At 36.7% G+C, this 243,793-nt stretch overlaps 1 protein-coding gene across 1 annotated transcript; it reads left to right on the top strand.

The window, feature by feature from the left end:
- Positions 1-256: 256 nt before the first annotated feature.
- Positions 257-185,173, top strand: MAN2A1 (mannosidase alpha class 2A member 1). The gene is made up of 22 exons (XM_079143501.1): positions 257-1,400; positions 21,687-21,938; positions 24,381-24,525; positions 42,739-42,910; positions 65,403-65,530; positions 73,156-73,329; positions 76,347-76,533; positions 80,050-80,227; positions 91,814-92,016; positions 95,390-95,572; positions 99,603-99,717; positions 101,325-101,395; positions 129,642-129,807; positions 131,131-131,340; positions 132,070-132,192; positions 141,586-141,700; positions 156,740-156,873; positions 159,508-159,649; positions 162,043-162,176; positions 169,597-169,800; positions 180,672-180,782; positions 182,375-185,173. The coding sequence occupies exons 1-22, from the start codon at positions 1,266-1,268 to the stop codon at positions 182,525-182,527; spliced, it is 3,435 nt and encodes a 1,144-aa protein (XP_078999627.1). The 5' UTR covers positions 257-1,265; the 3' UTR covers positions 182,528-185,173.
- The last annotated feature ends 58,620 nt before the right edge of the window (positions 185,174-243,793 follow it).

Below are 243,793 nucleotides of genomic sequence, written 5' to 3'. Positions count from 1 at the left end.
CAGAAAATCTGAGCAGCAAAAGGGACATTGGGAATAAAGTTAGCCCCTGTGGAACGTGTACTCCTGGAGCCTGAATGCCCCTTATTGCTAGCTTTAACTCCTACAAAGCCGCCTCCCAGGTCACAGGAGCCTCCTGAGGTCTTCCTACCGCCTGGGCGGGCGCAGCAGGAGGCGCGCGGTGATTGGGCGCCGGGGGGCCCGCCCCCTCATCCCGGCGCGTCGGGAGGGGGCGGGGCTAGCCGCCTGCTCTGCTCTGGGGCTGCAGGCGCCTATTGACCCAGCCGCTGCCGCGCCGCCGCGCCGCCGCGGTTTTCTGCTTGTGGCTGGTGGTGCTGGAGCCCAGTGGCACTGGAAAACCGACGCTTCCTCACGCTGCTGCTACCGCCGCCGCCATCTCCGCGTTTGCGGGGCGGGAAGGAAGGGGTGTTTCACGGCTGCAGCTGGAGCGGGCTTCTCTCCGGGGACCGTCCTCTCCTGCTTGCTCTCCTTTTCCTCCTCCCCGCGCCGCCGCCGCCCGTCCCCTGCGCCCTCCCTGTGCGGCCCGGGTCCGGGAGCGGGGAGGTAGGGGCGCGGGGCGGAAGAGGCGAGTGAGTGGACGCGCACCCTAAGGAAACTCCTGTCCGATCCGTAAGCCCCGGCGCCGAGGGTGCACCCCGGCCCGGCCCCGGTAGCAGCGGCAGCGGCGGCAGTAGGAAGGGGCTCGGTCGGGGGAGGCGGGGGCGGTGCCGCGGGGGCGGGTCCGGTCGTCCCGGAGCTAAGTTGTGTGGCCAGGCTCCTCAGATCTAGTTCCTTTTCTCTGGTCTCCGCGGACCTGGCTGTTCGCTGTCGGCCCCGGAGCCGCCGAACCCGCGCCTTTTCTGGGTGAGGAGAACACGCCTGCCCTCGTCGAGAAAACTTTTCCTGCCTACTCTGTTGGGGCGGTGGTGGCAGGAAGTCCGGGCAACGACCTCTCTCCGCCTGCTAGGCGCGCCCTGCCGGGTGTCGGCGCTGAGCTAGAGATTAAGTTTGTGGGGGCCCCTTCCCCACTGCAGGCGAGTTCCTCCTCCAGGGGGACGCCTGCCCGGGGAGGGCAGTAGGTCAGGGCGAAGGCCCAGAGCGCGTGGTGGCGCCGGAGACTAGGAGAGGAGGGCTGTCCGGACCCACACTAGCACCCAAGAGCGCGCAACCCGGGAGCAGGGAGCCTCCGGCGGCCGTTTTCTAGAGTCCATAGTCCTCCACCTTCTCCGAGTGAGGACGGTGTCTGGGTCCCGAGTCTATCGAGGAAAATGAAGTTAAGCCGCCAGTTCACCGTGTTCGGCAGCGCGATCTTCTGTGTGGTCATCTTCTCGCTCTACCTGATGCTGGACCGGGGTCACTTAGACTACCCTAGGAGCCCGCGCCGAGAGGGCTCCTATCCGCAGGTAAGCACCGGCAGCCAGGACGCTGGGCTCTAAGTGGGTTAGCTGGGGGCCTGTGGTTCCTGGCTGCTCAGCGCAGGGGCAGGGTGAGGCCGAGCCGCAGGAGGGGCCGAGCCTCCTTCAGACAGGGCTCTGAAGCTCGGACCACGGTGACCACGACCGGGGAACCACCTCCTCCCGGGCGCGCTGAGTTAACAAAGTGTCTGGCGGCGTGTGGTGGCAGAATCTCGCTCGGGGGAAGTGGGCATGTTCGGGCACTCGCGTCCTGGCCTGGGCACCTGCTGGCAGGGGCAACCGGCGTACCAAGAGGCGCCCCTTCGGCAGCAACATGGTTGTGGGTAGCCCCTGGGCTCACCCGGGGTTAAGCCGCCCGCGCCAGCTCAGACCCCTGCGCGCACCCAGTCCTGGAAATTGATCAGACGGACACCATCTGGTCTTTTTTGTTGTTGTTGTTGTTTGTTTTTTTAAAATTTCCTTTATCGTCGCTTAAGAGATTAAAAGTTTATTTTGTTTTGTAGCCCTCTTCATGTGGATCGGAGGGTTGATTTCGGTGTTGTCATTCTTCGCTGTTACACAGGGTTGGTTTGGAGCAGACGTGGGAAGCCTGTGTTATACTCCAGTCCGAAGCTGTGGGGCGCTCCCGGTGGTCAAATTGGCAAATGAGTTGGGAAAACGACGCTACTAAAGTCTTTTATGTGAAGTTACTAAAAATAAGTAAAACGAAGCAAGCGATTCTGTTTGGAAGCGTACCCCACCACAGTGAGAGTTCAGTTTGTAGCTCTTTGCCAATGACCTATACACGGAGGAAATTTTAGTACAAGTAGGTTTGGGGTAGTATGACCTGTAATGAATGAATTTGAAGAACTCATGCTGATGGCTAATCTAGAAACTACTTGACTCTTTAGGCGTAGAGAAATCTAGGCCGCGAACACTTGGATGTTTTAGGCTTTTTTCTTTTATGACGGTTTAAAAGAGGGAAAATATCCTTGCCTTTTCTTCTGACATGCTTGGGCAAATGGCTTGGATTTCATTGAAATGAATATACAAACTTCATTTGAATTATTATGAAGGTGAGAAAAGACTCTCTTATGGATTCTGTGATCTTTACAGAGCACTCAAAATATTTTGCAGGTGTGCCATTTTAAAAAAAATCTTGTAGGCAGATGTTTTGAATATTTACCAGCTTCTGTTTCCCATAGATTGTATGATAGAGAAAATATATAACAAACACTGTGGGATGACTTTTAACTTTTGAGTTGAGAGTTTGCCCAGTGCTTGTTGATAAGGTTGGAGAAAACAATGTGAATTCTCTGAAGCAGAAAGCCAAAGGAGTTCTAAGCTTTGTTTGATATGTTGTGTAATTTGGGGGTTAAACTTACTGTGATCCTGCCTCCACCTCATTTTCAGAATTTTCTCCATTACAGGAAAAATCATAAAAACTGATATATTTTACTTGAAAGGTTGAATAATGTCCTTTGGCTTTGGCTTGGTGATCAGTTGAAAATGATTTATGCAAACATCTGCATTGGGGTTCTCTGGCAACCTTGACATTTTACTCTGTTTCTAAAGAAGTGATTGACTCATTCATTTACTGGGAAATCTTAAGCAAAGTTAATTCTAGTATTTTAATATTCATCCCTAGCGTTCAGTAACAGGCTTAAGTTCTGCTTAAAGTGAAAGCATTTGGTGGAAATCGACAGTGGCTGCTTTGTGGGAGAGGGTTTAGAAGGTATTTTTTGTAGTTAAGGTTGTCTTTCTCAAGTTTTTACTGCTGAATTTTCACTGTAGGAGAAAGGTTCTCTTTGTTGCTTAAGTGTTTGGCAGGCTAGTCAATCCCCAAGTAGGTAGACTTTATAAGCCCTCTATAAGCTTAACTTTCATGTATCTGACATAAGCCTGTGTGTCTTCCATAATAACTTGATTTGTATAACCACCACTCAGTAGGTGTAGAAACAGGCACAGAAGAGATTTATCTTGCCCAAGGTTACACAGCTAAAAGCTAAGATTTGAACAGGCAGCTTTTGAATTGTAGCCTCTTGATCACTATGCTGTTCTGACATTTGGGGATCCTTTGCCTATGGTTTAGGTCACCACTTGCTTGTGGAAAGACCTAATGTAGAATATAAAGCATGTTGCTCTGTGGAACAAGAGCTTATGACTTTCTTTTTCTTCTCTAAAGGAACTTTTATTATGAAGCCATAATGAATGTGGTCCTTTTTCTGAAACATAGTACTTGAGATTTGTATCTTTCCAGAATATCCCCTAGCTTACTTCACAACTAAACATTATAATGAAAATCATTACACAGCATAGTGTACAGCATGTGAGTTGATTCTTTTATTTTTTTTTGCGACCTGTATATGTTAATCTTAATTTGATAACAACATGAAACACAGCAAAAGTGGGTTGTACTGTATTTCTTTTGTGAGTTTGAGTACTAAATTCCTGAATTCCTGAATTTTAGTAAACCCAAGCTAGTCTGCCACTGTATATCATTTTTGGTGTCTTGTAGAACAGTGTATCTAGAAAGTATGAGTTTCTATAGTCCATTTTAGTTTCTTTCAGTTGATATGGAACCTTCAGTAAGGTATAAATTCCATTTTTGTAAGCAAGGTATTTTTTAAAGACTATCCAAAATTGAGAGAAATCTATTTGCTGTATTTTGGGCTTTTGTTCTTTTTCCCTAATTCCATAACTGTATTTTCTACCACTTGACCAGGCTCTAGGGCAGGAGTGGGCCCTCTCAGGGTATTCCATTTTCTTCTTGGCAACTGCCTGCCTCTGAGTCTTCAGAGGACTTTCCCCTTACACTTCCAGGAAGAATTCCTTTGAGGACTGGAGGCAACAGGTGGCCTACCCTTTTAGCTGGTGTGTGTGTTTCAGGGTTAATAGATCTCAGCTAAAAAAATTAGTAAAAGTTTCACTCTGGATCTGAGACTGGCAAGAACCTAATACCCTAAAAAGGCCTTATGGTAAGTTGTAATAATTTGAACAGATGAAAAGGAGAAATATTGTTAAGGTCTCCCTGAAAGTCTTCATCATTCCCACAGGCAGATTTCATAAGTTGCTTACTATCTTCAGCATGAATAATAAGCCTTATTAATGTCTTATGTTTGAATCTGGAGACTTAAAATAATGAGTCAGGTTTTTGCATCACAAATAATCAACTTTTAAATAACTGGAATAGTATATGACCATAGAGATTAATGCTAGTTTTTGAAAGTCTTTATAGAAACTGAGATTTTGATGGAAAGTGGGAAAATGAAGTTCAAACCTTATAACATTTATCAAGTGGGGAAACGAGAGTGTCTTAAAATAAGTATTTGATTTCAAGTCCTTAGAAGGTAGGGAGTTCTATTCCCTTTAACTTTTGCAATGAAACTATCATACACATTAAAATAAGTGCTTCAATGCTATATAACACTAGTATTTTTTGAGTCCAATACAATAGACCTTATAAATTTGACCTATGGCAATAGATATAACTAGGACTTGATCCCCAGTTGTTTTCTTTTTTTCATAAATCTGTAAATCTTGTGAATGACACATAAGAAAAATATGATCTTCTCCTCTCCTTTCAGTGCACTCTATTTATAAATAGTAGCACTTGTTGCCCTGAGTTGATCAGGTTTGTGTATGGTCATTTGTCTCCTTTTGGGTGAAGACTTGAGATTTATGACTTTTGGAAAGTGATGGAACTTTGAGGCGGCAGTTAGAAATTCAAGAACTTTAAATTTCTTTGAGGTTTGCTTCCTTCATCCCCTCTTGAGTCCAACAGTCCTGTGTAACTCTTCTGCCTACCATGTTTCTCAGAGACCCAATCTTCTATGAACCAGTTGGGCCAGATGCTGGTGACTGCCCCCGATGTGAAGTTTTATTTTATTATTTTAATTGTTTTGAGTGTGTTGTTCCCAGATCAACACTGTGATCAGGGCTTGAACAAACACATTAGTCACAAAGATGTAATGATTGTTTATTAGAAGGGGATTGTCTGTTACTCATTAATTAGCATTAAGGGATATTTGGACTATGAACAGAACATTGATGAAAATGATCACTTTTGTTTTTTTCCTCTGAGTCAACTGTTGCTTTTTATGAGAGCTCTAAAAACATTTACCTTTTGTGAAAGACAGAAGTGTTGAGACATTCCTTGAAGTAATAATTCAGTGGCTGGCACTGATCACCTGCTCTACTCTTAACTGTTTTCACTCTAGAATAGTCTTAAGTTTTCCCTTGTTGTTTCCCAGGTTCATAGAGAGGACTTTTAAGAAGGTGGGAGGATACCTAACAGTTTTAGTTATCTGTGGTTGCTGGATGATAAACGCCTCATTGCATTTTTGGTTTCTTCTCTCTTGTTGGTCAAGTTCCTGATGGCGGATTTTATAGAGTTCACATAGAACTAAGGAGAAGTCTAAAATAATAAGTTTTGCTAATTCTAATAGTTACTGTTAGTTTCATCAGGAGAAGATGTCGAATATTTGAGCTATAATGGGTTTCTGTTTCAGTTATTAAGCCAAGCTGCTAATTTTTAAGGTTGAAACCATGTTGAGGTTCAAACAGGTTTGGAGGGTTGATTGTATTGTAATGGAGTTCACACCTGTGCTTTAGTAAGTATTGCTAAATTGGCCTTATGGTAGGAAGGAAGTAAATCATTTGGTTTGAATGAACTCTGAATTTCTTGGTGTTATAACTTTTCTGAGAGTGCATTTAAGATAATGCTATTTGTATTCTTAATGCAGATAAATGCATACTAAGAATCTTATAAATATTTTAGTGTTAAGCTTCTAAATCAAGCATACAGTTTTCTAAGGAAAAGCTCGACCTTGGAGCAGTTTAGTTTACAACTTCCTTTTTCTGCCTCTGTCCCAGGATTTTACAACCTTGTTGCCATTGGCATTTTGGGTCTGAGAATTCTTTGGTGTTGGGGACTGTCCTGTGCTTTGTAGGCTGTCTAGCTGCATCCCTGCTGTCTACTCAATGTACGCCAACAGCATTGTTTTCTTTCTTCCCCCAGTGGTAGGAGTCAATGTCTCCAGACATTGCTTAATATCTACTGGGGTTGGGGGAATTGTTCCTGTTGAAAATCACTTTTGCTGCAGTCAAGCCAGAGCCCTATTCTTTATACCCAGTGCACTTTGTTAGCATTTTGCATTTTAGGAAAAAGTGATCAAAGGCATAATTCTAATACTCAAAAGGATAACCAATATTTTTTTGATGCTTGAACTTTATTTTTTCTCTGGGTGCCTAAAATTCACTCACATATTTAAGATCTTAAATTGCAATATGTTACGGAAAACAGAAGGCTAGATTATGTTCACATACAAGTTAAAGAAAAAATGTAAGATAATTATAATGAAATTTAATTTTTTAAAAATTTTTACCAGTTGGACATATATATTTTGAGAAAAACATAATAGGTCTTGGTAAATAGATCATCTTTTACTTAATACAGGCGGAATTAGAGGTTGGCAGTAGCCTAGGTTTATTCCCTTGCCTTTAATCATAGGAAGATAAGATGTATTGATTAGTTATAAAGTGGTATAAAAATCATATGCAAAATTAATTTAAGATTTTGAAATTTTCTCAGGCACACTGTTTACTTTTTTTCAGTGTAATCCTGTGTTTTAATTCTGGTAATTTATGTACCTTTCTGAGATGAGGAAAAACAGGAAAAGAAACTGGGAAAAAAAGTGGGAAGACTTTCCTTATGTTCATTTTGTCTTCTCAATAGCATATTATAAGAAAGGAGGATGGAGGTAAGGACAGGAAAAGAATGAAGTTCTTGGTAAATATCTTCTCTTTTGTCCCTAAGCCCTCTGGTTTTTCACTCTGCCCTCGTCAGCTGACCATAAGCCAAATTGGCCTACTACCTGTTTTTTATAGGGCCATGAACTGGAAAATTGTAAAAGGTTAAATAATACTTCATGGCATAGCCATGGTGATTCTTCCACAGATTGGTGCTTTCACATTATAGTGGTAGAATTGAATAGTTGGGACAAAAACTCTGGCTCACAAAAAGTAAAATATTTACTACCTGGCCCTTTGTAGAAGTTTGCCAATCCATGACTTAAAGTATATTTCTCTATCATTAACATTGGAGGTACATAATATGTTTAGGTCTGTGGAAGCAAAGATAGGCTAAATCAAAAATGAAAGTTCTCATAAACTGGTTATTAAGTAAGCATTGGTAAAAATTTGTGTTTTTGGAGTGTGGCTTAAAACTTGTTATCTATATATTTAATAGACTTCTATATCCTTGGGGAACATCCATGCTAGAGTAAGGATATGCTTGAGGCATTAAATTTGTTTCCTTTCTGTCACCTCAAGGTTTCTCACTATAGAACTGCTCTGGGAGGGAGTGTTCTGGACCATGAGCTATGAAAAATTCATTGACTTCAAGATCGAAAACTATGACTTTTTAGTGGTTTGGGTTTGCTGTAATTCACAGATGACCTGCATCCAAGCCTAATCTGACTGGGTTAGTACTGTGAAAGTAGATCCCAGGTGTAGGTATCTTCTTAGTAAATCATAAAAATAAGACAGGACTTGGCAGTTCTCTCTGAGATCCTGAGGTTTGCCTAGTATGGAGGCAGAGAGCCACCAGATTGTCAGCATGGTTACTAGACTGCTATTCTATTTGTTAAGGAGTAATTAATTCCTGCTAATTTTTTTTATCATCTTCTTCACTCTTAAAGCTTGTCATTTTCTTCTTATTTGTGTTTGTAGAGATTATAGTATCATGTTTAAATTGTAGTATACTTAGTCTGAGCCAAAATTCATCTCATTGAGCAGTGTTTAAGGTTATTGCTAACTTTTAAAGGTCTTTTTCAGTTTTAATGTTTTAAACATTTTTTTTTAGTTGTAGATGTACACAAAACCTTTATTTTATTTTATTTATTTATTTTCTTTGGTGCTGTGAATTGAACCCAGTGCCTCACACATGCTAGGCAAGTGCTCTACCACTGAGCTACAACCCTAGCCCCTTTTATTCAGTTAAATGCATGCATTTGTACATTTTCCACAAATAAATGGATTTTTTTTTTTTTGCAGGTCCAGAAAAATTAAATGCTTTTTTGAAGAACAGAGTGTACCCCAAATCTGACTCTCTGCTATGTTCTTGCCAGTGAGCCACACTGTCGTGAATAAGGAGTGTGGAGAGCTGGGGACTTTGGCAATGATTTTGTCTTTTAAACATTTTATGAGAGTATAGATGCACATATAAATTAAAATTTCAGATAGTATAGCAAGGTATAGATATACATTAACAATTGAGGAGTCTCTCTTTCCTCCTTCCACATCCCAATTGAATTTTCTCTGAGTCCCACTTCTTACCATGTCTTTTATTTTCTGAGTAGTTCCTAAACTAACTATATATAATTTTTGTTCCATTTTAAAACTATTGTTTCCCTTTATAAAAAATGAGGAATTCCTCCTCTTTCCAATTTTGTGGAAGTTAGTTTTATGTTTAATTCTTCCGTTTGCTATATCCTAACAACTTTGTGATGTAATTTCATTTGTTTTCTTGATCCATCAACTTTAGAGGTAACATCTTGACTCTTCACTATATCAGATGAGGAGTTGGTAGTTTTCCACTTTCTTTCACTGATTTCCATTCCCTCTCAGTTTCCATCCTTTTTGAACCATGTTTTATATCCATATGCATTTCATCATCTGCATTTCATTCTAAAACTGAATGTCTTAGGTAGTCTGACTGTAAGTTGGCTATAAAAGTTGAAAACCAAATAAACAAAGTATATAGGATTTCATTTGGGTAGAAGGAATAAGTTCAGGAGATTTTTTTTATAACATGGTAACTATAGATAAAAGCAATATATCATATTCTTGAAAATGCTGAAAGTAGATATTATGGGTTCTTACTACCTAAATGATAATTGTTAAAAGTAATACGTATTAATTTGATTTAGCTCTTCCAATAAGTGCACATTTCAAAGCATGCTGTACATGATAAATACATGCAATTGGTATTTGTCAATTAAAACATAAAAAGTTAAAAACAATAAACATTTTCAACCTAATAATAATATAAATATTACTGTATGTCAGGTAGTTTGACCTTATGAACAAAGAGGGATAATCTTATATTGTTAAACATGTCCTATAAGGAAATATTCTAAGCCTCAAAGCAAGGGATTATTTTATACTCCAGCTGCTAAGACTCATCCTGTATTTTGAGTTTCCTTTACATCTGGACCATGGCTTCCTTGTATAGTTTTTTGTTTCTCCTGACTATCTCAAATTCCTTTACCTTTTTCTTATTGACAAAGGCAATGGAAGTTATTGAATCCTATCTGTTGAATCTCATTATTTTCAAATAGTTCTACATGCATCAATATTACAATCCCTTGTGCTTTTTCTAAGATTGAAAGTATGGAGTCGTTTGTCATTTTGTTGTTCACAATGAATGTTAAAATTACTAAGTTTCTTCTAGTCCTGGTGGGCATTTTATTTCCTTTCAGGATGAGGATGACAGGGCTGAAGACACCCTTTTCAGCAGCCTGTCATGTTCCTATGTACCACAGGTGAGGAGGAACATGGGGTTCATGAGTCTTGGCCCTGGTAGTAACATTTTATTGGTGGAGCAGCACAAGAGAATGGAAGCCTAAGATTGTGAACTATTCTCAGAATTATTTTCTACATTAAAAAAATGTCCTGAACTTGCATTTTAGAGTCCAGTAAAACAATCATTCTCTTTAAGAATCCTCAGCATCCCAGAAAAGTCATACATATGAAAACATTGTTGTGGAATTTTAGAGTAGGAAGGGTCCTTCCAGGTCAATTAATTTAGTTTTCGATTTTTCAGATAAGGACACAGAGCCACATAAACTAGATCTCAGCAGTTTTCCCAGTCATTGCATACCTGGAATATATATCCTGATCTGTAATTTGGTGGCTTTCCTGATATACCAAACGTGAGAACTTATTATGTTTTAGTACCTTGAACATCATGATAGACATGCTAGCTATGTTCCTTGCATTGAAAGAACTTTCTAGTTATTTTGGGAGATAAAACTATCATGTATGAACTATTAGAGACAGTTAAGAGCTATTTAATTATTTATTAAAAGTTAATTTAAGGATGTTAGAATGGTGCTGGGCACATATTCATATTAAGTACTCAGCAAATGTTAATTATTACCAATAGGTAGAAATTTATGGTATACCTGTTGTATACCAGGCACTATTTTTGATACCAGGGATTTAAGACCTGAGATTAAAACTATGGTCCATGATCTTATTTTGTATTTTCGATATAAGGACAAAGACCTTAAAAGGAGTTCTGAAACACAACTAAGTTGGATGATGGCCAAGTTGAGGTTAACCAAAGGAGAGGAGAAAGAAGCTAAGCTTTTCTTATTGGACTTTGATGGGAGTAAAATGCAGTGTTTCCAAAGCTTTGGAGTCCTGAAGGATCTGGTATCTTGAAAAGACAGGAGGAGAGTGACTTGATTTGGAATCAGTCTGATGCTTGTAAAGAGTAGTTGGGTAAACATGGTAGTTTGGGACCAGATAGTTAATTTCCCCAAGAGTCACTCTGAAGAGTTATGTCTTAGATGGTAGCAAACCACTCAGAATTATTGAGCATACCAGGCAGCTGCTTGAGAAAAGCAGTGTTAGAAAATTCATTTTGTAGAAAATTTTAGACCTGGAAGCTGAGAGAATATTCAATCTAGATTATTCTGGTAGCAGTGTGTAGGAAGACTCAGAAGCAGGAAGGCAGCTGAGAATCTGTTTGAGGTAATACAGACATAAGGCAGTAAATCTCTGTACCAGTATTGAATTGGCTAGATTGGAAAGGGAGAAAAGTGTGGAGACATTTTGTAAAAAGAGCACCAGGGCTTTCTAACAGATATGAAAAAGGCTAATGATGATGGGTGGCTTGAGTCAAAGATTCTCTTTTACCTTTTTCCTTTGGGGTATTGGAGACTGGTTATGTTGTTTGTAGACAAACGGATTGAAAGACAAGCTGGTTTGAACAAGTTCAATTTCATTATAATGAAGTGGATGTTAGTGAAAATAGCCAAATGGGCTGAAATGCTGGGACAAGAGAGCAAGGAAGGGAGATGTTGATCTGGGCGTCATCAGAGTCGAGAAAGAATGAGCTCACTCTGGAACTGTGCTCAGTGAGGAGAGCAGAGAGCCAAGTATATTTCTTATAGCCAAAAGCTGCACTTCTTATATTAAGATTATTGTGCAGCAGATGTTAATAAAATAAAGCAGCTTGTATTCAATTTGTCAGAAACCAGCTCATGGATCAGCATACCTAAGAAAAGATAAGATTATCATAAGGAACAATTTCAAAGATGCATTTCAATAGGAGATTTAAAAAGACCCTTCTCATCTTTAGCACAGTTTATTGGTACTAAATTATTTTTTCTAGGTCTGAGAAAGTAGATTGTGTGGATGCGGAGGAAGATGAGGCAGTGGAGAAGAGAGATACTAAGGATCAAAAGACAACACCCCAAATGGTGGGTTCATAGCTCAAGGTTGTTTTGAAGGTCAGGAAGATTTCTGAGAATACCGTCAAATTGGCCCTTGTTGTTTGAATGAAAAAGAGCCCCTTTTGCTTGACTGGCAACTGATAAAGTAAGAACTGCTTTTGATCCAGGGCCACCTCTGGAAAACATGTATGGCCAGATGATGACAAAAGTTGAAATGCAAGATATTTTTTATGACTTTAAGGGAAGAAGATCCAATAATTGTTTTAAAAAATGAGATTTGAGAACCTCAGAAATTTATAATGTTAACTCCTCTTTTGTAGCTGATATGATGTTTAGAAATTGTTGTTATATTCTCATGTATTAAGTCATGCCTTGATGATCCTTTCTATCCCACCTTGCCCCTGTAGACCAGGTGGTTCAGATGGATTTTTATACAGTAAGATATAGGAAAAAAAAATTGTAAAACTTTAGAATCTTTGGTGCTTATAAAGCATAGTTAGGAAATTCACCATTTATATTAATTCAGCTGGGGCTTGCCTAAATACCTGTCTTGTTAGTAAGAACTGGAAGGGGCTTATTTAGGAAATGATTAGTATAAATAAGATGGAAAGGGAGGTGAATTATCTACTTAATACAACTCTGCTTTCAGAGTCTCCCCCAGACTATTTCTGTATGAAAAATGATCTCAGGCATGTCAATTGCATTTACTTTAAATAGGCTAACACTGTTTAGGTTGATTGGCTTTTTTGTTTACTGACAGTTATTCTCTTTTTACATTGAAATTGTGTTTTCCAAAATTACTTGTGTAAAATGCATTTTATTATGTTGATATAACTTGTCAGCAGGTCCTAAGATACAATATATACCCTTTATCTATAAGGAATGAGTTTGGATAGTATAGATAGTCCATAATTCTCTAGGTACAAAGACAACAATATGTCAAAAAAGAAAAAAAAAATAGATTACCAACACAGACCAGAGTCACTGACTAGATGATATATAACAATGTGACCCTGGTTACCTGGGAATTGTTGCTGTGCAAAAGTGCATTACAGGAACTTTGGTACAAGTTCTTGGGTGGAATACACTGTTGACAGATTGTTTCAGAGTGCTAAGTATAAGAATATAAATATACTAAAAATAAGTTTTATAAGGAAAATCAATGTGGTTCTTAAAAGGTTTTGGCAAATAAAAAATGAGTAGTGTTCCATCAAACAGTTTGGGAAATGCTGAATTAAAGAATTCTATTAGTCAATAGTTAATTTGCTTAGTGCTACTTAATTGTAGTTATTAAATGGATTTGTAAGTAATAAAGCTGCATTTTATTAAAATATTTTATAATCCTGACATTTTGCCCTACTTACAAACCCTTCTAGTAATTGTTTTTAAAAAGGATGTCTATTTTGTGGAATCTCACTTTCATTAATAACTTGGTGCCTAAAGTGTTGTCTTAACAGGAGATAGTTTCTATGCAGCCTTACTGGGCTGGTGCAGGTGGGGCCATATGGTTTTAATCTAAATATGCATCTGGAAACTCACAGGGTGGAAATGGAGCTGTCTCCTGGAGCCTGAAGAAAGTGCCAGCAACTGGAATTCCAACCACATTTTTGGAGGAGGGTGGTGAGAAGATGGAGTGCTAATAGTTTAGGTCAGGGCTGGGATCCTCCATAGTGATTCTGGCAGCTGCCCAGTGGTTGCCAAGATGCAGTAGCAAGGCCCTTGAATACTCTGCCTGGGCACACTGGAAGTCCACCTCTTCTTCTCATCCCCATTTGGCATTCTTGTCATCTACCTATATTTGAGTATACTCGGTTACCATCACACCTAGTCAGGTATGATATGAATAATGATTTGCCAGGACACAGTATATATTGCTTCTGTGTTTTGGTAGGGTATTATATAATTAATTATTCTTCTTGCTCACCTGGAGAGGGCTTTTTATTTTGTTGAATGGAGAAGTGGCTGCACAAAGACAATACCTTGGAAGAAATTCAGGCATGTTAAGCTCCAGATTTGGAAAAAAATACCATTAGAAAATCACTTGTAACTGTGGCTTGCTGATGGAGAGTTGAGGATCCTTACATAACTGTGGTCCCAGCCCAGTTCATTCTTTCTCCTTTTGTCTTTAATACTATGTGTTTTAATTGATAGAGTGGGCACTTGAGGAAGTTGTCATTGTATCAGATCCAAAAACCTTCATATGAAATGCCTGAAATCTGACTGAACAGAGGATTTTCCTGTATAGGTTGAACTGTGACTGATTGATCAGAGACTTCTGCAAATAACAATGACACCCTTTTAGAAATACTAAACCATAGTTCCTATATTTATTTTGAATACACTGGTTCTTAACTGGGGATGTGTGAGAATTGTCTGGTGAGCCATTTAAAATTATACAAAGCAGATCTATGCAGGCATGCTTAGTAATCCCATTTGTTCCCATTGCTTGAAATTCTGATTTGCACTGCTCACTCAAGTTTATATTTTCAGCCTTGACTTCTCTCCTAAGTTCCAGATTCACATTTCTACTCACACCACCATTCAGGTATTTGATAGTCTAGAACATATTTTCCCATCTATCTGTTTCTTCCCCAGCATTCCCTCATTCTCTAAACTGTTACTCATCATTGTGCCAGTTGCCACAGCAAAAAGCTAAGAGGCCATTTTCTTTCTTTACATCCCTCCTATTGCTAGTCCATCCACCTTGTCACATCTTCTCCTATTCTTTTACCTCCATTGCCCTAGTCCAAGTTACCATGACTTTTTCCTGGAAAATTACCGTGGTTTCTTTATCTCTGCTTCGCCCCACCAGAGTCCCGGTGTGACTTTAAAACTCTTTTTATTCATTGATTCTGAAACTCTGTTCCAGATGAAGGGATTCATATTTCTTTCCCTGGAAATTATTTTTAATCATAAAGTCTGACTCTGTCTTTCCCTTCCTCCCTTATTCACAGGTAGGTGTAGAGCCTTATTTGACTAAGTTATGCCTCTGGGAAACAGCTTATGCAGTTTGTGGTCTTTCCTCCCATTGCTCCATTTGTGGGGGTTTATAGCTCCTCCGGGTCACAACTCCAGTTCTTTGATGGGGATTTGGACAGACTTCCACTAACAGATTGCAAGTGTAAGGATCCTGTCTAAGCTTTATTTATATAGGGCCAACTCTTTACCCATGTCACATTGCTTCTGTAACCACCACAAACTTAGTGGCTTAAAACAAGAAAAATGTATTATCTTACAGGTCTAGAGGTCAGAAGTCTGAACAGGTCCTACTGGACAAAATCAAGATGTCTGCCAAGCTACATTCCTTTCTGGAGGCTGCAGGGGAGAATCTGTTCTTTGCCTCTCTCAGCTTCTAGAAGCTGAATGTATTCATTGGCTCAAGCTCCCCCCCGCCCAGCAGTAGAATCACTCTGACCTTTGCTGTTCTCACATCTTTTTCTCTAGCTTGACTCTCCTATCTCCTTTTCCCCCTTTATAAGGACCCTTGTGATTAATTTGGGCCTAACTGGGTGTTCTAGAATGATCTCACCATCTCAAAATCTTTAATTACATTAGCAAAGTTCCTTTTGTCATTTTTAAGATAACATATTTATAGACTTCAGGGATTAGGACTCAGACTTTATTTTTGGAGTTGTAGATTGACAGCATGCCTTTATTTTATTTATTTTTACGTGGTGCTAAGGATGGAACCCAGTACTTCACATGTGCTAGGCAAGCCCTCTGCACTGAGCTACAGTCCCAGTCCCCAGGACTCAGACATTTTTAACTAAGCATTATTCTGCTTACCTTAGCAGACACTATTTAAACTAATTTGCATTTATTGCCTTAATCCATATAACAACTATGAGTTAATTATTATTGATTATCCCCATTTTATAGATGAAGAGAAGTTATGAAACCTGCCCAGTGTTGCATGGCCATTTGGTATGAGCCAGAATTCAAATTTGGCGTGGCTTTAGAGTCTGCTTTTAATCACAATGCATACTATTTCTATAGGTGCATGCTGTATCCTTCAAAGTAATTTTTAGAAAGTAATTTTTATTATAGTAGCAGCATCCAGAATCATAACTTCTGCAGTGATTAGTTGGTGGTAGTTTCTGAACTAAGTTCTTTTACAATCATTCCAAGCAATAGAATCTTCATTTTGTCTGTCAGGAAACAGACCCAGAAAAGTTACTTCCTTAAGGTAGTAAGTGCCAAAAGTTGGAACCCAAATAATTGAACCAGAGCCAGTGTGCTTAACCATTTAACGTGCCTTTACCTTTATCTGGTGAAGGTCATTAAATATAAAGGTAATCATTATTTGCTGTTACATTATGGGGCATGTGCAATGGCAGAATCAGAGTTCAGAAAGATCTCGATGGGATGGAATGATATGCTGAGTCTAACAGAATTAGATGCGAAGGGTAAAAAAATGCATAAATGACAGGTGAGATGGATCAGGAATTTCAGATACATATACATTGTTTCTTTTGCTACCATTGATGATATTATAAACATGTAATAATATTTCATCTAAAGTTCCCTAAACTAGAAATTTGATTTGAGTGTAGTTCTTATTACCATGGTAAGAAACATTCCAAAATTATTTTGATGTTCTTTTTCCAAAGTCCCTGTACTGCCCACATCAGTTGAAAATCATAATTTATTAAGCTGTGGTTAGTGAAAGTTGAAAACTTTTGATTAGACTGTAAAGAATTCATAATCTTTGCCCTAGAAAGGTAGCCACACATTCTACCCTGCTCATGAGGTCATAATTGTCACCCTGCGACCAACTGTAGGTCAGATTCTATATCATTTCCCATATAATCCATGAAGATGCTTCTGTTACTTAGGACTTTCCTTCCTGTGCTCTTCTCATGTCCTTTTTGGGTAAGAAATGAATGGGATACAATGAAGATTTTTTTTTCAAGAATTTTTTTTCTTAAAAAATTAAGTTAGAGTGTTTTTAATTTGAAATTTTTGGGGTGCGGGGTCAACATTAGTCCTTCTTTGTTCTAGAAAGTGTCGCACACTGTTTTTGTTTCCTCCTCTTATGCTTTTTTCTTTCTCCTCCTCTAAATATTTCTGTGTACCAGGCATTGTGCTGGGAATCAGAGTACCAGGAAGAGCAAAATAACTGTGGCGCCTTTTCTCAACATACAGGTCCATTTAGTAATGAAAAGGTAGAAGCAAAACATGAATTAAATGGATAATTATAATATTCTGTGGGGGAAAAATAGTATCAAGTTGAGATAGAGAATAACTTAAGGAAGGCTGAAAGGTATACAGAAGTGAATTGGGGAGAGAACTGAAGCATTGTATAAAAAAAGACATGTTCAAGGTACAGATATATGGGGTGGAGCTGGCTTGGAACTGGATACCATCAGGGAGAAGATGAGGGAGGGAATGGTTGCATGTTCTTATTGACTGTGGTGTATGCCAGATTGAGAGTTTGTGTTTACCATGTGGGTGTTTTCCTTTTAAGTACAATAAGAAACCAGCACTGGATGCTAAGAAAAATATTGTAAGCTGAGTAAGGGCATGGATGAAGGATGTAAGCATGTAAATGGGAAGTCAGGTAAGGAGCCTTCTGCTCTAGGCCAGGAGAGATTATTGGTGACTTGAAAGCACACTGTTAGGAGACTTGAGGGAAAGAGGTTGACTGACTCAATGAGTTATTTTAGAGGTAGCATGGAAAGAGCTTGTAGGTAGGTTGGTGTGTGAGGAAGAAGGAAGAAAAGAGTTATCACACCAAGATTTTGAGAGTGCCCAACCAAGTGAAGATTAAAGGCACTTAAGGAGACTTAAGGACTGCAGTGGCTGTGGTGAAGGTGTTTTGGATTTCACTTGAAAGCCCAAATAGAGATATCAGGTAGGCGTTTGAATATGTGAATCTGTTTTTAGAGAAGAGGTTTTAGCAGAAGATATAAATATGGGAGACATCATCACAACCAGGAAATTTAAATCATGGAATGGATGAGATCATGTCAGGCAGTGTGGAGAGGTAACAGAGCTTAGGAGCTAACCTTGAACTCTCTAACATCCAGAGGTTAGGCAGAGAAGGAGCCAGCTAAGGAGACTGATAAATAGTCCACAGGATGAAAACTAAGAGCACATTTTCCTGGGAATGAGTGAAGAAAATGTTTCCAGGAGGAAGGAATGTTTTACCGTGCCACGTGCACCTTGAGATGATGGTGAAGGTCAGGACAGTGCCCTTCACCAGGCTTGAAATGTGGGGAGGCTTTGGGACTTTATGCGGGCAGTTTCAGTAGAGTGAAGGACAGGTGCTGATTGAGGTGTGCAGGTAGAATGAATGGGCATTTATTGGAAGGAGGGATTACTTGCAGAGATTCTTGATAATCCCTGTACATCCATGAAGGGTAGGTTATTTATATATACACACATAAACATACACATGTGCATACATATGTACAGAGAGGGGGTGAGAGGATTTTTTGAGAGATTAGTTGATTTAGTTATGGAGGCTAACAAGTCCCATGATAGGCCATCTGCAAGTTGAGAACCAGAGAACCTGGTTGTGTGGCTCATTGCCAGTCTATGGGCTTTGATCCTGGGAAGCTGATGGTGTATCTCTTAAGCCAAGACCCAAGACTTGAGAGTCTGGGAGGTTGCTTGTGTGTCTTAGATTCCAAAGGCTGGAGAACCTGGAGTTCTGACATTCCAAGGCAGGAGAAGGGGCTGAAGAATTGCCTTTTGCCTTTTTGCTTTATCCAGGCCCTCAACTGATTAGGTGATGTCAGCCCTCATTGAGGGCATGTCTTCCCCACTCAGTCTAATGACTCACAACATCAATCAATCTTCTCTGAAAACCACCTTCAGGTACTCCTGGGGCAGCCCAGTCATTCTAATCAATGCCAAGAAACCTGGGTTTCCCTTTCAGCGGGAGAGGGGCTCCTTGCTGAAGCAGGGAGAAAAATTAATGCTTTAGCAGCTATCTGGATCCCTTAGTTCAATCGAGTTGACACCAAAAACCAATCATCCCATTAGTTAAGAAGCATAGGAATTTTATTGACTTTTCATAATTTAAATATGCTATAATATTATATAAGAACATTAAGAGTATAGAGGTGTATAGATAGAATATAAGAATATTCAGAATATAGAATATAGAATATTAAGAATGTAGAATACAGAGTACAGCATTGGTGATATTTGACTATTTTTGGCCTATGAGAATGTCAGTTTCATATAGTTTCATATTAACTACTGAGAATGAATTGCTTTTAAAATGAGAGTTTGATGGAGCTATATTGAGAGGGTTTAACCAAAAGAACAAAGCCTTTGAGCAGTTGAGAGGCATGGGATTAGAAGTCAGCAGAAGCTGGGGAGAGGGGAAGACATGCATTTTTTTAAGTTGTAACAAGGAGGAGAAGCTGTAACATTCAGCTGTGCTTGAGTGATTGAGGTGACTTCAGTTCCCAGCAGCTAGTGTCCTCCCTGGGGCAAATAATTATGTAATAAGCTTAGATTTAGCTCTTGATAGCAGTCATTGGTTTTGTTCATATGACTGAGTCAAAAGTCTTTGATATCTGATTTTTTGCTCTGTTTTTCTCTTTCACCAGTAGCAGAGAAAATCAAATATGTTCTTGGTGAAAGATAGTCACAATGGTCTAGACAAAGCTAGTCTTATTTTATGGAGGTGTGTAGTTTTACTAAAGATGAGACAAATCAACAAGTTGTAATTCTACTTTGAGTAAGAAGAACTTGATATTTTGTTACCTGCTACAGTTGAAATTTTAACATTGAAATGCATTTGTCTTTAATATTGGAACTATGCAACAGAATCTATCAGAAATGACTTAAAAAGGCCACAGTTCATGGTATTGTGATAAAGAGTGAAGAAAAGCTTTCCCCTTGTTTTTGTCAATCTTTGTAACATGTCTGTTTAGAAAGATGTGTACAGATTAGTTGATTGTGTATCTGAATCTCAGATATTTTTGCTGGGGTTGAATTTTGGATTATGCCAGAGAACATCTTTTGGTCCTTTTATGGAGAACCATTCATAACCAAAACTGCTGTGTGCTTATGAATAAGGGTTTAGAGTATGATACTGTTTAACAGCTTTGCTTATCTGGAATCCACATGGTTCAGCTAGCTTCTCTGATGGCTGAACTGGTGTTGCACTAATCCCTCAAGTTTCCCTTGCTGTGCCAGTTCCAGATATAAACTGATGTGTATTCTCCTTTTTACTTGTCACTAAAGGAAATGGGCCTTGTTTTGCAGGAAGAGGTCTGTGCTAAAACCTTGCACTTCCTGTCTTTGTGTATGCCAGTGAAGAGGCTTCAGAGTTCAACCCTGTGTTGACATACTACTTCACTCTAGAGTGACAGCTGCTTTCAAGGACTAGTTTTGATGTGTAAGGGGCTGTTTTTGTAGAGAGATCTGTGAGAGCATCTTTCTGGTCTGTGGAAGCACTTTGCAGTCTTGTGTCCTATGCTTCTCTATAAACAGGGCTTTGGGCATTCAATCCCCAGTGTCATGCACCCTCCCCACAAGGTAATTCACTGCTACTTTGGGCTGTTTTTTTCTTTTTATTATTCTAAAATTTCTGTTCTATTTTCTTCAGACTTCTGGCCATTCTAGTCTTGTTTGCTGAAGTAACTGGCCTTCTGTTGGTAGGTCTCAGTCTGTTGACTTCTCTCCTGCTTTTTGAACTGACCTGCGAGTATAACTCATCTCTTCCATCCCATCCTAGCGTTACAGAATCAACAAATATTCAGAGCAGGCTAAAAAAGAATATAAATATATCTAGTTATTAACCATCTGGATATTTTTTTCCATGTGTGTTTTTCCAAAAGTATGGCAGGTCATGCACACTATTTTTTCATGCACATTATTTAAAAAAAAAAAAAAAAAACAAACTTACTTCTCTTTACTTTATCTCCTGAAAATGTCTCCCCTTATATTGTTGTTTTTCAAAAATTTATGTATGTAAATTTTAGTGACCCTAGACTGTTCCATGATGTAGATCTACCATTTGACAAGTATCCTACTTTTGAACATTTAGGTGTTTTCTTTTTTCTTTTCCCTTCTTTTCTTTCTGCTGCCTTGTTATTTCCTGGTGATGAATGTCTGGAGTTAATTTGGTCACCATGATGATGTTATTTTTTTAAACCTAAATGTGAACTTTTTGGGATATGAAGTTTGGCTCTTGCTTACAATGTGATCTTGTGTATTCATAGACTAGGGCATGTATCTTAAGCTTACCTGTCTTCCCAACCTGTGGCATTATGCCTGACATGGTGGGTATTCACTAAAGAATTATTGTATGGTTCCTTGGAGAACGTTCTTGTTTGTGCCTAATTGAGAGTTGATGAACTGATTTTTTTTTTTAAAACTGACATTTCTTATTTAGAATTGTCCACTAGTATTAACAAGTTGCGATGGATTGATCTTTTTCAGGTTCATATTTTTTAACCTTTGTAAATAACTCAAATTTGTTATACAGAAATTTAAAATTTCACACCTGAATATAATATGCTGTCATACTTAGTGATTCCAGAGACCTAGAGATCTTTTAAGACAGAGTTTTGGGAGAGTGAAAAATGTACCCCAAAATATTTTTGGACCCTCTGTTGCATATTTTAGAATATGGTTAAACAAAGATTTTAGCTATGGAAAAGATTTTCTGCTGTAAATTGTTGTTTCATTTATGTCATCTCTTCATGCTTTTTGTGATTCCTCTTGTAAAAGTGGAAAGTAAAGGGTGAGTGCTGAGTGGCTACCCAAAAGGGCAGCCACATAATTTTTTTTTTTTTTAAATGTGTGTGCCTCAGCAGAGATATATTAGTGTTTCATATAGCTGCCTTTTTCTTTTTTATTATAGGCCCAGCTCTCGGTGTTACAAGAAAAAATAGACCACTTGGAACGTTTGCTAGCTGAGAATAATGAGATCATCTCAAATATTAGAGACTCGGTCATCAATTTGAGTGAGTCTGTGGAGGACGGTCCGAAAAGTTCTCAAGGCAATTTCAGCCAAGGTGCTGGCTCACATCTTCTGTCACAGTCATACCTTCAGGTTGACCCTAAAGACTGTCTGTCTGTATCACAAAGTGGAAGTCTGCATCCAGATGTGCAGGTAATATAGATATTCATTAATAATCATGGAGCTTTTTTGGTTTTGCTTTTAAATTTGATCTGGTATCTGTTCTTACTGGTAAGTTGTTTAAACTCTGGATTCCAGTTTCTCTTTTTGCTGAGTGATTTGATTAGTCATTAATTTTTTTTTTTTTCTTTTTAAGTAATATAATTTTGGTTTTGTGTTGCTCTGGTCTTGTTATTATGGCCTATTTTTATGTTTTTCTATTCTTATTTCTTATAATGGTTGAAACCATTAGAGATTTAATTTTGCCCAAGACTTCCTTCATTCCTTTGGAAAATCTAATAGAAGCCCAGCTCTTACCGTTTGTTATCATACTGTATAGGGTTGGGTATTTTTATGGAATATCCTTTTTCTGGTGGAGGAGCCTTCTAGACCTGTGCTTTCAGTATGGAAGCTGTCATCACATGTGACTGCCGAGCACTTGCAGTGTGGCCAGTTTGACTTGAAGTGTGCTCTAAAAGCAATATAAATACAGAGTGTTTCAGACTTAAGCATGAGAAGTATCTTAATTCATTTATATAAATTGATTACACATTGAGTTGATTATCTTTTGGGTTTATATGGTTAAATAAAATATATTATTAAAGTTAATTTCAAATGTTTCCTTTTACTAGAAAATTAAAAAGTACATATTTGGCTTGCATTCTGTTTCACTTGAACAACATTATTCTAGAGGGTACTGGAATCAAAAACCAGGACTTCTTTACAAAGGACTTCTTTCTTAAATGCTGGGTGTCACTCATACTGGCCCTGCTCTGCAAATTAGTGGAGGGCTGTGTTTAACCTTGTGCTTTAGACTAGAAACTGGAACTCGGGGGGATCCTAAAGGGTGAATATTTTAAAGTTGGACAAAATTAGTTGGCCTCTGTCCTGGATTTAGACTGACATTTCCCACTAATGTCTGTAGGCACAGAACATGATATGATCTTGAGACCATGGCTCATAAGCCAAGCTGGAAGTGGAACTAGCCAGGCCTTGCACCTGCAACCTCACCAGCTAATGGGTGGACAGTCAGATAGGATCAGAATCCTGTACATGGCAGGGATATCTCTTTCTGTGACGCTTGGCCTCATTTTGTTTTTTATTGAGTACTACATAAGTACCTAGCTTGGTTAGCCATGCTGAGGGAATAGCAAAGCTACTTTTTTGTGTTGGTGTGTGATCTAAATGTGGACTGGGCAGAAAGGAGTTACAGAGCAATCACACCTACTGGAAGAGTGAGACTGGAGGGGATTGGGAGAACTGTGAGGCCCGATAAAGAACCAGAAAGAATAGCAGAGACTGCTCATGCTTCTTCCTGTTCAGCTGGTTCCCAAAGATTTGTTGATTTATCTTTGGAAGGGTTTTATTTTATTTCTTAAAGGCATGAGCTCCATAGTGAGAGAGATGTTATTGCCTTAAAATACTTTGTAATCACTTTTTTATGTGTTTTCTGGCATTTTAAAATGTTTTTGTTATTAAGATATAATTTTTGCAGCCTAATTTTAATATAATTTAAATTTTGTAAATGATTGGTTGTGTTCTTTGTCGTATTTAGTATTATGGAGGAGTATGATGAATGAAAGTAGAATTCTAGGGTTTCTTTTGGAGGGGGGACAATATATTTTTCCTTTGTGTCCACCTTGATTATTAGCTAGAAGGAATACTGCATTTGAAAGCTAGAAAACTTTTTTTTTTTTTGAAATGGAGTTTAGCTATGTTGCTACCTAGGCTGGCCTCCAACTCTTAGGCTCAAGGGATCCTCCTGCCACAGCCTCTGGGGCAGCTGGGATTACAGGTGTGTGCCACCAAACCAGGTTATAGAAAACATTTGGATACTTAAAAGCTAAATCTCAGTTAAAAAAACTTACCTCCAATTTTGAATGGTTATGCTTAGTGATCCTATGGTAGATCTTGGTTGATCCTGTGCTTGATTCTTTGCTTTTAGAATAAAAAGGTAAACATATGTTAGAAGAATAAGATGCATTTTCATCAGGTATATATTTAAAAAATATAGGAGATTGATTATAAAATAAAGCCCAAATAAAGCGAACTCTCATTTTCAGTACCGCATTTGAAAATGCTGAAATGTTTGATTATAATCAAATTTTGGGAGAAATGTTCTTGTTCTGTTCCTATAAATTTCTGTTAAATTGTTTTGGCAGTAAAATAAGGAAGAAAGAATTGAGTGAAATTATATTTATTAAAAGCAAGAGAGGGAGGGGATTCTTTATCAGGATAGTTATGTAGCACAATTAGCATTTCAAGCCTTTGGATAGTGAATAAATGTTTTCTACCTTAAGCTTTTCAATTAATTTCTACAGAAATAGTTTTATTTGATAAAATATTTGTGCAGGGTACAGCAGTGGGTAAGTTTGAGCAAATATTTACCAACATTAATGTAAATTAATGGCTTAACTTTTCTTTTTATATTTTTAGATGTTGGATGTTTACAATCTAATTCCTTTTGATAATCCAGATGGTGGAGTTTGGAGGCAAGGGTTTGACATCAAGTATGACACTCATGATTGGGATGATGAGCCTCTTCAAGTCTTTGTGGTGCCTCACTCCCATAATGACCCAGGTAAAAATTGCACTTGAAAAGAGAACTTACCAAGTTTCTTTAGACCCAGAGTGCTTGACATTATTCTCTTTTAACAGTAATATATTCCTTTTATGTCATTGTGTTCTACTGTTCTCATTTATGTGCCATCCAAGGATAATACTTGTGCTGTGTGAAGTAAACACTTAAGAAGGACTTAGATTTTGAATGTGAAAGCTGTACATACTTAAGGGGGTACTAAGGCAAGGTGCTCATGGGAAAGTTTGAATCTTTAAGTTGGAGAAACAATGTGAAGAGTGTCATTGGTATCAACCAGGCTGACATGGGGATGACTCCTAGCCCTCTCTATCAGTGTTAGATGATTTCACACAAGGTACTTAATCCCTCTGTTTTTTCTTTGTTATAACCAGGATAATAGTATCTCCTTCACAGGGCGAAATGTAAGGGAATTGTATATGGCACACAAGTAGCTGCTGTCTTATCATTATTGTTATCTCATGTGATGGCTTTTATTTATTGGGGCCAGAGATTTTTTTTTACTTCCAGGTAAGGGGAAATTGCTTCAATTCTGGTGAGACTTATGATTTGATGTGTATATTTGGTAGTGAGTACATAGCACAGAGTGACTGCCCAGTGAATTTAGTTGAAGCATTTTATTGGAATTCATTTCTGAAGACTTCTATTGAAGAACATCTTTATGCTTCTATTTTGTTAATTATCTCAATATTCCAATTTTGTCATTGTGTTCAGAGCACCATTACTCCCTTGATACTTTGAAGGGTTTTTTGTTTGTTTTGTTTTACACACAATGCACACTTATCTTTTACTTATACTCTTTTCCACTGGTTTATTGGCAAGTATTCTTTTCTATTCTGTGATAATACAACTTACAGCTTTAAGTTTGGACACACGACTGAAGTTCACTTAGTCTCCCTTTCTGATAATTTTTTAAAGATCTTTACCCCTTTTTGCCATCCTTAATTTCTGCCAGTATCATTTCTTGTTATTTTATAGCATGTGCACTTAGCTGGAATAATAAAATCTGTGGTTTACCAGGCAGGGTGCCAAATGTTTTATAAACATCTAATGCTTACCCTTGAAGGTTGGTGCCACTCATGGTAAAGGTGGTAATCAACTTGTCAAGGTTATGCAGGTAGTAAGGAGACACCACATTACCTCCTCTCAGTTTACTTGGCTGTCCCACTAGGGTAAAATTGAGTGGCAGAGAACATGTGTCCTAAAGTCTGTTCTCACGCTTAGCACAGTATTTGCATGTAGTCATTGCTAAATATCACTGACCTGTCTGCATGCCCCTCCACCACATGTTCACACACACCTCAGCTTGCACATACATGAAGATGTAGTTATTTACAGTACTTTCACTTGGTCTACTCCTGGAGTGTAAACTCAGTAAGGGCTGGACCTCTTGTCTTATTAATCACCATGTGTGGAATGCCTAGAATAGTTAAGTGGTGTAGAGTATGAAATTATCGTGATTCAGTTAAATAAGTCAAAGGACTAATGAATCTTAACTTTCCAGAGTAGGTTAACATATTTGCCTTTCTTCTGGGTCTGTGTTTTTCTTTAACTCCTTTCTGGATGTTTACTTATTTCTATTTCTTTTACAAAAGTTTTATTTAAAATGTACTTCGTACTTTTGTATACTAACAATAGATAGTAAGCTCTCTGAGGGCAGTCATTGTCCTTCCCTTATATCCTTTTTTGCTTATTTGTATTATGGTTCCTACTGTAAACTATGTTGTTTTGTGAGAGGACAGCCCTAATAACTGTTTCTGACTGCAATAAATGAATGTCTGTTGGTATCCTAGCAACCACATGAATCATTTTGTTTTAGTAAAAAATGTTAATGACCCTTACCCTCAGGCCTTTCTCCACTTGTGTTAAAAATAATGGTCAGAAACAGGCCTTTTAAAACTAAAGTGATTTTTTTCTTTCTAACAAAATGCTAGAGAAAAGAATTCACTGACTTTTCTTAATGATTTTCAGTAGTCCTTAACAGAATATTGATAAACTAAATTATTTTGAAATATCATGAAAATAACTTTTCAATAGGGAAAAAGAGAAAAGTATGTGCACATATATTCCAAGTCAAAATGTGACTCTGTAAAGGGAAGTCTTTGTAGAATACTCCTAAATGAATATGCAGTTAGGCAGTTTACTTTAAATGAGATTCATAGAGTTTTGTTTGCATTTTCTGCAGCAACAATTTAAAACAAACTTTAACAGTTTGTTTAATTAGTGGATTTATGTCTGTTGGGGATCAAAATATTTGAAATAAAAATTCAAAAGATTCCAGTATTTAGTCTCCTAAGAATTTGTGTTGCTATATCTGTGTGTATATGTGGCTATTTTTTATTTTGGGCTGAGGTGTAATATCCTGCAAGAAAAGGTAAATTTCAAAATAGATTTGTATCGTAATAAAATTCCTATTATGTGTTCTTCCAGTCTGTAAGGACAGGTTACAACTGTCATATAATATTTAAATGCTTTACATGAGTTAAAACAAAATTGGAAAGGAATTGTTAGGTAAATGCTGATAACTTTTTACTCGTATGCTTTTGAAAAGTTGTGAATCATAGACCATGAAATTAAATGCTAGTTGATTGATACATGTTCATGTTGTATTTAATAAGCTGATTAAAACAGAATTACAGCACCTTTGTATCTACAATCTTAATTCTTTGCTTCCCACTAGTTAAACTGCTGAAATATTTAGTTAATTTTCCTTCAAAGAAATCACAGTGTGTAAAGAAAAGATAAGGTATGCTAAATGGAAGGTTGAACAGCATATTGTTAGTTAAGCAATTTGTAAAATGAACATTAGAAAATAATCCCCCATGTGGTATGACTCTAAAATAGTAGGAAGACTTAGTCTCACAAGTGATACCGGAAAATAATTTTCTTTTGTGCATTTGCAGTTCTTTGGAAGAATTGCTTATTGAAACAGTGAAATTTTTCAGTTTTTTTTAAACTAAGAAAATAGATTTTTCTATTTAATATTATATAATTATTTGAAGTAAATTTGTGAATCCTTACTCTAAAAAAGTTTGTAAAACAGTTGAAAATGTGAACAAATCACAGTGTGATATTATAGTCAAACATTTCTCTTGGAATACTGTCAAGTATAGACATTGAAAGCAGTTTGGTCAGCCATTCTGGTTAATGTTTGTGTAGGTGGAAGGCCTTTGAGACAGAAACCTGGCTGTCAAAGAAAGCTACTGATTGGAATGAATTGGTTAGTAGCTGGAAAGGTTTGTGTGCATACAGTTTGGTGTTGCTACCCGCAGCAACAATTGCACGGATATTTATCGGAGGTGGACTGGAAATAAACTACTTCTATTCCTGAGCTGCTTCCTTGCTTGCTTGCTTATTCCCTAGCTTATTGAGGAAAAAGAGGCTTGCTTGATTTTAGAGGAAGAGAAGCTTTGAGAGAAGGATAGGCTTTGCTTATAGAGGAAGTTTTAGAGAAAGACAGGCTTCTACGCTTATCAGAGATCTATTTCTTCTTAGAGTTCCGTTGCTTCTTCTTAGAGGTAGGTCCTACATCCTGTGAACTAGGTGCTATCTTTCTGAGGTGCTTCTTAGTGGTGCGTCCCTCGTACTGCGATCTGTGATCTATGACCTAGAGGTGTGTTCTCAGTTCTCTGCTCTACGATCTGCAGCTGCTTGCTGCTTACTGCTTGCTGCTGCTTCTTGCTTGCTGCTGCTGCTTCTCCTTGCTTTCCGCCTACTGCCGGCTTATATTCCCTCCAGAAGGCGGAGGGCAGGGCCACGCCAGTTCCAGCTGCCCAATCACGGCAAAGATCAAAATGAGCAGGCACGTGCAGGAGCATTTGGGAACACATGTGCACTCTTTGTGTGCATGGACTCACTTGAATACGGTCAGTGATAAAGCACCTGAGTGTCAATGCTAACCGACTTCCTCACTGTCGATGTGATCAAAACAACTTCTGGCTGGCTGCCAGGTGCCCTCTTGGTGTAGTCCGCATGGCATAGCCCCCAACAGTTTGGGAAGTACACTCTTTGGTTTAGTTGCTGCAGAATGAAGTGGATTCTTTGGTTTTGACAACCATGCTGGGAAATTTGATTTCCTGAAAGTCACATAGTATGAGGAAGAGCTGAGAGCTACTAGCATTTGTTGCCTGTCTGGCAAGAGGGGAGTGGAAAGTGGTGAACGAAGCCTCATTTAACAGGTGAGGGCAGTGAAGCTGAGGAGAAATGTAGTAATTTGTTCCAAAGTCAGTCAATGATAAATTCTCTGAGATTTGTGAAATGAAGCCCAGGTTTGTCAGTTTCTAAAATCCATGTTCTTTCCATTAACCATACTGTTGCTTAAAATACTTTGTTTTGATTCAAATGATTATCTTTCTTTTCTTCTCGATTTATGGGTATTAGCAAATGTAGCACCTTTCCCCGCTTCTTTTTGGTACTAGGGATTGAACCCAGGGACACTTCCACAGAGCTTGAACTCAGTCTTTTTAATGTTTTATTTTGAGACAGGGTATCTTTAAGTTGCTGAGGCTAGTCTGGAACTTGCAGTCCTCTTGTCTCAGCTCCTAGGTGTGTACCACTGTGCCCGACTAATTTAGCACATTTATGTGGACTTTGTATTGTTAATAGGATTGTCAATTTAGCAAATTAAAATACATGATATTCGGTCAAACTTGAATTTCGAATAAAAAATGGATAGTATTTTAGTATGTGAATCTGTGTGTTCCAAATATTACATTCAGCATACTAAATGTTTGTTGTTCATACGAAATTCAAATCTAACTTGGCATCCTTTATTTTATCCGAAAACCTTAATTGTTAAGAGAATGATAACATTTGAGAATTAATTACATGACTCTAGAATTATGCTTATAAGAGATATCCAGAATTTATATATTCAGGTTTCTTTTTAGAGGAAGAAAATGCAGATGGTTTGGATTGTCTTTAGATGTTTTTCCTTGGGGATCATTTAGGTTCAGTGACTCCTAGAGATGTAGGTGGTCATTAAATGTCTTCTGATTCCCTGCATTTCAGTTAACTGTATCAATCCTGGGTGCTTCACTGCTCACCTGTGCCCGGGTAATGAAAACGACTGCTGAAGCTTAGGGAAGTTACCAAGTTTTGTGCACTGTTCTAGGTATTTTTACATATATTAAATCCATTATTTCTCTCAGCAACTTTTGACCGAGTCATATTATTGTCCTTATTTCATAGATAAGAAAAGAGGCAGGAGAAAGGATGAGTAATCTCTCTGTTGCGGAACTGGATTTGAACCTAGATGATCTTGGCTCTAGAACAAGGACTTATAACTGTTCTTTAATATGATAGTGCCATTTGTGGGTAACTCTTGTGAAGCCACAGGCAGAGCATTGAGGAGGAAAGTCTTTTAAGTATTGCCATGCCAAATATCATCTCCTTTAGTATTTTTAATCATAAAAGTGATTTTTTTGAACTGTCTTGCAAAAGTGGACCCCTCAACACACAATTTCTTATCCTTTTTGCCTTGTTATTTTTCTAATCTTTTCATATTGAAATGGATGTCTCTTACCTTAAATACTACATTAGTATGTGAGAGAGTTAATGGTTTTCCTCATTGCAACATTTTCTATGAGGAAGTGATTTTGAATCAGTATTTTCCAGCTTTTAAAGTGGGTTCTTCTTGTAAGCCTGGTAATTTGTGCGGCCTACCTGACCACAAGGCTGTCTTCCTCACATACCCTGAGAAAAACTCATCAAAAGAAGTCTCTTTTTGTTTTAGTTCTAATGATGTCACTCATTAGAGATACTGTTTTCCATTATTTCAGGCAAGTAAGCTCTGCTTGGTAAAGACATAGCAGGTCTGAAGCATCCCCAGTTGGTGTTATTAGATGCTCACAGATGGGATTTGTAAAAAGAAACCAGTTGACTTTTGCATAGATCTAGAAATTATTTTGGAGGCTGACCTCACAATTGTAGGTTTCATGTATCAAGGTATATGCAGGTCTTTTAAAGGACACTTTCAAAAGCAATAGAGTAAGCTGGACATTATACATACACAGCTGCAGGATCGGGATGACCCAAATCCCAGCTGTCCTAATGGTAATGCAAATAGGTTCTTGTGGTGTGGTGTAAAGTTTTCAGTGGCAGCACCTGATGTGGATTTTAAAAGTACTGTATCTCAAACAACTAATGGAAGTGAAACTGATAGATTTATAAAGCTATCAGATAACACTAAATCACCTGGAAAAAAAAGGTGGTCTTATTTTGGAAACCGAGTTCAAAAGCATTTAGAGGAATCAGCAGGTTTATAGGTTCCCAGAGATTTAAGAGGTCTGTAGAAGCATTGGCTCTATCTTTAACTCTCTCCTTATCGTCTCCAGAAACTGTAGTCAGTTACTAAGTTCTTTTTATTTTGCTTCATTGGTCTCTTATTTCCCTTGGTCTATTTCCACTGCAGTTTGAAACCATTTTTTGAATAAACTCTTCCAATGGTCTCATTTCCTGTATCTGTTTCTATTTTACCTTATAACTGTATGCTTTACACTGTTGGTACATATATTTTTGAAAGCACAGACCTGAAAACCTTAACTTCCTCCTTATTTTCTGTAAGAACAATAATGATTTCAAATATTTTTAATCTCTGTTCCCCACTTCTATTTTTAATTTTATTTTCTCTGACTGTTTCCACCAGTGAACCCAACTGCCTTACGCACCCTGAAATTAACATGTATTTTTAAGGTTTGGTGTCCTTTCTATATGCTTTTCCGTGTATCCAGCTGATAACTAAGACTGAAATCTCTCGTCTGCTCTTCTGGTATTTTATTTCCACAACATTTTGTTCTTATTTTCACTGTAGAATCTGTGTTCATTTAGCTTTGCTTTATTACTTGCCCTTATTAGATGCTTGTACCTCTTTGAATGAAATGAACTAGGATGTTAAGTAAAACGCTTTCACAGTTTATCAGGGGGAGAAGTAAACCTAACTTACTAACTAACTTAATTTCAAGAGAAACCTTGGAATTAAAATTAATCATGAACATATCTGAGTACTAGTGATACCAGTTAAAATTATACATCACCCCTTAAGTGTAAGACTGCATGTTGCAGGCAAATATTGAAGGATTAACCACTGAGGGAAGAAACGTGTTACTCATTTGCTGCTAGAAAATAGCTCAATTACTAAAATAAGGAAGCTTGCTTTATAAGCATGCTTGTATTTATTTTAAATTTGAGAATACTTTTCTATTGAAATGGAAATAGCTTAAAGCTTAGGTTCAATGTTTTAAATGTTACCAGTTTGTTACTTATTGGAATATAATTAATTTTTTACTCAAAATCTTTTCATGCTTTCCCAAAAGTTGGCACCAGTTTAGCTTTTGATTGGAATTAATATTCTCATCAAAAACATTATTGTTGCAGCCAACACCAGTTCTTTTTTTGGGGGGGCGGGGAGTGTACCTTTTTAGGGATCGGTGTTTTAAATCGTCTTAGGACTGACAGGGCCTTTTTAATTATTGTAGAAACTTAAAGGACAAAGATAATTAGGTTAGCTTTAGAATAGTGAACATAGTCAAGCTTGTAGTATAGTATCTTTTACCTTTGGTTTCACTTCTAGTTGAAGTGATAAATTTGCATTTCTCTTCCCCCATTCTTTTTTTTGCCCTAGTCCTTTCGGTTGTACATTTCATCTCTCAGGTACATATTTACTGAACTCTTGCTTGTGTAGGTTTGTATCAGGTGCTAGATTTATGAGAATTGATTGAGTTGAAGTTTGGGTTTTAGTGTACCCAGGTCTGCTTCAAAGATTTGGAGAAATTTTTTTTGAGACTGTTGTCTCAAATGGGGTAGTTGTCTTGATTCTCTTTCAGTAGATTAATCACTGATATATAGGAACACATTTGATTTATGGGTGTTAATTTTATATCCTGCCACTTTGCTGAATTCATTTATGAATTCTAAAAGTTTTCTGGTAGAAGTTTTTGGATCTTCTAAATAACAGAATCATGCCATTGGCAAATGGTGATAGTTTGATTTCTTCTTTTCCTATTCATATCCCTTAAATTTCTTTCCCCTAATTGCTCTGGCTAGAAGCTTAAGGATGATGTTGAATAGTAGTGGTGAAAGAGGGCATCCTTGTCTTGTTCCAGTTTTTAGAGGAATGCTTTAAATTTTTCTCCATGTAGAATTATGTTGGTCTTAGATTTAGCATATATGGCTTTTATGATGATGAGGTATGTTCCTACTAAGTTTTTCTAGTTTTTTAAACGTGAAGGGGTGCTGTATTTTGTCAAATGCTTTTTCTGCATCTATTGAGGTGATCATATAATTCTTGTTTTTAAGTCTATTGATATGATGAATTATGTTTATTGATTTCCATATGTTGAACCAACCCTACATCCCAGGGGTGAACCCCACTTGATTGTGTGGCACTATCTTTTAAATATGTTTTTGTTCTGAGTTGCAGAATTTTATTGAGAATTTTTTGCATCTGTGTTCATCAGGGATATTGGTCTGAAGTTTTCTTTCCTTGATGTGTCTTGTCTGATCTTATCATCAGGGTGATATTAGCCTCACAGAATGAGTTTGGAAGGGTTCCCTTCTTTTCTATTTCATGGACCAATTTGAGGAATATTGGTGTTAATAATTCTTTGAAGGTCTTGTAGTCCTTGGCTGAGAATCTGTCTGGGGTTTTCTTACTTGGTAGGCCTTTTTTTTTTTTTTTTTTTTTTTTTGGGGGGGTGCTGGGGATCGAACCCAGGGCCTTGTGCTTACAAGGCAAGCACTCTACCGACTGAGCTATCTCCCCAGCCCCTCTTGGTAGGCTTTTAATGACATTTTCTATTTCATTTCTTAAAATTGTTCTGTTTAAATCTTATATGACCTCTTGATTCAGTTTAGGTAGATCATATGTCTCCAGAAATTTTTCAGTGTCTTCAATATTTTCTATTTTATTAGTGTATAAATTTTCATAATAGTTTCTAATTATCTTCTGTATTTCAGTAGTGTCCATTGTGATACTTCCTATTTTATCACATATTTTAATAATTTGAGTTTTCTCTTTTTTCTCTTCATTAGTATGGCTAGGGGTTTATTTTATTTATATTTTCAAAGAACCAACTTTATGTTTTGTCAATTTTTTAAATTTTTTCTTTTGTTTCAATTTCATTGATTTTGGTTCTGATTTTAATTATTTCCTGTCTTGTACAGTGTTTGGTGTTTGTTTTTCTTATTCTAGGGCTTGAGATGTAATATTAGGTCATTTATTTGTTGACTTTTTATTCTTTTAATGAATAAGCTCAATGCAGTGAATTTTTCTCTTAGCACTGCCTTCATGGTATCCCAGAGATTTTGATGTGTTTTATCACTATTATCATTTACCTCTAAGTATTTATTTCATCCTGATTTTTTCTGTTATCCATTTGTCATTTAATAGTGTATTATTTAGTCTCCAGATATTAGAGTAGCTTCTATTTTTTATTCATTGACTTCTAATTTCTTTCCATTACGATCTGATAGGATGCAGAGTATTATCTCTATTTTTTGTATTTGTTAAGAGTTGCTTTATGGCATAAGATATGGTCTGTTTTAGAGAAGAATCCATGCGCTGCTGATCAGAAAGTGTATTCACTCATTGATGGATGAAATATTCTATATATGTCTGTGAATTCTAAATTATTGATTGTATTATTTAGTTGTAGAGTTTCTTTGTTCAGTTTTTGTTTGAAAGATCTATCCAGTAGTGAGAGAGGTTTGTTAAAGTCATCCGGTATTATTGTGCTGTGGTCTATTGGATTCTTGAAGTTGAGAAGGGTATGTCTTGAGAATCAATCTAACAAAAGAGGTTAGAGACGTCTACAGTGAAAACTACAGAACACTATGAAAGAAATTGAAGAAGACCTTAGAAGATGGAAAGACCTCACGTGCTCTTGGATAGGCAGAATTAATATTGTCAAAATGGCCATTCTACTGAAAGCATTATACAGATTTAATGCAATTCCTATTAAAATCCCAGTGACATTCTTCATAGAACTAGAAAAAGCAATCATGAAATTCATTTGGAAGAATAAGAGACCCAGAATAGTAAAAGCAATCCTTAGCAGGAAGAGTGAAGCAGGAGCTATCACAGTATCAACCTTAAACTATACTACAGAGCCATAGTAACAAAAATGGCATGGTATTCGCAGCAAAAGAGACATGTAGACCAAAGGTACAGAATAGAAGACACAGAGACAAACCCACATAAATACAATTATTTCATACTAGACGAAGTGTCAAAAACATACATTGGAGAAAAGATAGCCTGTTCAATAAATGGTGGTAGGAGAATTGAAAATCTATGTGTAATAAAATGAAATTTAACCCCTGTGCTGTCACCCTGCATGAAATGCAACTCAAAGTGGATCAAAGACTTAGGTACTAGAACAGAGACCCTGTCCCTAATAGAAGAAAAAGTAGGCCCAAATCTTCACAATGTCATCTTAGGACCTAACTTCCTTAACAAGACCCCTAAAGTGCAAGAAGTAAAATCAAGAATCAATAAGTGGGATGGATTCAAACTAAAATGCTTCTTCTCAGCAAAGGAAGCAATTAGTAAAGTGAAAAGAGTGCCTACAGAATGGGAGAAAATCTGTACCACATGCACCTCAGATAAAGCACTAATCTCCATGGTCTATAAAGAACTCAAAAAACTTAACACCAGAAGGACTGTATAGAGGGAAAAGAGGGGTGGGAGGGGTGGGGGGAAGGGAAAAAATAACAGAATGAATCAAACAACATTACCTTTGTAAATTTATGATTACACAAATGGTATGCCTTTACTCCATGTACAAACAGAGAAACAACATGTATCCCATTTGTTTACAAAAAAAAAAAACAAAAACAAAAAAAAAAAACACCAAAAACCCCCACAAATAATCAATAAATGGCTAAGGAACTGAACAGACACTTCACAGAAGAAGAAATAAAATCAATCAACAAACATAAGAAAACATGTTCAACATCTTTAGCAACTAGAGAAATGCAATCAAAACTGCTCTAAGATATCATCTCACCCCAGTCAAAATGGCAGTTATCAAGAATACAACAATTAATGTTGGTGAGGATGTGGGGGAAAGGTATGCTCATACATTGCTGGTGGGACTGCAAATTGGTGTAACCACTCTGGAAAGCAGTGTGGAGATTCCTTAGAAAACTTGGAATGGAATCACCATTTGATCCAGCTATCCCACTCCTTGGTTTGTACCCAAGGACTTAAAATCAGCATAGCACATTGATGCAACCACATCAGTGTTTATAGTAGCTCAATTCACAATAGCTAAACTATGGAACCAACCTAGGTGCCCTTCAACAGATGAATGGATAAAGGAAATATGGTACAGAAACATGATGGACTATTACTCAGCCTTAAAGAAGAATGAAATTATGGCGTTTGGTGGTAAATGGATGGAGCTGGAGAATACCATGCTAAGTGAAATAAGTCAAAAATACCAAAAGCCAAATGTTTTCTCTGATATGCAGATACTAATTCACAATAAGGGATGGAGGGTTAGGGAAGAATAGAGTTACTCTGGATTCAGCAGAGGGAGTGAAGGGAGCAGGGGGCTATCAGGTAGGAAGGATAGTAGAATGAATCAGACATTATTATCCTATGTACATATATGTGGGATTCTACATCATGTCCAACCAGAAGAGTGAGAAATCATACTCCATTTTAATATGATGTATCAAAGTGCATTCTACTGTCATGTATAACTACAAATTAAAAAAAAAAATTTGTAGGATCTGGGGCAAAAGTACAAAGAGGCCCACATACCCCAAGTCTCAATATTTAAAAGTTAATAATCAAAATAATAGGTGGCTTAAAATAAAAAAGAAAGAAATAGAAATTCCTCTGTGATCTGGAAGACTGAGTGTGGTCTTAGTCTTTATACTGCGCAGGCTCCTGTTTTCCACTGGAGTGTGATGGTGTATACAGGAAGGATCAACCTAGGGAGTAGTCCAGTTCCCTTTCCTCCCAGACCTGGCCCTGTCCCAAACCAGGAAAAACTTTGCTTGCAGACACCACAGGGCTCTGTTCACACCCTAATAAACTGCAGCCTCTAGGTCCTGCTCCGGTAGGGAGGTTCCCAGTTGCAGGTTCTAGTGTACTCATGAGGATGGACTTACAGAAGGGCCCTGCCAGGGCTGAAGAACGCGCTTTGGTGCTGTTTGCACAGATTTTGAGCCCTGGTTCTTGGAGGGCATGTCAGACTCTGGGTGGCTAAGTTCTTTAACCTGTGGATTTATCCTGTGTGAAGTGGTATGGTTGGAGGACAAATGGGGAGATCCTTCTAGATCAGGGCCAGATAACTCTTGCCTAGGTACTCATGGTAGTATTGCGTGTGCCCATGTACCACCCCCCTCACCAAAAAGAAAAAGAAAAAAAATGTGTTCCTTAAGAAAATCAGATCTCCACATACTTCTAAGCTATAATCAAGAGTCCAAAATTTAAAAATAGTGATTTATCAGTAATTATAGGTACTTGATTGTTTTTATACATTGAAAATAGGCAATAGAACTTTCAACTTTATTAGTATTTTATTTTAGAACGTAAATTTTAAAAAATGGTATATTTAATTTGGATTTATATCTGCTTTGTGGAACTTCTAATTATTCACTCATTATTTTAGATGTTTCTCCAATTATTTAAAACAGCTATTGGCTCTTTTGTGGGTCATTGGGTGGTTAGAGTGAAAAAGAATAAATTGAAAGGTATTTTCAATGCTGTTCTATCCCTGGTTCAATTTCAAAATGTATTCAAGGAAAAGAAAAAAAATGTGAATTGACCACTTAAGTAAATCAGCTTGCAACTAAATGTCCTAAGATTATTAAATCTAGAGATAGGAATACAATTTTATGTCACAAGAATTCATCTCATACAACTTTTCATAAAATACTGTCTATCTGATCTCATGTTAATATACAATTGTAGTTTTTACAGTGATTTAGAAAAAGAAAGACCCAATTCAGTGTAAAAGGGAATACTTGATTAGCCTATTGTATAAGAGCAATAAAAACTAATTTACTGTTATATTACTCAATATTGGAAGCTGCAAGAGGCTATCTTTCAGTTCATTCTTCATTAATTGTGCTATATTGTAGTGGTATTAGTATCTATTATAGATGAGTTTTATGGAAGGCTTTTAAGTTGACTTCTCCAAGCTTGTATTTTGGTTCATGTAAATATCTTTGACATATTCTCTACATGATTGTTAAAGGGCAAATGAAATGTTGAAGGCAAAATGGATTAATCAGTCACCATGATTCCTCTATGAAAACTCTTATGAATTTATGAGTCTTTGAAATGATCTTAGTTCATAACAAATTATAACTGTTGAAACTAAATAGTTATATATTTTTTAAAAAGCCTTTTACTTATTTATCTTTATTAAGACTAGTCCTTTTAAATTTACCTTTTATGCTAGATTTTTGGAGTTTTTCTATTAAATTAATTTTGGAGGCATTCACTGTTCATAGTTCTTTAATTTAGCTAGTAGCAAAATAATTAGGAATTAGTTTTAACCTTTGCTAAAATTTAGATAAAAGACATAAATGATGTCTTAAAAGATGATAATTCTAGCAAAGCCTTTTAGGTAATTTACATAGTCCTTGTTACACTTAAGTAATAAGAGCATGGTACAGAAATAAATTTGTATACGTTGGAATTCAGCTTAATGTTGTAATATGTAGGTAAATATAGAATATTAAATGTTAAGATGGTACTTGATAAATTATCTCTATATTGCAATCTTTTTTTGTAGGGATGATAATAACACTAATTTCTTCTAAGGCTGCCTTAGTTTACCACTGCTGCTGTAACAAACTACCGTGAGCTATGAGGTGGCTTAAACAACTGAGGTTTATTTTCTCATAGTTCTGGAGGATAGAAGTCCAAGATCAAGGTGTCAGGATTGGTTTCTTTGGGGAGCTTCTCTCTCCTTGGCTTGTAGATGTCCATCTTCTCCTTGTCTTCTCATGGTCTTCTTTCTGTGTGTCTGTGCCCTAATCTCCTTCTAAGAGTACCAGTCATTATGGAATTTACCTTTTTAAAGATCTTATCTTCAAATGCAATTATATTCTGACAGGGTAGTAGTCTTCAACATGGCCAAGGAACTGGACACCTCACAGAAGAAGAAATATAGTCGATCAACAGACATGAAAAAATGTTCATCATCTCTAGCAATTAAAGAAGTGCAAATCAAAATTACTCTAAGATTTCATCTCACTCCAGTCAGAATGGCACTTACCAAGAATACAAACAATAATAAGTGTTAGCAAGGATGTGGGGAAAAATGCACACTCATACATTGCTGGTGGGAAAGCATATTGGTGTAACCACTCTGGAAAGCAGTGTGGAGATTCCTTAGAAAACTTGGAATGGAATCACCATATGACCCAGCTATCCCACTCCTTGGTTTGTACCCAAGGACTTAAAATCAGCATAGTACATTGATGCAACCACATCAGTGTTTATAGCAGCTCAATTCACAATAGCTAAACTATGGAACCAACCTAGGTGCCCTTCAACAGTTGAATGGATAAAGAATATCATGCAGACCAATGGTACAGAATAGAAGACACAGAGATGAACCCACATAAATACAGTCACTTCATACTAGACAAAGGAGCCAAAAACATACAATGGAGAAAAGAAAACCTGTTCAACAAATGGTGCTGGGAGAACTGGAAATCCATGTGCAGTAAAATGAAATTAAACCTCTATCTCTCACCTTGCACAAAACTCAACTCAAAATGGATCAAGGACTTAGGAATTAGACCAGAGACCCTGCACCAAGTAGAAGACAAAGTAGGCCTGAATCTTCATCATGTTGGCTTTGGACCAGACTTCCTTAACAAGACTCCCAAAGCACAAGAAGTCAAAGCAAGAATCAATAAGTGGGATGGACTCAAACTAAAAGCTTTTTCTCAGCAAAGGATACAATCAAGAATGTGAAAAGAGCCTACAGAGTGGGAAAAAAAAACTTTTCCACACACACTTCAGATACAGCACTTATCTCCAAATTTTATAAAGAACTTATAAAACTTTACACCCAAAATACAAAGAACCCAATCAATAAAAGGGCCAAGGAACTGGACAGACATTTTAAAGAAGAAGACATACAGGCAATTAATAAATTTATGAAAAAGTATTCAACATCTCTAGTAATTAGAGATGCAAATTAAAACAACTCTAAGATTTCATCTTATTCCAATTAGAATGGCTATTATCAAGAACACAAACAATAATAGATGTTGGTGTGGATGTGGGGAAAAAGGCACACTTTGACATTGCTGGTGCAGTTGCAAATTGGTGCAGCCATTCTGGAAAGCAGTGTGGAGAATTCTCAGAAAACTTGGAATGGACCCACCTTTTGACCCAGTTATCCCACTCCTCAGTTTATACCCAAAGGACTTAAAATTAGCACATGACAGTAAGGCAGCTCAATTCACAGTAGCTAGATAGTGGAACCAACCTAGATGCCCTTCAACAGATGAATGGATAAAGAAACTGTGATATATATACACAGTGTAATATTGTTCAGCCATAAAGAAGAATAATATTATGGTATTTGCAGAGAAATAGATGGAATCGGAGAATATCATCCTAAGTGAAATAAATAAATCCCCCAAAACCAAAGGCTGAATGTTTTCCCTAATAAATGGATGAAAACATATAATGGGGGTGGAGGGTGTGAGGGGATGAGAGAAGAATGGATGAGCTTTAGATTATGTAGAGGGAAATGAGAGGGTGGGGGGTATGAAAAATGGTGGAATGAGCCAGACATCATTATCCTATGTACATGTATGATTACAGGAATGATATGAAGCTACATTGTGTACAACCATAGAATTGAAATGATATTCCATTTGTGTATAATGAATCAAAATGCAGTCTGTAAAAATAAAAAAATAAAAAAAAAATGGTACATAAACATGATGGACTATTACTTAACCTTAAAGAAGAATGAAATTATGGCATTTAGAAGTAAATGGATGGAACTAGAGAATATCTAAGTGAAATAAGCCAATCACAAAAAACCAAAAGCTGAGTGTTTTCTTTGATAAGTGGAGCTGATCTATAGTGGGCGTTGGGGGTAGGGAAGAATGAAGGTACAGGGGATTGCAGGGAGGGGTGAGGCAGTGGAGATGTGAAGGATGGTAGAATGAGACATTTTTACCCTATATACCTGTATGTTTACACTACTGGTGTGACTCAGCACCATGTACAGCCAGAGGAATGAGAAGTCATGCTCCATTTGTGTACCATGTATCAAAATGCATTCTGCTGTCATGTATAACTAATTAGAACAAATAAAAAAATTAGGTGTTAAGAAATATCTTTTTTTATTTCCCCTTTACCTGGTTTTATTGTACCAGTGGGCAAAGGACAGTGTAGACTGGCTATGACAATGCTGATAGTAAAAATAATAGCAGCTAATGTTTGTCATGTATTATATCCAAAGTTCAGTTCTAAGTACTTGGTGTTTCTAAACTCAGTGTTGGCATGGACAAAGGGAACTTAGGAAATACCCAGTTAAAGGTAATTTGGATTCTTTTTGCCTATCTCTGGGAATTCAGATGGGGATTTGGGCATGGTAGTTATGGGATAGAGCTCTAGGTTAGTACCTTCAAAAAGCAAGATGGAATTCTGTGCAAATCATTATTTCATGAGATATTTTTGAGTTTTTCTAAAGGTATAGGCTTTTTTTTTTTAAAGGCTTTTTAATTAAACATGGAAAACTTAAATTATCCAGAAACCTTGTTTTGGTGACAAAACCACTTTAAAAGTGGCACAAGATCAAGAAGGTCCTATAGAGTATCTTATACTATTCCTGTTTGACTTACCAGGCATCATACCTGCCATATTGTAGGTGCTAATTAAATAATTGTAGAGTGAATGAGTCAAAACAAGAGGGATAAATCCAGTCACAGCTGCAGGGTCCTTTTCAACAGTGCACATTGTCGAAACATTTGTATTATCTTTTTTTGCCCTAGCAGGTTTTTATTCATTGTTACTCGTTTTTTGCTAGCAGATTCGGTACACATTGACTGTTAATCATAGACAAACAGTAATTTGGACCCCTTATCCTTTAGTTCTCTCATATGATGATGTCTGAAATCAAATGAGTAGTAATTCATCCTGGATGTCTCGAAACTCTCCTTCTTATACGATTTCATATACAATTTATGCTACATGCTTTTTCCACAGTTTACGATATAAATTCTAAAAGCAAAAATCTTATTAAATAAAAGTCTTGAGACTGAGACTTGGGGGAAAAATAAAGGTTTTAATAGATGAGACTACGTTATTTTCCAGGGGGTCCACTTTGCCTACCACCAGTAGGTGAAATTGGTGGCAGTGTTAGGTTTTTGCCAGATCATTTTAATTGACTGATGGGGCTATGTTTGGAATTGTGGGTCTTGTTAAAAATGTTCCTTATAATCAAATTGCTAATGTCTTCAGTCTAAATTTCTAGGATATTTGAAAAGTAGTAAGAAAAAAACCTCAGAGAAGCAAGTCATAAATACCTATAATTCTCTTTTTTAAAAAAGGTCTACAAACCCTTTGGTGTTTGATTTAGTGACATTTTGTACTTCCCAAAAAAATTGAATAATGAATAGTTTTTGGTAACAAATGCCTGTTTTGGGAAGAATTCTTCTTCCTAGTATTCATGGTAGTACTGTATGTACTTATTTCCTGCTTCTAACTTTTAGGTTTAGTTTATATTTGTGATTTTGTCTGTCTTTATTTTAACTCATTTGATAGGTGGAAAATTTTAGATGTGGCATGAAAGGATACAGTTTTGATTCTATATTCTGGAAAGAATAGTGCCAATTTGTTAGCACTGTTTAGATTTTTAAGATTAAAAAAATTTCCTCAATGACGGATAAATAATTAAATGGATTGTTTAGGCAAAAATAACCACATTTTTGGCCTTAAGTCATCTTAATTTTTCTTTTTTCTTTCTGAAATTTTGTGCATATTTTAGAGTGTTTTTATTGTTTCAGTGTTCATGAGTTTTTTTGAGTCTTATGTCAATTAGAATGGAACTTCATTAATTGAAAACACTGGTTAAAATTTTAAATATATCTTTATATGATTGAAACATCTAAGGATGTCCAAAGGTAATGCAGTGGAATGTGAATGAGTTGTAATCAGCCGTATGAATCAGACCTTTGTGGTGTATTTGTGTCTTGGTTTAGGTTGGTTGAAGACTTTCAATGACTACTTTAGAGACAGCACTCAGTATATTTTTAATAACATGGTCATAAAGCTGAAAGAAGACTCAAGGCGGAAATTTATCTGGTCTGAAATCTCTTACCTTTCAAGATGGTGGGATATTATAGATACTCAGAAGAAGGAAGCTGTTAAAAGGTTTGTTTTAAAGTTTTTTTGAAATTTGGTAATATTAAAGCTTAATTGTATAGTGAAACAAGTATTGAATTTTTAGAAGGTGTATTGTTAGCTTTATTTCTGAATCTTTTATTTCTGTATATCCATTTTTGCATTGATTTTGATTCATCTCTGAAGAAAAAAAGAATTGAAACTTTTCCTTTGAAATTCTTATTCCAAGTTTGTCCTAGAAATGGAAATGCTAGGTCAAAGGGGCTTAATGTTTAAATATTTTTATAGTATATTATCAGGGTGATTTCCAGAAAGGTCGTTTCAGTGAATTTTTCAATCTTCTGTGTAGAAATGTATCAATTTCTCAGCTTATTGGTCAACAATAAAATTTTTGAAAAACTTGGTCAATTTGTTGAAAGATACTTTAATTTGTATTTTTGATTGCTAATAGTGCTGCATATTTGTTGTAGAGACTAAATTTTTTGTGACTTGTTTGATTATACTTTTCTGATTCATTTATAGAGATATATATTTTTTCTGAAGTTTTTATTAATTTTTGACATACAGACTTAAATTTTTGATGTAGTCAAATCTATTAATCTATTTTCTTTTGATATTGCTTTTGCTCTCATAGTTAGGAAGATCTTCCCTAATCTACAATTTAGATAAATAGTCCTTTTTTTCCTCTAGTTTCATTTTTTGCCATTCATTTTTTAAATCCCCCAATTTATTTACTCCTATATAGTATGACAGGTGGTTCTCTGATTATCAAGTATCCCTGCTCTCAGGAGTTAAGAATTATCATGACTTGTTTTATTTATTTAACATCATTTATGCAACACTTACTACATTTGTTAGTGTTCTAAGCACTTAAAAAATTTATAATTGATCATCCTATCAACAGTTTTGTGAAGTAGGTACGATCATTATCCTCATTTACAGATAAGGACACTAATTCATTGAGGTCATGCGGCTAAACGTGGCTGCACTAATATTCCATCCAGCCCAGGATGTCTGCCTGCAGACAGTGTGCCTTTGTATGCTGAGCTGCCTAAGATTGAAATAATCCATCCTTTTCTACTGATTTGAAGTGCCATCTTTATTCTGTTTAAATATGCATTGAATTCTGGGACTCTTGACCTGTTTCATGAACTTTTCTGTTTAACTCCTTTTATTTATACACACACACACACACACACACACACACACACACACACACACACATACTTCTATGTATATATTATATATTTGTATTTTAGTTATAGATGAACACAATATGTTTATTTATTTTTATGTGGTACTGAGGATTGAACTCAGTGCCATACATGTGCTAAGAAAGCTCTCTTACCACTGAGCCACAATCCCAGCTCCTGTTTGACTCTTAATTGTATCTTAATTACATCTTAATTGTTGTGGCTTTATGATGTTTCATTAGCTGATACTTTAAATCTTCTCGTTTTTCTATATTGAAAGATTATTTTAATGAATGACCATTTAATTTTCTCAAAGAGCTTTATATTTGTTAAGTTCTTCCTATTCCATCAAAAAAATAAAGTCTTCGGATTTTGATGGAAATTGGCATAAACATCTAATGACAGTTTTGGGGGAGGATTGACTTCTGTAATTGCTTGGAGAATGTAGACTCTGGAGGTACCAGGGTGAACTGAATAACCACCATAGCTAATGCGACTGGCTACTCTTCTGTTCCAGATACTTGTTGTCAGGATATTGCCTCCAGTTACCCAAGATAAACTGGTATTCCAAAGTGTTATGTCTATTATGTTTTATATGTTAGCAGTCAATTTAGATTTACATACATAGGTGTGTGCACGTGCACATATATACACATATGCACACATACAGAGTCAATCATACATTTCCGAAGCCTTATTTTTATTTTTCAGTATTGGATATTGACTCCAGGGGTGCTTATCCACCGAGTCACATCTCCAGCCCTTTTTATTTTTAATTTTGAGACAGGGTCTTACTTAGGGCCTATCTAAGTTGTTGAGACTGGCCTCAAACTTGATCCTCCTGCCTCAACCTCCCAGAGTCAATGGGATTACATACTTGTGCCACAGCTCCTGGCTTTTAAATCTTTAGTTTAGCTCTAGCCACCTACTGGTTTAAAAGTTAAGAACTAGCCAGGCATGGTGGCACACACCTGTAATCCCAGCAGTTTGGGAGGCTGACACAGGAGGATTCAGAGTTCAAAGCCAGCCTTAGCAATGGTGAGGCACTAAGGAACTCAATGAAACTGTGTCTCTAAAGAAAATACAAAATAGGGCTGATGATGTGATTCACTGGTTGAGTGCCCCTGAGTTCAATCCCCAGTACCAAAAAAATTTTTTTAAAAATTAAGAACTACCTTGTAAAATTACATGGAACTTTTTTTTTGTTCTTTGACTAAGTTTTAAAATATAAAAATGATTTTGTTTATATCTTACATTACTCTTTGTATACAAATAACATTTTATATTTTCTAAGAAAACGATAGTTTTATAGAAATTCTATTGAGATTTAATTAGTTTTTAAGGATTTATCTCATTTGTACTTATTTTTTGCTTTTTTTGTTACTTCTTTTCTGATGTTTTCCTTTATCTGTAATAGATGGGCTAAAACTTTTACTTATTTTGTTGGTTTTCGCCTGCCCTCACTTCCCTAGAATCTATTTGTATATTTTTGGTTTTTAACTTTGACCTTTCTGCTTTCATCTTTCCTAATTTCTTCTACTTGCTTTCACTAATGTTAAATGGGCCAATCCACTTACTTTAATAAGAAATGTACCTCCATCTGTGTGTTTACCTTATAACACTGTTATAACTAGTTTTTACATTTTTCTATGTAATTTTGTCTTTTTTTTTTCATAAATATTCTACAGCTGTATCTACCATTTGACTTGAGTTTGCTAGAAAAAAAATTATTTTATCTTGAAAGTGCTCTTTTTTCCTGTTATACTTTATTAAAATCTTGTTTTGATATCTTATGGTCAGAAAGTATGAAGTGTGCCCTTTTTGTTCTTTAGAATTTTTTTTTTTTAAGTTTCTTTTTGTGACTTAATATGTGACCAATGTTGACAAACCTTCTACTGGTATTCGAAGAGGAGGTGTTTGTAGAATGTGAATTTTGAAGGGTATCTGCTAATTCAGTATTTTAAAATTACTGTTTTCATCTGGGTACAGTTAGTTTTACTATCATGTTACATACTCATTCCTAAAAATCACTGTGTATATATAGTTGTGCAACAAAACCACAGAGCTCATGGAAGAAATGGGGTTAGGGCACAGCACTGTAGAATTTCATCTGTGACATGTGCTCACCAAAGGATCTAAAAGGGAAAGCTAATAAAGATGCTTGTCCAGTTTTACATGTATTAAACTAAGACATGCATAAATGCTACAATAAATTTATCAGTTTACCTTGAAAAAGACCTGATATTTGTTTGTGGAAGTGGGTGTTGGAAAAAGTGTGGATGTGTGTTACTGTGAAATGGTGGTGTAAGTGTTGTTTCTTGAAATCTGATGGAAAATTGCACAGCAGGTGTGGAGGAGTGTGACTCATAACACGTGATGAACTGAGGGAGCGGGTGGATGTTTGCAGCATGCACATGTGTGTATTCCTCCAGGGCTCAGTCCAGCTGGGTAGTTAGCTGCCTTTACTTAGTGTTTCTCAGGGACCAAATTGCACATCAAAAATGTTTAACTTTGTTTCCTGATAAAATCAATCACTTTGGCACAAATTCCCGTTTTTAAGACAAGTGTCTATAGTAGAACTGACTGTACTTACTTTTTGTAATGATCTCTTGTCAGCTTCCTCTTACTTGTTTTCCAGTTTCTTTCTTGCCTGATCTGTTCCTATCTTTACTAGCTCATTTGTTTATTCATTCAACAGACATTTCTTGAACATAAACTATGGGGCAGGAATTACATGGTTCTGGGCACTCCCAAGCTTGTATTTCTGTTTCTTCATCATAAGTTATATCTGTTACTATTGACAAATTACAGTCTTTCTCCTTTTAATGGCAAACATTATTTTCACAACCACTCTTTTGTTGTTCATTTGTTTGGTCTGATCTGTGTTCCTTTTTGTACTGTAAGGTCAGCCAATTTTGAATGGTAGTTCAAAAGGGTGGTATGGGATCCAGACTGCCTGGGTTCAAATCCTGGCAACTCTCAGTGACCCTGTAATTTGGGGTAAGTTTCTTAACTTGTGTGCCACATTTTTAAAAAAATTTTCAAATGGAGTTAATATTGGAATTTATTTAATCTTTTAATGAAGATTGAATTAATACAAAAGAAGATGCTTAACACCTGCATGGCACATTTTTAAATCCCCAGTACATATTAGTGGCTCTTTAGAGTCTTTATTTTTTAATAGAGTTAATTATAACATTTATGTTTCTGTTTTATCTTTAAAGTACCTTCTTTATAATGCTTCATTGAAGATAAGTTTTTTTACCCTCTGCTTACATGATTTTAGGATTAAAAAAAATTACCCATGAAGTTTTAAAGTTTCACCAAGTTATATATTTAGGTATATGTAACTTTTCATTCAGATGTCCGTCTGTTAGTTCAAAATTTCCTCAACATACTTTCTGTACTTCCTGACTCCTGCTTTTGTTTCATTTGTTTCAGAAGTCGACTATCTATTTACTGAGTTTAACTTCTTTTACTTATGTAGTTTTATTTTAATTTTTTATGTTTGCTGTCTTTTTGGAGATTCTCCTCCAACCCTTTGTTGAACCTGAACTTTTAGCTTTGCCCTCAATTCTTTGTGCCCATGTACATTTTCTTTCCAGAGTTAGTGTTGCTTAAAAATGAAAAAATTTAACCGATACGTATTTCTCCTTCGTTCCCTTGTTGGAGAACTAGTTCCTGAAGGAGTACATGAGCATCCTGCATCTAGCAGTTGGGGAAGGTGCCCAGGTTATAAATAGAATTGGGGGAGGGAAGAGATGAACTGGGGCTGTAAGAAGATCTGGAGAAAGAATGTCCCATCTGTGAATGTCTTTCTTTGGTGAAATTGTTGAGCCTGGGGCTAGCTTTGTGCATCTAACTCTCTTTTGGTTTGGCCTGTGGGTTAGGTAGGAGGTGTGAAGGTTCTTCACAGAGTTAGGGCAAAGTTCAATTATCTTAGAAGGAAACTAGATTTCCTGCCTGCTGTGTTGGATAAGGGGAGGCCATGCTTGGCTCCCTCCCAGGAGGGCTGTATCAGGCAGCTTCCTGGTAGGGTGTTTCCCATTGAATGGGAACCATGGTTAGTGAGCTTTGCCTCTGGAATTGGCTCTTCAAACCAGGGACTATAGACAGAATCTCTCAGAATCTTCTCCATTTATGACTTGGGCTTCACACTGATTTTCATACTGGGAAGCTGTAGGTCAGTGCTTGTTGAATTCTGTTCAGTTTCACCTGCACTCTGTCAGAAATGCTGCCAATTTTATGACATGTGGATGATCCCCTTCTCTTGATTCTACCTGAGTGCAGATTTCTTTCTTTCTTTTTTTTTCTTCTGTTTTTCTTGGCCATTTTACTTAGGATGAACTGCATGCAATTGCCAATATTTGGCCACTTTTGATGTACAAAAATGGCAGTTCCTCATATGATTCAACCCAATACTGAGGACAGAGGATAGTAGGATTTGGGGGTGGAAGGGCTGTGTACCATTTTGCTTGAATAGCCACACTAGGATATTGAGCTTTGTTTCTGGACAAGATTTGCTTACAGTTCTCTCCCTTTTGGTTATAATCATTCACTTTTGTTTGTTTATTACATTTATCTGTGGAACTAGGGTAATAGCATTTGTTTTTCTTAGTTGAATAAAACATTCTTAGAGTTAGTTGCCTAAATGTAGGCAACATGTATAAATTTTGGGGAAAATTTATTAGATGTTTAGATTTGCTCTCTTTAGTTAAAATTCTTAGCTTGTAAGGGGCATTACCAGTGGAATTTTCTCTTGACAACTAGTGTATTGCCTATATGTAAAGGTTAATTGGGGTCCAGCTATAAGGGTTAAGGGGTGAACTAATAAAGAGGCAAGCACACAGGATGGTGAAGAGCAAGAAGTAGCTCCCATGGGAAAGCCAGTTCAGTTTTATTATCTATTCCAGGGTCATATCAAGTTACATTAGGTTACATAGTGCAGTTAGCTTTGTGCATGTGCAGATCACATAACTTGCTTGCTTCTCAGAGTCCACTAGTACCAAATGTTATTATAATAAGATAATGTCTCCAGGTCTCAAGGACAGAAGAGCTGCAGAGCATTTCTAAGCCATTCAAACAGAAGGCCTCTTGTCCTGAGGAGTTTGATTGACTCAGAACTTTTACTTCTTTGTATGTTGACTGGCCTGAATCCCTGCAACTCCCCTTTTTGTTTTGTATGAACTTTTGAATAGACATGACTTGTCTTCTGTTCTAGGAAGGTGGAGGGAGAAAGCAAGGCAAACATTGGCAAAAACAAGCACAGCATAATATGGCAAGTATCAGTAAACATCCTCCAATGAAAAACTGTTCCATGTAAAATTTGGTAGCCTTGAGGTTAACCAGTCTAATAAATTCCAACCTCCATCATCTTTTTGCACCTTCTTTGTAATGTCTTTAAGGTGATCCAGTTCCTTTTGAATGGGGTTACTGTTATCAATTAAATCGAAACAACACATATCATTAAATTCCTGGCATCCCTTATGATGTAACAACAGCAAATAATCAATAGCACCCCTATTATCAAGAATAACTTAATGGATATAAATTTGCAGAAGAATTAACAATTTCCTCTAAGTACGGGGGCACTACCAACAGGGGTACAACAACAGAGAAATAACACAATAGTAGCCAAGATAGATGTGAAATTTTAGGCAAGTATTGCAAACAGAGCTATAACCAATTTTTCCACGGTACATTTTAAACCCATTTGGGCTAGCAGTTGCTGAGCAGATGTTGTTAAATTTTTTATATCCCCCCAAGTCACTAGATGATTCAAAGACTGGGGGACTCTTGGACCTCTCCTGTTCTTGTCAGAGGTTCCTTCTTTGAATCAGAGTCCTCTTCATCCAGGGTCAAATGGAATGTGGGAATCAGATTGTGAAGTCCTCCCTGCCAACTCATGATGATTGGTGGGTCTCACACACCTGGCAGGAATTTAGACAGGACCTGTAGGAGTAAGAACAGCAGCATATGCCCTCCCTTAAGTAATTAAAGGTACAGAGTCCTGCTATATCCGATCTGGTGTAACTTGGTATTTCACATAAATCTTTGGTAGTGGTTCCTTAAGGGTAAAGTGCCTGTCCAAGGCAGAGGACCAGCGATGTGTATTATCTTCATACTGTACATTAAGAGCATTTATTGTGAACAAGTCAATATTGAGAGCATTGTTAACCAGAGGAAGGCTAGGTCCCCTTTTTGTTTTTCTTTTAAAAGGCACGTTTTAAGCATGTGATGTGCATATTCAATTAAGGCCTGTCCAGTAGGATTGTGGGGAATTCCATGGGCTAGAATTATATTCCATTGATTACAAAACTAAGCAAAGGCACTAGAAGTATAAGCAGGGACATTGTCAGTTTTTAAATGATGAGGTTTACCCATGGTGACAATGCAAAGGAGCACATGAGAATTATAGGCCGAGACCTTCTCTGAAAAGTGTGCACTGATCCATAGAAGGCCTGAGGATGTATCTATGGTAACATTTAAAAGAATAGGGGTGGAAGGGAGGAAAATGAGTTACATCCATCTCTCAAAGGGCATTAGAATGTAAACCTCAAGGGTTTACAGTTTCCCAAGTAGGGGAACGAAAGGGTGTGCAATGAGAGCAATTATTACAATGAAATGGGCCTATTGAGAGGAAATAGAAAAGGTTTTCATTAAAGAGTGAGCATTTTGATGAAAAAATTGTGTGATTCCATGGCATCTGAAAAGAGAGGATAAAGTGATTTTATAGCAGCATCAGCATGAGCATTTCCTTTAGTGAGTGGTCTAGGAATCTTAGTGTGACTACGTATATGAGCAGGAAATACTGAAGCAGTATGATCCTGTAAAAGAGATTGTAGAGTGATAAACAAGGATAACAAATTAGAGTCCAAATGAGGTGACAAAATTGCAGAGGAAATATGAGGCATCAGTTTGGTTATATACTGAGAATCTATAATGATATTTAAGGTGGTGGGAAACATATGAAGAGCCAAAATAATTGCAGCTAATTCTGCTTGCTGAGGAGATGCTTGAGGCAATGTGTAATAATCAGTCCATTTTTTATCAGTGAATCTAGATACTGCACCCTGTTGTTTTCTTCCATCAGTATAGACAGTAATCCTGCTGGAAAGTGGAATGGAGGAGATTATAGAAGAAGGAGCATGAGAGACTTGCCACAATAAGGAGAAGTGTTCTTCCGGAGGTGCATGGAAAGCAATAGAGGCTAAAAAATCAGTTTAAGACAGGTTGATAATATGAAGAAAATTTTAAATACTGTAAAGTCTTTTCATAAATAAGATAAAGTACATGAATATCTGTTCTTGTAAGAGATAAAATACACTTGTGACCACCTGAGATCAGTTGAGCATATTTATCAGCATAAAGGAGAACATTTCTTCCTGAAAAGTGAGGAGAATATAACCACTCTTTTATATCAAGTTTCGATTATAAATGGCAACAACTATAGCAAAGGCATAAGACTTCCCTGTAAAGATTATTACAGATAAAGGAGGAGCAATAAGTGTTGGGAGTCCATCCATAAGAACTGTAGATAATTTCTCATTAACATGCTGAGAGCTGCAGTCAGTGTAAGAGTTAACTGGAAAACACTGATGGGATTGGGTTGTTTTTTTCAACAGCTGAAAGAAAGGCAACAACATATCAGTAAAGAAATATATGGTCAGGCCCAATTTAAATGTCCTAAAAATTGCTGTAAACGAACCAAGGAAAATTTAGAAGGAAGAGTTAATTTTGGAACATGAGTAATGGAATAATGTTGTAGTATTTTATGTCCTAAATAGTTAATAGGGAGTTGTCATTGAATTTTTTCTGTGGCCACATTGATGCCAGATTGTAATAGAATGCATTGCAATTTAGTTAAAGTATCTTCTGTAAGTATTTGCCCAGCAATCAAAATATCATCCATACTATGATAAATAAGAATATGTGGAAATAATTGAAGACTAAGAGCCTTATCTACAAAATATTGACATTATATGGGGCTTTTTAATGTACCTTGAAGAAGAACTTCCCACTATATCAGCAGGCTTATGATTGAAAACAGGAACTGTGAAGGCAAATTTTTCTCAATCATCAGGAAAGAGGGCAATAGTAAAAAACGGTCTTTTAAGTCTACTACATATAAGGAAAACTCCTGAGTAATTAGATTAGGGTTAGGCAGTCCACACTGAAGTGGAGCCATAAGTTGTATACATTTATTAATTTCTCTTAAATCTTGTAGTAATCTCCATTTCCCTGATTTCTCCTTTATGATAATAATGGGCATATTCCATGGACTGGTAGAAGTTTCAATATATCCCAGTTGTAACTGTTCTTGAATGAGGGCCTCTGTGGCTGCCACCTTCTCCCTAGACAATGGCCATTGTTCTACCCAGACAGGAGTGGTGACCTTCCATTTTAATGGCAAGGTCATGAAATCTGCAGAGGCCCCTACAAAAAAGGGGATTCTGTAGACATTTGTAACTTGTGTAAGATGTCTCTGCTCTGTGTAGGAAAGGGAACTGCCATAATGTATGGTTGAATATGAGTGATAACGTGCTGTGGGTTGGAAGGGGTGGAGTATTGCAACCACAGAGAGCTTTTAAACACCTGTTTATTATTTCCTCCTATGCCCCAAACAGGGGTGACCTTTTGTAAGGGCCATGCATTAGGCCACTTTGAGACAGGTATAACTGTAACATCAGCACTGGTGTCCCATACCCTGTTATTGACTGTTCATTTAAACAAAGCATTAACTTCGGTCTAGTTTCAGTAATAGATAAATATGCTCCAATAATGGTGGAACCAAATCCTGCATTCCCTCTTTCATGTAGCAGTTACTGGGCAGTAATGTAGGGAATGACAATTAATTGAGCTATGGAGAATCCTTTGGGGAGATTTAAGGGTATACGAAACCAAACTTGAATATTATACCAGTATAATCAGAATCAATTACTCCAGGAATTATAAATTTTCCTTCTTTAGCACTGTGAGAGTGGGGCAAAATTAAGCCAAAGGTAACTTTAGGTAGAGGTCCTGGAATTTGGTTAGCAATTTTACACACTTCCCCAGGGAGACATACTTGAGCATCCTCAGTGGTAATCAAATCTATTCCTGCACTCCCTCTAGTGGCATGAAAGGATTTGTGGAAGAATCTTCTGTTTGAATTGGAGACATCTGTAAAGGGGACATCTGAGTCTGCAGGTGAAAAGGGTTCCTCCTCTTTTGGCCCTAGGTTGGGAGGTGACCCGTAATTGGGTTTCCCAACATGTCTGTTTCAGATCTGCATTGATTAGCCCAGTGAAATCCTTTATGACAGATTGGACATTTCTGATTGGGCTGTTTTTGTTGCCCTTGTTTTATCTTACAATCCTTTTGAAGATGACCAGGTGTTTTACAATTGTAATGAAGTTTATCAGGGGGCTTTAAACCAGTGGCCAGTAAAGCCACTTTATGAGTTTCAGTTCCAACATTCTGACATGCCTTTATTAAATCAGAAAGTGTAGTACCCACTTTGTGGTAAATAGATTTTATTACTTCCTTACAATCTTGGTTGTCATTCTCATAAGCCAATTGTTTGGTCAGAATATTGGCAGCTTCCAAATTGTCAACTTGTCTTTCAATAGTTTTAGACAATTGGTTAACAAAACTAATGAAAGACTTCCCTGAGGCTTGTCGAATTATAGCAGAACACTTAGAAGGATGCCGTGTCTGGGATTCTTCTCCATGCTTTACAAACTAAGGTTCTAATCTGGGCAATGGTGGCTGCGGGCAGTTGAGCTTGTTGTAATGTCTTGCTTTGCTCCACACTAAACAAGTCATCTTGATTAATATTAACATTTCTTTGAGCTCAACATGGGCTAAATCTCAGCTCAAACATGGGCTAAATCAGAGTATTCTTGTGAAAACACTGTATTTTGGGCAGGAGAAGTAACCATTTTCACAATGCTTTCCAATCATTGGGAACCAAGGCATAAACCATTCCCATTCCCTCTATCATATTAAGAGTGAAATTACTATTAATTCCACTTTCTAACACTGTCCTTCTTAATTCTTTAAACACAGCAAAAGGCAATTGTTCATATTCTGGTGGATTAGCATCGTTTAATGTAATGGGATAGACAGCCACGGTATTAATTTCTCCCTCTGCAGTTGCCTGCCTGAGACATTTAGATAAATGAGATGGGACTGGGGAAGGAAAATGAGGAGGGGGAAGAGTAGGAATGCAAGGAGAGGGCTGAGAAAAAATCTTCAGTCTTAGAGACTACTGGAGAAGTTTGTGATAGAATCTTGACACAAATACGAAGCATATAATACAGGTATAGGAGCCTGTGGTACCTCATGCAATTTTTTTACCTATATCTTCCCAATCTTTGGGTCTTAAGGACCCATTCTCTGAATACCATGGACAGCAAGAATGTATTTCAGACAGCAAAGAGGAAGATAAGCATTACTTATGTATGTTTAGCCTTATGAAGCAAATAAGAAAGTTCAGCCCAACGATGACATTGAGTGTCAGGGAATTCCCCATAGTTTACCAGTGGGATTGGTATCAGCCCATGAGAGGCATGCATCAAAGCCTGTTCCAGCCAGTAAGCTATCCCCTTTTTCCATCAACATGTCCAGAAGGGTCCCTGTTCAGGCGCCAGCTGTGAAGGTTAATTGGGGTCCAGCTATAGGGTTAAGGGTAGAGCTAATAAAGAGGCAAGCACACAGGATGGTGAAGAGCAAGAAGTAGCTCCCATGAGAAAGCCAATCCAGTTTTATTATCTATTCCAGGGTCATATCAAGTTACATTAGGTTACATAGTGCAGTAGCTTTGCACATGTGCAGATCACATAACTTGCTTGCTTCTCAGAGTCCACTAGTACCAAATAATAAGATAATGTCTCCAGGTCTCAAGGACAGAGGAGCTGCAGAGTATTTCTAAGCCTTTCAAACAGAAGGCCTCTTGTCCTGAGGAGTTTGCTTGACTCAAAGAACTTTTGCTCCTCTGTACATTGACTGGCCTGAGATCCCTATACCTATACAGTGGCTGTTTTTCCTTTTTTTGAAGATGAGCTATGGATTAAATGTCTGTACCTGAATTTGCAAGCTAGCAATTGCAGAGCAGAACTTGTTAATTCCTGCAGAGTTCCACCTAAACTTTCATTGTCCCTGAAGAATACCAATTAATTGTGGGAACTTAAACATAACTCAAGTTATGTTTAATCTATTCTAGCAATGACTTGTTTGATTCTTCCCCTGTGTGGCAGCAGTATTTAGCTTTATAAACCTTTATAAATGAAAATATAGTTAACTAAAGAGAGATCCATGCAAACAAAATCTAGCTTTTCTAGGTTTTTTTTTTTTTTTTGGTGTGTGTGTGTGTGTGTGTGTCTATGTTTCATAATAATTTAATCATTTATAGTCACGGTCTCCACTTTGAACACATTCCAGTGGATTGAAAAGAAACAGCCTTCCATGAAGTAGTTAGCCCATTTTCTGTCTATGGTTGTTTTTATTTACTTTTTTTAGGCTTCATATTTTGATATTTTTGGCTACCTGCCATTAAATACTGCATTCATAATACATCAAAATGTGACCCCTTATTCAGAGTCAAGCAGCTGAAACATTATCCTTAGCATTTCCATCATATTTCACACTTGTGGTTTGTTTCTCTCTGGGTTCTGAGACATTCAAACAGTTTTTACGTTGCATTTTTTTTCTGCCCTTGCGGCCAATAATTGGTGCAAAAGCCCACTGAATGGTTGGAACAGGGAACACTTCGCATGTTCTGAGAAATCTTAACCAGATTCTTTGTGTTCATATTTTGGTGTGAAATAAGCTCCAAATGTATCCATCAGTTAATGTAGACTTTATATCTTCACCATATTTCTGGGTTCATTTCTTTTCTAAGATTGCAAACTTTATGCATCTAATCTGCAGCCATCTTCTTGTTCATATGTAAGTGAACTTTTCACTCTGTCTTCTCAACTATCTTTATTTTTTGAACTGAGGTAAATACTCGATGTTACCTTCTTAAATAATAAGAATCCAACTTATCCAAAGTATATTTTGGATTTTCCTGGAAAAATGGACTATTGATCTTCTTATGCAGACTAATTTATTATATGTTTTATATAGGTAGATTTTATGGTATTTAACCAAAGGATATTATAAAACTTACAAAGCAGTGAGAAGTTATTGTGTCTTGTGAAGTTTCAGAGTCAGTGCAGATTTGGATTGAGTTTATAGCCTAAAGGTACTTAACATTTCATCAGAGGGATCTCAGCAGTGCATCATGGTCTCAAATAATTTGCTCTGATTTCCTTCTTTCCTTACTTCCTAAGTGTCCTTGCCTGTGGGGTACTACCCCCACCCCATTCTCTTCATTTTACATGCTTGTCCACACAGTTGTTTCAATTACTTAGCATTTGGGCTATGTAGAGATCTAAAGCTCCAAACTAGACTTCTTTCTTCTTTCCTGGTTAATGTACTAGTAAGAGCTAACATTTGAGTGTGTACTGTGAACCCACCTGTAGAACTGATGCTCCTAACTCCTGTGGTCCTCTGCCTTTTGGTGTGCCATTTTTTCCTACATCAAGTCAGTACCTAAACCTTGTCATTTTCATCCCTGTGGTGACCCTGACCCCTCATTTTCATCCCTGTGGCTTTTGTTCTTACTGTTGTAAAGACTACCAGATAATCTCCCAGAGTCTAGTTGTACCATCTTGGAGCATTCTCCATTTCACCAGTGGGTTTTTAATATTTGAGTCTGATAATGTTTCTTCTGTGTGTTTAAGTTGCAGTCATACTTCAGCGTCAAAGGTATAGACCAGTCTCCTTCGCCTGACACAAACTGACTTTTTTTCTCAGATTCCTCCTACTTGTCCACCTTTATCTCCAGTCACTTCCTGCCTCACAGCCTCCTCCTTGGTAGGATGAGTACTGAGCCACCCCTGTGGGTACCTCATACACTTGCTGTTTGATGCTGCTTGGGAATTCACCCATATGTTCTCTTGGACTTTCTTTTTCTTTTATGAACTGCATAATTTCAGTCCTTTTAATTTCCCAAGATTTAGCTAAAATCTTACTTCATCTCCAAAGCCTTTGCTCATTTGCTGCACCATTCATTCAACAATAACAGGTGAGCAGGTCATCTGACCTGGTTCCAGCCCTCAGGGAGGAATAGGCTAGACATGTAATTAAGCACAGGATTACAATAAAAATGTTTTCTTCTATGGAGCAAGAAGTGGGTTTTGGAAGCAAGTGGTATTCAAGTAGAAACCTGAAGGATGATGAGAACTAACTAGCCAAGAAATGGGTGTCAGAGCATAGGGAAGGAATTTCAGGTTATCTGAAGAGAGTCGTGATTAAGGCCCATGGATTAGCCCAGGAACATGGCATGCGCAAAGCCCTGAAGTTTATTAGTCTGCAGCAGCAGGACCCAGATGTGTGTGCAGAGACTGGGTAATGTGTGGCCGTCAGGGGACTACAAATGAAAACTTCTACGAGGAACCATCTCAGACCCCTTTAGAATAGCTAAAATAAAAACTACTGATGATAGCCAAGTTGGCAAGAATGTACAGCAACTGATTCTTGTGGGAGCATGAAATGGATAACTTTCTGAAAAGCTTTCAAAGAGTTTTCCAAATTTAAACCTAAACCTTGTGATATAGGTACTCCACTTCTAGAAATTTACCTAGGAAATATGAAAGGATATTCACAAAAACATTTGTATAGACATTTTTGTAGAAGTATTTTAAAGAAGATCAAAACCAAAAAGAGTTCAAATGTCCATCAACAAAATGGTACACTAGAAAAATGTGGCATACAATGGAATACTACACAGCAGTAAAAGATGATGAATTACTAAAAGATATGGTAATATGGATGAATCTCACAAACATATTAAGCTAAAATAATAATAGCCAAACACAGAAGAGTAAATGTTGCATGATTCCATTTGATGAAATCTGAGAGCAGACTAAACTGATCTATTGTGATGGAAATTAGAATGTGAGAATTGTATGTTTGCAGGGAGCAGTGGATGGACATAGTTTGGAAAGGGGCATAGAAAAATCCATGAGTTAATGGAAATATTCTCTGTATTATTTTGAATGATTGTAGTTGTCAAAATTCACGAGTGCACATTCGTATTGCATGTTGTTAGATCTCAGTTTAAAGTACTTCATAAAATATAGTACACTCATAAACATGATATATGTCCACATCAAAATGGAAAGATGTTCATGATAAACTGTGTCAACCATAACCCTTTGTCCACGTTGAGTAAAGTATTAAGAATGAGCTTTAAAATTTTATTCTTTAACTTCTTATATGTTTTCTAATTTATTTTGAATTAACATTTTATGAATGGAGTACTATTTATTATACATTGAGGTATTTAGATTAGACTGCATCCCTACTTATTAAAATGCAGGAAATTATTAACTGAACGATCTAATATGAGAAATATTCTTAAATAAAATATTATGACTATTTTCAGGCTACAATTTTATTTTCAGTGCTTAGGAGAAATCAGGATATAGCTTTTAAAGTTTAGAAAAAATTTTTTCATTTATTTTAAAATATAATCCCAAATATATAGCAAGAGTATACAATGAAAGTCAAAGTACTTGGCCACTCCTATCTCCTTGTTCTCTGTCTCTTCTCACTGGAGGTAGTTGACAAAATGAATTTATTTTGTGTACAGGGAAAGAGATGTATATTCACATATGTTCACAGACACACATATGCACGTATGTATTAAACAGATGATAGCATGCTAGGTACATTGTACTGTGCTCTTTTGAGTGGGTCTTTTTTTTTTATTGTGGCAAAATGCATAACATAAAATGTACCCTTTGAACGATTTTTAAGTCTACAGTTTTGTGACACTAAAACATTCACGTTGTTATCTAGCCATCACCATCATCCATTTCTAGTAATTTTTCACCATCTCAAACAAATTTTTTACCCATTAAATATTAGTTCCCATTTGTCTCTGCACCCACTGCCAGCTACTGACAACCACCATTCTGTTTTGTGTCTCTATACATTTGATTATTCTAGGTACCTCATAAGTAGCATTATGCAATATTTGTCCTTTTGTGTTGGCCTGTTTTACTTGCACAGTGTCTTCAAGGTTCATCTGTTACAGCATGCATCAGAATTTCCATCCTCCCTAGGGGGCTGCATGACATTTTATAATATGTACAGACCACATTTTGTGTATCCATTTGCCTTTGATGGACATTTGAGTTGTTTCTACTTTTTGGCTATTGTGAATATGTAACATTGGTGTACATATATCTGTTTGAGTCTTTTATTTCATTCTTTTGTGTATGTATCCCAAAGTAGAATTGCTAGATCATTTAAAATTTTGAGGAAGCCCTGTGTTGTTTTCCACAGTGGCTATTCCATTTTAGGTTCTCACAAGAAATGTACAGATTACTTTCTTCATATCCACTTGTTTGCTATTTTTAAAATAACAGCTATCCTAATGGGTATTGTACCATGCATTTTTAAAACATTTCTTGGAGAATCTTTTGTAAAGTCTACTTAATGAATGGAACTTAATTTATTTACTTCTAATTGATTACCATGTAGTTTTATTTCTGGTCTCTTGCTAATGCATAGAGTGTGTCTTTAGTGTATATAGTGCTTTCATTTTTTTTAAACTTTAAAATATTTCCTGACTTTTTTGAGAGAACATGGAAAAGTATCTTTGCATTTTACAATTTGATATTGTGAGCAATACTTAAGAATACCTATTCCTGTACAACATTAGCATCACAGTAAGTTAGTCAACGTTTTCATCTTTTTAATCTGATGGGTGAAAAGTGGCATCTTATTGAGGCTTCAACTTGTATTTCCTTAGTGAGATTAAATTTGTTTTCATTTTTGGGAACCACTTATTTCTGAAATATCTGCTTCATATACTGTGTTTTTCTTTTGCATTTTTGGTGCCCTTTTCTTACAGTTTTATATAAACAGGAACACTGAGTAAATGGTGCATGAAACAGTTGTGATTCTTGCACTCATGGAGCTTACGGTCTGTGGAGGAAAGGAACAGTACAATGTATAATTCACTTTTGTTATAAATGCTATGAAAGAAAAGTTTGGGATTTTATGAAAAATAAAACTTAAGTGAGGTTTGGGTATGATGTGGTAGCCAGTAGTGGCTTCTAATGGATTCATAAATGCAACTAGGCAAATACTAGAAGGGAAAACATTTTAGGCAGATTGAGAGCATGAATTTAGAGCTGAAAGAAGAGCTAGATCTGGAGTGAATCAGGGAAGAAATAATGAAATTAACTTATTCATCTTCTTTTCCTCAAACATGAAATCTTTAAACAGGCATCGATATTTAAAGATACAAGTTTCTGCAATTATTTTATGAGGAGTCTTAAAAATAAAAATCTTATTTTTACTCTCATACAGATAATCCCCATAAATCAGATTACCTAATGTCTTTAGGGTATATATTGATTCTTTGACGGCCTCTTTTTGTGTTTTCCATTTAACTAATTTTTAAATTTATGAATGAAACTCTGTATGTCATCTTGTATTATTTCATATTTCCCCAAATGTGTGATTATAAATTCAACTCATTGTCTCATGTGAAATTAATTTGTGATTCTTTGAAGCTTGTTAGGTGATGCATTGTTTGCTACTAAGTTGTTTGTAACTTTTTCACCATTAGGGAGAAAGGCTCTTCCAGTATGTCCTCCTGAGTGTGACTACATTCCAAATGGCTGATGAGTTTACGTATCAGGAGAAGTGACATTTGCAGAAAATGATTTACTGCTTCTTGTGCTCTCCAGTAAATTCTTAAGTGTAAATTCTGCATACTAGGCAAAAAGCAGTGACAGAAATGCTCAGTTTAATTTTGATCAGTTATTTCCTTCCTTAAGATTTTTTTATCAAATCCCCCAGCATTGAAATAGAAACACAGAAGTATATTAATTAGTTACAAATCAAGTCAGCACTGTAAAAAGTGAAACACCAGTATTGTTAATTTTTCAGAGTGCCTAAGTTTCTCAATTTTGCTACATGTATGTGCTGTGTTTCCTTCATTTCCCTTTTCACCTTTGCTTCTAGATCTCCTATTTATTAGGAAATGAAGTGTACATGTAAAAATTGTTTGCCAGAAATTAGACCGTGTCTTGGTAGTAACAAAGCAATGGACTGTATGTGGGGGGCACATGTTTTTGGATATGTTTTCTTATGTCTTTCTTAGAAATAGTTCATTCAGTTAGTACTTTTGAACATCAAGTGAATGGAAATACTTTGAAGTGCCTGTATTTGTTCTAAGTAAAATTTTTTGGTTGGGCATGGTGACATATGCCTGTAATCCCAGCTGCTTGGGAGGTTTAGACAGGAGGATGGCAAGTTTGAGGCCAGCCTCTGCACTTAGCAAGGCCCTAAATAACTTAGTGAGACCTTGACTCATCATAAAAAAAACATAAAAGGGGCTGGGAATGTAGCTCAGTGATAAATTGCCCCTGGGTTAAATCCCCAGTACACACCATCCCATTTTTTAATGTTGGATATAGCTATTTCCCATTCCTTTTATTTAAATTATTAAAGTCTTGAAAATATAGTTAATACTCTCTTAATTTTTGTCTTACCACTAACAGTAGCAATTTTAAGTGGTATTTTTTATAAGCTCATGTAACTTCTGTTCTTGCTTATATTTTTAGAAATATTTTTTGATGTGTTGTTTCTGTAAGTATTCTGTTCTAATTTTGTGGCTATCACAAAATGATGATGATCATTGTTATGTTTCTCAATAATTAGGTCAATAGCTTTCCTTTTTGGGGGGAGTACCATTTGTTGTTCTCTTATCCCTTGTATGCTGAAGTGCTTATCACATATGTTCTAGAATACAGGGCAAATTTGTGTGCTTACAGGTTTCTGCTTTTGTCTTTGATACTGAATGGTCACATGGCAAGTGTTTTTGTCTTACACAGTGAATACTTTATATCAAACCAAACTTTCCTGCCTGTAAGAATCTTCTGGTTTTATAATCCTTCTTTTTTTCAACCATTCTTATAGATGGTTTAGAGGGTCATACAGTAGGAAAAACAGGCAGTTCAGTTAAAGAGGTCTACTCACTAACCTTATTATTTGTTTGGTGTCACATTACTAGATTGTTGCTTCATATTTAAAATTATGTTGTTTGTTTTTTCCCATTGGCTGTTTTGTTCTGTCTGATTAGAGTCTGTGCTAAGAAAACCTAAAAGTTGTGATCTTTCTGGCCTGCTATTATGACCTTATTTAAGCCTGTTTTGACCTACTCATGCAATTTTTCCTAAAAACCTGTAGTGGCATGCTGCTCTAAAAGGAAAGTCTCCTGGCTTCCATGACACAATACCTTAGCTTTTTTTTATAAGCATGTTTAAAATCAGTCTGATTAAAAAGAAACAGCAACATCAAAGAACCGATAATAATCCATTTTTTCCCTCACAAATCTGATGGCTGTTTTGAGATTTTTTTCTCAATTTTTACGTCTGACCCACAGATGTGTTAATTCTGTGGCACTGTTTTGTTCATTTTAAACACCTTTTACCAACTGCAAAGATAGGTTTCTCCTTATTACTCTTTTCTAGAATTTTTCACAAATTTATTCATTTTAACTTTTATCACTTCCTTTTCCTCTTATATTATCTTTCTACTTGATCTTTGACTTTTATTTATTTATTTTTTAAGATTTCCCATCCTTCCCTATTTTCTGCTTTTTCAGTCCCCTAAAACTTACTATTATTTTTTTATACTGGGTATTGAACCTAGGGGTGCTTTGCCACTGTGCTGCTTTCTCATTTCTTTTTATTTTGAGACAGGTTCTAAGTTGCTAAGACTAACCTCTAACTTGGAATTCTCCTGTCTCAGCCTCCTAAGTAGATAGGATTATAGGCATGTACCATCATACCCAGCTCGCTAACTTAAAAGTTTGTTTTTAAATATTTTTTTAATTGTAGATGGACCTTTGTTTCATTTATTTACTTTTTTGCAGTACTGAGAATTGAACCCAGTGCCTCACACATGCTAGGCCAGTGCCCTACCACCGAGCAACAACCCCAGCCTCCTAACTTAAATTTATATGGCCCCTTTTCCTAAGCTTGCTTTTCTTTTCTTTTATTTTTTTATTTTTTTGACAGTGTTGTATATTTCGACATATTATACATACATGGAGTATAACTTATTCTAATTAGGATCCCATTCTTGTGGTTGTACATGATGTGAAGTTTCACTGGAGGTATATTCATATTTGAACATAGGAAAGTGATGTCTGATTTATTCAGCTGTTTTTCCTATTCCCATAAGCTTGCTTTTCTATTGGAATAGTTCCTTTTGGATATCCCACTATCATCTGTAACCCAGACCAAATTTATGTTCATTATTCCAAAGTGAGTTCCCTTCTTAACTGTACTCCGCTTTCTGTTTATTAATACTACTGCTCCATTAGCCACTTAGCATTTGAATCCCAAGTCATATTTGCTGCGATCATTTTCTTTAACTTTAATCAGTTCCTAATTTTTCTTGATTCTTTCTCATGAAATTTCTCTGTTTTCTTCTTTCTCCTCCATATTTCTTGTCACTATCACATTCTAGAGTGTCTCACCTCACACCTAGATTATAGAATCTTCATGCTAACTGACCCTTCCTTTTCTAATTTATTTTGCATGTGTCTGTGAGCTTGGCCTAATATAAAAAACTCTTTGTAAGTACTAATATTAAACTGAGTCTCATTCATTGATTGGTCAAAGTAAACTTCTCAGTGTTGGGCATGCAAATGTGAACCAAACAGCATGTCCAGTCCCTGCTCTCTTAGACTTAGGTTTTAATGGAGAATAGGAGTGAATAGGAGAGAGGAGGCAATGAATGGGTAACTTTGATTTGTGATACAAGCTGTGATATGATAGGGAAGTATCCATTTAGCTTGGGTGCTTATGGAGATTTCTCTGATTAATTTATATTTGAGGCAGTTGGGACCAACCAGTTGGAAAAAGAGATGATAATAATGGAAAACATCTTAGCGAGAGGCTTTGTCTTTAACCACATGTCATACATCAAAGCATCTCAGGCATCATGGGGAAGGAGAAGGAATGGAGTGGTCACAAGCAGAGCAGGGAAATCTAGTTGCAGAATATAATGTTATTCTTTACTTAGTCGACTGTTCTTTGGAAACCATTTGTGTCTGTGGACAGGAGCTATGTAGCAAAGTTGATAAAGGTGAAAAAATTATATCTTTAGGGTGATTTTCTCCCCATTTCTTTCAGTTTTCTTAAATTGTAGTTATTTTGTCTTCTAGATCAGCAAAGAAGTTGTTTCAACCAACTTATAAAATAATTGAGTTTCCACATTTCATGATCAGATTAAATCCTAAAGTGTCCTGACATTTTAGGTTACCAGCACTGTCATAAGGCAGAAGGGACAAGTTAGGTCCATGGTCTCTAGAGTGTGGTTAAATCAGGCAATCACCATAATGATACATAAAAGGACTAGTTGTGAGCAAAGGCGTTAGGGTGGGTGGGACACCTTATGCTTGGATTTAGTTGCGTTCTTAAAAAAACAATTTTTAGAAATTTCCAGCTTTTTTCTAAGTTCTTGATTTTTTTCTCTGAGATTCTGAACATTGTCTGGACATTTGGGTTTCTTTAGATGCTATAATGAATCATCATATTCTTCAGGTAAAATAATTAGTTGGATGATCCCCATGACAATGTAAATTTAACTTACTTTTTTGTATTTTATGCAAGGAATTTTTAGATATAATTTATTTTTGTGTTTTTAGAAACTGTGTCCATTATCCACTCTGTCACTGGTAAATGATCCTGCTTGTGTTTGAGTAAATCAGATGTTGCATTAATGTTGGGCTTCTAATATATTTTTTTGGGCCTTCTAATATATTACTTTTTTTGTGACTTCTGATATATTAATTTTTTGGTATAGGTATATTGAAACAAATACTATCCTTAAAATAGCCCTCCACTAAACAGTCAAGCATGTACTGAGTATACCTTGCTAGGTGCTTTGTAGGATTCAGAAATAAATCATATGTGGCTCCTGACATTAACAGTCTTGGCAACTGTTTGGGAAATTATACCCTTTGGGAGAGGAGCCTCATGACCTGCATGACCTTGCCCTAGGGAAGGAACGGTTGGCTAAGACACTTTACTAGGGATGCTTTATCACCGGAACCCTGAAGTTGAAATTCATTCATTGGTTTAAAAATTTTTTTTCACAGCATAAATTCTGGCTGTACTTAAAGGCTATTTTAAAATGATAATTCTACTTTAATTTTTATTTGAACTTATATTTGTTAATGTAACCTCTTCTTATTGTCTCCATAGGTTTCTACAAAAAGGTCAGTTTGAAGTTGTGACTGGTGGATGGGTTATGCCTGATGAGGCTACTTCACATTATTTTGCCTTAATTGACCAGCTAATTGAAGGACATCAATGGCTGGAAAAAAATCTAGGTATGTGTTGGTGTTTTCCCCATTCATTTGGGCTATTTTGGGTTATTAAATTGGGAGAATGTGAGATGAGGCTTCATTTTATTTTTCAAATAATTAATTTTCCTAGCACTGATAATTGTTGAAGACTTTATCCTTCATTAATTCATAATATTTCTTGGTATAGGTATATTGTGTACAGGTCTGTACCTATGCCATAACATGTAATTGTTTCATTTAGTGTAATCTACCTTGTGTAATCTGTTATTTTATGTATTAATTTTGTTATTTTTAGAATTAGTTGTTATATATTAGTTAAGATTTGATTATAAGAGGCAAAACCCTTTTATTATCTTACACCAAAAAAATAAAGATGTAATAATGTCAGTGGGAATTCAAGAGATGGTAGCTTCAGGTAAAATTGGATACAAGAACTCAAATTATGTTTTCTGGGTACCATCTCTTTGGGTCTTCCTATTTGTGCTTCAGTCTTCTCCCACATGGTTGTAAGATGACCCTAGGTACCTGAGACTCATTTTTCAGGCTGGTAACTAGGAGAAGTAATTTTCTTTCATCTTTTGTCTGATTGGTTCAGCTTAGGTCAGGGGCTTATTCCTAAGCCAGTTTATGTGTCTAGAAGTGTAGGAGCTAGAATCCTTGAGGCCAAGTCATTTTATGGTGAGGGCCTGGGAGCAGAGGTCTTCTATGTGAATGTCCCCATGGAATACATCCAGTCTGAGAGAAAAAAATCTACCACCAGACGTGAGACAGAGGGTCCTGGACTGAGAAAGTCAGATGTCCACTAAATCTCATAAAAACTTAGGACTAATTGAAATCTTGCTGAAATCTAATATTTGCATTTCGTAACATGACATATGGCTCTTCAAATACTTCATATCTCAGTATAATTTTATAGTTTTATTTATGGTAAGCATAGATTTTTTTTATTAATAGTTACTTTGTTATTTAGAAGTTTTTTCCCCCACAAGGGATCAAATCCCTCGCTCTAGTAACTTTTTCTTTACTTTCTATCTTGACATTTTCACATTTAAAAAGAAGTTGTGAGAATATTTCAAAGAACTGCCCCTATTCATGCAGATTCACAGATTATAATTTTGACACATTTGTTTTTCATATTATTGTTATTGTTGTTGTGGTTATTATTATTTGAACCTTTGAGAAGAGGTTGCAGATATCATACCTATAAGGAAAGAGTAAAAATAGCAGTTCTAAAACTAATATCAAATAGTTTAGATATTGCTTGACAGGTAGATCTTTGACTGTCTTGGGGACTTGGATTTCCTAAATGGTAAGAGTGGCTCACTGATTTTAAACTGCCAACAATGTACTGTATGCTAAACAATCACTTTTCTTCTGGGTGTCTGGAATCTTACTGTCCTAGGCAAAGGGTGCTTAAGTGACCAGCTCCCAGTGGAAACCATGGACACCAAGTGTCTAATGAGTTTCCTTGGTTGATAACATTTTGTACATTTTGTCACAATTTGGTGCCGAAAGACTTAAACACATCCTGTGTGCATCCATATGGAGAGGACTCATGCAAGCTCATGTCAGGTTTCCTCTGGGCTCTGCTCCATGTGCCTTTTTCCCTCTGCTGATTTTCATTCTTTATCTTTCCTCTGTAGTAAATCATAGTTGTGAGTAGGACATATTGAGACCCGTAAGTTTTCTTAACAAATCACTAAACCTAGGGGTGGTCTGAGAGACCCTCTGTACAGTGTGCCTTTTTTTAAATACTGAACTATGTTGTAAGCCAAGAGTATTGACTTCATAAACCTCACTTGTATGTTTTTCTTTTTTCTTTTGGTACTGGAGATTGAACTCGGGGGCTCTTGACCACTGAGCCACATCCGCAGCCCCATTTTGTATTTGATTTAGAGACAGGGTCTCACTGAGTTGCTTAGCATCTCACTTTTGCTGAGGCTGGCTTTGGACTCAAGATCCTTCTGCCTCAGACTCCCAACCCTCTGGGATTACAGGAATGGGCCACCATGCCTGGCAGATTTTTTTTCTTTATATTTAGCTTTTATTGAAGTATAATTTTCATCTTAAATGTGACCTTCAGTGCATTTTGACAAGCGTATATACCCATTTGATATACTTTTCAAAAATCATCCCAGAAAATTCTCTCATCTCTTCAACTTTCCCCTGCAGTCATCTGTTCTCTGATTTCTATCACTGCAGAGTTTTGCCTATTGCAGAACTTATGTATGAAGAGTATATACCCTTTTGGATCTAGTTTCTTTTGCTGAGTTTAGTTTTTTCCCTTACAACTTTATTGAGATATGCTTTGTAGACCGTAAAACTCACCTATTTAAAGTATACAGTTCAGTGATTTTTAGTATATTCAGAGTTATATAACCATGACCCTGATCCTTATTTTTAGAACTTTTGTAACATCCCCAGAAGAAACCTTATACCTATTAAGTTTTGCCTTTCTAGTTTCTTTTTACCCTGCCCAAGCTAGCTTGAAGATAGTCCCCCTTTAATATCTGGGGAAGATTGGCTGTAGAACTCCTCACAGATAGAAATCTCTTAAATAAAATGGTATATAATAAATAATAATAAAATGCAAGTCTTAAATAAAATGGCATATAATCTTTGCATGTGCTTCTTCCCAGTACAATGTAAATGCTGTGTAAATAATTTTTATGGGAATAATGACTAGAAAAACATTCGTATGTGTCCCGTACAGATATAATTATATTTATAAATACTTTTTGATCCATGGTGGGTAGAGTCCACAGATGTGTGGACGCAGAGGGCCGATTGTATGCGGATTTGACTGTTCTGGACATTTCACCTAAATGGAAGCATACAATATGTGACTTTTTGTTTCTGACTTCTTTCACTTGGCATCTTTTCAGAGTTCCTTCATGTTGTAGCATACATCAGTGATTCATTCTTTTATATGGCTCCATAATAATTGATTGTGTAGATATACCACATTAGTTTATCCATTCTTTTTTTTAGTGATGGATTTTATGATACGTAAAGTATCATCAATAAAAACTATACATTAAACAAGTGAAATTTCACTAAACATAAAAAAATAAAAATGTATTTTAAAAAATCAGTGCTAAAACTCAGTCCTAAGTTTTATTCATTCTTCAGTTGATGGATACTTGGGTTGTTTCTCCTTTTTGGTTACTATTATTAATTCTGCAAAGTACATTTGTGTAAAAGTTATTGTGCGTATGTGTGTATATGTGTGTGTGTGTGTTTACATATCTCTTGGATATATGCATAGAAGTAGATTTACTGGGTTTTATGGGAACTCTGTGTTCAGCCTTTTAAAAAACTGACTTTCTTTATAAAATGATTTTATCATTTCACTTTTCCAACAATAATGTCTGGAGGTTCTTTCTCCATTATCTTCAACAGCATCAGTTACTGCATTTTTTATTTAACCATCCTAGCGTGTTTGACATGACATATAATCATGATTTTGATTTGCATTTCCCTAAAGACTATGAATGTAAAAAAATCTTTTCATGTGTGTATTGGCTACTTATAGATCTTTTTTGGAGAAATGTTTATTTAGATCCTTTGCCTATTTTGTAGTAGGTTTATTTGTCTTTTTATTGTTGGCTTATATGAGTTCTTTATACTCTGGATAAAAATGTCTTGTCAGATAATGATCTGCAAATATTTTTCTTCAACTATATGGATTATCTTTTGACTCTTAAAGGTGTTCTTTGAAGTATACAGTTTTAAATTTTGTTTTGTTTTGAGATGGAGTCTTGCTACAAGCTAATCTCAAAGTCCTTGGTGCAAGTGATCCTCCTGCATCAGCCTCCTGAGGAATTATAGGCAGTCACCACTATACCTGGAAAAAAATTTTTGGAGAGGTACTGGGGATTAAACCCAAGGGAGATTTACCACTGAGCCACATCCCCAGCCCTTTCTTTTTTTTTTTATTTTGTGACAGGCTCTGGCTAAGCTGCTTAAGGCCTAGCTAAATTGCTGAGGCTGCCCTTGTGCCTCAGCCTCCTGAGTTGCTGGGATTACAGGCATGTACACCACCATGCCTGATAAAATTTTTAATTTTGAAGTTCAGTTTACCTAATTTTTCCTTTGTCACATGTGCTTTTGATGTCGTTGTTAGAAATCATTGTCTAACCCAAGATCATGCAGATTTAATTGTTTTCTTTCAAATAATTTTATGATTTTAGTTATTGGGTCTGTGATCTATTCAGAGTTAATGTTTGTGTATAGTAGCTATTAGGGTTGCACATTCATTTCTTTGCATGTTGATAGCTGTTGTCCCAACATCCTGTTGCAAGATGATTTGATCTCCATTCAGTTGTCCTGACAATCAGTTTGCCACGATGTGAAGGTTTAATTTTGGGCTTATGAGCCTGTCTCCTTTGACTTTATATCTATTCTTATTCCAGTACCTCTCCTTGATTTTTTTTAGCTTTATAGTGAGTTTTGAGATTGGGAAGTATGAGTCCTCCAACCTTGTTCTATTTTTAAGCTTATTTCATCTACTGAGGGTGTTTCTTTTTTTTTTTTTTTTTTTCCCATTTGGATTTTAGTGATTGTGTTGAATATTTTAGTTAACCTGGGGATACATGAAGATGGAACATCTTTCCATTTATGTAGATCTTTAACTAATCAATAATTTTTTTAAAATAGCTTTTAGTATAAAAGTCTTGAACATAATTGTTAAGTTTGTTTCTAGGTATTTTTTCCTTTTGCTGCCATTATAAATGGGATGCTTTTAAAATTTTTATTTAGAAATATTCATTGCTAGAATATAGAAATGCAGTTTATTTTTGAATAGTGTTCTTTTATTTTTGTTGTTGTAGGGATGGAGCCTAGGGCCCTCTACCACAGAACTACATCCCCAGCCCTTTTTAAAAAATTTTCTGAGATAGAGTCTCACTAAGTTGCTGAGATTGACCTTAAACTTGCTATCCTTCTTCCTCAGCCTCCCATGTGGCTGGGATTATAGGTGCGTGCCACCATGCTCGGCTCATATAGTGATCTTATATTCTGCTATCAGCATAGTTTTTGAGATTCATCTTTGTTTTAGTCGGCTTTTTTGCTGCTGTGACTAAAAGACCTGACAAGAACAATTTTAGAGGAGGAAAAGTTTATTGGAGGGTTATGGTTTCAGAGGTCTCATTTCAGAGAGTGCTGGCTCCATTCCTTAGGGCCTAAGGTGAGGCAGAACATCATGATGGAATGGAAGAGTGTGACAGAGGGAAGTGGCTCACATGATCAGGAAGCAGAGAGAGACTAGGCTCAGTTCAACAAATATACACCTCAAAGGCATGCCCCCAGTGGCCTACCTCCTTCAGCTACTCCCTACCAGCCTCCCTGGGGATTAATTCCGTGTTTGGGTTAAGGCTGTCAATCATTTTACCAGTCATGTCACCTCTAAACCTTCTTTCACTGCCTCACACATGAGCTTTTTGGGGAACACTTCACATCAAAAACATAACATTCTTTATTGTTGCGTATGTTACTAGTTCATTCCTTTTGATGAATGGGTAGTATTTCATTGTTTATCCAGTTTCCTGTCAGACATTTGGGGTGTTCCTGGTTTTTAGTTATTATGACACATACTGCATTACACATTTGTGTACAAGCCTCTGTGGGTGGGTGTATGTTTCATTGTCATGAATATGCACTAGGTATAGAATTTCTGGGTTGTAGGATAGATGTGTGATAACTTCATAATAACTATAAAAGAGTTTTTCAGAGTGGTTTTACTATTTTATATTTCACCATCAGTGAATTAGAATTCTGTTTAACTTCCTTAACAACATTGTTAATCTTTTTTTTTTTTAGCATTCTAATGGGCATACAATGATATGTTTATTTTAATTTGCATTTCTGTGGTGAATAATCATGTTGAGTATTTTTTTATTGTGCTTATTGGCCAGAGGTTTGTCTTACTTTGAAGGTTCTAAGTCTTTGACCCTTTTTCTTTTCAGCTGAGTTTTTTTTCTTGTTGTAGATATTCTCTGTATGTTCTGAATATGAGCTCTTGGTTTTGGTGATGTCTTTCTTATTTCTTTTAACTGTTTAATACCAGTATGTAGAAATGTTTGGAATTGCAATTATGTGTGTAAGTATATAAATCTTCTAGAAAACTTACTTTTTATCATTACTAATATTTTATATAATTTATTACTGGTCATAGTAAGTATATATCTTCAAAACTAAAACGTGTGTCTCTTATTAATACTGCTAGGATTAAACCATATATCTGTTTATGTTGTTCAGATCGGGTGTAATAATGACATATGATAATGGGATATTTGCCTTTCTTGTTCCAGATTTTTAAAGGAAATTGCTTAGCTTTACTAAGCATATTATCTATTATTTTATGGTGGGTATTTTTTTTTTATAGCATTGAGAAAATTCTTTTCTTTTTAGTATTTTTCAATTAGCAGTGCATGTTGAATGTTACTGGATTTCTTTCAGACATCTATTAACATTATATGGTTTGTCTAATTTGTTCTATGAATATGATAGCTGTTTGCTCAATTAAAAAGTCATTGACTTCCTGGGGTAAATCCCTTTTGGTCTTGGTGCTGTTGAGTTCAATCTGTTTATTGTTTTTTGTTTATGATTTTTATCTCTGTTTTCATAAGTGAGATTATTTTCTTTGTTAATGTGCTACATTTATATGAATTATTTATTGGTTTATGATACTTAATATCATAATTGGGTAGTATTGCACTCTTCTTTATATTCCTTGAAGTTTATGGACATTTGAAAGGATTTACTGATAAAATTCCATGCCTACAGGGCCTTTTGTTTGTGTTAAATTTTTTGATAATGCTAAGAATTTCAACACAGTTATCGATACTATCTAATTTGCATCTAATTTTTTTGAGTAGAAGCCTCATATGAGAATCCTACATAAGTGGAAGATCAGAGTTGTATAATGGTAGATGAATAAACATCTCAACTGTAACCTGTATATATATATATATATATATATATATATATATATATATATTAAATATTTTTATCAGGTGTGAAATATGGTTTTAGTTGAAGGCTCTTATAATCAGTATGATCTAGATGTGAATATTTCCTTTGACCTCCCCCTCTTAGGTAGAGAAAAAGCACCAGCTTCAAAATGTCTTAAGAATTAGTGAAATATGGTAATAATTATTCCGGTCAGTTCTACCTGTATATACGAAGATGATTTGTAGCTGTTGTAAAGTGTAAAAGACGGACTGAAAAGTCCCTAATGTAGAGATTGGGAAGTGTAAATTGAAATGACAGATTTGTGTGTTTTGAGGCTCTCCCTCGCCACAGATGACAGAACTCTGAGATCCTGGAGGGTAGAGCCTTGGTTCTGTTGTCCAACTCAGGTGAATGGCAATGGCCTTAGAATAGCTATAAGATGGCAGAGTGCTTATTTCAGTTTGAACTGATGAATTTCAGTGACCATCTCACTGTCCAGGTGGATGTGAAGTGGCAGCATTCTCCCTGCGGGGAGTCTTCCTGGGAGTACTTATCAAAGGATAATGCCAAGTAGATCCTCTGTCTTATAACCCAGGAGGCCTAGAACTCTGATGGATCTGAATGTGTTGTGACTTGTCTTTATTTCATTTCATTTATCAATTTCAAAAAATAACACTTCTTTTCTTTATTTACAGGAGTGAAACCTCGTTCTGGTTGGGCCATTGATCCTTTTGGACACTCACCAACAATGGCTTATCTTCTAAAACGTGCTGGATTTTCACACATGCTTATCCAGAGAGTTCATTATGCAGTTAAAAAACACTTTGCATGGTATAAAACATTGGAGTTTTTTTGGAGACAGAATTGGGGTATGTAGGGTTTGATGAAAGCTGAAGGTTCCACTTGACAAGATCCCACTTGACATAGATGTTATTTCACAAGGGTTATGAACTCAAGACATTGTTGGTTTTGTTCAGTATCAGTATTGAAATTCAGATTGATAAAAGATAGTCATTCTTTTTTTACTTTTCAGTGTATTTGTATCAAGAGTCCTTTTAAGCAGTGATGTTGATGTTTATTTACAAATCATTGAATCTTTTCTATGTCTAAAGGAAGTAAGTAAATACAAAGAGTAGTATTGTGCCAATAATACTATCATTTGCTTCTGGTTTAAAAAGCACATGCTTTATCACAAAGTTGAACGTGCATGAGAACTGCTATCCAGTTCTTTGTCTTATATTCAGCCTGTGTCCTTCCTTTTGCCTCTCTTGTCTCTGCACCTTTTAAGAATTGCCCTTTGAAACCTTAATCCTGTCCTCCTGGAAAAGCCCTCATGTTGTCTATAGTGTCTGTTTTCATTCTGTTCTATGGGCATGCAGGTGTTTCTAAGACATGCTTCTGCTGGCCTTTGTTGAGGTAAGAGAGGACCTTGGCCTCTTGGGAGGCCTTTGCCTTTCTCAATCCCCAATTAATTTTAAATACCTTATTATTTATTAAGTTATTTTTATTTATCGGCTCATTATGTGGGTCATACTTTATGTTATATGCTTCGTACCTGCTCTCTTATTTAGGCGTTATTACCATCCTTTAAGTCAGGTTCATTATTATGCTTTTGCATTGGTGAAGAAATGGAAGTTTAGCTATGTGAAACCATTTGCTAAAAGTCAGATAGGTAGTGGGTAGCAGAGATTTAGATCTAGTTGTGTACAATCCTGAAGCCCAAGCTCCTAATGCCCTGGTATTGACTTCTCAGTAAGACTTCATCTTGAGAACAAGATTTTGTTATTAAAATGATGTTAGGACATCTCTGCATTACATCATACTTACTTTCTTGTGTAATATATACCCCTTAAGTGTTTCAGAAAATTTATTTGTAAATTCAGACAATAACTTTATCACACATACTGCTGATTTTTCAATAAGGAAAGCAACTAGCTATTAGCAGCTAGCTAATTTTTTATTCTGGAAAATTAAACCTGTAAGGAGGACAAGAATTTGTAGGGGGTTATATCCTGTGTAGTTTGATCAAATGCAAAGGAGGATTTGCAAAACAAAGAATTGTTAATTTGCCCATAAGTATCAGTCAGTAAGAAATTATTGAGTACGTTTATGTATTTAATACTGTGCTAGGAAGAAATATAGAAACATCCTTTCCTGTGAGGAAGTTATTATCTAATTTGATAAAGTATATAGACCCAACCAAATTCAGTAGATAAAATTAAATGTACATGAACTGTTAAGTAGTGGGGTATAAGAAAAGGTAGGAGGATGAGTACGTCTTCATCTGTAGGAGAAAGGAGGAGGAAGTTTCTGTCAGTTCTGGGACTTGTGATAACCTCTGCATATGTAACAAGCATTAGTGAACAGCAGAATAAGCTTCAGTGAAACCACTGCTAACACAGAAACATGTAAGTTTTAATACTTTTAAAAATTTGCAAAAGAAGTGGTAATTATCTTAACTAAAGACTAAAATTGGAATATTTTAGAACTTAATATACATTTGAACATGTTGCTTTTTGGAAGGTGTCAAATTAAATTGAGCTTGTTTTTGTGTTTATTTATTTATTTATTTATTTTTGGTAGCACTGGGAATTAGACCCATAGCCAATCCTTAAAGAGTATGCTAGGCAAGAGTTCTACCACTGAGACACATCCCCAGCCCTTTTTATTTTTTGAGACAAGGTCTCAAGGTCTTGATGAGTTGCTGAAGCTTACCTCAAACTTTCGATCCTCCTGCCTCAGCCTCCTGAGTAGCTGGGATTATAGGTGTGTATCACTCCTGGCTTCTGGTTTTCATGAAACAGTTGTTTTCATTTTTAAAAAAGTAAATGTTGCTTTTTTTGTTTCTCTTTTATCTTTATTATAAAAGTGTTGTATACCCATTTCTGGAAATTTACACATAAATAAAGGTAGAGGAAGTTATATAAAACTCAGGATCACGCTCTTAACCTTTGTTTTAAGCCCGCCAGTCTTTTTTTTTTTTTTTTTTTTTTTTTTTAATTTCTTTAGTTGTCGATGGACACAATACCTTCATTTTCTTTTTATGTGGTGCTGAAGATTGAACCCAGTGTCTCACACATGCTAGGTAGGCGCTTTACCACTGAACCACAACTCCAACCCAGTTCTCCAGTTTTAATTGGTGGTGAACATCAGATCTTTCTAGGGCAAGGTCTTAACACATACTGTTGTTGAGCTTTTAATGAAAAACTATTGTCCATCAGTAATCAGTATTCTTTTTCTACATCTTTTCTGCTTTGTTTTTGTTTTTGGAATTTACTGCCCCCCATTCCCACCCCTGCTTCTTTCTTGATGAAAAGTCCCCTTGACTCACCTTTGGTGAACAAGACTCTGGGAACTTTCCTTTGTTGCACTTCCTTTCCTCAGTGCAAGAGGGGAACAGGCATTTGACTAGTGATTTCATAATTCCCCCTTCTTCTTTTGTTCTTCCAGTTCCCTGTTTTCTCTTTCACCCCGGCCCTATAGGCCCTATAGCTAATGTCTTGGTTCCCCCAGTGCCTCCTATTGCCTGGGAAGGGACAGATAAGGCAGGTATTGGCAGCCAGGGGTAAAGGGCATCATGAGTTTAGATGAACCAGTTGTAATTTGAACTTCCGGTCAGTTATCCTTCCGGGTCAGAAGTTGCTGGTTCTTTATGGGGCTTTTTGTCCTTGTTATATTTAAGTAGAAGAGATAATAGAGGCTGAGCTATGTTTTCCTTTGGATTGACGCTATTAAATGCTTCTGGGGTATGTGTAGTAGTAGTAAGAGGGCTGTTGATTTAGGGTACAGCTTGCATCGTGTATGTATGAAGTAATGGCATCATTGAGCAGTTTTGGGGAAAACATATTTTGTAAATGCAAGTTTGTTTGTTGGCTTTTTATTTTAGATCTGGGATCTGCCACAGATATTTTTTGCCACATGATGCCTTTCTACAGCTATGACATCCCTCACACTTGTGGACCTGATCCTAAAATATGCTGCCAGTTTGATTTTAAACGGCTTCCTGCAGGCAGATTTGATTGTCCCTGGGGACTCGCCCCAGAAGCAATTTCTTCTGAAAATGTCCAGAGAAGGTATGAAAACATGTATTTCGTAAGACACCATCATGAATAAAGTAGCTACTTAGCTGTGAGTTGCTGAGGTTGAATAAATAGCTTCAGTAGCCAACATAATCCTTGTCCCAAGTATTTTTTCAAACCAGATCTAAGACAACTTAAAAATGCCATTTATGACTATTCCTTTTATGTGTTATAGTTTAATGGAAATTGAACAATAGTAGATCAATATACAGTGGCTAACCCATAATGCACTATTATTACCACCTCCTTTGCCCTCATTATAAAAGCTTTCTACTGTGTTTGATTTATTTCATATCCTTTCGTTGATAATAAAACTTCTGGTCTCCATTGCATAAATTGGTAAGAAAAGCAACTCAACTACAAAAACACATTTATTGAAATGGAACACATAAAGAGTGTAATTATCTTCCCATAATAACAACTTCAATAATAGTGAATTTTACCCAGCTCTGATGAATATACATCTTTGCATCTTTTTGATGTTTTTGACTTATAGAAAACCTTAATTAAGAATATTTATACTTAAACATTATTTAAGTAAAATAATCAAAGGAATGAACCATTTCTTTAGAATAAAATTATGCTAATGAAGAAAGCATCTCATTAAACCAAGTTACCTATAGTTTCTAATATTGGTGCTTTTAAAGTTTAATTTCTTCTTTTGAGAATTAGTATAATGCATTAAATAAAGTATTGTATCCTAATTTAAAAACACCAAACTCTGCTAGGAAAATAATATGACCTCTTAAATACATTAAGATCTTTGTAATGTCAAATCTATGCATTAAAAAAAGAGGTTACTTTTAAAAAAAATACACATAAAGGATAAAATGAGATCAGGTGGTTTTACCTTGTCTGTGTCTCTTGGTCTTAAAGAAAATCTTCCAGTGAGCCCCTCACTGTGGCAGAACTTAAGGTGTTTTAGCATGGGAGTCTTCTTGAAGCCAAGAAGTCCTTTTATCAAAATATGACTTCAAAGTTCTTTTGAAAAACTCCCCAAGACAGGGCTGATCTGGTTTCATTTTCTTGGATCCTAGAGCAGTAAAAACAAGAACTATGAGCAGCCTGCTTTCTAGGGTTAAACTGGTCAGGCATAAGAGAATAAGCCAGTCAGATGTAGCAGAAGGTGCAGTGATCAGAAGGGCTCGGGTGGGAGGAGCCCTGACCCAACTAAGCACATAACCCTCTGTATTTGCAAGTGTTTATACCACTCTTTCCAGCTCAGGTGGTCAAGGATGGGGAGCCACTTTAAGATTAGTCATATGTTTCAGTTGGGGAGTTCCAGAGTAACCACAAGTATTGTGAGCCCCTTTTCTGTTTCTTGGGTGCTGTTGAGAGTGCCTATGTTTGATGCATTGCTGGAAAAGAAGCCATTTTGTGTAATCTTTTGACTACGTTATCTAACCCCACACAAATTGCTCCCCAGAAGCATGCCTTGTGCTCAGTCAGTTCCAGTGGTTCTAAAGGTAGTTTCCATGCACCAAGGGACATACGGATGAATCTGTAGATTTTTTTTAACTTCTTATAATTTCTAATATCATAATTCTTTTTGACCTGGTGATCAATGACACTCAGTGACATTTTTTAACTTTTTAATATCCTAAAGATATTATCCTAAAGAAAATGAGATTTAACTGTAATATACAGGTGGCATCTTTCGGTATGTTAAGTGCAACAGGTTCCTTTACTTTGCAAATAAGGAAATAGCATTCTTCATTATTTTTTCATCTAGTATCATTTTTTAAGTTGGGTTTTTCCATTGAATGTCAGATATTTGATGTTTCAAGCAATTGTGGGGAGGGGTTGTTGGTTAGAGTTAAGTTGACATTTCTTATTTAGTTGAATGTTGTAATATTGGTCAATAAATAAATTGGTCAATTTATTCATCATTTGTTTACATTTAGTGAGCATATACTACATGCCAAGTGATATAGAATGGTTGCTTGTCTTTCCTACTGTTGATACTTTCTGGGCAGGAGCTTGAGAGTTAGGATGAATGCCAGATATAAAAAGGACACCATTAATGTTTATTCTCTTTTTTCTGTATATGTGTAAAGCGCCCATATATACAAATTGTGGTAAATGTAATAGTAAACTCGTTTATGCTGATTGCCTCAAAAATCTAGTTGCATGCCTAATCATAGTATCTTTTATCTGTGGTTGATATATTTGATTTTTTTACTCTTGTTACTTTTGGTCTTATTTCCGTGTGGCTAATCCCGTCATTCACATGTCTTTTTAAAAATTGTAAGTAATAATCTACAATTGGTTTTGGTAAATGTGAAATGTTAGTAAAGTAATAGTAAAGATTAAATATGGTGCCAAATACTAATCTCAGAAAACTAAAGATTATGTGTTACATATGGATATTATGATTATATTTTATTAGCCAAGCCCTAAATTATTGCTAAAATTTATATTTGCAAAGTAGTTTCAGAGACCGTACATTTTTAAAAGACCATATGAAATCCTAAATTTAATTTTTTTTCATAATTTTTATAGAATGCCTCTATTATTGATATTCTTTAACTTTTATGCAGTTTTTAGATTGTGGATTGGAATTCACTTTTGGATAATCCTTGAAGTGAAAATTGAAATACTAGGTTAAAAAAAAAGTGTTATTTAAACACTAATTTCTTAAACTTCGGCTTTATAAACACCATGAATCACTTGGAGTTATCTGTTTGCTGACTTCATTTTTACAAATGTTTCCTCTTACTTTGTATTCCTAGACTTCCTCAAACAGTTCCCCAATTCAGCATTTTCAATTTTCTGCAGAATACTAGAATATGAAGTACAAAAGCTGATCACATCAGCAGAGTATGTTTGACTGACCTCTTGAGTCTTTGGTTAGAGCCTAAGGAGATAGAAACCAAAATAGCTAGTTCAACTCCTGGGCATTAACTGGTGAAGAGTATTGAAAAGAACACTGTGACAGATAATCAGATTATTGATGGCAGGTGTCAAGTTGTTATTCTTTCTTCAGAATAGTATATACTGTTTTGTAGAATGTTATAGGTTAAGATTTATGCCATTTAGTCTTATTTGAAATGTATTTTTTATGTTTAATTAGACTATTAAGATTATAGATTAAATTAGAGAAAAGATATTAAAGCAAAGCAAACTTCAAAGTTGATTGGATGAGAAATCTTTATGTCTTCTTGGACTACATTATTTTAAAACATGGGGTATCTGGGAGCCAATTGCTATGCTTGGGCTTCAGGAAGACATTGCTGTCCTGGTAATTAACATGCCAAACTTGGTTGTGACCATATTTCTCTAAGGATTGTTCATTGAAAAACTATGGGTTTTCCCCAAGGATAAGAATATACAAATGTTTTAAATGGATAATGTGTGATTTTTAGAAAATCTGTCTTGTAAATTATTTTAATAAAAAATACAATAATTTATTTTTTTTGTAGTATACATTTGAATTTCAATACTTCCTTATTAAGTTCCTCTGTTGGCCTCCTCTTGATAGAATTCATATTTTCTCTTACTCTTTTATAGGGCTCATTTGATCCTAGATCAGTACCGAAAGAAGTCAAAACTTTTCCGTACTAAAGTTCTCTTGGCCCCACTTGGAGATGATTTTCGCTACACTGACTATGGAGAATGGAACTTACAGTTCAGGAATTATGAGCATCTTTTTCAATATATGAATTCTCAACCTGACCTGAAAGTAAAGGTAATGAGAAGATATTTATTTATTATATCGTTTTTGAAGTTGGACCTTCAGTGTTCAATGAGACTGTAACACCATATTCTTAGTTTCTTTGTATTACATTCTGACTTTTCTTAGAATATGTAATTTTTATGTAAAAGTATAATTCATTAATAAGAAAATTATTGTTAGATTGATTCCCAAGTATTTTTTTTTTTTTTGAGGTTATAGTGAATGGAATGGTTTTCCTAATTTCTCTTTCAGAGGATTCATCTTTTATGAATAGAAATGCATTAGATTCATGCATATGGATTTTATATCCTGCTACTTTGCTGAATTCATTTATTAGTTGTAGAAGTTTTCTAGTGGAGTTTTTTTGATCCTCTAAATATAGAATCATGTCATTGGCAAATAGTGAGAGCTTGAGTTCTTCTTTTCCTATTTATATTCCTTTAATTTCTTTGGTCTAATTGCTCTGGCTAGTGTTTCAAGGACGATGTTGAATAGAAGTGGTGAAAGAGGGCATTCCTGTCTTGTTCCAGTTTTAAGAGGGAATGCTTCCAGTTTTTCTCCATTAAGAATGATGTTAACTGCGGGCTTAGCATAGATAGCCTTCACAATGTTGAGGTATGTTTCTACTATTCCTGTTTTTTCTAGTATTTTAATCATGAAGGGGTGCTGTATTTTATCAAATGCTTTCTCAGCATCTGTTGAAATAATCATGTGATTTTTAATTTTAATATCTATTGATGTGATGAATTACATTTATTAATTTCCGGATATTGAACCAACCTTGCATCCCTGCGATAAAACCCACTTGATCATGGTGCACTATCTTTTTAATATATTTTTGTATGCGACTTGCCAGTATTTTGTTAAGGATTTTTACATCTGTGTTCCTCAGGGATATTGGTCTAAAGTTTTCTTTCCTTGATGAGTCTTTGTCTGGTTTTGGTATTCCAGTGATACTAGCCTCAGAAAATTTGGAAGGGTTCCCTCCTTTTCTATTTCCTGGAATACTTTGAGGAGTATTGGTATTAGTTCTTCTTTAAAGGTCTTATAGAATTTGGCTGAGAATTCATCTGGTCCTGGACTTTTCTTGTTGGTAGACTTTTGATGGCTTCTTCTATTTTGGTGCTTGAAATTGACCTGTTTAAATTGTGTACGTCTTCCTGATTCAGTTTGGGAGGATCATATGTGTCTAAAACTTTGTCGATGTCTTCGATATTTTCTGTTGGAGTATAGAGTTTCAAAGTAGCTTCTAATTATGTTATGTATTTCAGTGGTGTCTGTCATGATCTTTCCTTTTTTATCATGAATTCTAGTAATTTGAGTTTTCTCTGTTCTTTTCTTAGTGTGGCTAAGGGTCTATCAATTTTGTTTACTATTTCAAAGAGCCAACTTTTTATTTTGTCAATTTTTTGAATTGTTTCTCGTTTCAATTTCATTGATTTCAGCTCTGATTTTAATTACTTCCTGTCTTCTATTTTTGGTGTTGATCTGTTCTTTTTTCTAGGGCTTTGAGATGTAATGTTAGGTCATTTAGTTGTTGACTATTTTTTTTAATGTATGAGCTCAATGAAGTGAACTTTCCTCTTAGTACTGCTTTCAGAGTGTCCCAGAGATTTTGATATGCTGTGTCGTTCTCATTTACCTCTAAGAATTTTTTTTATTTCTTCTGCGATGTCTTCTGTTATCACTGCATCATTCAATAGAATATTATTTAGTCTCCAGGTGTATGAGTGGTTTTTGTTTGTTATTTTATCATTGATTTCTAATTGCATTCCATTATGGTCTGATAGGATACAAGGTAGTATCTCTGTTTTTTTGTATTTACTAATGGCTTCTTTGTAAAGCTTATGGTCTATTTTGGACAAGGATCCATGAGCAGTTGAGAAGAAAGTACATTCGCTCAATGATGGATGAAATACTCTGTATATTTCCATTAAATCTATATCATTGATTTTATTATTTAGATCTATAGTTTCTTTGTTCAGTTTTTGTTTGGAGGATCTATCCAGTAGTGAGAGCAGTGTGTTAAAGTCCCCCACTATTATTGTGTTTTAGTCTATTTGATTCTTAAAATTAAGAAGGGTTTGTTTGATGTCCATAGATGCTCCGTTGTTTGGGGCATAAATATTTAAAATTGTTATGTCTTGCTGTTTTATACTTCCCTTAAGTAGTATGAAATGTCCTTCATTATCCTTTCTGACTTACTTAGGTTTGAAGTCTCCTTTATCTGATATGAGGATGCAGACCCCTGCTTTTATACTGGGTCCATGTGCATGGTATGTTTTTCCCTATCCTTTCACCTTTAGTCCGTGGATGTCTTTTTCTATGAGATGAGTCTCTTGAAGGCAACATATTGTTGGGTCTTTCTTTTTAATCCAATCTGCCAGTCTATGTCTTTTGATTATTGAGTTTAGGCCATTAACATTCAGAGTTATTATTGTGATATGATTTGTATTCCTGGTCATTTTGGCTTATTTTTGGTTTTTAACTTGACTTGGTTTCTCCTCTGATTGGCTTTTCCTTTAGGGTAATTCCTTCCTTTGCTGACTTGTATTGTTGTTTTTCACTTCCTCCTTGTGAAATATTTTGCTGAGAATGTTCTGTAATGCAGGCTTTCTGTTTGTAAATTCTTTTAACTTTTGTTCATTGTGGAAAGATTTTATTTCATCATCAAATCTGAAGGTTAGTTTTGCTGGGTATAGGATTCTTGGTTGGCATCCATGTTCTTTAGGACCTTGAAATATATTATTCCAGGCCCTTCTTGCTTTTAGAGTCTGGGCTGAGAAATCTACTGATATCTGTATTGATTTTCCCTTATGTAATCTGATGCTTTTCTCTTGCAGCCTTTAAGATCCTATCTTTTATCTTGTATGTGAGGTATTTTCATTATAATGTGCCTTGGTGTGGATATATTGTAATTTTGTGCACCTGGTATTCTGTAAGCCTCTTATATTTGATTTTCCATTTCATTTTTCAGGTTTGGGAAATTTTCTAATATTATTTCATTGAACAGGTTGTTCATTCCTTTGGTTTGTATTTCTGTACCTTCCTCAATCCCAATAATTCTTAAATTTGGTCTTTTCATGATATTCCATAATTCTTGGAGGTTTCGTTCATGACTTCTTTAATATCTCAGTTTGCTCAGCCTTATTTTCAAGATTAAATATTTTGTCTTCATTGTCTGAGATTCTGTCTTCCACGAGATCTATTCTGTTGGTGATGTTTTCTATTGCATTTTTAATTTGATTTATTGTTTCTTTCAAGTATTATTTTTTCAGAATCTCTATCTCTTTATTGAAGTGCTCTTTTGCTTCCTGTATCTGATCTTTTAACTGTTTACTGGAATGATCATGCATTGCCTGCATTTGCTTTCTTATCTCGTCTTTCGCTTCATGGATCATTTTAAGTATGCAGATTCTAAACTCTTTTTCTGTCATTGCTACTGCCATGCTGTCATTGGATTCTATCAAAACAGCACCTTGGTTTGTTAGGGACACTTTCTTCCCCTGTTTTTTCATATTGTTTCTGTATATTCCCCTCTAGCACTGAAGATCAGCAGTACTGAAGTTTCCCCTCTGCGGGCTTATTTTGACCCTGCAGTTTTCTAGTACCTCCCCTTTGAAGGGGAGATCAATATTAGTATTCTCAATACAGAGAAAATGTAGCCCTGAATGAGATAGTCCCTATGAAGAATTTAACATTATTATAACAAACAGGATGAGTTTGATTATTATTTACAGTATTTCTAGTGGTGAAAAAAGAGGATGGGGAAGGGTGTAGGATATAAGTGAATAAATAGAGGTACCAGTCAAAGGGCCTCCAGTCTCCTGAAGGTGTCTCAGGAAGGGAGCTGCCTTTCCAATGATGATGGCCACGCCCTCAGGATTAATTCAAAATGCCTGCACCACCTCCAAATAAGCTGGGGAGCCCCAGCAAGGGCATGCTGAGTCAGTGCAGGGGCAGGCGCAGTGTCCAATGTCCCTCTGTGGTGCGTGGGGTGGGCGAGTGGGCGGGGTCAGTGAATGAAAACTACAGAACACTAAAGAAAGAAATTGAGGAAAACCTTAGAAGATGGAAAGATCTTCCATGTTCTTGGATAGGCAGATTAACGTTGTCAAAATGGCCCTTCTACCAAAGGCATTATATAGATTGAATGCAATTCCATTTAAAATCCCAAAGACATTTCTCACAGAAATAGAGAAAGCAATCATGAACTTCATCTGGAAGAACAAGTGACCTCAAATAGCCAAAACAATCCTGAGCAGAAAAAGTGAAGCAAGAGCTATCTCAATACCAGACCTTAAACTATACTACAAAGCAATAGTAACAAAAACAGCATGGTATTGCACCAAAATAGACAGGACAGTGGTACAGAGTAGAAGACACAGAGACGAGCCCACATAAATACAGTCACCTCATACTAGACAAAGGAGCCAAAAACATACAGTGGAGAAAAGATAGCCTGTTCAACAAATGGTGCTGGGAAAACTGGAAATCCACATGCAGTAAAATGAAATTAAACCTTTATCTCTCACCTTGCACAAAACTCAACTCAAAATGGATCAAGGACTTAGGAATTACCCAGAGACCCTGCACCAAATAGAAGACAAAGTAGGCCTGAATCTTCATCATGTTGGCTTAGGATCAGACTTCCTTAACAAGACTCCCACAGCATAAGACAAAGCAAGAATCAATTAATGGGATAGACTCAAACTAAAAAAACTTTCTGAGCAAAGGATACAATCAATAATGTGAAAAGAGAACCTACAGAGTGGGAGAAAATCTTTTCACACACTTCAGGGAGCACTTATCTCCAAAACTTATAAAGAACTTACAAAACTTTACACCAAAAATACAAAGAATCTAATCAATAAATGGACCAAGAACCTGGACAGAAACTTTACAGAAGAAGACATACAAGCAATTAATAAATATATGAAAAAGTGTTCAACATCTCTAGTAATTAGAGATGCAAATTAAAACAACTCTAAGATTTCTTCTTATTCCAATTAGAATGGCTATTATTAAGAACAAAAACAATAATAGATGTTGGCGTGGATGTGGGGGAAAAGGCACACTTTTACGTTGCTGGTGGAGCTGCAAGTTGGTACAGTCACTCTGGAAAGCAGTGTGGAGAATCCTCAGAAATCTTGGAATGGACCCACATTTTGATCCAGTTATCTCACTCCTTGGTTTATACCCAAAGTACGTAAAATCAGCATCCTACAGTAAGGCAGCCACATCAGTGTTTATAGCAGCTCAATTCATAATAGCTAGATTGTGGAACCAACCTAGATACCCTTCAGCAGATGAATGGATAAAGAAACTGTGGCATATCTACACAATGGAATATTATTCAGCCATGAAGAAGAAAAATATTATGGCATTTGCAGTCAAATGGATGGAATTTCAGAATATCATGCTAAGTGAAATAAACCAATCCCAAAAGCCAATGGCCAAATGTTTTCCCTAATAAGTGGAGAATGATATATAATGGGGGTCGGTGGGGTGGTGAGTGAGAGAAGAATGGAGAAACTTTAGGTAGAAGTAAATGGGGATGTATGAAAAATGGTGGAATGAGACAGACTTCATTACCCTATGTACATGTATGATTACACAAATGGTATGAATCTACATCATGTACAACCACAGAAACAAAATGATGTACCCCATTTGTGTACAATGAATCAAAATGCAGTCTGTAAAAAATTTAAAAAATAATTAAAAAGAGGAAAATTATTGTATACCATAGTTCAATTTCTAAAGTTGACTATTACCTATTCTTGGGAATTATAGAGGCATTGCTTTTATAGATTGAAAGTATACCCCTACTAAGTTGCAGTTTCCATTTTTCAGAAATGCCCTATATTATACCAGCATTGAAAGTTTATTGTTCCTCTTTGATAGTTGCTTCCTTCTGATGTAGTAGTGTGACTGGCATTTGTAGATGAACATATGAATTTTGCAAATGTCTCATGTTCAGAAAATACACTACCATTTTCTTAAGTGAGAAGATGTCTAAAATTAACCATTTGCCTGTGGTTCTTACATTTTTTTTTAACCTTGTAGAAAGTTTGAAATACACCCTGAAGTTTTGAGAATAGTGCAGACAGCTCCCTTCTCTTCATATCCATGACTCAACTCCAAGATTTATCAACTCAAGACCACTTTTGTTTCACCTCTGTCCCACTGCTGTCTGAGCCCCCTCCCAAGATCATGTTGAAGCAAATCTTAAATATTATGTAGTTTCATCTGTAACTACTTGAGTATATATCTCTTAATGATAAACACTCTTTTAAAAACTCTAATCATAATACCATTATGATATCTAAAAAATTTAGTAATTTGATAATATATCTGGATAGATTTACATTTTCTTTATCTCATTAAAAATTCTTTGAGTCAAAATTCTTACAAGACATATATTTGCCTTTGGTCACTAAATCTTCTAAAGTTTTATTTTAGGACCCAATGTGAGAAAATTAATTATTCAATGTGTTTATTATATTTCCATATTTACCTATAAGACAGAAGATCTGTGAAAATACTGTAGAATGGAATCAATGTTACTGTGTAGAAAATTAAAAAGCTAGAGGTAGACCACAGTTTATGTAGTAAGAATTTAATTTATTAAATAAGCATATAATACCAAATAGATAAACTTAAGTCAAATACCAAGCTTATTCAAGATATTTACAACTAAATTTCCACCAGGTTGTGAGATCTGAATATAGGGATGCTGTTTAAGTCACTTCTGTATTCTTCTCAATGGCAAAATTCAAACATGACTATTTGATCAGAGCAGGAGGTATGTATGTGAGTTATCTATCTTCTCAATGTATCATACTGTGGAATGATTTTGAGTCCATAGAAAGGTCCAGTCTTCTGTCTGATTCTGAAGAATTAGATTCTCATTTTATTATTTCACTATTTCCTCCTTTGTGTGCCCACTCCAACAACTTCTTTGTTTTTTTTAAATATATTTTTTTTAGTTGTATATGGACACAATGCCTTTATTTTTATGTGCAACCTGCTAGGCAGGCATTCTACCATTGAGCTATAACTCCAGCTCCATAACAGCTTCTTAAAGTAATTTCGAAAATTAAAGTATCACACACATAAGAGAAGTGTGCAAATTGTAAACGTGTAGATAATTTTTCCAACTTCAAAAACCCTCAATAATCACTGTCCATAACAAGGCCTAGGACAGTCATAGCACCTGGAGCAGTTCCTCAGGTCCCCTACTGGTCATCGCCAACTGCTGTGATAGTGGCCACTATTGTCACTCATATCACTTGTCCCTAAATTGTATTTTTTTTTTTTTTTTTTTTTTTTACTTTTGGGTCTGGTTTATTTCTTTTTTTTAAAATTTTTATTTAGCTTTTAATTTTTTACAGACTGCATTTTGATTCATTGTACACAAATGAGGTACATGATTTTGTTTCTATGGTTGTGCACAATGTAGATTCATACCATTTGTGTAATCATACATGTACATAGGGTAATGATGTCTGTCTCATTCCACCATTTTTCATAATTTGAAGGGAATCATAAATGTATACTTTTCTGTATCTGTTTACTTGTTTTTATACACTCTAATTTGTTTTATGAGTATACCAAATTTCAGCTATTTTGGGACATTTAGGTCCCCCCCCCCCCCCGTTTTTTTTTCCTTTTTCTTTTTTCTTTCTTTTTTTTTTTTTGTCTATTACAAATAAAGCTGCTTGAACATATTGGGCATGTTTTAGTCACCTGTTTGAGTTCATATGAGTGTAAATTGGGGTAGGATTTTTCAGTCATTAGGTATATGCCTGTTTACGTTTAGTAGATAATGCCAAACAGTATTCTAGCACATCATTTGTTTGATGTATGACAGACTTTGTATTGTCACAGTATTTTTCTTTTCATTTGTAAAGTTTTGGCAGATGTGATAGTTTTATTTTTTGTTTCCCTGGATATTAATGAAGTTGACCTTTTTTTCATGTTTATTGCCTTTCATGTAGCCTCTTTTGTGAAGTACCTATTTTAGTCTTTTGATGATTTTTAAAATTAAATTGGGTTATCTATTTTTTTTCTGTTTATAATTCTTTTATATATTCTGGATTGAGTCTTTTTTCAGATAAAGTTACACAAATATCGTCTCCCACAAAGTAGCCTGTTTTTAACTCTCAGTGCTGTCTTTTGATGAACAGAAATTCTTAATTTTAATGAATTCCATTTTAACAATATTTTTTCTTTATGGTTAGTGCTTTTTATGTCTTGTTTAAGAAAGTTTTATTTACTCCAGGGTCATAAAAATACATTTCTTAAGTTATTTCCTAGAAGCTTTATTATTTTGCTTTTAACATTTAGATGGATAGTCTGTCCGAAATGTAGTGCTGTTTATCACACAAGGTGTGACTCAAGATGCATGTTTGCTCATAAGGATATCCAGTGCCATTTTTTGAAAAATCCATAGTTTATTGCACTGCACTGCAACATCATCTTGGTCATTAATCATGAGTGAGACTACATTTGTGTGGGTCTGTGTCTAGACTTTCTTTTCATTGTTATTCTATATGACTAATCTCACACTGCCATTATGACTATAGATTATAACAGGTCTTAGTATCTGATAGTATTAATCTTTCAATTTAGTTCTGCTTTCAAAATTCCACTGGTTATTCTTAGTCCTTTGTAGTCTGTGTAATTCGAGGTCAAGGGTGTAATTTCTACTGAAAACCAAAAATGTTGGCATTTTTGTTGGGATTACATTGAATCTGTCGTTCAATTTGAGTATAATTAACTTCTTTACAAATATTGGGCCATCAAGGACATGGTATATGTATTCTGTGTATAATAATATAATTGACTTTTGCACTTTAACCTTTTATCCGGTAAACTTGTTAGATTTATTTTTAAATTTTAATAATTTAGTTGTGGATTCTCTTTGAATTTTCTATGTGTGAATAATGGCATTTTTTTTATATTTTTCTAAAACTTTGTAATTTTCAGTCTATCTTTTTGTCTTTGCAAATACTGTATCCTCCATTTCTATTCAACAGGAATAGAAATGGTGAGAGTAGTCATATTTTTCTAAGGGAGAAAACATTCAGTATTTCATCATCAATCATGATGTTTGGTGTAAGATTTTATAGACTCTCTTAAAAGATTGAGAAATTTATATATTTCTCATAGTTTTTTTTAATAATTAGGTGCTGAATATTATCAATTGCTTCCTTTAGGGAATGTTTTCTATTAGACCTTCATGTCTTATGTAATGACTGGATAAGTGCTCCAAGATGAAAATTTGGGAGATTGTAGAATTTATCTTGATGCATTTTTACTCTCTCCAAAATTTTTATCCCTTAAGTAAGTCCTGACTAGTTTGATTGTTCTTTGGAATCTTTGACTTTTACCTTTATCTACATAGTTTATCTAGTTATATCTGTGGGATGTTTTGCAGATATTTTTTTCTAAACTGTGAGTGTACACTTACTATTTTAATGAAAGGAAAGGAAAAAAACAAATAATTGAGTTTAGATGGCTAAAAAATTGACATTGGAGCTAACCAAGACAGCCAGGTTGTCATTGATTATCATTTAACAACTATGTAATTTTTTTCTGTGCATTGTTCTGATAGAGTTGTCTTATGTTTAGTATTGAATTTGTTTTGCCTTTTGGTGTAAAAATCATTTAAATATTTTTGTTTGATTATTTTTAGGTGTCCTATGTATTTACTTTTATGAGCTACCAGGAAATATTATGGAAAATTTTACTTTTGAAACTACTCTAGCACAGGTAGAAGATTATTTTTCAGTCCTTAAAAATTGAATGAAGTTTGTGAGAAAGCTATTGACCACTTATCCAAACTTCTAAACATTGCTTTGGGAAATCATCAAGTAGGAAATATTTTATCCTGGCTCATACCAAAAATTACATGAGAAATTTAAAAGGGTATAGTTCCATGTGACTATCAGGTTTATAGTGTGCCATAAATTCCTAAAGTTTGAAACCCAAAGGAATTTTTATTATCTAAATAAAATTTCTTATTAAATAGATGAGATCATTGAAAATTTTACCACTATTATTATGTATACATCCTTGAACTTGTCTGTACCTATTAAGTATGAAATTAATGCTATAGCTCCTTGTATTTGTGACCCCTTTCTTGTACGGTTAAGCATATATACTTATATTCTGCTTCTTAGTAATTCTGTTGAGTGAGCAGTAATACTTATGAGCTAAAATATATTAAATGCTTTTATTATTTGACTTTAACTTTCATTTAACTTAATTCTCTGAACATTTTGGTAGGTACCATGATTATTCCCAATATAGGATAAAGAGACTAAGACACTAATTGATTAACTTGCCCAAAATAGCACTGTAATTGGTGAAACCAAAATAAAAATAAATGATACAAGATGAAAAATGCTTATCTTTAATAAAAGCATAAGGATTTAGAAGTAATCATATATTTTTCTATAATGAAATTTATTGTAGCACAATTAAGTTATAACAACTTGTGTTTGCCTTATTAATATCATGTCGTAAATGTTTCCATTTGAAATTTTGCCTTGGCAAAATAACACTTAAAATCTACACCATTATTTGTCAGTCATAATTTTAAGCTTTTTACTTAGAACTGTATTTGCCATAACACAGAGACATTATGTAATATGCTCAAAGCCACATGTAGGACTTAAAACCTTGCCATTGCTATATTCAGCCATAATAACTTACAGTATCTGTGTGTGTGTGTGTGTGTGTGTGTGTGTAAGGAAGAAATAATAAAATCAGTATCTCATTATTTAAAAACACGTTCTCTATTGAATAATCTATTTTTAACTTGAGTGCCTTTTTAATATCTATTTACAAGATCTGGTATAATGTTCCTTTCTTTGATTTATACAATAGTTTGGACTCATAAAAATGGATTTATGTACTGGTAATTTAAAACATTAGTTAGAATTACCTGTTCATTTGAGCAGTCAACCTTTCAGTTCATACTGTAACATTTTACTCAGTGCAGAGAAAATGCACTTTTTTAAATGACCTGCTGTTCTTAAAGTCTCTTTTTCCTTATAAAAACTCATCCTGGGGGTGTAGGGGTCAAGAGAGGCTGATATATGAAACTTGTAACTAACAAAAGTGTTCTTCCAGAATTCTGGAACATTTTGTTTAAAACATGTATCTTTTATTTTTTGTGATCCATCTTTCATTCATCTGGATTACTCCATGCCTGGATCTTTGAACACTTCAAAATCTTAAAACTATGTAAGGAATTTTCCTGGATCCTTGAATACCTCAAAACCTTGAAGATATGTAAGGAGTTTTCATTTCCACAAATTTGTAGATCTAAATAGTTCTCCTTCTAATTTCCTAATTGCTTAGATGTTCAAATTTTCTCTTAGATAAATTTGGGACTTGATGTAAGTAAAAGTAAGAGTCACTAGTATTTTTCTCCATTTTTGATTTTTGTAAAATCTGAGCTTTTATGCTCATTTTGGAAACACAGCTTAAATATTTATTATTAACTTTTCATTTCAGTATAAAAAGTAAACAATTTTAAGATATCAGTGAATAATTAAATTATAACTTTTTTGTTTTTACTAGATACAATTTGGAACTTTATCAGATTATTTTGATGCTGTGGATAAAGCAGATGCAGCTATGAGAAACAAAGGACAATCAATGTTCCCTATTCTAAGTGGAGATTTTTTCACTTATGCTGACCGGGATGATCATTATTGGAGTGGCTATTTCACATCTAGACCCTTTTACAAGCGAATGGATAGAATTGTGGAATCCCATTTAAGGTATATTTACCTTTAGCTAACTTCATTTCTTTCATCATTTCTTTCACATTATCATAGCCTTTTTGTAGGGTTTTGTGTAATACATACCATTTATATAGTGTTATGATGTATTTCACTTAATTACAAAATTTTAATGCAATCAGAAATATGTCTCCAAAGTATGATCAAATTATTACAGTGGATTTTTGTTCTGGAAGTTAAAGTCATATATCTTGTCCTACTTTCTTAGAGTTGAATTCTGTGTTTTGTGTTTTTCTAATTAATTTTTTTGTATTATTTGCTCTCCTTATTAGTATTCATGACACCATCATGTGTGTCTACAGGCCAGTGATCTGGCAGACCCAATTGTTGGAAACGTAGACCAGCATCAGATAAGCAAATGGGCCTCCCAGCAGCCCAAAGTGGGCTTCCATGTGCATACTATAAAACTGATGTAGTTTATAAGTGGGAGAACTGTAGAGGCTCTATTTTAGTTTATTTACAGAAACATTTCTGTCAGTATAATTTTCTGCTTAGAAAAGAACACAATTTGAAAGGGATGGGAATTGATAGGCGAGGCAGAGAATTCGTTGAAAAAGTAAACGGATTCAGAGATATAAAAAGTCAATAGAAAATATAAAAACAGAAACAGCACCATCCAGTAGAACTCTGGGTCACTGTTTAGTAGAACTGTCTCCAGTGGTAGATTCTACTCTGTACTGTGCACTATGGTAGCCATAACTATTGAGCGCTTAAAATGTGACCAGCATGACAGAGGAACTGAATTCTTAATTTCATACTTTTTTTTAGTACTTTTTTTTGAAACCAGGGGTGCTTAATCATTGAGCCACATCCCAATCTTTTTAATTTTTGAGACAGGGTTTCTCTAAGTTGCTTATTAAATGTCAGTAGCCATGCGGCTACCATATTAGGGATCGTAATTCTGAGTAATTGAATCTGATTTTTTTTTCCATAAAAGTGAATTACCCCAGGAGTTCCCAAGACTTTGTCACTGCATATAATCCAGTAGAATAATTAATTTTTATGATGAATCTTGATATTAAAAAGTAAATTAGGGGCTGGGGTTGTGGCTCAGTTTTAGAGCGATTACCTGGCATGTGTGAGGCACCAGATTCAATCCTCAGCACCACATAAAAATAAATAAATAAAATAAAGGCATTGTGTCCATCTACAACTAAAATAAATATTTATAAATAAATAAATAAATAAGGACAGGCACAGTACTGTACTCCTATAATCCCAGCAACTCAGGAGGCTAAGGCAAGAGAATTGCAAGTTTGAGGTCAGACTGGGTACCTTAAAATTTTAAAAAACAAAATGTAAAAAAAAAAAGGACTTGGTTCAAGGCTAGCCTAGGCAACTTAGAGAGACCCTGCCTCAAAATAAATAAAAATAAAAATGGCTGAGGGTATAGCTCAATGGAAGAGCACTTGCCTAGCATGTGTGAGGCCCTCAATTTAATCCCATGTGGCAAACAAAAACAAAAACCAGCAAGTTAGATTTTACCTACTCTCTTTTATATACTCATGGATTCTGTGTTTTAAGAAAAGCCTTTTATTAAAAATTATGAATTTCTTCAAGAATTGTGCTTTGATGTATCAGTGTCTGTTTTTGTCATGCTTCTATTAATATTATTTCAAAATTCCAACATTTTACTGGTATTTGGGGTATGAAAGAGGAATATATCCTACATTTATAATAAAATAGTGCTTCTAACTTATAGAGACTTAGAATGATCAGTTCTGCCATGTTACTCTAAACTTTCTATAAAGAAATGGAATAAGTGCTAAATAATGTAGATTCTTTCAGACTACTGAATTAGTGATTTTTAAAGTAGGAAGCACTTTTTAGTGGAAAAGGGTTATAAATAAATTTATTAAATATATTCAGAGCTACAAATATATTTTGAAAATTCTGCTTTAAAGCAAAACAAGCAAAAAGGTATTCAATAGTTTCAAATTTTGAAGTGTATTAATTTATTTGAAAGTAAATTAATGTCTGAAAATAGTAATATTTATCATTCATAAAATTGAATAAAAATTGAAGTGTATAAAGAATATTTTGACAATCCATTTACTATTTTGTCTGTCTCTATATACGTATATACTCTTTTGAAAACCAAGAATATTTGCCATGGATGTAGACGGATATACATACAACCTTTACATAATACCACATGTTGCTTCTCATGCCTTGATTTTTGTAATGGTTCGAATTTTAAAGTGGCAATTATTTATTGTCTTTTATTTATTTCTATAATTTAGAGAAATCCGTCGCTTTTTTATAAAGCACTTCCAATATTTCTTAAATCTTGATAAATTTTCAAACTTGCCTTGATTTTCTCTCCATTGTCCTTAAGATGTTTAGCACACAGAACCTTCTTTTTTTTTTTTTTTTGCTCTATTAAGCCATATTTCCTTTTAAAACACTTTTTTAGAAACGTATCTTGATCAAACCATCTCTTCTGATGTAAAAAATAAATGGTAGAAATCATAAACTCTATATTCTTGCCTCTATCTATTCTTAAAGGTTTTTTTTTTCCCCTATAGGGTAAATAAGAAAAGGCATCCTAATCATTTTTCATTTCTCATTTGTTGAATGTTATTCAGAACTTAAACTGGCCGTTGTCCCTGAGCTGCTTGCTATTGGGCCATCACTTCCTACCTTTCTCAGTACTGTGCAGTTTTTCCTACCATTGCTTCTCTTTTAATATACAGGGTTAAGAATAAATGGTGTTCTGATGATCCATGGTGTTTGTGGTCCATGTCTTGGAGAACAGAAAGGACAGAGATATTTATCAAATTCTTTCTGCTATATTCAGAGACTCTCCCCCTCCCCCCACTGTATTATATAAATAAATCTATCCTGCTACCAACAGGGGCTGACTTCTTTCTAGGCTCCTGTAGAACAAGAACCTCCAAGATCATTGTAAACATGTTAGTCATTGATGATTGAAAATTTGAAAAATTGATGATTTTATAAAAATTTTTATCATCAGTATCTTTTGTATAAGGTGTACTGAAATTGTGAAAAATTTGAAGAATATTTTAAAAGTATCAGTTTAGGCCAGGTGCAGTGGCACATGTCTGTAATCCCAGTGGCTCAGGAGGCTGAGGCAGGGGTATTACAAGTTCAAAGCCAGCCTCAACAACTTAGCGAGGCCCTAAGCAACTTAGCCAAGACCTTGTCTCAAAATAAAATATTAAAACAATAACAAAACAAACAAACAAAGCCTGGGGATGTGGCTTAGTGGTTAAGAACCCTTGGGTTCAATCTCTGGTTAAAATATAAAAGTATAAATGTCATATATTTTAGATTATAAACTAAAGTGTTTCTTTTGCAATAAAAACTAATGATTGTTTTATACAACTAGGGCTGCTGAAATTCTTTACTATTTCGCCCTGAGACAAGCTCAGAAAAGCATGATAAATACATTTCTTTCATCAACACATTACATGGCACTGACAGAAGCCAGAAGGAATTTGGGACTATTTCAACATCATGATGCTATCACGGGAACTGCTAAAGATTGGGTAGTTGTGGATTATGGTACCAGGTAATGTAATTATAGAAAAAATAGTCTTTAAAAACATCTTTGAAATTTTAAATATAAGATCATATCTTGAGATGAAGCTATTAATGCATGTTAGAACATAATAATGATATTCCTGCTAAGTGTTGCTATTGCAAAATTTTCAAGGCATATTTCACAAAATCTGTTGAGGCAGCCTAGCTGCCCAACTTTTGATTACAGTGCATTTCTCCAAATAGAGTAGTAAAATGTTTCTATAAGGCCCATCCTGTTTTCTCCTATGTACAGCATAGTAATTTGGATTATCTTCTTGATCAAGAATTTGGCATCAAATAAATCATGGTTAAAATCCAGGGAGATAAAAAGCCCCCCTTCCTTGTATATACAGCAGTTTAATCTCATCCTTTTTCATATCCTGTTGTTCTTGGACATTTGACTTATTTTTAGAGGCACACTGACAGAAAAACAAAAATGAGGAACATAGTAAAGAGAAAGGATCTAAAAAGTATGTCCTCTGTGGATGATATAATCAATTGAGAATGGGAAGGGTGTCTTGGGTTTTGTTATCTTCCAGTCATTGAAGAGCTACAGAAAATAAGGGAGTAGAAGCTCAGTTATATCTGTATTAAAGAATTAGAAACAATGAGGACAGACTTTGGCTTGGAAAGGCAGAGGACTTAGTGAACAGTGCTTCCCAACAGTAGAAAAACTAAACTTCTGTGATAGTGAGATCTCTGTCATGCTAGAGTTTGGACTCTGTTAGGACGCTGCAGAGGGGATTCCTATATTGGAATTATGACTATTATTCCACCATAGCATAGACTGTTACTTCTTCCAGATTTTTTTTCCCATCAACAATGGTATGCTTTGATAATATATTAAAATCATTAAAATATGCTATGATTTTCTTATAGATTTAAAAAGTGGATTGCTTTTATGAAAAGTATATGGAGCTTATAAAATCAACATTAAAAAGTTGACCTACAACTGATATTATTAATCATAATAAGTATTTAAATTTTTAGTTACAATATTTTACTAGTTTTCTAGAAATCTGGGGAAAAAGATATTCTTGAGGCTTCATTAGCTCCAGTCCTTCAAAAGTAAATTCAAGGTAATATCTTAGACTATCTTCACAGAGATTTTTGGCAAATATACTTTCCTCCGTATATGGTATATGTTGAGGTTGAGCTAGTCTTAAAGTAGAAAACTGATTAGATGATGTTGGTATTGGTATTCCTGCTACAGAAAGCATTTTTGAAAGCAGTGTCCTATCCTTCATTTTTCCTATTCACTGGCTTCTGCCTTCTTGGTTAAAAGTCAGACTTGGAATCAGACTCGGGCAGAGCTACTAAGAGGATGTGGAGAAGTCACTCTACTACACCGCTACTTGCTCTCTCTGGCTGCCATATTAAAGACATTTGAGTAGAGCTCTTTTATTCTTCTTTTTAATTAACTTTTTTATTTGTTCTAATTAGTTGTACATGACAATAGAATGCATTTATACAGTTTGATTTGATACAGAACATGTTCTGTCTCATGACTTTTCTGGGAGGCCTGCCATTAGTTCCTAAATATGTTTTATATTGCTTTTAGCTTAAAAAAAAAAAAAAAAAAAGCCATACAGAATTGCATGTTAGAGAAAAAAAGACATAGTAATTTTCAAATGGTACTTGACATTTGCAAATTTGCTTTGCAAGTACTTCACACTTCAATTGAAAAGTCATAAACAATTATCAGATCATTAGCACAGACATTTTAAGGAGAAAATTCAAAACACAAGTTAGAGAATTATAGAGGCAGCTAGCATTTTCTCTTGTACACGGACTGTTGACTGCTATTCATTCAGACCTTGGCAGGAAGGTCCCTCTGAACAAGTATATGACTTAGGAATTACATTTGGCTGCTAGTAATAGCAAGCCCAAACAGAATAAATCCTTTCCTGCTTGTTAGTATGTTATGTGAAAGAAGTGAGCAGATAACCGGGTCAAGTATGACAGCTCCTTAAAGCTAGAGGGGATCCAGACCCTTTTAGCTTTTTCCTCTGACATTCCAGAGTAACTCAGGGTCATGTTCTCAACAGTCGTATATCAGTGTTTATATAATTATAAACTGCAGGACAAGACTATATCATGGCATATTTTAAGGTCAATTCTAAACTGTGGCCTGAAAATATAAATTACCCAGTGTTTATAATGGATGTTCAGCTTAAAAGTAGTGCGTGAGGCTTAGGTAGAAGGGGAGAAGAAATGGTAATGAGACCAGTCACAAAATTCCTCCCCTTTTTTATTCCTACATTGTAAATAATGTAGGTTGGAAAAACTGAACAAAGAGTGCACATGCGGGTCCTAAACATATAGATCAAACTGTTGAATGACAGACATGATGCCATCTGTTTAAACAACAGCAGTGACAGCAAACTAGAAAGCTGTGATTCCTAAGTGATTTTCCCTGAATAGTGTTCCATATTAATAGGATAAGTGCATGTTAGAAAGTTAGAATCTCTGAGAAATCTCATGCTAATGAAATGTTTTAACATTTAAAAATTTTGTTTCATCCAGTGTTTCTCAAACTTATTTACTTTCCATATGTTTTATTTTAAACAAAACAGCTTTATGCATCCTGACAAAGCATTTGGGATATACTCTGCTGTAGTTTTTAGTGCTCATCTCATTAGAAGGCTGCATGTGTGCCACATTGATTTGTGGCTTTCCTCAGTTTAATTAGGACTCTGTAATATATTGTGATATATGTATGGTTTTACCTGTAGGAGAATATGATTTTTATTCTGTAGGTTCAGGTTGCCTAATGAAGATAACCGTGTAGAAACAAACTTAGGCTGAGGGAGTTGTTTCCATCCCTGAACTGTATTCATTTGTATGGTCTCTTAGTCTGCTGAAAACACTCAATGTTATTTAAAAATGTTTGAATATACTGAAAAATTTAACTAGATAATGGCATGAATTCAAATCCATAAGATTTTAGTATTATAGTTATAGATTTACTATGTAAATATATTTAATTAATAACATTAATCTTGGGCACTTACATCCTTGAAGGAAAATTTAGTGTTCTGCAAAAAGAAGCTATCTCTAATTATTCTACTAACATTTTTGTTGTTGATATTACATAACAACAAAAATACCTGAAAGAATTGATTCCTGTATTGGAGAAAATGATACAATGGCTCTGTAAGGATAATAAATGCATTGTGATGATTGATTAAAACACAAAGAGGCTTCCCTACAAATTTCTCTATTGTGCATTTACTTAAGGATGCCTGATCTGTGAAACCTTAAAGAAGCATGATTGATTTTGAAACAATAAACAACTTTAAGCAAGTTCTTTCCCAATATATATTGCTTAATCAATGACTAGTGAAGTACTGAGGTTATATTCCAGAACTGATCATAGATCAGTAGATTCTTAATATCATTTGGTTCTTCAGACAAAAATACAATTTGAAGACTAATTTCAAGGACGAAAAATACCAAGATGAAGACAATTTCATTATCCAGATTTGTGAGAAACTCTTCTTCACAGTTCTCTTGAATGATAACATGAGATTAAAGTCAATAAAGTATCACCTTTAATTATTGGGAATGGTTTGTATACTGGTTCAGTTTCTTGTAAACTGAGAGTTAATCTCATGTTTTCCTTCCTCATTGTTTTTGTTGAAGTCTAAAGTAAAGGAGCAGATTATTGCTTTTTGATAGAATACCTTATAGTTCTTGGGGTGATCATACTGGATATTCTTACTATTTGAAATGATAGTTGTAGAAAGTATAAAAGGTTTGAATAAGGTAATGTGTTTCAGGTGTGAACAAAAATGTTTTCTATTTTAAATGAATGCTTATCAGTGATAGCTTCTGATTAACTATTTACCCGCTAAGTCTCAGTTTTGGAGACTAAAGAGACACTTGGTTGTATACTTATAGGTTTCCTTTTCTGAACACAAGACTAATGTACTGGTGGTTTGACTACTAGTAAAGAAACTGAAAACAATGTTTGCATGGTTTTGAATTCTCAGACTAATAAATTTTTTGGTTTACAGACTCTTTCATTCATTAAGTGTTTTGGAGAAGGTTATTGGAGATTCTGCATTTCTTCTTATTTTGAAGAACAAAAGCATGTATGACACCTACTCCTCTGATCCCTTCCTAGAGATGGTTAGTTGATCTCTTTTATTGTCATCATAAAAATATGTTTCTTTTGTTCTTGGATTAGAAAATGAAATGAGAAGCTTGATGAAAAATGATCTGGAACTCAAATTATTATTTTACACATTATTTACAAGAATTTAACACTTGAAACGAGTTAATTGTACACTCTTCTTTTCTATAAGTGTATCTGCATTTGATTTCTGAGATATGTATTTTGTTCTGACTTAAATCTTAGCCTAAAAAATAACACAATGAATTTAGTTCAAGGAAGGTAAAAAATATAGACTTTTACAACATTCTTAAAGTGATATTGTAAGGCAATTGAACACTGTAATTATTCTGCTTGGCTAAATTAGAAACCTCTGCATATTTGAATTTTTGTTAAGTCCTGATCTCCCTCCTCCTCCCCATCTCCTTCTTCCTCCTCATTTCTTCCTCCTTCTTTCTTCCTTCTCTCTTCTTTCTTCTTCTTCTAGTGTAGATGAACATAAGATATATATCAACCTTATACATACAGATCAACCCCATTAACCTGTTCTTGATGAACCTGAGGTTTGAATGTACCCTGGTTTCTGGATAAGTCCAATGAGTGCTATGGACAGTGCTCAAGTATGTTAGCAGTAGAGCAGTGTTAAAGGAATTAGGAGATAGCCGTTGGCCTCAGCCCTGGTTGTATGGTCCTTGAAAAAGTTTCTTACCTTCTGTGGGTCCTCATTCATTTATCTGTAAAATGGAATGGTAATGTCTGTCTTACCTTGTCTGTCATTAGGATTGGAAAAACTTATAAGAAAGTGTTCTGAAAGGTAGAACTTGCTGCTCTGCAACAGGAAAGACAGAATATGATTGAGTACGACCCTTTTTTAACTTCACTTAACTCAGATATTTTTATCTTATTTACTTATTTATTTATTTTGGAAGTACTAGGATTGAACCCAGGAGTACTCTACCACTGAGCTACATCCCCAACCCTTTTTATTTTGAGATAGGATCTTGTTAAGTTGCCCAGGCTGACCTTAAACTTGTCATCCTCCCTAATTGCTAGGATTTCAGGCATGCGCCACTGCACCTGACATCATATATTTTTTAATTGAGATTTATTTATCACTAGACTCTGTGATAAAAGTTGGGTATTTGAATTTTATATGTAATTTGAGTTTACACATCTGGAATCAGAAATGCACCTTAATATTTTTTTTTAGACTGATGCTTATAATAAAACAAGGATTATACATTTTCATTTTAAAGTAAAAAATATAAGAAATGGACATATATTTCTTACAGATATGAAACATGATACAGAAGTAAAATAGTGTAAAGCTTTTTGCAGAATTTTGTCTAGAATTCTTACTTGGTTCCTAAGTGGAATGACTCATTGTGGACTGTAGCTCTGGTCATGTATGTTTTGCTTGAAGTCTGAACACATTTGTGTGCATGTACACACATGTATTCACACAAATTATTTGCTTTGAATTTTGATGTACTTTTTGTAGCAGGAAATAAAGTTCTTCTTTCTAATGTATCCTTTTAAAGATGTTTGCAAAGTACTATTGCTTAGCTAATATTTAAACTTACGTTTTAAAAGTAAAATAAAAAATTATTGTTCACTTTTATAGAATTCGATACAAAAATCACAAGATTCTCTGCCAGAAAGCCATGTAATCAAGCTGAGTGCAGAGGAGCCAAGGTAAATTTGTAATTTCTTATAATGTTTACTACTTTTCTGCTGAATTTGTTTGTCTTTTATGCTTCTGGTTTTTAGTCAGCATATATTTTGAGTTAATATTTAATTTAATCATTTTACTAATTACAAAATTTCTTTTTGAAGAAATAGATTTTCTTCCTTGATTCTTTCATGTTTAATGCTAGTAGCTAACACAGTGGTTGGTACATTACTGAATAAACTTAGAAGAATATTTTCCATAAGTAAAAAGTATGGTATGTAGCTTGTAATTAAAAAATGCCCTTTGTAATTTTGATTACTTTTAGATTATTTCCTTTCTTGATTAACCTTTCATGTAGTTACCTGGTTTCCATTAATCCCTGATCCTACTTTGTTTGTGTATATGTACATTATATGTTGATTATGTATTGTATATCAGTTATATATGATAAAATGCTGTCCGATTTTCTCCTGTAAATTGTTCACTAGAAAACTGTCATTTTATTAGTCAGACTGCTTTGTTTTAGCACTATTGACTTACACTAAAGAAAGTGGTAAATTTTTTTATTAACAAAAAACTAGGGCATTTAATTGGTGGCTACATCTGATATATAGAGAAGTGCGATCTGTTTTTATTAGTTAATCTTTCACCACCAAGGTTATCTATTTTTAATGACCAAATATTAACCTGTCATTAGGCAGTGGATCCAGAAGTGCAGCATGTTTTGTAGTTTAACTCCTTAATATCTTAATTGAGAAATTGTACCCTCTTAAAAATTGAAGGATTAGAGAATAATTTTTAAGAGTAATTCATGATTGTAATTAAGTATGCTTTATTAAATTTATTTAAAAATAAATAGAAGGCAAGTATGGAGAAAATTTGCAACTGCTAGTAAAGTTGAGCTTTTGGTTAATAGACTAATGCCTTAGTTGTCTAATTTTTTTTCACTAGAGACTTAAGACTTAGCTTAGATCTTTGAACAATAAAGTGATTTTTAGTAATACTAAAGTTATCAGCAACATTACTGAAGTCTTAAAAGCTTTTAGGTTGTAAGGTCATAAGATGAAAAAATAATGATACTGAAAGAAATACCAATCATAAAAATTTTAAAAAATCCTTAATTTAAACATAAGTAATGTTTCAATACATTTGAGGTTCTGTGTCTATATTATATTCCTAATAAACTATAGTGTCAGTTACCTATTTGGTTTTAACATAATCCTCCTATTAATTTTTTCTTTTTTATATTTTGATGAGGGGAAGATCTTTGATTTGCTGCCTGAAAGAATAATAAATACTTACTATAAGCGATTCACACTCCATTTCTGTCTTTTACTCTCATTCTAGGTGCATATTAGTGTGGGTGGGTGGAGGTGGGCTGGAGCCAAAATGGGTCAGAGAACGAAATATATTCCTTGTAGTTTTTTCCTTCCTTTAATGTTTCCACCATTGGCTAGCAATAATTGATAATTTAGCCTTACTTATGTTACAGGAAGAAACTCAGGAAATATGATATAATTAAGGAGAAACATTATCTTTGAACCTTAGTATTGAGGAGTTTTAATTATAGATAAACAAATAGAGATTTAAAGAGTATTAGTAAAATGATTGCTTCTTAATTTTTTTTGTAAAACAGTTTGTGTTTAGATAATGTTCTTTCTCTTACTATTATTTCTTTTTTAGTACATTTCTATTAAATGTCAGCACTACCATTTCCACAGTTCAGTACTTTGGGGATTCTTCTGATTGTCAGATTTTTATTTTTATGTGTTTTATTCATTTTGTACCTGAGAACTTTATTATTAGGACTTTTTATTTTTTGTTGTAAAATCTACATTGAAGTTGTTATCCACAAATTACTTTCATTACTGATTGCTTAGTAAAATCAGTGAAGAATATTGATAGTGGCCTCCCAAATGGAAGAATTTGATATTTTTATTTAGTGAGTACTACACATTAAATAATTGCTGATCTCACTGGTTATTGGGAGATTTTAGAATATAAGTCTTTCTCACATTCTCCTAAATCTTCCTTAATGCTCAAGGGCTTAACTTTATTTTAATTATAAGTATAGTTTCTATTTGAGTATCAAATTATTAAATCTAAATAAATCACGTATTCACAGTGACAGATATCCTCCCCAGGAGGGTGAAAATCTTGGGCTATTTGAAAAATATCTTATTTTTGTTAACATAAAGCACAGATATAGTATAAAACAGATAAAGAGTTTATGTGTGGTATTAAAATTGTATGATGATTGATTAGAAAGTAAATATTTAAAAAGAGTCCTTAGTAAGATGATAATTAAAAAAGATTGAGAAACATTGATTTAAATGCATAGAATTTAAATCAGTATAAATTATTTGATCATGGTATTGGCAACATTAATTATAGCTATATCTAATATAATTTTGTTTGTATTTAAAATGTTGCACCTAATCTGCTGAAAGTGATGTTAATATGCATCTTTGTATTTAGTTCACAAGGCTCTGTGAACTATGTAATGTGTAAATTTCCTAGTTTTTGTATAGTACACAGTTACCATTAAGAGTTAAAGTTAGGGCCTCTTGAGCAAGTCATAAATTGTCTAGCCTTAAACAATCCTTAAACATAGATGAGTTTTTATTTCTTTACATTCATAATTTTCTATAGAAACTGTTTACAAAAAAGACTTGCAAGATTGGGAACTTGGAAGAATTTAATTTTTAAGTAGAAAATTTGTCTTAGTTTGATTTTGCTACTGTAACAAAATACCAGGCTAAATAATTTATAGTGTTCAGAAATGCATTTGACTCATGGTATTAGAGGCTGAAAAGTTCAAGATGGGGAGGCTGCATATGGTGAGGACCTTGGTGGAAGGTGAAATGGCAGGAGACCCATGGTGGAAGGTGATATGGCAGGAGAGCCCACAGGAAAAAGAGGTTGGGGGAGGGTCTGAACCCATCCTTTTATCAGGAACTCCCTGGCAAGATAACTAACCCACTCTTGTGATAACCATTAATCCATCTATGGGGGCAGGGTCCTCATGACCTGATCACCTTTTAAAGGTCTCAACTCTCACATTTTGCACTGGGGATTAAGTTTCCAATGCATGAGCATTGCGGGGGGTGGGGGGGCACATTTAAAATTTAGCAAGCTGTTTCAGTTTGAGATTAATTTGTTTGAACTGTTACAAATTTGCCTTTAAGTACTTTTAACTTTTAGTAAGGTATTTGTTGGAAAGCTATCCTACATCTCTTTTCCTTCCTCCCTCCCTCCCTCCCTCCCTTCCTCTTTCTGTCCTGCCAAGAAGAGAGAAGGGATTAACTTGAAAAGAAACCTATAACACTATGGAGACACAGTGAAAGTCAGTGTTTTCTGGACTTTGAGTGACTTCAGATATCAACCAGACATAAAAAGTATTTAATTTCATAAAAGGCACTCCACGCCCCATTGCCAGTTGCTTATTGAATGATTCTACCTCATTGACTTCCCAGCACTTAAAACTTAATTTCCTGCACATATGCCTTTTGGCCAATCTTGATTAATAGAATTACTATCTTCTTGGTTATCTCAGTTCTGTAACCCTAGAACTCACTTTGACCTCTGCCTTCTATTAGTTCTTAAATTTCACCAAGTGGAGTCTTTTGGATTTTACCCCTACTGATCTCTGATTTCCATCCGCTTTTCCTGTTACTCTTTTGTTCTCACACATCCTTCATGCTTTGCTTGGACTATTGCAATGGCTTCTTACACTTTTGTCTTCAATTTTCTATGTTCCTAATTATTACATGTAATTATCAGAGGAATCTACCCAAAAGCAGAACTGTGAGAATGTTATTTTTTATCTCAGTATTCTGCAGGGACTTGTTGCCTATTGAAGAATGTGTGTAGTCTTTGCCTCACAGACTGTCCCAAGACTTAATGTCTTAAATAGAGTTTATTATATCTCTCAGGATTCTGTAGAATTCCTGGCCAGTTCTTACTTAGGGTCTCTCATACTGTTGCAGTCAATCAAAGATTGGGGCTAGAATTCCCCAAATGATTGACAAGGCAGTGTCCAAGAGGACTCTCTCACATTTCTGGAAGTTGCTGCAACTCTTGGCTGAGTTGAATTGGGACTGTCAACTGCCTGTATTCATACATGGCCTTTCCATATAACATGGCTTCCTTAACTGTGGTTACTTTCTAAGAATGAGAGTCCCAAGAATTAGATACCTGGGAATTTTCTGGGTAGAAGTTGCAAGGCTTCTAATGACCTCATATGGAAGTCCTAGAGGTCATTTCCATTATTTCTTTTGGTCAAGGAAGTCACTAAGGTTAGCCAAGATACAAGGAGAGGGGGATTATTCTCTATTTCTTGATGTGAGGAACATGTATGGGAAGCAGAGGGAAGGATGACAGTCATCTTTGGAGACTCTCTGCCACAGTTGAACCACTGGCCACCACAATTCACATTTTTCCCATGTTCAGTTCAAAATAAACTCATTCTCCTTCCAAGATGCCTACACTCTCATCCCATTATGATGCTGGCCCCAAATTTTCATCTAAATCAGGCCCAAAATAACTCACTCACATGGCTAGCATTTGATGCTGGCTTATTTCTGCCAGTATTATTATTTGAAAGTTAATCCCACTAGATTGTAAACTCCTTGAGGGTAGAAACTATTTCTTTCATTTATTTCTGTCACTATGCCAGTAGTATTGTATTTAGCATAGTAAAAATTCAATATAAAGATTTGTTGGAATACATTTAATTACTGATTGAAGAGAATACGAAGCTTTAGACACCAGATACGTATACAACGTGGCTCATGGTATATGTGTAAATGTGGCATCCTGGTGTGTCTCCTCCCCACATGATATTTGGAGGTTGGGTGCCAGAGTGCTTCCTGGTGAACTAACTTATTAATAACACTTCAAATAAAATAAGTTGTGAATCAGTAGAGCTTTGAATCTGTAGTGGAACGTATATGAAATTTTAGATTTTTATACCATGAACCTGAAAATATTTAGGTTTTATCTAAGTATCATCGCATAGTTATCGAGTTAACATCAAGATTTCATGTTGAGGGTTTCTTCATAATGAGGACTACAAAAGATATTCCTGAACAGCTGAGTTGACTTCATCAGATTAATTGTAACACATGACTTTTGTTGTTGTTATTGACATGTAGAATATTTGCCCACTTCTTCATTTTGTATTTTTAATGTTGTTATTGTAGACAATTGTCTTGGCAATAATTATAATAATTATAATAAGTGTAATAAGAGTCGAGGTTTCAGATGATTCTTTTTTCATTGGTTGTCACTGTCATCACTGCATTTATATACCACGTGAAAATATATCTGGGAAGGTATCTATACTGATCTAAACAGTTGCTTAAATGTAAGTTTTAAATGAAGAAACCAAGCTCAACACCTTATTTTTGTTGTTTGGAAATGGAATTTGTAAGAAAACAGAATTCTAACTACTCAGATTCTGGCAACTTTATTACAACATACATTTGGTAGAAGCATTTGTAGCCTAAGGATGGCACTGAAATTCCATGACTCAAACCAAGGTAGTTCTGGTGTGACAGATGAGTCTGATGACAAGAGTTGTACATATCCAGATGGAGCTTGCCTAGCATTTGACCATGGGGAGATTAAAGACTACTAGCAGTGATAATTAGTGTAAGAACTGCACTTGTTGCTCCTGGTTTATAATGGTTTACCCTCAAGTCTTACCATTCACTAGAAAACAATTATGAGAATGGCTTTACATTGATAAGCAGAAAAATAAGTGTATAAAGTCAGGAAAATAATGGGTTTTATTTCTGGAAAAATGATATCCTGGAGGGCTGGGGTTGTGGCTCAGTGGAAGAAGTGCTTGCCTAGCATGCACATGGCCTTGGGTTTGATCCCAGCACCACAAAACAACAACAAACCAACCCAAAAATGATAGACTGCATTTTAAAATTATTCCAAGGAAATTTAAGGTAGTAATAGAAAACATGATTTGACTAGCAATTGATACCCTAGATCCTCAACAGGTTCTATTTTTCTGAACAGCTGAAACTCCTAACCTTTTAAAGCTGCTATAGAAATTTTCTTTTGATGGAGAATTGCTAACTGTTAGTGCTACAGATCCTTAAAAACATAAAAACTGAGCTAATCGAGTCTAGGTCTATCTTGACAAGTAATGGTATAGTGAACTTACATTGATTTTAAGGGGTGAGCTCATAAACTCTTCTGCAAGATGCTTTTCTGTTTAATCACAATTTGGTTATAAAAGGTATTTGTGTGATTTTTTTTACCTATATTCCATCTGCATTATGTTTTGTTAACTTTGACTTTTTCGAGATACAGTTTGATTAATTCTCTGATGATCTAGAGACATATTTCATCCTGTTAGTAATCCACTAGAGTATTTTCAGAAAGGATCCTTTCCCTAAAAGACTGAACAGAATAGTTGGACTCAGTGGCACATGCCTGTGATCCCAGCTACTAGGGAGGATGAGGCAGAAGGGTTGCAAGTTTGAGATCAGGGTGGGCAACTTAGCAAGACCCTATCTCAATTTTTTTTTAAATTAATTATAAATGAATTAAAAAAAAAAAAAAAAAAGAGCTAGGGATGTAGTTCAGAGCTTGGACAAACCTGAGTTCACTCCTCTGTTCTGGGGCAGTGGTAGAGGTGGGTCAGATGACAACAACAACAAAAGTAGCACAAACTAGGTGGCTTAAACAAGAGAAATGTATTGTCTCACAGCTTTGGAGTCCAGAGGTGTAAATCACGGTGGCATCAGAAGAGGTTCCTTCTGAGGGCTGTGAGGAAGGATCTGTGTAGTACTTCTCTACTAGCTTCTAGTAGCCTCAGGCATTCCTTAGCTGTAGAAGCTGTTCTCCCTGTGACTTCATATCCTCTTCCCTCTGTGTTTTGTTTTGTATCTGGAATTTTTATAAGGATGTCAGTTATACTAGATTAAGACCTACCCTAGCCAGACACAGTGGCACGTGCACCTGTAATCCCAGTTACTGGGGAGACTGAAAGGAGGATTGCAAGTTCAGGGCCATCCTGGACAATTTAGCAAGACCATGTCTTAAAACATAAAAAGCACCGTGGGTATAGCTCCGTTGAAGAATAACTGGGTTCAATCCCCAGGATCAAAAATAAGTAAATAAAATAAAAAACAAAAATAAAAAGACTGAATAGAGCATAGTATATTATTTAAATCCAGGAAGTTCCTAAGAAACTAGAAAGTGCCTTCAATATGATTAAGTTAATTTTATATTCAAAGTTTTTTGCATTGACTGGTGTTTTGATATGGTTTTAGAGCAATCATGTCTGGATAGGCAACATAAAGTAACCTTACCTGTTGTTTGCTAGTTTAAATTAATATTCACAGGGCTTTACTTGGTCTAATTTTTTGGAGAAATATAACATTCTTTGGAAGATGAAGTTAGCAGGAAAGATGCTACCTCCCCCACTGGTTTCTCCCCACCCTTATCATTTCTATATAGTTTGTGATATTAGGAGTGATGAACATTAATTCAACCTCACATTGACGTAAGTGAAATAATACTTATTTTATTAAAAAATGAACTTCCAGTTTACATGATGACTGACTAGGAACTCTAAGACTGACTTAATTTCCCATTAAAGCACATATAAAAACATAGAAGAAGATAAACAATCATGGGAATTCCAAACCTTGGATTGACAGTCAACATACCAGTCTTTCAGTTGTGTTTATCAGTTATTTATTCCTAGTTCAGGTTTTTATGGTTATTTTCCCTCATAATGTGTTTTTATTAAACTGATGAATTAAATACGAAGACCCCTTTTTAAAAAGTTGACTGCTTTGGAAAGATTCAGCAAAGGTGAGTCACTGATAAATATTGGTGAAATAAGTGCAAAAGATGTGGTAAGAAATCATAAAAATGTAGAAGCAGTCCTCACTCAGATTGCTTAATATTCACATAGAGAAACCTAAGCTTAAAACTACAGATGGTTTATCATGTGTTTGGTTATGCAGAAAATATGACAAAAATCTCCAATTAGTTGTCCCTTAGTCTAAATTGCCTCATAAGCCTTTGTTCTTACATCAGTAGAGTATCATGCATGTTTGTATGTTTTATGATAAAGTAAAATGTTGATAACAACTGGTATTTATTGTAATGATTTCCTACTTTAACTTTTATTTCCAGATCAGTTTTAACTTTCACTGGACAGATCTGTTGCCAGACTTGATCGTATTGACAAGAGAACTTTCATTGTGCATATTTTGCAATGAGTTTGGATACTGAATCTAACAGATATAAAATAGTTAGGAACAAGTAAGGGACTAATAATAGATCACCAATCTAGAGGAGTGTTCGCTCAAGGAAATTTCAGTTGGTGACATCGTGGGCCATATTACTGTGATAGTCTTTGTTGAGGAGAGAAGCCTTCCTTTTGTTCAGAACTATCAGAGCTAATATGGAGGATTGAAACCAGTCAGGCACAACCATCTTAGATGTTAGCCTTTTGGGAATTAGCAGTCAGTCTGAATCTATGCATGTGAACTTATTATCACTCATTCTTTTCTCTATCACTGCATCTTCTTTACATCCTTCCTGGTATTATTAAACAAGTTATTTCATTTATTCCTTGTACCCACCTCCCTTGCTAAAAATTAGCTTCATGAGGGTAGTGCACTTGTTTGCTTTTAAATTCCCTGGCAAATACTTGGCAATACTGGTGGTGCTCAACAAATATTTATCAAGTAAACTAACTCTAGATAAGAGAGGGACTTCCACCAATGTCAAAATTAATAACCCAAGGGTAACTTTAGTAAACACAGTACCTGGGTGGATGTCTGCTTCTGTGAGGATAAAGGAATTGAAAGTAATTGTGGAAAACCTGTGTGAAAACTTAACAGAATGACAAGAAACGGGTAGCATGAAGACTCAGAAAAACAACTTTGTTCTTAAAATGATCTATTACTGAGGCCAAGAGAAGAAAAAAAAAGTCTAGTTTGAATTCATGATTTCTAAGAAGTACACATCAGAGAGTATAAAGTTGAAATGAAAAGTTGGCAAGATGATATGGAAAAAGGAAAAGTGAGATGAAGAAAGATTGTTGGGCAAACAATAGCAACATCTTCACTAGGGATACTGACAGTTGAAGCTGGTGTTGTGACAGGGTATGTCCATGACATGAAGAAGGGCCCATGAGATGCTTTTTAGGACACTTCACAGAAGAAGATCTACAAGCAATCAACAAACATATGGAAAAATGTTCAACATCTCTAGTAATAAGAGGAATGCAAATCAAAACCACCCTAAGATTCCATCTCACCCCAATTAGAATGGCGATTATCAAGAATACGAGCAACAACAGGTGTTGGCGAGGATGTGGGGAGAAAGGTACACTCATACACTGCTGGTGGGGCTGCAAATTAGTGCAGCCACTCTGGAAAGCAGTGTGGAGATTCCTTAGAAAACTTGAAATGGACCCTCCATTGGACCCAGCTATCCCACTCCTTGGCCTATACCCAAAGGACTTAAAATCAGCATACTACAGAGATACAGCCACATCAATGTTCATAGCTGCTCAATTCACAATAGCCAGACTGTGGAACCAACCTAGATGCCCTTTAATTGATGAGTGGATAAAGAAACTGTGATATATATAGATATATATATATATATATATATATATACAATGGAATATTACTCAGCCATAAAGAATGATAAAATTATGGCATTTGCAGGCAAATGGATGAAATTGGAGAATATCATGCTAAGTGAGATAAGCCAATCTCAAAAAGCCAGAGGACGAATGATATCGCTAATAAGTGGAGGATGACACATAATGGGGGGGAGGGAAGTGTTAGTGTTAGGGTTAGAGTTAGGGTTAGGGAGGGGGGCAAGTATGGAGGAAGGAAGGACTGTATAGAGGGTAAAGAGGGGTGGGAGGGGTGGGGGGAAGGGAAAAAATAACAGAATGAATCAAACAACATTACTGTATGTGGATTTATGATTACACAAATGGTATGCCTTTACGCCATGTACAAACAGAGAAACAACATGTATCCCATTTGTTTACAATAAAAAAAAAATTAAAAAAAAAAAAGAATGGAGAAAAAAGGAAAGTTGAATGGAAACTATGAGGAAGATAATGATAGGCATGGAGGACAAGATTACCACAAAAAGACTTAGATTTCTTTTAGGAAAAAACTACACTAGAGGCAATAATCAAAGATATAATTGAGGAAAAGTTTTCTAAGCAGAGGTCTCACTTTCCTAATGGAAAGGGCCAAGTTATAGCTAGTATAAGTAAAAAGTGTCATCTCCTAGACCATTTAGTAACTTAGTTCAGTCTAAAAGGCAGAGAACATATTGTAAAGATGTCCAGGTGAAGATGTATGTTGTATAATGTGGAAGAAAAGCTGCTTAAGGCTTCTCTCTGATATCACTGAAATCTTGAACCATTTTGTCCTCAAGGTTTTCTTTCTTTTTTTGTAGTGCTGAGGTTTGAACCTAGGGCTTTATTCATGCTAGGCAAGCTCAATCAGTGAGCTATCCCCAGCACCTCCAAGTTATCTTTCATATAAGTCAACTCAGTTGACTGATGGATGAATCAAAATTAAGAATTCAAAAACAAGGAATTAAAAGGGCATTGGAGGGCTGGGATTGTGGCTCAGTGGTAGAGCGCTTGCCTAGCACACAAGAAGCCCTGGGTTCCATCCTCAGCACCACATAAAAATAAAATAAAGGTATTGTGTCCACCTACAACTAAAAACATATATAGAAAAAAACCCTTAAAGACTAAAAATATATTTTTATAAAAGGGGGGGGCATTGGAGGGTTGGGGTTGTAGCTCAGTGGTAGAGTGCATGTGAGGCACTGGGTTCAATCCTCAGCACCACAAAAAAATAAATAAATAAAACAAAGGTATAAAAAATATATTTTTTAAAAGGACATTGGAAAGCATTTAACAGAGAGAGATCCAAAGTATTATTGTAAATTTTATTGCCAATCAAGGTAGAAATGTCCATCTAATTTTGATAGTCTTTAAAATGTAAAAGTAGTTTGTTCACAGTATCATAAAGTCTGTAGCTTCAGGCTGTGTTAACACCTGAAGGAGATGAAGAGGCAGGAACATGTAGAAGATCCTCAATAATTGTGTTGCCCCAGAAAGTTTGAACACATGCCAGCTTCCGATGAGAGTGATATTTCCTACTTCATTGACTTCATTTACTATCAATGCACTGTTGATATGCTGAGAAAAGTCTCCTGACTTGTAGAGCCCCATGCCCACAGGTCAGGTGGATAAACTGAACCAGGATCCACCACTAGCACCCACGTCACAAGGAGTATAAACAGAGTTCCTCCCACTGGAACCTGTTCTGTGGTCTCAAACTTGTTCAGTTGGAGTGACTATATAATACAGTTTTTCATTCCTGGCCCCTTTCACTCTCAAAAATATATTAGTTTGGATAATACATTATAAGATTACCCTGATCATCTTTATCTTTTCAATTTTATTTTCAGCTTATATGCAAACACACATAAGTCTTTTGATTCTACTTCTTTAGTGTATCTCAAATTTGTCCTCTCTACCTTCAATGCCACTACCTTGTTTGAAGCTACTATTCTCTCTCCCCTGGGTGATGGCTGCAACCTATGACTAGTCTTCCTGAATCTGCAGAGTCATAGTGCCTTTTCAAGTAGTCTGTGACTTAGAATCTGCGGTGTAGACTTGCCCTAAAAACAAGTACATAGAACCTTTTGAATTCAGATTTATTTTTTAATTTTAGGAAATAAGTATGCATATATGGCATACTTCTGCAGTAGTATGCTTTTAAATTTATGAATATACAAATCAAATGGGAAAATTAAGATTCTGTATAACTGTGTCAGTTCAGTTTAGGTATTACCAATAAATTAGTTATGGAAAATCTTTCGATTTTTTTTTTTCAGAGATTTTTGGATTTCACCAAATAGAGACCATAGATCTGTAAAGTAATGGTTTAGGAGAATTGCAAAATTGCATAAAATAATTAACAACTTCCCTAAAAAAGATAAAATGCAGCAGAAAACAACCTCACTCTTCTGAATGACATTGAATTGTAACTGCTATCCATGCTTGGGTGTCCTAATTTTCTTCTTGTCTAGAGTCCTATCCAAAGCCTGTTGGCAAATATATGAATCTCAAGAAATCTTTGCAGGTTAAGCAGTACCGACTCTTCACCCTTTGTGCCACATTCCCTTAAACACACAGGTATTCAGGACTTGACTTTAAAACTTCGTAGTAGTCCTTTCTTTGACTTGACCTAGCATACTTGGCTTCTTGGCGATGCGTTTAACTTCTCATTGTCACCCTCCATTGTTGAGTTCGTCTTAAATTTCTTACTCCATTTTTGTACCCCCTGAAGTGGTGTTTTTTTTATAATTCTGTCGGACAGTTTAAAGCATATGGTAATTTGCCTTAAACAATATAATTGCATATTTAGTACATTTTTATTGTCATTTAAAAGTTTGAAGAAAATGTTCATCAGTAGGCTAGTTTGTCAGTAGGCTACTATTAGACCCACACATTGATTTTAAGTGATGTACAGTGTGGGGTTGGCCTCCTTAATGCTTTCAAGACATGGTATTCATTCTTTTCATTAATTTCACATGAAATTTAAAAGAATATTCCTTCCTGCAGTCTAAGAGTTAGTCAGTTGTGATTTTGTTCCTAGGTAAAAAATTATTTTAGATTTTATTTGTGGAAGTGATTAAACAGATTGTATTTAAAATGGTGGTTTTAAATTTTTGTTTTTAAATTTTGTTTTTTTTCCTTGGAAAGCAATGGCAAAGTAGAGAACACCTGCTAAATTGCCTGTTTAGTTTATGTTTTAATTGTCTTTTTATTTTGCATATTTTAATCAAGCTTTCTTAACTAGCTGTATAGATCTAGTTTATCATCAAAGTATTATGCAATGAGTTAAGTTTTTACAGTGTGGTTTTGTTGTGTGATTTGTCTGATGAAATTAGAGTGCTTTTGTATAGGACTTATACAACCTCTTGCAGTTACCCTATCAATGACCATCATCAGGAAAGTGCAGAAGGAAAGGGAAACTGTGTGTCTCTTTATATATGTAGAATCTTGTGAGATGTTCCCATACCTTACCCCATGAAGGCAGAATTAGCATGAGGTCTACAGCCTATAATCCTGGAAGGATTATAGTAATTTTTAGTTAAAATATTTGCAAATACATGACTTCATTGAACCTCAGAAAAACTTGGAGGAGAGGAGACGAGATAGTGTCAGAGAAGACCTGGCATTAATTTTGATGTGTCTGCCAGATATTGTAAATTTGGAATGTTTCTTTTCTGTTTTAACTGTAGTGCCAATCTTTTCACCATTAAAGTTTCATAATGCACTATAAAAATGTTGAAGTTAACTAAATATCTGCGTTTTTTTAAAGTGCTTTTAATTGGGGTGGGAGATTATTGATGGTTATATGAGAGAAATTCTTCGGTCATTTGTTTTCCAATTTCTTGTAAACTTGGTTCTCTGTCCAGTTTCTACCTTCTTTGGAACTACTTCTAGTGTCCATCATGTCTTCTGAAATTGCTAACACAAAACTAATTAACCGAAAGCAGTTCAGATCATAGATTGAAGTGATGTGGCATATTTCAAAGTCTTCCATTCTTCTGAACCAGATTTTTTTTCCTTCTAAATGCAGATTAATAAAGCGTGCACTACAAGAGGAACAAGGAAAAGGATTTTAGTGAAGGTTTCCTGATCCTGAAAAAGTCAGGAAGGGCTTCAAGCCCATCTTGGACTTCAGAGCACTTCACAACTTTGTGGTAAAAGAAAAATTTTAAATAGAGCCTTTGGACTTACTATTTCATCCTTATTTGAGAGTAGCTTTATTTTATATTTTATTTTGTTTTGTTTTGTTTAGGCGAGAAAATCACATATGACATTTGGCTGCTTTTCAAAGTAAGACATACCTGAGTTTCAGATTTGTTTTAGGTGCTTTATTTTTACCCAAAGTAATGTAGGTAGTTGGTTGGCTTGTGTGTTTTTCTTTGAAATGTGTTCTTTATCCCTTGTGACACCGAGTTTACATTCACTGTGACTGATGTCTTCTCTAGTGTTCTATGTCTTCAGTCGGTTCATTGGGTTGTATAGTAGGGAATCTTTCTTTGGGCCAATGTTGTTTCTAAGTGTGTTTTGAAAATAGAAAGTGGCCAGTGTTTTGCTGTCACATTTTTGCCACTTGCATGATGGCTCACTAACATGAAGAGATGTGGTACCAATAAGAGTTGTTGTGTTCTTCTCTATTCACCTGGAAACCTTGCTCAAGATAGATTTTATTTGTCAACAGAAATACACCAAGTGAATATGAATGTTTTTGCCATTTCTGTTTTTTACAACAAAACAACCTTATTTTACTGCATTAACTTTTAAGGTCGTTCTTATTTGTGAAAATCATTCTGTTTATGTACTATATGTTCTCCCAAGTTAAAGCATTTTATTCATTGGAGAGATGAAATTTTCTACCAGTAGATGAAAATTACATTTTGATTGAAAATCATTCCTTATGCAGTCACCCATAAATATAATGTCTTTCACTGTCTTTTTAGAAAATAGCTACAGATGTGATTTCTGAATTGACAAGAAAATAGAACATCTTAATGTCTTAGGTAAAACAGATGGTATTTTTGTTTTAGGCAAAACTCTTTCAGTGAAAGTAACTTAATTGGTGACAAGACTCCTGGGGTCAGCCAAATTTTATACAATTTTTTTGTTTTCTTTTTTATTGCTTTTGTATCAAAAGTTTTAGAATACTTAGAAAGAAGTACTTTTTTGGAAGAAATATTTGTACTTTTAATTGACTTACTATTTTCCGTTGTGTACTGGATGTGGGTAAAAGATTTTTCAGTTCATTTTTGTTTATAGAAGTTCTTTAAAATTACATGTTGGTTCTACTTTGATCACATTTATGGTTTTAGAAACACATTTTACGATGTGGAGAAGCCCTGAAATTTGTTTTACTTTTGATGGTTAACACTTTATAGCATAGAGTTGTATTTGTCGTTACAGATTGCAATGACATTTATAATATTAACTCATTTTCATGTCGTTGAGTTTGGAGCAGATCTCACACCTCTGTCCGATGCCTAAAAGGAACACAATATTGTGAAGGGACCCCTGCATTGAGAATTAGGGGACTGATTGTAGTCCCGTTGCTGTCACTAACCAGCACCATGTTTTTGAAACTTCAGTTCATTTGCAGTAGGTCTGAGGAAAGGTGGATGTTGAGATAGATGATCTCCACAGTCATGTCTTACTAAAGTATGAAGCATTTTTAAAGCATTCATTCAAATAGAAAGCCCAACTCTTGAAAATCACCTAGTACATCCAAAAATTGGTTCAAAGGACCAAGAAACTCTTTGTATCATCAGTATTTCAAAATGAAGAACTATTATGTAACACATTTTCTCTTACCACCTATTATAAAAAGTAGGAATTTACTGAAGGAACTGCTTGTGTTTTCATCCCAGAAACCAGAAGAAATAGCATAATGTTCATCCCCTCAAAGAAGCCCCCTTTTCTCCAGTCTTGTCACTGCGTTAGTGAACCTTTTGCTGGAGCGGGTATAGAAAATCTGATGAGACCATGTTCAGAGAGGTGTGGGGAGTGTGCAGATGGTGCATCTGCTCTAGCACATGCATCCTAAGCACCTCACCTACTGCAGGACAGCAGGCCACCTTCCCTGCCTCCAAGCTGCCTTCGAGCCTTACTGATGGGGTTTGAATCTTGGATCTACTCTTGAATGATTATACAACTGAGAAAAGGATGCAGAACTACCCTTCATATCTGTAAAATACTCATGATTTTAAGACTTTTTAGGGTGATTACAAAATCAAAATAATTCAAGTAAAGCTCACACTGCTTAGCACTGTACTGAAGGTTCATTAAATACTCACTATTGGGGTTGTTATTGTTTTACTATAACATCTGAAAAACTCTGCTGCCAGCTAAGTGAAATTTATTTACTGTTAAAAATAACAAAACTGTTTCTGTGTTTGATTTACTGCTTTGTTTATTAGTAATATGAATAAGCAGAATTCTTTACCTAAGTAATATTTTAAAAAGAGAGCTGTCTAGAATACTTAGCAATTCACACTATTCATTTATTATTTAAACTAGGAACTTTTATTAGTAATATTTTATGGTAGTAAAATACTGTTAGTAATATTTTGTTAGTAGTATTTGCAGGAATGATTTAGTTGACAGCATGGTAGTTTCAGAAGCTATCATGTTATTGTCTCATGAGGGGTGACTTTATATTTGTGTTGGATCACACATACAGTGTGCTCATTTACCTTTCTTTCGAATTTTATCCTTGGACATGACTCCACAGGATGATAAATTCATAATATTAACTTTTAAGACTTATTTCTCCTAAATATATAGAAAAATGATGAAATAAACTTTCATACATTAGAAAGATCACATAACATTTATATACTAAATCAAGCAAAATCCTGATTTTTTTCACTTCTGATTTAAAAAAGTGTTCTGTACCTTAACATTGAACTTTATTCTTATTAGATCAGGCTGTATTTATTTCTATGTCAACCAGAGACTTCCAGAAATCATAATTTTTAGTTTTTCTCCTTCTATAAATTTCAATATCTAGAAAATGAAGATAAGTATGATTGTTGGTGTATAGTTCCTAGAAGGATTTTTATGGGCAAACAAATATTTGCCTGTTAAAGAAGACATATTTTATTGGGATAGAAAAGTTTTTAAACCTGAAGGTCTTGGAACTTTGAAAAACCTTGTACATATATATGCATGTCTCCAGTGAATGGGGTCCTATATAAGATATTCAAAGATTAAAAAGAAATAGAATTTAATATGTATGTTTATACATATAAAATTTTAAAATCAATAGAATTTTAAAAAGCCAATGTAAGGGACTATAAGTCATTTGCTTTTTAGAACATATAGGTTTGGTTTGTTTGTTTGCTTCTCCTTATTCTTAGTTGTGATACCTGCTCTGGAATTGTGGGATCTTGAGCACATCAGTCCTCATAGCCAGAGGATGCAGAAGTAGAGTGGTGGAGTTCTCTGGGAGAGAGGGGCAGAGGACTAGATATACTTTATTTCAATCATTGTTTGGATCTGTTTCCAAGGACCCCAAGCTCCTCTTGTTCTTTTCACCCACCCTCATCCCCATTTCAGAACTCAAGATTTTCCTTTATGTGTATCCAGTGGCAAAAAATAAAAATAAAAAAAGTCTTCAGTCTGTTTTATGAAACTGAAACAGCCTCCATTTTAATAGGAAAGTGTAGTGTGATGCATTCATGTTGCTAGTATAACAATTACCAGCAAACTTAGTCTCTTAGGAAAAATATCTAGGTAGTCCAAAATAACCTCCCCATCTCAAAATCTTTAATCGTATCTACAGAGTTGCTTCTGCTGCAACAGGTAACGTTCATAGGTTCTAAGGATTAAGGCGTGGGCAACTTGAAAGCCATTACGCTGCCTGTCAGACACGGAAACCTTACATTTTCTACAGAAAAGTAGATTCTGAGTTGCAGATTAATTTAGGAGCATCAGGATCAATTTGTGTGGTTGTTCTCAGGCATACCGACATGGTACTGCAAGAAGTTTAAACCTGGATTTATTATCCATCTGGAAACCTCCTCCCAGCACCCATCCTATAGGTGTTCAGTCTTGGTTGATGGTACCACCCTATCTTATCCTAACCGTAAACAAGGAGTTGTGAGAGATGCTTCCTTCTCTCTTGTCATTCAGTCTTCTGGAAGAAATCCAAAAATATCATACTGATAAGACATGTTATGTGTTTCTCATCTGTTCCTCTAACTCAGGTCTTCAACTTTCCTACCTGAGCTATTGAGGTCTCAACCATTGCTGTTGTCAACTACTCTTTGCGTCTTTTCCCCTCAAATATTCCTCCTGGATACTAGAAATAGGTAATTAAAATGAAGATTGGACCATGTTACCATACTGTTACTTCCCATTACCTACTTAAGATCTAATCTCCTTGCAGAAATTTAAAGACAGTCCATTTCCTCGCTGTGGCTTGGAATTTCTCTACCTTTTTAGTAGAGTGGCATTTTAGAAGTTCACTTTATAGATTCTAGAGACATCATGAAAACAACATTCTTTTTCATATATTGTGCCTTTATTCTTATAATCATTCTACCTGGAGCCAATGTCTCTGATTTCCTTTGCCTGCCCACTTTTCCGGCTCCTCTCCTTTTATAACGTTGGTATCATTATTTATCCAATTATTTAAAAAATTCGTACTTTTTATAGAACGTTCTACATCCAGAAGTATAAAAAGGAGATGCAGAATACTCCCTAGTAATCCTAAAGTATAATTTTTTTTCCTTTTAAATTTTATCTATTTTAATACTTTACTGGTCATTCTTTACATATAATCCAGAATATTCTTTTATATTTAATGTTATATTTTCTAGTATTTTACAGAATTCTTCATAGATATTTTATGGCTATTAATATTACAACCTATAAGTAAACCTTTACTTATTAAGCAAGTTTCCTCAATTTAATCATTAGGTTGATAAGCTAATGAATATAATGTTTTATATAGTTTTTTAAAAAATATTTAGATTGTTTAGATGTAAACTATAATATTTGAATTTTTTTGTTTATCAACCTGTATTTGTTAAGCTCCTTATATTTATAAAGGTAGGAATTATTGAATTCAAAGTTAGAGACTATTTTTAAGTTATAATTTCTGATTATAGAGTTATAAATATAAAATATAAGAAATTTGGAAAATATAAAAAATAATGAGTTATAATGCCACCTCCTAAGAATAGCTGTTGCTAATAATATTTTGGTAAGTTTCCTTCAAGTTCTTTTACTACCTTTTCTTGCCCTCTTATAGGTTGAAATTTTTATTATTACATTTTTTCCATCCTGACTTTTTGGTTATAGATGATTTTACTGTTCTTTTAGTGTTTACCATAGAGAAGCATGGATAATTAGTATAGTCACATTATTGCTATTGATAATTCACATTATTACTTTTGTGTTATATTGTATAGTCATTTTTCACATATTTTCCCACTATTTGTGTGCTCTTCATTTTTTCCCACAGTTCCATGTTTCCCTTTGAGATTTTCCTGTGTATGAGGGACTTAGTATTTAATTTAGTACAAGTCTGCTGGAAACCAGCGTGTTGATTTTTGTTTGTCTAAAGCATTTTTTTCATTTTCTAAAGAAATTATTGGTGGGTATAGATTTTGAACTTGGCTCCTCCCACCCCGCCCTCCTGCTTTCTAAACAACATTAAATTACATTTGTTTTGGTTTTTTTCACATTAGTGTCTTATTTTTACTGGTTGCTTCTAAGATTTTGCCTTTTTTGAGGGTTTTAGGAGGGGATATAATATGATACATTATAGTATATTTTTTCCTGTTCAGGGCTCACAGTTTTTATACATGTGGATTGATCATTCTAATTAGTTTTGGAAATTTCTTAGATGTTCCAGGATTTGTATTGTCACATTTTCTTTCTTGCTTCTGTTTATACACATCTTATTTCACCTATTGAATCTTTTCAGAGTTGACCCTTTTTTTTTGTCTCTACTTCAACTTGAATAATTTTTATTGCCCTGCCTTCTTCTGATTGTACTCTAGTGTTAGTTTGCAAAGTTGCTAATTTCAAGTATTTATCCTCATAGAATTTCATTTGCTTATCAATTATCAAGTCATATGTTAATTTCTATGGTGGAATTGTCTTTACTTTCATTACTTTTATTCATATTTTTCTCTTTCTTTGGAACTATTGTTATTTTAATGTCTTTACCTCTAACTTCAATATCTGGGTCATGTGTAGTTCTGGGTTTTTTCCCCCTTTCATATTCAGTCATATGTCTATGTCTTCTAGTATGTTAATCAGCTTTTAATTACAGTGACAAGACACCTGATATGAACACCTCAAAGGAGAAAAGACTTATTTTGGCTTATGGTTTGAGATTTAGACCGTAGGCAGCTGGCTTTCTTGCTTTGAGTCTGAGTCGAGGCAAAACATGCAGAAGGGCACAGCAGAAGTAGTTCCTCAATTCATGGCAACTGGGAAGGAAGGGGAGAGAGAGAGAGAGAAGGGTAAGGGAGAGAAAGGACCAGGGACAAGATATAGTCCCCAAGGGAACCCCAGTGACCTACTTGCCTACAGTTTCTTCCACCTCCAAGTAGGCCATTGAGCTGTGAATGGATTAATCCACTGATGAGTTCAGAGCCTTTATAATCAATTCACTTCCCACAGTCCCCGCCTCCAAACATTGCTGCATTGGGGACCAAGCCTTCAGAACGTGAGTCTTTGGGGGGATACTTTATATCCAAACCAGAATGTTTGTGATGCCTTATAATTTTGTAGTGAGTGCTAAGCATTGTATATAAAATTTATAGAGATCCAGAAAATATCTTCTCCTAGAAGATATTACTCTAAGCAAGGACTATGCTGGACACATACCAATTCACACAATCTCTTATTAATGTAGTTCTAAGTTTTAAGCTAAGAGCCTGGCACACTCTGTAGGCCATATTCCCTGGTAGACCCTAGAACATTATGAGATGTCTCTGCTGTGCTTTTCAGAGGCTTTTAGGTTTTAAGCTTCCCTTTCTGTGCAGCCCTGGTAGAGAGGACATGATGAGAAAACCATTTGTGTAACAAGAAGCCTTCCAAGTCCCACCCGAATGCTCTGTGGCTCCTTGGCCCCCAGGGATTTCCTCCAGACTCTGCACTGGAATTTGCATGGAGCTCTCGGCCCCTGACTTGCTGAGAATGGGCATGTCTTTGGGTGAAGATGACTACAGACAATTCACTTCTCAGTTCTATTTTTGCCCTCAAGCAAATGATTACTGTTTGTTCTTTGGCTCTTCTAGTAGGCTAGTAGAAGTGAGAAATCTTGTCTGTCACTAGCTACTCCAATTCTTCTGGAAGTAGAAATATCATTTACTTTTCAACTTGCATTTGATTTTTTAAATTGCTCATATTTTCCCTTCTATTTGAGTGTATATCTATTGATTTGTAAAAATACAAGTTTTCTTCCTTTTTAAAATTTGTTATTCTTCTTTTAATTTTTTTTTTGTCTTTTACAGACTGCATTTTGATTCATTGTACACAAATGGTATACATCATTTCATTTCTATGGTTGTACACAATGTAGATTCATATCATTTGTGCAATCATACATGTACATAGGGTAATGATGTCTGTCTCATTCCACGATTTTTCATACCCCCCGCTCTCTCATTTCCTTCTACATAATCTAAAGTTCTTCCATTCTTCTGTCGCCCCTCCCACCCCTATTATATATCATCATTGACTTATTAGGGAAAACATTCAGCCTTTGGTTTAAGGACTTAGGAATTAGACCAGAGACCCTGCACCAAATAGAAAATAAAGTAGGCCTGATCTTCATCATGTTGGCTTAGGACTTCCTTAACAAGACTCCCAAAGCACAAGAAATCAAAGCAAGAATCAATAAATGGGATGGACTCAAACTTAAAAACTTTTTCTAAGCAAAGGATACAATTAAGAATGTGAAAAGAGAACCTACAGAGTGGGAGAAAATCTTTTCCACGCACACTTCAGATAGAGCACTTATCTCCAAAACTTATAAGGAACTTAAAATCTTTACACCAAAAATACAAAGAACCCAATTGATAAATAGGCCAAAGAACTGAACAGACACTTTACAGGAGAAGATATACAGGCGATTAACAAATATTTGAAAAATGTTCAACATTTCTAGTAATTAGAGAAATGTAAATTAAAACAACTCTAAGATTTCATCTTATTCCAATTAGAATGGCTATTATCAAGAACAAAAACAATAATAGATGTTGGTGTGGATGTGGGGGAAAGGCATTACATTTCTGTAATGTAAATGTAAAGGCATTTGCATTTCTGGTGAAGCTGCAAATTGGTGCAGTGACTCTGGAAAGCAGTGTGGAGATTCCTCAGAAAACTTGGAATGGACCCACCTTTTGACCCAGTTATCCCACTCCTCGATTTATACCCAAAGGACTTAAAATTAGCATACTACAGTAATGCAGCCACATCAGTGTTTATAGCAGCTCAATTCACAATAGCTAGATAGTGGAACCAACCTAGATGCCCTTCAACAGATGAATGGATAAAGAAACTGTGGTATATCTACATAATGGAATATTATTCAGCCATAAAGAAGAAAAATATTGTGGCATTTGCAGAGAAATGGATGAAATTGGAGAATATCGTGCTAAGTGAAATAAGCCAATCCCAAAATTTGTTATTCTTTAATCTTATTTTTTTAAGACAGAAAAAGTTATTTTTTTCTTATCCCAAATCTCTCAGTCTTATACATTATTGTATTTTTCTTTTATGGTTAGAAAGACCTTTTGTACCATAAATTATATATATGTTTTGAGGAGAGTTGGGTTATTTATTTATTTTTTTTTTGCGGTGCTGGGGATCAAACCCAGGGCCTTGTGCTTGCAAAGCAAGCACTCTACCAGCTGAGCTATATCCCCAGCCCGAGAGTTGGGTTATTTAGTCATTATTTCTCTTCATTATTTATTTATATGGTTCTCTGTCAAGTTTTGTCATTTTCTGCATGTACATTCTACTCATTAGGCATAAAATTAATTTAATTTATAGTTTGTTTTCTGATTAATTCTGAGTTATCCTAACTGCCCCACACATGCCATACCTTTGTCTTGTTGTCTATCCTATCACACTGAATTTACCAATTTGTTTCTTTCTCTCCCCACTTGGCACAGACTATGTATGCACATTCATAAGTTTATGCTACACATACCAGGAGGAATCCTTCTCTTCTTTCTTCTTAATTTAGTCATAAGCCATGTAGTTGCTGTGTGTGTATTCCCTCACTGCCTGCCACTATCATGTTATCAGAATTCTTGGTTCAAGCTATTTGTGTTATGCAATTTTGTTAATTTCTTTTATTTAGATTGATATATGCCTTGCACAAAATAAGGATTTATAGCTGTGCAGTTACTTGGATTCATTCATTTGACCATCTGGCGTGATGATATACAGAGTCCTTGGTCAGGAGTCTTTGAGGATCTCATAAAGAAGAAATAGAAATGGAAAGTAGCATGAGCCTGCAATCCCAGCAGCTAAAGAGGCTGAGGCAGGAGGATTATAAGTTCAAAGCCAGCCTCAGCAAAAGCAAGGTTCTAAGCAACTCAATGAGATCCTGTCTCTAAATAAAATACAAAATGGGGCTGGGGATGTTAGTGCCCCTGAGTTCAATACCTGGTAACCCACACCCCCTCCAAAAAATTTTTAAAAATAAAGAAAAAGCAAAGAAATAAATTGTTATTGAAGTTCTACTTTGTACCTGGTAGTATAAGTTAGGTGGTTTTCTAATCATTTTCTCATTTTACTCTAACAATAATCTTGTTTCCTGATTTTGTACAGACAGATACTAGGTTTTGGAGTTGTCTGAAACCTCTCAAATTCTAAGTATTATAATTGGGGATTTGATTTTGAATGTGTCTAACTCCAGAGTCCAGGAATCACAAAACTTTGATTTTTTTAAGAACTGGCATCTCAGAAAGATTCTCTTTGTTTTCAATATCTTAATTTTTCCCCTGATAACTAATATACCAAGATTATATTGTATGGGCTGGGGTTGTAGCTCAGGGGTAAAGCATTGCTCTTGCCTTGTATGTATGAGACACTGGGTTGGATCCTTGTACCACATAAAAATGAATAAATAAAATAAAGGTATTGTGTCCATCTACAACTTAAAAAAAAAGAATTGTATTCTAAATCTAGAAAATGATATGGAATATAGAAAGGACTTCAAATCTAGAAAGTGACATTTTTGTTAATATATAAATCCATATATTTCCAGGTTCAGAATCCTGAACTCTCTTTTTTAGATTATGTTCCATAATGAGGTTACTTAGATAAGATGAACATAACTCATTTGGAATGATATTTTAAAATACTGTCATTGATTACAAATCAAACAAACTGATCTATAGTCTTTGCTTTGTTCTTTGCTTTCTCTATGACATTGGAGTCTGTCATTTCCTCCATCTTACAAAGGGGTTAATAACCTACTTTGTATTTTTTGAGGAATCAAAATAATCAAAATGAAACTACTCTGATAAAACTATAAAGCCCCACACAAGCAGGTGATATTTATAAATGATAAACTCTCCTAGTGGGATTTTTCTGGATTACTCATTCATCAAATATTGAACATTATTCTGTGCCAGGTATTGTGATAGGCAAATGAGGTTACGATTATTTTTCATATAAATGTCTATTGTTTGCTTAACTGGTTTTAAACTACACTTACAGAGATCTTGAAAGTAGTTTTCTTTTTTATCTTCTTATACAGTTATAAAAATAAGTAGTGTTTCTAAAATATTTCATCAGATATTGTTTTTGCTTGCCATATGCAGTAAGATCCTAAGATCAACTCCTTAGTATATATTGCAAAATCTTTTCTGTTTTGGTGTTCCCTGTTTTTAAGTTTTCTTTCACAAATGTAATATTCTTAAAATGTAAATAACTTTTTGTTCATCCTGAGTTTCCTGAGAAGAGAAGCTCTGTGGGGATTTTGGGGGTAGTTGAGGAGGAAGTTCTTCATGTATGGATTTGTAACAAAGGGAATCTCCCTGGAAAATGCCATCTCTCAAAAAGATCTTTATATTTTTGGCCTGTTAGTGAGGTAATTAAGAGGATGGCTCTGGGGTGAAGAGGGAATACTAAGCCATGTGTTGCCTTTTAGCTGGGTGGGCCTTGGTAACATATCTAACCTTGCCAAACCTCAAGTTTCCTTATAGGAAAGATATCCTTATAGTATGTAAAGGATACCTTGTAGATTGCCCATACAGTCCTGACATACAGGAAGTACTCTGAATGGTGATCTCAAGGTTCCACTGACCAAGGGGCACATTCCATCCTTCATCCAGTCCTAGAAGGAAGTCTGCATGGTCTGTTGTATTATACACTCATATCTCCTTGTGAACAGATTATATTTGCCCCAAATAGAGGACTCAAGGATTTTCATACTTTGTTAACATCATGTGAATTATTGCTGCAAAGGGAGGGAAAGAATTCTGAATATACTTATCCTCAGTAGAATTTTGAAAAAAAGAACCCACATTTACACTGATACTCCATTTCTTCCATAAAGTAATTACCTGTTTGACATGAACATCAGATGCCTTTCTTTTTTTTTCTGTTCTTTTTTTTCTCCCAACCAAAGGACGTCATCATCTGTCTGCTAACTTGGTTGGCAAGTAACACATGAGTGATTTTTCTTCATGAGATGACAGTTGTTCTTTGCCCATAGAGAATTTAAATAGTTGCCCATCACACCAAGTTATTGGGAGAACTAGGAGGTTGGACGTAACTTGGTGCCAGATGTTATCTAAATAGGTAATACTAATGTGGAAGAAATAAGAGAAAAATAAAAACAAACAAAAAGAAAACTCTGAGCTTCCTAGTTAAAACAGAAATTAACCCTTTCTTTGTCTTGGTATAAATCCATCCAGTATTGTTAATTTTCAGTAAATAAATGATATTATGATATGATATTGAAAGTTCTGAGTTTCATTTAAAACTAAAGGTTTTAACAAAACTCATGTTTGGATATTGTCAGTATGACAAATGTTTGACTAGCAGACATGATAATGACAATGAAATTTAGGTGATTTGTGATGGTGTTATAATTTCTGAGGGAAATATAATGTATGATTACACTTTCTCTATACTTAAAATGTACAGAAATGGAGTTTGAATGTGTGTCAGATAAATTTGTACTGTGATGCACTTGAAGAACATGCTGTGAATTTCTAATTATGTTAAAAAGTATTTTTTGCTGCATTATACACGTTATATACACATTTAGTGTTTGAATGGATTCTTGGCATGATAATTACATAATCATTCAGTACAGTAGAAACATCATTATAGTCAAATAGTAATTACCTACTAAAATGAAACAAAACAAAACCTAAAAGCAATTGAATATGTTCCAAAAACCAAATATATGTTTAAAATTATTATTTGCATTAAGTGTGAGTTATTATTTAAATTTTCTATGGGAAGGAACTAGTATTCTGGATATTTATTATCTAATTTATTACTTGGACATATGTTGTATTTTATCACAGTCTTAAAGACCAGCACTGTGTAATGGACCATCCAAGGAACATTCCAGCAGATATTCTAGGCTTAGTGTGTTACAAGTGCCTGGGTCTGCCTCTGGACTTCTGCAGAATTAGAAGACTAACTTGTCTTCAGGTCACAGTTTATTCTAGAGTTCTTCACATACTGGCTTCATAAGCCTCTGGGAACATGAGTTTCAGTAGTAAATCACTCATTTTGAGGGTTCTGGTTTAAACATCTTTGGTGCAAAGGATGAGTGTCCATCAGCTGTTTTTCTTTTCCAGTGCACCTTAGGTATGTGGAACAGTCCTGTTGGTAACACTGAATTTGTCACCAGTGGGTATGTTTATAATGAGAGATTCTCCAGGTGTGTTTGTAATTGGAGAACAGTCAAGTGAAATGCAAACTTTGGTAGAGGGCTGTGAGAGGGTACAAAATAGGTTGACAAATCCCTTAGAGCACACCTCCCAAGGGGGTACCGCCATCACACTCCTTGAGAATTGCTTTTGTGGATTTAATGGATTTTATCTAGTGGTAGAAGTTTTAGTGCTTTCTGTGGGTATGTTTGTGATTAGGTGACTTCCTTGATCTGTTCTCTTCTATATGTATGGAATTTCAGTTAACACAGGTGATGCAAGTTAGGTCCTGTCCTGATGCCTAGGCCTGGGCGTCTAATAGGATTAGAGACATTTTTGTGCTTTTTCCTTTGTCCTCCTTGTCCTTTTCTTACTGTGGTCACTATAGGTATTCATTTTGTTTCTTCATGAATGGTTTGTAATACAATAAAAAGCAAAAAAAAAAATGGAAAGAAAATATGGGAAACATGCAGGATGAAAGAATACTCAGACTTTCTGATGTATTACAATAAACAGATGCTGGTTTCTAACTATTGCTACTATGTATTGGAGAGGTGGTTATTATCTAACTGTTCAGTCTAAGTTTCTGCAGTTACAGATTTTTCTAAGCAAAAAAAAAATTTCAGATTATGAAAATACTCTCTAGTGAATCAGTGGTAACACTGTTACTCAAACATCTCTTCAAAATACTTATTTGAAGATAATATGATTAAAATTGACTATAAAGTACAATCATAAATCATACAAAGGATGCAGATTACATGAAGTTTCTCACAGGATGGTATAGACTGTTTCTATTCACAGGCAAAATTATGAAATAGCCAGGATCTGGCAGAGTTGTACCATTGAAAAAATAAGGTTGTTGGATCCTTCAACCGTGAATTATTTGACTATTAGAATTGAGAAGGGACTATAGAAAAAATTATAAAATCTTTAAATATTTTCTGCAAATACAGTTTTGTTTAAAATCATTTAAAAATTAAATGTTATCATAATGTGCTAGTATGAAATATTAGAAAAATTCTGTGAAAAATTTCTGTTCATTCATTTTTGTCATTGTTCATACTAAGAATTTACACATCATGGCAAATATTGCCTGAACTCATTTTAATAGTTTTGATTTTTCTTTTTCTACCTAAGTTCCCATCACATTTCTTTTTACCAATATTTATACAAATTTGGTTCTTATTGCAAATGGATTCACTTTTTTCAGTCTTTTTTCAGACCTGACTTGCCCCCTGTATAGAAAATAAATATGTGAATTATGAGATTCTGCATATATAATCATGTAATTGGCTATGTTTAGTGGTCTAAAATGAATGTCAGCTTTTATTATGAGAAATAATTGTGGCTAAACTGTAAGCAGACAAGTTATGGATATTTTTATTTAGTGAACTTGGGCAGGCATCAGTGTATTTATTATGTAGCGCTGATTCTTTTAGATGACTAACACCATACTTTTCTATGTCATTTTCTGGGATGTAAAAAATGCTTTATTACAAGTCTATTAATGTCTTCATAGGTTAAACATTTTATTCTTAGAAAGTGCTTTTGAATCATAATTTCATTATCCTTTGTACTGTGTGGTATTTGTTGTGATGAAATTACTTGTTCTTTGAAAGTTCAAACAATGTTCCTTTTAATCTCTTCTCCATGTGTTGACTCTGTGACTGGATATGAACTGAGGTCTTAGGAAGAGTGTGAAAGAAGTAAAAATATTTTGAGATCCCAATAGTGATACAGCTGTTTTTGCAGGTACCTTGTGATCTATAATCCTTTAGAACAGCACCAAAACTCAGTAGTTTCAATCTATGTGAGTTCCCCCACTGTGAAAGTGCTCACTGATACAGGAAAACTTCTGGATATTCAAGTCAATGCTGTATGGAATAAAGAAACTACTATTTCAGAAGAGGCCTATGAGGTATGTTGTGACCATGGAATTTAGAGGGATGTTGTTAAAAAAAGAAAAGAAAAGCATGGCCAGTGTATGGTTTATATCTATATAATAGCCCTATGGCAGACCCACTGTGAAGTGGTGAAAATCGTAAATACCAGAGAGTTTAACTGGCCAGTTAAATGACACTAAAGGAAACATAGATCCTGTGTTTCCCCAAATGTTAACATCATTATTAGTAAGGTCTGTAGTATATTGTTAGTATGGTACGTACATTACATATCTTTTTTTAAGCATGTATGTCATTAACTAGATTCTGAATTAATGAAGTAATATTACTCATGAAATTTTGAATTCTTTGGTGTGACTCAATTTAGTGATAATTATGCATATTGAAATTGAAATAAATACCACCCTTAATAATGAATAGTTGCAACTTTTCATTGCAAAGGTGACATAATGCATCATGGAGGAGAGATTTTCTGAGATAATTAAGGTGCCATTTTTTTCTGAATAACAGAAAATTACAGAAAATCTGGGCTCAAGTAACAGATTTGTGTGTGTGTGTGTGTGTGTGTGTGTGTGTAAAAAATTCTTAAAATAAGCAATATTAAACTGAATTCCATATCACTAGATAGAAAGGCTAAATGTTTGGAATCTGGAGTACAATTAAAACTGTAGAGATACAATCATAAACTAGGAACTCGAAAATGGAGTTACTTCTGCTTGTCAAAAGCCATTTCTGGCTTCACTTATATGTGCTTAATACTGTAGATAGAAAAAGAAAAGCATAATGTAAATTTTGATGAAATTTTATAGAAAGCATTCTGTCTAGAAAGTGGAATAGCTCCTGGAAGTCAGGGGTCTTATGATGTGTGCATCTTCCATGCTTTGTAAAGTGTCTGCTGAGCCTCAGGAATTTTGTGGGCTAGTGCTGATTAAACTAGCATGTTCAATATTTCTGTAATTTTGTTTATCATTTTAATATGCTAAAATATTACAAAAAGATTTCTAGTAATTGGAAAAAAAATATTGTTTACAATAAATCATTACTTCCCTCCATGGAGAATTTCCTCCTTTGGGCATCCATTAAAAATTCTGTAGAACAATTGAGAATGGTGTATAATTTCACATATGGGGTGAAAGCATTGGTGCTTTGTTAGACCTACACACTTGAGGCCATTGGATTTCCCAGATTAACCAAGATATGGATACCCTACCCATGAGTTATCAAAACATCTATAGAATAATATTATATGCTCTCTTTTGTTATTTTTCTGAAAATATAAATGGTTTGCCTTTCAGTGGATTATATTCTCTGTAATAAATTCCCTCCCATATCTTTTAAAGATTTCTTTTGTAGCACATACACCACCCTTGGGACTGAAAGTGTATACACTTTTAGAAGCAGAAAATTCAAATTCATATTTGGCTGATTATGTTCTCTATAATGGTGAAGCAACAAGTGATATTTTCAACATAATGATGAGTGCCCAGGAACCTATAATTCTGGAGAACCCCCACATGATACTTTCATTTGATAAAACTGGGCTTATGGAGGTAAGTTCTGAATAGTTTTGAAATTCAAAGAAAGCTTATCTTTCATTACATCTGCAGATTACTTTGCAAAGGGAAAAAAGTCTTCCTAGGAGCTACACCAAATACTCTGGGTTTCTTTTGATGAGCAGCTGTATACACCTTCAGTGGCCCTCACTGTTCACAATTATGGTTTGTGGGTGATGCTAATGTAATATGGGTGGTGCTATACCCTGGACTTTTACTAGTCCAGTAGATAAGTTTTGAAAATGTAAATGTTTAGGAATGTTTATGAAACTCTGAAAACAATTTGATAGAGTAAAATGACTAATAAAAATTGAATATTTGTGGCATATCATTTTAAATTTAATTTTAAAATTCAATTCCAGTTTTCAACTCACTTTTCTTGTACTTTTCAAAATTTTTGCCCATTCATATTGGAAATAAAAAATATATGTGCTCCTTCTACAGAAAGTTTGAGAAGCACTGGTCTAGAATTCCTAATATGTATAGCTCTTTGATCTTGATGAAGTGTGTTCTCTCTTTTTGTTCCTATTGTGAAGGTTTTAAATCCTAAGGCTAAGTATAAATTTTTGGTGTAAAACCAAGAACTTTGAACATTAGAAGCTTAAATTAGCATTTTTTCAATCTATTGTGTGATAACTTTTTTAATGGACATGTGCACAGAATCAGATGCAATGTTATCAACATTTCAATTGTGAGTTGCTTAAATTTTTTTTTTTTTATCTTTAGACAATGATAACAAAAGAAGACAAGCAACTCCATAATATAAAAGTGCAATTTACATGGTATGGAACCACAAATAAAAGAGACAAAAGTGGTGCCTACCTCTTCCTGCCTGATGGTTTTGCCCAGGTGAGTGGTGCTGATGACAAGTGGAATAATACTTCTTGAGAGTGTTGAGGTGGGGGGAATGTGTCTCATTAGTTTTTCACCTATTTGTCCGTCTTATGAATGGATAAACTTTTGGCTCCAATACTATGCTTACCCTTATTAATGCTTATCAGTTCATAGCTGAAAGTTAGATAAACAGTGTGTCAGAAGTATTCAGGGGCTTATTAGAGTAGGACAGGGCAGATAGAGTCTCCCCCAGGCAGCTCTGAGAACTCTGGCGGTGGGCTCCTCTCACAGGGCCAGATTCTCCAGCCTCCCAGAGCAGGACCCCCAGTGAGAGTCTTTCTGCACAGAAGCAGCTTGTGGCCAGCTCCAGCCTGCCCTGCTGCCAGCTCTGGCCCGCCCGCAGGTTGCTTCAGAGACCAGCACAGGGCAGCCAGGGACTTCCCCAAGCAGCTGAGCCTCTTCCGGCGGGAAGCGCCTCTCTAGGCTATTTTCTCAGGGCAGACCGCCCAGTGAGAGCCTTTCGACACAGAGCCAGCCACAAGTCCCCAAGCCAGCGGAGACCTCCGACCCACAAGCAGCTTCTGGGACCAGGGCTGGGCAGCCAGAGACCTCTCCAGGCAGCCTTGTCCCCCTCCAGCTGCAGGCTTTTTCCACGGGGCGATCCAAGATGGCGGACTAGAGGGTGACTGCATCTCCAGTCACTCCAGAACCCAGGATTCAAGAAGGGGAGGCATTGAGAGACTCGGACTAAAATAGAACCACGGGGTGAGTCTCCCCCACCCAGTGAAGCTCAGCTGGGCAGCAGGCCCGGATTCGGGTGGCTTATTAGAGTAGGACAGGGCAGATATAGTTTCCCCCAGGCAGCTCTGAGCACTCTGGTGGTGGGCTCCTCCCACAGGGCCAGATTCTCCAGCCTCGCAGAGCAGGCCCCCCAGTGAGAGCCTTTCTGCACAGAAGCAGCGCGCGGCCAGTTCTGGCCTGCCCCACTGCCAGCTCCGGCCCGCCCCGAAGGTTGCTTCAGAGACCAGCACAGGGCAGCCAGGGACTTCCCCAAGCAGCCCAGCCCCCTCCGGCGGGAAGCATCTTTCTAGGCTAGCTTCTCCGGGCAGACCGCCGAGTGCGAGCTTGTCTACACAAAGCCAGCTACAGGTCCCCAAGCCAGTGGAGACCTCTGACCTTCAAGCAGCCTCTGGGACCAGGGCTGGGCAGCAAGAGACCTCTCCAGGTCTCTCTCCCTGGAACCAGTAGCGGGCTAGGGGCAGCGTTCTTCGGAAGCACTACATTATCAAGTTAATCCAAGACTTCAGGCTACTGAAGGCTGGTAGGTGATACGCTGGAAATCTACAGTGACACTATAAGCCAATAGAGGAAATCTACACTATCACAGAGTCCCACTGACATCTGACCAATATGAGAAAACAAGGGAAGAAAATGTCCAAAACAAACCTAGATACTATATCAATAAAAACCAATGACAGCACAGCAGAAGAAATGTCAGAAAGGGAGTTCAGAATGTACATAATTAAAACAATCAGGGAAGCAAACGAGGAGATGAAAGAACAAATGCAGGCATTTAATGATAGCACCAATCAACAGTTAAAAGAGCAAATACTGGAAACAAAAGAGCATTTCAAAAAAGAGAAATACTGAAAAAAAAAAAAAAAAACAAAAATCCTTGAAATGAAGGAAACAATAAACCAAGTTAAAAACTCCATAGAAAGCATAACCAATAGGATAGATCACCTGGAAGACAGAACCTCAGATATTGAAGACAAAATATTTAATCTGGAAAACAAAGTTGACCAAACAGAAAAGATGGTAAGAAATCATGAACAGAATCTACAAGAATTATGGGATATCATGAAGAGGCCAAATTTAAGAATTATTGGGATTGAGGAAGGCTTAGAGAAACAAACCAAAGGAATGAACAATCTATTCAATGAAATAATATCAGAAAATTTCCCAAATCTGAAGAACGAAATGGAAATCCAAGTACAAGAGGCTTATAGGACTCCAAATATACAAAATTACAGCAGACCTTCACCAAGGCACATTATTATGAAAATACCTAACATACAAAATAAAGACAAAATTTTAAAGGCTGCGAGAGAAAAGAATCAGATTACATTCAGGGGGAAACCAATAAGAATATCAGCAGATGTTTCAATCCAGACCCTAAAAGCTAGAAGGGCCTGGAACAACATTTACCAAGCCCTGAAAGAAAATGCCAACCAAGAATTTTATACCCTGCAAAACTTACTTTCAGATTTGACGATGAGATAAGATCCTTCCATGATAAACAAAAGCTAAAGGAATTTACAAAAAGAAAGCCGGCATTACAGAACATTCTCAGCAAAATATTCCTTGAAGAAGAGATGAAAAACAATGATGTAAATCAGCAACAGGAGGAACTAGCCTAAAGGAATAGCCAAATAAAGGAGAAACCAAATCATGTCAAAAAACAAAAATGAGTCCAATGACTAGGAATACAAATCATATCACAATAATAACCGTGAATGTTAATGGCCTGAACTCATCAATCAAAAGACATAGACTGGCAGATTGGATTAAAAAGAAAAATCCAACAATTTGCTGCCTGCAAGAGACTCATCTCATAGAAAGAGATACCCATAGATTAAGGTGAAAAGATGGGAAAAAACATACCATGCACATGGACACAGCAAAAAAGCTGGAGTATCCATCTTCATTTCAGATAATGTGGAGTTCAAGCCAAAACTAGTCAGAAGGGATAAAGAAGGACATTACATACTGCTTAAGGGAAGCATAAATCAGCAAGACATAACAATCATAAATATCTATGCCCGGAACATTGGCTCATTCATGTACGTCAAACAAATCCTTGTCAATTCCAGAAATCAAATAGACCACAACACAATAATACTAGGTGATTTTAACACACCTCTCTCACTGCTGGATAGATCGTCCAAACAAAAATTGAATAAAGAAACCATAGATCTCAATAACACAATCAACAATTTAGACTTAACCAACATATATAGAATATACCATCTGACAAAGAACGAATACACTTTCTTCTCAGCAGCACATGGATCCTTCTCTAAATAGACCATGTTTTATGCCACAAAGCTACTGTTAGCAAATACAAGAGGATAGACATACTACCTTGTACTCTATCAGATCATAATGGACTGAAATTAGAAATAAATGACAGAATAAAAAACAGAAACTTCTCCAATACTTGGAGATTAAATAATACACTATTATACGATGAATGGATAACAGAAGACATCAGGAGGGAAATTAAAAAATTCTTAGAACTAAATGAGAACAAAGACACATATCAAAATCTCTGGGACACTATGAAAGCAGTACTTAGAGGAAGATTTATTTCATGGGGCCCATTCAACAAAAGAAGTAGAAATCAACAAATAAACGACTTAACATTATAGCTCAAAGCCCTAGAAAAAGAAGAGCAGACCAACACCAAAAGTAGTAGAAGACAGGAAATAGTTAAAATCAGAGCAGAAATCAACGAAATTGAAACAAAAGAAACAATCGGAAAAATTAACACAATAAATAGTTGGTTCTTCAAAAAAATAAACAAAATTGATAAACCCTTAGCCACACTAACAAAGAGAAAGAGGGAGAAAACTCAAATTACTAAAATTTGGAATGAACAAGGAAATATCACAACAGACAGGAGTGAAATACAAAACATAATTAGAAGCTATTTTGAAAATCTATACTCCAACAAAACAGAAAACCTCGAAGACATCAATAAGTTTCTAGAGACATATGAATTACCTAAACTGAACGAGGCAGACACACAGAACTTAAATAAATCAATTTCAAGCAATGAAATAGAAGAGGTCATCAAAAACCTACCAACAAAGAAAAGTCCAGGACCAGATGGGTTCTCAGCCGAATTCTACAAAACCTTTAAAGAAGAGCTCATTCCAATACTTCTCAAAGTGTTCCATAAAATAGAAGAGGAGGGAACCCTCCCAAACTCATTCTATGAAGCCAATAGCACCCTGATACCTAAACCAGACAGAGACACATCGAGGAAAGAAAATTTCAGACCAATATCCTTAATGAACATCGACACAAAAATTCTCAACACAATTTTAGCAAATCGCATAAAAAAATATATTAAAAAGATAGTGCACCACGATCAAGTGGGTTTTATCCCAGGGATGCAAGGTTGGTTCAACATCCGGAAATCAAGAAATGTCATTCACCATATCAACAGACTAAAAGTTAAGAATCACATGATTATTTCAATAGATGCAGAAAAAGCATTCGATAAAGTACAGCATCCCTTCATGCTCAAAACACTAGAAAAAATTGGGGTAGTGGGATCATTCCTTAACATTGTGAAGGCCATCTACGCTAAGCCCATGGCCAATATCATTTTAAATGGTGAAAAACTGAAAGCATTCCCCCTAAAAACTGGAACAAGGCAGGGATGCCCTCTTTCACCACTTCTATTCAACATTGTTCTTGAGACTCTAGCCAGAGCAATTAGACAAACCAAAGAAATTAAAGGGATACGAATTGGAAAAGAGGAACTCAAACTATCCCTGTTCGCTGATGACATGATTATATATTTAGAGGAACCTGGAAATTCTACCAGAAAACTCTTAGAACTCATAAGTGAATTCAGTAAAGTAGCAGGTTACAAGATCAATGCTCATAAATCCAATGCATTTTTATACATAAGTGATGAATCTTCAGAAAGAGAAATTAGGAAAACTACCCCATTCACAATAGCATCAAAAAAAAAAAAAATACTTGGCAATCAATCTCACAAAAGAGGTAAAAGACCTCTACAATGAGAACTACAGAACACTAAAGAAAGAAATTAAAGAAAACCTTAAAAGATGGAAAGATCTCCCATGTTCACGGATAGGAAGAATTAATATTGTCAAAATAGCCATACTACCAAAAGTGCTATATAGATTCAGTGCAATTCCAATTAAAGTCCCAATGATGTGCCTTACAGAAATTGAGCAAGCAATTATGAAATTCATCTGGAAGAATGAGAAACCCAGAATAGCGAAAGCAATCTTCAGTAGAAAGAGCGAAGCAGGGGGTATCCCAATACCAGATCTTCAACTCTATTACAAAGCGATACTAACAAAAACGGCATGGTATTGGTACCAAAATAGACAGGTAGATCAATGGTACAGAATAGAGGACACGGACACTAACCCAAATAAATACAATTTTCTCATACTAGACAAAGGTGCCAAAAATATGCAATGGAGAAAAGATAGCCTCTTCAACAAATGGTGCTGGGAAAACTGGAAAACCATATGCAACAGAATGAAATTAAACCCCTATCGCTCACCCTGCACAAAACTCAACTCACAATGGATCAAGGACCTCGGAATCAGACCAGAGACCCTGCATCTTATAGAAGAAAAAGTATGTCCAAACCTTCAACTTCTTGGCTTAGGATCAGACTTCCTTAAGGACTCCCATAGCACAAAAAATAAAAGCAAGAATCAACAACTGGGATAGATTCAAACTAAAAAGCTTTCTCTCAGCAAAGGAAACTATCAGTAATGTGAAGAGAGAGCCTACAGAGTGGGAGAATATCTTTGCCACTCATACTTGGGATAGAGCACTGATATCCAGAATCTATAAAGAACTCTAAAAACTCTACACCAAGAACACAAATAATCCAATCAACAAATGGGCTAATGAAATGAACAGACAGTTCCCAGAAGAAGATGTACAAGCAATCAACAGATATATGAAAAAATGTTCAACATCTCTAGTAATAACAGATATGCAAATCAAAACCACCCTAAGATTTCATCTCACTTCAATTCAATGATTATCAAGAACATAAGCAACAATAGGTGTTGGCGAGGATGTGGGGAAAAAGGTACACTTATACATTGCTGGTGGGGTTGCAAACTAGTGCAGCCACTCTGGAAAGCAGTATGGAGATTCCTCAGAAAGCTTGGAATGAAACCACCATTTGACCCAGCTATCCCACTCCTTGGCCTATACCCAAAGGACTTAAAATCAGCATACTACAGAGATATAGCCACATCAGTGTTCACAGCTGCTCAATTCACCATAGCCAGAGTGTGGAACCAACCTAGATGCCCTTCAGTTGATGAATGGATAAAGATCCTGTGGCATATATATACAATGGAATATTATTCCACCATGAAGAATGATAAAATTATGGCATTTGCAGGCAAATGGATGAAATTGGAGGATATCATGCTGAGTGAGATAAGCCAATCTCAAAAATCTAAAGGACGAATGATCTTGCTGATAAGCGGATGAGGACATATAATGGGGGGTAGGAGGGGTTAGCGTTAGGGTTAGGGTTAGGTTTAGGTTTAGGGATAAGGAGGGTGGTAAGAATGGAGGAAGGAAGTACTGTATAGAGGGAAAAGAGGGGTGGGAGGGTGGAGGAAAGGGAAAAAATTACAGAATGAATCAAACAACATTGCCCTATGTAAATTTATGATTTTTAATAAAAAAATGGGAAGAAAAAAGAAATGAGCAATAGTTAGCAGTTTTCACCATTAAATATGAAGTTACCAATGGGTTTTTGATTAAAAAAAAAAAAAAAGAAGTATTCAGTTAGGATGCTACAGTGAATGAATGCTCTGCATGAAAAGAAGCTAGATCTGACTCAGAGGTAGGATACTGTTGTGGTGTTTTATATGTGTGCAGCATAGCATATGTGCAGACACAGAATACGTAGCTCTATGGGATAAATGGAATGTGCACTGGGTCATGTTTTCCTTAACTTTTAGCATTTTAATAAAACATTTTTTTCCACCATATAGAAAACCATAAAGAAAACAATAAAATTTACCAACTAGACCACAGTCCTGTGAAAACCACAGCCAACACTTTGATGTATTTTTTATTGTCCTTTATTTTATGCATATCCCTGTTATTCTCAATTTTTTCTTACTGAAATTACATGTTTTATTTCTCATTTGTAGCAATACTCACAATCTGATGGCATGATTTTGGAAACAATTTTAGTATACACTGATGTGTGCAAATTTCCTAATGTTGCACATTTATTTCTCCCAATTCTGCACTGCTGGGACATTGCAATAAGCTTTGTTCCTTTTTGTTTTTTTTTTTTTGCAGTTCTGATTTTTTTTTTCCCCCGAGAATAACTTTCTAAAAGAATAATTTTGTGGGGGCTGGGGTAGTGGCTCACTGCTAGAGCACTTGTCTAGGAAGTGTGAGGCACTGGGTTTGATCCTCAGCACCACATAAAAATAAATGAATGAAATAAAGGTCTATCAACATCTAAAAAAAGACTTAAAAATTTTTGTGTCAGTGTATGAAGCATTTTAAGACGTTTTACTTTTTTACTAATTATCTTTATTACAGAAAAATGGAATTAAGTATTCATTCCCACCAGTGTTTTCTGAGTAACTCTCAAATGTACTAGTCTATGCACTGAGAATTAGCCATATTAAAAGTTTTGCCCATAATAATAGGTTAACCGAATTATATTTTCCTGTTAAAACTTTGTGATTACTCGTGAGGTGGAACTCCTTTTCTCTGTTCATTTATCTTTCATGTTCATTTTGTGAGTTTCCTGTGTATGTTTTTAGGCTAAATGGTCCATTGGTGTGTCCTGTAGATCTTTACTGTTTTTGCATGCAGTAAAATTGATTCTTTTTCCTATACGTTGCAAAATTTTCTCTCAACGTGTCATTTAATTTGTTCATTATTGTTTCTTTTATAATAGTTTTGTAATGTTTGTATAGTTAATTCTGTGCTTTTTCTTTTAGAGTTCCTTTCTTTGCTTATAAAGTTTATAGGTTTTCCCCACCTAGAGATCAGTTAACTATCCTCTTTAATGTTTTGTTGCCTGGGGGCTCATCATCTGAGAAGGTTACTTTTGTTGTGCAATTTAGGGACACATGCTAACCAAAATCAAAAATTTGATTTTTAGGAATTGTGTTGGCCTAGGCCACATTAAGGACTTTAGCTTTTTTGTTATTTTTATTTTTTAAGTCAGTGAAGAATTGACGGTATATTATAACTCATTGTAGGCATTTCAGAATGGGCAGTGGATCTTAAGATTTAACCAGGGGAAGGGGTATTTTACCATTGAGTCATGTCTCCAGCCCTTTTTTAAATTTTTATTTTGAGACAGGGTCTCACTGAGTTGCTAAGGGCCTCACTAAATTGTTGAGGCTGGCCTCAAACTTTGAATCCTCTTGCCTGAACCCTCCCAAATCTCTCCCACTGTACCCAGCTCTTATTGTTTTTTATGTTTTTAAAGATGGTTGTACTTTGGAATATTGTGCAAGATAAGAGCAATTGCGTTATTTTGTTTAATTATTTGTAATGTCAGAAAGAAGGCTAAAGAGAATTGTAATATTTTTATAAAGACAAAATAAAATAGTAACAGGGAGAAAGTCAGCTGAATGTATCAGAAAACAGTAGGAGCTTAGACATGACCATCCCAGGTTCTCATCTCCCCACCAACTTTCTTGCTATGTGCAATAATCAGGTACAAGGATGTTGTAAACTATTAAATATTTTATTAACTTCTGAATATTTTTTCTGTAGCCTGAGATATAGATTTGGAATGCAATTACACAGTTCTTTGAATCTTCAGTTGCTCAAGTAGTTCACATTGCAAGCCTAGTCTTTCATGCTATTGTCAAGCTAAAGTCTCTAATACTTAAAATATAATTCTTAAAATATATACTATAAATTATATATATAATTCTTAAAACAATACTTAAAATATAATTTCTAAAAACTGCTTTAAGTTAGTCTTCAGGTCACTGGAGTGCTTTTTCTCTTATTTTCTTGAACTTATATTCTAAATAATGAAAACTAAACCACTGGTTTCCAAGTAGTTTTTTTCAAATTTGTGAATTTGCTTTCCATTTAACCAGTTCTTTCACATAGAAGGACAAATGTTTTATAGTTAGTAAACCTGACTGTGATTAAGCTGTTTATGAATCCTGCTTAGATGAATCTTTGTTGTCATCCTTACCACCTGCCTCAAACCCTGAACATTACGGGGGCCCTATTTATTATAATAAATATTAGCCTGGGAAGATGTCACTGCTGTAGAATGATTGCTATTTTCAATAAACAACTATATGGACAGTATAGGGTTTATATATAGAAATTTTTATATCCAGGAGGAATATTTGCAGATCATCTGAACTAATCGAATTCTAAACATTTGTAAATATATAATTTGGCAGTTTTTTAATAACAAAAAATGATATTCAGTTTTTAAGATGTTGCATGTTTTGATACATTGAAGGTCTGATTTTCATTTAAAATTGCAAACATTAGGTGACATGTGTTTGCCTTTTTGGAAACCATATAAACACTTCTTGGAAAGACTTAGAAACCAAAATATTTTTGCTAAAATGTATGTCATTTTCTCCTCAGCCTTATGTTTCTACAAAAGTGCCCATTGTCAGAGTATTACGTGGAAGAATTTATTCAGAAGTGATTAGCTATTTTGAACATGTCACTCATAGAGTACGACTCTACAACCTACAGGGTAAGAAAACGGTTGTGAACCTTGTATGCTGGTTCTTGGATTCTTGCTTTTCTTGTTATTTTTAATAAATTAGCAATCAGCTTTTAGAGAGAATTTAATCCTTTTAACATTTACTTCATATCTGTAGTATAATATCATATAATATTTACCTTTTGATAATAAAAGATTATAAAACATTTCATTCCCCACATACACGTTTTTTTTCTTCTCTGTGTCTTCTTGTTCATTTGGCAATAGTTGCTTTAGTCATGAGCTTATTAACTGGAAACCTGATTGTTAAGACTTGAAAACACAGTAGTATTTTAGTTTCATTTTTAAAGTAGACTTGTTATAAATAAAAGGAAAATGTTTCAGAGTAGTTCTATTTGTTTATAGCTCTTTATATGGTAGAGTATCAAATCAGCCAATCATTTAGTTTTTAGACAATATTGAGCAGCATCTTTATTAACTAAAATGATGAGAAACAGGCTTTTGTTCATTTTTTGGAACTTAACCCTGGGCAGTCAACTGATCCTTTATGGGATCTGGGTGGAGCTTTACTTCACAAACATTTGCAGCTATATTTGCTGATTTTGAATTCAGGGGTTTTAGAATAGGGTACTTCTAATAGCAAGGACATTTACTGGGTTATCAGTGCTCTTAGAAGTGAACCTTATGAAAGTGCCATTTTATATTTGTTGTTAGCTAAGGTGAAAAAAAAATTAGAAAAGGGAATCTGTTATTTCCCTGAATTTTCATATAAGTAGAACATGAAGAATCCCACGAATTAATGATAAATTCTATTAATAGGCACTGATTCCTTTTGGGGTTTTATGGGGAAGAAAAAGTACTATGTTAAATGACTTTTCTTAGATAGCTAAAGTATAATTTTCTGATTTTTCAGGCTAATGTTAATTTTGCTTTGATTTAGGTTTTTAGCTTAAAATTTCTATAATTTTTGCCTTTTTTAAAGAATATTAGATATAGACAAACTTTTCTCAAGCAACCTCTTAGGTAATAATAGGATATATTTTCACAATAATCCATGATTCCTAGGTTGAATTAAGAAGTAATAGGTCTTCTGGAAGTGGGAAAAATAGTACTAGGCACTAACATTGTGTCATAATTATAACGTCTCTGCAATCACTTTCTACATATAGGAAAGCCTATAGTTCTGAAGTACTCTCCTACTGAGTTTCCCAAACCTCTGGCAAGCCAGAAACAATGTTTTGGACCATCTCATTGTACTCTTGCATAAGCCTCCCCTGAGAGCTCTTAACATCTTCAGCTATCACCAAATGTTTCATTTTATGGGTGGAAAATAGCATCACATGGAAGATGTGCTCATCTATTTTTAATTTTGCTTAAAACTACTGTTTGTTTAATGAGGAAGTTCTTCCTCGAGTGCAGCATGGCACATGCCTGTGTTATCAAGATGAATTTACCTTATTTTTCATCAGTTTTGTTTAGAGATAGACTGTGTCCCAGAATAAATGCAAGTCATCCTAAAATTCCAACCTCCAAGATTATTTGCTTAATTGCCTTTGCTTCTATTTAATCATGTCTGTCAATGCCACTGCATCCCCTGAGTTTTCCTTGGGTTATCCAGGGATTCTGGAACTCATGGGGTGATTTGCATAAGGTACTTGACCCTTTTCTGCAGATGTCTGTAGCTCACCCTCTGATTTTACTTCAGTGGCTGATTTGGAAATTCAGAGTCTGACTTGCCTGCTTGCATATTCCAACAAACTGTGCTCATCAGAACTAAATGGTTGTCCTCTTTCCTCTCTTCCTCTCCCCGACTGGGAAGTGAACTGTCAGTGGCTGACTAACTGCTGCTCAGTAGGAGCAGAGGCCACTGTGATTTGATTGGCTCCTGTCCTTCCAAAGTACTGTCTCTCTAGTACCCTAGACACTTCTTGGGCTCTCATTTTGGCCCATTTCTATTTGCCAACTTGGCTCCTGCCCTTTTTTTTCTGCTTCATTGTTTCATTTTTCTTTTCTCATCCGTTTCCTTTCTAGATCCTTTCTCCTCTCTTCCTTGGTGGTGTGGTGCAGAGAGGGTTTTAAAGAGGCATTACCTGTTGGGCAGGTATCTCTCTTTTTATCACCAAATTGACCAGTCTTGGTACTTTGAACAATCAAGGTCTTGGTTTTACCTATTTTCACTTTTTCTCAGTACTTGTGGTCTATTCATTAGTTGCTAGAAAAATATTTTCAAATGTCAAAGTATAATTTTATGCCAGGTCTAAAAATCTCCATAAATCTAACCTCTAGGTAATGGAAGTATTTTAAAAATGAGATTTAATTAGTTCAGAAAGAGAGCACTAAGAGTATTAGCATAATGAAAACATAAATGTGCAGTCTTTGTACTGCCTCTGGATTTGTGATTTGTGAGTAGGTACAATAAAGTTGGACTGGAGTTTTTTGTTTTTGTTTTGTTTTTTTTTGCTAAGATTTTTGTAGCTTGAAAGCAGAAAACTTTGGAAGTTTGTGAGAAATGACAGATAAATAAGTGTAATGAGAAGTTAACTTAGAGTGCTTTTCTGGGAGAGCTTTACTCTAGTTGCCTGGATTAAATCTGAAATCAGCGTGTATCAACTTGAAGTGGCATACTTATCTTTTTTTCTCTATAGCCCTCTTTATTTTTTTCCCATCATGAAAGTAGTGGGAGATGAGATGCCAGAATCACCTGGAAGGTTTTCTGCCAAGCTATATCCCCTCCTGCATTTGTGTCTGACTGAGCCCTTCAAAGATCTTCTAAAATTATCCCCAATTATGGAGATTTTGCCTTTTCTCAGTAGTCTTGGTGACTCACCTCTTGTCCATCCTTCTCTTTCCCCATTGACTAAGGACTCAGCCTGTTTCATTGAGGTTTAATGAAATTACAGTTCAAGGCCTAGGTCTTCAGAGTGTTTCATCATAGGTACTCTATTTCCTGAAGAACATTCTTCAGGGCTGTAGGCAGTGCCAAGGCCTCTCTGAAAACTCTTTAACATCCTGAACTTCATCCTCCTATAAGCCAAGCTTCTAGATGACAGATCAAAATAAGCAGACAGAGGTGGTTTTTTTGTCTTAGATTCAAAGAAAATTTCAGGTAACTACCATGGTTTTATAGATAGACTTTTAGCTAGTATTTCTTATAATAACAAAAATGCTTATTCTCTCAAATTTAACCTATTTTTGGATATGCTAATTTTGTTCCCCTAAGTTGGCCAGATGTAGTTATTAGGTAAATATTAATGAATAGAACCTGCTTCTTTTTAGGACCAAATTTCTGATCCAAGAAGAAATGAGAGTTGATAGAAGGAAGTTAATATTTTATGTAATTGTATTTTACTCAGTCAGCTAATTATACCCAAGATTTTATTTCTCAGCAATGAAAATGAGTTGTTAATATTATAGATTATCTTCATTGAGTTGTCTGTGTTAAACCTTTTAAATTTAGTTTATTGAAATATTCTTTCAAAAAAACTGAAGTAATTCAAACTTCACTAAATATACTTATAGCACTCATCCTCTTATTTTTCTTGCTCTTTAACCCTTTACCCCCTGAAGGAATTTTGCCCAAATTAAGCTTTGGGAGGAAACAAGATCAAGAAAACAAATCAAACACTTCCCAAATTATATAAACTATTTGGTCATTATTGATTTTGAAACAAACTGTGTTGAGAGGCCTCAGTTCAACCCTACTTTTGATTTTGGGTTTGGCATTAAACTTTAGTTTCTATTTGTACTCTCTGCAGATTTGGAAAATGATTATAAGTACAGTTGAAAGACTCACTCCTTCTTAGCATTATTCAAACTATTTTAAAAAATGTTGTGTGTTTCTTTTCATTATTGTTCAGACATTACATTCAAAAGATTTCTAGAAATATTAAATTAGAGGAAATCTTGTGCTTACTAGCTTTAACAGCTCTCCAAGATCAGAGCAATTTCATAGATTTCTAATGAAATATAATTCTTTGTCTTATGTCAGGTTAAATAAGAAATTCATTTTATAGCATGCATAATTTAGTGAAATACCCTTTTGGAACCATTCTATGATTTCTAAAATGTTAGTTTATAGAAAAATAACATTTTCCCAGGGGCAAGAAGGTTGAGGAGGTGGGAGTTATTTATTTATTTATTTATTTTGTATAATCATCTTTCATTAAATTAAAGCTTCAAACATCACTAAATAGCCTACTTTGCTTTTTTGTCAATCTTGGATTAGAAGATAGAATATAATACAAGCAAAAGCCCTTGTATCCTCTTGTGTTACATTTGATATTGCACCATCACCAAGAGTATGTACCTTATAGTAACATAATGATCAGTGAGTGACATCGCTGTGACTTAATTTGTCTTCAGAGCTGTAATTTTTATACTTTAGTGCCCTCGTTTTCTGACATCAACAACTACTTTGAAAACTTAGGTTGTTGTGAGTTACCGGTGTGTCATGTACATTTTCTCTGGCATAAGGTTGAGGTCCCAAATCTGTTACAATACATATCTTCAAGGTCTCCTGGCCCCCAGGACTGTGTTTTCCTAGGCAGGTGGTGTGAGTGAGTATGTGTGTGTAAACCATGTTTCAGCCTTTAGGAAAAATACATTAACTGCAATAATCTTATGCCTTATTTTCTACCAACATATTATAAAAGTTCTATATGTAATGAATCTTGCTAAAAGAAAGAAGTAGCCTGGAGGTAAAATGTAATGAACTGCTATCAAAAAGTATAGAGGAAAGATTTTCCTTTGACTAAAATGACTGAATAATTTCCTTGCATGGGTATAGTTAGCAATCAAAGAGAGTTTCTTAGTTTTGCCTGAGCAGTTTGAATATAAATCTAAGTAGATTTATTGCATGACTCTTGACATGTTAGAGAGTCAAAATGAGCTTTAGGAACTCTGTTTCTTAATCTACAAAAAGGAGTAGATGGTCAATTAGGAGTAACCATCAAAGAGTCTTCATAATACCTAGAATCTTCTAAAGTGTCTTGTGCTTGACTCCTTGGTTCTGAATGCAACTTCTAAGGCTGCTGGAATGGGGGACTTCCATCACTGGCGTCTATCCACTTGCAAACAAGATCCCAGAGTTTCATTGAAGTTGTTTTTATTTCCATGAAAAGATTCATGAGAATATTAAAATTGTTTGCAATCAATCCCCATTCCCCCCCACACACACACCAGGGCTGCATTCCATAGTTAATTTTATTTAAGAGTAAAAAGCATTAAGTAAGTTTTGACTAGGCAGACTTAGGTAATTAAAACATTTTTTGGATATCATAATATACTCGGGATTTTTTTTCTGTTAATTGGAACTTTTAAAAATTGAAATAAGTAGCTATGTGTTGAACCTGATTATTCCCTACAGGCAAGGAAGAGAAGGTTATTTTAAGGCTCTCTGAAGTACATTCTGGTTATAGAAAATCAGACTCAGAGGTTATCTTGGGGACTGTGTGACAGCAGCTGCTGTGTGGAAGGCAAAGCTCCTTCTCAGGGAACTATCATCGCTACAAATGTGTGTTGTGCTGACAATCCAATGAGGGCTCCAGGCTGGCAAACACAGTGGAAGCGTGATGACTCGGGGGTTGGCCTCTGCGTCCTGTTCCCATCCCTCACCCCACTCTGCTGCTTACCAGCTATTTGGTCTTGTGCACGTTACTACCTGTCTGGACTTGATTTCATCATCCTGAAGGGGCAACAGTAACAGAGCCTGCCTCACAGAGGTGTTGGGAATTACTTTAATAAACATGACTCCTGGCACATGATTAAACATTGGATCTACTCGAGAGGAAAAGTGGCACCAATGAGTTACACAGTAACTGTCACAAGAGAAAGAATGGTCATCAAGGGACAAGGGAGTTGGGGAAGATTTGATGAAAGAAGCGAGTTGTTGAGAGACTAGCTCTTGTAGAAATGTTACTTGAATAGGCAGAAGAGAGGAAGAAATCACAAAGCCTGAAGTGGAGTTGGTTTGATCCAACTCCCTGGTTCCCATATGAATTTGAAGAACTCTGTGTCCCTTAAATATTCTTTTTTTTAAGTTATTGATTGACCTTTATTTATTTACTTATATATGGTACTGCGGATCAAACCCAGTGCCTCACACATGCTAGGCAGGTTCTCTATCACTGAGCCACAACCCCTGCCCCCCTTACATATTCTTAAATTGACATCTAGTTTTTCTATACATTTAAATAATTGCAAAGAATGTTATTTTTGGCATTGTAAATAATGACACTTAAAGATAAGCATATCCAAGGGCAGAGATTTGATACCAAATCATGCATTTTTTAAAAGCCTGCACCAGCTCTTTCTGAACTCATATTTTCTCCTCGAACTCATATTTGCATTCTACTTCCCCTTGGAACTTTTTCTTAATATATTTATGCTTAAGAGTCTTGTTATTGGTTAATCTTTCATTATTTCACTGGAACAAAATCATTTGTATTTATCTATGTGTATTAAAATTCATATTAAGATTCTAAGTGTCAAGTTTCTTCTAGATTGAATTACAAAAATTATTAATAGTAGGCAGCTGGTCAAAACAATATGAATATATTACTATTTTGATGATTTTTTTAAAATGTTTCAGTGGAAACATTTAATGAACTGTACTTTTTTGTTTTTATAAGTGCCAATGCAAAGGAACATCATATAAATAATTGGTAATGAAACGAGTTTTGTTATAGGACTACCATTCAACACTTTGAACTCCTTCTGAATTCAAAGCCATAAGTCAGAGTAACTATCAAACATTAATTTTGATGAGCTTTTTTTTTTTTTTTTTTTGTGGAGATTGAACCCAGGGGGGTCTTTACTATAGCCATATCCCCAGCCCTTTTTATTTTTTATTTTGAGACAGGGTCTCGCTAAGTTCCTAAGTTTCTGAGACTAGCTTCAAACTTGTGATCCTCCTGCCTCAGCCTTCGGAGTGGCTGGGATTACAGGCATATGCTACCCTCTCTGCCTGGTTTGATGGACTATTTTTTTAATGATCTACTGCCCAACAGCCTAATTAGGTCCCCCTTCAATTTTGTTGAAAACAAATAATTGGAAACCCTATGTTTTGCAAAAATATGTTATTCATTAAGATCCAATCAGATACCAGTATTTCACATTCTCTTTGTTTAGCACCCATTGGAGTTAAGGTTGATGAGAGGTATGTTTCTGTTGTTGCCCTGCCAATACCACCACCTCCTCCTCCTCCTCCTCAGAAATTCTGAAAGAGTGGTAGAAAAGGAAGAAACAGACATGCCTCCAGGGCAGGACTGTTTTCTGGCAGATCAGTCTGAGGAATGATATTTCGAATTCAAGCTTCCCATCTAAAGGCACCTGGGGAAGGAGCTGTTTGGAAAACTGCAGTAGATTGGTTCAGAGAAACTGTCAGTGCCAATGGGGTGAAGACTGACCACCCCGATTATTTCAGCATTCTCTTTCCTGTCCTAGACCAGGCCAAGCCTGAATCATGAAGAAGGAACCAAGAAAACTCTGGTGTTGTGAGCTCTTGTATTTACTTCCTAGGGAAGTGCTTTAGTTAGCACTTATCTTGAGTTCATTATCTATTTTGAGATTAGAACTGCTTGGTGTAGTTGTTTGTTCCCTCCAAAACAAAGCTTCTGAAAAAATCCTCTTGCTTCATAAAATGATTTTTTTTTTTTTTAAAAGGCAGCTGTCCAATTCTGTTGTGTATTTTTCAGTTTTTAGGTTTTTTTTCCAGTATATCAAACTAAATTGGTATAATCTTTACCCAAAATTTGCAATCTGTATGGCCAAAGGCTATACTTCCTTTATGCATTTACTTTTTGACATTGTTATGAGAATTACTGAAATGAAAAAAAAGTATACAGATTAGTGCCAAACTCATAAGTGATCAATACATAGTGATAGTTATTAATTTAGTGTTTTACAGCTAGAACAAAGTGGTGTATCATCATTTTCTTAAATTTGAAACATGGAATGAAATTTACTAGAATTTGTATTCATGAAAGCAGATGTTAAAATTTTCACTTGTGGAGAAATAATCAATGTGAACATTTACAGACCTAGAAATCAGGAGTGCCTCAGAGGATAAATTAGATCTTATAATGAATGATGAGTTGAGAAAGTCAACATGGAGAAAAGGTCATCCACTTGTGGGAGTTACTACCATTTCTATTTTGGTAGTCTCAGATATGAGGACAGTGTAAAAATATATATAGCCATGATAATATTTGCTTTTTACAAACAACATTTCCTTGTTGACTTAGTTCCTCATTGTTGTAAAAATTGTTCATGTTGAACTAAACACTGTGTGTTAATCAGTAACCCTAAGTGTCACCTCCAAGTGAGTAGCTGAATAAAGTTCACAAAAACAATGTTACAAAAGTAAATACGTAATAGGAAAAGTTTTATATTTTTGATGATTTAAATACAAAATTCTTCCCAATTTGAAGAGGGAAATATTCAGAATCAGAAGTCTTTGTTTTCCATGACAGCTGCTGTTGTCTGACTTCTGCTCTGAGGTGATGGCTCAGTCAACTTCCCTGCTTAGACACAGAGGAACAGGGATGAGGAGAATAATTAGACCACAAGTTCCATTTTGCCCAGGAGCCCACGTTTTCAGGACACTCACTGAAGACCTTGTTTTGACTCTTTGATAGCTTTTTTGAGGAATTATTGTATGTGTTTTGATAGCCATATGTTAAATTCTGGTTAAAGTTTGAAGACATACCTCTCCTAAGGTTCTGTCACTTTTCATTTTCCTAGATGGGCATGGGCCAGTTGCTGTTATCTCATCCTGAGCTAATGACTTGTCTTAATCACATTCAGTGCACTGATAAGACATGAGAACCTTGGTGGGGAGTGAGGCTGTCTTGATATTTCTCCCAAGCTGTTGCCTCTCACTCCTATAACAGGTTGAGTTTATTGAAAGTGATATCTAATTTATCAGAGTATATTCCTTGGGAAAAAGACACTCTGCATTTGAAAATTTCTAGAAGAGATAATCTGGAGAGTTGGAGAGGACTGGGCTAACTCTGAGATTCTGCACTTCAGGGTTGAATTGGCCTGTTCCTGATAGATACGGCAAAGATCCGAGTGGGGGAACATAGCTAGTACAGAGGAAAGGATGGATGCTGAGGTTTTGCCAAAGGCCATCATCCTCTTTGCTGCTCAGAGATGGGACCTCAGGCTTTCCGTCTGTGTTCCTTAGAGTCTTTACACCTTCCCTGGCTGTGTCCTCCACCTCATCTTTCACATATGGGAGGTGTTGGGGATACGCTTCACGCTTCAGTTTTTTCTCTACTCCAAGGAGTGCTTGTTTTGGGTTCTGAGGTTGGTGCTAAACAACTGTCAAGAAGGTGATGATGCTTGTTCTTTTCTGTCCCTGCTCTACTGATCTACCCTGTGGGCAAAGGCTCTAAGGGAGACCAGCATCATTTTAGAATGACTATAAGCCTGAGGCTGTTTTGCTCCTGAAGCTGTGACATGACCCAGTCTCCTGACCTACTTGGTTTCATTTCCTCCTGACCTCTTAAGAAAAATGTTTTTCCTTTCAAAATGTTGAAAATTGTTTTTTAAATACAAATAACATATACACATACCCTTTAGACAAAAATTTTACAACCCTTTCTAGAATATGTGTCTGTCCCTATCTGCTCCTCAGGGAGGTTATAACAAACACCCCTACCCATGTAGAAATGTATTGTGTTTGTGTCTGTTTTCAGCATAAAGTTTATCATACTATACAAGTGCTACATTTACCTTTTTTCATCAGATCTCTGCCAGAATAGACATCTACCTCATTGTTTTCATTTCCTACGCAGCATCCCATAGCACAGTTATACCTGATTTTAGTTTTTCAGTTCCCTGTTGATAGACATCTAGAATGTTTCCCCACTTTTTCCTCTTAGCACTAGTACACAGTGAACATGCTGGTGCTTACTTCCTGTGCACACAACTATGCTCATCTCAGCTAGATACAGTGAGGAGGAACTGCTGTGTAATAGAACATGTTCCTAATTTTTTTTTTTTTTTTTTGGGCAGTGCTTGGGATCGAACCTAGGGCTTTGTGCTAGGCAAGTACTCTACTGACTGAGCTATCTCCCCAGCCCACATGTTCCCAATTTTTTATAAGTGTTTGGGGCTCTTTTAAAGAGGGTTAGGCAAGCCTTGCAACACCTTAATTATATTTTACTCAGTTAAATAGCTGATATATAAGATCCCAATTCAACACCCTTTCTGTCTTTCTCTCATTAAATATGGACATCTTTCTACTCAAGGGTTGCTGCAAGCCTTTTCTCAGTACTTGGTCTGAAAGTAAATTTATCTTTCTCCAGTCATTCTGCCAGTGAGGCATAATGCCTGAACAGTTAGTCCTGGTGCTGCTGGCCTCATGAGCGCAGGCAAGTGATTTCCTACCAGGCTTAGGACCAAGACTAAATGTAAAGCATCTGGTAAGCATATGGCACATAGTAATATCAGTAACAGGAAACTACTGCCTTTGCATCTTAGCTGCCCGCCTCACTCTGAAGACATTTGTGGTACACCTTCTGTGTGCTGGGAGCATAAAGCTAAATAAGACATGATCCCTGTATTTGGGGAGCTTGTATTCTAATGTGCACACATTTGCTCACAGTGAAAATCCTTATTCCTTCATCTTCCCAGCTACTTAAACTTTACTCATAGCACAGTTCACTTTCCTCCCATGTCAGCAAACATCTGTGTGATGGACAGGCTCTTGCATCTTAGCTATTTCTGTTTAACATTTAGCACTTATCATGTGGCCAGAATGTTAAGAACTGGAATGTAAAGATACTGTGTAGGACAGTCTCTGTGTATGAGAAATTAATAGGTTCTAGGGAGTAAAACCAACAGCCCCAGTTCCAGATGTGAGACCAGAGTCAACAGCATAGAGGAGTTTAGTGGAGTGGTACTTTCTTGGCCTCTTTTTTGCAACTTTTCAACTGTGGACTATCTCTGACCCTTCATTGTTTGTGTTAGCAAGAATAAACTACCTTAATTCTCTCTTCTCCAGTAGGGCAGGTATTAATAGCAAGAAGGACACTTACTTCTCATGTATAAATCAAGGTAATGGCTTCACTCCTTTCTCCCCTCAGTGGGCTAATCTTGTAAAGTAGGAGTCAGTTCCTTTCCCAGGATTGCAGAAAACACAGAAGGCTGTAGGCCATCCTGTGTACCCAGGCCCAGAGTGAACCACTTTGGTAAAAGTAACAACCATTAGTCAGCTTTTTGTCACCACTCTCCAAATACATGACCAGCAACTTAGGAGAAGGAGCAGTTTATCTTGGCTCATAGTTTCAGAGGGCTTAGTCTGTGTTGAACTGACTCCCTTGTTCTGGGCTGGAGCATCATGATGGAAGAGTGTGACAGAGAAAAGCGGCTCCACTGTGGCAGGCAGGCAATAGAGAGTGTGAGGGTGTCAGGGGACAAGATACAGTTTCCAAGGGCACTCCCCTGTGACGTACGTACCTCCTTCAGCCATGCACCACCTGCCTGCAGTTTCCACCCAGTATTTCTTTCAAATTATTAATCCATCAAATCAATTAATCTACCCATTAGGTTACAGCTCTCATAACGTAATAATTTCACCTCTGAACATTCCTGCACGAACACTGGAGTTTTGGGGGATACCTCATATCTAAACCATAATCCAGCACTTTTGCTGCCACGTGCTGCAGAGATCCAGTGAACCCTGGGTCCCATGATATTTATTTATCCCTGTGCTCAGGGACATTCTCCCTTCCATCCCACGGGCTCCTTTGGCAAAGGCATACCTTAGGGGAATGTGAACATAGAAGGGCAAAAATTGGTGCTCGCTCTCTCGCTTTCTCTTTCTCTCTCTCTCTCTCTCTCTCTCTCTCTCTCTCTCTCTCTCTCTCTCTCACACACACACACACACACACACACACAAACACAGTGCTTTAAAATGTAATCAATTCTCTTTGAGAACTCAGGAATACCAACTTGCTTTTACTATTTACTTTTTGTTATTTTAGGGTTTTTTGTTGTTGTTGTTCATAAATAGACATATTAAGTTTGATCCTATTTTAAAAGTCTGTCTTGCCAAATTGTGAATGAGCCTTTTAAACAACTTGAAGAATTTGTTGCCTCAACAGGATCTGAGTATCATACTAAACTTGACAAAGATGACTTTCTCAATGCAAATAATTTATTATTGCCAGAGGTAATGTGAAATTATTAATTTTTCCTTGAAGCATGTTCTTTGTAAATGTTTTCTGGAGTTATGTGAATTGAAATTAACGATGTTCTCCCTTGTTAAGACTTGCTTCATTTCATGTATTCTCTTGACCCCTGAGAGAATATCCACCATAGAGAGAAGAAAACATAAAATAGTGCTAAAACCTCTAAATGCTTCCACTAGATTTAAGTTAACTTCTTGTCATCTTCTATGCTAAGTGATACATGAGTGCTATCATTCCTTGTGCTGTATTTTGGTTTTGGGGGTTCTTTGGTGCTGGGATTGAATCCAGGGCCTTGTACATCCTAAGCATATTCTCTGCCTTTGAGCTTCAATCTCAACCCCTGTTTTGAGTTTGTGGGGGTTTTTTGTTGCTTTTCTCTTGTAAACACTTATCTATTAAAATTACATATGCATTTCATTTAGGCTTTAAAAATTATTCTGATTAATGCAAACATAGTAAAAGCAAAGTTTGTATTCAGAGCAATATGTTTCCTGGTTCAAAGAAAATTCTGTTGTACTGTTTGATTTTTTTTTTTTTTAACCTGGTAATGGTGGAGATGTTTATATTTAACCTGCAAGTGGTTCACACTATGGCCATTAAAAATTGGGGGTATTCCCCTTTTTTCTATTCATAATAGTTTTGTTTTGGGTACTGGGGATCAAACCCAGGGAGCACTTTACCACTGAGCTACATCCCCAGCCTTTTTTATTTTTTATTTTGAAACAGGGTCTTGCTAAGTTACTTAAGGCCTCAGCCTCCCCATTCACTGGTATTACAGGTGTGCACCATCAGGCCTAGCTCATAGTAGTTTTATGAATGTGTAGTAAGAAACCCAAGTTAACTTCAGTTGAGATGGCTGAGTTGGAAGAGCAATTCTGTGAGCATTCTGAAGATTCAATAAATAGAGACTTCAGCCCATTTAGTACTACTCATCATCATCTATTATTATTTATATTTTATAATTTCTAGTGTATTTTTCATAGATACCTGTAATGCCTAGACTAACTGGATTTACATGTTTCCACAGATTCCAAAGAGTCAAACTCACTTTCCTTACTTGTTTGCTATCACTTTCAATAAGCTATGGGGATTCTTCTTAACTCTTAGGAAAAGAGTCTTCTTTATGCTGTTCTTTCTTTCCCTGTTTTACTTTCTACAACCTTCTTTGTTTAAGGAGTTTGCTGGTTATCAGCACAGAGGGGACCATGTGTGAAGAGTAGTGAGGAGAAGTAGGTAATGGAAGTAAAACTATAGGTAAGTTTCCAGGGTTCTTAGAACTTCAAAAAATCAGCTTTATGAAGTAGGATAGGGCAGTCTCTCTCCTTACAACCACTTTCCTAACTACTGTCTCCAGAAGATCCTGAGATGTCTCACATATTCTCTGTCTGTATTGAGCATGTTGGATTTCCTCACAACTTCTCTCTCTCCATCACTGAAATTGACCAGAGGCTTCACCAAGGACCTGATGACAGTTTGGGTAGAATGATACTAGCAAACACATTAAATTTGATTTATCTGGGACTTTTTCAAGCTGTCTTCTGCCTTATGTGGCAAAAGGTAGAATGGATCACTTTATAACTTTGGGTCCTAAGAGATGCCAAACTCAATTAAAATTGATTTAACTTCTAGGGAGTTCTGCTGATTATAGTCCACAAATACTAATATGTTAATATTGGTTTCATAAATCATTTCATCGGATCTGCTGTCTCTTTTCCTAGAAGTAGATTGTAGGCAATAATGCACTATGTCTTGAACCAACAGAGCATAAATTTCACTGGCTCATATTTCTCCTGTACAAGGAGATGAAGGTAGAGAAATGAGCTACGATGTGTCTGATGGGAACAGTGGTGCAGATGAGAGGTGGATTGGCCTGGAATGGGACTGACATTTTCTTTTTCTTTTTTTTTTTGTTAACAATTTTTTAAAATTTTTGTTCTTAGTTGTAGATGGACACAATACCTTTATTTCATTTATTTATGTGGTTCTGAGGAGCTTGTGTGAGGCAAGTGCTCTACCACTGAGCTACAACCCCAGCCAACTTTTAATGTCATCCTTCTCATTTAATGTCTTTCTTTCCCTCAGAACTCATTGGAGAATCAGTGATATGTTATATGTCATCTGTATTTATATCAGTCCAACTTCATTATCCTTTTGTTGCATTACATGTGCCCCTGAATAAATGCTCTCTGCAATCTAATATTAAAAAAGAGAAAAAATAAATTGTGACACTATTCAGTATGTGAGCAATGGTAAAGATATGAAATAGTAAACAGGTTGTTGTATGTGTGTTAGTCAGTTTGTAGTCACTATAACCAAAGTACCTGATAAGAACAACGTAGAGGAGTAGAAGTTTATTTTGGCTCACGGTTTCAGAGGTTCAGTCCGTTGTTGACCAACTCCATTGCTCTAGGCCCAAGATAAGATGAAACATCATGGCAGAAGAGCAAGACAGAGAAGCACTGCTCTGCTCATGGTGGCAAGGAAGCCGAGAGAGGGAGAGAGAAGGAGAGCATATGCACACATTTGCACTAGCTAGGTGACAGGGAAATATAAACCCCAGAGGTGTACCCCCAGTGACCTACTTTCTTCAGCCACAACCCACTTGCCTGCAGATACCACCTAGTCAGTTTATTCAAATTACTAACCCCATCAGATGGATTAATCCACCAATTAATTCATAGTTCTCATAATTTAATCATTTAAACCTCTGAACATGACTTTAATAACAAAAGCTTTGAGGGTGACACCTTATATTCAAGCCATAATAGTATGTAACTTTTGAAGGCATTCTCTACACTATATTTAAGAAAGTCTGGACAATAATTGTCTTTTTTTAAATATGTACCTTCTTTTCTTCTTTTAAATATAGGAATAGAAGGGCATTCTGTGGAAATTTCTAATACCGTGAACATCCAAGATGTATTTAACCGTGAGATTGCAATGAGAATTTCTTCTAACATAAACAGTCAAAATAGGTTTTATACTGACCTAAATGGCTATCAGGTAATATTCCTAAGAATCTAAGTGTTGGTCTATTAATGTATGATTTTTGTATATGATAATAGGCTGTTCATTTTGGATTCTTTGAAAAATATACTATTTCTAAAATAAAACTACTTAACAGACAATTTTAGGTTCTATATTCAGTCAGATTTCCAAAATTAGAACAAATACTTGAAAGACTATTTTTTTCTAGAACATCTGTTTATAAGGTTTTTCTTTTTTTCAAAGGAATATTTGGTGACCATTATGCAGTTAGATACCTTGATGCTAAAATATACATATCTATAGGAATTTATTTGCTAAAAAGGAACTATAATTAGGGATTGATGACTTTTTTAATCCTCATCAGAAATTAGTTTGTTTATATTTCATTTAATCCTTGTGTATTTTTAAATTCCTTCTCTTTATCAATGTGTGTTTACATTTATACATAGACAAATATATATCTGTTTAGAAATATGGGCAGGTACATATTTAATCAAAATTTTCATGAAATAGTGTTAAATAGCAGTAACAAAACTTGTATAATTTTTTTCAGATTGTTAATTCTCTTTAGCAGAAGTTAGAAGAATTCCTGATTATTACCTCAACCTCCATATTATTGAGTATATGAGTGTGACAACATATCTTTGAAATAATACTATTAAAAACGTGAACATGGTTTTGAAACATTAACATTTTAGAATTTCCGGCTATGAATAGAAATAATTTCACAACATACGTTTTTTGCTTTGATTTTCAACTGGGATAAGTGGAAAGGGCTGTGATAAAAAAGTTCTCTTGTGAGATTTCCTCCAAAAGTTAAATTTAAATCTTTCCAAAGCACAGAAATTGCAACATACATTCCGATTAACATACTAATTCAACTACAGCCGTTTAGTTTTCAAATGAAACCCTGACTTTATGATGATTCATTTTCTTTGTATACAAAAAGAGTGTTTTCTTAAAATCTCACAGAAGCAATTATTTGTATGTGTGGGTGTATACATGAATGAGAAAACTTAGTAAAAATGGATAGACAAAAATCTTTTCAGGGATTAATCATGTGAGTAAAAAGAAAAAAATAGTATATTTGTCTATCATTTAAATATTTCTTAAATTATCTTTTAGCTTTGGAAATAAAGTACCTAGACAAAACTAGAAATCTAGACCTGCAGGTGCCTGATGCGAGGAGCAACAATACAGTTATGACAGTTTTGAACATTTCTTTGTATAAATTTAAGGGTACAGATTAATTGGGATGGGAAGATCAGTATTGGGAAGGAGAAATAGAGAACTTTCAAGATAGCTTTTTTTTGGTAACAATTTACAGTTGCTTGAGCAGTGTATTAATTTCCTAGAGTTTCCATACAGAGTACCAAAAACTGGGTGACTTATAACAACAGAACTTTGTTCCTCCACAGTTCTGGAGGCCAGACATCTAAAGTCAGGGTGTGGACAGGGCATATTCCCTTAGAAAGATCTAGGGAAATAACCTTCCTTTCCTCTTCCTAGCTGCAGCTGGTTGCCACAGTCTCTGTCATTCCTGGGTTTGTGGATATATCACTCCAGTTTCTCACCTTTTAGTAACTGGTGTTCTCCCTACATCTCTTTCTCTCTGTCCAAATTTTCCTATTTATAAGTACACCAGGCATTGAGTTAAGAACCACCCTGATTCAGTATGGCCTCATCTTTTTCTGCAGAGGCTCTTTTAAAAATAAAATTACATTTGCAGGTCATAGGTAGAAAAGAATATGAGGGTACAGTATTCAACCTAATACAATCAGTGAGTTGAGAAACACACTGCAGGGTTGTAGGAATATTTAAAGATCAGATCTGTGAAGTACTAAGGACCGTCCTTCCATTATTGGGCACTCAGTACATGTTAACTCTTAGGCTAACTTTGTACCTCTCATTTTCTTGAGTTTCATGTCAAACTTTCATAAGTTTAAGGAAGAGGTGGCATTTTTAAGTGGTGTATGATTCACTGGATCAGAGTCCTGAAGTTAGAATTAGTTAGTTACCCAGACTGGCTTTGGGGTTCTGACAGTCTCTCTCAAAAGATAAATTACTATTCCACGTGTTCAAATACTGGGCAATGAGAAACCAAAATTTAGAACTATCTACATTGAAGCTAAATGTTGAATGGCTTTTAAATATAAATATGCATTTGATTATAATCTGTTAGAGGATTTGGTGGGGAGATCTGTGGTATTTATTAGAACTGATTCAAGAATAATGGGAGATATGTCTTGAAAGGAATAGAGAGCTATTATGCTTAGCATTCATTACAAAAGCAGTATGTTAGATTTAGATGAGAAATGAATACTTAATACCTTTATAATTTGTTTTATGCAAATATGAAACAGAAGACTTTTGTTAGCCATTTTTATTCTGAATTTAAATAGAAATGCCTATTTAAAAAATCTGGACAAGTTATACCTTTCCCACTTAAAATTCGTTTTCTAAGATCCTTGTGATTTGTCTTCATTATGTTTTAAGAAATATTTTAATTTTTGAATTATCTCTTTGCTTAAACAAGAAAGGAAACTTAAGTCTTTTTAGAAGACAGCTCAGTACTAAATATTTAATACTAATTTGTAAAAGTATAAAAGTAAATATCACATTTTTTAAAAGAATTGTTTGATTTTATAGATTCAACCTAGAAGGACTTTGAGCAAATTGCCTCTTCAAGCAAATGTCTACCCAATGACTACAATGGCATATATCCAGGATGCCAAGCATCGGTTGACACTGCTCTCTGCTCAGTCTTCAGGTGTTTCCAGTTTGAAAAGTGGTATGTGTTGTTTAAATTCTTTTTTGCTCTGAAAGATTGCAGTTCTAATTGTATAATTTTTCAGTGACCAAATGTATTAATTATCCTGTTCAATTAAAACCTGCCTGTTTTCTTTCCAGCTTTTTCTTTCAAAAAGCAGGCTGTTAGATAGTTTTAGCATAAAATTATGAATTTTCTTAATCATCAGGTAAAGAACATTTGGCCTCCATGTCACCATTGTTTTTAAAGGTAACTTGCTTCTTGTGATAGTCTGTTGTTTGCATAGATCAGATCCCTATCACTATTGTAATTTACTAGATGTGGGAACTCAGACTCTACGAGTTTAAAAAACTTGGCTAAGTTTGCAAAGATGTGAAGTTGGAGTTTAAAGTTAGGTTCTTTCTGACTCATGGTCTTTCTATGCCGCAACTTCCAAAAGAAGGTGAGTAGAGATGATGGCGATATGGGTATGAAGAAGTACAACTTCAAGGATTCGAAAAGAGAGAAAGCAATGTAAAGAAAGATGAAATAGGCAGTAGAAACTGATTCGTTTTTATAAAACTTTCTGTTGAGAGGTTTTGATCCATTATACTGCATAGTTTTAAATAGGTTATCAATTGCTCATCTTTTTACCTATTAAGTGTTACAAATAATAAATATCTGAAGGAGCCAGACAGGTAATAAATGAGTACAGACACCTTATGTGTCCTTTGACACAAACCCAATTTTTACATAGCATCTGCATGCATTCTGTGCTTCCACACACAAGAAATTTCTACTTCTCATTTTTCTTTGTGACATTCATTAGACAATGTCATGTGAAGTTGTGTTCTGAAGACATGGCTTCACATATGAAAATAATGACTTCATGTTCGTCATTGATGGGGAGTGATAGGGACACAGACACACTGCAGAGTGTTTTTCCCATTTACAATCCACTACCTAGTGCCCTTCAATGTTTGCCATAGGGATAAGGGCCCTTTGTTCCTAAATATTTCAGTTTTTGAAGAAGAGTTCAGAAGTCTGGAATTTTACTTGAAGTTATGGAATCTATAAATGTTTACATGATTTTTTTTTAAATTTTAAATTAAAAAAAAAACACTGTGTAGACAAAATATCTTTGTATCATATAAACTCTTGAACCACCCATTTTTAAACCCTGCCTTAAATTTTCAAAGTTGTGGTCTAAATAGACATTAGACTCAAGCAGTGATAGACTGAGAGTATTATCTTACTACCCAGTGAAGACAGGCTGAGAAATCAAGCTCTTCTGCTTCTATTAGAAACACTCATATAGCCGTAGTATTTGAATAAAGACAATTTGAGTACAGTCCAGAAAATTGCAAACTGTCTCATGTTGTATGAACCAAGGTTTGGAGGCAGGAAAAGAATTAGAAGTTGCCAGGAGATTGATTTACTGATTTGGGTGTAAAGCGATAGACTCTAGATCTACAGTTAACTCCTGAAGAAAGTCGTAAATGGTGATTTCCTAAAACATGGAGAGAGTAACAGTGATAATTCAACTCTTCTCTAGCAATTTCATGTATTAGACATCTAAACCAATGAGAAAGAAACTAAAATGAGTAATAGTTATTAAAAATCTTCTGGGTTAGCTATTTCCCTTTAAAGCCAATTGATCATTTAGTGTGGTAATGGACATGAATAACTCTACATGTATTTTTAAAGTATGTGTAACTTTAGCTTTTAAAGTCTTAAGTACAATCTTGAATGATTCTGATTTTAGTTCTTTCACTTCGTAATTTCATAACCTACTCATTAGTTTATAACTTAGACGAGAGGAAATGTGGAATTATCACATGGCAAATGAAACAACCAGATATGACCCTTTTAAAGCCAGAGCACTGGCAGGACAGTGGCGATCACTGCTAACACAATATCAGAGAAGGGAGCACGTAGTTGGGTGTCTCCAAACTCTAGGACTTCTTCAGAGAATCGCCACATATCAAGCAACCTAAATTTTATTTGCAAATCTTGTTAGATCCTGTGCACAGTATATATCTTTCTACTACATGTTTGTAATATGTTTCATAAGAAACCTCATAAATATTTTTATTCCAAATGCTGGCACTAAAAATTCTGAAAAACTTAATCTACTTTTCAGGCTAATTTTTTAAAAAAATATTTCATGTAAGTTTTGATCTATTCTATTTTAAAATTTCTTATCAGGTATTGCTAAACATTAATGAAGAGAAGCAGAAACTCTATCTTGTTTTATGAACTTATTGTAGCTGCTTTGAACTGTTACCAAAAGAAAGTCCTTGGTACCATGGGGTGTTGAGATTCACCTCCTGAATTGGCCCAGAAATTTAAAGCAAGTCATCATGGCTTCTACTTAAATGATCCTTAATGAATATCCGTATTAAATAATCCTGGTCAGTTTCTTTGTTTGTTAGGTGATATTGAGGTCATCATGGATCGAAGACTCATGCAAGATGATAATCGTGGCCTTGGGCAAGGTGTCATCGATAACAAGATTACAGCTAATTTATTTCGACTACTACTAGAAAAAAGAAGTGATGCAGATATGGTAGGAAAAAATAACTAGCATAATGATGTTGGTTCTTTGTCACCCAAAATTTGAAATAACTGTAGTTTTAAAATTCATTTTACAATTTCCATTGTTGATATATCTGTGTAACAGATTCAGCCCACATTGACAGAAAATCTTAGTTATAAGCCCTGTGTAAGATTTGCATTTAGGTCATTTTATTTTTGCATATTATGCAGATAAAAAATAAAGTCACATAAGCAGTTTGGGTAAAATTTCCTGAAATTATTTTGAAAGAAATAAGAGTTTCAAACTTGAGCTAAGCCAACCATAGTGGTCCATGCCTATAATCCCAGCAACTCAGGAGACTGAGGCAGGAGGTTCAAGGCCAGTCTGGGCAACTTAGCAAGACAGTCTCTCAAAATTTACAAAAAGGGCTGGTTGTGTGACTCAGTGGTAGAACACCTCTGGGTTCAATCCCCAGTATTCAAAAAAATTAAAATTAAAAATATAAGTAAAAATTGAGCTAGATAAGAATTAAAGACTGGAATTTAGTCACACACTAAGAACTTCTGATTAAATTTGGGTGATAGAATTTATTTTAAACTTTAATGGTCTCATTTTAATCTTTGATTCACTGATGGAAAATGTATTCATCTGTTTATCTTGCATAATCAACTTTTATTCCTCTAAGCAAAAATCTGACAAAAGTGGTACTGGACCTTAGAGATAATATACTAGTTACTCAGGTGACAGGAGAGTGAGCCTCAGAGTTCTCCATAAACTACACACACCCCTCAGATGACCTTGGACGTGGCCCTTTTCTTCTTACTCTGTTCTCTTTTCTATACTGACCATTTACAATCTTTTCTATTCTTCCAGCCAGTGACCTCGCTTTCCACTTTATAGGGAAATCAGTCACTATTCAGACCTCTCTGTTCTAGATACCAAGCCTCCTCCCACCTTCTGCTTAGGCAACCTTTCCAGTTGTCCTTGGCACTGTACACCCCCCCCCCCCGCCTGCCTCAGGATCTTTTTACTGCCCATCTTCTTTCCTTCCCTCTCCCCTCCCCCTCATAGGCCAGCACTTACCTAAGAGATTCTTTCCATTGTCTGTTAAATAATCTTTGTTCTTCTGCTAAAAATAAAAGAAAACAGCCCCCACTCAAACTCACACTCTCTTTTCCCCTGTGCTGCTATCTCCTACTCAGGTGAGTCGGAGTTATGAGTTGAGATCATTTTATGATATCCTTCTCACACAAGGTGCACTTCATTATAGCTCGAGCCTCCATCATACACTGAGAGAGCTTTTGCCAGTGTAACTAAATCCACCCTTCAGCAGCCTTTGACACTGATCTTATCACTTGAAGTGCTGCCTGGCCAACGCTTCCACAGTGCCATGTTTACCTGATTTTCCTCCTACCTCTTTGGCAGTTCTTAATCTCTCTGCTAATTCTTTTCTCAGTCATTAAATACTGGAACCCGCCAGGCTCCTTTTCTCATTTATACACTGTTCTTTGGCAGTTCTTCTAGTTCATGGTTTTAGTACATCCCTCTACAAAAATGGAACCCACGAATCACATATACTAGCTTGATCTTGCCTCTGACCTCCAAACTCATCTATCTGGTTCCTTCCTGATATTTCCTTCGATGTTCATAAATGTACCTCCTGCTTGGCATATCCAACATCACTCTCCTGATCTCCCTCCCCCTCCCCCTCTCAGTGACAAGCACAGCATCCATCCAGTGCTGTGCCAGACACCTAGGAGTCAGTCCTGAAGGTCACTTCTCCCTCATCAGCCATTCTCTCAGGACAGTGTCTCATGCCCTGAGTATTTCAATGTGTAAACTTCTTTACTTCCACCACCTGATCTAAACTGACACCATTTATTTCCTGGATCTGGTCTAGGTATCTCCACCTTGCTTTCTTCTTTCTGACATAGCTGTCCTTAACCCAGTAGACAGAGTAGATTTTTGGTTTTGATTTTCTTCTAGACCAAATCTAGCCTTGTTGCCCTCTGCTTAACCCCTCTGATGTCTTCTTTTTTTTTTTTTTTTTTTTTTTTTTTATTGTAAACAAATGGGATACATCTTGTTTCTCTGTACTTGAAATAGAGGCATACCATTTGTGTAATACATTTACCTAGGGTAATAGTTTTTGATTCATTGTTATTTTTTCTTCTCCCCACCACTCCCCCACCCCTCTTTTCCCTCTATACAGTCCCTCCTTCCTCCATTCTTGCCCCCTCCCACCCTCTATATGTGTCATCATCCGCTTATCAGTGAGATCATTCATCCTTAGGTTTTTTGAGATTGGCTTATCTCACTTAGCATGATCTGGTGTCTTCTTATTGTTGTCTGTATAAAGGCCAAAATTTTTACCATGACCTGGAGAGCCACTCACGATGTGGGCCCTGGCCGTTCCCTAGGCATCTTGCATGCTTCTCACTATTTCTACTTTAGATGCACTGGTTTTCTTTTAGTTCCAAATTCTTCTCACACCCTCTTTCCACATAGCATCTGTACACATGCCCTTTTATCCTCTTTACCCAGGGACTCTTAGTAATAGTTCAGATCAGACGTCACTTAGTCAACTGCCTCTTGACCAGGTCTTATTCCTCCTATGCTCCCTCCAAACTGCATTTCACCTTCATGTGTGTGGATGATTATTTGATCATTGTCTTTTCTCCTCTTTTGGACCGTAACCTGTGAGAGTGGGGACTCTGACTTTCTCTTCTAGGGTCGTTCCTATCAGAGAAAGCACCTAGTATATCCCTACTAGATTCCAGGGACTTGTCCATTTCATTTTTACGGCCTTCTTGCCTGTGGTAAACATTCTATAAAATACTAATTGATTAAATAACATGGAAACAGCTCTTTTGCCAGCCAATAATTACAGTATTTAGAATCTTTTAGAAAAAAAAAAATAATATCCATTTTAGATGTCAAGATTTACACCAGTTCTTGATACTTATGGCTTAAATCAGTTTCTGAGGAGATAGCTTAGTTTTAAGAGCTAAAACTGCATAGGAAAATCATTGAGTGTTGGCAGCTCCTGTCATTTGCTCCCCCTGAAAATGTCTCTGGCTTATACATTTTTCTCTATATATTGACATTAATCTACAAAACTTATGTTAACTATGGCAATAAAAATGTTCATGTCAGATCTATAAAGCTTTCACTTACAACTTCAATAATTTGTTGATTCCCATTCAAAACTCCTTGGATAGTAATTGATTTAAATTTGATCCAATGTTTTTATAATCCAATGTTAGTTAAATTTTTCTTTTACTCATCTATATATTCAGAGGCTTAAATGAATAGCTTCTTTTAAATAAAAAATGAACTAGAGAAGAGAAAATACATTTTGGTTTCTAACAAAATTGATTAAAAAGACTGTTAAGAAATTTTATATATCATGTAACTTCAATTTTCTAGAAAGCATTTTTAATTTCAACTAACACTCTTAACATCTAAAATTTACAGTAGAAACCAAGTTGGGAACATACTTCCTAGGAAGGTAGGGATTTTTGTTGTTGGTGATAATGGTGTCATCATTTTGGTTCTGGGATTAAACCCAGCAGCACTCTACACTGAGCTACATCCCCAGCCCTATTTATTTATGTAAGACACGGTCTCACTAAGTTGCGCAGGCGGGCCTCCAAATTGCAACCCTCCTGCCTTGGCCTCTCTATGTCCTTAGAATTGCATGCATGTGTTATCTCCCTCTCAGATAGGTAGGGGTTTTAATGGAAAGACTTGAACCTGCCAGAGCTTCACCGAAATAATCCTGGGTTGACTAAACAGAAGTAGTCCTGTTCTCAGAGTAAAGAGGTAATGAGAGCAAAGACTTGGAGTGATAAGCACTGAGATGTGCAGATGCCCAGTGGAGGGCTGGCTGCGTGAGGCTGACAGTCAGTCATGCTCACAGTCACAAGCGTCAACAGCGTTGGGAAGTGAGAAGGGTCTCTGGCATTGTCCACTTTGAGATTTCTTTCTTTGATTCTTACTCCCTACCCCTTTCCTGATGATGGTTGGGTATAGTAAGGGAAGTGTTGAGGATTTAGGAGCTCTAGAAGCATTCAGCTGTTAAAATTGTGTCATTTTACCTCTGGATACCAGTTCTACACATATAAGGAGAGAAAATTGGGAGAGATCATATTAAAAACTCACATGCTTATAGGGCTCAGGAATGTGATGGCAATATTTATCTTTAAATCTTACAGTTATTTCCTATCTCCCTCTTTGTCTTTTTATCCCACCCTTCCCCTCCGCAGTATTCTCATGTATTTTTACTGCATTCATTTGTTAAATTAATAGATTTACTTTAACAGACATTTAATTAGTTCTCAACCGTATACTAGAGCAAACTGAGTAAACAGATGACTTAAAAAAAAAGACCTCTTACTATCTTCCATAATTCAGCAAGTCTGTTTAGCTTTTTGTGTTAAAGGATCAGATAACTCAAGTGAGCTTAATAAAAGCCACCAAAAAGCCTGGTAAGAAGTTCTGACTCCTGGAATAAGGTTGTATCAGTGAAGAAGAGATGTTGAGTGCTTTGAATCAGTGTGGTGAAAGGTAACGTGAAGCAAGCTGCAAAGAGAATGCCAGACTTAGACCAACACCTTCCAAACAACAAGAAACCAAATAATATTTATTGTAGGAATACCAGTCACTACAAGGCTGGGAATCCATTTATAGCCTAAACAAACATGCATTTTCTATAGTAAACATGTTTTCTGAGTTTATTCTAAGAATTTGGAGGTTACCTTTTGTGTTAGGTTTTCCTCACTGTGACCAAAATACCTGACAAGAACAACTTAGAGGAGGAAAAGTTTATTTGGGCTCATGGTTTCAGTGGTTCAGTCCATGGTTGACTGACTCCATTGCTCTGGACCACAGGTGAGGCAGAAATCACGTGGAAGAGTGTGGTGGAAGAATGTTGTTCACCTCAGTGGGAGCCAGGAAGCAGAGAGACCAGGAGGAGCCAGGGACAAAATACGCAATCCTCAAGGCATGCCCCTGAAGACCCACTTCCTTCAACCATGCCCCCTCACCTGCTTAGTTACTACCTAGTTAGTCCATTGAATCGTTAATACACAAAGTGGGTTAATCCAGTGATTAAGTTATAGCTCCCCTAATCTAATTCACCTCTGAACATTGCTACACTATATAACACATAAGCTTTTGGGGGGACCTTCCTAGGAAGTTAATCAAATACTGGTATTTGAACAGTTAGATATCTTATTCAGCCCCTTGTTACTATAAATATAAGAAAGCTAGTGAATGGTGGAACCCTCCCCTGGGTGAGACTTTGCCCCACTGGCCTAGCCAGACTCCAGCTTTATTATTGGTTCATTGTACTCTTCTGATGCAGAACCACAACTCGTTTTAAACATCTCTATCTTTTTAAGGGCAATCAATTGCACAGTTTTTTAATTCTCAAAGTTTTTGCATTCATAGCACTGTTTCCTTTTATAAGACTTTTGTTAAAAAATCTTTGAGGCTGAACCTGTTCCTTTAATCTAAAAGTACTAAAGGGCAGGATTGTAATTTTTATTCCATAAGAGCTATGTTTCCTCTAGTAGATTGGGAGGACGTCTGGGCTGGCAGTTCCCAGCACAAATTCACAGAGTAGTATGTGCTGACTCCATGGGCTTTGCCTACAGAGACTTATAAACTTTATGTTCCCAAGTCCTCACCCTAGAGATTCTGATTCCACAGATTTGGGTTAGGACCCAAGAATCTATGTTTTGTAAAGACTCCCCAAGTTGTTCTGTCGTGTGGTTAATTCACGGAAATAACCAAGAGACAGGAGATCTGGTTTGGAGGATTAGAGTATATGCATATTATTGCTTCTAAGGTATAGACGCTCAGCCAAGAAGTATCTTATCTACTCACTGAAGTGTCCAAGAATTCCTCCAGGAATATAGAACAAAGCCAGAGAGGTTTTTTTCTGAATGTGTCTTGACCTGGAATGAACTTAATGCCTTTCGAATCTGATAAGGCCGGTGTTTTCCTTTCTTTTGGTATCTTTCATCTTTTATTACTCAGAAGGTGATTTTGTCAGCAATCCTGACCTAGATTATGAAGCCCTTTGATCTGGCAGTACATTTAAGTGTCTTGTTGAAATGTTCCCTTTCTATTCATGTTATTCTACAAGCTGTATTAAATGGCAGTATTGTTGGAGAATATTATTTTATATGCTTTACTTAATCTTTCTTTAAGAAAGAATGTGGAATGGATACATTTTCACATAACTTTCAGACCTAATTTTTTTGTCAGTATCTTAATATTGCAATGTCCCTTTGCTGCCTTTAAGTTTTTTTCTCTCGCCATGGTCTGAATTGTAATGACATCTACTGTTAGCCACTGGCACAATGCTACTCACTTTCTGCTAGCACCCTTCTGTCCAATGCTAATCTGACATTCTGAATTTTAAGCTCCATATCTTTATAAATTCTGTCTTTTCACAAAGATAAATACCCAAGTCTTTAGAGTTCTACATTACAAAAAGGATGCAAAGTCAGAAGGTATCAGTGAAGTAGTCATTTTAAAGAACTTAAATTCTATTCAAATGTAGTTGGTGATCAAAGGACCTTTCTACATAAATTATTTTCTCTTCTCAGTTCTTCCCACGCCTGTTTTTACTCCTTAGGCATTATTAGGTTATGGTTCTATTAAGTGTTGACTGAATTAATTTTGTATGTCATCTAACATACCCCTAACCCTGGTGGATTTATTAGATGTTTGGACATACAGAAATGTTGCCTAATAAGTATACATCATAGCAAAGACTAATGTATTTTTCATTATATGGAATAATCATGCAATAACATGTATAACAATTCATATTTTTCAGATAAAGCAATTGTCAATGGTTTACCAAGTTTAAAACAGATGATCTAGATATGCCACCTGTGTTTTCTATATTTAAGATCCAAAGTTGAGAACTCTGTATTTTTTAAAATCCTGTCATTGAGTAATATGTAGCTCCTGTAATTTGGTACCATTCATGCAACATAGCTTTGGATTCGTACATGCCTTTCTGGTCTTGTTAAATGTGTAAATGAAACCATGAGAATATAATGGGTGAAACCTGAGACAGAAGGGAAGTAACATTTGATGATGTGCAAGGTATAGGAACATCACAATCCTTATACTTTGAGAATTTTGTGGTAGGCTGGGAGTTTTCATAAAAAGTGGTGCCTTATGCAAAAATGTTCATGGGAAATGTTTTTGTTATTTTTAATATTAAATGAAGTATTTTAAACATGAGTTAAGTGGACACTTTGTTATGTTGCTTGCAGTGAACTTTGTAATCCATTGTATGAACTCTAATAATGATATTTATAAAATATAATAAATATATTAACTTATTTTTACATTTAAACTTTTTCTGTTAATATGATAGGAACTGCAAATTTAACTCTTAAGCATTTTTGTTTTATCTTGATAGGAAGAAGAAAGGAAGAGTCCAGTCAGTTATCCTTCCCTCCTCAGCCACATAACTTCTTCTTTTCTGAACCATCCAGTCTTTCTAATGACAATAAAAGTAAAGCTCTCCTCTCCTGCCACTGAACTGCTGAGTGAATTCCTTCCTTTACTGTCGTCTTTGCCTTGTGACATTCATCTGGTTAATCTTCGGACAATACAGGCAAAGGTATATCCCAAAATATACTTCTAAAAAGTTACTTCTTTTGTTTACTTGGTTTAGGGTAGGGAGAGGGGGAAAATACTGTCAGCTTCACTGTACTTTGAGAAACAATAGCAAGTGGTTTCCTTTTAGCCAAAATCATTATCCCTTTCATTCAATGATTGATCTATAATTTAGAGCATATTCCAATAAGAATTTATTTGATTCAGAAAGGATCTGTGTGCCAGGCAGATCACAAATATCAGGTACTTTCTACAGATGAGGAAGCTAATGCTGGTCACATAGTTAGGTGGGAGAACCTGGCCCATCAACTCGAGTGACTTCTCCCACCCTTTCTCCTTGTTAGCCAGTGTTTTTCAGGAGTTAGAGAAATAGAAAGCATAGTGCTTAATTATTTTTGTAACACAGGCTTTGTATTTTCATGTCTCTTTCTTTAAAAGTATTGCAACTCAAACCTTTGTATTCAGAAACCAACTATTTAGGGTAAATATTGGAGAAAGAGCATGGGAAGGTTTCTTTAGATATAAAATTTAATTGTTAGACTTTTGATTTACATATATGTCCGTTTTAAAAGTCAAAAATATTGTATTCAGACAGAATAAGGATTAGATGTTTGACATCCCTCTCACATTGGAACCATTTCTCTATCTGAAGACATGCAGTTAGTTAGCTGGATGTAGTAAGTGGTGGTAGATTTTGTGGGAAATGGCTTCAGTATGAAAAAAAGAGGATGCTTAACCTAAGAGGAGAGACATGTTTAAGAAGAGTGAACTAAAGGAAATGAAATAAAGAACAAATGTACAATTTGGGCATTTAGGGATTTCTAAACTTTGTGTCCAAATTAAGGAACATATGCGTGACTATGCAAGAAAACATGTATGTTTTGTAATAATGTGTTCAGTGAATGCTAGAGTGACCGTTTTTCTATCTGTGTTGAAATGCTTTTTTGCCATGTTACTTGGAAGGTCTGTCTTATGCTTATACCTGCTAGTTACTGCCATGGGCACTAGGGATGCAGTTATGAACAACAGAGACTGAAGACCTTGCTTTCTTCAGCTTAGCTTTTAGGGGAGAAGAAAAATAAAGAAAAAACTAAGAGAAGCATATAATACGTTAAATGGTGACAAGTGTTATGGTGGGAGAAAAGAAAGGAAATTCAGTTCAGAGAAGGTGAAATAAGTTTAGGGTGGTTAGTGAGCAACCCACAGAGAAGGTAATAATGCAACAGAAATATGTTATTTCATTCATTCAGGAACTGTTAAATGAATGAATTATGTGGATGTTCTCTCTAGGATTTTTCCACGGTCTCTTGTGGGCCTCCTTTTTGGCCCATGGAGACTAGGATGGCTCATGGGAAGAACATCTGAGGGATAGATAACTCTCTGATGTATCATGTTATTAATTCATGAACTAAACTAGAACATACAGATAAAGTGGAGGGCACCAGAGACTCTGGGCCTCAGATTACCACCTAGGCACACATGGTAGAGGACACGAACAGAATCTCCCAAGAGCTTCTGGGGGGACAGCAGCCACTGTCTTTTAACCTCACTTGTAAATGACTCCTCCCTTATAATTGTTTGAAATGTGATTTTTTTTTTTTTTTTCTGGGAACAGCTTGAGCTGAGTAAAATCAGTGAAAGGTGGGTATTGTTTAACCTTCAGTAGTCCAAACTGGCATTTGTTTTCTCAGTCATGAATGGCAACTTTTTTATATTCCTCTTGCTATTGGCTAACTTCATATAATAGAAGTCTAATTACCTTCCAGATTCAAAATCCCTTTGCCTACCAAATTGATTGATACCCTTGAGTATTCAGGCCCTCTCTAGTCTAGACTCCAGTCGCTGTCACTACCTTGCTTCCCATTACTCTTCCCATCTGCACAGGTAGACGGGTGGACCACCTTTACCACCCATGGACTGAGTGGCTGCCAACCTTAGCCGTTATAAAACAGGACCATATCAGAAATGCCTGTGTTAGGCCTGTTGTGAGAAACAGGTTAAAAGTTTTTCAAAAGCCCTTTGGAAACAAACACTATATTGATGTTGTTATCTTGATAGGGCCAAGTCGAATGCAAGTTATGCCAATTTGGGTGCAAATTGAGGTTTTAGCAAAGCAAACAGAGAGCAGTTTAATAACAGAGATTTTCCCAGGCAGAATAAATGTCAATGCCCATCAATAACTACCATGCTGGCACATAATCAGAACTAAATATTCAGGAATGTTTTGTATTATCATATCGATTAGTGCCAGTTCCTAGATTATTTGACTCAGCACATATTTGAAACAGTTACTTAAAAGCCCACTGGTAATCCTAGAGAATCATTGGTCCATTCAGAACCATTCTTTAAAGAGTTTCTCTGTCTTGTAACCTTTGATAAAAGAAAGGTAATCATTGAATGAAGCTATTGTGGATATTGGTTTAAAGAAAGCTATTATTTAAAAGGTATCCATTGTAGTTCCATGATCATGCTCAAAGGCAAAAATGACTCAATAATAAATCCAGAAGCTAGACCCAAAGGCTTTGAATTGTGTTCCTGGTTTTTGTTCACGGGCAGCTTTCAGGATACAATATTAGGTATTCATTTGGTTATTACTTTTCCCTGAAGTAATTTCAACATAGAGACTGGGTTCCAAACAAGACCAGAGGTCTCATTGGCCCATGTCTATGTTTGCATTTTCCTAACCACCGCAACATTTTTATGACCAGTGTATCTGAGGACCACCTTGGCATGATTCAGGCAGGCAGTGAGAGGTCTCTTCCTGCCTGACCTCAAGCAGCTGTGTGATACAGGATACCCCTTTTGGCCCATCCCCAGGCCACTGTCTGAAGGGTCTGCAGTTCTGAACCTCACCTATTCTTACTTCCCAGGGATAGAGGTGTTATGAGTTTAAAGAACAGTGACAAAGGTCAGGTGCAGGCTGAAAGTGCAATAACCCACTAAGGTGGTTCTGCACTTCCATTCAGCCTTAGATCCACTATATGCACATCTCACCAGGGAGATTTTTAAAAATAGAGACTTTTATATCCAAACTCTGAGATCCTAATTCTATAGTCTAGAGAGGAGAGCCTAGTAATTACTGTTTTTTTTAAATAAACTCTCCCTGTAATTCTAGAAATTGCTGTTATTTTCATTTCCTAAATTGAGGAATAAGGGTTAGAGATTAAATTATTAAAGTAAAATCACCAGCAGGTCTTCTGAATCTGAGTGCTGTATGTGGTCTCAGAGGGCTTTTTGAAGTAACCATATCTGTTTCTAAAGGTTTGATTGTTCAGAAATTATCTATATTAGTAGACAAATTCGTTTTTATATAGACATCTTTTGCTTTTGTACTTTATATCCATTTTTAGAAAATTATGATGTAGTATATTTGTAATCAGATGAAAAAAGGCAAGAGACCTCTCAGAAGCCATGCCCACAGCATCCTGTAGTAGCCTGGCCCATTCCAGCCACTGTCCGGGAGTTTCACAGCTGGCCTCCTCACCCTGTGTGCCTGTCGTCCTCTCCTGGTAACTCCCTTTGTCTATACTGCTAAGAGCTTCAGATATTACAAAGAAGCTTCTAAGAAAGTTTGAAAACTGGAAACAGGAGCCTCAAGTACACTAAGTAGGCAAGCCATGTCCCAGGACAGGGCAGTTTATTTGGGGAGAAAGAGTCCTGACAGAGAGGATGCTGAGAAAATCCCTTGAGAGGACAGACATGAGTCATGGTTCTGAAGGCTGGAACTGCAGGCTCAGGCTGGAATAGAGGGGCAAAGAGGAACCTGATTTAGCATTCAGCTAGGCTTCCTTAATGTTTTCAAAAGTAATACGTAGTTCAACTTTGTTTTTCCAATTGCTTTTATGTTCAGACATTTTTATTTCATTTATATATACATATGCTTTTAACTCTTTATTTTCTCTGAGATTCATTTTGATTTATAGTTAATTGATGTGTGGCATGGACTAGTCATTTCAACCTCACCATTGCTTTTCAAATATTTTCTCTCTCCATTTGTTATACCACCCCTCTTTTCTCATAAAAGGCATTTTAAGGTTTTTACTTTGTTTTGTGTTTCTTATAAAAATTGATTGGTGCTTCATTGATCTCCCTAGCTTCTGGAAAGGTGAAAATTGTGGGGGAAAATTTTCCTTTGTTGTATGTATCTAAGAACAACCATTCACCTTCCTTGTCTTTCTGTCATTTTATCTTGTTGATCAAAACAGAATAGCTATCATTAGACATTTTAATAAGTACCCTGAAAAATGAATTTTTACTGGCTATTTCCTGTCTCAGAATTTACCGCAAAGTTTGCAATTTTCTGGCCTGCCTAGCTGCCAAATTGCACCACAGAAGAGTGTTGTTAGGCATTTTCGAAGAATCTGAGTGTGTTGGGAAATTTTTCCCACCAGGAGTTTAGCTATTTCTTGATCTATGTGCACCTTTGAAATCCTGTGAGGCGGCATGGATCACATTATTCTTGTAGAATCTGGTCAGAGTTAAGATGTTCTCATCCCCAGAAAAACATTGGGTCTACACTGTTTGTAATGTTTATTACAATTTCCAAAAGGTTACTGACTTGTGACCCTTGTACTGTTGACAAGCAAATCAAGTTTCTTTTAGAGTGGAAAAAAAAGCACAATTCTCCTTAAGTTATCTACTTCAGTAGAAGGATATTCACTTGCATCTTTCCTTCCTTAGGAGAGACTTTATGAGCAGTTATATTTTCAGAATGGCATTTAATCCTGTTTGAAATGAGATGAGTGGATGGGTGGATATGTATTAGATGTGTATAAGTTATTATTTCCAAACCTTACTTTTTGAATTGATATGTGTCTTGATAAGTCATGGTTTTTAGCTCTACTGGAACCACTGACTAAATATTCCCTCTTTCCAGTCTTAAACCAGAAGGGTTTATCTCCTTTAGTTTAAATGTTTTGTGACATTGCATCAAACAGAATCCCTATCGTTTCCTTTCTGACTGCGTACCTATGGGCACCAATCCAGAGCTAGAGCAAAAGCAGAAGAAAGCTGTTAAAAGCACAGACTTTGGCATCAGACCATCTGGATTTTGAACATGACTCATCTTCTTGCTAACCCCGTGACTTAGAGCAAATCACTTAACTCTGAGTTCAGTTTCCTCTTTGGTAGCACAGGGATGATAATAGTACCCAGCTCAGAAATGTTGTCGGGCTTAAAGGAAATGTCCGTGAGGTGTTCTGAACAGGTGTGCACATGGTGAGCTGTCTCCAGCTGTGATCATTCAGGCATGAGCAGTCATGATTAACAATGAAGTAAAAATATTGGCAACTTTTTTTTTTTATTAAATTAGATAAGGTGGACATTATTGTCAAAGTAAATCTTAATCAATGTCACTTTGACTTATTCCTGATACATTCAATTAATAATTCCTTGGGGTTTTTTTTTAATTGTACACCAGGCATCATGCTAGGTCCTTTACATGAACCTTGTTTAAAGTTCCCACACCACAAAGAAGGTAGGTAATATTTTTATCCCATCTTACAGAAGAGCAAACTAACCAACCTAGAGATGGCAAATAACATTCCAAGTCACATAGTAGTGTAAGGTAGCTGCAAGGCACCCTCAGCAAGACTGACTAGATTCCTGTTTACAACCTTATGCTGCCTCTTGCATGGGAACAAACCAGGCTCACCATATAATCTCAGCTACTTTGGAGGCTGAGGCAGGAGGATCACAAGTTCAAGGCCAGTGTGAGCAATTCAACTTAGTGAGACCCTACCTCAAAGTAAAAATATCAAAAAGAACTGGGGATGTAGCTAATGGCAAAGCACCTGCCTAGCATGTGTGAGGCCTTGGGTTCTATGCCCAGTGTTGTGTGGGGTTGAGATATATGAGCCAGATTCACATGGCTAGTTCATAGTGGAACCAAATCTTGCTCTGATCCCACTTTCTGTAAGCCCAACTTTGTCTGATGGCTTCATTTTACAAACTCAGTCATCTTTCACCATACTCCATCACACTACAAGAGCCTCACAGGTTCTATGAGCTGGGTGTTGATTTTTATCCCCAGAAAGGAGTTGGGAATGGATTTTCCCTGTGATTTTTGAATACCATGACCTGCTTGCAGTGATTCATTCTCAACTGTGACCCGACCTATTTTACAAAGACAGTTACCTAACTGTGGTTTGCATAATTTCAAAGATTACCAATTTTCCTCCCCACACCTTCCCCTTTTCTGGGTCCAGATTACAATGTGTTAGTGAATGTAGAAAGAGTTCTTTCGATATCTATTTACTCTCCTAAAGCATATAGTGTGATTGCTGGAAGGTATCTGTTTTCCTGTATCCATATTCAAGTTAAATTCACAGTTTCCCTACTTTGCGAAACAGTTTTCTTGGAAATAAAATGTCTAGACAGACTTTGAAGCTGAAAAACTTCTGGTTTGCCTCAGGTATTTTTTGCTTGAAAACTGATACTTTCATGAATATTTGATTTTTTTAAAAACTTGGACAAGATGATTGCTATTTCAGTTAATCCTTACAAAATGATGTAATTTTAGTTTTTAGAGAAAGTGCAACTTTTTCTATCAATGAAAATTAAGTTTTATGGCTTCATCTCTACTTTTGTATTATTGTTTTAAATCTCTTGTAGAATTCAAAAGTAGAATTTCAAAGGTATTTCCCTTTCTACTTTTTTGACCCCTTTGGTAACAGCCTTAGGAATTTTTCATTCCAAGAGCAAATGCATTGTAGATATTTTGGCAATTCCTGCTATCAAGTGGCTTTTAAGGATGGTGCAATGAGTTAAAATGACCAAATGCTTTAGGTTTATAGTGACAAGTACTTCTAAAGGAGTCTAATTAAGAGGCCATCTAACCTGTGAATCCACACAAAGACTTTGTTATGATTTTGATACACAACTGTAGACATAAAATTTGAGGATTTTCTGATTCTTCTACAAAGTTATAATGTCAATAAAAAATTCATGATAAAAAGTTAAATTAGCTGGGAACAGTGGTGTACACCTGTAATTCCAGCAATTAGGGAGGCTGAGGCAGGAAGATGGCAAGTTTAAAGCCAGACTCAGCAACTTAGCAAGACCCTGTCTCAATCCCCAATACCAAGAAGAAAAAAAAAAAAAAAATTAAGTGAAAGTATGATTTATTTATTTATTTATTTATTTATTTACTTATTTTATTGTAAACAAATGGGATACATGTTGTTTCTCTATTTGTACATGGAGTCAAGGCATACCATTTGTGTAATCATAAATTTACATAGGGTAATGTTGTTTAATTCATTCTGTTATTTTTCTTCCCTTCCCCCACCCCTCCCACCCCTCTTTTCCCTCTATACAGTCCTTCCTTCCTCCATTCTTACCACCTTCCTTATCCCAAACCCTAAACCAAACCCTAACCCTAACGCTAACCCCTCCGACCCTCCCCATTATATGTCCTCATCCTCTTATCAGCAAGATCATTCGTCCTTTAGTTTTTTGAGATTGGCTTATCTATTTCACTTAGCATGATATTCTCCAATTTCATCCATTTGCCTGCAAATGCCATAATTTTATCATTCTTCATGGCGGAATAATATTCCATTGTATATATATGCCACATTTTCTTTATTCATTCATCAACTGAAGGGCATCTAGGTTGATTCCACAATCTGGCTATGATGAATTGAGCAGCAATGAACATTGATGTGGCTATAGCTCTGTAGTATGCTGATTTTAAGTCCTTTGGGTATAGACCAAGGAGTGGGATAGCTGGGTCAAACGGTGGTTCCATTCCAAGTTTTCTGAGGAATCTCCATACTGCTTTTCAGAGTGGCTGCACTAATTTGCAACCCCACCAGCAATGTATGAGTGTACCTTTCTCCCCACATCCTCACCAACACCTATTGTTGCTTGTGTTCTTGATAATCGCCATACTAATTGGGGTGAGATGGAATCTTAGGGTAGTTTTGATTTGCATTTCTCTTATTACTAAAGATGTTGAACATTTTTTCATATATCTGTTGATTGCTTGTACATCTTCTTCTGGGAACTGTTCATTTCCTTAGCCCATTTGTTGATTGGGTTATTTGTATTCTTGGTGTAGAGTTTTTTGAGTTCTTTATAGATTCTGGATATCAGCGCTCTATCCCCAGTATGAGTGGCAAAGATATTCTCCCACTCTGTAGGCTCTCTCTTCACATTACTGATAGTTTCCTTTGCTGAGAGAAAGCTTTTTAGTTTGAATCTATCCCAGTTGTTGATTCTTGCTTTTATTTCTTGTGCTATGGGAGTGCTGTTGAGAAAGTCTGATCCTAAGCCAACAAGTTGAAGATTTGGACTTACTTTTTCTTCTATAAGATGCAGGGTCTTTGGTCTGATTCCGAGGTCCTTGATCCATTGTGAGTTGAGTTTTGTGCAGGGTGAGAGATAGGGGTTTAATTTCATTCTGTTGCATATGGTTTTCCAGTTTTCCCAGCACCATTTGTTGAAGAGGCTATCTTTTCTCCATTGCATATTTTTGGCACCTTTGTCTAGTATGAGAAAATTGTATTTATTTGGGTTAGTGTCCGTGTCCTCTATTCTGTACCATTGATCTACCTGTCTATTTTGGTACCAATATCATGCCATTTTTGTTAGTATCGCTTTGTAATAGAGTTGAAGACCTGGTATTGCAATACCCCCTGCTTCGCTCTTTCTACTGAGGATTGCTTTAGCTATTCTGGGTTTCTTATTCTTCCAGGTGAATTTCATAATTGCTTGCTCTATGTCTGTAAGGTGCATCATTGGGATTTTAATTGGAATTGCATTGAATCTATATAGCACTTTAGGTAGTATGGCCATTTTGACAATATTAATTCTGCCTATCCAAGAACATGGAAGATCTTTCCATCTTCTAAGGTTTTCTTTAGTGTTCTGCAGTTCTCATTGTAGAGGTCTTTCACCTCTTTTGTGAGATTGATTGAAAGTATGATTTAATTTGTAACTTTTAGAAAATTATCACCAATATTTATTTGATGGATTACATTGCTAGAAGTACTAATAGCTAAGGGGCATCCTATTGCCAGACATTGGAACAAGTCCTTTCTATGCTATTTCATTTTATTTCATCTCCCTATTGCTGATAAGGAAAACCTGGTATTGCTGAACTCAGCAGCTGGTAAATTGCAGAGCAGGAGCCATATCACAGGCTGTCTAACACCCAGCCCAGGCTCATCTCTACAGCTTCTCCACACACACACTGTCTTACCAGGCTTTGCGAGGCCACTGCACATAGTATCTTCAGTGGATTCATCCAAGCAGTTCACTCATGCAGGAAGCATTAATTCCATTTTATAGACAAGGAAGATACGTTCAAAACTCCCAGCTACACCATTGGTACATGATCAATTTCCCTTTGTTGTTCTTCTGGAGATCTTATGTATATAAATGAAGTATTTTTGTGCTATGTGTGTGGGGAGGTGAAATTTCATATGATTTAAACTTGTTGTGTGTATCATTTGGTCCTGTGGTGGTTCACAACTCCTTAAATACTTTTTTTTTCTCTCCCGTCAAACAAAATCTTAGCAATACCACTTTAAATAATGGTGCAAAACATTATAACATAGATTATTACAGCCAAGAATCTGAGGTGAGGACAGCTTTAAACTGTTCAAGCACATTAAAATCAAGTCAATGGTGGAGATGCTGGCAGCTATTCAGAAAAGATGTCTCTATGGCACATCAGACATTCTTATCCCCTAGGGAGGATGATCAAGAACTTGGACATGTTCATATCCGTGGTCTGAAAAGAGAGAGAGAGATCATTTTTATCACCATGTCAGTGCTGAGCAGCACATGAGTCTCCTTTGAATAACTGTACATTCCTTAAAATTTGCATGGAATTTTCATTCAGTTTGTTTATTATAAACATCTTCCCACTTTGGGAAACATAACATTTATTAAGGTAATTGTAATTTAAAATATTAAGAACCCGAGCCATTCAGGACATCGTTATTTAAATGGACACAAGAAATTTTGCTGCAAAGAAACTTTGCACTTAGACCTGTAACTGACTGGTTATAGTTAGTATTTTTCTGTTTGTCTGCCCAGAAAGAATGGTTTCTTGTTATGTGAATTTAAATAATACATCAAGCTAATAAATGTTGGCTGTCCTCGCAAGTGATAAGCATAACTAATTCAATTTATGTCTCTTGTATAAAAATAATGAACCAATACATTAAGGATTAAGAATGTTAATACAGTTACCACAAATTAGTATCTCATAAAGAAATTCATGTTTCAGTTTTAAGATGGTTGGTAAATCATTCAGTGACAAAAGGACTACATTCAGAGGTGTATATAAATACGTATATATATAAAATAAGAAAGAAGCTGGGTATGGTTGGCACATGACTGCAATGCCTGTGGCTTGGGAGGCTGAGGCAGGAGTATAATAAGTTCTAGCTTCCAGCTTCAGCAACATGTGGAGGCTGTAAGCAACTCAGCAAGACCCTATCTCAAAATAAAAATAAAAGAGCTGGGAATGTGGCTCGGTGGTAAAATGCCCCTGGGTTCAGTCCCTGGTACCAAAAAACAAACAAACAAACAAACAAAAAACTTTATTTAAAGAAATATTGATAAAACAGTGCATATTCTGTGGACAAAAGGAAGCCTAAGTCCTCAGGGACTGTGGGGGAACCAAGGCATGAAGTCATTTGACCAGTAACCTTAGAGCATAGACTCACCTGACTCGGTGGGATGGGGCAAGTGTAGCAGGTGGATGGGTACAGTGAGCGTGGAACCTGATGAGAAATGAATTTGTCTTAATTAAATTTCTAAATGTGGTTTGAGGATGCCGATATAAAGACAGTGATGCACAGTACTGTAAATACTTGCTCTAATATTTCTGTGGTGTGTTGGTGTTGTGCTCACTTGCAGGTGGGCAGTGGGCATTCCAATGAAGCAGCCTTGATCCTCCACAGGAAGGGGTTTGGTTGCCAGTTCTCTACCAGAGGCATGGGGCTGCTTTGTTCTACAACTCAGGGAAAGGTAAGTTGAAAGGCTTTTTTTGCTGGTCAAGCTAATGTGCCTTGACAAAAATCCTCACTTTCTGAAAACGGCCCTAACAATAAGATAATCTTTCATTGTCTCTTCACTGACTCGTTTTCCTCAGCCTACAAGTTAGTTTAAAGCTTAAGAAAGCATTTGATTCTTGTCAAACATGACTGGAATCTGTGCACATTTGAAGGCTAGGCTCATGTCATTTCTTCAGCCTTCCATTTCTAGACGATATAACATCTTCTCCCCATCTTCATTTCCTCCCCTGAACCACACATGCTTACATACCATCCAGCTCAGCTGTGCTAAGCCCAAGTCCTATGGAGGCCAAGGCAAGTTTTATGACTGAAGCTGAACAGCATAGCAATAAGAAGCATCAGCATGAACATTGAAATAATTGACTACAACCCCAGTGGCAGCTGTACAGACCTCCAATCAGTTGATTTCTTTTGGGAAATAAAAGTACATCTAAATCTTCCGATTAATCCAGGTTTGCATGAGTCAGCACTTTGCAGGCCAAACAGATCTTCAGCCTGAGTACTGCTGAGCACCTGTCTACTTTTTATGTCTTTTCATTGGTCTTCCTGGCAATTTCATCAAGCCTCTCCTTGCAAGGAAATGAGCCTCCTGTCTCTGTCTCAGCTAAGACTGAAAGAAGTCAATGGGGCTGGTTCCAGTGCATAGGCAGGTCTGCCCCACAAGGCAGTTCAGCTGACCAGCTTTCTTCCTAAACTCCTTAAATATACCACAGACCAGACTCTGGCAGCTCATTTCCAATTCTGTACACTAGCACATGTATAAGGTCTGAAAAGAATAGAAAATCTGCTAGGAGTCCTAAATCTACTTGGCCAGATTCGCTTTCCTATTACCTTTACCCCACCTTCCATGGAATTGGTGCCAGAAAGCATTGGCATTTTTGTTTTTGTTTTTTATTATATTTGCATTCTACCTTATTGATGATGATTCTGTATATTTGGTTGTGAGCATTCTTAGCTTGAGGTATTGAGTCTTAAGGGACATGTTAGGATAGCCATGTTAGTCCAGAGAGACTTGTTAGGATAACCTGGCAGGACTAAAGAATGCACTTTCCAAATGACCTTTCCATCCTAGAGACTGAGAGTCAATAGCATCATGAGCCTTTGTTGTAATGGGTCTGTCTTCTATTTTCCAATTCTGTTAGTACAAGAAAAATGATTGTGAACCACCATTGCTAGGGATAAGTATTGACAGAAAGAGTATAAGGATTTTTAAAACTTCTTGACTCATAGATATCCTTTCTCTTACTGAAAAAGTAGCCCCTGTGCAGGATAAAATTGTCAAGAACTACAGAAAGGAATGCAGAACAAATTGCCACTATCATGACAGTTCCCTTTTTCCCTCCAGGGGTTGTCTGTATGTTTAAGCATGTCTATACATGTACTTAATCCCTCCCTCTGTATTTTTGTTTTGAAAGGGAACTTCAACATACTGTTTTACTCCCTTCCATACTTTGTTTTTACTGAATATATAGATATATATATAGATGTACTACTAATCGTAAGAGTTGATCTAAATATGCTAATTTTTTGTCCTTTACTTTTTAGATTTTGGTACATAAACTTTTTAACAAGTTTACTGTTGAAAAACTCATTCCTTCATCATTATCCTTGATGCATACACCTCCAGTCGCCAAAAATATAAGTGTGATCCACTTGAGTCCCATGGAAATCAGTACATTCCGAATCCGGTTGGGGTGAGCGAACGTCTGACTTTCACATTTGGAGTGGAAAGCCTTGGCTTTTATAACTTTCTTGGTTTGACGTGCAATAAGGGAGCACATTATTTTAGTTTCTGGCTACTGTGAGAACATGAATTCTGTGATTTTTTTTTTTTTTTTTTCTTTTTTAAATCAGTTCTATAAAGGGGGGAAAAAGCCATGCTGTCAACCAGGTTTCTTTTTCTTTTTTTTTTTTTTTTTCTTTTTCTTTTTTTGTTCCTCCCATGAACTGCCACTATCAGTGTGAATTGATGCAACAAATGAAGAAATGTTTAAAGAAAACCTCTCAACAGATTGTATCTCAGGTTAAATGCTGACTAATTATGTTTGTGTTGGAGGTTGTGAAGAGATTCTTCAAAGTATTTGCATTCCTGGTCCTTCATTAATTTTATAAAAATGCCCATTTGACCAAAATGGAATAAAAAGTTTGTGGATAATAGCTAAAGGCCAAAATGGTTGCAATCATTCATCCAAGTTAGAAAAATTTGGGGTGTTGAAATATGTGGAAAAGTGCAATCCCTCAACCCTTATGATGAACATAGTTGATAGTCACACCTTTTTCTAATGAACCTCTTGATTCTTCCTTTCCTACCCTTTGTATTTCCCTAAATACCTGATTTTGAGTCATTCAACAGTAGAAAAAGAGGCATATTTTCATTACTTGACAATGTGGGATAGGTGCAATTTATTCCATTGTCACTAAAACAGAAGAAGCAATTCCATAGGTACCATAACCTATTTTAGGTACCACAAGGTGTCTTTTTACACAGCTCATTTGAATACAGGTGTTCTGAGATGGGGTTTTCTATTTTTAAATTACCATATCAAAATAAATGTGCCTTATTTTTTTATAAGTCTTGTTAAATTTTTTGGTGTCCATATTCCTGTCTGGGAAAGGGGGGAGGTATTGGGAAGCTGGAGGGGGGACCTTTCTATGACACATAAATTGTGTAATTTTTGCCTGACAACGCTGGCCACATTCTGATCTGTTTTATTAAATTTGTGGTGATGTTACTCTAAACATTTTGACTATTTGAATGTACTGAGATGTCAGAAAACAAAACAAGGAAGAAAAATATTGTTAATTAAAATATGCTGCTGCCAGGGAAACTGCAACTTGAAGCAAGGGTTTTGCAACATGCAAAATCCAAATACTGTTTCCATTCACAGTAGTTAACCATACTGAAGAAGAGAATGCTTTAAAATAGACCCTGTTTTGAAATCCACTTATATGTAGCTCATCATAATGAATCTTTAATTAAAGACTATGTTTGTTCAGCCAATTCCAAACATGTGTGTGCTAACCTTAAGAGTATAGTTCTAAGCCTATGTGCCATTACAGTTCTTTTAATAAAATTCATTGGGGAGCATTGTTTCCTTAATATTAAAATAACAGCCACATTAGCAACATTTCAAATATTCAGTTTCAGCATAGAAAGGATTTTTTGAATATGTAGTTTTGAAAATTTTCTTTGTGTTAACATAATAAACTTACTATTATCTGACTTTAAACTTCCATTTACCTCTTGTCATTCCAACATCTTTATATAGAAATTAGAAACATGTAGTTTACAGATTACTATCTGGATTTTCACTCAAGATGCACCTTCTAAGATACCTGTTATGTTAATTCATAAACTCCTTTATCTTTAATAATTAAGGAAACAATACCATATCTGACCTAGATGTTCCAAGAGGGTAATTCATGCAATAAACATGTACTATAAGTTTCCATCCTAATTTTAGGGAGAAACAACTGGAAAACAACAACAGAAACCACTTAAGTTTTATGGACATCTTCAGAAATCAGGATTGCCAGAATCAAATCCCAGGAAAAATCCATATTTTCATTGAATATTTAATGTATACCCTCTTATGGGAGTTTACTGTGTTCTATGGTTAAGTGGGTGTGCTTTTATCACTCTGGAATTTCTGATCAGATGAAATAAAAAATCTGATGCAATAAAAATGGTGTTGCCCTTCTGGATGTGTGGAGTAGATTTGTCCCATGTTAGTTGGGGTTTTATTCTGTGTGTGTTGACACCAGCTCTTCACAGGTGAAGCAGAAACTCTCTTTAACCAGCAAGTTTCTGCTTTTTAAAGTTCTTTTTAGAATACATCATCAGGGAAATGAAGAGAGGATGCTTTTGCTTTGGGTTGTGGTCAAGAACTGACTGAATAGTGTCTCCAGCACACACTTCAAACCATACCCTTCAGTTGTGTTCTTGGTGGTGGATTTGCTTGATAGGTCTTATAACATTTATTATCACAGTTGTTCAGTTGACCAAGTATTCACTACTTTCTCCCCACCCTCCCCTTTCTTTGAAAATTTAATTTGAGGTTGTAACTGCACTAATGGAGAACTTAGCATCTTTTTTTTTTTTTTTCAGCAAAAACTGATTAAAACAAAATGCTGTAAAACATTGTAATTCTCTTCCCATGTCTTTGTTGTACTTGTGCCGAAATGTTTCCACATTCCTCTGTCCAGAAGAAAATGTTTACTTTCATTTTGATTATTTTGCTCACCTTGGAATCAATAGGTTTTGATATTTTCTCTTGGAAGATTTTATATCTTTTTGGGAATATGTAATATAAGATCTCTAATAAAAGATAATCTTATCCTGTGTATGGTCCTATAGAGTGGTTCTTAACCCTAGTTTGTTAACCCTTATGTTAAAACATTTAATTAGACATTAAAATGTGATAGGATTAGGACATGGAGTAATGAGGGCCTATTCTTTGTACTTTCATGAAATAATTGTCCCTTTGTCAATCCAATTCTGGTTAGAAAAGGTAGTTCTAAAGAACAGGTGGCAGATAGGTGGTGGTGTTTTGTGTCTGGGTTTGGGGGCATCTTTGGGTTGGAGTCTAGGAACTGTCCCAACAGCTGTGCCCATAGAGCCCTCTTGAGCCGCTTAAGAGGTGGAGAGATTGTTGTCAGATGCTACATGCAGTGTGAGCAGAAGAAAGATGAGGAGGGCGTGAGCCAAAGAGGAAGCTAAAACGGTGCATGTGGGATGATGCAGAGGGTAGAGCTGCAGGAAGAGTGAGATCTGTGGGCACCCCCAGCCCACTGGCCCAGGCTAGCAGACAGCTGTAGTGACTTTAGGGAGTTCCTTCAAAGCTAGGAGGTGGGGGCAGATAAACAACAGATAATCCTGGAGATCCACACGTGGGTTAACCAGGTGAATGATACATGCTAACTAGGATGTTTGCACTTGTCTGGGGTGACTTATGCAGTAGAGATTAATCAATTTGTAATATGTACATGCAGAAGCATAAAATCTAGAACAAAACTATTTTATTGGGAAATAATAAAAACTAAGTCTCACTCCATAAAATTTCATTATCAACATAATTTGAATATTAAAATTTGTGAAATTTTTTTTTAGATTAAAAGGGCATATGTTCACAATATATCCTACAGACTTGTGGTATGGAACCAACTAAGGGCAATTGTAATTTTGAATGGTTGGATCAAAGGGGAGAATATTATCAAGTATCATGTTGCTACCACATGTCAAAGCAGAACACAGATGCCTTAAGAAAGGTTGTAATAGACAAGAATTCATTGGTACAACTAGCTTATGCAAAAAAGCAGGAACATGTCTCATGCCTATAATCCCAGCAACTCTAGAGGCTTAAGCAAGAGAATAACAAGTTCAAAACCAGCCTCAGCAATTCAACAAGGCCCTAAGCTACTTAGCAAGACCCTGTCTCAAAATATAAAAAGGGCTGGGGATGTGGCTGAAAGGTTAAGCGCTCCTGAGTTCAATTACTGGCACCAAAAAAATAAAAGGAACTTGTCCCCGGTTAACTTATAGTGTTCTCCAAATTCAGCTATCTAGCCAAGTGTGTGATGTTATCCAGGATCTGTCTTTATTTCTTGGTTTTGCTTTCCCAAGATGTCATCATCTGGCAAGGTCTGCCCATTTGATAACAGGATGGCTACCTGAAGATCCAGACTCACATCTAGTCATCTTAGAGATCCTAGTGGAAAAAGCATCTACTTTTCTCACCAAATGTTCTGTGATTGATGGCATGGGCTCTCAGCTGGCTCATGTACTCATGATTACACCAATATATAGAGTTAGGTTGAACTGGACAAATAGGTGAGAAGTAGTACCCCACCCCCAATTCAAGTAAAATGGAATTCTATAGCCAGAAAAAGGAGATTTAGATAAAAAGATACTGTGGATGATGAGTGTAGTAGAAATACACTGCAGAGGAAAACCAAATGTGACTGGCAGATCTAAAGGAAATAGAGCACACACCTCATTTGAGTTTCAAGAAAGGCAGAAGAAAGATTGACTTAATTTTAGCAAGCAGAGGCATTATTATGTTCCCCATTAAAGATGAGGCTGAGAAAAACATGGTGACATGTCTAGGACAACCTAGGGAACTAGAAATACTTTCCTTTGAAGCATAACTGTCCAAGAAAACTTTCTTTGATAAAGTTCTATAGTGTGTTAGCTACTAGGCACAGGTGGCTCTTGAGTATTTGAAATGCAGTTAGTGCAACTGAGGAGCTGAATATATCATTTTCGTTCTTGAAGTAGTGGCGTGAGATTGCATACTGGAGCACCAGTCTGGAGCATGTAGTATGTACAAGACAGTAGAAAGTACAACTGAAAATGCAAGTTGAGATCATATTTTGCTAGAATCCTGTTAATTCAAGTGTGGTGACCAGACCAGAAGCATTGGCATTACCTGGAAACTTGTTAGGACTGCAGACTCTCAGGCCCTAGCCCAGATGGACTGAATCAATCTGCAACCTAACAAGCTCCCCAGAGAGTTCATGTGCTCACTGAAGCACTGGCCTAGCAGACTTTCCAACTAGAGTCTCTGTCTTCCTGTTGAATTGTTCTAAACCCTTGACAATTAAGTCCCAAACCATACAATCTCCACTGCCAGAAGCATCCTGTGAAATCTGTCCTCACCCAACTCTGAGGACCATATTATATCTAAACTGCTGTCTTTGCCTGGGAACAGCTGCCTGCTTCCTGACCTGTCCCTTATTAGTCTCTTTTATGACAACAGAAGCCAAGTAAGCTTCTAAAAACTGAAATTTAGAAGGCTTCTTATCTGTTGAAAATCTGTTTCCCATTTCACTTGAAATGACATATAAACTTGTGTCATGGCTGAAAAGCCCTTCCTGGCCTGGTTCCTGTCCTTCCACTGCCTGAGTTTTATTGTGTGTGTGTGTGCATTTAAGAAGTCCTTTCCTAACCCAGGCCAGCCTTGTCTTCTACCACTCTCCCTCTGACAGTGGTCTAGGTTTTTGTGTCTCTAACATGCCAACATTACTCCTCTTAGGGCCTTTGCACTTCCACCCTTTGCTTTGGAGTCTCTACTCTCATTTCCCCATGGCAGGCTCCCTCTTTTCCTTCTGTTTATGGTTTAAGTATCATCTCAAGAATCTCTTTGGTTAGCCAATTTGCATAGCTCCACCTCTGCTTCTTTCCCCTAGGCCCTCCTGACTTTGCTTTTTTCCCTCAGAGTAGAGCCATACCTGAAATTCTGTACATTGGACTTCCCCAGTAGAACATAAGCTCCTCTGGAGGCAAGAAGCCTGGCCATCTTGCTCAGCTTCTATTCTTATACCTGGAACAGCATGGTTCAGTAGAGATTGATTCAACAAATTATAATGTATTTAATACATATAAATGTTGAGAAACATTTCAGAATAATTTCAGAATAAAAGGCTGTAACCTCATGGAAGATATGGAAGATACTGCACCTACCAACCAACCAAGGGCCCTCTACCATCAACCTTCCTAATAAAACTCTGATTTTATTCAGGTAATAGGTAGCCATGAACCTCAGAGCGGGTGAATCATGGTGGTTCTGAATTGATCATAATCATTTCCTTCTCCTGGCTTGGGATTGATTTAGGAATTGACATGTGATAGTATTCTAGCCAATAGGCCATCAGAGAAAATTAGTTGGGGGTTACGGAGAGAGGCTCTCTCTTTAAGAGGGGAGAGCATCTTACCCACACCTGCCAATATTCAAAGGCAAAGCTATGTAAATACTAGTGCTGGAGCTGCTGGAGCCATTTGCACCTCTGCAAGGACAAGCCAGAGCTCAAAAGTCGACTGAATGAACACTAAGTGAAACCTGAGAAGAGGTTCTGATGATGTCACGCTGCCAAATGAACCCACTCCAAACTTCGTATTATAGAAATGATAAACTGTTTTAGCCATTTTGAGTTTAGTGCTATGTCACAAAGATCTAGAAACATTAATACTGATGCTTTGGGGGTCACCACTACTCTTACATAGGTATCTGCTGACTGTGTGCTCAGACACTAGTGCTTGATTGTGAAGTCAGTCTCTCGAAACATGGCCTTTCATTTTATCCCTACTATCCCCTTTACCTTGCTCATTTTTCTCAAAGTTTTTATTAAAACTGCTTAATTCATTACATTGCAGCAGTTGTTGTCCTTTTTTTTTTTTTTCCCTGAATATGAGGTAAGAAGACAGGATTTTAAAAATGAGAGTGATCAAGGATGTGAGCACTAGCAAAATGCCTGAAGATCGCATAGTCTCTCTGGCAGATAGTGTTTAAATTCAAATGTGGAACTGGGGATAGCTCCTGTCAGGCAAGATAAATCTTCTGAATGTCCAACAAAGAGGCAGGGGATGGAGACGGGAGTCAGTGATGGCTCACTTCTTTGAAGTATGGCAACTTTTTAATATTTTGAAAATTTCCCAAATCAATTTATATCATGGAAGGACCATATATGAATTTCTGAATCTATAAAGGAGGGAAATCAGAATAGTGCTGCTTAAAAGGACATACTCTGAGGGCTTTACATGTGGTCTAGTGTTCTTGGCTTCCATCCTCTGCATTGCTTTCCAATTTTTTTTTTTTTTTTAATTCACAGCCTTGGGGCTCATTTTCCAGTCCCAGATCTAGATGACAATGTTAAGCAATGTGTCTCTTGAGTCTAGATGCTTAAAACTCCTTTCACTAAATCAAAGGGAGTCCTTTGATTAACTTAACATTGGTTAACTTAAAGCATGGTCTGAAAGTTGACCTTTGTTTTGGTCTGAAACTTCCCCAGGCAGCAGAAAACTCAGCACTTGCTCTTCTTGGGGTGGATTTCCTTGCTACTCATTGGATGAAATCATTTCAGACTAACTGTATAGAAGTGACTTTACAAGATAAATGATTTGACTCGCTCATTATTTTTTGTCTTTTAAATGAATTTTTCAAGTGTAGTTAATAAGATGATTTTTAAGTTCAAAATCTATTAGGTAAAATCTACAAATTTGTCCTCATCAAATTAATGGGAGAACATTAATAGAAACCGAAGGCAGTTTCAGATTTTGTATAGCACTTTCAATCAATAAACATCAGCTCAGTTTGTCGTTCAGACGAGGTACCTGTGCTGGGCTCAAGGGAGCAGGATCTTAATCCTGCCCTTCTCTAGTTAGGATAGAAGTCCTGGTGGAGTTAAGGTGACCTAAGATGAGAGGGCAAGAGGGTCTTGTTAGTGGCACAAATGATAGATGCTCTGGGTGCACAGAGGGAGACCCTCCTTTTTCTAGAGCGCTGAGGAAGGAAAGTGAGGTCGTGGGAAGATGGGAGCTGAGCCTGGAAGGATAAGCACATTGCCAACGAGGTGTGGGAGAAGAGTGGCTTGATGCCAACTGCACAAAACCAAGAAATCTCAGGTCTGGTAGAAGTTTGTGAAGGGCAATTATTGTAAATTAGACTGGAAATGTTTTGTCTAAAGAGTCTCTCTAATCTGCATCTAGACTTAGCCCTCTGCAGAAAAAGATGGCAGTTTGCTCCTTAATAGTGATTTGTGAAAATGTTTCTGAAAGTGAAAGGAAATGACATGTGTATAGTTTTTAGGAAAACTTGATTTAACTACACACAATCATTTAATAATTGTGAAGGAAAGGACATGATATCTGCCTTAGTGATTTTCCCCATTGTAGCGATGTGATACTTCATTCAGTCAATTGTGAAATGTAAATTTCTTAAAGATGAAACTGTTGACTCCAGAACTCTATACTAGTACAATGAAACCTTGTAAGTGAAATAGAGTAGAATCTAAGCTTGGACAGAACAATTTTATAGGGCATTAAAGTAACTTCTTTCATTAGTCCCTAGTCAATCTATTTCAGAGCTGTCTCTAGGGTTTAATTTGTCAGCCGTAAACTCAGGAATATTTGTCACCCAGATAAGAGGTTAAAGAATTAATGAGACACATTATTAAAATACTTTTAGCTTTAAAAGGGTTCTATATTATTTTAAAGTTTAGCAAAACCTTGTCATAATGCAATCTCTTGGGCTTGTGTCATTGAAGTATAATAATGATGAGGTTTCATAATTCAGTAAAACTACAAGAGGTGAAAGACTTCTCTTGAATCCCATCCCATTTACATGATGGGAAATGTGTGAGGTTTCCACAGAGCTGTAACAGAGACACAGGCCCCCCACTCTGGTAGCTTTGACAGGTTGAAGGAAAGTGAAGCTCTTTGTAATACAAAATTTCAAATTAGAAGGGAAGGCTATAGGCAAGGTGGCACTGGCAAGAAGGCCTGGTCTTTGAAATGCTGCACCTGGCTACATTATCTCTAGAAATAATAAAAATGAAAGTTGTTCAATATTTCAAAAGAAAACTAGCTGGTATCAAGGAGCCAGGAGACTGTAGGAGTTCAGAATTTGCCCTGGATCCAAGTAGAAGGCAAACTCTGTCTTGGACATGCAGAGCCCTGAGCGGCGACCCTCTTGAGTTGCCCTCTGTGTAATTGTGATAGTCAGCTGTCTGATGAAGCTTGAACAGCAGTAGGGGACTCACGGTGGGTGAATATGCCTGTCTAGGGCCAGGGGAAAAGAAAGGCCACTAAATGTTGATTTCCTTGTTTCTCTTCCTTTCCCAGAAGGAATGGTCAGAAGTAAAATAATGGTGGTAACAATTGTAATCATAAACAGACAATATTTTTTGTGTCATGTGGCAGTCACTGGGAACACATGCCATGTTTCCTGTCATTTACTCCTCATAGCCCTGTACAGGATGTACTATTGTTATACTCATTTTACAGAACAGGAAAATGAAGGCTGACAAAATCGAACACCCACCTTGGTTAGTCTAGGAGTCTACAACCGTAGTCTGCAGGTCAGGGTTAGTCCACTCCTTGTTTCGATAGTTTTATTGCAACCCAGCAAAGCCATTTGTTTACATCTTTTCTGTGACCATCCTATGGCAGTGGAGTAGTCTTGACAGACACTATATGGCTTGCAAAGTTAAAAATATTTCCTAGTGGCCTTTTACAAGAAAAAGTTTGCTAACCTCATATCTGACTATAGAAATCAGGGCTTTTGACACCAATCTTCCATTTCAGGTGGAAACCCTGCAGCTGTCACTTCCAAGAATATTTTAATTATAAAATAAAATGGGAAATGTGGCAATAGTAATGGAAAGAGCGCTAGATTGGTGTCTGACAATCTGGATTCTAGTCTTAATTCTGCCAAAAGTTGCTATGGGACCTTGGACGAGTCACTACCCTCCTAAGAAATCTTTTTCTTTTCTACTAATTAAAGCCACACTGCCAAGATTCCAAATTAGAAGTTTTCCTAAACACTTTTTCTGCTTTGCAAAAAATTGTTTTAGCAGATGAAATAAAATGTATTTTAACTGATTCTCCATGACAACACTTAAGCTATTTCCAAATAACCTTTTGAAGTCCTACTTCTCCATGTTTTGGTTGTGGCACCTTTGGGTGTTTGGAGATGGGAATAGAATGATCTCTTTAATGCAAAAACTTATTTTTGTTTTGCTTTATTTTTGTAAATGTCAGTGCTTCCTTTCCCTGAAACAACCTAAGGCTGAAAAAAGATGCACTTGAAGCTTTCTCTGAGGAGGTTGAAGTCCAAATTTGAAGGGTGATATGAAAAATCCTGAAAGGATTATGTGAAAACAGATGAATTTCAACCTGTGAATCAGCACCCGAATGAAGCTTGTGAATGCCGCAGGCTCTGGACCAGCACAGGGACCTTTCCGAAACAGAAAATTCTCTTTGAGCAACTAAGATGAGAAATTCGGTTAGCTCTTAAGACATATTGGTCTTTGGCCATCTGTGCTTAAAAATCAGTCCTTAGTATTTCTAGCTTTGCCCTGAAAAGCTAAGGAAAGGAGTACTTACCACAGTGAATCTCCACATCATGTACAACCACAAGACTGGGACCCTAATTAGAATAAGATGTAATCCATGTTTGTATAAATACATCAAAATATACTGCCACATATAACTAAAAAGGGCAAATTTTTTAAAAAGGGAACAAAGGCTGCATTGGAAGGAGTCCACTGTCTTACATGGCAGTGGACCTGGTGGAAAAATTGGCGATGCAGGAAACTCACCCTGTTCCACGAGGCCTCAGGCGGAGGAAGGGGCGTGTGTTAGTTTGGTCATCCTCTCTGGACTCTGCTTTTGGAGTATGAGGATCTGGAATGGGAGCAGGAAGGAGGTACTTAAATTTATTATCTTTCCTGGAATTTAACCTCAGTCAAGTTTGAGTCTGAGAAAAGCTATATGTATGTTTTAGGAAGAGCAAAATGTCAGAACTTCAAGCCCATTATTTGAGCACAAGTTTCCCTTTGGCTGGTGCCAGCTGTGGCCAATCGGGGCTCAGGTTGATAAAGTCCTGGGTGAACTGAGCCCAGTTTACATTTACTGCCTCCAGGGGTGTGAGGCATTTGATGTGAATGATGACTCACAAAAGGACTGATCCATGTTCTAATCCCAGGAACCTGAAAATGTTGCCTTATTTGGAAAAAGGGCCTTTGCAAATATAATGAAGTCAAAGACCTAGAGATGATGTCATCCTGGATTGTCTGTGCGAGCTCCAAATTCGCTGACAACTATCCCTTAAAGGGACGGAATAAGAGAAGAGAAGGCAATAAGACCACAGGGACAGAAATTGATGTGATGTGGCTACAAGTCAAAGATGGCTGTAGCTACCAGAAATGAAAGAAGCCAGGAAAGTTTCTCCCCTAGATTCTCCAGAGGGAGGGTGGCCTCACAAACACCATGATTTCAGAACTTTGCTAGCCAAAACTGTGAGATAATATTTCTATTGTTTTAAGCTATACACTTTAGGATGATTCATTACAATAGCCTCAGGAAGCTAATATAGTACACAAAATAGATTCCCTGGATCCATCCACCCCCACTCAGGCACACTGGGGCTTTCCTCTGCTTCCTTGTGTTCCTGCTAGAAAACCAGGGGCTGAGGGATTATCCTGATTCCCCACAGACAGGCATGTGCCAGGATAGAGGCACAAAACAGGCAAGAATTCCTGCAGTCTTTGATTCATTTTGTAGGAGGACTGACACACTGGCGGTTTGTAACACAACTTGTAATGAGGAAGATGTTCTCAGTTATTTGTTTCCAGGTACACAGAATGCTACTCGTCTGTTTCCAGTCAATTGGAGTAAGTCTTCTCAAGATGAAACCACAGAATACTTGTCACTAATAGGGAATATGAATAATTTTCACTTGTCAGGAACTTTTAATTTTTAGAGCACTTTAAATATGCAGATCAATTTTCACTCTCTAGTCTCACAATAACTCTGTGAAGCAGGTCAGACAGGTATGATTATAGATCTTTAAAGCTGTGCAGCTTAAAGCCAGACAGCTAATGAAGAAAGTCAGATTGAAAGATATTTTTTCCTGTCCAGTTCTCTTCTTATTGGCTTATTCTGTAGGGAATGAGTGACTGGAAGCAACAGACAGTTGACAAATTGAAACAGTATTTACCTGGAAAATGTCCTTACATAAGAATAGCAAAAAGTAAAAGTGAAATACAAAAAATATAAAAGAAAAACAGATATGCTTTATCACATATTGAAACATTCATATATGCACATACACAAACACACACACACCCTCACACACACATATATATATATATATCTCCTGCATAGAATATGATGAAGAGTGCATTTCACATTGGTGGTAATGAGGTGATTGTTTAATAAACATAATCTTAATTAGGAGAAGAATAAAATTGTATATCTACTTCAAATAGATGAAAATTGATTTGCACATTAAAGATCAAATTGTAAAAGATAAGACTGTAAATTTAATAGAAAAATATAAGACATTATTATTTTAATCATTTGGGAGAGAAGACGGCCTTTTTGTGCATGGTATGAACTTGAGAGCTCTAAAGAAAAATAGATGAATCTGATTATACAAATTAAAATAGTTTTGTCAAAGATGCCATAAATAAAGTTAAAAGACCAAAGCAATATACCATGGTGAGTATTTACAATACATGTGTCCTTTATTAACTTATTCAACAAACATTTTTGGAGCACCCACTATAACCTAGACACTGTACTCAGGGATAGGAACAAAATATGAGATTTCATAGAACTCATGATCTAGTAAGTGAGGGACCCACATTGAACAAGTGCTTTTGAGTATAATGAAGGTCAAACCTGGATGTCATGAGTGAACACGACTTAAAAATCTCTAACATATAAAAAACTCATGAAAAACAATAAGAACAATAATAACATAGAAAAGTTGATGAAAGATGGAAATTCCCTAATGAAAAAATGTATTTCACCAATAAGCATATGAAAAGATGTTTTCATGAATAATCAAAGATATGAAAATTACAGCTGCATATGATGATTTATCCATTTTCAAAGGATAAAGTAAGTTATGATAAAAAAAAGTACCAATGATGAAATGTAGAAAACTGGGCACTCTCACATACTTTGGTAGGAGTGTAAATTGCGGAAAATTTGATGCTATGTACCAACATTTGTCATTTAAAAATCAGTTCCTCTACTCCATGTGTTACAGACAGAATGTTTGTATCCCTCCAGAATTAATCTATGGAAGCTCTAACAAGTCAAGTGATGATATTTAGAGATGGTCCTTTGGGAAGTAATTAGGGTTAGATGAGGTTATTATTGTGGGTCCCTGGTGATGGGATCATTATAAGAAGGAACACCAGAGAGCTCTTTCTCTCCCCGTGCCTAAACCCCACCTTGTAAGGACCCATGGAGAAATCAGTCTCACCAAGAACTAATTAGCAGGCTCCTTGATCTTACATTTCTAGCCTCCAGAACTGAGGAAATACATTTCTGTTGTGTAAGCCACCAGTCTATGGTATTTTGTTACAGTGGCCTGTTCAGATTCCCCCAGGGCCCTGTATTTAAAAGCAATTACCAGGAAAAGTAAGAAAAGATGTGAATATATCAGTGTTAATCAGTATATTATCTCAGGGATTAGCAAATTACAGACCATGGACAAATCCAACCCACTGCCTATTTTTTTAAAATAAAGTATTATTGGAACATAGTTATACTTATTTATACATCATATCCAGCTGTTTTAGTGCTACAATAGAATTGAACAGTTGCAACAGAGACTGCATGGCCTGAAAAGCCTAAAATATATTTATTACCTCGTCCTTTATAGAAAGTTTGCCAATCCTTCCTGTACAAATTTAGATGGTAAACAATTCTAATATTTATTAATTATATTCAATTAAATTATTATGTATCCATATTTTTGTGGGAAGTTATACAGCAATTGATAAAGTAAATTATAACATAAAGACATGGAAATATTTGTTAAGGTATTTTGATAAATGAAAATGATAACTCTATATCATAATCCTTATATGTGAATAATGTATGTAAATAGAGAGACATACTTATGCATGGTACCATTAACAAAATGCTGACATACTGTGCTAGGTACTTTATCTTATTATCTAACTTATTCCATACAGCATTTTAAGTAGTTGAGTATATGTGTTAGATAGTGTTATTATCCTTATTTTACACATAAGAAATTGAGGGTTAAGAGGCTAATTTGCCTAGTCACACAGTAAGTGGCAAAGATGAAATATGAATCCACACTTTTAACCACTATCCTCTGCATAAATGTTTAAAAAGGACAAATACCAATAGTCATTATTTTAGGGCAATTCCAGAATGAATGGTAACAGTTATTATTTGGGGGAGTAGAAAAAGGTTTGGGAATAGAATTATAGGGACCTTGAATTTCTCAATATTATTTATTGTGTCTACTTGTAATACATGATTATTACTAAAAATTCAAAGGCATTTCCATTTTGGAAGAAAAATAATGTAAGAGATAATTTCATAACCCTTGTCTGTCTCTAAGGCAGTATTTATAGTCAGTAAATCATGATATTGTCACATTAAAGCAAAATGCATTGAAACCTGTCATTTAGGATAATTTCCTAATCATTTAATTAAGGTGTTATCAGAAAACCTAGTCAGTTTATGAATGAAAATAAAAGAAAGCTTAAAATCAATTATTTTTCTAGAAAAATTGTAAGACAGGGAAAACTGTAAAATATCAAAGCCTGGAATGATCAGCATGGATATCCTTCATTTACATTATTCAAGGGAATATGAATTTTTACCATGTCATTTGACAGGCAGAGTTGTGGATTGGAAGAAATAGGTTTACACTGAAAATACATTTAGATTGAATTAAAATAAAGATGTAGGTATAAAGCTTGGCTCTGTCATTTTATTAGGTCATTAAATAACAAATTACTTAACCATTTGAAATCTTAATATTTAAAATGGAGATTTAGTCTTTAATTTTCTGATGCACCCAGCACTTTTTCTTCCTCTTAGTAGGTGCTTAATAAATGTTGGTAATAGTTGAATGTGGTGTTGCACACCTGTAAGCACCACCTGCAATCCCAGTGACTTGGGAGTTTGAGGCAGGAGGATTACAAGTTTGAGGCCAGCCTCAGCAACTTAGTGAAACTCTCTCTAAACAAAAAACAAAAGGTCTGGAGATGTAGCTCAGTGGTAAAGCACCTCTGGGTTCAATCCCCATTACTGAAAAAATAAATTTAAAAAAAAATGTTGATTACGACTTCAGAGATACAATTTAAGCAGTTGAGGAGAGAGTTAAATTGGTCATCTCAGATTTTTCTGTCCTCAGCCACACAGTCCAGAAGGAGAGTGGTTTTCTCCCACTCACTAGCACAAGCCAGCAGCAGCACCATCCGGACTGAATGTTCATCACTATGGTAACAACCGTGGTTTCCCTGCTTCCTGCTCAGTGTTTGTTCTCCCATTTTCTCCCTTTCCTCAGAGCGAGACTCAGCTCTGTGGCTCCTACTCAGAATTTTTTTTTTTTCTTTAAAGAATAGACAAATTGTAGCCAATGGTAATTATACATAATCTCTTTTCCCTTCAAAGTAAGATACCACTATGATCCAATTTTTTTTCCTTGTAAAAGGAACCTAACTAAATATGGTATTTCCATACTTCTAACAACACAAGATTCCTTGTTTGATGGGATATATGCAGGAGGCAAGATTTTTGACACTCAGTCCCCATGAATTTGCTCATTAGTCTTTGTACCTAATATCTGGAGTATTCCCATGGAGGGACCTGTAAGACTGAAGACATGGCTTATAGCAAAGCAACCAGTTCATCTGAAGGTCCCCGGGTTGTCTTGTTTGTTGGAAGAGTAGGCTGACATAGGTGAGGGGTGGGAAATTTGGATGGCTAGTTTGGGATCAGACTGTGAAAGGCTTTCTACTACTAACCCCTGCTGTTTTCTAAGAGAAATCTTCCCTGATTGTACCAAGCTGTAATGGCCTCTAACACCCTGTACTCCCCATGTGTCTGTGATTCCCCAAAGTAGCAACTGTACTTGGTCTTAAACGGTTTACCATGTATGGCCCAAGGTGCAATAATTTATACACTTGCATAATAATTTTCCTAGTTTCCAGTTTCCCAAAGGCAGACCAATCTATATCATTATGTTATAGGATTAATATTTTTGCAAACATTAAGCTGACATTTTTCATTTGCAGAAATCATGTCCCTGTTTGTCTGTGTACTTTTTAAATCAATGGACTTCATCATTTGGGGGGAAGTTAGAAAAGAAATCATTTCTTGGCTGTCAGTAGAAAACCATATTTTAAAAAATTCACAGTGAGACCAAATAGTGTTGAAATGCAGAATTTGTTGAGAAGGGGAAAGTGTTTAAATTTGCCAAAATTCCTTTTGCAAATCAAATGTTAAGCATAGGGAATCTGGATCAATGAATTTTATCATAAGCCATAGTGTAGAAAGGACTGATAACATGCTGTAAGAACAACTACACTGGAGAGAAAGCCCATCACATTTCTGAGAAGAGGTAGCTAGGAGGAGTAAAGAGAAAAAAGACAAGTCACTAGGCATCGATATTCCAGCTCTCTGGCCCCCTTGGGATTGCACTTTGTTGGAAGATGCAGTAGAAACATGATCCAGAACAGCAGGCTTGTCCTAGCACTCCCACAGTTGGGATGACACTACATCTAACATGGTGCCAGACCTGGTTTTAGAAATAGCTGAAGGAAGTATCTAGGGGACTGAACGTTAGTTCTCATCTCGTTTCTTCACATCTTACAATATGACGTACCCCTCACAGGAATGGGAAATGAAAGGAGCAGTAGACCTGAACCAAAGAGGCCTAGGGTTAGAAAGAAGAGATCTGAGTGTGGGCTTACCTCTAGAGTCATGGCTGCAGGAGAGGATGCCAACATGGCCCTTGAAGGACAGAGTGTGGTGAGTGCTACCACTGTCTCCCAGGCACTGGACCAGACAAGCTACAACATATCAGAGGCCAGCAAGGATGAGAGGACAGTACATGACTCTAAGGACATTTCATTTATTGAATGTATCACATATAATCATACCTTTATGTTCAGATGCCTACTGGGGAAGGATGAGGTAAGCGGAAGATGGCAGAATAATACTTAGAAGGAAATTAAACATTGAACTACCCAAAACAGAATCAGGCATCTTTGTGTGGCATATGAAGGATAAAGAGAGTTTTATCTTAGAATATGTAACCTTTGTCCCCTTTAGACTAGCCTTCCTAACCACACAGAGAACTTCTTAAGCTGGGTGTGGTGGCACATACTTGTAACCCAGAGGGTCAGGAGGCTGAGGCAGGAGGATCAAGAGTTCAAAGCCAGCCTCAGCAAAAGTGAGGTGCTAAACAACTCAGTGAGACCCTGTCTCTAAATAAAATACAAAATAGGGCTGGGAATGTGGTTCAGTGGTTGAGTGCCCCTGAGTTCAATCTTTGGTACCCCCTCCCAAAAAAAGAACTTCTTAGGTGTCTCTTCAGGGACTAAAAGTGTATTCTACCAAACAATGTAACAAAACTGGAATTGTATTGTCTCCTGGTTAGTGAGGATTTTTTATTCCAAGCATCCAACTAACCTATAGCAGTGAAAAAGCAAGTCTACTATGCACAGTCAACAGAATGCCTGATGTGCTGTAAGGCCTGGAGTCCTTGTTACCTGATCCCAGCACACAGTTTGTATGGATTGCAAGTAAAAAATATACTAATTAAGCACACTAGATTTTGCAAGGCGTCACAGTGGTAGCAGAGAAGAACAAAAGAGAGGGTTAAAAGTGCTATGTATTTTCATGTTTGTCAGAATCCTTTGCTTTAGAAGTATTAGAATAGAGATTCCTAGACCCTATATATATATCACATTACAGATCTTGGGATGGACTTGGGATGGACTTTTAAATAGCAGATTTATTTTATACTCCCTGTACTACTGATCTGGTCCAACCCCTTACTTATTGCATGCCAAAACTAAGGTCTAAACAAGCAAACAACTTGGTCTTGATAACTTTGATAGTTAGTGGAAGAGCCACGGTCTAACAATGGTCATTGGTAGCTTGTTAATGGAAGGAAGCAATTTCTGCACAGAGGATGGAGAAAGGGTGGAGAGATGGTGATGATGATTGTATGATATACACCAGGTTAGTTGACCTTGTCGTTTAAAATACATTTCTCGTTTCCCTTTTTTAATTCACACTCTGTGACTGTCAAATGTTATTGTTCAAAAGGACATGGCTAGGTTAGTAAAATCTTTAGGCAGAGGATTTTCACGTCCAGGGTGGTGTGATAGGAATTTTGATGTCAGTGGTGAAATTCTGGAAGATCTCACTTGTTGCCCAAACCCATACATCAGACTGTTTCTTATTGAACATAGCTTCTTGATGATGAAGGAGATATGTGTGGTCTCAGAACCAAGACCACTCATCCATCCACAAATGTTGACTGAGGAATGCTTATCCTACTTCTGTAGATTGCTCTTTATTTTGTTTTCCCGAAGAAAAAGGAGTTAGGTTTTCAGTCTGATGTAATTTCTTTTAAAAGACACAGTTGGGAGAAGACAGTGTTAGTAGAGGCCCCTTTAATTTCACTCTTTCATTTTCCTAAATGCAGTGCAGATTCTTGCCTTGGTATCACCAGCAGATTTTCAAACTACTAATTTTACTTCTCAATGGAATGCTTTCTCATTTCTAGAGACATTCTATAGCCTGATTTCACCTACCTGTTTGTATGGTTATGTTCATTTTTATGTTACCATTACATTGAACAAACAAGACTGTTAAGGGGCAATCATAGAGCCACTGAATTTTATTTTCTGATAACTGCTTCAAGCACACCCACTCCAAGGACATTTCACTTATGTCTCAGATGAAATTGGTGGTAGATGCCATTTACTTTCCTGTAATTTTTAGAAAGTCAGATACCCTTTAGTTAACTTTAGTGCCTTAAATATCCTTTAGTTAACTTTGCTTTATATTTTTCAGTCCCCAAACCCAGAGTAGTCTCAGTTCAATCACCTGGATATCCAATTAAATCTCTAAATTTTAGCCAGGCATGGTGGCAAATGTCTGTAATCCCGGCAGGAGGCTGAGGCAGGAGAATCACAAGTTCAAAGTCAGCCTCAGCAAAAGCAAGATGTTAAGCAACTCAATGAGACTCTGTCTTTAAATAAAATACAAAATAGGGCTGGGGATGTGGCTCAGTGGTCCAGTGCCCCTGAGTTCAATTCCTGATAACCCCCAAAAACAAACAACAACAAAAAACCCTCCAAATTTCATTCAAAGTTAAAAATGTATCTTGTCCAGCATTGGCCTGCCAGAGCTGTTAGGAAGCTGAACAGGATGTGCCTGGCTTCATTACCCTGCCACTTCCTGTTACCCTCTTCTTTCAACTCCCTGACAAGATAAGAAGAAGTGGGGAGTAGGCAAGGGAGGACGGGGAGCTCTTAACTGGCTGTCATCAATCTATGATGGACATTGAGTTGACTTTGTCTTGGAGCAATTTCCTGGGCTCTTTGGGGACATGCATTTCTGAAAATCTTCCTTGATGTGAGCCCAAGCTTTTGTTGCTAGTCCCTTTGGCTTCTTTCCACAGCTTCTTGGGTGTCCCATGACATACCTGCATCTTTGAATGCAAAGTGTTCCTGAAAGAGTCTGTATTTTCTTTGGCCACCTGGTAGGCATCCAGCCCCAGTCATACAATTAACTTTTAGGTTTCTCGGATGAAGTCATATACCAGTCTGGTATCAGAGATCATGTCACAGACTTGACATGGTTTACTTGAAACCACTTTAGGGAGAAAGAAACATCAATCCCTCGCCAAACTGAGGATGGAGGGTGCAGAAAGAATCAAAATTCAGTATCATGATAAATAGCTTTAAAGAAAAGAAATTATTACCAGAAGAATGAGAGTTATATTCCATTTATGTATGATGTATCAAAATGCATTCTACTGTCATGTATAACTAATGAGAACAAAGAACATTAAAACTTAAAAAGGAAAGAAAAAAATTATTTTTCTCTAATTGTTCTTTTCTAGGTATTTAATTTCAACTGGTTTGTGTTCTTGTTTTGATCTATGGTAGGACTGTAAAATTGGACTTACACTATTCACCATTACACGTCCCACAGTGCACATTATTTTGGAATCTAGTAGCAGTTCCCACTTATTGTTTTGTGGTCTCGACCTAAACTGACCAAGTCCTGTTTCACCTTCCTGTGGTCTCCAGTTGAAGGCAGATCTGCACAGCTGAGGGAAGAAGTGGTGTGCACCTAACCTCCAACCTGTTATTCATCTTCGTGATTTCCTTGGTCTGGAACTTTCTTTTCTCCTCTTCCCCTGGATAAGTGGCTCCTCTTTCTGTGAAGTCATCCCCACAGCACATTTTCACACCATTACTTATTCTTTAATTTTGTGGCTCTTTCCAATTTAACATTTCTTTGCTTTATATCTTCCCATCCTCAAACCCAAGGATTTTTAGCTTTTGTTCCTTCTGTCTGATCAATTCAAGACTCCTATGAAAAGGTAAGTGCTAAGATAAGTGATAGAGCTGTAATCTGACCCTGGACTGTTTAGTGTAGCCTTGAGTCTGCATTTGCAATTACCACACTATGAGAAATCAGCAGGAATAAGCACTAAATGATAAAGAGATGGAAATATGAAAAGATAGAAAAGAGGCATAGCGGGTACTACTTATATCTTTGTACAGGAACTACCAGAGAGATGGTCTTAGAAAACATGGTTAGATGGTTTTTGGGATTTCTTCCTGTCCTCAGGTTTTAAGAATTTGTAACCAGGTTAGCATCAAGGGCGAAATATTCAGAGAAGGGTGGTGGAGTCTCAGTTTCCCCTGTAGTATGCATTCATAGGCTAGTAAATATTCAAAGCAGGCTTTCTGGGGAAAGAGAAAAAGTCCTAATCTGTAGCATTTGCTAATTCCTGTGGTGTAAATACTTCCACCATGTGATGCTACTGAACTTGGAGTTGGGAAGAAATCAGCAGGCAGGTCTCTTGAGCCAGTGTGAGCTCACATCACTGGCTCCAACAGCCATTCAATTTTAAGCTCTGATCTCTGGGTTGTGCATTCAGGGTTGGAATTTTCTGAAAGTAGTAATGTCATGGGTGATTCACAGGGACTAGAAGAGACAATGGGATAAGAGTGGAGGAGCACTGCCCTCTTTCTTTCCTGGTATTTAAAAACAAAACAAAATCTTTTGTGAATGTGGGCAGAGAAACTGGCATATTCCTTATGCTATTAGTGAGAGTGAAAATCAGTACTCTTTGAAGAGCAACTTGACGCTATTTACCAACATTTTAAGTGCATGTGCCCTCTGACCCTGCAGTTCTACTTCAAGGATCTTATAATCTTATAAGATCTTTCTTAAGGTTATCGAGTGTGTGAAGGTGCGTGTAAAGTTTATTCATTGCAGCATCATTTGTAATAGTGAGACTCTGGAAGCAACTTAAATATACATCAATAGGGAACTGACTAAATGTATATCATTAAAGCAGAATGCTGTGCTACTGTTTAAAGTAGTGTCATAACAAGAAAAAGATAAGGGCTGAAGGTCTTAGCATATTGGGAAATTTTTCCAGTGCCCTGGGTTCTCAGTTCCTTGGGACATCATCATTCAGCCTTCCCTCTTTAAGGGACTTCTGCCTGTGTGTACAGAGGAGACCCTGCCCTGGTGTTTGTTGTTTGTAAAAGCATGATATTAATCATTAAAAGGAATTATGTTGTGAGTTCTGTTTGCCACTTGTATTTTAGCTTATGCATTTATTGGTTCATGTTTACTGGCAATAGAAAAATGAATAAAGGTGAACTTTTAAAAATGTCTTTGAAGAAACAACACAAAACAAACATGGTCATTTTTTTCAGACTAAAATTTTTTGAAATCTTTTATTTATGATTGGAAGAAAATAATACAAATAAGTTAAAATGAGGTAGATACAGAACTAGGAAGATAGTCAGATCCATACACTGGATTGTACTGTTATCAATAATAACATTTGGCTATATGATGAATATTATAAGTGCTTGAAACTTTTCTCTGGATGCTGAAGGGAATGTTTCATTAGATTAATATACTTTGGAAAATAATTTGAATTTAGGAAGCTAAATATTTAGAAAAATTTTGATTAGACTGCATATTGAAGAGGGTTTATATATTCACCATTAGTAATTCCCAATCTAATATTGCCAATGAGGAAACTCTGAACAGCTGCCATGTAGAATTCTAAAATATCACTCGTTGATAAATGTGCAACATAAGCACCACAGCTCAACAAAATGAAGTGCAATTTTCTCTTCCATCAGAGAAAAAGAGCAAGTTCAAGATTAGTTATGCATTAAACAGTCCATTTGGGGAGGCTAATTAGAGAGAGAAGACCTTGAAATAGAAGTCATCAGGAAAAGCTAGCAGATGAGTCTTTTTGCAGACTTATTTTGTCCTTTGTCACAGATAAAACACCTATGAAAAGTGCATGTTGTCCTCATGCAAAGTGTGGTCATGAGGTTCAGAAGGTTTCCTGATGCCTGAAGGAAAAAACCAAAACAAAACAAAAACCCAAAATAGCAATAGATCATGAAGGGTTCTAGGGCCTTCGGAGTAACAGATTTCCAAGTTGAAATAACAGGTATGCAAACTAAGTGCCAGAAAAAGATATAGGCACAAGATTTTGGATTGTCTTCTTTCTCCTCAGGACTTCGGAAGGAGTAGAAGTGAGTAGAACATATATCTTAAGAGAGCCACAACAGGAAATCCAGCACATAAAGAAAGTATCTGAATCTTTTCCAATTTAGGCGAACGTGATAACCACTATACTACGGAAACCTGTATCTTTTCCAATTTAAATGTGATTAGATTAGTAGAACCCTCACTCTAACCAAATAACAATGCTCCTGGAAGCTGCGCAGTTTAATGTCACATACTATTCTTTGTAGCACATTAATCAAGGACAAGAAAGAAGTTATTCTGTGTAAGTTGTATTTTCACAGGTATCATTAATGTACACTTCATAAAAAGTGAAACGATGCTTTTCCCAAAGTGTGCGAGAATCATAGTGTCCAGAAGATTTAATATTTATATCACACAAGATCCCTTGGAGGTTTAGAGTAGGAGTGTTGACTATTATGGGAGTGTCTACCAAGGTTAGTGGTCATTCCCATGACAAGTCTCTGAGTAGATTGCCCAAGTCCTATCTTTTCTAAGGAATGGAGAAAATATCCTTGAGAAAAGACCAAATTATAAATTAAGGAGTTTCTCAGAGCCTCTGTTTTCTAAGGAGTTGGCAACCTGACCCTGAAGCAAGATAGGCTAAAAGTTCAGCTCCTAAACTTCATCAGTGTCAAAAACTCACAGATGATCTATTAAAATCTAGGCCCATGTCTTTTTCTTCAGAAAAACTATTTTTATTGTGAAAAACCTATTTCTGTTCTTCATTTACAAGTATGAGGCTAAGGAAAACCACTTGTGGAGATTTAATAATGAAGCTTAATGAATTGCTGGCCTTGTCCACTCCTCTGACTTTGGACTGTGCTGTGCTTAAAGGCCAGGGGAGCTGTCTTGGGGTAACCTTCCTCACTCTTCTTTAACTCTTTCCTCGAGTCTTTCTTACCTTGGTTTCAAGGGGGAATATATACTATTGACCTGAGAAGTTCTGCAAGTGTATATTTCCAGGAAAAAAAGGCTATGATCTGTAGTCTATAGACTTAGCCTGTGAATCACTTCGCTTGTGTTTTGTACTCACAACCAGAAATGATAATCAAAACACCAATCGGGTAATAGGGCTCCTTCATGGATGATTCAAAGGGCACCCTGCTATTGGGCTGGAGCAGGGACCTGAAGGCATCTCTGTGTCTCTGACTGGAGGATTATGGAAAAGAGAGGAGAGGCCGCTATGGGGAACTCTGGGTGGGTGTGGGGAGCAGCTCCTCACCTGCTTGGACTGAAGTACTTCAGTATTTCAGTGATCAGTACAGCTAGACCAGCAGATGCTGCCCAGAGAGAAACCCTGCTACAGTACAATGAGGTGGAGATTGACTATAATGTCCATTGATTATAATTTCTATTTTATAGTTGAGGAAACTGAGGCTCAGGGAGGTCGAAAAATTTTGCTGTGGTTATTACTCAACTAGAAAGAGACAGTCTGGAAGGGGAACCCGGAAAGCAAGCCAGGCTTGTAAGGTACCACAGGCTCATTCCCTGTTCTGTGCAGCATCTCTGTTAGCTGGGTCCCTGTTAATTGGGCTTCTCCCAACTTGGGCTGTTAAATCAATAGAAACAACCTCCAACCCATCCCCATTCTGTGAGGCGCCCCCCTACCGGGGTTAAAAAGGAAACTGGGCGGTTCCCCAGGAAAGGTTGCAGCTGCCCCATCCCCAGCTCTTCACAGCCTGGCTATTTTCAGTAGACCCTGTTCAATGGCTGCTTTCCTGAATAAGAGGAGGAAGTCTGCTGGGTTATCTTTTCCGAGGTTTCTTTGGGAACTAGAAACTGAAATACACTCTTCAAGGAATATTTTATCCTCTGTCATTTTCTCTCCAAACATCAGTGAAATGTATAAAGGAAATGAAGTGAATTTTTCCTTCTTCTAAAAATTCCTCCACATTTGAACATTTTTTGATTTTGCCTGTAAATTAGCATATACTCATGGTAGATAATTGAAGCAAAAAAGGAAACTGCTTTAAAAATTATATTCTTACTATCTGGTATTTTGTTGTATTTATTTACATATAGCCTCTTGGAATTGGACTTCATAGAATTTTAAAGTTACTTGTTTCTAAAGTAAGTTTTTGAAATAAAAATAAAATAAATTTAGTTTTTGAAATAGTTTTGTGTTTCCCTATTTTATTACATTAGTTTAAAATACATTTAATTATTCCTCTATCATTGGACACTTAGGACATTTCCAATTTCTCACCATTATATATAATGCAGCATTCAAATCCTGATAACTTGGATCTCTGATTCACCATGAACTATTTCCTGAGGTAATATCCTAAAAAATGAAATCACAGAGACCAGAGTATTAATATATTGTACTATTACTTTCCAGAAAGACAGTGCCAACTTCCACTTCTACCACAGTATATTAAAGTACCTGTTTCATCTCATTCTTGCCAGCACTAATGATTTAAAAAACTTTCCAAACTGAAAAATAAAAATAGTATCTTTTTAAAAAGTAATAGTTCAGATTTTTAAGCACTAACTATTGCTAGTTATGGGGCTTAGTATTTTACACTTATTATTTTCATTAATATGGATTAGACCCTATAGAATAATTATTTCTATTTTATGGATGAGGACTTGAGGCTAAGAGAGTCTCTGGCCCAAGAGCACACCTATAATAGGTCCCAGTATCAAGCTTATGCCCCGTCACTCCCAGGGCTGGTTGTCTTAGCCTCTCTGCTGTGCTGCTCTGCTTTGTGTTTCAATTAAGCAGCATGTTTTTAACATTCACTTTTCCCTCTGATGACAAAAATAGGGTAAATTCATTGGAAAAAGAGCAGACATCCAGAGAAGCCAATAAATATCCAGTGACCCTGACTCAGTCACCACGGAGTCTATGTGTGCAATATCTAATTTTCCTCTCCCTCTCTGGTGTGTATGTGTGTGTGTGTGTGTGTGTGAGTGTGTGTGTGTGTGTGTGTGTGTGTATGTGTGTGTGTGTGTGTGTGCTTGCACGCAATGCATATAATCATACTGTTTAAATGTTCGGCAGTCTCTGCTGCTTAGTGGGCGTGTGTAAAATTATTTTAAAAGGATTACATGGACTATCAAAATTTTAATTAATAATTTTTTATTTATACATGTAAGTTTTCCTAATTTTTCATTTATATGTATCTTTGGCAAAGGTCTATGTATAAGGAAATTCACTGTAGCAGTGATGGTAGAAAGAACAGAACTTTAAGTAACTTCAATGTCCCAAAGCGTTTGTCACTCCACAGCACTCTCTGTACTGCACTACCATAGCCACACAGGTGTCACTCTCCCCCACTCACCAGGACCTTCCCGGCTGTCTGTGCATTTCTATAGTGCCTGTTTTCATAGCCATTGTGTGGGCACAGTGCTTGAAATAGTAGAGGGCTCAACAATTGGCAGGGCAGGGGGAGGTCATAGAAGAAGGAGGGAAAGGAAGGTATGAGGGGATCCATGTGGATTTGTTTGAAGTTAGTTAGCTTTAATGTGCAGTGCCTTGAGCTTCTCATGCTGTGCTGCTAACAGGGAACCCTCCAGGGGCCCAAATTCAGAGCATTAGGAATGGGATTTCAACCTCTCTTCTCACTGCCCCAATCCTGGCCCTGACATGTGTGCTCATATTGAGTAGCACAGGCTGATTTTTTATTGTCAAAGTGATGGGATTTCAGGGCTAGAATCATTTCCGGTTAATGATGTGACATTAGTAGTTGATAGATTTAGCTTCAGCCTCAGGAGTAAGTCCAGCTCAATCATCTGGCTTCAGTGATGTTGTAACTTAGTTCGAAAGGACCACTCAGAAAGCGGAGATGCCTGCCGCTGGCTCAGTGCTCCTTAGATAAGGCAGGCCTGTTCCCTTGGCTTATTTTTTGAACATAACATGCTCACAGCATCTGTCAAGACTCATGGCTTACAAAGACAAGGACTTTTCCTAAGCCAGCTTATGTATGAAATGAAACTCATCACTAACTCTTGGAACACATGCAGCTAAAACTTTCAGGCAACATGGAGTCAAGCCAAACCATGTCATCAGCACCCCCACAACTCATCTCTCAGCCCTGTCCCTGGGTGTCAGTGCTGCTTATAAGTAGTTTCTCTGCACACACAGTGGTCCCCAAAGTTCCTACCCTACATCTTCCCAGTAAAGTAACTCCAACAGAAGTTTCTCCTTTCATTTTATTCTCCTGTTTTCTAACAGTTTACAGCTAAAGTTCTGAGATCTCAGACTCATATCTGAATCATCTATCCAGGGAATTTTTCATTTCTAGGGTTGAGGTCAGCTCCAATCATGTAGACTGTATTGGCAAGTGCTATTTTTCTAAAAGAAAATCAAGTCATGGAGCCAAAATAAGAAAGAACGAGTGTTGTACAGTGTGATGGTTAATGTTACTTGTCAACTTTGCACAAATATTTGATCAAACATTACTCTGGGTGTTTCTGTGAAGGTGTTTTTAACTGAAATTAACATTTAAAATTGGTAGACTGAGTAAAACAGATGGCCCTCCATAATGTGGAGGGGACTCGTCCAATCAGCTGAGGGCTCAAATAGAACCAAAGCTGACCCTCAACTGCATAAGGGAGAATTCTTTCTGCCCGACTGCATTAGAGCCGGGACATCAGCTCTTTCCTGCCTTTGAACTCAAACTGAAACCTGGGCTCCTCCTGGGTCTGGAGCTTGCCAGCATCAGAAACAGAATTGACACCATTATTTCTCCCAGTTCTCATGACGGAATGCACAGTAGGCTCTCCTGTGTCTCAGCCTGCTGACTCACCCTGCAGTCTTGGGGCTTGTTGGTCTCTGTAATTGCATGGACTAGTTCCTCGGGATGAGTCTCTCTCTGTATGTGCCTGCATCCTGTTGGTTCTCCTTCCTTGCAGAACCTTGACTAATACCAAAGGCCAAATGATGGAAAGCCTCTGCATTCCCTATTTCCTGTGCCTCCTCTTCCTTTTTAGTATCAGCATTCTACCTCCATGCCTTCTCCTCTTAATCCCATGGGCAGCCAATTCCAGAGCTCATCCTTTTCCTCTGGTTTGAAGCCCACCCTTATTTAACTCTTGGAGAGCTGGGCATCACCCACAGTGGAGTTTTGCAGAGCACAGAAATTTCCCCTCAGCGTTCTCATTCTCCTTCTACATAGTTTTCCACAGCTTTCCTACCTATGAGGGAGAAAAGGGACTCTGGTTTTTGTGCACGTATTCTGTATGCAGCACTGTACAAATGTCCTGTGGGTAGGATATACTGGACTCTCAAACAGGCCGACAGTCAGATGCTCATGATCTTCTCCTCTCCCCTAGCCTTGCTTTCTGACCCATCTCTAGTCAAAATACTCCTAAAGGACTTCCAATCATAGTATTCCAGTTCAAAATTTTTCTTATGAGTTTGTCTCCAGTACTACTGTTAGGATAGTAATTTAGTCCTGTGACTGATGACAGTAAAATACAGTGATGACTGAAGAGGGAAATTAGCGTGAGTAGCAAGTAAGAGGTGGGTGGAACCAGAGGTGGTCCCTTAGGGTTGGAGCCTGATGTAGTAGGGCCAAGACCCAAGGCTGAAGATGTGCTGTGGCACCTGACCAGGGCATGACCTTGCAGTACTAATGGCAGTAAGAGCCTTCCTCCTGAGTGTTGGGTTCACCCTGTAGAAACCTATCTAGCATAACGCACATGATCAGAAGGCCCACGGTGCAGCCCCAGTGCCAATGCTGACCTTGTGGGGATCGCCGGGAGGCCACTTCAGTCTTCTGGTTTTGTTTCCTCCTCTGTAATGTGAAGTCGTGGGACTGTAAGGCTGACTTGATGGTTGCGCGGGCTCTGTGCAGTCCTGAGGAACCCACACCCACAAGAGCCTCACGGCCGGGTTAGAGCTTTGCTGCCGCTGTCTTGAATTTCTTAATGAGAATTTTGAACAAGGAGTCCCAAATTTTTGTTTTGAGCTGGGCCGTGAAAATTATGTAACTGATTCTACAGTACCCCTGGGGTTCTTTTATAGAATAAGGACACTAAGGTTAAAGTTAAAAGGAGTTAACTTTTAAACAAATAAATTTCTTTATTATAGGACATCTCAGATTCTTTGCTATGTCAGTGTGCTTTGTAACTCTCCAGGAAGGAGATATTACAATATTTTCTAAATTTGTTTGACCACAAGACACCCCTCTCCCACAAACACACTGTCTTCTTTTTTTTTTTTTTCCTTCAAAAGAAGCACTCTCATGTAACAAGTATTACACTGAATACATTTTGTTAACCTTGATGTTTGCTTAGGTGTGGGGAACTCTAGCAACCAAGACTATTTTATTTTATTGGAATGAGTCATAGGTGCATTGTGTGTGTGTGTTTGTTTGTGTGTGTGGTGTCTGGGGGGGGTGGCAGGGTAATGGGAATGAAGGTGGAAACAGGGTCACATTTCACACACAAAGATGCATAATGTTATTTCATGACCCAGGCTCTGTTGCAACAAAGAGTTACATTGGTCTAGTCTCCTTGAAGTTCAAGTGGACTCATCATTGGTCTCCTCTGAGTTATTGTTTTGTGTTGCCTTGTCCACCTTAATATCCTGCTCAATCTAGTAAATTCTTGTTTCTTCCTCCAAAATGTATCCCCAATTTATCTACTTTTATATCTCTAACTTCACCCTTGTGTAAAATATGTTGGCAAAAATTAAACAATGCTATCGTTTCTTAATTCACCTCCCAACTCCAGCCCATTCTCTATCTACTTGGCTCTCTGACTCAACTTCTCTTTTCAAAGCCTTTAGAGGTCCTGCTAACTTCGGAGAAAATCCAGACCTCTTGTCATAACCAAATGCCGTGAAGGCTGGAATGTTACCTGCTTCTCCAGCCTTGTCTCAAGCTGACCTGCTCATTGCTTTGCTTCTATCTTTGGCCACAGTGATCTCTTGAGTCTTTCTGGATAACCCCAAATTTGTTTTCTTTTTTTTTTTTTCTTTTTCTTTTTTAGAATTAATGCCTGCTTTTCAATGACTGGTTCTTCCACATCCTTTAGGTCACCATTAAAAATCACTTCCTCAGCAGGACTTTCCTTGACCACTCTTTTAAGATAGGTACCCCACCACCTGTACCACCCAGTTAATGCTATCAGTGCATCCTGGTCCTTTACTTCTTAGTATTGGTACACGATGTAACTAATTAACTTGCTTATTTACTCACTGCCTTACTCATGGCTAAAGTGCAGATACCTTGATGTGGGGATTATGTTCCTCTTGAATGTCCAATCAAATCAAATGCTTCCACTGTATCCACTATGTATCTTCTGACTTTTCCGAGGGCAACAGCATATCTCTTTTTGAATTTCTGTGGCTCTTCCTTGACCTCCTTTATAGCTCTTGTATTCTGCCCATTTGCATTATTTGTGGCTTTATTGCATCCTTCTAGTTCCTCAAGTTCCTGGAATAGTATCTTACAGGGTTTTTGTATTCTTTAGCCATGCCTGGCACAAAATAGGTGCTCAATAATTCTGATTGATTTGATTTGAATAATTGAAAGAGCTTTCAAAAGAATAGCAACTAAAAAATTGTTAAAGAGGTTTATTTAAAAATAAAACCACAACAAGCACTGAACTCCTTGCCAAAAATGGGCACCTTTCCCGGCCATTTTAGCGGTCTTGGAGATGAGCCTAAACACCGATCTCCACTGATCCAAATCGGCTTCATTAAACACTCCGTGGGCCTGGGAGATGGATGGCATGTGAGTGGAGTGCTGACAGCCAGGGAGAAGTCCCTCCCCCTCCAGGTGCTCCTCCACTGCTCCTGGTCCCAATTAATGGCCCTGCCATGGAAACTTTTAAGGAGAAACTGCTGTGGGCATGGAAACTGAACAATGCCCCTTTTCCTGGACTGTTTGGAAGTTTCCTCCATTTGAGAGGGAAACTTGGATATCTGTGCATAGATGCAGTTGCAATGAAGACGTCTGGAAAGTACTTCAGGAAAGTATTCTGACTAGAATACTCAGTGTGAGTGACCATTACTACCATGAGTACATTTTATTTCATCTGCAACAATAATAATATACACCGGCTGGGCATGGTGATATATACTTGTAATCCCAGCAACTTGGGAGGCTGAGGCAGGAGGATTTCAAGTTCAAAGCCAGCCTCAGTAACTTGGCAAGGCCCTGAGCAACTTAGCAAGACACTGTTTCAAAATAAAAAATAAAAATGGATGGAGGTGAGGCTCAGTGGTTAAGCCCCATTGGGTTCAATCCCCAGTACCAAAATAATATTAATAAAAATGATAATAATAATACACACCTGACATGGTGGTTGTGCAGGTAGAATAAGATAAAACATGTCTTTGCATATATAGAGAGAGAGTAAGTGTTAAAAACATGTTAAGTTGCTTCCTTTCTTCCCTTCCCTTTCAGGTGAGAGCTGTACCACCTGATCTCCAAGATGGACCTCTTCAGGGGACACAATTTGAATTTGTGGAAAGGGAAAAAGTTTGAAAGTTTTGTGGGTGCACATTCATGCATATGGCTCATGTGTACATATGTGTTATATGAAGGGAACTTGTTACTATACAAGTTACTTGTTACCCTGATGTAGTAAGCGAGCAATGAAATTATATGCAATTAGTATCTGTTACTTTTACACCCAAAATAAAATGCAATTGGAAACTTGACCTCAATGTGAACAGAACTGACTTGCTGAAGTGGGTTTGTGGGAAATGGAAGACCTTCAACCTCAAAAGGCAAACAAGATGAAATCTTCTTAATCCATGAATGAGAATGTGCTTAATCTGAGGCAACTGATGGGTCACAGCAGAAAAGTCAGAATTTCTTTTTAAAAAGTTTTCCATAGTCAGGGTGAGAGGTTTCCATTGGTGGATCTGGAAGCCTATTCAGGTCATTCTCCATTAGTTATTAAATGAACTTGGGAAATGGATGAATAAATTAGTGTCTGAAACTTGAAAGTTTCCACCAAACACTGTACCTTCAGCCCAGCAAATAAGGGGCCAAATTACATTAAGATGGCCATTTTCTTCCCCCTGACAGTCAGTTGCTTGACACAGGTATGGAAAACAGATTACTTGGAGACAGAACACATCAATTGAAGCATCTGAATCATAAAGGTGTAAATCTTGTCCTTATAAATGTGATGTGGTAGGTTCACCTGTAGACCAAAGAAGTAATGCTTGTAGGATGACCAAGGCATCCATTATTCCTATAATAACCTGACTTTGGCTTTTGGAGAAGAGTGGCTTCTGGAACATATGTGGTCCTTGTTTTTTCCAATCTCTATCCATGATAATTTCCTCATTCTTCCATTATAAAAAGGCAGAAGACCTAAGAAGAAAAACAAAACTTAAGCCAACAAACAAACCTTCAGAAGCTCACATACATATGATGATAATAAATGGAATTTGAAATAATTCTGTCACAATGATAGCTGTCATTTAAAATAGCTGTCTCTAAGGTTTTTAGCTGACTTTAATATGACATGTGAATTGGCTAAACATTGTGATTTTTAAAATTTTTTATGAATGCAAGTTATGGAAAATGATACTTATAACTGCTTTGTTGTTAATTAAAGCTTATTTTAGGAGGACACAATAAAAAAGAAGGGGGAAATGATCATCTTCCCTGACATTCAATACCATAAAAGTAAACACAGCAAAATGTTAGGAAACTAATGCAACAAGTTCCAGATCATTAGGATTTCAAAGTCTTCCCCAACTATTTATTCGTTGTTTCTCTCTTCCATCCAAATACTACTTGTTTACTTTAGTGGCACAGTGGCACCTGGGCCATTTATTAGATGAGGTAGTTTGTTATATGAAACAATGGAGTTTCACTGGAGTGGAGACCCACACAGTCATTGAAGGAAAACACATGTAACCAGAGGAAATCATTTTGCCACAGGCATATGGAGGATGACTGTGTTGGTGTAAGGCAGAATAGCTCTGGGAAAGGTTTTAACCTTCTTTGAGCAATGAGCAGATCACCTCATGTAAATACAGGACAAAATTCTCTGAAATCTTCCCTGAAGCTTAACAAATGGATTTGAACATGCTTATAAATGACTGCATAAATATTTTTCCTTGCCCATTTCAGAGCATGCTAATCAGAAAGGCTCTTTGAAAACAATATTTTTATCTGTACCTCAAATTCATCCATACCCATTAGCTGCTCAATTAGGTGAAACAAACTTTTAGTTGAATGCCAGGGGCTTAATTTAATTTGCCTGGGATAAGCAGTTGGCCCTAACTGTGAAACCCTGTGTTTTTTTTAGAAATTAAACCAGAGTAGTGAAGCAAAAACTACTCATAAACTACAGTGTGGAAATTGAAGCACACCATAGTTCATATTGTGTGGGAAATTCAAAGAGTTTTAATGGCCAGTATGCAGGTATATTAGTCACGTCCCCTGATGTTGTTCACTTTCTAGATGTGTGTGTTTTTTTTTTCACCCTAGTCCTGTGAATTCTGAAGCAGAATGACTCAAGTGACCTTAGTTCATGGAGACAAAGGAGCTTTTTGCTTGATTATGGTTAGGTGGGTGTTAAGTTCAAGCAAGAGCAAAAGAAAAGTTGTTTTTATAAATCTTTAGCCTAATGGATTTTTTAAAAAGCCAAAATGTAAATTCTATTAAACTACTTTTCAGTTAACATATAACTTATATCAGCATTTCTGCTTAAAAAACATATGTGGCCCAAATACAAAGTAAAACAGAAGATAATCATACTTTGTAAGGAACTGTTCCTTTGTCTTTAATCATTTAAAAAAACACCCAAGATAGAATTTTTATAAAAAGGAAAGTTAGAAGGTTGATTCTTTAAAGCAGGTAAAATAAGTATACTTTGGTATGAAGAACTTTCTTAGAGAACTAAAGAAGCCCTCAGCCAAGCCTACTTCCACAGCAGGTTTACTGACGTAAGTGTTGTGTAGGAAATCAAGAACCAGGAATAGGGCATCAGAAGCTTAGGGTAGGAGCCCTGGCTCTGAGACTGATATTGGCTGTGTGACTTGGGATAAGTCACTTGACCATGTCGACTCGGTTTCTTGGTATGTGAAAAGGTAAAGGAATTCATATACATATGATGTCTTCTGTACATCATAGGGTGTCTTTACCTAAGGAGGGAAAAATGATGTCAGTTGGGGACATATGCAGCAAGGTTTTCAAGGAGAGCTGTGAGGTAGAAGAGGAGAAGGTTTGGAAGTGAAAAATTGGAAGTGAAAACCAAAGGAGCCAAAAGTAGTATCTGGGCTGAGAAGGATGGGCTGGGAAAAAAAGCATCTGTGATCTGTGGGCTTGACAAGTGTAAGGAACAAGGCTGCAGCTCTTTCTCCCCTGATTCTGCCCCCTCCCTACACACCATTTTGTAATCTAGATTGTTAACTTTCTTGTCAGTCATTGGTCCAATTAGCCTGTGGGCTTTCACTATTTAAGGATGATTCCCCTACTATTTGCTCTCTTTTCTCTCTTTCACTCTCTCTTGCTCTTTCTTTCTCTTTTGCCCTTAAGGGCAGACACTTTGTTTGCTAATAAAATCTCTTGTGTGAGTTCCTGCATCTGAGTGGTTTCTGGGTGCTTTCAATAAGTAGACAGATGATGGCCAAGGATGGACAAGACAGCATGGCGATGGGACATGAGGACCGGCTTGGAGATGGGTGGAATTTTCTACCTGGGCCTTTGCTTCAGTGCACACCTGCTGTTGACTGTTGCTATTTTGCAACCTCCAACAGGGTGGACTTGGTCAACAATCTTTGGGGGCTTGGGACTGGGGTGGAGGGATCAGTGAGAATAGTTGTGTGCTGGTGACCAAGTCTCCTGCCAGTCCTGGTCTATGGGAACAGTGCATGCAAGTGGCTGAGAGGTGACAATGGAAGACACAGAACAAGAAGGGCAGAAAACCACTGGATGTTCAGTACCCAAGCTTCTTGGCATTCTGGGTTGACACAGCAAGAAAAAGGAATAGAAGAAAGTGATTGGTTCATGATCTCTCATTTTTAGACTGACTTGCTTAATTGCCAGTGGGGGGGAGAGAGGCTACTTGCAGGTGAGTTGCCAGAGTGAGTAAACGTTGAGTTATATTAAGGAATTAGATGAATTGCAGGCAACTTTCTGGAAAACAGTCTGGAGATAAGATGCACTGGACTGTAAAATAGTCTTTCAGTGGAAAGGGGAGCGTGCACCATCGTTTAAGATATTTAAAACAAGACTAGCTGAAGCATCTGCTAGAATCTTACCCAGAAAGGGAAAATTCAGACCTGGCAAGAGCTGAGGACGCTGACGTCTGGGAGCTCTCGCACCTCTCGTTCTTGATGCTGAAAGTTGTGGTCAAATCCCTGAACATTTTTACAAGCACATTTAAGACCAGGAGCTGTGTGAGTCATTAGTCATTCTGGTAATCTCTGGGTTTCAGTGCCAGCTGTGGAATTTTGAGCAGATGTGGCAAAACAGCAGAAACCACCTTTTGGAATCATCTCTTGTCTCTCACTCTGGTTTTATCCTTGGAAGAATCTGAGCATATTTTTAAAGGGCAAGTTCGATAGTTGTAGAATTGAAATGAAAGAAAGAAAATCTGTTTAAAAGAGAAAGTTTCCCACTTCCTAATTTATATTAAGGGCAGAAGAATTATAAATGCCCAGATTGAAGTGCTGTACTGTGCCTTGATCTAACTGTTACAAAATCGTGCCCAACCAGAACAATTGTCAATTGTTTATTAGGCATTTGAGCCTTAGGTCTCACAAATGGATATCCAGACCATCTCTCTCTGCTGTTCCTCTGCTTCTCACCTGTCCCTGGGCTATTTGCTAGCAGAATAAACTCTATCCTTGATAAGACTGCCATTTGAGGAGAAATGCATCTGGAAGGACTGGCAGAATAGAAGGGTAGAAGTGCTCCCTTGGTAAGTTGTAACTGCCATCTGTCAGCCTAAATCTCTGGGCTTGGCTAATTGAGGGAAATACAGGTGCAGATCCAAGTCAAAAACACTCTTTTTGACAAAACTTGTCAAAGTTTGCCTTACTTAATTTGCACAAGATACTAAACCAGTGACTTTGAACTGACTCCCCAGAGTGGTGTTTTAGTTGCTTGTCGCTGACACGCATGTTGTATAGAAAAGCAGAAAGAACTGTGGACAGACTATTGGAAGGTCAGGGTTCAAGTCCTGACTCTGATACTCATATTAGCTGTGTGACTTTTGACAAGACACTTGATTGCACTGTCTCAGTTTCCTGGCATGTGAAAAGGTGAAAGAAATAATACCTCTCTTTTGGGTATAACCCAAAGATTGCCCTTATGAAGGGAGGAAAAAAATGAAAGAACGTTTATATTTCATCCATAAATAAAAACACTTAAACCCAGCTCCTCTATCCACTTAAGAACAGCATTCCATCCCCTTCTACTCAACTGTAGCAATTCTTCCCTTTCTATTTGTAATATTCCCCTTGAACTGGATTGTTCCCATAGGTCTACAAATATTCATGTATTTTTCTTCATGAAACAAACATCAGGAGGTTGAGGTTGGAAGACCACTTGAGCCTAGGAGTTCAAAGGCAGCCTGGGCAACATGGTGAGATTATGTCTCAAAAGAACAAAGACAAAAAATTCCTTGACCCCAAGCCTTTTGTCTTTCTTTACCTGCTGCCCCTTTCACTGATCTCTTTGATATCGATATCCAGACCATGGCACACGACTGTAATCCCAGTGACTCAGGAGAATGAGGCAGGAGGATCTCAAGTTCAAAGCCAGACTCAGCAATTTAGCAAGGTCCTAAAGCAACTCAGTGAGACCCTGTCTCTCTATAAAACATAAAAAAGCACTGGGGATGTGGCTCAGTGGTTAAGCACCCCGGAGTTCAATCCCTGGTACAAAAACAAAACAAACGAAAAACTTAGTATGTCCAATACATTACTAAGGTCAAATTTCTCTGAATCTTCTGCTTCCTTTATATCCTATACCCTGGCAGTCATTACATCCTGTCCATTGTTCACATTGCACCTCAGTTCTATCTGCCACTCCCCATTTTGCTACTGCTGTCCTGACGTTCCACTGGGACACCATGATTGGGACTAGTGCAGAAGACTCCTAATGTACTTTCTTGACTCCACTCTAGACTTTCCCAAATCTAGACAGCATAAAAAGGGCTCACTGATTTTTTTTTTTTAAATCAAGTCACTGATTTAAAATAACTGTCACTTATTTAAAATTCTCCAATCTGTCCCTGTCACACCTATGACAAAATTCAAATTCTTAATCATGGCCAAACAAGTACCCTTAGGGTCTAATCTAATTTCCTGTTTTTTGTCCCCATGACACATCTTATTCTGGTCATCTGGGCTTTCTTGGGTTTCTCGAATGTGCTGGGCTTATTTGCTACTTAGTCTCTTTGGAATTATTGCTCCCTCCGCTTGAAGTCGCATTTTTGGATCTTTGAAGGAGTTGGCTATCTTATCTGCAATAGTTCTTGTTTTTTGATGTCTTACCACAGTCCTTCAACCTAATTTTTTTTCCCCAGAGCATATTAGTATTTGGAGTTACAGTATTTATTTTTGTTTCTTGTCCTTCTCTCTTTACAAGTTAAAGTAACCTCCCTGAAGGAGGGAGGGACTTTTTTAGGCTGGGACTTTTAAAGATAACTATCATGCCACCAGTACCTAAATTAAGTTTAGCAAATAGTAGGTGCTCTGTATTGATATTTTATACCTTTTTAATTTGCCATACTCTAAATTTTTTTAAAAATTATTTTGTTATCTTTGACTTTTGATACATAAGAAGAAGAGGTCTTTCTTGAGTCAGATACCTGATGTGTTGGCTAACTCCACTTATTATTTATAATTTGTTGTGTAGTGAGGTTTGTTTAGTGACTGATTCTTTACAACTCCCATGGGTATTTTCTCCCTGAAGAGTCCTCGATGTGTCAGTGTATCATACGTCACAAGGGAGAATGACCACTTAATATATTTTTGGAATTTGTTTTTTGTAGGAACAATAGAAAAACCTGGGTTCTTTTGTCACTTCCTTTCTTGAAACAGTTATGTCAGATGGAGACTGTGGATGGGCTAAGAATGGACCTGGCGTAAAAGTAAGGCTGGTTGGGGTTTGACCTCAGTACCCTGAAAAAGCAAAACCAAAAGCCTGGTGCACAGACCAGCACATCAAGGCAGAGCAAGGGGTCCCTGTGGCTTGAAGAGGGGCTGCTGATGGCCAATGGCAAGGTGACGGAGGTGATCCCAGTGGCCATGGGCCCGAGCAGATGGCTGTCGGCAGGAGGGCGAGGACAGGAGTTTGAGACACTCCACTGAAGGTGTTGTTAGGTTATTCTTTCCGGAGGACTGATCACAATCTTCATTCAATTACTTATTTATGAATTTATTAAATGCACATCTACCAGGTTCTGAGCCAAGCACTAGAGGTAGGAAGATAAAGGACTCAAAGTGCTCACAGTCTGGACTGTTCCTGGTCCTCAAAACCTGTACGTGCACATAATGTCCAGGAAGGTAAAGGTGGTGGCAACTGGTTGAGGTTAGGGAACAAAGGGTAGACGGTTGGTTTCGTTTGTTTGTTATTTCCACAATCCCAGAGTGCTGGGGACTCGAACCCAGGCCTCCAGCACGAGAGGCAGGCTCCCTATGAGATGGGCTAAAGAGCCTACAGAGTGGGAGAAAATCTTTGCCAATCATACTTCAGAATGAGCACTAATCTCCAGAATCTATAAAGAACTCAAAAAACTCTACACCAAGAATACAAACAATTCAATCGACAAATGGGCTAAGGAAATGAACAGACACTTCACAGAAGAAGATCTACAAGCAATCAACAAACATATGGAAAAATGTTCAACATCTCTAGTAATAAGAGAAATGCAAATCAAAACCACCCTAAGATTCCATCTCACTCCAATTAGAATGGCGCTTATCAAGAATACAAGCAACAACAGGTGTTGGCGAGGATGTGGGGAAAAAGGTACACTCATACATTGCTGGTGGGGCTACAAATTAGTGCAGCCACTCTGGAAGGCAGTGTGGAGATTCCTTAGAAAACTTGGAATGGACCCACCATTTGACCCAGCTATCCCACTCCTTGGCCTATACCCAAAGGACTTAAAATCAGCATACTATAGAGATACAGCCACATCAGTGTTCATAGCTGCTCAATTCACCATAGCCAGATTGTGGAACCAACCTAGATGCCCTTCAGTTGATGAATGGATAAAGAAACTGTGGTATATATATATATACAATGGAATATTATTCAGCCATGAAGAATGATAAAATTATGGCATTCGCAGGCAAATGGATGAAATTGGAGGGTACCATGCTAAGTGAGATAACCCAATCTCAAAAAGCCAAAGGACGAATGATATCGCTAATAAGTGGATGATGACGACACATAATGGGGGGAGGGAGGGGTTAGTGTTAGGGTTAGAGTTAGGGTTAGGGAGGGGGACAAGAATGAAGGAAGGAAGGACTCTATAAGGGAAAAGAGGGGTGGGAGGGGTGGGGGGAAGGGGAAAAAAACAGAATGAATCAAACAACATTACCCTATGTAAATTTATGATTACACAAATGGTATGCCTTTACGCCATGTACAGAGAAACAACATGTATCCCATTTGTTTACAATAAAAAAAAAAAAAAAGGGTAGACGGAAGAGAAAAGAGAAGACTTGAAGAGGTAAGGGACCTCCTTGAAAATAAAGAATTGCCATCTCTTCTTAAAACAACTATTATTCAGCGTTTAAGCAGGTCTTCATCATATAACCAATGCTTCACTGTCAGTAGGGGGATTTTTTTTTTCTCACATCAGTATAAGCGTATGGATATGAAATGGGAAATCTGAAGTCAGTTAAATAGGCACATTATTTCCCAGAGTGCTCAAAACTTTTATACAGGGCATTTCTAACATAGGAAAATATTTATGAAAGCCCTTCTTATCTTCTATGCTTTTCTTTCCCCCCCGCACCCTCACCCAGGACTCCTTAGAGAAGTTTGCATGGCATTCTGTTTGACGTAAAATCAGCATGTGTCCCAAGTAAATCAACAGCAGCTGTTTTAAATAGCAGATTGTATCCCAAAATATCATTATGAACCAGGGGAAGAATAGCATGGATGCCGATGTTTTCAGATTGCACTGACAGAGCCTAGCATCTGGACATTATGGCCACGGGGAGACAGAGTTCAGAGTTGGCTGGGAGATGGAGGCTATTTAACGGAACAGTGGTACTTGGGGAAAATTTCAGTGAGATCTGTAGGTTAGAGATGCCAGCTGAAAAGGAGTTCAGCTGCACTCAAAGGAGTCATGTTTCTTTTGGCTGAAATTTCTACTCAGAATCCTCAGGATGTTTTTTTAAAATGGGGCAGCCAAGCCATTTAATATTAATTTGTTCACTTTAAAAGTACTTCTACCAATGTTCCCAATAGTTAGTGCCCGTCCTCCACCAAGAGTTCTTAGTGTGATATAACGGATGAACCATATTACACTGTGTTACCAAGAAAGTTTAGCTTCTGTGATCTACAGATTGTTCCAGGCTCGGGATGGGGCGGGCTGCACTTTTTAGTGCCTTGCTTTGCTTCCCGTTGTTTAAAAATTTCTTTGGCAATGGCAGCAGCACTGTCCTCTGCTCTGATTTCAGGCCTCAGAAGATGATTTAGGTATTTCCCCTTCACCTCCAGATAGATGCTTCTTTGGGCAACATGTCCCCCTTCCATGACGCTGCCAAATGTGGACCTTGCTGTCGGAGCCTTTCCGCTGAGCTGCGGGACAACAGCTTCGGACTTCTGGTGGCACACGAGTATCTCAGGCATTGGAGGGTCATCACAGTGTTCCTGACCCGGTGGGCACCACTTCCCTGAGGCATCTCTCTTCTTCGTTATTTTGCAGGTTTGCCGAGGAGACCATCATTATATTAGGTGACTGAAACTACACCAGCTCACCTCTAACGGGCTCCTCTCCACACCTGCTGCTTGTCTACTGGGCACAATATAACAAGTCCCTCTAGTCTGCCTCAGTGCCTCGGGGAATTGCCAGACTTGAGCTTGTGCCTGAGGTTCCGTGTGGCCTCATGCCTTCTGTCTTAGATTGACGACTCTAGTGGACTGGTCTGTTGGCATATCCAACCTCCACACCCAGATGCTGCTGCTTGTGCGTGTATTTATTTCCAGCCTGGAGAGCAGTCCCTCTCAACCCTCTGATACCCAGTCATAGACAGCTTCAGGTTCGCTGCTGTTCTGCAGCAGAGGATTGATTGTGTCTCCATTGCTCTTATATTCTCCAAAGGAGTTACCGAGGAACTTCAGAGTCAAAAAGTTTTGCCTGCTGCAAACACAAAGATAAATCCACAAGATTCATGAGAGTAGCATGTCTTTCCTACCACTTGGTGTTCTCTTCTTTGCAGTACTTGATATGGTACTTGAAGTACTTGCTGGTTCCAGGTCATTTTTTTCACAGAAAAGATTTATTTCAAAAAAATTATTTTTTTATTTTAGAATGTTACTGTTAACAAATAGAAAACTTAAATTTCAAGGAAGGTCCAAATTCTATCCACCCTTTACAGCCCTGCTCAAGAGACACATGGACCTGTGAATCAGAAGTAACCAAAAACTTCCTATTTTGAATTCTTACAGCATTTTAACTGAGACTCTAAGATATTTATCTATCCTTGATTATTATTACTGATTATTATTCATCTTTTATAAAGATTCTGTATAGCCTGACACAGTAGGATATGCCTAAAATCACAGTGGCTCAGGAGCCTAAGACAGGAGGATTGCAAGTTTGAAACCAGTTCGGGCAACTTAGTGTGATCCAGTCTCAAAATGAAAAATAAAAAAAGGGCTGGAGATGTAACTAGCTCAGTGGTAAATTTTCCCCGAAGTTCAGTCCCCAATCCTGAAAAAAAAAAAAAAAAAAAAAAAAATTTTAGTATGGGTTACTGTATTCCTATGTCTCTCACAATACTTGTGCATGAAGGGTATCTGTCTGTTTGCTGAATACAAAGAACAGAACTCCTTAAAAGGGTTATGCCAGCTCTTCAAAACAACAACAACAACAAGCAAATTGAAAATGGTCACATTTCTGGTCCTGTAGCCTCTGAATGGTGCAGCTATCTCTGGACAAGAGTTATAAGACCTTTCTGTCTCTTTCCAGATCCTTTCAGTGGCAGCTATGATGCCCAGGAAGCCTGCCTCTAAGTGTGAAGTTGTTAATGAGACATGTAAAGTGATTCTGACCATTCATCCGAACCACAGAGGCATCTAATTAATAAGCATGGTCTTGACCAACACTTGAGAATAAGAGTTCACACACATGCTGACCCTACCAGAGAAACCTTGGGGAGAAAAGAAGTCTCGCTGAATAGCAAAAATGGTCATGTCGCAGAGAGAAGCAGCATGGCTGTTTTAATCTAGCACAGGTAGGGAGCTCTGTTCAGCCTGAAAGATCCAGAATTAACTCTTCAAGTGAACACAAAAGACTCTTGAGCTTTCAAAATATATTTCTTTGGTCTGCGGCTCTCTCCTTAGGATGGCTGAAGGTCAGAGAGAAAGGATGGGGTTTAAATGATGTTTTTGAAAAAATAGTACCAACCTTGCTATTTTCCTCTCCAAGGTTAATTTCTGTTTAGAATCCTCTTCACAACAGAGAGAATGCAAAATAAAATCAATGGAAACAGCATCCAAATTGCTCTCTCTTCCTCTCTCTCTCTCAGAAAGAAATCTTCACGAACCCTTCATCGAACAGTCCACTGAGCAAAGCATTGACAGGGTTATGCTTTTGTGAACTGAGAATCAGTCAACTTACCCTTCCTATTACCTAGACCCTAAGGTTATTTTCACCAACTACCAAAAACCTGTGGATATGGAAAAACATGTTCTGTGACTTCTAGTTTACCATTTTACTGTGTCATCTCAAATAGCTGGGAAGTATGTGGAGCCACATCCTGAAAACAGCTCTCACAAGGCCCCTCCTGGGTGGCGTGAATGTTCTTTAGTCAACTGAATGGGTGCTTAAATATGCACAGTTTCCATCACTATTTGATATTTAGTGCAAGTAATAAACAAAGTACAGAACAAGGGCTTAGGTGATATTTCTGCTTAGAGGGACATGTGTAGTGAATATAGAACAAAATGATTCATAAAGAGATGCAGTGTTTTGCAAATGAGAGAAAGCACCTGACTTGAGTTCATTCTATCTCCTTCTTAGAGCGACCTGGCAGAAGCCTTCTTTTCTCATGGATTTCCTCCACCCCCACCCCACCAGCCCAGATCTTCACTGGTTCCCACATCCAATGTGCTTGTAGACTTGAGGACTGGCTCGGGCTCTTCTGAATTTCTGAACCATATGTTTAAACCCTTTGTTTTGAAAGGTGCTCAGTTGCTCTGCCAGACATACAACTTCATATCCACACCCTCCAATAAGTATTCCCTGCCTTAGGGGTAGGCATGCAATCTCACCTCAGTATACATTGATCCTATTATTGTCTCAGAGCTGGAAACGTGTTCAGATCTGTCCTATGGTCCAATGTATGTGGGATGATTAAAAAGGCCTTGGGGCTTTCCCTACAGAAGGTGCAGGGAGAGGGCTTTGGACGAGATTCACCCTTTTTAAGTTGCTTCTCACTCCAATTTGAACTGTTTCCCAAAAGCAAGAGAGTAATACTGATGATCCGTTCATTTATTAATTTATCACTTATTGAGCATCTGCCACGTGCAGTACTGGGTACTTAGTATTGGGCTTTATTCTTATTGCATGAGACTGATGAGAGCTTTTATTCCTTACAGTGCACTTATAATGAATTTTTATTATCTAGTTCTGCTTTCTCCTTCTCCCTACTTCTACCACTCCACATCACAGGCCAGCTTGGAGGTACGTGAATGAACTTGAACCTTACAGACCTTGGAGAGGCAGAGCATGCTGTTTCTTCTGATTCCAATCGTTTCCCTGCATCTGCAACCTGACAAATGTCTGCCTTTAACTCTGAGCTCAACTACCGTCTCTATAACACCTTTCTTGCTGTCTTTAGTCAAATTCGAGTGCTTTCTCTCCCTAATCACAAAACTACTCTGTATACACAGTCTCAAGTAGGCTTGCTAAAAATGTATCATCCCCAAACTGTAAGTTCTTGGAATTCAGAGAGCATGTATTTTGATTTCTATATTCACATTATCTTCCCCAATAGCTTGGTAAGTGCTCAACAAATATTTAATGTTTGAATATATATAAACAAATGATTAAATGTAAATAATTACTACTAACCTAAGAAAGGTATTGATAAGTAGCAACTACCATGTTATTGAGGGCTTATTCTGTAGCAGGCACTGATACATTCACAATCTCCTTATTGGTTCCCATGATATAGGTGAGGAAATTGAGCTTAGAGAGGTTCACTTAAAATTTTAAAAATTTATTTTATCATTATTTTGCAGTGAAGACTTTGTAGGGGGTGAATTCCCTTTATTTCTTTGCAATGAACGTGTACTAATTATACCTGTTTCTGGGGTGCAGAGTGATATTTCAGCACATATACAATGGGTGATGACCCAATCTGGATAATTAGCATTTCTATCTCCTTATCCTCTATGTTTAAAGATTTTTGAGCTTTTCTTTTTTAATTCTTCTCAAACATGTAATAGGTTATTATAAACTATAGAAACCCAGTGAGATATAGAGCACTAGAACTTTTATTATTTCTATCTCACGTTTTTTCTTACTTGTTCTTTTTAGATACACATGACAGTAGAGTGTAGTTTGTTGTGCATACACAGATTATAACTTATTCTAATTAGGACCCCTTCTAGTGGTTGTGCATGTGGAATTATACTGCTCATGTATTTTTATATGAACACAGAAGGTCATTCTGATTTCCACTGTCTTTCCTATTCCCAGCCCTCTCCCTTCCTTTCAGTCCCCTTTTTCTAATCCAATAAACTTCTATTGTTTCCCATGCCCTGCCATGTTGTGTGTTAATATCCACATATCAGAGAAAACATTTGGCTTTTGTTTTTTGGGGTTTGGCTAGTTCACTTAGCATGATAGTCTCCAGATCCACCCATTTACTGGCAAATGCCATAATTTCATTCTTCTTTAAGGCCGAGTAATATTCCATTGTGTATATTTCTACCGCATTTTTTATTCATTCATCTGTTGAAGGGCACTTACATTGGTTCATGGCTATTGTGAATTGATCTGCTGTATACATCGATGTGGCTATGTCACTGTAGTATGGTGATTTTAAGTCCTTTGGGTGTATACTGAGGAGTGGAATAACTGGGTCAAATGGTGGTTCCACTCCAAGTTTTCTGAGGAATCTCCATCCTGCTTTCCAGAGTAGTTGCACTAATTTGCAGTTCCACCAGCGAAGTATGAGTGTACCCTTTTCCCCACATCCTTGTCAACATTTATCATTATTTGTGTTCTTGATAATTGCCATTCTAACTGGAGTGAGATGGAATCTCAGTGTAGTTTTAATTTGCATTTCTATAATTGCTAGAGAAGTTGAATAATTTTTCATATATTTGTTGACCAATTGTACTTTTTCTTCTGTGAAGTGCCTGTTTAGTTCCTTTGCCCATTTATTTGTATTTTTGGTGTTAAGTTTTTTGAGTTCTTTATATATCCTGGAAAATAATGATATATCTGAGGTGCAAGTGGCAAAGATTTTCTCCCATTCTGTAGGGTCCCTCTCCACATTTATGATTGTTTTCTTTGCTGTGAAGAAGCTTTTTAGTTTGATACCATCCCTTTTATTAATTCTTGATTTTACCTCTTGATCTTTAGGAGTCTTGTTGAGGAAGTTAGTTCCTAAGCTGACATGATGGAAAGTTGGGCCTATATTTTCGTTCTGTAGGCACAGGGTCTCTGGTCCAATGTGTAGTTCCTTGATCCATTCTAAGTTGAGTTTTGTGCAAGGCGAGAGATATCTCACTATTTTTTGTTACCTGTTTTGGATCCCCTTTGCCCCTGCCTCCTAGATTCTAGTAATCACTATTCGACTCTTCTACTCTGAAATCAACGTTTTTAGTTTCTGTATATGAGTGAACTCATAGGTAGTTGTCCTTGTTTCTGGTTTATTTCACATACCATACACCCTCCAATTCCAATCATATGCCTACAAATGACAGTAATTATTTTTTATGGCTAAATAATATTCCATTATGTAAATGTACATTTTCTTTATCTATTCATCCAATAATGAACAGCAAGGTTGATCCCATATTTTGGCTAATCTGAATACTGCTATAATAGTGCAGGTGTGTCTTTGATATGCCGATTTTATCTCCTTTGGTTACATACCCAGACATAGGATAGTTAAATCCTATGGTAGCTTTCTAGGTTTTTGAGAAATCTCAATATTGCTTGGAGAAGTTAATCAAATTGTCCAATTTAACATGGCTAAAATGATGTAATCATATTTGACCCAGGTCTTTTGGGCACAAAAACCTTTGCTCAGAAGCATCACATGGCATCGTGACCATTGAGGCAGAGTTGACCTGGGAAAATGAACCTATAATTTATGAGGCGATTGTCCCTTTTACAATCAGCACTCAAAACTCCTATGTGCTATTGTGAACTCACTGCCCATCATCTCCCAGTCTGACCTGTCCCCGGATGATGGCTGGAGAAGGCCACAAACCCCTGGTGCTGAACTGGCATAGGGCAGGCAGGGTCTTTTCTTCAGAAGTTAGGTCACCCTGTAATACGCAGGGTTTAATTGATGCCTGATCAAATCCAAATCTCATTTGAATGTGGAAATTAAAGTTCTCTACAGTGAACTCTGAGGGATTTTGTCAACATAAGATAATTCTCTTCCAAGATAATGACTACATTTAATCTCACATAAGCCTGATCACAGGCAATTCTCCCGACAGCCGTGGGGCTGCTGGGCTTGTGCCTGTGAGCCGTGAGGAACTGAAGGGGCTACAGAGGTCCAGAGTGTGGCACGTGGGGAGAGGCCGAGCGCAGAGCCAGCGCCTCCCAGGACAAGAAGGCCTGAGTCGGGCACCACCGCGGCTGGGCAACGCAGCTCTGCCAAAGGCACATGCGGTGATGCCACCCTGGGCTTGGAGGCATTTGTGGATCTGTTCATTTTGGGGCTTGCTTTACTTCTTGTTTTAAAAAATGCTTTTGTGCCTCTTATTCTACGATGCTGCCTCTGAAAGGTTGTTTCTCTCCTTGGGATAAATTATTTTTCTTACCTTGTACCCCAATCTAGAAACAATTGAACCCAAACCTTCTTTGCCCACGATGGATTGGGTGCAAAGAAATTAGATGGAGTACCTAGATCCTTCTAAACTAACTTATTTTTTTAAATCTCTTATTTGGATTCTGCGAGGACCTGGCTTTGAGTGTGTGTGTGTGTGTGTGTGTGTGTGTGTGTGTGTGTGTGTGTGTGTATTTTTTTTTTTTTTTCTCTTCTGCCACTGAGAGTGAGCAGGGACCCTCAGAATCTAATAGGGGGTCTGCTGCTGGCTGTGTGGGGCATGTGGAAGGAGGATCTGCTGGGCAGCCTCAGCCTGGGCATGCCTGTGTGGGCTGGGGCTGGGGTTGCTCTCTAGCTGTGTTTGGGGGTGTTCTGTCTGTGGGCTCTCACTGAGTGAGTCTGATTCAGAGCTTCATAGCAAAGCCTCATTTCTACTTTCCTCAAGTCCTCTTCCACCCAGGAAGTGTCTCCAAGGACACCACGGTGGAGACCTTCTGGTGGAGTGGCCCCCTGTGGCTCTCTGCAGCTATAGGATGTGTGTGGTCCAGTCGTCACTTCCTGCAGTAGACGGAGACTGAGTCAGGCCTTTGACTACCAAAGCAGGGGCAGGGGCTCCACTACACTTGAGGCTGAGGGAAAGGCCCCACACTGCAGCCCTGGCCATCACTGTCACCATCACTGATGCCCCCAGTAAGTGGGGCGGTTTGCTGTGGTCTACATATGATTTGTTTTCCAAAGATTCCTGTGCAGGGAACTTGGTACCCCAAGAACTGGGGACTAGTGGAAGGTGATTAGGACATAGAGGGATTAGTGTAGTTGGAAGGAATTAGTGTAGTTTCTACAAGACCAGGTTAGTTCTAACGAGAGCAGATTGCTATAGAGTGAGGCCATCCCACAGGCTCGGCCCCTTCTGCACTCAAATGCTTTTTTTCTGCTCTTTCACCATGTCGTGATGTAGCCAGAGGTCCATGCACAGTGCCAGTTTGGACCTTCCAGCCACCAGAATAATGAACCAATTACACCTCTTTACTTTATAAGTTACCCAGTCTTGGGTATTGTGTTATAGCAACACAAAGCAGATGAAGGCAGGGAGGATTACATAGTAATTGACAGCAGGGACATCCAGATGGCAAGGCTTTTCAGACTTTTATTGGCCAGCTGTGATCACCTTTTTCCTGACCTTTAGAAATTACAGAGTGCTGTATTCTCTTGACTCAGAGTGTGAATGCTAAGTGTCAGTGGCTAGGAAATCATGCCCTGGGTTGTGCTTTCTCACTGTTCTATTATGTTTTTTTCTTTCCAGTCTTAGCACACAATGTGAGATTGCTATAATGATTAGGATCTTGATGTGTATAATATTAAGATGGGGATAATAATTGAGAACAATATAAAGGGGTGAAAAATAACCACAGAATTGTATGCAACTCTCTGAAGGGGCTGTAGGAGGAGCCTTGAAGTCTGTGGGAGCTGAGAAAGATTTCAAGAAAAAGTAACTTAAGCTCAGCTTAGAGACTGCACTGGATTTGAGCAGAGAAGGTGAGAGAAGGACAATCTAGGCACTGACAACAAAAGAGAGGCCACAGGGAGTTTTTATTCAATATTAAAGGAAAGTGATACAAATCTAAGACGTAAAGGGACAGGCTGTGTCTTTTGCTGTGGACTGAGTTTCTGTGGCAGAAGGAAACCCTTATTCAGGGGAAAATCTGATCAGCTGTGAATCTCTTGTGCGCCCAGTCCTCGGGGTGACTCCTCAAGGTCATCAGGCAGCCAGCCGCGCAGGTAGCAGAATGCTGTGGTACCTCCGTGCAGTCACAGGCTCCAAGAGCTTCCCCCTCGGCCACGTTGCATTTGCTCAGTCCTCATAACCCCTTTGAAGCTTGCCAAAACACAGGTGCGTTTTTGTTTTGATTACAAACTCGGAGAGCTGCTGGTGGGACTTTTTGAATCATGAGCTGCCTTTGCTTCTGCAGCTGCTCCTATCCTTCAAAGAGCTGAGACCTGCAGGGGAGGAAGTCTCTGACTTTAGAGGTTTGGGTGGGAGGTGTCTTTTCCGTATTTGTTCCCACCCCTTTGGAAGCAGAGGTTGCTGGCCTCTTTCAGAGAAGACCTGAGCTTCCTTCTTGTCACTGATGGCCCTGCAGTGCCAAGCGCTGACAAGAGGTCATGCCTGCTTTCAGCTGAGCATTAGCCCTAATGGGTTTGGCAGGATTTTAAAATAATCAAAACAAAGCAGGTTGAAAGGTTCAGAGGAGGAGGGATGTGGTGACTGCCTGAGCTCAGATCACAGGATACTCCCTGCAGCCAGGGCCCAGAACAGCTCCAAGGCCTGATGCCAAGGGTCTGGACTGAATGAAAATCTGGAATGGCTTTATCAGAGAAATTAGTTCATGATTAGAGCTAGAAAGAGTCACGAGTCTTAACTTGTATTTAGCACTCCCAGGATAAGGTGTCCCATGTGGAGCTAAATTACTCCCTTTTGCTTGGCTCCCGCGGTTTAAAGAATGAATGGGACGCTTGTCAAGGAAGCATGGTGGAGGAAAGATGCGGCGAGTGTGGGCAGACGTGCTTTGGCTTGGCTTCAGGGAGGTGAAACTTTCCATGCTGATTTCTGTTCTGTGATCACATATGTAGGAGATGGGTAGGAACCAAGAGAAGATGGAACTTGACCAGGTTAGGCGCTGTGTTCTTAATACAATTGGAATAGTGTATACAATATCTTTGAAGAAAGACCAGGACGTCAATGGATGGGGACAGAGGGAGCTGCCACTTACCTTTCCTTATGGCAGGACAATTTGCTCCATCCATGAGTTCTCAAGCCTGCAGCTTTCCGTGCAAGTGACTGCACATTGTAGCCTTAGACAGCAGTCAGGGAGCAGTTGGACTGGTCTGTTATCTCCAGCCATCATGGGGGCTCTCTTCTGCATCCTCAGTGTCTTTGTCTTTTAACTCTGAACAGTTCTGGCAAGGAGAGAGTTATGGTAAAGAGTCTCCCAGAGCCAGTAGGAGGGTCTGGTTCTGAGACAGGCCAGGCTAGTAGTGTGCAGGTAGTGTACCTGTCCTCAGGCTCACCTCTCAGTTTTGGGGAGACCTGCTGCATGGCTAGGCTGAGGACCAGGTCCTAAAGCCTGCAACAGACCCTGCCTTCACTTGGCCCAGAGTCTGCTTCAAAGCTCTCTTTGATTACACACAGACTGGACCAAGACAGAGAACTGGCACAAGACACAGGCTATACTGAAACCCAAGGGAAAGACCTGGCTAGTTTTGGACCTGGAAGCTGAAAACATTCAGAAAGCAACGGTTTCTTTGACTCTTTGTCTGCCTTCACTTGTGTTTGTGTCTTGTGTGTGTGTGATTTCTCTGCTTGTCACTGTTTTGTGGTTCACTTTTGTGTCACTGCACTGTTATTTCTTCAAGTTCATGGTAGAAGATGGCCACCTCTTATCTCCCAATTTCACAAGGCCTTCAGTTTAGGCAAATAGTAAGAGCTAGTCCTAATAATGCCATTTTGAAATTTACAGAGAGGGCCCTGATTAGCTTAGATTAAGTCAGAGAAGGCTACGAGGACTTATCACCACAGGGTGTCCAAGGAGTCCTGGAGAAGGGGACCTCAACTCAGGACCACAGGGTTCTTGGACTTTGTGTCAAAATGAAATTTCATTATGTGTCAAATATTGAGGTACAGAGATTTATTTAGAAGAGCAAGGAGGACACATTCAAGGGAGAATGACGGCTACTTTGAGAGTAAGACACATTTTTGGGGTCTTGGGTTTTTTTTAATGGAAAGGGTGAATATGAGGGGTGGACATGGGAATGTTATTTCAAAATAGTGTATGGTGGTCTGGAGATTCTTAGGATCCTTAGGTTGAGGTTTTCTCCATTATCCAATCAATAAATAACATTGGGAAAGTATCTTACATTATAGGTTTCATATCTCCCACTGCTCAATCTATTTTAGAAATACATGTATTAGTGGGTTAAATCACAGTGTACAGCACAAATTTCATAAGCGGGTGAATTTCCAGTAACTTTGAGATTGTGAGTGAAGATTTAAAGATTTCTCAAATTTGGGAGTGACAGGTCTGGAAAAAAAAATGAATTTGAGAGTCAAGGTCTGGGGAACTTTAACACAAGGTTTTTAGATTAAAGTTATAGTCTCCTTTTCCTTCTTTTTGTCTCCTTTTAACTTTTATTTCATCCTGCCTCAGTTCAGAGGGAGGGATGTGGTGACTGCTCACATTCTGACCATAGTACGTGTGAGCGGCCCAGGTCCAGAGCGGTTCCAGGGATCCCTGGCTGTGGTCATGGGTGATGGGAGGTGTAGAGAGGGTCACAGACTATTAACATAGGAGGTTAGCATGGCCTCCTGGACCCACATTTACGGGGCCTGAAGGCTTAGGTATTTGTGTGTGGTCTTAGATTTGCTGGCTCTCTATTCAACTATATCTATCAAAGTATACAGAGAAAAGAAACTTGGACTCGCCCTTTATCAAGAAATTTCTCTTCTTAAGGCAACTTCCTGCTGCATACTTCAGCACAGTTCCTCATTAACATGGCCCTCCTGAATCAGGAGATTTGGTCCCAGATTCTCTAATCATCCTCTGTCTTCCTAGGCTAGGGAGGCTGATATATGCTGGGGAGCCTTTTGTGAATTTACATTTCCTTTAATATGCATTGGGCGCAGATGGTTACCAGGTTGTCTCCAATCCATAAGTCTTCTTTCATCAAGGGCTGATCAAAATTTAGTGTGAGCAGGTTTAAAGGGACAAGCTTTTAGGCTTGGAAATGTGCATATAAATAAAAATGTTGCTGTAGCGGCTCCATTGTTAATGAAAGAAAAATGATCCATGTCCTCTTCCGGGATAACGGAGTCTCTGAATATATTTATTTCAAGATTTAGGTGCTGAGGGAACTGGCCACAAATCACAGAGCAACCATTAATGAGCCTCTGTCCCTACCTGTTAAGCTTATTAACTGCCTGTTACCTACAGTTCTATATCCCACTTGGGGAAACAAAATGGATGCTTCTGCAATGCAAAGGCTGAAAAATACAGAAGTTAATCAAAAGCACAGGGGGGGCTGGAAATGCAATCAGAAGACATGTGCTGGCTGAGATTACTGGGGGACTGGGAAGTTGCTGGGAGGGAGGATCTGATGCTATCTGATCTGAAATTTAGCTAATTACATTCACCCATCCTTCAGTCTGTCTGCTATGCCTTGTGTGCTGAAGACATGAAAGGCACAGCCTTTGCCCTCAGGACCCTACATGCTAATTGGGGGACATGCTCTACATACCTGAATCAGACTAATTCCGATTCAAGGCAGAGCTGTAGAGGCTGTATAGACAAGTTCTAAAGTCATAAAAAATAGAATAGTAAGACACAGTGGAAAGAGCCCTGTGCTGGGAGACAGAAGACCTTGGGTTTTGCTTTAATTCTATGATATAACAGTGGCTGTGTCTTTCATCAATTCCAGTCTCAGTTTTCTCATTGATCCTGGTCATTGCTAAAAAGTATTCATAAGAAGCATTTTCTGCATCCATGAAACAGGAGTAAAGAAAGAAAATGGCTGAGAGGGAGGGAACCTGGATTTGAGTAAGATTTAACTCATGGACAGGAAGGATGAAACCACTCTTGGAGGGACACTTGTGTGCACACGGCCTAGTAGGTGTGTGTGTGCAAGGACTACAGGCAAGGAAATGGGCAGAGCCACTTAGGGAGGCAGGCAATGCAGGGTTCAGCCCCTGAAGCCATGGCTACCTTCCTACAAATATTTCAGGGATCTTCCCTGTTGGTTTCCAATTTTAAGGCGAGATTCCTTTTTACTAAAGGAAGCAGCAGTTCTTTTTAAGTCATGCAAAGGCAGTGATAAAAACTAAAAAACCTTGGTTATATGATTAATTAAAGGTATCACCTCAAATTTAGAAAATTGCTTAAATAAAAGGAGACACAAAATTGCATCCGTATGCCTCCATATGTTAATTATGGCTATTTTTTCCTTGTTTTTCTGCTGCTGCTGCTACAGCCGTGTCCCATCTATCACTTAGTTTCAGGCGTCATAATCAATTGACTGTACCATAAACAGCATGTTGTACATGCGGCAAATGATAACATCATTTAACCAGACACAGGGTAAAAAACTCTTTTTCATCCATCCAGTCTCCCAGAAGACAAAACGGTAGCCTTGAATTAATTCCTTGCTCGCTGAATCAAGGAGACATTTTTTATAAGTCTTACTGGAGCAGAGAAGCAGAGCCTCACAGTCCTACTACAGAACTATACCCACTGTGATGAACTGAATAAGGGAATCTGCCCATTACCCTGTGTCCAGAACAGGGCCTGGCACACATAGGCACTCAATCGCTGTTTCTCAACCAAATTGCCACTCTTTTTTCTTATTTATCTTCTTACGATAAAATTGTATTACAATGGATATTTTCTCAATGTTGGTTTATAGACTTTTAAGATAGCAAAGATGAACAACTCAGAAAGATTAATGAGAATAAAAGTAATATATTTCAAGCTCTGTGTGTGTGAGCTTTTTTTTTCTGGTGCAAATTTTTCAAGGAATGAGGGGAGTGAAGTCCGTTATTGGCTAGTTACTTTGACAAGTTATGTTGTATTTCTCCAAATGACCTTTCTTTTAACGTCAATAGACAATGGAAGGAAAGATTCAAAAGCAGAGCATTGTAGGAAGCTGGCAACACTTGTAGATATTCCAGTCCCCAAGAAGGAATCAGTTGAAGCAGTTTATCAGTCTTTAAGGGGGCAAGTCACTGCTCTTAATTTTAGTTTCTCCTTTAGGTGGTAAAATTCATGGAGAATTGTTTCTCTTCACCAAAAGTGATGTTTTTGCCAGTTGAAAATAAGTAAATGTGATATAAAATCTCTTCGTGAGGACCACTACTGACCTGACATGCAACTCCCCATGGGGTTAACTGATTTTCTTCCATTTCTTCCTTAAAGCTCATGGCACACTGCATGCCTATAACCATGGCCTGTTCTTTTACACCCACTGTTAGCTGTCTGCCCATATGTTTACCAAGACCAAATTGTGTTGGTTTCCAAAGCTCTTCTTTCTAGTTATTCTTAAGTCTGTAATTCCAGAATTTAATTAAATATTACAAAACCAATGGTAAATGGTAAGAAAAGAATAATTTCTATAAAAAATTGAGTTGAATGTTCTGGAGAAACTCAATAAAATCAAGTCCTTAAATTAGTAGACAAGATACCTGTAAATGCTGGGAAAGAATGCAAGTACCTAGAAGACATACATTTTCTACCATAAGGAAGCTAAATCTGGAAATAAGTGATTATTACTGAGTTCTATGGGTGGGCTTAATGCAAGAAAGATAACTCCAATTAGCAAATGCTTCCTTAAAGAATGTACAGGTAAAGATTCAAGGAAAGCAAATATTTTAGCTTTGAATATATAATCTAAAAACATAGTTTGTTGCTTTCATAAACTTTTTTCATTTAGCCAGAAAATCATCTTTCCTGATTCGTAGGTAGCATAAGTGCTCCATTAAAAATTTTAGTATGCTCAATAAGAATTAAGGCCACACAAAATCAGCTATGAATCTCTGCAGTGAGCTGGTGGTTGCCCCCATGGAGACTGCAACAAAATGAGAATGTAGCTGAGCACTTCCAAGTGATCTGTCACCCAGGCCAGAGTGTCTCTGTGCAGCAGAAGATGCCTTCAATAGCAAACCCATCTTGTAAGCAGCTAGTTGTTGTTTGTCTAATACAGAGTGTTCTCTGATTTTCCTTCATTTTTTGTAATGTTTTTACAATATGTTTTAAGACTTAGAGAAACTTGCAAATATAACATATTAATTCCTATATACGCTTTACCTAAATTCACCAAAGTTGACAGTTTGCAGTACTTGCTTTTCCATTCTCTTTTTGCACCATGCATATATGCACATATGCTCCTTACCTCTCTCTCTCTTCTCCTCCTTCTCTTCTTCCTATTCATATTACTATTGTTGTATTTGTCAAATAATTTGAAAATTAGTTGCAAATGTCACAACTTTTACCCCTAAATATTTCTGTATGCATCTCTTTAAAACAAGAATATTCTCTTACATATCCACTATGTAATGTCAAGTTATTTAAATTCACAAAACCTGACACTGATATGATAATATTCTATAATATATAGTTTGTATTTAGCCTGGGCTGCTAAAAAATAATAGAAATGAAGTGGCTTATTAACAGCAGAAATCTGTTTTCATAGTTCTCGGGTCTGGGACAAAGATGGGGCACTGGTAGATGTGGTGTTTGGTGAGGGGAACACAAATATCCAAACTATAGTAGATCACATATAAATAATATCTTTTATAGCCATTTATTTTTGATCCAGGATCAAATCTACCATTCTTTTTAGTTTCTTTTAATCTGGAATAATTTTTCAGCCTTTGTTGTCTTTCATAGCATTGACATTCTGAAAGAGGACCTGTCCAGTTGTTTTGTAAAATGACCCTCAATTTGCATTTGTGTTACCTTAAGATTAGTTTCAAGTTATGCATTTTTTGGTGGAAATACTAAAAAAAGTGTTCATCTTAACACATCATGTCAGAGGAATATGATGCCTGTTTGTCCTATTATTGGTGATGTTAGCTTGGGAAGTGTAACTCTAGGGGTCTCCTTTGAGTTTTACCACGGCAAAATTACCACTCTCTTCTTTGTAATTAATATTTGGAAACTGTGAAAATACACTGTTTCTCATCGAACTACCACCCAGTTGTTTTATAATCCTTTGAATGAGTCAGTTATTACTGTGTTGGTTGCTAAATAATGTACCTATTTCTCTCTTCATCCCTTACTTCCAGCAGGAGAAATCCAAGTGTTCACTAGAAATTGGGAGATGAGAAAAATAAAAGATATTCCCATTTCATTCCTCCCAACTTTGGCAAAAACAGATTTTTAAATTTATTCAACTCATCGACAAATTGTCCTAGAAATTCTTGGAGATGTCATATCCTTGGATAGCCTTCTTTCCTTTTTTATGCAAAGGCCAGTAGCTTTTCAGTACTTTTAACCTCTTTGCTCCTTATCCCTCCTGTTTCTGCCATTTCCTGTGTCTACATTCAAAATACAGGGGCTCAACCATATTTTCTGTTCCAACCAGTTTTTGCCATATGGAGTGTGTGAGGTGAAAAGAAGGTAGCTGTGAAAATGTCTTGGCATGAGAATAAAGGAAGGGAGGCAGGAGTTGTCAGAGATCTGTCCCCAGAGCAGATTCTAAAAACCCCAATCATTTGTGTTATAGAGGTTACTCTACTGGTAGCATGGAAACACTCTTTATTTCCTTGTCCTGCTAGATGAACACCTGTCTGTTCTGCAGCCTTGAGATCTCTTTTGCTTGACTCCGTGTCTCATGATCCAGTGTTCCACACAGTTGACCTCATTTACATTTCTCAGTAACAATATGTCATAGGTACTATTGTTAGAGTCTCCACAGATGAGGAAACCGAGATTTAGAGAGTTTGACCTAGATCACAAAGCTGATAGTCATAGGTTCTATTTCAGGAAATTACTCTTTTTGCCACTGTATTTCTGAGAAGGGCAGAAAATAGGCATCAGAAATCTCCTGTATATGAGTATGGAATACCTTCTGGCCCTCAGCTAGAGCTTACTCTCTTACTAAATTTTGAATATTAAGCCTTCCAATGTAATAATCTTGGTGGTGTGGTTTCCCCCTGGGGAAAAAAATGTCAACTCTCCTCAAATCATGACTGATCCTCAGAAGAAATAACAATGGCCATGCTGAGAGAAAATGGACACACTGGAAACTGGAAAAGACAACTGGAAGACCTGATAGGAATTGGCAGAGGCTCCTAAAGGGTAGCAGTTTAGAAAAGCATCCTTCAAACTTCATCTCTAAAACAACATCTTAGAGTACTGCAGGATGCTCTCACATTGATAAAATACAGAAAAAAAAAAATCATTCACAGTATAAGGTTAATCTCTTATGATGAAAAATTTACTTTTGTGTATCTGCTCTTACTCCAATAAGAACAGAGAAGGGTGGTTAGGACAAAATCACTTTATCTCAGCTGCAAAATGAGGAAGCAGGATTCAATATTCTCTAAAGGGTCCCTTCTGGTTTCATGTGTCTAAACATGAGTTGCTATTTTAATTACACAGTTCTAGAATATCAAAAACTTCTTTGTTTATGTGACACATAAACATGACCTATGCTGAAGTTAATCCTGATGTTCTAACCACAGTGAAATTCTTTAAGACAGTACTCTCCTAATTGGTTCCTGGAGCAGACACTTGTGGTGAATAAATCCTCCAAGACGAGGAAGAACTCTGAGATCATTACCATATTCAGAAGACAAATGCATCACCTCATGAAAATGTTAATGGGCAGCATTAATTGGAAGCAGAGGCCAGGCCAGGATTTCCCTGTAGGTTCTGGGAGCCTCAGAGCACTCTGGGGTAGATGAACACACATCTTTAGGTAATAGATTTGTAGGGCTGGGCTGGGAATATTTTAAGTCCTTTAAACTTCCTGCCTTTCTTTTCTTTTGGTCTGTGTCTGTCTTTGTTCTTAGCTTCCCTCCTCCCTCTCTCCCTCTCCTCTTTAACTGTACATTTCTAATCTCTGCTGTATGGTTCTGGCATGAGCATTAAGGATCAGCAATGAGAAGAGAAAAAAAACTAGAAAAAATGTTGACTTCAAAGGAAGCAAAAATGAGATGTCAACCTGAAAATTATCTAAGAATAGACACAGTAACATCCAGCATAAGGTAATAGCATACAACTCACCTTTCTCACATGTCTGTCTAGTTATTGTCTTTCCTCTTGATCCCATTCGAGAGGTCAATTCACAATTAAAAACATACAAATAACAAATATCCTAGCAGAATTTTAGCTTCACCCATTTTTTTCCCTCTTTTGCTCCTACTTGAAAATGAATTCTCATTGTACTTCACTTATTTTTTGTTCACTGACTTAACATTCTTTCTAGAACAAGGAGGGATACAAACAACAAGAAACAGGAACAATTTGAACAATTTATCCAATGGTGAAAACCAATCAATGTGCTCCTACGATCCATAATGATAACCAACATGTATGCAGTACGTGCCATTTTCCAGGCACCGCTCTATCATTTTTACCTTGATTGACTCAATTCTACAACAGCCCCATGAGCTAAGTCTCATCATTCCCCTCCCCACCTTCTGCAGGGGAGGAAATTGAAACCTTGAGCAAGTGAGTCACACGTGAGGTAAGAGGTGGAACTGGAGTTTGATGCTGTGTAGACTCCAAGTCGAGACCCTAGGCCATTGTGATGCCACCTCCCTCAGGTGCAGTTATGGGTGTGACAAGTGAACACACATGAACAAACCCTTCAGCGCTCTATGAATGGCAGGTACTAACTACTCAGGAGATAGTGGCTGTACACATCTACTGTGCAGGAACCAGAAAACATGGAGATTTAAACACAATCCAATTTATTTCCTAAGCCCCAGGAGGTACTACTAGAGATTCTAGCTGTAACGTGGATTATTGGTTTTGATTTTGCAAAAGACATTTTGGTAAGATGTCTGTTTTTCTCTTTTGGTAATTTTAATCTGTGGTAGGAAATATGCTTCTTTGAAAATCCCACCTTCTTGTGGGCACTTTTGATGCCTCATCTTTCTCTTCTTTATCTTCCTTTGTTGTCCTTTATCACACTTCCATGTCTTTCTACCTGATAAACAGTAGTTCATGTGTCTCTAAAGCAGCACCATCTGCGACTGTTTCAACTTGAAACCTCATTTTGGGTTCTTTTGCTAGAGAGCAAAGTCCATTCAGCTCAGAGGCAGCGGCTGGGGAAGTTGATGGATCCCAATTCCCTTTGAAGATTGGGCACAGAAGAGTTTCCTTGGGGAGATGTTCACTCACCTCAAAGCTGGCCAACTCTGCTTCTTTGCTAACCCCAAATCACACTACAGTCAGCAGTGGCTAGGGCAGTGTGGAAGGAAACTTTGACTTTGTTTGTGGCCTAATTTAAAATCCTAGTTGACTCCAGGTCCTTGATGTGTTGATGAGGATGTCTAGGTAGGAAGAGAGAGATGCAAATTTTCTTTTGAAATAGAAGTACTGGCTCAGGCCTCTGCAGCCTCAGCCAATGGAGCCGAGAGTGACTTTGAGTTGGTTTTTACTTGGCCCATAATGCTTTCAGCAAGGGCCTGATGGAAAGGGGGAGGAAGCCCATGTAAATGGTTACATGCTGTTGCACAGGATAAGTTGGTTGGCATGTAAGTCTTTTTTATTTCTTATCCTGGGGAGTGAACCCAGGGCATTCTACCAAAGAACTATGTCCCCAGAACTATTTATTTTGAGATGGGGTCTTGCTAAGTAGACCAGCCTGGCCTCAAACTTATGATCCTCCTGCTTTAGCCTCCCAAACCCCTGGGATTATAAGCATATGCCATAGCACCCACATGTTGGTGCTTAAATCTTAGCCAAGAAATGACTTTATGAGACATGAGCTTCCATGCTGGGAGGAAGCCTACCCTCTTTTTGAATCATTGAAAGTCAGTTTCAAAATTTCTGTCTTTAATGATATCCTGACGATGTGGCTTCCTTCCAAGCATGATTATTTTGAGTAACTGCTCTGACTGAATTGTCCCTATCCATGCTCTTTAAAGGATGGTTTCTAGGTATACAAAAATGACTCAGTGACTTGCATTTAGCTGACAGCTTTGCATTTGTTTGTGAGGTGAGAGATCCCTATGCTCATGGCTGTGTGTGGAGGGCCGTAGGAGGTTCTTGACTGTGTTTTGTGCCTTTCCAACCTTAGTTAGTTCCAGTTTTCCCTGGCTGGCCTAAATTTCTGTCTGTATAATTATGGACAGTGCTATCTTCCTTCTAAAAATGGTCTTAGTTAGGATGGAAATAATGAGGTTATCCTCTTTCTAGGGGACCCAGAACAGATGTCAACTGGGCATCCACCAAGGTATAGTGGACAAATGGCATTCAAAAATTAAAAAACTAAACTATGGTAGGCAATGACCAAGCAATTGAAAAAACTCTGAGCCTCAGTTTCCTCATTCATAGACTAGAAATAATACCACCACACAGAGTTTGTCTGAGAATCAACTGCATCAATACAGATGTGAAAACAGAAGTGTGCATGGAATCCAACAGGGGCTCACTGCTTTGTTTATATACGTCTCTTCTCCTGAGGTGAGGGTAGGGATGGGTTGTACCTGGCTGTATTGTGAACGCCTTTTTGTAAAGGAAATGGGGCAGTGAATTAAGCGAAAGAAGAGAGCTCCAGGGCAAAGGAGAAAATGAATTAGAAGTAATTCTGGTGCAAGACACAGAAGTGCTGATTTGAAATGCAGTATGGAAATTATTTCCACTCAGGCTATGTAGTAATTGCACATGGATCCTCCAGGGTGTGTTTGAGGTTTCTCAACCTCTTTCATGTCTTGAGGCTTTCTATGCTTCAGCCCCTCTCTCATGTTCTTTTGAGGCAGGCTTAGCTTCCCAGGAAAACATGGCATTTCTATGGAAAAAAGGCTGTGGGTGTTCTGGGACTTAAGTCTCCAAAAACACAAGTCAATTAATCATAAAAAAAGACAAATTGGGCTGGGGATGTGGCTCAGTGGTAGAGCGCTTGCCTAGCATGTGTGAGGTACTGGGTTTGATTCTCAACACCACATATAATTAAATAAATTAAATGTCCATCAACAACTAAAAAATACTAAGAAAAAAAAAAGACAAATTGCCAAACTGGTAAGACCAAGAAAAAAGTCGATCCAGATGTGACCATCTCAGGGAATTGATTGGCAGTGGGTTAAGCATGAGTTAAACAGTGATATTTGTAAGGTATGTGTGAGATGTGACTATCCAAACACAACCAGGTTCTATTTTCTCCTCTTTCTATGTCACATTTGGTATTTCACCTTGAATAAGATACATTGATACATGAGAAGTTAAGACTTTAAGATATTTTTACTTACTAGTTCTCATTGTTAATACAGTACATGTTTGTTAAAGAAAATATCCACATTTCTACTATTTCAATAAAACCACTGTTGTGATTTGGGCATGTTTTATCTAATATTTGGTCATATTCCTACAATTATGTATACAGTTTTTCCCCTAAAATATTTACAAATTTTACCAAGATAACATTCCACTGGATGAATTTTCTAAAATTTACAGAATTGTTTCCTAAATGTTAGATTTTGTATGAATTTTTGCAATGTCAATATTTGTGTTGTCAAATATTGATATTTGTTATCTGCTTTCATGATTATTTCTTCAATGTGAAAATAATGAAAGAAGTATAATAGAATCAAAGCTATGAAGCATTCAAAATTCTTTTACTCATTGAAAAACAGATTTTTAAAATATGATTATCAGTTTAGGACTAATGACATTTCTTTTCAAATTCACATGTTATATGTAATAGGCACTAAGCATAATCTTTGCAATTTATCCTTATATCGCTGTAAAATATAGATTATTTCATGGTAAAGACATCATGTAGGATGATAATAATTTGGATTTTTACATAAAAAATGCTGGTTAATATGCATGTTAATGGTATAGGTTGACTCTGTTCCTGCTGTGGTATTTCATGGTCTGATATTTTTCTGGGAATGTCGATGGTCCCTTTTCTTGATAATCATTGTACTCAAATTATTTTAAGAATCATGCTGTCAGCAGGAAGGGAGGAAGGGCAGATGATTCTTCCTTTAGAAACAGCTTAAGTA

The sequence above is a fragment of the Sciurus vulgaris genome, assembly GCF_902686455.1.
Source record: "Sciurus vulgaris genome assembly, chromosome: 6".
NCBI lineage: Eukaryota > Metazoa > Chordata > Mammalia > Rodentia > Sciuridae > Sciurus > Sciurus vulgaris.
This window is presented reverse-complemented; position numbering and strand designations above follow the sequence as displayed.

What these genes read in the sequence shown, in the direction of transcription:
- MAN2A1 (XM_079143501.1), top strand. Translation starts at nt 1,266, where the DNA reads ATGAAGTTAAGCCGCCAGTTCACCGTGTTCGGCAGCGCGATCTTCTGT. An exon ending in AAGAAGGAAGCTGTTAAAAG is followed by an intron (nt 42,911 to 65,402) that starts GTTTGTTTTAAA and finishes TTGTCTCCATAG; the next exon opens with GTTTCTACAAAAAGGTCAGT. An exon ending in CTGATCCCTTCCTAGAGATG is followed by an intron (nt 99,718 to 101,324) that starts GTTAGTTGATCT and finishes TCACTTTTATAG; the next exon opens with AATTCGATACAAAAATCACA.